The sequence below is a fragment of the Myotis myotis genome, unplaced genomic scaffold, assembly GCF_014108235.1.
Source record: "Myotis myotis isolate mMyoMyo1 unplaced genomic scaffold, mMyoMyo1.p scaffold_m19_p_18, whole genome shotgun sequence".
In the NCBI taxonomy this organism is placed as follows: Eukaryota; Metazoa; Chordata; class Mammalia; order Chiroptera; family Vespertilionidae; genus Myotis; species Myotis myotis.
This window is the reverse complement of record NW_023416322.1, coordinates 5307501-5552634: the sequence shown is the minus strand read 5'-3', so window position 1 is coordinate 5552634 and position 245134 is coordinate 5307501. Positions and strand designations below refer to the sequence as shown.

The 245134-nt window shown below is 50.2% G+C and overlaps 6 protein-coding genes and 1 pseudogene across 13 annotated transcripts in view; 3 read left to right on the top strand and 4 right to left on the bottom strand.

Annotated features, from left to right (window-relative positions):
* Positions 1 to 3010: 3010 nt before the first annotated feature.
* On the bottom strand, positions 3011 to 7054 carry LOC118673549 (antigen-presenting glycoprotein CD1d-like). 3 transcript variants are annotated; one of them, XM_036344511.1, is made up of 6 exons: positions 6945 to 7054; positions 6365 to 6670; positions 5807 to 6085; positions 5065 to 5343; positions 3998 to 4097; positions 3011 to 3887 (listed from the first exon to the last, which is right to left on the bottom strand). In XM_036344511.1, exons 1-6 carry the CDS (start codon positions 7003 to 7005, stop codon positions 3866 to 3868), a joined length of 1047 nt encoding a protein of 348 aa, XP_036200404.1. In that variant the 5' UTR covers positions 7006 to 7054; the 3' UTR covers positions 3011 to 3865. The 3 variants fall into 3 exon arrangements, with proteins under 3 accessions (XP_036200404.1, XP_036200405.1, XP_036200406.1); XM_036344512.1 differs by having other exon boundaries at positions 3998 to 4094; XM_036344513.1 differs by lacking the exons at positions 3011 to 3887; positions 3998 to 4097 and adding an exon at positions 4107 to 4638.
* A 22616-nt stretch (positions 7055 to 29670) lies between these two features.
* Positions 29671 to 30432, top strand: LOC118672687 (annotated as a pseudogene).
* Positions 30433 to 32491: 2059 nt separating this feature from the next.
* Positions 32492 to 33173, top strand: LOC118673230 (zinc finger protein 428-like). Its single transcript, XM_036343820.1, has one exon. It carries the CDS (start codon positions 32529 to 32531, stop codon positions 33171 to 33173), a length of 645 nt encoding a protein of 214 aa, XP_036199713.1. The 5' UTR covers positions 32492 to 32528.
* Positions 33174 to 36453: 3280 nt separating this feature from the next.
* On the top strand, positions 36454 to 39888 carry LOC118673623 (piggyBac transposable element-derived protein 4-like). 3 transcript variants are annotated; one of them, XM_036344666.1, is made up of 3 exons: positions 36454 to 36547; positions 37153 to 37429; positions 38024 to 39888. In XM_036344666.1, exons 2-3 carry the CDS (start codon positions 37165 to 37167, stop codon positions 38893 to 38895), a joined length of 1137 nt encoding a protein of 378 aa, XP_036200559.1. In that variant the 5' UTR covers positions 36454 to 36547; positions 37153 to 37164; the 3' UTR covers positions 38896 to 39888. The 3 variants fall into 3 exon arrangements, with proteins under 3 accessions (XP_036200559.1, XP_036200560.1, XP_036200558.1); XM_036344667.1 differs by having other exon boundaries at positions 37153 to 38101; positions 38526 to 38772; XM_036344665.1 differs by having other exon boundaries at positions 37153 to 39888.
* Positions 39889 to 84363: 44475 nt separating this feature from the next.
* KIRREL1 (kirre like nephrin family adhesion molecule 1) lies at positions 84364 to 186557 on the bottom strand. Of its 2 annotated transcripts, none has more exons than XM_036343744.1 (15): positions 186435 to 186557; positions 101980 to 102129; positions 99998 to 100147; positions 94998 to 95155; positions 93125 to 93275; positions 92048 to 92153; positions 91783 to 91931; positions 91423 to 91550; positions 90646 to 90820; positions 90464 to 90564; positions 88312 to 88510; positions 86427 to 86534; positions 86118 to 86257; positions 85531 to 85608; positions 84364 to 85307 (listed from the first exon to the last, which is right to left on the bottom strand). In XM_036343744.1, exons 1-15 carry the CDS (start codon positions 186484 to 186486, stop codon positions 84843 to 84845), a joined length of 2310 nt encoding a protein of 769 aa, XP_036199637.1. In that variant the 5' UTR covers positions 186487 to 186557; the 3' UTR covers positions 84364 to 84842. The 2 variants fall into 2 exon arrangements, with proteins under 2 accessions (XP_036199637.1, XP_036199638.1); XM_036343745.1 differs by having other exon boundaries at positions 90646 to 90772.
* A 28460-nt stretch (positions 186558 to 215017) lies between these two features.
* On the bottom strand, positions 215018 to 226490 carry LOC118673474 (Fc receptor-like protein 2). Of its 2 annotated transcripts, XM_036344326.1 has the most exons (7): positions 226340 to 226489; positions 225020 to 225040; positions 221293 to 221559; positions 220782 to 221060; positions 219388 to 219675; positions 218675 to 218953; positions 215018 to 215465 (listed from the first exon to the last, which is right to left on the bottom strand). In XM_036344326.1, the coding sequence occupies exons 1-7, from the start codon at positions 226368 to 226370 to the stop codon at positions 215137 to 215139; spliced, it is 1494 nt and encodes a 497-aa protein (XP_036200219.1). In that variant the 5' UTR covers positions 226371 to 226489; the 3' UTR covers positions 215018 to 215136. The 2 variants fall into 2 exon arrangements, with proteins under 2 accessions (XP_036200219.1, XP_036200220.1); XM_036344327.1 differs by lacking the exon at positions 221293 to 221559 and having other exon boundaries at positions 226340 to 226490.
* Positions 226491 to 240076: 13586 nt separating this feature from the next.
* Positions 240077 to 245134, bottom strand: part of FCRL1 (Fc receptor like 1) — a 17152-nt gene continuing 12094 nt past the window's right edge. Inside the window, exons 7-11 of one of the 2 annotated variants that reach the window (XM_036344329.1) lie at positions 244437 to 244464; positions 243136 to 243218; positions 242847 to 242918; positions 242240 to 242271; positions 240077 to 241134 (exon numbers count right to left, since the gene is read on the bottom strand). In XM_036344329.1, coding sequence (XP_036200222.1) covers positions 241063 to 241134; positions 242240 to 242271; positions 242847 to 242918; positions 243136 to 243218; positions 244437 to 244464 — 287 coding nt within the window. In that variant the 3' untranslated portion in view covers positions 240077 to 241062. Of the gene's footprint in view, positions 242272 to 242846; positions 242919 to 243135; positions 243219 to 244436; positions 244465 to 245134 lie in introns of both variants that reach the window. The other variant, XM_036344328.1, reaches the window with a different exon arrangement.

Sequence of the window (245134 nt, the reverse complement as noted above, 5' to 3'; positions counted from 1 at the left end):
AACAAAAACAACAAGAAAGCCCACTGCAGGGGAGAACATATTTGCCAATGTTATCATCGATAAGGGTTTAATCTCCAACATTTATAGGGAACTCATACAACTTAACAAAACGAAGACAAAAAATCCAATCAAAAAAAGGGCAAAGGACATAAATAGACACTTTTCCAAAGAGGACATTCAGAAAGCCAAGAGACATATGAAAATATGCTCAAAGTCACTAATCATCCGAGAAATGCAAATCAAAACAACAATGAGGTACCATCTCACACCTGTCAGAATGGCTATCATCAACAAATCAACAAACGACTAGTGCTGGAGAGAATGTGGAGAAAAAAGAACACTCGTGCACTGCTGGTGGGAGGAAGACTGGTGCAGCCACTATGGAAGACAGTATGGAGTTTCCTTAAAAAACTACAAATGCAGGGGGAGGGGGGGGAATGGACACATATGTAATACCCTTTGTAATACTTTAAGCAATAAAAAATAAATAAATAAAAAGTACTATAAAATGTGGCATAAAAAAAAAAACTAAACTAAAAATGGAACTCCCATTTGACCCTGTGATCCCACTTCTAGGGATATATCCCAAGAAACCAGAGACACCAATCAGAGAGGATATATGCACAACTATGTTCATAGCAGCACAATTCACCATAGCTAAGATCTGCAAACAGCCTAAATGCCCATCAGTATATGAATGGCTTAGAAAACTGTGGTACATCTACACGATGGAATACTATGCTGCTGTAAAAAAGGAGGAACTCTTACCATTCCCAACAGCATGAATGGAACTGGAGAGCATTATGCTAAGTGAAATAAGCCAGTCAATGAAGGAAAAATACCACATGATCTCACTCATTTATGAATAATAAAGACAATTATAGACTTATGAACAAGAATAGATACAGAGGCAGAGCTGCCTCAAACAAACTGTCAAACTACAGCGGGAAGGCCGGGGAGGGTTGGGGGGCAGGAGGGAGGGGTAAGAGATCAACCGGAGGACTTGTACGGATGCATATAAGCACAACCAATGGACATAAGACACTGAGGGGTAGGGGAGGCCAGGGTACTGTCATGGGCGGGGGAAAAAGGAGACATATGTAATACCCTTTGTAATACTTTAAGAAATAAAACAATAGAAAATAATAATAATAATAAAGAACCAGAGCAGCTGTAAATTCAGGCTGAAGCATTTCCAAAAAGATTTCAGAAGAGCCTGGGAAAGTAAAAGCCGGGTGAGATACATTCACAAACTTGACGCTGCTTGAGGAAGCTAAGCTGAAGAGCATCTCCAAAGGGCAGTGTGGCACCAAAAACAATAGCAGGTCACACGTTTCTGAAGCCATTGCAGCTTGCCACACATTTCACACATTTGTCTAGGAGACAACAAGTCTATGACAAAATCTGTCTTTGTCCATCTGGTCTGCTATCACAAAATAACACAGACTGGGTGGCTTATAAGCAATAGAAATTAATGTTTCACAGATGGAGGCTGGGAGGTCCAGTATCAAGGGGCCAGAAGAGTCAGGGTTTGATGAGGGCCCACTGCCTGCATCCTAGATGGCATCTTCCGCTGTCTTCACACAGTGAAGGGGCCTCTTTTCTAACAGCACTGATTCCATGTGAGAGCTCAGACCTCATGACTTAATCACCTCCCAGAGGCCCCGCCTTCTAGTACCCATCACCCTGGCTATTGGATTTCTAGCATACTAACCGGGGCGCACACACACATATAATCAGTAGCGCAATCAAGACAGACATTATTAGCCCCATGGGCACAGGAGGAAACTGAGTCAGAGGCTAGAACGCCAGTCTCCTGATCCAGTGCACTTGCTGGTTCACCTACCCGCCTCGCTAAGTCCTGCTTCAAGTTCCCCTTCGTTCACGAAGCCTTCCTTGACTAACCCAAGCCAATATTCTCACTAAGCATTCTGAGAAATTTGTTGCACAGCATGACACATGTCTAAGAACAGTGGTTCTCTAACTTTAGCTGAATATCAGCATTACCTGAGGGCTTAACACACAGACAACTGGATCCCACTCCCAAGGATTCCCATTCAGTAGTTCTGGGGTGCGGCCCAAAATAACTCACAAGTTCCCAGGTGATGCCGAGGCCACTGGACACGAAACCACAATTTGGGAACCATTGGTTCAGAGGCTGGCAGGTTCTTCACCTGCATTCTAGGTTTGACCTGCGAGTCCAGCAGAGAAGAAGCAAAATCTTCATTTCCTCAAGCAAAGGCTCTTCCAAAGGGCAGCCTCTCTGTTTCTGGATGTTCAGAGCCCTGGAGTGCCTAGAGGAGACTTTCCTGAGAGCCAACTGATCATTTTAACTTGACCTTTTCATTTCTGGGCTCCAGAAAGGTCTGCTGTTCCTCTTAGCTTCCTGTTACCTCCTGTCTAAGAACCAAGAAGTCAGCTAGACCGGCATCACTACAAACCAGGCTTGGCCAGGTATGCTCAGCCTCTTTCGTGCATTGTCTCAATAGCTAGAAGTAAGAGAGCCTGTTTGGGGCGGTCTCTTCATGACTGCCTCTTCCAGTCCGAATAAAATGACTGCCCAGTGGTGAGAAATATCCCTCCCCATGCTGGGGTCCAACCCCAGCGGGTCCAGGGATCCCCAAAGGTGTGGACGGAGTCAGCGAAGAAGGAAGGACACGGAGACAGTGTTCAGTTGATCAGCAGCCTAGCCAGGATCTCCAGCCAGGATCTCCAGCCAAGTTCTGGTCTGGATCTCCAGAGAGGTTCTGCCGTTTATTGTTTTGTTACATCCGTATTTATACCAGTTGATTTTAATCCTGTCAATTTCTATTACAAAGGTTAGGGCGTTTCTTATCTCCATTCCAGGGAGTAAAGATTATGTAGCTTAAGCATGATTTTTTGTACTTAAAGTGATTAACTACCCGCCTGGCACTTAGTTAAGGAGTTTCATCCCCTCCCTAACTTCAGGGAAAAATCCCTACCTGGGGAAACAACCTTTCTCGGAGAGGTGACCTTGGTTAAAACACACAGTGCTAAGGGGAACAAACATATTAAGAACAGTATGCTATATACACCAGGTCCCTTGAAACATATGCTGTGCAGATGTTTCTATCCTGCAGCGGCTGTGTCAAGCAGCAAGGATGGACCGGATTCCGGCATCCCCAAAGTAGTTTTTTTCCATATCATACACATACTCTACGATTTCTCCTCTTTTAATCAAGTTACATGAAAGCTTGAGATGCCTGTTTCTTTGACCTTTCTTTTTAAAGATGAAATATCCCTGTATAAATCCAAATTCACAATAGAAATATGTCCTCAAACTGCCAATATTGACATTCACCACAAGCTTTCTCAAAAGATACAAACTGAAAGCCCCCCAAGTTGTTGTTAACTAGCAGAGGTGTATTTGGGGTTCCACACCCTAAATAGTATAAAAGTTTGAGTCAATATTTTAATATCAGGTATGTTCACATGAAAATCCAGACTTCCGCTCTTCTTGAAAAATGTAGGTCACAGCCAACCCAGGGTCTGACTTCCTATTTGACAACAAGCAGCTGGACCTGCTTCCCCTGGACAGGACAAGGGCTTTCCAGGTCTCTGCAGACTCCAGCGTTTAAACAATGGCCACAGGTGCCCGCGCTTTGGCCCTTCTCTGCTTGTCCCTGGTAGGTATCTGAGTTTGCATTTCTGTTCTTAAGAACCACGTGAGCTTCTAAACAGGCAGGATGCTTAAATTCTCTTAAAGTAGCCAAGGGGTGTGATGCGAGCTGTCTTGTGATTGTTCTCTGCTTCTTCAAGGCACCTCTCTTTCATCCTCAATTCCTGGGTACCGAAGTCCTGGGAACTTGAGATCCTGAGTTGCAGACAGGTGTGGTGAGGACAGTCACAGCATGTGTTGATATGACCTGTGAGAGAACAGCCAGGGAGAGACCATTCCGAAAAGTGGAAGAGGGGATGGAAGGAAGAGAGAATGGGGACAAAGGCTGAGCAAAGGAGATGGAAAAAGAAGACTCACCTGCGCTTCTTAAGCCAGAAGGTTACGCCTCCGCCTACCAGAAGGAGGGATGCCAGTACTGCTGCGACGATCCAGCCCACCGGCACATGACTCCCCTCTGCTTCAGGAACACAGGAGTTTCTCAGCCCCGGGATTCCTCCCTAGCTCAAGCCACCTGGTCTCAGCACATGTGAGGGTGCCAGGTGCTTATTTCCTCTCCCATTTAAAGTTGCCACTTCTGGCCCAGCCAGTGTAGCTCAGTGGTTGAGCATCGACCTATGAACCAGGTCACGGTTCGATTCCCGGTCAGAGCACATGCCCGGGTTTGATCCCCAGTGCGGGGTGTCAGGAGGCAGCCAGTCAATGATTCTCTCCAATTATTGATGTTTCTTTCTCTCCCTTCCTCTCTGAAATCAATATATATATGTATTTTAATAAAAACAATAAAAGTGGCCTCTTCTATTCCCCTGAAGTTTGTAGGGCCCAGCTTTCTCAGAGCCTGGGCATCCGTAATCCAGTCCATTTCAGCTTATATAGCACAGCACACAGGGGAAGGGCAGTAATTCCTCAGCGAGGCAGTCCTTAGTCTAAGCCCAGCTTTCCTCTGTTTAACAATGCGGCTGTGGGCAGTAACATGACCTAGCTGAGCCTCGGGTTCTCATCTATAAAGTGAGAATAATACTTGCTTCAGAGAGAGGTGACTGGATGGCATGCTGTGGGCAGGGTGCTCAGCCCGTTCACGGGAAGCAGCCGGAGAACCACAGCTACCTGTGTACCCTGCCTTCTCCTGCTCCCATCCCCTCTCCTGAGGAATAAGTCTCCCTGGGATTCTTCATGTGCCACCAACTTCTGAAACTGGGAGCCTTTTAGTCTCACTTTTCTTCATATGGAACGTCCTGCCTCAGTGCTTTTGAGTTGAGATCTTCATTCCCCTCTGTCCTGTACCCGGATCCCCTCCTTCTGTCCGTCCTGGTCAGGGCCTCATGGCCGAAACCCCTCTGTCCTGCATCAGTCCACTCCCGCCCTTCCCTGTCCCTCCCTCTGTGCTTCAGAACCACATCCCCTCCCCGCGGGGCCCTAGTTCTCACCCCAGTAGAGGACGATGTCCTGGCCACCGAGGCTGCTGTGTCTCACTCGGCAGGTCAGGCCGGCTGCCTCCCCAGCCGCCACGTCCAGGGTCACTCGGACATACCAGGTCTCGTCAGCATTGGGCAGGACGTCCCCTTGCTGAGCGCCCGGCTGCTCCTGCTGCCCCCGCATCCACCTCACCCACACAGGCTCTGGGTAGAATCCTGAGACGTGGCACACCAGCAGCAGACGGCCAGGGCCAGGAGGGGGGCCATTGGACAGCCAGGCCTCGGGCTTCACTGTATCCAACAAGGGAGTGGGGCCTCTGCATTAGAGGCTTTGGCCGCGTGGCTGACTCAGGCAGCCCACAGTCCCCCCGCAGGAAACGAAGGCTCCTGTCACGTCATCCATTTGTGCTGGGGTCTCCCTGACCCAGTCTCCTGTAAACGCCCCTGTCTACTCTCCTAGAGCGCCCTGTGCTCAGCTGTAACATATCCAAGTTTCACACACTGCTTTACTGCTTGTCTTCCCATCCTCCCCCTCAAGCAAAGATCCTGTTTGACCCCAGAGCTTATTTAACTGAACTCACAAACCCAAAGGTTGCTCAGTGAATATGGAATGAATAAATGCCCTCAGGCCTTAGCCATCCCCTCCTGAGCCTTTCTCTTCCAAGGCTCAAAGGAATGGAAACCCTCGAATGGAAAACCCAGATGGAGCCCCACAGAGGAGGGAAGTGGGGGGAAGGGAGACATGCAGGCTGACCTTGCTTCTCCAGATCCTGCTTTCCTGCTTCAAGGAGGCCCGTGACTAATAGGGGGCAAATGACATTGAGGAACCACTCTAATGTGCTCTTGACTAATAGGTCCTTGTTGAGCTCGTTGCTGACCACCTCAGCTCCATGTGGGGCATCGGGGGCTGGCACCCAAGAAGTTCCCTGGAAACTCAATATATCGCTTCCTTGAAATGCTGAGTGGAAGAAGGTTTTTAGGGGCCTTCGAGGGTGCACCTCACACCCAGCGGACACCTGGACCACAAAGGGATCTGAGGAGAGGAATGGATGGAGATCAAACGGTTTAACGGTGGGAACAAACGAAGAAGACATGGATGTGAGGGCTATACCACCCAAAGCTCCGGGAAATGAGGGTGGGTTACCCAGGGCAGGAGGAACCAGGGATATTTTGGGGTGTCAGGGGCTGGGACATTCCTGGCAGGAGTAGGAATGAGAACATCCCAGCCAGTGAGGCCAGAGTGTCCGAGCTGGGCCTCTGCCTCCGCTGTCTCCCCGGGGGTCAGCTGCCCGGGGCCCATCCCTCAGCTCACAGTCCAAGTGCAGCATTTTGGCGAATCCCGGGATTTCCCTGGTGAAGCTGCTCCGGTACACCCAGAACACTTGCTGCAGCTGCTCCCACGGATGGTTGCTTAACTTGCCCTGGGACCAGGGCCTCAGGAAGCTGATGTCTGAGCCATTGCTCCAAGAGTGGGTCTGCAGCGCCCCCAGCCAGAAAGAGCCATCAGTGCGCGTCCAGCTGCTGTTGGCAAAGGAGGAGATCTGGAGGAAGCGGAGGGGGGCGCTGCTTGGAGGCGGGGGCAAAAAGTGGTGATCTGAGGAGCCGGGAGGTGGCAGAGCTTAAGGAGAAGGAAGAAAACAAACAAAACTGATGGCCTTGGGCAGGAGGGGTGGTGTCCTCCAGCTCCCCGGCACCCCGCACCCCTGGAGCCTGGAGCCGGGAGCCGAGGCCCGGAGCCCCAAGTTCTCGGCCCGGGTCGCCAGTGAGCTCGAGGCTTAGTTTCCTAGATGCAGGCGCCTCCGTCCGTCCCCTTCATGCGTCGCCCCCGTTCCCAGCCCAGCTCCCTCTCGCTGTCTCCCAGATCCGTGCCCAGGCATCCTTGCTCCACTCACCGTCAGGACTTGCCCACATCTGGGGGAGACCCCAGAGCAGCAGAACCGGCCAGCACTCCATGTCGCAGGGCTCCCAGCTCTGGCTCAGACCTCCGGCCCCGCGAACGCCCCGCCCCGCCCCGCCCCGCCGCCCCGCTGCCCTGCCGCCCTGGGCTGAGCCCTGGGGCGCAGCACTTTGAAGCAGTGGAGGGCCCTTTCCCCTCCCCGACAGGACAGGACAGCACTCCCACCCAGGCTGGGGTCTGCTTCCAGCCCAGTCTAGGCTCCCCTTCTTCACCTGCCAGACGTCCTGCTCACCATTAGCTGCTTGAGCTGCAAAGAGCTGTCCTTGGGGCTCAAGGAGTCCTGATAATGTTATGGAGTGCGAGCTACAGAATGACCAGACTCCAGACTGATTACAATTTAGAGCCTTTACTGACTGGCCAGTGTCCGCTCCTCCACTCGGGAAGCCCAAGACAGAAGCGGCCCCGACCATCTGCAGAGTCCAATGTTTAAAGGGGACAACGACATCCGTGCTCAGGTTCCCATAGCAAGCAAAGCCAAGTGACAAAAGCTAATTGTGTAGTTTTAGCCAAGCTACTCATCCTCCTCCTGTTATTCATTTCTGGGTAACTTAAAGGTAAAGACTATTCTTAATTTTGATCTGTCTGTTCTTTATGGGCCTGTTGCCTAGGAGTGTTGATCTGTTTGTTGTTTGTGGGCCTGCTGCCCAGGAGTGTTGATCTGTGTGTTCTTTGTGGGCCATAGCTCAGGTGTGGGAGCTCAGTTCCTAGAAACTTTGCACAGGCTGTCAAGCTGCTGAGGTGGCTAGATAATTAAGCAGGCCTCAAAATTTTCCTACTCTGTAACATTCCCCACTGGTTTTACGGGAGAATCAAATCATTGTTTCTTCTTATTATTTGGTAGTGAGTTCTTAGGACCATTCATTTGACTGCTTGTATTCTGCGTTGAATATAATTCATTAAGCAGTTCAGTATGCACGGGCCGAAAGTTAGTGTTATACTAACTTATTGTCTTGTTACATTAAGACAAGACAATTTGTTAGTGTTATACTAACTTATTGTCTTGTTACATTAAGACAAGACAAGACAAGACAAGACACACACACCCTGCGGCTCTGTGTGTGACAGGGTGCGGCACCCCACTCCTGGCCTCAGGAGTACTAATGGCCCAGCTAAGGCGGTTAGGAGAGTGGTGACCAGGAGGACCAGGAGAAGAGGTCTTCATACCAGTTTCCTTCCGACTTTCTCCTTTCCTCTCTATCTTGTAGCCTGTTCCTTAGCTGACTGAGGCTCTCCCTGATAACTCCCGAGTGGTTACTATAAGAAGAACAGGTCTCCCCTGGGGCCATGCATAGTCCTCCCTGTTTTAGAAACAACAGGTCGAGCCCTCTCCTATTTTGTAATACTACTTCGGCGAAGGAACTGAGGGAATCTTCACGTCTATCTACATTTTGTTCTAATGTGCTCAGATCTTGATCTACTTGGCTGCTGAGGGCCTTAACATTCTGATTTCCTGTTACTAGAGCTGCTGTTCCCATCGCAGTGGAGCCGGCAACCCCTAAGCCTACTAAAAGGGGAGTCAATACCGGGGCCCGTTTTTCTCTGCCTCCGAGCAGACATAATGTTCTCTCCCTCCCTCCCCAGAGTAATAGTACTCCTGAGGCAAGATGTGAGTGAGGATGCATAGAGAAGGCTCTCCAGGGGGGATGGGGGGGATGAGAGTCAAGGGGGAAATACAGGGAGTGATACCGGAGGTACAGGCAAACCAGGTTCCCTGTACGTTGGAAGGCCCATCATTCAGTGGGGTCCTCGGATTCCACCTTTTTCACTTGAGTTTGGTGAATCCAGTGTCTCTTTCCGGCCGATGGGGTGCTGAGAATGACAGTGAAGGGCCCAGTCCACCTGGCTTCCAGCAATGATGGCTCGTGCTTCTGAACCCACATCTGGTCTCCCAGTTGAAAGAGAGGTGGTCCAGGCCCGGTACCGTATGGTAGGTCTCAGTGAGCCTCTCAGACCAGCTGGTGGTTAAGCCTGGAGCTCAACTGTAAAGCCTGTAAGGACTTCAGGAGGTTATAATTAGAAAGGGATGCTAATATTTCTTCCCCTAGCTTGGGAAGTAGCGGTGGGGGTCGGCCAAACAGAATCTCAAAAGGGGTGACACCCTTTACATACGGGATGCAACGGGCCCAGAGTAGGGCAAAAGGGAGGAGGTTTACCCAGTTTTCAGCAGTCTCCAGTTTTAGTTTTGTCAGGGTTTCCTTCAAGGTTCAATTCATCCTCTCTACCTGTCCAGAGCTCTGAGGTCTATAGATACAGTGTAATTTCCAATTAATACCTAGTATTCTTGCCAATAACTGAGTGATGTGGGCAATGAATGCTGGGCCACTGTCGGACCCCATTGCAACAGGTAGGCCAAACCTGGGGACACGTTCTGAGATTAATTTCTTTACTACTACTTGTGCTGTTTCAGACTTGGTAGGGAAAGCCTCTGGCCATCCTGAGAATGTATCCACGAAAACCAGCAGGTAGCGATAGCCTCCCACACCTGGGGGTAATTCTGTAAAGTCTACTTCCCAATGCTCTCCAGCACTTTTCCCTCTGAGTCCGGTTTCCTCGACTAAATGGGACCGCTTCCCCAGGTTTACCTGTGCACAGATGTGACATCTCCTTGCAATAGCCTTAAAACCTGAAAGAGCTTAGGAATATAATAACCTTGTTTAAGCAGTTCTTCTAACTTGGCTCCCCCCAGATGAGTACTCTGATGTGTCTGGGAAATGAGTTCCTTTCCCAGGGCCTCTGGACCAAGCAGCCTCTGGTCCGGCAATTCTTTCCATCCTCCAGATGTTTCTTTTGCCTGCAGGCTTTTCCTCAGCGCAGTATCCTCCTCTGAGTAGACTGGAGTCTCCTCAAAGACCCTTGCAGGGAGGACTGGTAAAATATGGAGGGCCCCACTGGATTTTGGGCGACTTCCCTGGCCATTTTATCTGTGAAGGCGTTTCCCCATGCCTCCGGGTGTCAGTTTACTGATGTCCTTTGCAATGTATGACTGCCACCACCTTTGGCATCCAAAGGGCTGCAAGGAGGGTAAGGATTTCTGGGACATTTTTCATTTCCTTCCCTCCTGACATTAGGAGTCCCCTTTCTTGGTATAAGGCCCCGTGAATGTGAACAGTGGCAAAAGCATATCGGCTGTCTGTGTATATAGTCACTGCCTTTCCCTTCCCTCACCATAGAGCTTGGGTGTGGCTATTAGCTCTGCCTTCTGAGATGATGTCCCGCACCCCAGTGCCTGTGCCCAGATTACCTTGTCAGCTGTCACGATCGCTGCTCCTGCGTACCTGGTCCCGTCGACCACAAAGCTGCTTCCATCAGTGTATATAGGGTCTCGTCAGGGTCTGGCAGGGCAAAAGGAGGCAAATAGGGACATCCTATATAATCTACACTAATAAAAGAGAAACATGATAATTGGTGTACGACCGCTACCCTTCCCATTGGCTAATCAGCATGATATGCAAATTAACTGACAGCCAAGATGGCGGCCGGCAGCCAGGCAGCTTGAAACTAACATGAGGCTTGCTTGCCTCAGTGACGGAGGAAACCAACATTCCCCACCTGCAGCTGCAGGCCTCTGAGCATGCAGTTTAAGAAACTATGTAACAAATACCGCCGGACTTCAGCCAGCAGGATCGCAACATTGTATGCAAAGGCCAGAAACCTACTTTCAGCAGCGGAGGCCTAAGAGCTGGAACCAAGCCTCAAGCTAAAGTTGGCCCAGAATAAAAAAAAAAAAAAAAAGGTAAAAAGGAGCGGTTGGAAGCTTCAGTCACCCCCAGCCTGAAAACAGCCCTCAGCCCCTCACCCAGACTGGCCAGGCATCCCAGTGGGGACCCGCACCCTGAAGGGTGTGTGACTAGCTGCAGACAGGCATCATCCCCTCACTCAGGCTGGCCAGGCACCCCAGTGGGGACCCCACCTTGAAGGGTGTGTGACCAGCTGCAAACAGCCATCATCCCCTCACCCAGGCTGGCCATGCACCCAAGTGGGGACCCCCACCCTGATCCAGGACACCCTTCAGGGCAAACCAGCTGGCCCCCACCCGTGCACCAGGCCTCTACCCTATATAGTAAAAGGGTAATATGCCTCCCAGCACCGGGATCAGTGGAGCCGTGAGGCCTCCCGGCACCGGGATCAGCGTGACAGGGGGCAGTGCCCAAACCCCCTGATCGCCCTGCGGCTGTGTGTGTGACAGGGTGCGGCACCCCAACCCCCTCCCCCCCCCCCGCGGGCCCTGCTCTGTGTGTGACGGGGTAGAGCCATAACCTCCCCATCAGCCCTGCCCTGAGTGTGAGAGTGGTGGCGCCCCAACCGCCTGATTGGCCCTGATCTGTGGGTGATAGAGGGTGGCGCCCCAACCCGATGATCCGCCCTGCTCTGTGTGTGACAGGGGATGGTGCCCCAACTCGCTATCGGCCCTACTCTGTGAGTGACAGGGGGGAGCTCCTCAACCCCCTGATGGGCCCTGCTCTGTGTGTGACAGAGGGGAGCTCCCCAACCCCCTGATGGGCCCTGCTCTGTGCATGACAGGGTACGGAGCCCCAACCCCCCTGATGGGCCCTGCTCTGTGTGTGACAGGGGTGGCGCCACAACCTCCCCATTGACCCTGCCTTGAGTGTGATAGGGGGCGGTGCCCCAACCCCTAGATCGGCCCTACCCTGAGCATGACTGAGGGTGGCATCGCAACCTCCCAATCCGCCCTGCTCTGTGCATGACAGCGGGCAGCGCCCCAACTCCTGAGTCGGCCCTGCTCTGAGCCCTACCAGGGCCTGCACCTAGGGATTGGGCCTGCCCTCTGCCACCCGGGAGCAGGCCTAAGCCAGCAGGTCATTATCTCCCGAGGGGTCCCAGACTGCTAGAGGGCACAGGCCGGGCTGAGGAACCTCCCCCCTCCCCGCCGAGTGCACAAATTTTTGTGCACCGGGCCTCTAGTCCTATCTAATAATAGACAAAGATGGTAATTGACCATACCTTTGCTACAACTCCCATTGGCTAAACAGCATAATGCAGGCAGGGCGGGACAGTGCACCACCTAAGCCCCACCCCCAGCCAGGACTCCCATGTTCCGCTGAAGCCCCGTGCCACCTAAGCCTCACCCCCAGTTGGGACCCTGTGTGCCGCCTAAGCCCTGTGCCGTCTATGCCCTGCCCCCAGCCGGGACCCCCATGTGCCAGCTAAGTCCCGCCACCTTCCGGGACCCCATGACAATCGAGAGCAGGAAAGTGCTGCCCCGGGGTTACCGTGGCAATCCAGCAGTCGGTGAGCAGGGAAGTGTGGCCTGTAGGCAGCACCCAACAAGGCCTACTCCTGGGTCACCGTGGGGATCCCAGAGCAGGAAAGTGCGGCCTGCAGGCAGCACCCAGGTGGGCCTGCTCCTTTGTCACCATGGCGATCCATAAGCAGGAAAGCGCAGCCTGCAGGCAGCACCCCACCCTGGCCACAGCTCAAGGGAGAGTACAACATGCAGTGGAGGCCAGGAACCTGAGAGATCAACACAGAGGGGCTCCTGCTCCAAGCCTCCACGGTGTGGCTGGGGGCAGGCCCCCAGCAGACACACACACACACACACAGAGCGCCTGCTCTGAGCCTCCTATGCAGCTTGGGGCAGGCCCCCACTGGGGACACACACATTCACAGAAACACACAAACACACACACACGCACAAACGGCAACTGTTCCGAGCCTACCTGGTGCAGCTGAGGGCAGGCCCCAGCAAACACACACACACACATACACACACACACACACACACACACACACACAGGACACCTGCTCCGAGCCTCTGCTGCCAGACTGTGGCCGTCAGTAGGACATCCACTGAGGGCTTCCAGACTGTGAGAGGGGCAGGCTGGGCTGAGGGAACCCCACCCCCCAGTGCACAAATTCCGTGCACCGGACCACTAGTCTACACTAATAAAAGAGAAACATGGTAATTGGCGTACGGCTGCTACCCTTCCCATTGGCTAATCAGCGAGATATGCAAATTAACTGACAGCCAAGATGGCGACTGGCAGCCAGGCAGCTTAAACTGAACATGAGGCTTGCTTGCTAAAGTGACAGCGGACTCCAACCTTCCCCGCCTGCCGCTGCAGGCCTCTGAGCGGGCAGTTTGAAACATAATAACATATAGAAGATAAAAAAAACTCCAGAAACCTGCTTTCAGCGAGCCGAGATCTCAGAGCTGGAGTCAGAGCTGGAGTTATACATTGTTTCAATTACCTACTTTCAGCAGCGGAGGCCTAAGAGCTGGAGCCTCAGAGCTAAAGCTGGCCCAGAATTAAAAAAAAAAGAAAGAAAGAAAGACAAAAAGGAGCGGTTGGGAGCTTCTGTCACCCGCCTGCCTGAAAACAGCCCTCAGCCCCTCACCCAGACTGGCCAGGCACCCCAGTGGGGACCCCAACCCTGAAGGGTGTGTGACCAGCTGCAAACAGCCATCATCCCCTCACCCAGGCTGGCCAAGCACCCCAGTGGGGACCCCCAACCTGAATGGTGTGTGACCAGCTGCAAACAGCCATCATCCCCTCACCCAGGATGGCCAGGCACCCCTGTGGGGACCCCCAACCTGATCCAGGACACCATTCAGGGCAAACCAGCCAGCCCCACCCATGCACCAGGCCTCTATCCTATATAGTAAAAGGGTAATATGCCTCCCAGCACCGGGATCAGCAGAGCTGAGAGGCCTCCCGGCACCGGGATCAGCGTGACAGGGGGCAGCGCCCAAACCCCTTGATCGCCCTGCGGCAGTGTGTGACAGGGGGTGGGGCCACAACCTCCCTATCCGCCCTGCTCTGTTCGTGACAGGGGAAGGTGCCCCAACCTCCTAATCATCCCTGCTCTGTGCCTGAAACGGGGGAGCTCCCCAACCTCTGATCGCCCTGCGGCTCTGTGTGTGACAGGGTGCGGCGCCCCAACCCCCTGATTGGCCCTGCTCTGTGTGTGACAGGGTGCGGCACCCCACCCCCCAACCCCCCACGGGCCCTGCTCTGTGTGTGATTGGGTAGAGCCATAACCTCCCCATCGGCCCTGCCCTGAGTGTGAGAGTGGCAGCGCCCCAACCCCCTGATCAGCCCTGCTCTGCGGGTGATAGAGGGTGGCGCCCCAACCCCCTGATCCACCCTGCTCTGTGTGTGACAGGGGGCGGTGCCCCAACTCCCCTATCAGCCCTACTCTCTGAGTGACAGGGGGGAGCTCCTCAACCCCCTAATGGGCCCTGCTCTGTGCGTGACAGGGGGTGGTGCCACAACCTCCCCATCGACCCTGCCTTGAGTATGACAGGGGGCGGTGCCCCAACCCCCCAATCGGCCCCACCCTGAGCATGACTGGGGGTGGCATCTCAACCTCTCGATCCACCCTGCTCTGTGCATGACAGGGGGTGGCGCCCCAACTCCCCAATCAGCCCTGCTCTGAGCCCTACCAGGGCCTGCACCTAGGGATTGGGCCTGCCCTCTGCCAACCGGGAGCAGGCCTAAGCCAGCAGGGCGTTATCTCCTGTGGGTTCCCAGACTGTGTGAGGGCACAGGCCAGGCTGAGGGACCCCCCCTTACCCCCGAGTGCACAAATTTTTGTGCACTGGGCCTCTAGTAATAATAATAAAAGGCTTATATGCAAATTGACTGAATGGCAGAATGGCCGGTTGCTATGATGTGCACTGGACACCAGGGGGCAGACGCTCAATGCAGGAGCTGCCCCCTGGTGGTCAATGCACTTCCATATGGGGAGTGCCACTCAGCCAGAAGCTGGCTCATGTCTGGCCAGCTCAGAGGTGGTGGCAGGAGCCTCTCCCACCTCCATGGCAGCACCAAGAATGTCCAACTAACGGTTTAGGCCCAATCCTTCATAGCCTAAGCCTTTAATTGGACATCCCCCAAGGGCTCCCTGGATGCCAGAAGGATGTCTGACTGCAAGCTTAGGCCTGATCTCCCGGATCCGGCCCGTTTGAAATGAATAAAACTATTGAAAAAAAAGACCGTCCCCATTTATGTTATGATGTTTACTTTGAATTTATATTAGTTCACACAAACACTCCATCCATGCTTTTGTTCCGGCCCTCCGGTCCAGTTTAAGAACCCATTGTGGCCCTCAAGTCAAAAAGTTTGCCCACCCCTGGCCTAAGTCAATAGGTGAACATTCCCCAAGGGGTCCTGGACTGCAAATGGGTGCAGGCAGGGCTGAGAGACCCCTCCAAACCCACCTCGAGTGCACAAATTTTTGTGCACCAGGCCTCTAGTTTGTAATGATAAAAGTGTAATATGCTAATTAGACCAGATGTCCTTCCCCATGACCTTCCAGACGAAGCCAGAGCTGCGAAGGAAGCCTGGGTCCTGGGTGCCAAAGGGAAGCCAGTGCCAGCAGTTGGGGGAAGGAAGGCCTACTCTTGCACGAATTTTGTGCATCATGCCTCTAGTAAATTTATAATCCCTTACCATTTTGGCCTTGTGCGTTCCGTTTTTGGTGACCCTAACAAAACCAGTGCTTATCACACGTCTGGGCTTTTAATTTCTCCAGAGTAATTTTTCTTTTTCTTTTTATCCAAGGCCCTAGCAAGTGTTGCCATCAATTCCTAGGGCCAGTATGCTGGCTTTTTTCCCCCCTTTTACACATTGACTTTACAGCTGTTAGAGCCCTGGGCTGAGAGATAGGGGGGAGGGAGGGGTGTCAGCAGTTAATTATCAAGCAGGGAGAGATAGGTTTTTTACTGATTCAGACTGCTCTGCTGGCATAGGGGTCTGGTCCATAGCCAACTAGAACAGGTGTCTTATTGGAAGTAAACTAAATTCAAGGTCGCAAGTTTTCTGTGAGCACAATCTTTCTCTGCCCCAGTTTATTCTTTTTAACCCTTCCAATACTAAATTAGACCAATACAATATAGTTGAAATTACATAAGGAAAAATATGTCAGTTTGTACTAGACAAGTTTCAATTTACTTGTTCGTAGTTTTATCACAGAAGGTCTAGGTATATTTTCTTGAAAATAAAAGTACATTTAAAATGTGTTCATAAATATTAATCTAAAAATGCTGACTGTTCACTTTTGGAAATCATTAAAGGATTGAGGTTTCTAAGAATAAAGAATTCTAATACATTAAAAACAAACAAACAAACAAACAAACAAACAAAAAACCTAAACTCCCAGGAGCCAAGCAGAGGAGAAACGGAGCTGAAGTCCACAGCCGCCCTGGTGATTTAGAACGGGTTGCTAGGCAGACTCAGCCCCCAACAGTCAGGTCAAAGAAGTGGGATGGCTGCCTGATCTGCCTGCAGTGGCCCTGAAGGAAGCAGCAGCAGCGAGAAAAGCGGGGTACAGCAGAATTTTGCCTGACCATAGAGCTGCCCCACCGCTGCCCAGTGAGTAATGAGTGTTTACAACAAGCAATACAAGACTTGGGCCTTTGGTTTGCTGGCTACAGCAGTTAAAACAGAAACCAGTGACTGCTACTAGCCTTCCTTCAGACCCAGGAATAGAGCAGCGAGCCGGAGATCTATGAAAGCTGCACACAGAGCTAGTGAAAACTCCCTGTTTGCAAATGTACTGAAAGGGAAGAGGGGGGCTGATATCCCCTTCCAGTGAACTCCCTTGGGAGAGGCCCAGTGTTCACTGCTCTGCCACAAAGGGGACTGTTGGGAAGACAAGGATAGCAGGGCCCTGTAACTAATAAACAGGGTAAACAAAAGGGCAAAAGAATGACACTCTCCATGGACCCGGGAGCCATCAGGACTTTGAAATTCTCCAAGAGAGGAGGAGTCTGACTCAGAGACTGGCTGAGACCCCGTTGGGTTAGGAGGACTGGAGGTTGCATATTGAACTTATAGACTGCAGTTTGCTAGGCAGAGGTCCAAGCCCAGGTGTATAGGGGTTAAGCTTCCTGTGTACAGCACAACAACTTTCTCCCATGCCAGAAAACGTTTTAGGGAAATTGGACAGACTGTTTGTGGCTAGAAAGAATAACTGGCCACAACCCACAGCCCTGACAGTGGCCTGTAGAAAACTGTATAATAGACTTAGATATGCCTGTGTCTTCATAGACATGACTCCAGAGAGACAAGGACAGTTTTGCCTTGTGTAAGAAGGTCAAAAATAGAAGGTCATCTCCCTAAGATGTTTGTGTAGCCCTACCATGTGTCATGTATGGTAGCAGAAAATTTGGCTGCCTGCAGTACCACAGTGCCCATATTCTACCTCATTATGTTGATATGTTACATTAACCTCAATTCTCTTACAGATTTGAATGCAGTTGTCAAAAGGGCAGGTGCCCTACTGGGCGAAGAATACCCATCAGATTTTAGTCTCTATTGAGAGACAGTTGGCAGCCTGTATACTGTCTTTCAGGCCTGTGTGACCATGCCCGTGTCAGGGGTGGCACAAACCTCAACTGTAACAAACTGGGGAAGGCCTGTGTGGAACAGAGGGGAGTAGTGAAGTGGTGAGTACTAGCCCTCTGTTACAGGAATTATAGACTCTGTGAGGTCCTGTGACATGTGAGACCCTATAAAGAAATAAAGCTCCATTAGTCCCTTCCAAAAGAACAATTCAAGTAAGGGGAGCCCTACTACAGGGACAGCTGTGACTATCTATTTGAATATAGACACATTGTAAATTTCTTCTTGCCATTTGAAGACAGTTATATTACTCTGAAGAGTCCATGAAAAGGACTAACAAGGAAAATCAGAAAATCTTAAAGCAAGTCAGTATATTTTTCTCCTTATATAATTCCTCCAAAATTTAGCAATGCTTAATAAATCATTGCAATACATTTCTTTGCATAGATTCAATAAGACCAGTTCCTAATAGTGCTTTTATTAATTGAAAACTTTGACTGGAGTATCATGTTTTAAAGAGACCTGTTTAGACTCTGAAGACTTGAAGCCAATAAGAGTGCCACGGAAAAAGCCTGGTATCCTGCTTGGGAGCCCTGAAAATGGCTGGTGCTGGAGCATCAGGCCCATGCCCTCCCATCACTGGCGGTTGGCCAGAGTAGAAGGGGAGCAATAAGGACGTTTCTGCATCCCTGCAGAACCCCCATGCACTCTGGGCCATGATGAGTAGGAGGGCTACTAAGATGGGCCTTAAAACCTAGGACATAGCCCCAGGTAGAGCCATTGCAGGTGAGGGATTCACCTAACTCAGCAGATATTGCAGGCAGGCCTGATGGCAGCTGGATGGCTTGGTTTCCTGGCCCTCTGGGGCACATTAAGATTCAGTCATGAAATTCCAGCAAAGGTAGTCAGTTACCATTCTTGTGTTTATGCAAACAATCAGGCCAAATTGAATACAATAGATAAATTGGTCTTGATTTGGCTTTTTTGATAAACATAGAGGTAATTTTAGGAGAAAAATTCTATTTCAATAGAGGTTATTAAAACTGAAATGTTTTCTTTCCCTTCCACCAGACCATTTGTTACAGTTTATCTTTGCCAGGTCAGAAGCCCACCTCCTTCTGTGCCTAAGCCTCATCGTCCCTCTGACAGACAGCAAGGATATCTTGGCTCTGAGAGAAAACTCAGTCCCTCCTTAGCATGAAGCAGCTACAGAAGAAATTCAACGTCCATTTTCCCTGAAAGAATTCAGAGCCAGGATCCTTGAGGTAATATATTAGGCAGTTAGACAGACATAAGCAGAGCAAGGACAATAGGCCAACTAGCGCTAACAGATGTAACTAAGTATTTCCACCTATAGGTAAGTAAGACAAGGGCATAGCCGAAGAGTTACTCACCCAAAGTCTCAGCCCCTAGAAAAGTTTGGTAGACTATTTGTCCAAAAGACTTGACCCCTTGGCATTTGGGTGGCTTCCGTGCCTCCAGGGGGCAGCAGCCACAGCTATGTTTAACAAATTATACTGATAGCAGGTACGCATTTGCAACAGCTCACGTACATAGTGCTATTATAAGGTAAGGGAATTCCACACATGAAGCAGCCTGGGAGGCTGCCCTAAAACCAGTGGGGCCTCTACAGATTCTAGTGATTTTTCCAGACTCTGACCTGTCCATCTCACCAGCTTACATGGAAACCCAATCTAGAAAAGCTGAAATCCATAACCAATCTTTATTTGAGTTCTTACAGGTTTTACAGTCCACCCAGAAAGCGGTCCAGGAGCACGTCTGAGACGCTCTGCATGAACCAACTTCTGATCTGGTCCGTCCCTTCCAACCTGGTGACTCTGTTTGGGTAAAAAAATTGCCACCTAAGGACTGACTCCTACCTGGAAAGGACCATGGCAATCAAGTTTGACCGGATTCCGACGTGTCTTCATCACACCCGGCTTAAGACAGCCAGGCAAAATAGAGAGTCCAGGACTCTTCGGACCCTCTAGAGATTATTCCTGGCCCTCATTCCGGGCACTTATCTTATAAACAGGCCCACTAACTTTATTCCACAGAGAATTAATTATAGTCCTCAGGGGTCAACATAACACTCTCCCCAACAATGACCCAAAAGAGTCAATGATTTGACAAATGTACATAAAACCAGGGGGAATGAAGCATCCATTGGATATAAAAACTGATGTTTGAAATTTTAACCGTTATTTCTGGCTCCTGTAAATGCTTGCTGGTTAAATAATGAGGAAAATAAGATTACTCCCATTTCAGAGAGGCCATAAAACCTCCAGATGAAGTTATCAGTGCTGGCACCAGGCCAAGCCTTTGATCGAGGTCTCAAAGCCCCAGCACATAGGGCCCTTTAAAAACTTGCAAAGGGAACTGGAAAAACCCCATATTTTGGAGACAAAGAAGGTAAAATCGTATAAATATGGGGAACTTCGAGTGTGATTTCACCCAGAATTTGAGATACATTTCCTCTGGGCCCGCGCGTAATAAATGTAACTCCATCTCTCTAAGCGTTGCTTGGTTCTTCTCCGGTTTTTCTGTAACACTGCAAGGCCTGTTTACCCACATTTTAGAGAGGCCATAAACCAGTGGTCGGCAAACTCATTAGTCAACAGAGCCAAATATCAACAGTACAACGATTGAAATTTCTTTTGAGAAACAAATTTTTTAAACTTAAACTATATAGGTAGGTACATTGTTATTACCTTAATTAGGGTACTCCTAAGCTGGCCTTTGCTAAAAACATCCTCAATCTGATTGAGATACGGTTTGCTGAGGGCGACCCCTTCCAACTCTCCCATCCACACTCGTCTTGTATAGTTGTTTCGTCTATCTCCTTTCGTTCATCCTCTCTATATGTCCAAACCATCTCAACATACTCTTCTCAATCCTCAACACTACATCTTCTTTCACTCCACAACGTTCCCTAAAATTAACTTAATAAACTTCACTAAAAGTTTTAAGTCAACTTTGCACTGTATGTGCGTGCCTGCACGTGGTATTTTGTGGAAGAGCCGCATGTGTCTCACAAACCGCGGTTTGCCGACCACTGCCATTAACCATCCCCAGGCAGAGTTATCAGTGCTGGCGCCAGGCCAGGCCTTTAGCTGTGGTCTCAAAGACCCAGCACATGGGGCTCTTTAAGAACTTGCAAAGGGGACCAGAAAACCCTTATCTGTGAGACAAAGGGCTAGAAAGATATAAAAATGGAAAGCTTCCTCCATGTTTTTGCTCAGGATTTGGAGAGAAACAGTCTCCCCTGAGTCCTGTGCCAGTACATGTGAAATGTCTGGAAATAAATGGGCTTTCCCTGTGCCTCCAGTACTCCTGCTTATTTTCTGTAATAAAATCGCCTGGTAAATTCTGTAACAATCACCCTCTTCTCTTCTCTTCTTCTGCCTGTTCTATGTCTACATCTACCTATAGCTAATTCATTCCATTCCTACTACTTTCTTTCTTTTTTTTTTTTCTTTTTTTTTTTTGGACTGGGAAGGCAAATTTACTCCTGTGCAGAAGGGTGTTGTTGCCAGCTGGAAATCATGGGCAAAGCACCCCATTCCTCCTACTTTCCTATCCCCCCTCTTCCTTACTCCACTGCCTCATCTGCTCCCTTTTGCCCCAGCTCCTGATGAGGGTGTTCACCCACATCCCACATGTCAATGTGCCTGGAGCATCCAGGGTCTCGAAGCTCTGTTGAGGGACATAAAAGCTGGGTTTCTACCGTGACTACTCTGGCAGAGCTCTGGCCCTGACCCCGTTGGTCAGATTCTATTTCACCCACAGTGCAGGCTTCAGGGAAGATGACAGGTCAACCAAGGGTCAAACCAATGAATGACACCTGAGCTTAGGGAAGTGAACTTGCGTCTCCTTCGTTGATCCTTTTAACTGCTATTTCTTGAACAGTTTCTAAGGGCCAGCACTACAGTAAGTACTTTCCATTTTTCTGTTTGGGTTCTCACAACAGCCTGATAAATTAGGTACCATGATTAATCACATTTTACAGAGGGCAAAACCAAGACTTAGAAATGCAAATTAATTTGCCCAAGGTTATGGAGTTAGAGGGTGCAGAGCTGGGATTTGAGCCCAGAGCCAGCTTCTACACTTCTCTAGAATGCATTCTCCACCAGACCAGGGAGAGGGAGAGAGGGAGAGTCTTCGATCCTCTGTCTCATCTGGTGTTGTGCTTGAGCAGGACTGGCCCTGGAGTACAGTGGGGCCTTGACTTACACGAGTTTAATTCATTCCGTGACGGAGCTCATAATTCAAATTACTCATACGTCAAATCAAAAAGTGAACGAGTGAGACACGTGATGCTGGGCTGATGTTGTGGCGTTCACAGTGACGTTTGCTGCGCCAGCTAGCGGTGGGGTATCTGAAGCTGGCTAATAACCCGAATTTTAGCTCGCAACTCAAAGCAAAAAAATCGACTGAGAGAAAGCTCGTATCTCGAAAAACTCGTTAGTCGGGACACTCGTAAGTCAAGGCCCCACTGTATTGCGTGAGGCCAGATATCCCTGCATACAATAATCCACTTTTCAGTCCAGAGTTTTCTTTTTCATAGTGACACTAAGAAAAATAGAGCAGGAGGTCCTCCAAGTAAAACTTGCCCCACCAGTCAGTGCTTCTGCATACCTGTTCCCCCCTCTACCCCTAAAAACCATCCCTGGACCCTGGATCATGAAGTTGGGGCTTCCTGTTCTCAGCAGTACCATTCATAAGAAAATGGCCAATTTTTCTCCACTGGGGGAAAAACAGGCAGGAAGATCTAATTAGCTCCCCTTTCACTTTTAAAAGTAGAGACACAGCCCTGGCCAGTTTTGTTCAGTGATTAGAGTGTCGACCTGGGGACTAAAGGGTCCCATGAACACTCCCGGTGAAGGGCACATACCTCCATTGAAGGTTCAGTCCCTGGTCTGGCTTGGGGCATGTGCAGGAGGCAACCAGTAGATGTGTCTCTCTCACATCTATGTTTCTCTCTCCCCCAGACCCCAATCCCTCCTTTCTCTCTCTCTCTCTCTCTCTCTCTCTCTCTCGATCAATGGGAAAAAATATCCTCAGGTGAAGATTAAAAAGAAAAGTAAAAACACACAGGACTAAGGGAGTCTAAAAAAGAAGATAACACTCATCTTCCCCACTTTATGGGCAAGTCATTGAACTTCTGAGTCTCCTTATTGATGAAATGAGAATCTTACATGAGTCTTAAGATTAGATAATGTGTGTAAATCATCTGGCATCTAGTTGATATCTGGTATCTTTTAGGTGACTCTTAATCCAATTTCTCTTAGTAACACACCCCTCTTCCAACCTGCCCATTCCCATCTCCAGGCTAATTCAAACTCATCCATTAATTCTGATGCCCTTCACTCTGGAAACACCTCTCGCCCTCCCCCCTTACCACACATCTGAGCTAAGTGACGGTTCTGTTTTTCCTGTAGAACCTTGTGCGTGCCTTCGTTCTAGCTCTCACCACAATGCGGTCTACCTGGTGGTCTCCCCAACTGGTGTGAGTTCCTAGAAAAAAAAAGGGACCTTTGATTTAATCTCTGTATTCCCAGTGCCAAGCACAGGGTAGGACACCTCACAGGGAAATGTTTTTGAATTAAAGTTCTATTTTTAAAATATGTCAACTATTAACAAACTGTTTCTGTCTTTTAATATTTTATTTCTTCAGAGCATTTTGGGTTCACAGCAAAACTGAGAGGAAGGTGCAGAGATGTCCTATATAATCCCTGCTGCCTCTTTTAAAAAATATTGTTTAAAAATTTCATATAAAAGAACCTAGTGGTTCATTCACTATAGGAAAAGTGGAGAATTATCACCTAATATTATTGTTTGGTAACCGACTGATTTTTCAAGCTTTCTGGTGTCAGGTTAAACCTATGAGAAGTTAAAATGATCATAAAAGTAAACACTCCTAGCCAAAGCACAGACCCACCAAAATGCCTTTATGGGTAAAATAGGCATACAAATTAACTTTTTAAAATGTGTACAAAGCTATATATGAATATAAAAACCCATATTTGTATTAAATATACAAACTGTAAAAATGGAGACCCATATTCCATATGTCCCTTCCAGATCCACACCCTTTGTGACATGTAACTGTTCACTTGTATTTTTGTGGGTTTCTTTACATTTGTGGTTAAACTATTGGAAGGGAAATCTCTACAATGTTAACTAAATAGGAGTGGTTTCCTATGGATTTTGCTCACCCAAGAACCAAATGAAACAAGCTTAGCTATTGGGTGATACACTTTAAACATCTTAAGGAGATCAGTATGGAAAGGCCTCCCAGTGGAAAGAGAAAGAGAAGGTCCAAAAATGTTGAAGATGGAAATAGAGATTCAATATACAGAGAGGGTGGGGGAGGATTTTCTGGATAGGTGTGCCCACACCAAGTGGTGGATGAAGTCATAGATCACAGGACACCATATCCTTTCCTCTATAAGCACCAGCCATTTCACCAGATCCCCACCCCCCAAAACTGAGGGGTATTTGAGTAAATGCAGCAAAGACACCTAAGGACTGAGATGGTTGCCTACTGCCCTAGCTGGTTTGGTTCAGCTGATAGAGCATCGGCGTGTGGACTGAAGGGTCTGAGTTTGATTCCGGTCAAGGGCACATGCCCGGGTTGCTGGCTCTATCCCCAGAGTGGGGCGTGCAGGAGGCAGCCCATCCATGATTCCCTCTCATCATTGATGTTTCTATCTCTCTCTCCCTCTCCCTTCCTTTCTGAAATCAATAATAATGTATTTTAAAGGGGGGGAAATAAACACCCGATGGTTTCCCACTCTGTCACAAAGGTGGCTGCCTTGCCTTGGTGTCTCCCATGCGGTAAAGCTGCTGTGGTTTGAGTACATCACCCCTGGGTCTGAATGATCAGTACAAGCACAGTAAGGAAGGGAGGACAGGAGACAACAATATAAGGTGTCCTCACTCAGCAGGTACCTCCGCCATATCCATCTTCACATCTTGCATCCCAACAGCCCTTCCCTATTAATGAACAATTCAGGGGATGCACCAAAAATGCCAATAATTTGTTTCAAAGTCCTTAATGTGGGAGGGGGACCAGTCATGACCACTTTCCTAAGAAGCAATTTTACACATTCCAAAAATGCTCCCTACTTGCAGGGGAAGTGGACCTCCTAGAGGTCCTAGGACCTCACCTTCACCTTCCCTCATTCCTGTTCTCTTGGAACTCCACTAATAGACTAAAATACCCAGTAATTATTTTGATCAGGAAAAAAAGAGAGGGGCCTAAATTTATGGTAGTCTGACCTTCCACGTCTCTCTGAAAACTCACACACATGCACGCACGCACGCACGCACGCACACATACCTTCCTCTGCCAATGTTTGCTCATGACAACCCTAATAAATTTACAGCTTATCACATGTCTTTGCACATATTTATGTTTAAAATGCACATGCCATGCAGGGAAAACTTTCAGCTGGCCTACCAAGAATCCTTAGATCTAAAAGAAGAAAGGATGTAATGAACGATTTGCAACAAGAAAAACTGAGGCTAGACTTTGTAAGAGCTCTTTAAGATAAAACTAACTCAAGAAGAACCATTTTCACTTTTGAGCAAAATTGCTCTTCCCTTTCTTGCTTTCCCTTTGACTAAACAGTTCCTTTTTTTCACCCACCTTTTCCTCAAATAGGGTTTGTGAGACAAAGGGTTTCCCTGTGATTAACATTTCCTTTTTTCACCAATCTTTTCCTCAAATAAGGTTTGTGAGACAAAGGGTTTCCCTTTGACTAAACAGTTCCTTTTTTCACCCACCTTTTCCTCAAATAGGATTTGTGAGTCACCTGGGAAGATACAGGTGTTCCCTGTATCTTCCCAAGGAATTCCCAAGATTAGGGAAGTAGCAAGTTACAGAAAGAGCTAGGGGGCACATCAGCATTTAGCCAACATAATCCTCCCATTTTGTAAGTAAAATAGAAGAGGACTGTTTAGTGATAAAGAATCTAAATCCCTGTTTTAGAACCCCAGAGAAGATTTTTAGACAGGAGTATAATAAGAGTAAAGAGAGAATGGCAAAAATAGAGTCAAGGTTTTGCAAAGAATTAGAGAGATGAACAAGGAATGGTCTTTGGTATGCCTTGTCCTAGGGCACCTGCACTACCATGGAAAACATATCAGAATTCACAGGGCTAACACTATGACAGAAACTGAGCGGTGAGAAAGCAAAGAAACCCGCCTGCCTCCTGTATTAAAACCTTGCAGGGTGGTGTCATGAGATGCTGGGATGTGATCTGACTTCCAAACATTAAATATAATAAAATGAAAACACAGCTCCCAAGATAGATAAAGCCTCTTTTCAAACTTCTATCTTCACAAAAATATAACTTAATGTTTGATCATCTTTACAAAACTTACTTGCATTCCAATGCCAGCAACAAGCAAGAAAATACGCTGCCAAGTAAATGCAGTAGCCTTAAGTGACACCCTAGAGCAGATGGATGTAACTGACATATTCAGAGCGTTTCATCTCAAAGCAGCAGATTATACATTCTTTCCAAGGGCACATGGGATATGCTCTAAAATAGACCAATGTTAGGCCACAAAAAAAGTCTCAATAAATTTAAGAAAATTGAAATCATATGAAGCATCTTTTCTGACCCTAATGGTATGAAACTCGATATCAATCACAAGGAAACATTTGAAAAACACACACAGAGATGGAGGCTACATAACAAGTTACTAAACAATGAATGGGCTGACAATGAGATCAAGGAAAGCCTTTCCTCTAAGATCAGGAACAGGACAGGGATGCCTGCTCTCACCACTGTTATTCAACACAGTGCTGAAGTCCAGAGCAATCAGGGAAGAGGAAGAAAGAAAAAGCGTCCACGTTGGGAATAAAGAGGTAAAATTGTTGCTCTTTGCAGATGGACATAATTCTGTATATAGAAAGTCCTAAAGGTTCCACCAAAAGACTATTAGAAACAATAAGCAAATACAATACAGTTGCAAAATACAAAAATCAATATACAAAATCTATTGCATTCCTATATACTAACAAAATATCAAAAAATGAAATGGAGAGCACAACTTCGTTTGCAATTGTAACAAAAAAGATAAAATACCTAGAAATAAATTCAACAAAAAAAGTGAAAGAACTATGCACTGAAAACTGTAAAACCTTGTGGAAAAAAACTGAAGAGGACACAAAGAAATCAGAATATATTCCATGTTCATGAATTGAAACAATCAACATAGTTAAAATGGCCATATTACCTGAAGTAGCAATTTTCAATCTTTTTAATCTCATGGCAAACATAAACTAATTGCTAAAATTGTGGGGCACACAAAAAAATACGTTTTATCAATTTGACCCAAAAAAAAAGGTAAAATTTTTGCTCATTCCCACCAGACATTTATTGTTGTGTTGGCTGTTGTCATTATTTTATTTGATGATCTAAGGAAAAAGAGGCTAATGCTCCTGACTAGTCAAGCATTGCATGTTTTAAAAATTCTTGCAACACACTGATTGAAAATCGCTGACAAAAATTCTTGCAACACACTGATTGAAAATCGCTGACATAGAACAATATACAAATTTAATGCAATCCCCATAAAAATCTCATTGGCATTTTTCAAAGAAACAGAACAAAAAAAAAAATAGCCAAATTTCATGAAACCACAAAAGATCCCAAGTAACCGAAACAATTCCACAAATAAGAACAAAGCTGGAGGCATCACACTCCCTGACTTCAAATTATACTACAAAGCTACAATAATCAGAACAGTATGGGATTGGTGGTAAAACAGGCACACAGACTAATGGAATAGAACCAGGAGCCCAGAAATAAACCCACATGTACATGGGCAAATAATTTTTGACAAAGGAGCCAAAAAACATACAATGGAGAAAGGGAAGCCTTTTTAATAATTGGTGTTGGAAAATTTGGAAAACTACTGTAAAAGAATTAAACTAGACTACTATTCGACACCATAAACAAAAATTAACTCAAAATGGAATAAAGACTTAAATATAAGACCTGAAACAATAAAATGCATAGAAGAAAACATAAGTACTAAGCTTATATACCTTGGTTTCTGAAAAGCTTTTGTGAACTTGACCCCAAAGACAAGAAAGTAAAAGCAAAAATAAAGTAATGGGACTACATCACACTAAAATGTTTCTGTACATTAAAAAAACCAACAGATTCTTGTACTGACTTGTTTGGTGTGCACAACAGGAAACATTTTTGCCTTCAGAGAACAAGAAAAATAGGTTTATTTGCATTGCGCTTATTAATGTGTGCAATTATTTAGTGTCTAGTAAGTTAATATTCAAGAGAAAATATCAATTTTTATTAAAATATTCTATTATTTTTTTAAATCAACACAACAAACTGAATTGAAGAAGATATCTGCAAACAACACCTCCGGTAAGGGGCTAATGTTCAAAATATATAAAGAACTCATACAAGTCAACAACAATTAAAAAAACAATCCAATTTTTAAAATGGGCAGATGACTTGAACAGACTTATCCCAAGAATACATACAAATGGCCATGAGATATATAAGAAGATGCTCAACTTCACTAGTTATAAAGGAAATGCAAATCAAAACCAAAATGCAATACCACCTCACACCTATTAGAATGGCTAGTACCAAGAAGACAAGAAAAAAGTAGTATTGGAGAGGATGCAAAGCAAGCATGTCAAACTTGCGGCCTGCAGGTCGCATTAAGCCTGCAATGAATATTTTTGCAGCCCAGCCAATATAACGGTATGTAAGAAACATTTTAATAAAAATTTCATAACTTAATTTTTACAATATCCTGTTATACATAATCCTATAAAAGACTAATATACAAATCAACTGAACAGCAGAACAACCAGTCACTATGACCCGCACTGACCACCAGGGGGCAGACACTCAACTCAGGACTGCCCCTGGTGGTCAGCGTGCTCCCACAAGAAGAATGCCGCTCAGCCAAAAGCAGGGCTGACAGCTGGCAAGTGAAGCCGTGGTGGTGGGAGCCTCTCCCACCTCCGTGGCAGCACTAAGTATGTCGGACTGACAGCTTAGGCCAGGGGTGGGCAAACTTTTTGACTCGAGGGCCACATGGGTTCTTAAACTGGACCGGAGGGCTGGAACAAAAGCATGGATGGAGTGTTTGTGTGAACTAATATAAATTCAAAGTAAACATCATTACATAAAAGGGTACAGTCTTTTTTTTTTTAGTTTTATTCATTTCAAACGGGCCGGATCTGGCCCGCGGGCCGTAGTTTGCCCACGGCTGGCTTACGCCCACTCCCCCCGGGCCTAAGCCATCAGTTGGACATTCCCGGAGAGCTCCTGGACTGTTCGTGGGCACAGGCTAGGCTGAGGGACCCCCCACCCCCAGTGCAGGAATTTCATGCACCAGGCCTCTAGTCCTATCTAATAAAAGAAAAAAGGGTAATTAACCGTACCTCCGCTACGCTTCCCATTGGCTAATCAGGGCGATATGCAAATGAACTGCCAAGAAAGATGGCGGTTAATTTGCATAGGTAGGCACAATGATGGGAGGCAAAAGGGGAAGGGCGGAAGAAGCTGCCTGCCGCTGATGAAACCCAGGTGGCAGCCAAGAGCCAGAGAACCGGGCGCCTTTGTGATCAGAGAAGCTGGGCCGCCTTTGGAGAACTGGGCCGCCTTTGCCAGCTCTGGGCCAGTAATTGGAGAAGCCGGGTGGGGCAGGGAAGAGGCGGATGTCAGCCTCTTCCCTGCCCCGCCTGGCTTCTCAGATCACTGATCACCAGTGATCAGAGAACACCCAGAGTCCCGGCCAGAGGCCGGGCTGTGTTGCTGCCTGGGGACTCGATCTGGTCCCTGGGGGCGAGGCAGCCAGGCCCCAGAAGGAGACCCAGGGGCCAAGATTGCTTCGCTGCTGGGGCACTCGATTTGGTCCCCGGGGACGATGCAGCCAGACCCCAGAAGGAGACCCAGGGGCCGGGGCTGTGTCACCATTGGGGCACGCGATCCAGTCCCCGGGGGGCGGCGCAGCCCTGGCCCCAGAAAGAGACCCAGAAGGAGACCCAGGGGCCTCCCAAGCAGAGAGTCTCTGTGGTCAGAATGCACGGTGTCGGGACCAGAATAAAGACAGAGGGGACTCAGATGCCTGGCCAAGGCATTAGACCAGCGAGCAGGGCCTTTCAGCTGGGACTCGGGGTGGGGGTGGGATGAGGGGGGCGAGGGAGGCTAGCGGGAAATAGAGAACTGCAACTCCCAGGAGGCTTAGCAGCCGGGGCCTGGGTGCCTGACCGGTGAACTTGGATGGGGCCTGTCATTTTGTACTTGAAGAGGCTTGCAAGGTTGGAAGTTCTGCTCCTGGAGCCAGGGACAAATGGAGCTGGAGCAGAGAAAGGGGTCCATGGCAGCCGTAGGCTTTGAGGAGTTCTCAGCACCTCCTGGCTCGGAGCTGGCACTGCCTCCGCTGTTCGGTGGTCACATCCTGGAGAGCAAGCTTGAGACTGAAGTGGAGTTCGTGTTTGGGGGTCTGGGCAGCTCCAGCCTCCGAGAGTGAGACGAAGAGGGGGAGGCAGCCCGAGGCCGGCGGCGGCACCAATGGGAACTCAATCGCAGGAAGTACCAGGCTCTGGGTTGGCACTGCAGGGAGATCGAGCAGGTGAATGAGCAGGTCATGAACAGGCTCCATCAGATACAGAGGATAACACGGAGACTCCAGCAGGAGCGGAGGTTCCTCATGAGGGTGCTGGACTCCTACAGCGACAACTACCAGGACAGCCAGTTCACCATCTTACTGGAGGACGAGGGCAGCCAGGGCAGAGAAGCCCCCACCCCAGGCAATGCTGAGAACGAGCCTCCAGAGAAAGAGGGGCTATCCCTGCTCAGGAGGATGCCAGCGCCCACAGAAGCCAGCAGCCCGGCCCCTGGTGAGGGGCCCGGCGGGTGGAAGAAGCAGCGAGCACCATGGGAAGGGCGCCAGGCGGGAGTCCCGCTGACTCCGGAGCTGGCTCCCATGCAGATAAAGGTGGAGGAAGACTTTGGCTTCAAAGCGGTCGAGGCTCTGGACTCAAGTTGGGTTTCTCAGGGGCCAGACAAGCTGCTGCCCTACCCCACCCTAGCCAGCTCCCCCTTTGACTAACTCCCCAATAAACAGACCCTATGCTCTCTCTGGCAAAAAAAAAAAAAAAAAAAAAAAAAAAAAAAAAAAAAAAAAAAAAAACTTATAGAGGCATGCTTATAGGATCAAATAGTATAAATATAAATGTAACAGGACAATAAAAAAAGAACCTTGCTATGATGATCACCTAAACGCTGCCTCTGTGTCATTCCTTCTTCGCCGACTCTGTCCACACCTTTGGGAACCCTTGAACCTGTGGGGGCTGGACCCCAACATTCCTCTTCTTATAAGGACTTCAGTGAGATGGGCTAAAGGTCTGCCTCAATTTAATGTAATCCCCTCTTTAAAGATCTTATCTCCATATACAGGTACATTCTGAGGTTCTGGGGATTAGGATTTTAACATACATTTTGTTCATTACCCACATCAGCCCTTAACAACCAGCATGTTTCAGAAAGTAGATTCCTACAGGGTTATTTACCAAACGTTCAGAAGTATTTTTAAAAAAGCTAAGCCCCTTGCCCACTGCACGGGCCCCTCCCGGCGAAGAGCGAAGGCCTGGGTTCTGGATGCCGGAGGAAAACTGGTGCCAGCAGCCAGGGGAAGGGGCCCCCAAGGGACCCCAGATTGCGAGAGGGCACAGGCCAGGCTGAGGTACCCACTCGAGTGCACAAATTTTTGTGCAACGGGCCTCTAGTCTATATATATAAAAGCCTAAATGACCGGCCGGTAGCTATGATGCGCACTGGCCACTAGGGGGCAGACACTCAACACAGGAGCTGCCGAGCGACAGCAACTTTGCAGAGTGCCCTCTCGCACTACGGGACCCCTTAGGGGATGTTGGACTGCTGGGTTCGGTCCAATCCCCGCAAGCCAGACCACGGGACCCCACCTGCCAGAGGGACGCTGCTCACTCTGCAGATGCCCTTCGAGCCCCGGTTCAGTCCCAAGTGCGGCCAGCTGGGGAGGGACTGCGGGAGGTTGGGTCCAGGCCATGTCTGGCCAGTCTCACCCAGTCCCACCCCATCGGCCACCTTCTAATTAATTTACTTTCAATGTGCATGATTCCATGCACTGGGCCTCTAGTTATTAATAACGAACTACAACGTTCACTAGTGACTGATTACTATAATCATGTTACATTCATTTCCCTTATGGGACTTACGCACAGGCGCACCATTTCTCTCCACTAATACTAGCAGCGAATATTTTAGCAGCCAATTGCCACGTCATTAGTCTTGGACTGACTTGTTTGGTGTGCGCAACAGGAAATATTTCACTTTCAGAGAACAAGAAAAATAGGTTTATTTGCATTACACTTATTAATTTGTGCAGTTATTCGGTGTCTGGTAAGTTAATGTTCAAGAAAAAATATTAATTTTTATTAAAATGTTCTATTATTTTATGTTAATGATGACTCATTTATTTCAGCCTTTTGTATTCAGCATGTCTTTATCAAAATAAGCCTACATTTCTATGAAAATTGAAGCTTTTACTTTTTTGTGGCCCATATAAACTTAAACCTTGCTTATTTGGTCCATGTTAGCCTTTGAGTTTGACATGTTTGATATAGAGAAAAAGGAACCCTCACACACTGCTAGTGGGAGTATAACTTGTTACAACTACTAAGGAAAATAGTATGGAAGGTCCTCAAAATATTAAGAATAGAGCTACCATAGGGCCCAGCAATCCCCCTTCTGGGTAGCTACCAAAAAAATTTGAAAACACTTATTTGTAAATATATATGTAGCCCCATGTTCATTGCAGCATTATTCACAGTAGCCAAGACATGAAAACAACCTAAGTGTCCTTTGATGGATGATTGGATAAAGTACATGAATATATATATATATATATATATATATATATATATATATATCTACCAGCCATAAGAAAGGATGAATTACTGACGTCTGCAACAAAATAAATAGATCTTAAGAGTATCATGTTGAGGCGTGCAGCTGCCACCGCCGCCGCCGAGCCCGAGCGGGGGCCGCCCTAGCCGCATCCCTCTACCGGCTGACATCCTGCATTAGAGAACTTGTGACCAAGGTGTAGCTGCGGAGAGCTGGAGACGCTGCCTAGCTTCTGCTCTGCTCCTGCCTCCTCCTCTGGCCATGACAGAGACTCGTGAGCCAGCTGAAACTGGAGGCTATGCCAGCTTGGAAGAAGACGATGAGGACCTCTCTCCAGGCCCTGAGCATTCCTCTAACTCCGAATACACACACTCAGAGCCGGACTCCGAAGAGGAAGAAGATGAAGAGGAGGAGGAAGAGGAGACCACTGACGACCCCGAATATGACCCTGGCTACAAAGTGAAGCAGCGCCTGGGTGGGGGCCGGGGGGGCCCATCCCACCGGGCTCTCCGTGCAGCCCAGCCCCCGGACCCCCCAGCCCAGCCCTGCCAGCTCTGTGGCCGCTCATCCCTCGGGGAGGCCCCACCAGGCACTCCACCTTGCCGGCTCCGCTGTCCCGCTGCCGCCCCCCAGGAAGCACCAGCTCCCGAAGGCAGGGTGCTTGGCAAGGGCGAGAGAGAGGGGGAGCCACCGCGGGCTGGGGAGGGCCAGGGCCAGCCCGCTGGGCGGGAGGAGGAGCAGGACGAGGACGAGGAGGGCACCTACCACTGCATGGAGTGCGAGGATTCCTTCGACAGCCTCGGGGAGCTGCATGGGCACTTCATGCTGCATGCCCGGGGTGAGGTGCAGGCAGAGCCCCTGCCCAGCAGCTTGGCAGGAAGGGCGAGGTGGGAGGAGGAGGGCTGAAGAGATTGGGTGGGTGAAATGGTCCTAGGGGTTGGAGTACTGCCTATCTGTGTCGTCTTAGCTGTATGTGTGAGGCCAGAATAAAAGCCAAATTCTGTGGGGAAAATAAAAAGAGTATCATGTTAAGCAAAGTAAGTCAGATGGAAAAGGACATGATTTCCCCCATATGGGAGCTACAAAACAGAAAGCAACAAATGTCCAAAAAACCCTCATCTACACAGACAACAGTATGGTGATTACCAGGGGGCAGCGGGTCGGGGGAAGCTGAAGAGGATAAAGGGGGTCAAATATATGGTGACAGAAAACTAGACTTTGAGTGGTGAGCCCACAGTGCAATCTATCAATGATGTATTATGAACTTGTACAATTGAAACTTGTAAAACACTCCTACCCACTTTCACCCCAATAAATTTAATTTTTTTAAAAGAATGATTTAAAAAAAAAAATGTTGCTTCAAGCTGAGACCATGATACTAAAAGCACAAATGTAAGTATATACAGATATGAGAACATGAGAGGGAGAGCTGAGCTGAAAAGGTGACAGGGTGATGTCTGAGCCAAGTAGAGGAGGTTGAGTCCAAGTGAGTGGATGTGGAGAGTAGATACTGACAGAGACATATTCATAGCTGACCAACCAGTTTCTTCAACTGAAACAAAACTGCCACCTACAGTCCATCTTTCAAATTGTCTACTTTTTTTCCCTGGTAAACTAGCCAACATCTGCAGAGCATGTACACTTATCCTTCTTGATGGGCTAAGAAAGTATTTTCTGTCGTCAATATTTTCTTTGATGTTTCTGTGCTCCTTGCCTGGTCAGGCTCATCCTTCGGCATGGCGGTCCGAGACCGAACAGAGTAGCACAGAAGTCAGTTCAGAAGCATGTCAAGCAGGACAAATAATCCCTCGTCCCAAATACACAAGAGTTGATCCTACCTACTTAGACTATGAACTTTTGCTTGGCTACAATTTCATAAAAGACTCTTAAATAGCCCTGGCCAGGTGGCTTAGTTGGTTGGACTAGAGCATCATCCCGAAACACCAAGGTTGCAGATTTTATCTCTAGTCAGGGCACATACTACAAGAAGCAACCAATGAAAGCATAAATAAGTGGAACAACAAGTGGACCTTTCTCTCTCTCTCTCTCTCTCTCTCTCTCTCTCTCTCTCTCTCTTTCTCTCTCTCCAGAAAAAAAATCAATAAGAGGAAGTAAACAAATATCTCATATTTTCAAGTAGTGATAATAGAGGGGAATTAAGGAAGACACAGGGACAGACTGTTAACGGCTCTATATTAGATAAGGTGGCTAGAGGAGGCCTCTCTGATGACTATTTGAGTAAAGCCCTCAACAGGTTTAACTAAAAAAAAAGTATTCCAGGTGCAGCGTGTACTTGGCATGTTCACAAAACAGCAATAAAACCAGGGTATCTACAACAGTAACCATAAGGAAGAGGGTAGGAGGTGAGATTGGAGAAGTAGCTGGGGATCAAATCATATGGGGGCTTGGAGAGGCATTATTTTAAGCATCATCAAAGATGAAGTTTCACTTCTTTGTGGTGGGTCTCAGGAAGTGCCAATTAAGTTAGTATTAGCCATAAAGAGCCTTAGAGGCAAATGTACCTGCCACACGTAGGGTAAGGCATTCTTACACTGACTAGCATGATTATTAGATTATTTATTCTTCGGAAATTCCCTCTCACACACACTGGGGGATGGGATAGTTCTCAACTAACAGTTAAAAAGCATCTCCTGTTCTAGCCTAGTTAATCCACTAAGGCATGCTTGTTGTTGTTTGTTTGTTTAATGCTAAGGCATATCTTTCCCATTCACATGGGATTCTACTTCTCACCACATATGAATGGGTCCTTCTTGACTACTGTCTCCATGAAATTAACTTCTCAAACCTCAGATTCCTAACACCACTAAATAGGCAGCAAAGGAGTTAAGTCCATTTTGGCTGCATGGCATACCATAATTCTGGAGCATGGGTCATGAAAGATCTGCAGGTGATTCTAGTACAAGTAATGTGCACAATAGTTGAGAGAATGCAGAGCCCTGGAATGAGAAAGTCAATAGGCGTTTCTCTTATAAAGGTGAAGGTCTGTTTCTAAATCCCCCCTCAACATGGTTGTCAGAGTGACAGCGCTAGATACAAAAGAAGCAGCTTGGGCTAGAACCGGAGAGAAAGGAGCTTCAGAGCGGGAAGGAGAGCATGGACCAGAGGGAGATGTGAAAAGGCAAAAGGCTTTGGGATGAGCTGAGGGAGAAATGGGAGTGAGCAGAGGAAAGGCGGGAAGTCTGCAGGGCAGAGCCTGATGCCATCCTGCATCAGTGTGTCTGTCCTCACTGACTGGACCCCCAGCACCTGGGTGATCTGGGGCTAGTTATCCCCAGCACAAGGTTCACAGAGCCCTCGGACAGTCAGCACCAAACTGTGTGTGAAGGTACAAGAAGAGGTTTGCACTCTTCCTTCTCTTTCACCATCTAGCTCCTTGACTTCTAGGAAAGCTAATTAGTGGTTTCTCTTTTCACTCCAGTTTCTTTCATTTTCCCCTTTCTGTCCTTTAAATCAAATCAGAGACAAAGTGACAGGACCAGGGGTGGCTGTTCATGGCCAAGAGTGGCCCATCAAACAGCCTACGTAGAGGTGGGACCAGAAAAGAGGCAATGATCAGAGGAGAACAAAAAGAAGTGAGCTGCAAGGCTGCTGACGTAGGAGCGTGGGATCTGCTTGTGCCTGCAAACGTTTGCTGTGGGATCCTTTTCCTGGGATCCTTTTCCTGGGCCCCTGGCATGATTCCGGAGCTGGGGCAGAATGTTAGAGGGGATCTGTCTAGGGCAGCGACAGGAAAAGGCACACAGGAGCGACAGAAGGGCAGAGGACTCAGAGACCTCTGTACCTTTGCGGAGAAGAGGGACCTAAGACCAGGCGAAGCCAGCTAGGAAGAATACTAGTAAAGAAGGGTCTGTAGGTGACAAGGGGTGTTATACAGAGGAACGCCTAAGATACGAGACGAAATGAAGGTCTTTGAAAGCAAGACTCAAAGAGCGAGGTCTCGCCGGAATCAGAAATAGCAAAACAGAGCCACAGGGACGCAGCTGCCTCACACCCGCTTCTCCCCTGCAGGCAGCTGCTCTGCCAGCGGGACCTGCCGGCCTCTAAGCAGTCTGGAAAGTCTGCACCACAGACACAAACCACAACACCCATAGTGCCCTGCGCGTAGCCAAACCCAGCCTCTTCCGGTCTCCACTAGCCAATGAGCTTTTGCCAAGGTCCTCTGCCCCGGAAAGGCCCCGGGAAGGGTGGGCGCTTCCGGTCCGTGATTCCTTCCCTTTGCTCCTCCGAGACTCCGACTGTTCAGTTCGCGCTGCGAGACGGTGAGGCATTGGCCCCAGGCGTGGGGAAGGGTCTGCATGGCATAGGTTCCACCAACGGAAGGTGGACTGGCAGCGGGTGGAGAGCCCACCCACCCGTCGGGCTTCTTCCCCGCTTTCCATGGCCGACCTGTGGCGCATGCGCACGCCCCCCCCCCCCCACCACTGCACCCCCCCACCCCCCATGGCCTTGACCTTTAGGTATAATGCACTTCTCCACGCCCTGGGTGGGCCCACTTTCTCCAGGTGGACCTCTGTCGTGGAGCACGCGCCCACCTTGAGAAAGACCGAGACCCCCGGTCACCGAGCCCTAGTTTACATTGCTGTGTTCAAGGCATTGTATTTGGGGTCATGGCCCTTGAACCAAGCAGCTGTGGGAGATTGAGCATCACTTAAATTGCGGACGGAGCACGAGAATTCTCGCGGTTTCTGTCCTAAGGCTTGTGGCCAATCTCGAGAATTCTCAGCTTTTAATTGTCATTTAGAAACAGTGTAACGGAAAACGCATTTGCTGAAGTTAAAAATTATCAAAGGAATTAAAAGTGATTAACCCCTTGTCGTTAGTAATAAAAATAACTGTTTTTTATATCAATTTGATATTTTTAAAGTGCTCAGTAACCATGGATAGTGACGAAGAACATGATAAAATCCTGGATATATTTGCTGACAATTTATCAGATATTCCAAGTGAAAGTGATGAAAGCTTTGACAGTGGCAATGATACAGTTACTCCTTCAAAAAGGCGGACAATAGTAATTTCAAGTGATTCCGAACCTGAAAATTTGAACAATTCCACACATGATTTTGAGTGTAATTTGCGTCTTGGTTGCCAAGATAATGATTGGTCAAAAGAGGACTTTCAGCCTAATTTGGAAAAATTTGAAGGTAATTCTGGGGTTACAGTTCTACCATCTGATTGTAAGAACATCATTGAAGTCACAAACTTGATTTTTGACAACGATCTGTTTGAATTCTTTTGTCATCAATCGAACATATATTATAATCAAAATTTGGGAAAGCACAAAATTTCAAAAACAAAAAAGTGGTCTCCTGTTACTCCAACAGATATGAAAAAATTTTTAGGACTTATAGTGCTAATGGGGCGTACTCGAAAGGATACTTGGAAAGAATATTGGTCTACAAATCCAGCTCTAGCGGTCCCAATATTTCCTCAGACGATGACTCGAAATCGTTTTGAACAAATCTGGACTTATTGGCATTTCAATGACAATGCAAACATGACTAAATCTTCATCCAGGCTATTTAAAATTCAGTCTGTACTCGACCACTTTATTAGTAAATTTCAAACAATATATAAACCTATGCGAGAGTTATCATTAGATGAAGGCATGATTCCCTGGAGGGGACGTCTTCTATTTCAAACTTACAACCCAGCTAAAATTATTAAATATGGTTTACTTGTAAGAATGGTATGTGAGAGCAAGACTGGGTATATTTGCAATATGGAAATTTACACAGGTGAAGGGAAGAAATTGAATGACTCTATTCTGTCACTGCTTCGGCCGTATCTGGATTTGGGGCATCACATATACCAAGGTAAGTATTACAGTAGCATTTCAATTGCAGAAACTTTATTACTACATAAAACAAGAGTTTGCGGAACAATTCGAACAAGAGGCTTGCCAAAATGTTTGAAAGATGAAGCATCTACGCTTCAAAGAGGTAAAATAGCCTTCCGAAGAAAAGGTGACGTTTTATTATTGATTTGGAAGGGTAAAAGAGAAGTTCGAATTATTTCAACTATCCACGATGCTTCCTCTTGTGAAACAGAAAAGACAAATTGGCATACTGGAGAGGAAATAAAGAAACCAGTTTCTATCGTGCAGTATAATAACTATGTACAAGGTGTTGATCTTGCCGGCCAATATCTTTCAACATGTAGTATCCTTAGAAAACCAATAAAATGGACGAAGAAAGTAGTGCTTTACCTGATTAATTGTGGACTATTCAATTCATTCAGGATTTATCAAGCGCTCAATCCAGGAAGCCGAGTAAGATACAAAGACTTTCTTTTAACTGTAGCAACAGAGTGGATCTCGTCCGAAGTAGATAAATCAGCAGATCTAGAATTTAGCAATCCTGATCCATCACGTGTTAGAAGTACAAGAGCTCCTCAGAAAGATCATCCACAAAGATTATCGGGCAACATGAAGCAGCACATCCCTGTGCCAATTCCATCTTCAAATAAAAAGAAATATCCTACAAAAGTGTGCAGAGTATGCAAAAGGAACGGTAAGAGAAGAGAAACACGTTACATTTGCCAGCTTTGTTTAGTTCCCCTTCATATTACACAGTGTTTTACTAAGTATCACACTTTAAGAAGATATTAGCTTGTAGGAACATGTAATGAATAACTTCAACATGCAATGGGTATTTCATTTTAAAGCATGCCTTTAACATTTATGTAGAACGTTTTTTGTACTCATTCAGTAGAAACTTACCTGGCCACTAGGTAAAGCTAGCAACAAAACTACTGGTCTGCAATGTGTTAAGCATCAGGACCTGGGGCTCCTCACCTGTGAAACGGATGACACAGTGAGGCACGGCCTGCCTCCTGAAGCTGCGAAAAGAGTGCTGCTGGTACCCACAGGGGGCGGCAGCACCCGCAGCACCAGGCCCCAGAGAACCAAGGCTGACCTGGCCATTGGTCCAGCACCTGCTGAACTGAGAGCAGGAACTAGAAACAGGGCAGCATTTCTGGGGTCAGCTGGAAAGAGAAACTTGGTTGGCTTTTCCTCTATCAGCAATTCCTGATTGTTCTCTTTCTGCATATTTATAATCTGACCACTTATCTTCATCCCTACTGCCATTCCCAGACCATCACCTCTTGCTTAAGTGGTTTCCCTGTCTCCAGTTCCCATCCTACCCCCGTTAGATCATTCTAAAATGCTAATTTGGTTAAGACATATGGCTTCCTTTTGCCTCCAGAATAAAGTACAAACACCTCAACAAGGCTTCCGTCACCTGGCCTCTTCCCACTCCTCCAGCTTTCTCTCACTCTGTGTTCCAGCTGTCTTCAAATACTGTCTGATCCTGTATCATACCAGGCTGCTTCCCTCGAAGGCTTTTTACAGACAGAAACAACTTAATACACATTCTGAACCCTGCTCACACAATCTTGGCGTGGCTTAATCAGTGTCTTCTACCATACTCTCAGCTCTCCCTTTGCAGCTCTGACAGATTCTGTAGCTTTCTGTTCATTTAGTTATTAAAAGTCGAGACCAGCCCTACCGGTTTGGCTCAGTGAATAGAGCATTGGCTGTGGACTGAAGGGTCCTGGGTTCGATTCTGGTCAAGAACATGTACGCAGGCTTGATCCCTGACCCTAGTCAGGGCATGTGTGGGAGGCAACCAATCGATGTGCCTCTCTCACATCGATGTTTCTCTCTTTGTCCCCCCCCCCCCACACACACACACACACACTCTCTCTCTAGAAATCAATGGAAAAATATCCTCAAGTGAGGATTAACAACAACAAAAAAGTCTAGACCAGTGTCAACCACATCAATTCAACACCAACAGGAATCCCAGTTTGGGATGAGGTGAAGAAGGAAACTTTTTTTAGTGCAAGGAACTCAGTTGTGACACAGCATGGCTGTGAAAATAGCATGGCTGTGCAACATCTCACTGGTGATACAACACAGCTATGAACACAGCACCGCTGTTAGGAGGCCCTGGGGCCATGCTACTCTGACTAGCTCTGCGCTTCTCTATATGCCAGTCTGGTCTGGTCTTCTCTGCTCTGTAGAGATATCTTTATTGTTACGTCTTTGGCGGTTCAGCTCTCGTCAGGGAAATGCAGTCTCCAGTCCAGGGGTGGGCAAACTTTTTGACTCGAGGGCCACAATGGGCTCTTAAACTGGACCGAAGGGCCGGAACAAAAGCATGGATGGAGTGTTTGTGTGAACTAATATAAATTCAAAGTAAACATCATTACATAAAAGGGTACGGTCTTTTTTTTTTTTTTTTTTTTTTTTTTTTTTTTAGTTTTATTCATTTCAAACGGGCCGTAGTTTGCCCACGGCTGCTCCAGTCTATAATGAAAAGAGAAAGTGCACTTTTAGAGCCAGAGAGGAGCTGACATATAGACAGAAGTCCCTGCCCAAGTTGATCCCTGATTGGTCTATCTTCATGAAAATAAGGGCTCTAAGTCCTTGCAGTTTGATTGGTCCAAAGGGCATTGTTCTAATTGGTCAGAATGGAGTTGCTCTGATTGGTCAGTAAAGAAGCTGATGTTAGCTGCACTATTCCAGTTGGATCAGGAAACCTCAGTCCTATTGGTTGAAATAGGATTCCAGGAACTTAATAAGGGCTGCCTCTAATGGCAGAAACACAGTGCAGGCAGGCACTTGTGCAGAGGCAGGTGGTTCAGTGCACGTTTCTCCCCGAACTGTAGTTTGCATGAGATGTCTCTGTGTAGAAATGGCTGCTAAGCTCTGATTTTTTGTTTCTGTTGTGTGGTTTGTTTTTGCTTTAATATTTTTATTGATTTCAGAGAGGGAGAAAGAGCACCTTATCATAGCACCTACCACAGAGAACAAATCACAGAGAAACATCAATGAGAGAATCATCGATCGGCTGCCTCCTGCACGCCCCCTACTGGGGGGGTCGAGCCCACAACCTGGGCATGTGCCCTTGACTGGAATCGAACCTGGGACCCTTCAGTCCCCAGGCCAACCCTCTATCCACTGAGGCAAACAGGCTAGGGCTGTTTGTTTGTTTTTTAATTTGATCCCAGTTCAGCCACCAGGAGCCCATCTTGGTAGATATCCTCTTTCTCGGGGTCCACACTAGTATAGTCCACTTTAAAACTTCAATTGCACATCAAGTTTTAAGGTCCTTCTTCCCCTCAGCACCAACCAGGTTTCAGCAGTGGGACTTTGGGGAACAGGTGCGCTCTGTCCTGTCATAGAAAGCACTCTCTCTCCCTAATTTAAACTACTTCAGTTGGGACCTGGAGGAAGGATTGAGGCGGGTGGGGGGAAATGGTCAAAAACTCTTTTTACTAACTGGTTATCTCATTGCAGTCATCTGTTGGTTGTATGCCTCCCAGGCTAAGACAAACTGGTCATGGATACCTTCCACTTTTAAGCTGCCCAAATGTTAGCTCTGCTTTTTTGTTTCCGTTGTGTGGCCAGGCCGAGGGACCCCATCAGTGCATGATTGGGGCCGGGTAGGGATGTGGGAGGTTGGCCAGTCAGGGAGGGGCTGTGGGAGGGCCTCAGGGCTACAGAAGGAGATGTGAAAAGGCAAAAGGCTTTGGGATGCTGGCGTGACACAGAGTGACAGCTCTTTCCTTGTCAACCCTCCCTCCTTGCTCCAGTGATCATAGAGAACAAATCAGCAGGCTTGTCCAAGCAGGAACTGAGATGTCCGGCCCATCTCACGCAGTCCCAATCGGCCAAACCCCAGCAGCAAGCTCACTTACTGGTTAGAGCATCTTCCCCCTGGTGGTCAGTGCACATCATAGCGAGGGGTTGAGTGGTCTTAGCATATCATTAGCATATTGCCCTTTGATTGGTTTAACGGACGACCAGACGACGGGACACAGCATATTAGGCTTGTATTATATAGGATAGGAAGGTCACATCCTTGCTAATCCAAATTGTAGGAGTGTATGGGGTGCGGGTACAGTGTTTTGGCCAGGTTCAAGCCTCAGACTAATGAAAGGACAGGGTCCTCTCACCCAGCACAATCATAGCCAACAGCTGTGGTTGTAAGCTTGAACCTATGGTCCGAACACGTGGCCCCACGTGCCTTGTGATAGAGTTCGGGTGCATGTAGTTAAGTGAGGTTGAAACTCACGAGAATGCTGTGAACAACGTGATCACGCCCCTACTTTGCCTCGTGGCATCTGCTATAAAATAAAGACACGGCTTGTGGGTGCTGGTGCTGTGTCCTCATCAGGGAGCAGCGTCCCACCGAGACCCAGCTATTATTCTCTTGTCTGTCTTTCCTTAATCCTTTCAAACTCCCCCACCACCACCACCACCACTCGGGATCACCCTTGGTCGTGCTGGCGTGGCACAAGTGGTGCCCAACCAGAGACTGAGTCCTGGGACCAGGGCCTGAGTTTTGGCTCTAACAAGTGACGCCAGAGCAGGCCCTTTGGCCGTAACAAGTGGCGTCGGAACAGGCCTGAGTTCGGGGGAATTTAAAAAGAGGTCAGGTGAAAGGAGGCTCCAAGGCGTGCACAGAGAGTAAGCTTAAAAAACAAAAGTAAGAAAATAAGCTTAAAAAGCAAAAGTAGAAAGGCCAAAAAACAAAAATAAGGTAGGGAGCCGAAGTGTGGTAAAATTTGCTCGGTGTAAAACATGGGAATAATGCTTAATTGACGCATTTTTAAAGTCTAAGCGGTAGGAAATAAGCTGTAGAAGTAAGAAATAAGTAGAAAGAAGCGGTAGAAATCGAAAACAGCGGTAGAAAGCAAGCGGCAAGAAGCAAGCGGTCGAAAACAGGCGGTAGAAAATAAGAAGTAATCAGGAGGTACAAAATAAGGCAGAAATCTGGGTTTTGTTTAAGCCACTGTAAAGCAGGAGATGGCTGTGGTGGTGATGTTTAAGGAAGTAATTTTATTTTAGACCTAGCTCGTAAGCTCTTGCAGCAGTTGCATTGTTTCTAGGCTTTGGTTATCTTTGCATGTATGAACTGATAGCTCCCTGGGACTTCGGGTCTGTGTGAGACCCCAGACTCAGAATTGGAAGTCTCCGGCTCTGCAGGACCGAGGGCTGCTCGTTTCCATGCAGCAGCGGCTAAAGAAAGAAGCTGAGAAGGGACCAGACTTCCAACTGCGTGGACGGGGCTGATGTGACTGGGACTGGTGCGGACTCAGTGCCGAGGTCAACCTTCCAAACAGCCTGACCCAGGGGACTGGTTTTGCATCAACGACATCTTTGCATCGGCGAGATATCAGCATGGAGTCAGCTGAAGAAGATGGCGACTAAGGCCAAGCAAATGTTAGAAAAGCAAGTGGAAGCTATGCTAGCGTTGGTGAACTGTCAGTTTTCTGTAAAATCTTGTGGACTGTCAGTTTTCTGTAAAATCTAAGGACTCTGGGTGGAATGTCCTGAAAACGTTAACATGTTTGTAGTTCGGTTTTGCATTGGTATTGCTTTGTTATTAGCCAGAGTTTTGTTCTCTCTTGTTAACATTGCTGTGTCTATAGTTTTGTTAATAGCCAGAACTTTGTTTCGATGTTTTGATGATGCTGAATAATTTGTTTAGAGTTTTTCGGATGATGTAAATAGGCGTGTTTAAAAACAAAAGTAAAGGGGGATATGTGGGGCGTGGCTACAGTGCTTTGGCCAGGTTCAAGCCTCGGACTGATGAAAGGACAGGGTCCTCTCATTGCCACGTGCAAGTCCCAGCTGGAGGGCAGGGCTCTCCCAGCACAATTATAACCAACAGCTGTGGTAGTAAGCTTGAACCTATGGTCCGAACACATAGCCCCACGTGCCTTGTGATAGAGTTCGGGTGCATGTAGTTGAGCGAGGTTGAAACTCACAAGAATGCTGTAAACAACGTGATCACGCCCCTACTTTGCCTCGTGGCATCTGCTATAAAATAAAGACACGGCTTGTGGGCGCCGTCATTGTCTCCTCATCAGGGAGGCAGCGTCCCACCGAGACCCAGCTATTATTCTCTTGTCTGTCTTTCCTTAATTCTTTCACCCCCCGACTCGGGATCACCCTTGGTCATGCTGGCATGGCACAGAGTGGCAGCTCTTTCCTTGTCAACCCTCCTTCTTTGCTGCAGTGATCACAGAGAACAAATCAGCAGGCTTGTCCAAGCAGGAACTGAGATGTCAATCTCTCCTTTATGAGTAGTCCTCTTGGAGACCCCTCACTTGGAAGTGAGGACAAAATGCATAGCACTTGATCCCTTGACTGGTGACAGACACATGACCTCATCAACCCCCCTTCTGTGTTTACCTCCACACCATCTTCTATTTATTTTCTATGGAGGTAGGAGATGGAATATGGTTTGGGACAGCAGAGCTGGCTTGCCAACTGCTGATGGTACCTTTCAGATTGGTGCCCTAACTGACAATTCCAGGGCACCAAATGAGTCACTAATATCCTGCAAAACAAATGTTCTCTCCTTTGCCCAGAACACTTGGTCACACACCTTGACGCCTCTTCTTGTTCCTTTTTCTGTGACTAGCTCCTCCTCATCTTTTAGGTATCAATGTAGGTATCATTGCCACCAGAAAGACATCCTAACACTGCCACGCCTAAGGCAGGAGACTTATCTATCAGCTCTCCATCTCCTGGTGCCTTCCTTATCATAGCACCTACCATGTTATCTTCTAAGTGATTCTTGATAGTCTGTCTTCCCGGTGAGACTAAGTCCCACAAGGGCTTGAACAGTGTCACCTTGGCTCATCTCTGTACTGATAGTGCCTCACACACAGAAAACACTCAGTATTTGTTGGATAAATAACAAATGATTCCTATGGTTTTGGCTAAGAGTCTGCATGATTTGCAAAAGCCTAGGGTCCTGCTGAAATTGCCATTGTCCCTGCTTCCTCCAACACCCTGAGAACTACTGAGCTTCACATATCAGATTAGTTGGTAGAACATCTTTGAAATATCTAAATGGCTGTGTTGGAATCTGTGCTTTTATAAATTCATCTTATTTGATCAGCCTACCCTACAAGCATTTGCAAAGTTTGCAAGAGAGGAAATTGTGAGATAACCAAGGATAGGGTATTACCCTAAACTCCTTGCTCCAGGCCTCACAAGCCCAGATCCCTTTCCCAGGTGATTAAAAGTTTGACTCTGTCCAGTAGGAGTTCCCTTTCCACTATTTGACTTAAATTCAAGGGAAATTATGGCTTCTGCTACTACTACAGTAGAGCCTCTGAATGTGACATTCATTCATTCGTTCAACAAACTGCTGTTAACTGACCTACAAGGGCTTTGGGAGCTTTAACCCTTTGCGGTCCAATTTTATTTTTGGAATTCAAACAGTCTGGTCGGAATTAGAAGTCCTTCCTCTCTTGGTTGCAGTAGTTCCATGGCGAAAGTTGCCGATTAGCTCAATCACCAACTCAGCTCGACATTGGACCTGCTACTAGCGCCTGGTCTGTCGAGTCAGCCTCGATGTTGGACCGCAAAAGGTTAATGTGTATCCGGCGGGAGCCCTTCAGGTTCCTGGAGACAGGATGGAGGATGAGCAGCTTCCCTAAAGTAAGGATATTCCTATGCGCAGACCCTAGGCAGATTCCCTAGGAGCCAGAGCCATTCCTTCCTCCCTTCCCCTCCCACTCCGCACTCCACAATGAAGCAGAAAGGAAAGGTTATGCCATAGGCTTAAGGAAAAATGTCCCTTGGGTTTCAGAGCCCTGGGATGAAAGAGGGATATTGTTTCCAGGAAGCAGTTCCAGACATAAGATCCTCCCATATCCCCTGTCCTGAATTGTCTCTTCTCTCCTTTAAAATGGAGTAGCATTTTTAAAAAATATTTTTTTTATTGATTTCAGAGAGGAAGGGAGAGAGAGAGAGAGAGAAACATCAATGATCAGAGAGAATCATTGATCAGCTGCCTCCTGCACACCCCACACTGGGGATGGAGCCCACAACCCAGGCATGTGCCCTGACCAGGAACCAAACCTTGACCTCCTGGTTCATAGGTCAGCACTCAACCACTGAGCCACACCTGCCGGACTAAAATGGAGTAACATTTTTGTCTGAAGAACCAAGTTCCTGGGTTAACTAAAACATGAATTTACAAATGTATATATTGGGTGATATTTATATGCAAGTGAGAAGGAAAATAGGGGGGTAACTTTGGGGGCTTACAGACTAGTTCAGTATCTAGGTAAACAGTACTCTTACTAGTACTTCCCCATTCTAACTGACTTGGGCGGAGCTGCAAAGCCCACCCCAAGGGGCCCGCCACAAGAAGATACATATATCAAAACCTCCCCACATTGGCAGTTCAGGCTTTGGATCAAAGTCCCCTGGACTAGCAGTGCTGCGTAAAAAAGGTTTTACTTTCCCTTTTCCTCTGGGTGCTGGCTGTCATTCTCCTGGGGGTCATTTGCCACAACACAAGTTTCTTAGTATACTACAATAGAGACCCAGTTCCTGCTTTCAAGTTACAATCTAGTAAGAAGGGGTGGGGGGAAGCATTAAGTACTATGATAGAAATATCCATTTATGGCCTGGATGCTGTGGAGGCCAGGGTCCTAAAGAAAATAAAACTGGTTTAGACGGAAAGTAGACGTTGACCAAGCAGAAAAGGAGGAGGGAGAGATGTAGAATTGCTGGCAGAGTGAACACCAGGTACAGAGACCAGGAGATAACCGAAGCAAACCTTTGCTGAGCTCCAAGCTTGTGCTGGACACTAAGAACTTCACAAGCATTACCTCCTTTGATTCTCACAACAACCCTTTGAAATATGAACTATGATAAACTTACTAACTGGTTAAGCCAAGACTCAAACCAGGAAGGTTCTGCCTTTCACTACTCTGCTACCAGGTACTTGAGGACACAGTAAGTTGTCTTGTAAAGGAGTATGAAATGCATGGGAAAGCATGATAGGAAAAGAAAACAGGCTAGTAGGTATGGAAAGACAACATGAATGAAGAGTTTACACATCATACTGTCCGGTGGTATTTGGACTCGTTAAATGTAACAGATCAGCCCTGGCCAGCATGGATCAACGGTTAAAGCATCAGCCTGCGCACTGGAGAGTCTTGAGTTTGATTCCCAGTCTAGGGCACATACCTGGGTTGCAGGTAAAAGCCTCTGCCCAAGTCGGGGCCTGTGCGGCTGGCAACCAAACAATGTGTCTCTTTCACATCGATGCCTCTCTCTCTCTCTTTCCCCACCCCTCTCTCCCTCTCCCTCTCCTTTCCTTCCCCCCACCCCTTCCACTCTCTACAATCAATGGGGAAAAATAAGTGAGAACTAACACACACAAAAAGGGGAACAGAGATCAAAATTAGGGATTTTTAGTGAAGTGGTCTGATTTATGTATATTACTCTTAACATTGAGTAAGACAGATTATAAGGAAATAGGACTGTTAAATGTCTGAAGACCAATTGGTAAACTGTTGCAGGGATCCAGACAAGAACTGATAAAGACCAAGAAATTAAAGTTTTAACTAAGGTAGAAGCAATGGGGGTAGAAGAGTGGATGGACGTGGGAGGTGTTTCAGAAGTGGAACTGATAGTATATTGAAACTGAGCCAGTGCAGGGAGCGGAAGTGAAGAGCAATCTAAAATGGCTCCCAGGTTTCTTATTGTGGAGAAAGGAGAGAGGGAAGTTGACTTGAATGGGAAGATAATTAGGTCGGGTATGATTGTGAGGGTTTGAGATGCTTGTGTAATAGATGAGTCAACTGGAACAATGAAAAGCTAGGTTTATGAGTCTGGAGTAAGAAATGAGATCTGAGTCAAGTTACAGATTGGAGAGTCATGTGGCATATAGATTGTTATTCAAACCACGAGAATGGATGAGATAACCCAGAGTAGATTTCAGAACAGAAAAAGACTGAAGGTGGGCTCTGGAAAAACATCTGAGATACAACAGGGCAATTGGATGCAAGAGGACCAGGAGGAGCCAAGGTAGGTGGAAATTGTGGGCGTGCTGCCACCAAAGCTAAGGGGAGAAAAGGGTTTCAAGAAAGAAAAACGGGTCAATTCTGATATCTCAAGATAAAATTTGGAAAGTGTTCCTATATTTGAGATGGAGAAGTTGTGGCTGGCCCTAAATGAGCAGTGGGGATGGAAGCCAGATCAGAGTGTAGGTTTAGGAGCGTGTGGGGGGAAGGAGATGGAGATGGCACTTGTCAAGAAGCTTGGTTTTGGTGGAAGGGAACGAATACAGGATCAAAGGCTTTGTTTTGTGTTGTTGTTGTTTTTTTAAATATATTTTTATTGATTTCAGAGAGAAAGGGAGAGATAGAAGCATCAATGATGAGAGATAACCATTGATTGGCTGCCTCCTGCACACCCCCCACTGGGGATAGAGCCCGCAACCCAGGCATGTGCCCTTGACCAGAATCGAACCTGGGACCCTTCAGTCTGCAGGCTGATGCTCCATCCACTGAGCCAAACCAGCCAGAGCTGTGTTGTTTTTTATTATTTTTCTCCATCACCATTTATCACCATTTACCATGTTCCACCTCCACGTGCCATCCCCCCCGCGCACACACACAATCATCACACTGTTGTCTGTGTCTGTGAGTTCTTTCTCTTTTGCTTAATCCCTTCATCTCCCTCTGTCCCACCCAACACCCAGCCTCCTATCACCAGAACTGTCTGCCTGCTCTCTATGAATCTTTCTCTACTTTGCTTGTTATTTCAGTTTTTTCATTAGATTCCACATATGAGTGAAATCATAGATATGAGTGAAATCATATGGTACTTGTCTTTCCCTGCCTGGCTTATTTCACTTAGTATAATGTGGTGTGTGTGCTGTTGTTTTTTGTTTGTTTTTAAAAATATATTTTTATGGATTTCAGAGAGGAAGGGAGAGAGAAAGAAACATCAATGATGAGAAAGAAACATCACATGCCCTTGATGGGAATCGAACCTGGGATTAAACTCCGTTATTAATTGCACATTGATGTGCAATTGAAGTTTTAATAGCTGGTTTGGCTCAGTGGATAAAGCGTTGGCCTGTGGTCAAGGGCACATGCCTGGGTTGCAGGCTGGGTCCCCAGTGGGGGTGTGTGTAGGAGGCGGTCAGTCAATGATTCTTATCATTGATGTTTCTATCTCTCCCTCTCCTTTCCTCTCTGAAATCAATGAAAATATATTTTTTTAAAGAAAAAGAACACAAAGGGAGGTGTTGCAAGTGGAAGGAACTCTTCAGTGGTAGGAAAGGGAAAGACAGCAGTGCCAAGTGTTATTTGAAAGTCAAGTTAACCCCCCTCGTGTAAACACTGGCTGGAGTAATTGAGCAGGTAATCAGTAAAGGGAATTACAAACCCCTAAGAGTAGTTTGTATTGATAAAAAATAAATTCATAATTACTTGAAGCTTCTGAAATATATAACAGTACTACTTTGGGTTGACTTTTTTTTAAATCTAAAGTTAAATACCCGGTTCTAGAACCAATGTCTAGAACCAATTTAATCTAAAGTTAAATACCCGGTTCTAGAACCTTATTCCATCTCTTTGAGGCTTAGTTGCCTGAGAGGATTAAGCCAGCTGATGCAGGTGTAGCTCTTAGCCAAGTAGCTGGTGTAAAGAAAGAAATAATGCAGTAAATTATTGCTATTACTATCTCAAGTTATTTTTTTAGAGAGAGAGAGAAACATTGATTTGTTCCACTTATTTATGCATTCATCGGTTGCTTTGTATATGTGCTCTGACCCGGGATCAAACCCACACAACCTTGGTGTATCATGACGAAACTCTAACCAACTGAGATACTAACCAGGATTTGAATTATTGTTTTAAATAAAATAACATGTCAAAGCACAAAGGATGGTGTCTTAACGAAGGCTCATTAAATTTTAATTTCCTCTTTTTCACATTAGAAATTTAAACTAAATGCTCTCCATAAACAAGTCAGGAGAGATACTGAAAGCTGGGAGGCTCTTGAGACCCTGCTACAGAATCTAGGTGAGAACATGCATGTCGTAGTCAGGGTTCTGCAGAGAAACAGATCCAATAGTACACGTGTGTGTATGTGTGTGTGTGTTTTACAAGAATTGGCTCATGCAATTACAGAGGCTCAGAAGTCTCATGACCTGCAGTCTTCAAGCTGGAGATTCCGGAAAGCCAGTGGTATCATTCAGCCCGAGTCTGAAGGCCTGAGAACCATGAGCACCGATGTCCAAGGGCAGGAGAAGATGGACGTCCCAACTCAGACAGAGAACAGATTCATCCTTCTCCCACCTTTCTGTACTATTAAGACCCTCAACAGATTGGGGGATGCCCACTCACAGTGGTGAGGGTTATCTTTTTTTATTCAGTCTACTGACTCAAATGCTGATCTTTTTTCAAAATATCCTCATAGACACACTCAGAAATAATGTTTACCAGCTTCTGGGCACCCCTTAGTCCAGTCAAGTGGACACATAAAGGCAGCTCTCATAACTCGGGACTCCCAGAGTTTATGGAGGATTCGTGTGTTTGGGATTTAAGTGATCAGTGCACAATACCTCCTGTTTTCCCACCTGAGTACATAATAGGTCTCTTTTCCTCATTTGAGTTCTGAACAGTGGTTATGAGAAATGAGGCAAATGGCAAAACTCACCTTTATAACTGATAAAGACCATATTGGACTCTAGGGCTTAGGTTTGCAGCCACAACGGGCTTCCTAACAGGGAAATTCAGAATTAGACTGACTCACCTTCCCACCCTAATTATCTGCTAGGAGCCAATTCCAGCATGTTCAGCAGGGCTGAATCATCTGGAGTGGCGAGGGCATTTCCCCAAACCTGAAAAAGGATGATTGCTTGCTGCCAGACAGCTCAGGGCATCTTAATCTACATGTTATTGCCTCCTACTGGACAAACACCTGAACAGCCGTAGGCTAATTCTCCCCATTCTGACAAGGGACTCTGTAGGAAACCCTGACCCTTTGATGTGTATATCTCCGCCTCGCCTCAGGACAATTTGTGTTAATAAAAACCATGGGATCCTGAGAGGAGGAGAACTTAGTTTCTTTAGCTAGGCTCCTCTGACCCCCAATGCCTTTCAAAATTATGCTTCATCTCTGGACTCTTTATTAAGTTATGCACATTGCTGAACCCTTCTAGATGCTGGAACAAGAACCCTGGCAATTATCAATGGAAAACCATAGGCCTCTCACTCATGGGGATGTGCCCTGTAAGTCTTAGAGAAAGCAGATCCAAGTAGATGCTTTCTGCATTGAATGGGGGGGGGGGGGGGGGGCACAGTGTGAAGGGAGTGAAAGCCAGAGTGGAGAAAGGCCAGGAGTGTTAATATGGTTTCTGCCCCCCAAAAGAAAGCATCAGAAATGTGGAGAAAGTCTCCCTCCAATACCATGTCCTATTGCTGTTTTTCTCCTTAGGCTTTCAGACACCCCCATCTGTATGGGGACATACAGAGATGCTGGCCCTAGCCAGTGGTAAACTTGACCTCAACAGTATGGTGATTGAGCTCTAGCTGGTTTGGCTCAGTACATAGAGTGCCAGCCTGCGGACTGAAGGGTCCCAGATTCTATTCTGGCCAAGGACACTTACTTCAGTTGCAGGTTCCATCTCTGGCCCTGGACGGGGCATAGTGTGGAAGGCAACCAATTGATGTATCTCACATCGATGTTTCTCTCAGTCTCTTCCCCTTCCCTTCCACTCACTCTAAAATGGAAACATATTCTCGGTTGAAGATTAATAAGAACAAAAAAAAGTGTTGAGTCAGTGGATTTCTGCTGGGCACTGGAGGGAGCTCAAACTGTTCAGCTATTCAGCATGACTGTTTTGGGGCCCTGCCTCTCAAGGAACAAAGGAGAACAGTTCCTTCAGGGAACGGTGAGCTGTTTGTATCCTACAGGCCAGCAACCTAACCAGGAGCACTGAGGACACTACCAAGCCCAGTGCTCGCCCAGAGACTCCTCCGTACCCCAGCTAACATGAGTGAGGGGGGCCCCGTCAGCCACAGCCCCAAGGGAAGATCAGAATAGGGAGTCAGAGGAGAGCACAAAAGATAAGGGGTTCAGAAGTCCAGTCTCATTGGGGAGACGAGATTGATATGCCTGATATAAAGAGCCATGAGAGATATAGACAGGAATGCTAATGGTTACAAAGTTTCTTTTGAGGGGAGGTGAAAATATCCTCAAATTAAATTCTGATGATGTTTGAACAACCCTGTTAATATACAAAAAAAAACCAAGAACAGAAGCTGTACACTTTAAATGAAGGAATTTGTGGTATCCTGGCACCCAGGGCATTTGGTTGTGCCCCAAGGGGTCCAGAAAAAAAGGGAAGTTACAAGTTACCCTGACATTACAACAATATGTTATCATGGAGCAAAAAGACAATAGCCTCAGTTAAGGTAAAGATTGACCTTGTCAGGGAAGATGCCGGCCTAGGACGTGACTCCCCACCATAACTGCTTTTAGTCAAAGTTTAATTTCAGACCGTCCTTTATGGTGACTTTAGGTCTTTGAGTTTTCAAGACCGCCATGCAGGCCTCCCCTGAGCTTGTCAGGTCAGCATGTGGCCCCTTTCATCCACACTATAGATCTAAAATTTCTATTTTGGAATACAGGCTGAATTTCCTTGTACAGATAGATACAGCCTAGCATAGAGAATGAGGAAACAATAAAAATCTAGCTCTGGCCAAAAGAAAAAAAATAAAATTATTTCAAAATGAAAAATAAAAAACATAGAAGAGTATTGTAGGGGCATTTTCACAGGGTAGCAGTTTCTGAACTAGAACCTTCCATTCATATCCTAGCCTCACCCTCAAGTGACATCATAAAGCCCCAGAAGCCCCACCCACCACCCCGCACTTTGGCCAATCGAACTGTTGTCTCAGGACTCTGATTGCACTGGAAGCAGTTGTTCAACCTCGCTGAAGGGACGTCTCTGCCTGCTGTGTGAGCAACAGGATCCATAGATGTGTGGCCGCAGCTCCACAGCCATTCCTGGGACATAACAAAGCAAGTCCAGTTCTCTTGGTATTTCCTTAGTCGTTGGGGCAGTCTGCTTACACCAGACATCTCGGCTCTTTTTGGGAAACCTATGTCTTTCCCACAATTTCCAGCCATCTTGTGGGGCAAGAGTACACTCGCCACGTCCACATCTGATCCTGTTTACATAGTGAAAGTTCTCTTCTTCATTACACTTCTGATGACCCTGGTCACTCTACTCATCCTGGCCTATAGAGTATTCAGAAGCAAAAGCTATTGAACAAGAACCTAGAGCCAGACGCTAGAAAGGAACCAACACTGCCGGCATGAAAGTCTAGTTCTTGGTGGAGACAGCACTGAGGTGAAGATTGGAGACCCAAGAGGGTGGGCCACCTTGGAGCCATGTTAGAGCTGGAGCCTGGGAAGGAAGAACAGCTTTAGCCACCCAATTCCCCCAATGGCAGATGCTTCCCCGGCCTCGTGTCCTTCTCTACCACGTCCTCCAGTATAATTCATACTCATGCTGCTGTTCTTTGACTTGCCCAGGCTCCTTGAGTTTGAATGTCTTTTCTCTGTGGATCTTTTAGAATGAAATTAGAAATGGCTCTATTTCTGCATTAACAGAGGAGCAAACGTGGAGAATTAAAAATTGATTACAACACTTGAACACTGTTTTTAATTGGTTATGTGTTGACTCTGGGAAATGGAAATTATTGGAAGTTCACGACATCTCAGATGTTAACAAGCCTGTACTAAAAGCTCAGTTTCAGAAGATTCTTGGAATGGAACAGCTCACCTTTTCTGGATTCTGGGTTATAAACAAATCTCTCTCCTGTTCGTCTAATTCGGGAAATAGAGAGTACTACCTCTCCAAAAATTATTGAAAGCACCAAGTTTGTGGGTTAGTAAATTTTAAAAATATATTCTAAAATGGTAATTTTGTTTTGCCTTTTCTGAGTTTATAACAAGTTAACTCTCTTTAGAAATGAAATCCAAATCAAAGAGACAAAGGTTTGAAAATCCATCCTCATCCAATTAGGCCTGGGGTACCCTAAGGAGCATTAGACTATTTGTTAACTCTTCCTTCTAGAAACATCTATCAAGTATCCCTTTGTCTCCCTCTCACATGCACTTGACTCTGGAGTCTCAAGCCAAAAGCCCCTTCCTCAAAACTTTCCCCATTGTTTAGAATCATGGGGCTGTGTTCAGCCTCTCTACAAGTAACCTTCCCTCCACCCGGCCACAGTATCGGGGCTCTGTACTCTGCATTTCAACCCACGAGTCTTCCATTCAACAGTGGTATATTGACACAAATGAGTGTGGTTTCAAAGCATCTTTGTTGAGTTCCACAAAAGACCCGTGTATGCCTCAGAGTTGGCTGAAAGATCCTCAGAACTTCTAACATCTCCAGGTCTTTCTCTCCTATCCTGTAAGCACCTCTGTTCATCCGACATGTTTACGGAGCTTTTGATATGTAACAGGCTCTGTCCTTGGTGCTGGAGATACAAGAGAAAGGGGCCCATCTTCTCTGTCCCAGAGCCTATAGAGCAGGGGTTCTCAACCTTCCTAATGCCGCGACCCTTTAATACAGTTCCTCATGTTGTGGTGACCCCCAACCATAAAATTATTTTTGTTGCTGCTTCATAACTGTAATTTTGCTACTGTTATGAATCATAATGTAAATATCTGATATGCAGGATGTACTTTCATTGTTACAAGTTGAACATAATTAAAGCACAGTGATTAATCACAAAACAGTATGTAATTATATATGTGTTTTCTGATGGTCTTAGGCAACCCCTGTGAAAGGGTCGCTCGACCCCCAAAGGGTTCGCGACCCACAGGTTGAGAACCGCTGCTATAGAGCATAGTGAGAGATGGAGGTTAATGAGCATCACATAGATGAATACAGAAAAGTGCTCTGGATTTTATTTTTATTTTTTGCTTTATGAGGGTATGTATCAAAGGAACCTGACCTAGACTGAAGAAGGCTTACTACCTGAGGATGTCATGCTTGGGCTGAGAGTTGAGGAACCCGTGGAAGTTAAACAGGTGAGGGGTGGGGGCAGAAGGTCAGTCATTCTCGATAGAGATTAGTATGTGCAAAGGCTTGTAATGGAAGGAGTATTAATGGGATAGAAAGACAGTGGTTCTGGAGCCCAGAATGTGAGTATGAGAATGGAACATGAAGCTGGAGACATAGGTGGGTCTGGATCTCACAAGATCCTGGTGGACAATACTAATTGGAGGTAGTGATGGAAGTGGTGGGGGCAGTCTCCAAGGTGCCTCCCCGCTAGGACAATCCTTTATTTAACAGCTATGTGCATGTATTATAAGACCCTGGCCCGGGGGTTCCATGCTTCCCAGGGATTCTGAGTCACCCTCCTCCTATTGTCTTGTATCCTCCAGAATCTCCCCACTCCCCAGACTCCTCATACACCCCAAATCTATGTTTTATCCTTATTTGGAACTGACAAATCAGCCAGACTGCACTATAAGCTTATGGCCACCTGGTGGTAGCAAAGGGTCAGCAAACTTAGTCCCTGTAGTGACTGACTACAAGGCAAAGGAATGCTCCCTCCCATACACTCTTGAGAGCTGGATAGTTCATCCATAAAGGGCTATAACCATGTTATCCAGAATAATGATAATCTCTTTACCAGATGATGATCTGGGGTGGAAATGTCATAAATTTCAGAGCATATGCTATATATTGAGCAATTATATGCTGGATGTTAACATACAGTACCTCTGTTCTGCCCAAGTTCCCTATAAAAAGAACATTCTTCCTCCTACAGATGGGAAGTTGAGGCTCAAAGGCTCAAACAGAGAGCTGGTTGTCTGCCCAAAGTCTCACAGCAGAGTCAGATTATCTTTCCCCTTCCAGGCTACCGCTGGCCTTTGTTGTGGAATAAGACATCCCCTGCTTTGAGGCAGGTCCTCCTTCCCTCTCAGAAGTCTCTTCGCTCTAAATGCCAGTAGTATGAGTTTGTGTTCTCTTGTTACTGGGGTGCCTGAGTCTTCCTTTGTTGCCTCCTCTGGCTTCTCTCAGCATCTTTAGCGAGGCCTGTCTGCGGCCCCAAGTCCTGCACCTGTGGGGATCAAACAACAGGTACCAACCACCATATCCATCCAGTGGTAACAGCAACCAGAGGAGAAGGCAGTGAAAAAGAACGATACTCCTCTTGTTGTGGCAGAATGCACGGGAGAGCGATCAGCCAGCTCTGAGGGAGGAAAGTTTACCTTTATTTCGCAGCTCTGCTAGTCCAGGGGAATTCCAGATCCAACGCCTGAACTGAACTCATGGGGAGACTCTGACCTGTATATCTCCTCCTGTGGCAGCCCCTGAGGGTCCCCGCAGCTCCACCAGTCAGTCATGGCGGGGTTTGGGAGGCATGCTCTGCAGCTCTGCCCAAGTCAGCTGTGGCGGGGCCCTGGGGTTAGGCTCTGCAGCTTTGCCCAAGTCAGTCAGAGTGGGGAAGTAAGACTACAGTTTTAACCAGATACTGAACTAGGTTACAACCCCCCCCACACACACACACTTCCTTTTCACTCCCTCCTTCAGGGAGCTTCTGGTTCAGATGAGCCTGAGGGTTCCTCTTGGGCCAGTAGCAATGCCAGGCAGTTTCTGAAAAAGGCCAAGGATGAAGTGCATTTTGAAGCACAAGGGTCCCCTCTGGGCTGCATTAATCAGCGAGGGCTTCCTGAAGCTGGTGGAATGTTCAGAAACAGACCGCCTAGATTTAGGACTGGAAGGGAGCACATGTCAGGGATGACAAGGGACAGAGCCACCCACACGATGCATGTAGGGGAAATGTGGGAAATCAGGTTATGAGAAGAGTATCAGCCTTGAATGCCAGACTGTTGTGTTCCGTTTCAACCAAGAAGGACCCCGGGAAGGTTTTTGACAAGGGGGGCCACATGTGAAGTAAATATTCACAATTAATATGGCACAGTCAGTGCGTAGGACGAATGTGAGTCGGGAGAGACTAGTCAAGAAGGCCAGCTAAGTGCTAGTTGAATAACAACTTTCCCAAGTTCCTGGTACCTTTCTGTTCCAGTGACTTTGCCTGTTCCGTCTTCCACCTGAAATGCCCTTTTGTAAACATTTCTCTGCCCAGAGGTTTTTTCACGGGTGTATATGTGGAGGAAAGGAAAGTGGAATTTAGAGGCGTCTATCCTCAGGATTTTGTCTAAAAGCAGGAATAGGGACCTTGGCCCATTCCCATTCCCCTGGCCTAAGGGCAGAGTGGCTGTGTCAGGAGCTGAAACGGGTATGCCACAAGTTGGGGGTGGGGTGGGACACTTCTTTTCCTCTCTTTTTAAAATTTATTTATTGATTTGAGAGAGAGAAAGAGATTCTTTTGAGGATCTAAAGAGAGAGATACAAAGGACATTTGTGAAGTCTATGGTGCCCTTTAAGAATTTAATGCCTTAGGCAGGAAAAGCCAAAGTAGGTTAATCCTTATATACATACTAGAGACCCAGTGCACGAATTCGTGCACAGGTGGGGTCCCTCAGCCTGGCCGGCAATCAGCCAATTGGGGCCCTCTGGCCCAGTCAGGGGGGAGGGACTGTGGGAGGTTGGCTGGCCACAGGAGGTTGGCTGTGGGAGCAAACTGACCACAAGGGGGCAGGTCCTGCATTGAGCGGCTGTCCCCTGGAGGTCAGTGCGTGTCATGGCTACTGGCCAGTCATCCAGCCATAATGGTTGCTTAGGCTTTTATATATATAGATCTTCATTCATCTCATTATTATGCAGAAAAATATATGTGTCTGGCTTGGGTCAGAAAGGAGCAGTGATTGAAGAAGATCAAGTTCCTTGGAGTTGGTGGGTCTCTGAGTTTAATTAAAGCTCAGTCCAAAGGAGACGGCTCTAGAGGAGAACCATAAATCTGTGACCTCGGGAAAGGGTACTTTCTGGTAACAGTAATTAGCACTTATATAACATCTTAGAGTTCCCTGGCGCCTGAGACCAGAAAAGACTCCCTTAGGAGCCATGAGAAAATGGGTTCTGAGGAGTGAAGGAGCTTGGCCAAGCTCTCAAAGCAAATCGGGAGCACAGCCTGGTCCTGAGTCTCAGGCTTGCGCTCCTTCAGTGCTGTGACTCCCAGGGGTGTTATGTGGGCAGTGCCATTGCCAAAGGCGCTGCATGGCCCAGTTTATCCAGCTGCCAACGGAGAGCCAAGAGGCTGCGGACCCCACTGCCTCACAGCCGGTGAACGCCAGCAGCTTTTTCTCATCCCACCTGAATAAGGAACCAGCCTTCCTCTCCCATTGAAGGAGCTGCCACCATTTCTCTGATCCCGGCTCCCTCCCACCACCCAGACAGACCCTCCCAGGCAAAGTGGGGTTCCTCACAGCTGAGCCACAGTGAGCCACAAGCCAGGTGGGGCCGGGGGCACAGCCCGGGTGAGGCTTGGGGAGCTGTGTTCACCGCAGCAGTGGAGAGTGATGGGAAGGCTGACACGGTGAGGTGGAAACCGCCTGGCATCAGAGTCGGGGCCCTGAAAGTTTGAGCTCCTCTCTCCCTTAGGTCTCTCAGGAGGTCACTTCACTACCTCATTTGGAAAAATACCTTGACTTGTACCCCAGAAAGTCCTCCTGGGCAGACCCAAGCCAAAGGAAGGCCCATATTCCGTCAAGCCTACTCTCTCCGAAGGGAAGTCTTATTTCATTATCCCGATTGCCTGCCTCTAAATTGCACTTTTAAATTCACATTAACATGTTTTAACCCATTTCTTCTACTCTTAACCTGGGATTCATGGATGGATGTTGGGCGGTCTGAGAACTTGGAGGAGGAGGGTAGGTACATTTTCACTAACCCGTATGTGCGTATTTCTCTACTCGAGCCCCCATAGCAATACCTGTGCTTCTGTCGTGAATAGAAATCAAGATGCTTTTGTACTAGCAGTTGCAGCAGGTCTGCTGAAACATCACCTACGCTCACCTCACCGTGTGATGGGGCCAGTCCACTTCTCTGTCTTTGAGGCCACATCTCTACAGTGAGGATAAAAACACCCATGCCCCGGGCTTTGGTTGTGAGAATCAATGAAAAAAAAAATGTGTATAAAGCTTAGCCTGGTGCCTGGGCCCACAGGCTGTATCTTAAAAAGTGGCTGCCTTCACTGTTACAGAGAAGGGACTCGGGACATTGCATTTGTAGCTGCATGGCAGTCTCTTTTAGGAATTATAAGCAACTCTTCCCCTCGTCAGAAATGGCCACAAAATTTGTTTTTCTTTCCATCTCCTCATCCATGATCTTGTGGAGGCCAAAATGGAGCTCCCCACTCCTTCCCATGAGAAATTCGGGCTGAACAGTGAAAGCACATGTGTCAGGGCCAGGAGGAGAGGGGGCTGGGTGACCGCAGGGAAGGGCCGGGAGGAGAGGAGGGTGGGTGACCACAGGGAAGGGCCAGAAGGAGAGGAGGGTGGGTGACCACAGGGAAGGGCCAGAAGGAGAGGAGGATGGGTGACCACAGGGAAGGCAGCAGCAGTCCTGGGCTCGCCCAGCAGAGCTTCCCTTCCCAGAGCTGAGCCCGCTGGGAATGGAGGGCAAGACTGTGCGTGGGTATCACTGCACATGTGTGTAACTTATTTTCTTGCCTGCAGGGTGGGGTGGGGGGGGGGAGGAGGTGACTGGGGTTTCACAAGTTGTACCTGACAGATAATTACATAAAGATAAATTGGGCAACCTCCAGATTCTGTGTAAGGAGAGGGAGGGAGGGTGGAAGGCTGCAGGGTGCGGAACATCTGGAGGGGGAAGCACTGGGCAAGGCTGGCCCATTAGTCATCCACCCGCTGGGTGGACAGTGGAGCCGGGAAGAGCTGGGGCGGACTCAGGCAGAGGCTACTTCTCTGGCCTGGGCACTGGCTCTCTTAGAAGATGACAGAGGCAGAGAGAGTCGGTGCCCTCTGAGTGCCCGGCCCATGCCCAGCTGCTCTGGTGGAAGGCCATGAGGCCAGACCTCCAGGGACTGCGCTGACCAGACACAGAACTCTCTGCTGTGCCCCCTGGAGGAGGAGCCGCCCAGAGCCCCCAACGGCCCCAACCGGAGCCCCTGGTTCTGCTCTGGGAGCTGATGGGAATCCCAGTTTCTCAAGGGGGTTCCCCCTCGTCTCCGAGATTCCTGACCCCACTTCCTCCACTCTCACTATCTTCTCCCTTTTCCTTCCGCTCTGATCAAAAGATTTTCTGTTGCCTAACAGGATGTGTTTAATGTCCCCAGGGGGAAACGTGGAAAACATAAAGCCTGCACATTGTTTTTGCAATTAAAATGGTAGCGATTTTCACTGTAATCTTGAATTTATCATTATTTTATGTTGACCAGCATGGAGGCTAATAAAAACAAATCAACCCTATAGACATATTAAGCTTTGTTGTTGTTGTTAAGAGAAACACAGACTGCTTAAGCCCAGGGATTCTGAGACTTTAGTATTAAATCCTCCCAAAGCTGAGGGGCCCCCTGTCCTCATCAATAAAATGGAAAAAACGTCATCTTCCACAGAGAGTTATTGCTTGGTGCAGGGCACGCTGCTTCATCCAGTTACTTATTCCGGGAGCATTTGCTGAGAACCAGCGGATGTCTGGCACTGAATGTGACATAGTCAGTCTGTACCCTAAACGAAAAGAGCCGAGCCTGTAAGGCTCTGTGGAGCCGCCCGCTGAGGCAGCACTGATGGGTGCCCCCCTCTGAGGGGTCAGGAGGCTGCAGTGAGGAGCCTTGGTGATCAGTAGTATTCTCTGGGGCCATGTTCTTCTTCGTTAATATATATTTTTATTGACCAGAGAGGGAAAGAGATAGAAACATCAATAATGAGAGAGAATCATTGATCGGCTGCCTCCTGCACACCCCCTACTGGGGATCGAGCTCACAACCTAGGCATGTGCCCTTGGCCGGAATCGAACCATGACCTCCTGGTACACATGGGTCGACACTCAAATACTGAACCACACCGGCCGGACCAGGCCATGTTCTTTAGCACAGAGCTTGACTCCTAGGTCCCTCAAAACAGATTGCTCCCTGCCGCCCTGTCTCTCACTGTATCTATATACTGCACCTCAGTCTGTCCTCTGAACACCCAGGTGAGATTAATCACTCCCCCTTCCTCTTGGTTCCCAGAGCCCCAGGCACTGGCTTTTATCTCACAGTGAAATGACCTGTCCTTGTATCTGCTTCCCCCCCCCCCACGGAGGCCAGCACCACCCCTTCCCTCCCCAGCACAGGCCCCACAGAGCAGGCGCGCACCATTACTGAGTCGATCCCTCCCGGATCAATCTCCATCCGGCTGTCATGCGCCTGCTTTCGCTCCCTCCTCTGTTCTCCTCCTGCACTTGGCTGCCGCTCACCCTCCTCTCTGTTTATCTGCAGGGACTCCTCCCTTCCCCTTTGTTCTCTTTGTAGGAACTGTAACTGAGGAAGGGTTTCTCCTCCTTGTCAGGCCCATTCATTCTCCTCTTGCCTGTGAGAAAGCCTGGGCAGCCCCGTGTCACTCATCTCCCCACAGTTCTCTGCCTTCCCGTGGCTCCTCCTCTTTCCTCTCAGCTTTGGCTGAGCTCTGGCAGGTGCTACCAGATCGCACACAGCTTAAGCAGCAACTCTGTTTCTGCACCGACCCCCGCCATCGTTTCCCATCCAGGTAGACCCCCGTCCACCCCCACACCCCCACTCCCTACCCAGACTTTACTGTGCACACACATGCACCCACACAAACACACTCATACACCAGGGGTTTCCCAGCCTTTCTGTGAGGAGCCACTTGGCTTTCCCTGAGAAGGAGTAGGGGATGCCTTGAGCTTTAACGTCCCTGCACTGCTGGAAAAATCCAGCGAACCTCAGGGAACAGGTCCTTCGTTGATAGCAAGATGGGAGAAAGTTCAGCACAACACAGCTCCTCTTCACACTCCAAGCCACAGGTCCTTATGGCTCCTGGACCACGGTCCCTGGTCAAGCCCTGAACTGGGCCCTCTTCCTCCCATCCTGCTTGGCCCTCCTCCTGTTTCCTTGCTCCCTGGGAGCCTTTCAGCCTCCTGCACACTGAAGACATCCCCTCTGAGGTGCCCTGAGCTCTGGACTTCAACCCCCACCCCACCCCTTTGCTCTCTGACCATCCAATTTCCACATGCTCTTCTTGTGGCTACACTCCCAACCCAGCCCAACCCTCCTCCCTGCTTCTTTCGGACCCTCCCTTGGCCTGTGTCACTCCCTGCGCCCGCCTGCTTCCCCACTCTCTGCCACTCCCCCAGAATATTCCTGGGCTCCCCCTGTACAGGGAAACTGTCTCAATCAATGAGCATAACCCTGCCTGGGAAATTCAGGGTTAGTCTCTGCCCCTAACACAGAGACATGGGTTAACATAGTTTATAGAGCCTCAGAGTTCCTCCAGTGCAACCTCCTTATTTTACGTGAGAGAACTGAACCCAGAGAGAAGAGGTAAGTTATCAAGAGCGCACAGCATAACATTTATCTGAATAGGAATGTAAGTAAAATGCAGGTTCAGCTGCCCGCCTCAACGAAAGCCAAACTCGCGAGACAGGTGCTGGTGCAAAAGAAAGGAGGTTCGATCAGGTGCTGTGGCCTGGGAGGAGGGTGGCCTCTGTCTCAGAGACCATCCTCCCCTTCCTGTGGTTCTTACAGGGAGAGGGAAGGGAGGAATATTTTTTCTATCCAATTGTTTTGCTAGCTGTGGGTGTGCTCACGCCTATCCAATTCCTCTCTCTAGTTATTGGCATGCTCCGTGTAAAAACCTCCCCCTGTGCCATCTTGGCCATGGGGGGAGCTCCCCAGCACTCCCTGACTGTCTAGTATCAGTGTCTGTGGGGCAGGGGTGGCTGCAGGACCCGCTGTCAGGAAGCCTGGAGATGCTGCTACCCTCAGCCCACCTCCAGACACTGGCTATGGTGCCCAGGCATCCAGAGAAGCCAATTGGAGTCTGCAGGGCACTCCTGGATCCTGACATGCCCACATTCTCTGCACATCCCCCTCACACCCACTGCTGGGGTCCAACCCCAGCAGGTCCAGGGGTCCCCAAAAGTGTGGACGGAGTCGGCGAAGAAGGAATGACACGGAGGCAGAGTTCAGTTGATCAGCAGCCTAGCCAGGATCTCCAGCCAAGTTCTGGTCAGGATCTCCAGCGAAGTTCTGGTTAGGATCTCCAGCCAGGTTCTGTGTCCATGTTCTCTTGCTAGGTTCTCCAGCCAGGTTCTGTCCAGGTTCTCCAGCCAGGTTCTGTAGCCATGTTCCCTCGCTAGGTTCTGTCCAGGTTCTCCAGCCAGGTTTGGTCACCAGGTTCTAGTCAGGTTCTCTTGCCATGTTCTATCCAGGTTCTGTAGCCAGGTTCTGTCTCTAGGTTCTTCAGCCAGGTTCTCTTGCTAGGTTCTGTCTCTAGGTTCTGTCTCCAGTTTCTGTCCAGGATCTTTTGCCATGTTCTCTCCAGCAAAGTTCTTCTGTCTCTAGGTTCTGTGTAGGTTCTGTGTCTAGGTTCTGAGTCCTGTTGTCTTGTTACATCTGTATTTATACCAGTTGATTCCAATCCTATCAATCTCTATTTCAAAGGTTAGGGCGTTTCTTATCTCCATTCCAGGGAGTAAAGATTATGTAGCTTAAGCATGATTGTTCGTAGTTAAAGTGATTAATTACCTGCCTGGCACTTAGTTGAGGGGTTTTATTCCCTCCCTAACTTCAAGGGAAAATCCCTACCTGGGGAAACAACCTTTCTCAGAGAGGAGACCTTGGTTAAAACACATAGTGCCAAGAAGGTGAGCAAACATATTAAGAACAGTATGCCATATATGCCAGGTCCCTTGAAACAGCAAGGATGGACCGGCTCCCGGCAACCCACCCCTCCAGAGTGGCCAGCCAGCCCACACTCGCCGTGCCCCCAGCTGCCCATGCTCTGATTGTCTATGGTAACATGGATAGCATGCACCACTTGGATTGTTCTAGTCAAGAATGAGACTGAGGCCATTGCCAGGTAGTTTGGTTAACTTGGGGCAAGTGAAGGAGAGACGGGATTCACATCAAGCTGAGCTCTGCTCACAGAGCTGTTTCCCTGCCAGAGGCTTAGCCATTGCTTATATACATTATTTGGTCAATTACACCATGGTTTCCTCTTTGCAGGTGGCTACACTTACCTGCTTGAGTTCCTGCCGAGCTCATTCTGTTTAGAGCTGCATCTGAAAAATACTGTGCGACAGTTTAACATTTAGCAAGAGCAGCATTTCGTGAGAACTGCCCAGACCTTGAGACCCTTGTCCTAACGCCTTGGCAGGGTCAGCTGCCCCTCTGCCTGGAATGCCTTTCTTCCCTGTGAAAAGTAGGCCTTACTCACCCTTCCAGTTCCTGCTCACAAGTTACACTCTCCTCACTGTGAACCCTCAATAGTTGCAAGTATTGGCTTTCTCTTCCTGCTCTGGCAGCAGCAGTGTGTTCAGATTCCTAGTATTTAGCGATTTATTTGCATGCAGGTCTGTTTCTGCACATTCCTAAAGGGCAGAAAGCATAATTCACTATTTCCATGCCTGGGAGACTTTGCATTGTATCCAGTACTGACTCACTGAATAAATGAGTTTAAAACATGAAACTAGAAGTCCGGATCACCAATCCATTTCAGGTTCTTTTCCTCTGCTCACTACTGGTCTTCTGCACTCCTGTTTTCCCCTACCTGAGATGCTACATAGAGGAAAGAGGCTATAATAGGTTTTCAACTGTAAGTATGCGAAACATAGCTTATTCTTTTTTTAAATGTATTTTTATTTATTTCAGAGAAGAGAGAGAGATATAGAAACATCAATGATAAGAGAATCATTGATTGGCTGCCTCTTGCATGTCCCCACTAGGGATCAAGCCTGCAACCCGGGCATGTGCCCTTGACTGGAAACGAACCTGGGACCCTTCAGACCACCGGCCAATGTTCTATCCACTGAGCCAAACCAGCTAGGGCCATAGTTAATTCTTATATTGTTTATTAATGATTGCCTTATTTTCCATAGAAACTGTAAACCTACTTTGCCCTGTACATTGGATGAAAACGCCCCAGGAGAGATTAGCCAGAATTGCCTAGGGAGAGGACATGGAGGGTGGGAAGAGGTCTACAGAGCCGGTCTCTGCCTGCAGGGAGCTGCCTTCTCATGAGAAAACCATGACAATAAACAATGACAACCCATATACCAGTTCACAGAAAGACAGAAGAAGCCACAGCTTTTTCTATGACAAAGCAGTCACAAATTTGTGACTCTAAGTGCAAGATGGGGACACATAGGAGAATCCCCTAATCCAGGCAGGGGCAGGAGGTACGAAAATCTCCAGGGAGGAGGCAAAGTCCTGTACAGGTTGCGTAGGATGAACAGGAGCTAGAAAAAGATAAAGGGAGAAGGACAAGTGTTTGAAAGAGAGAACAACCCATTCCAAAAAGAAGAAATGGCACAGGAATCCTCAAATCGGGGTGTGATGAAGGAAGAAATGTTATTCAGTGCAAAACAGCTCAATTGTGAAACAGCATGGCTGTGAGGCAGCCCCGAGGCCAGACAGCCCCGGGGCCAGGTCCCTCTCCAGCTTGACAGCTCTGCATGCAATTCCCTGCCCTGCTCTGCCCTGCTCCGTCCTGTGCCAGTCTTCTCTAGCCTGCTCCACTCTCCTCCTGCTAGACATGTTCATTGTTTCAGCTCAGCCAGGGAAACGCAGTCTTCAGTCTTTGGTGGAAAGGGAGAGTGCACTCAGAGAACCAGAGAGCTGGCTTATATAGACATGAGTCCCCACCCCTGGTCCCTGATTGCTTCATCTTCATGCAAATGAGGACTCCACATCTGTGCAGTTTTGTTTTCAGAAAGGGGACCTGGCCCTGGACCGGTCTGCCTAAGGCCAGCCAGTGGTGTGAGGGTTCTTGCCTTCATGCAGGAAATTTTTCCTAAGGTGAGTCCAGGTGACTTTCAGAGGACATTCATTAAAGCTGGGGACAGTGAAACAGGAAGGGCTGGGCTGTTTTGGGTGACTAAGACTTCAGAGAAAAAGAACCTGGGGACAGTTCAGGGGGTTTGTCTAGGCCAGTGGTCGGCAAACTCATTAGTCAACAGAGCCAAATATCAACAGTACAACGACGGAAATTTCTTTTGAGAGCCGAATTTTTTAAACTTAAACTATATAGGTAGGTACATTGTTATTAACTTAATTAGGGTACTCCTAAGCTGGCCTTTGCTAAAAACAACCTCAATCTGATTGAGGTACGTTCGCTGAGGTCGACCCCTTCCAACACTCCCATCCACACTTGTCTTGTATATTTGTTTCGTCTATTTCCTTTCCAAAAACCGATTTTTGCGCATGGGCCACGAAGTTTCAATCGCACTGTACATGCGTGCCCGCACGTGGTATTTTGTGGAAGAGCCACACTCAAGGGGCCAAAGAGCCACATGTGGCTCGAGAGCCGCGGTTTGCCGACCACTGGCCTAGGATGAACTGCTGCTGCCCATTGCTGCCCTAGTTGCAAGCCTTATGGAGTCCCTTAGCGTTCAGGAGGTGCACATCTGTGGGGAAGAAGGAGGGGAGGCAGTGGTGTGCTCCTGGGAGGGAGAGCAGGAGCTGGACCTTTGTTTTGAGGAGTTTTAAAGGGGTTTGGGGCATTTAGGGGAGATCTTAAGGGAAGATCTTGATAGAATATTCACCAGTTTTATGCTGATGAACCAAAATGAGGTTTATCCTCTTAACTGCATCTGTCCTTGGGTGTGGTTGGCAAATGGCACTAGTTGGATTTCTGCTGTCTTCCTGAGTAAGGTGATTTAAGCTGTTTACCCTCTGGTTGGGGAGGAGAACTGCAAACCACTTACTCTTAAGTGTCCCTGGTTTAGGGAAGACAGGACTTACTAGATGGCTGGAACTGCTTGACACCTAGGTTTTCTAGATGGCTGCCAACTACTGTTTAACTATCTGTCTCGGTTTCCCTGTTCTGCTTGCCTACTTACCAGCCTGTCTCAGTTTGCTTGACCCAAAAGGCACTTTCCTGATTGGCCAGAATGGAGCTTCCCTGATTGGTCAGTGAAGAAGCGAGCTGTGCTTCGATTGGGTGGGAAAAGCCTCAGTCCCATTGGTTGAAATAGGATTCCAGGAACTCCTTTATAAGGGCTGGCCTAGATGGCAGAACCACAATGCAGGCAGGCAGTTCAGTACAGGCTTCTTCCTGAAGTGCAATTTGCATGCAAGGCCCCTGTGTAGAAATGGCCGCCAGGACCTGCAAGGGCTCCTAGTGGCTAACTGGGCTCAGATCAGAGAGAGAGAGAGAGAGAGAGAGAGAGAGAGAGAGAGAGAGAGAGAGAAACAGAGCCTAGCAGCCATTTCTACACAGGGGCCTTGGGGTCCCAACAAGAGCTGAGGCTGGAGAGAGGGCTTGGTTCATGAAAGCCCTCAACCAACTTGTTAGTGGGCTTAACTTTGTCCCAACCTTGACAGGAGGCCATGAAAAGATTTCAGGGATGCAAGTATCATGTCAGATATGCATTTTAGAAGAATTACTTCAGCAACAGAGTCAAGTATGGATTAGAGACGTTAGGCTAAAGACAGGAAGGTCAGAGAGGAGGCTCCCATTGATGCAGACAGGAAGTGAAGAAAGCCTGTACCTAAGCAGCATAATGAAAACGAAGGGGAGCAGACAGGCTGGAGTGCGAGCAAGAGGCAGAACCAGCAGGTCCTGGTGACTGGATGTGAGAGGTGCAGAAGGCCAAAGAGACAAGCCTGTCTCCCAGGATTTTAGATTGAGCATCTGGGTGAAAGGTGACACAATCAAAGCAGAAAGAGTGGGTTTTGTAGGCAGAGCATGTTGCATTTGAGGTGCTGGAGGGTATGCGACCTGCAGCTGAGAAGGACGCGGTGCTGGAGATGGAGGTTTGAGAGTCATCAACATGACCGTGGTGGCTTAGAGACAAAACAATAGATGAGGTGACCCTTAAAAGTATGGGCAGAGGGAGAAGAAGGCCCAGGACAAGACACTGAAGAACAGCTACATTTTTTAAACACTTCTGCTGAGACTGAATGTCAGCGAGGTGGGGGGAAATCCAGGTGACAAAGCAAAACAACAGGAAGAGTCTCAGGAATGGTCATGTGGACAAAAGGGGGCCACGTACTAAGCTTGACAAGCTCAGGGGAGGCCTGCGTGGTGCCTTGCAGATTCAGAGACTTAACCACATAGGATGGTCTGAAATTAAAACTTTTGAATGCCCTCATCCAGTGGTCGGCAAACTCATTAGTCAACAGAGCCAAATATCAACAGTACAACGATTGAAATTCCTTTTGAGAGCCAAATTTTTTAAACTTAAACTATATAGGTAGGTACATTGTTATTAACTTAATTAGGGTACTCCTAAGGCTTAGGAAGAACCACACTCAAGGAGCCAAAGAGCCACATGTGACTCGCGACCACGGCCTAGCCGATTGGGCACAGTGGTCGATTGGGATAGAGGGTTGGCCTGCTGACCAAAGGGTCCTGGGTTCGATCTGGTCAAGGTCATGTACCTTGGATGCAGGCTCCTCCCCTGACCAGGGTTCATGTAGGAGGCAACCAATCAATGTGTTTCTCTCACATGGATGTTTCTCTCTATCTTTACCTCTGTCTTTACCTCTCTCTTCCACTCTCCCTAAAAAAATAAATAAATAAATCAATGGAAAAATATCCTCAGGTGAGGATTAACAACAACGACAACAAATTAGAATAAAAAATTAAAAAAACTTTAAAACTAAAAGCAGTTCACGGAGATTAGCCATGTCCTACGGCAGTAATTTTCCCTGGCGGGGGGGGGGGGGGGGGGTCAATCTTCACCATAGTTAAGACTATCTGTTGTCTTGTTGCATCTAGGATAACATTCCTGATAAACATGCCTTCGCAAAAACAAAGGCGTTTCCCTTTTGTCAGATCCCTCCCAGCACAGGCACCACACAAGAGTGGAGACCACAAATCCACTCATTGTCACGGTTATGTTCATTGTTGACTGTTAACTGTTCTGTACCCACCTGTGTAAAGAAGGAATGTGTCTATCATTTTGCTTTTTACCCAACCCCAGAGGTTTCCCCACTTTGCTTTCTCCCGCCTCTCTAGTCTATCACCAATGGATTTCATGTAACCCACTAACAACTTCTCTTTTGATTGTAATGTATAAGGCAGAGTGCAGAACTGCCATTTTCCAGAGCATTTTCTCAATTCTTTGAGGTTTTGCTTTCCAGCACTTGTCGTCAGTTTGGCTCACAGAAACTCATAAAGATTCTCTATCGGTTCGAACATTTCTTAGGTTGACTATCATTGGTGTTAAATGCTGCAGAAAAGTCAAGGAGTGTCAGAAAGACTTTAAAGTGGGGGGGAAATAGATGTTCTTCTGTCTAACTTTCCCACCAAGGTGATTTCTGCCTTGGTCTATCAGCTATTTTACAATCCTGTAAGTTGTGAAAAACTGATCATGAAAAGGATTCTTGTCCATAGAAATGCAAATTAGTTGTTTGTGGTAGCGTGCAATTGATGAGTGCCTTGGGGACAGATCAGCTTTACATTTACTGGCAAATTCATTTCAGAACTCCTGGTTGGCCCATATCAGTGTGGTATTCTGAATTTTTCTTAGAACCGCTTAAAACATTGTACTGGATCTCTCATTAATTAAATGATTAAACACCAATTTTGACGCATGTTCACTTTATATTTGCATGGTCATGATTTAACTTTTGTTTGAAAAATGATTCAGTAACAGAAGAAAATCATTAGAAGGTGCCCATTGGGTTTGGCAACTGGAGCAAGACCTATTTGGAGGTTTGGCAGGAGCAGAAGACAGAGTGTAGTGCGCTCGGGTGGGGCAGCAGAGGTGCGAGAGGCAGAGGCCGTGGGTCTAAAGATGCTTTGCTGCGAATGGACGGGAGATTGGGTATTAGCTGATGACCATACTGTGGGGAGTAGGAAGGGCACCTCGATTCCTGTTTAAACTCTCAGTACCTTGGTAAGCTGCTCTGGGCACATGGAGAGGGAGAGAGGCTGAGAAGGGGCCCTATGAGATGACAAGGGATGATGGGCGGAGGACTTCCCTGAGAAGATAACTGCTAATTGACTGGTTTTTGTTTTTGTTTTTTTAATTTTTTATTGATTTGAGAGTGAAAGAGAGAGAGACAGAAAGAGAGAGAGAGAGAGAGAGAGAGAGAGAGAGAGAGAGAGAGAGAAACATTGATTGGTTGCCTCCCAAACATGCCTGACCAGGGATCTAACCCACAACCTGGGTATGTGACCTGACCAGCAATCAAACCCACCTTTTGGTATACGGGATGACGCTCCAACCAACGGAGCCACATCAGCCAGGTTGATTGGTTCTTTAATGAGGGTGAGACAGTCTTGTTTGCTGTGGTTATGGAGTCCCAGAGGTGTCAGAGGTGTAATGAGTCAGTGGCAGTGCTAAGGAAACAAGCTGGGGTGGAACAGCCTGGGTCAGAAGCCTAGATCCTTCCTCTGGCCATTGATCTGCCATGGGCGGGTGAGACCCAGAAGCCACGTGTCCTGAATGAAAAGTTGGTGTAGGACACTGGAAACACACTCTCCTAAAAATCCAAGTTGCTTCGTTTCCTCCAGTTTGGCACCCCTAACATACATCAGGATCATGGACCCCAGGGGTCTAATCTCCTGCCTTTGACAATACCGTTCTGGTCCTAGAAATTCTCTGATTTATGACAGATAAAAATGTGAATGCGCTTTCCTGCCCTCTGGGGACTTCAGCATTATTGATACACCGCAGACCCCTGAAGCAGATCAGCACAACCAGCCCATGTGCCTGAACTCGAAGCCAGGCTTTTCTCCTCAATTCACCAGATTTCCAATATTTCCTGAGGTCCTTTTACCTGGATGGAGACTTTAAATCCAAGAGGAGCCTGTGCCCAGCACTGGGGAGCTGTGTCTCCCCATAAGAAAGGGGTGGCTCGTGAGCCATGAGGTCAGTCTTTTTCTACCTTGTTGAGGGGGCTGCCCTTCCCAAGGGGAATCTGGAACTCCAGTTTCTTCTTGTGAAATGTAGCCAGGACCAAAGAGCCAGGCAAGAAAAAAATTTGTTTTAATAAGTGAAAAGACCCCGCTGGTGTGGCTCAGTGGTTGAGTGTCAACCTATGAACCAAGAGGTCATGGCTCCATTCCCGGTCTGGGCACATGCCCAGCTGCAGACTCAATTCCCAGTTGGAGGCCTACAGGAGGCAGCCGATCGATGATTCTCTTTCATCATCTATGTTTCTATCTTTCTCCCTCTCCCTTCCTCTCTGAAATCAATATGTATATATTTTTTAATCCCAAAAAGGCCCAGAACATGGGGCACTCCAAGTTTTTGGACATACAGAAGATGTAGGTTGTGGTGCCAGCCTGACCATAGCCAAGCTTCTGGACCTGGGAACCCCTCTTATCCTACCTCTAGGAATTTAGGTCTGAAAGTCTGGCACCACCACCCATTGCCATGGAGGGGATGGCTCTCAGGGCCATTGGAGGTTAAAGGGCCGCCACTCCCTCCTAGGGAAGAGCCAGAAGACAGTGTCTATAGTTATTGAAGGTTAGGAGTACCGAGAACTATGGACCCTGAGGAAGAAAATGCCTACTAAAAAGGGATCCTGGTGGCTTAACTGGGCTCAAATTTCAAAACAAAACAAAAAATCAAAGCCTGGCAGCCGTTTCTGCACAGAGGCCTTCATTCAAACTGCACTTCATGGATGAGCCTGCACTGGACTCCCAGCCTCTGCACTGCCCTTTCTGCCTGCAGTTCCTGCCATCTGAGCCAGGACTTATAAGGGAGTTCCTGGAATCCTATTTTAAGGACTAAGACTGAGGAGAGTTGTGCAGCTATATCCCCACTAGCTTCTTCACCAACCAATCAAAGCAGCTCCATTCTGACCAATCAGGAAAGTGCTTTTTGGACCAATCAAACTGTGAGGATTTGGAGTCCTCATTTGCATGACGGCAGTCCAATCAGGGACGGGTTTGGCAAGGGGGTTGGAGAGGGAGTAGGGACCTTTGTCTATATTAAGCCAGCTCCCCTCTGGCTCTGGCAGCCACTTTCCCTGTTCACTGAAGACTGTGTTTCCCTGGCTGAGTTGAAACATCAAAGATGTTTCACAGGAGCAGAGTGGAATAGACCAATGCAGGTCATAGCAGGCTGGCACAGAATGGACCAGACCAGAGCACAGTACAAAGCAGACCAGCATGGACCGGAGAAGAGCAGACAGCAGCGCTGTCTACCCTTAGAGGCCCCTGGCCCCAGGGCCACCTCATAGCCAAGCTGTAACATTTGAGCTGATTAAAGTTTCCTTCTTCATTGCACCTCAAGTCTGGATTCCTGTTGTAATGACCATCGGTTGAGAGAACCTTAGTGGGTTGAGGTGAGGAATTCTCCTTGGGACTAGGGCACAGTGGAAAACGCTGCCACGTCCTCCCAAATGGTTGAAACTCACTCAGAAGGTAAAGTGAGCAAGATGAGGATTAGTCAGGAAACCGTATCATAAAATAAATGAAGAATCAGAAATATTTCACTCAGAAGAGATATGGCAGCATGCCAACTCTGTTTCCATATCAAAAGGGCTGCTTGGGGAAGGTTCTTCCCTCCATTACTCAGTATTGCCCTGAAGACAGAATTAGAGCCATTGGGTAAAAATTGCAAGGAGACAGGTTTATACTCAATAGAAGAAATGTATTCCAATTAATCCTGACAAGTAATAGAAAGTGGTAATAGCAAATTAGTAATTCAGCATGTTCCCATTTATTAGGCTGAACCATATAAAATTCCTGATGTTCAACCATATCTGACCTACAAAAAGGGCAATTTCATATGGTTTGACTTACTACATTTTGCCATTCCAGCATTATCTTCCAAGTTCTTTTCCTTTAAATTTTTTTAAAAGACACATTTATTCAGCATTCTGATCAGACTACAGTGGGGCCTTGACTTACGAGTTTAATTCGTTCCGTGACAGAGCTCGTAACTCAAATTACTCGTATGTCAAATCAAAAAGTGAACGAGTGAAACACGTGATACTGGGCTGATGTTGTGGCGTTCACTGTGACGTTCACTGCGCCAACTAGCGGTGGGGTATCTGAAGCTGGCTCGTAACCCGAATTTTACTCGCAACTCAAAGCAAAAAATCGGCCTAGAGACGGCTCTATCTCAAAAAACTCGTTAGTCGGGACATTCGTAAGTCAAGGCCCCACTGTATTCCATTTAGCAATCAACAGCATGGGTGCAAAAAACAAACAAACAAACAAAAAATCTACATGAAGACCCTTGGTTGGAATGCATTACATTTTCCTCGGGATAGAAATGAAAATAACCTGTTTACAATTAGTCACAAATATCGTCCTTCAGGTTTTCGCTCATTTACATGAGTGTTGTCTAAACCATGTTTTCTTTGTGGCAGGTAGGCCCTGCCACCTCTGTGCTTGGCTGAGTTCACAAATTGCTGCAGCCTGTGGCTGCCCTGGCCCTTCTCCGGCTCTCCTCTCCTCTAAGCGTTGTTTCCTGGCAGTAATTCAAACCTTCTGCCACTGCCACAGCTACCGCTGCTGCTGGAACCGCCCAGACACCTTGGTTTCGTGGTTTGGCAAAGTACGGCCTCCACCACCATAGGGGCCAGAGCTTCTGCCTCCAAGGTTTCCTCCTTTCATGGGTCCAACATTTGAAGATGGAGAGTTGTAATTGCCAAAATCATTGTAGCCTCTGCCACCTCCAAAACCACTTCCATCGCTACCAAATCCATTACAGCCATCCCCACTGCCACACCCCCATTTCCACCACCACCCGGCTGCCACCTCTGAAGTTTCCTCCACGGCCAAGGTTGTCATTCCCACCAAAACCACCTCCAGGAGCAACACCGAAGTTTCCAGAACCACTTTGGCCGGAGGAAGCACTGGCCATGTCTGCTTAGACAGGCTCGCCTCCCTCCACAGCTGTGGCCATTCGCTGTGTGGTGCTTCTGAACGACAGCCTTGCCTAGAGTCACGGTCACCAGAGCAAAGCCTCTCTTTTTCCACTGCCCCGGCCAGTCGTGGTTTCAGCCACTTCAGTTTCCCCACGCTGTTCACAACAACCTCTCGGTGAGTTCTCCAGGGTCACCTTCCACAACCACCGACAAAACCTTTCCCCCGATAAGTGGGCACCAAGTCTTTGAGAGTTTTCTCTTGAGACAGCCCTCTCGGTCCCTCACTCTTCCGTCCACCCCTGTGGCCCTCACTCGTGGCTGCATCCACCTCCCCCACAGTGGCCTCGTGACAAACCAGAGCCTCCAGAGCCCTTGATGTTTGGATCTCTTGTCCCCACAGCCTGTGAGCGTCCCCATGGCTCAGGATGGCTCCTCGGACTCCCATCGGCTGTTTCAAAGCTCAAAGCTCTGCTGAAGAGCTCCCCGCAGCTGTTCCAGCTCTTCAGGGGACTGACTGAGGCATGAGGACTGTGGGAGGGGAAACTCCCACGATGCTTACTCAGCGGCGTCTGCCAACAGGAAGGAGCCCCAAAGTTCTTTTAAGGGCCTACAAATTATCCCCATCTCTCTCTTTTTTTTCTTTTTTACAGAGAGGAAGGGAGAGGGATAGAGAGTTAGAAACATCGATGAGAGAGAAACATCGATCAGCTGCCTCCTGCACACCTCCTACTAGGGATGTGCCCTCAACCAAGGTACATGCCCTTGACCGGAATCGAACCTGGAACCTCTTGGTCCGCAGGCCAACGCTCTATATCCACTGAGCCAAACTGGTTAGGGCATCCCCATCGCTTTAACGGGATTTCCTGCCACCTCTTCCTAGTCCCCCAGACAGACTCCTTGCTGGTCCTCAGCCCTGTAAACTCATTTCTGCCTCCGGGTTTTTGCACTTGCTATTCTCTCTACCCAGAATCCTTTCTCCAAGCTTCCCTGTCCTCTTATATTAGAGGCTTTTTCTGATCACCCAATGTAAAAGAGCACACCCCCTTTTCCTACCATCCCTCACCATCGACCCCACCTGCCCTGTGTCTCTCCACAACTCTTACCACTACCTGGCACACTTTATTTGTTTACTGTTGGTGTTGAAAATGGTACCAGGTGTTAGACCGGTGGAGTCAAGACCTGGGTTTAGCAACCTTGGGACTGGAGTTCTGGCTAAGAAAGAATTCAGAGCCAAGACTCAAACTATAAGAGAAAGTTTATTTAAAAAGTCACAGCAGTAGAAGAAGTGAACTGTAGAAGAAGCTGGCTCGGGAAACAAGTTACAGAAGCAAAAGAAGGGCAGTTAGAGCTTGGGGAAAAGAGGGGCAGGGAAAAGACGCCTGGGGGAGAGGCGCAGGCAAGCTCCATAGAGAGCTGTGTGGCTTCTCCATCTTGAGCTTTTTCTGATCACCCACCGTAAAAGAGCACACCTGTCAACAGAATATCAATAGAAGAAATGTACTCCAATTAATAGATGTATTAATTGGGAAAATGACTTGACCTCTTTGGGACTCAGTCGCCTCACTTATGGAGATCATTTCTTTCTTCATGCAAAAAGTCTCAGGGGAGGATCCCAACAGAATATCCATCAGCTTTTCAGATGTGTCCTTTTGGGGTCTCCATCTCTGCTGATTGAGAAGCACCAGGGCAGAGGTCATCAGTCAAGGCAGCTGGTCCTGAGGTCAGCCATGGGGTCGCTTGGCTGGTTTTGCTGCTTTTCTGGGCCTGGAGCTGAAACACAACTAAGGCCTAGGTATTATCCCGAGGGGTTAATGCTTAAGGGCTGTTCTCAGGCCCTCTTGTTTGTTCCCCCCTCTGTGGGGGTTTAACCCACATGACTAGCAACATGCCAAAGGAGGAAAGGTCGGGGGAGGGTCCAAGCCGCATGACCAGTAATATCAAAGGTCAGAGGGTCTAAGCCACGTGACCAGTGATATGCTAGGGGAGGGAAGGTCACCCCAGGGGTGAGGTCCTAGTTTTCCCAGTTTTGCCCATTGTTAGGCACCTGGGGCTTTCTGTACCTGGGCCATCGTCCTCGTTCTGCTCAGGCCTGCCTAACTGCCCACCACACCCACCACCACTGTAGTGTTAACTGCCATTTGAGCAGGGACTTCATGTTGTTTTCTGCTGTAACCCCAGGGTATGGAATAGCACTAGACACACGGTAAATAGTCAATAAATAGTTTTTGCATAAATGAAGAAATGATCTCCATAAGTGAGGAGACTGAGTCCCAAAGAGGTCAAGTCATTTTCCCAAAGGCACAGAGATGGCGCCTGACGAAGCTAGAGAGAAGCCCACACATGCAGGTTCCAAAGTCCAAACTCCATGAAAAGCCGCCCTGCTGTTCGCGTCCCCCGATGGCTCCATGCAGAGCCCATTTGTCCCTGAGGCAGAAGAAGGGCTCCTGCCTTGGGTCCATGGCTGGGCCAGGAGGCCCCAGAGGTGCCTTCCACTTTTGAGATTGTTGAGCATCTCTTCTGGTGAGGGCTCTGAGAAGACAAGGTTTGGCCACCCATCAGGCTCCAGCATGACAGGGTGCCAGACCAGGACATCGGCATGATACTGTTTAGAAAGAAGTCCCCACCACTGCCCTTTGGGGAGGTAACGCATGATGTGAGCCTCAAAATATGAACTGTTCCCCTGATTGCCAATGAATGCAGAATGTGTTTGCATAGCGACCATCAGGAGAGCAGTACTGTGTGGGGAGGAAAAGCAGACAACACTCCTGGGTTCGATTCTGGGAGTGGATGCTCTGCTCTCCCCAGGAGACCGCTCTGCAGCTAATTACATGAGGAAGGAAATGGGAAAGTGCGTGGCCATGAAGCGATCGTTCTTCTCCCCCAGAATCTTGCTTTGCAAAGAGCTGGTCTTTTGGTTTTCGGACCCTGGGGGCTGATAAGATAGACTCTGTGCTCATCTGGGTGGGCACATTCTCCTATCAGGTCAGCGCTGGAGCTGCCGGCACACAGTGGGCGTGCGTAGGGGGGAGAGTGTGTTGGTGGCAGTGAGCTGTGCGCTGTGGGATGCTGCAAAGTGGAGACGGGCTGGGGTTGGGGTGAGGCAGTGTTAACAGACCAAAGAAATCAACTCCCATTTGAGTAGCACTTAGTAACTGGCAAAGGGTGCTTGTCTAGCTCATCTCCTTGAGTGCTCAAAACTTTTACAAATAAGAGAAAGCTCAGAAAGGTGTGCTGACCTGCTGTTCCATGAGGCACTGCGGGGAATTTAACCAGAGTTCATGCCCATTTCATAACCCCTGGACAATTGTTGACATCTTTCATGATGTCTCTAAGAAAAGGGGCAGCCCTAGCCGGTTTGGCTCGGTGGATAGAGTGTCGGCCTGTGGACTGAAGGGTCCCAGGTTTGATTCCGGTCAAGGGCACATGCCCAGGTTGCAGGCTCAATCCCCGGTGGGGGGCGTGCAGGAGGCAGCTGATCAATGATTCTCTCTCATCATTGATGTTTCTCTCTCCCTCTTCCTTCCTCTCTGAAATCAATAAAAATATTTTTTAAAAAAAGAAAGAAAGAAAAGAAAAGAGGCAAAGGGGAAGGAGAAAATACCCGCTCCGCCCCACCCGCTCCAGGCTAACAGAAGGTAATGTGCACTGAGCACTTCTGTGCTAGGAAATCGGCTAAGCACTGCACATGGGATAGGAGCTATCATCGGTCCATTTCACAGAGGAGAAAAGTGAGATGCAGAGGTAAAGTAACTTACCTGAGGCCAGGTGGGAGCAGACGGCGAGGCTCTGTATTGATCAGGATGTGCTATGTTGCCACATCAAACAACTCAAAACGTCAGTACGTTAACAAAACAAAGACTCATTTCTTTCTCAAAGGGCATGTTCCTCACGGGTTGGCAGAGGGTCTCCGCTTCCCTCAGTCCCTTGGGATCCCGGGCAGAGAGGGACCCGCCATCATGGAGCTGCACCGCCTGGAATAATGAGCTCCTGTTGCTATGGCGAAGAGCCGGCAGGTCTCGCACTAGCGATTACATGCTTTGGTTTGGAAGTAACACGTTACTTCTCTTTATAGAACATTGGCCCAGGTTAGTCAGGTAGGCCTTGCCAGGGAACTCGGGGAGGGAGAACCCAGGATTAGTAAGTCCCGGCCAAGCCTATCGGTGTGGCTATACCGCTTCATCAAGCAGGCGACTCCTGGGCTAAACTGCCTTGATGCATTGCATTTATGGGTTTGTTCCTCCTCCTCCCCCTTTTTTTCTCTCTCCCTCCATCCCTGCATTCCTCTAGCACAGGGGTGGGCAAACTTTTTGACTCGAGGGCCACAGTGGGTTCTTAAACTGGACCGGAGGGCCGGAACAAAAGCATGGGTGGAGTGTTTGTGTGAACTAATATAAATTCAAAGTAAACATCATTACATAAAAGGGTACGGTCTTTTTTTTTTTTAGTTTTATTCATTTCAAACGGGCCGGATCCGGCCCGCGGGCCGTAGTTTGCCCACGGCTGCTCTAGCACATACGGAGCAGCTATATGCCACTCTGTTGGATGATGAGGATGCTAAAATAAATGACGCCTGCTCTCCGCCCTCCAATGCCCTTATTTTAAGAAGGAAGTGCTAATGCTAATGTGTCTCACACAAACCCCTGTGACGCAATCAGGTAAGTCTAAGTGAGGTAAGCAGGACTCAGCCCACCTGTCCTGGGGCTTAGGCAAGGCTTCCTGGAAGGGGATGGCCTTTGAGTGAGGGAAGTAAAATGTGCAAATGGAAAGGTGAAAGGGCCTGGGCATTCCAGGCTGAGGGAAGAGCTTGGCCAAAAGCACAGAGGGGCAGGGAAGGGCAAGGGTTACTCCAAACAAGGCACAATTCCATCGACTGTGTTGAAATGTCGGGAGGTGAAAGGGAAGGCAGAATGAGGGGATCCTTTGGGAATTCATGTTTCTTGGGGACCTTGAACTTTCACACTTTGGTGCAAAAGTGCAGACAGGAGCATGTTTGTGCTTTGGGCAGACTAACTCTCGTAAGGGGGTGGCTTTTAAAGCTGCAAAGAATGGTGACAAAGGGGTTGTTGGTGTCATTACCTGTGCTCAGTCTAGGGCAGTGGTCGGCAAACTGCGGCTCGCGAGCCACACGCAGCTCTTTGGCCCCTTGAGTGTGGCTCTTCCACAAAATACCACGTGCAGGCGCACACAGTGCGATTGAAACTTCGTGGCCCATGCGCAGAAGTCGGTATTTTGTGGAAGAGCCACACTCAAGGGGCCAAAGAGCTGCGTGTGGCTCGCGAGCCACAGTTTGCCGACCACTGGTCTAGGGTGACATAAAGGAGGGGCTTGGGCCCCTGGCTCGGGAAGAGGCCTGATACAGGGCACGCGCTCCTGTGGCCTGTCTTGTGCCTCGAGAAGAGATGGGGCCTGGTTCCTTGGAACCTCCTGTGGGGCCCTACGGAGCTCACAAACTTGTCCTAAGGTGTCCACCGCTGGCCCTGCCCTGGGCTTGGGGATGCAGCGAGGAATAAGACGCACCCTAGGACAGTGATGGCAAACTATGACATGCGTGTCAGAGGTGACACGTGAACTCATTTTTTTGGTTGATTTTTCTTTGTTAAATGGCATTTAAATATATAAAATAAATATCAAAAATATAAGTCTTTGTTTTACTATGGTTGCAAATATCGAAACATTTCTATATGTGACACGGCACCAGAGTTAAGTTAGGGTTTTTCAAAATGCTGACACGCCGAGCTCAGAAGGTTCAGCATCACTGCTCTAGGACACAGCACAGGAAGCACCCTAGCTAACACTCCTTGGCCTGACAGAACTCACCTGGGCCTCCATGTTTGCATAAACTGGCTTATTCTCCTGTTTGTCCCCCCTCGCGGCCCCCCCATTACCCTATTCTGTTTGCTTTTGGATTCCAACTACCATGCCATGTATTACCTGTGCCAGTTCAACTTACCTGGCTACAGCCTCAAGATTCCCCCTGTACCTGGGCCTCTTTCCCAACAGGTTGGACTTGCCTTGGGCTACCTACAGGCTCTTGGTCCTGGACAAGGGCCTCCAAATTGCAGCCCCCCAGCTCCTTGTCCCCCCCTCAGCAGTAGCTTGGGGCTATGGACACCAACCTTCTTGGGAATGGGTTGCATTACCTCAGAAGTATCTTCTCAGCTTTCATCCCTCTCTCTGACTCTATGTCCCATGTCCTTTGTGTACAAAGAGGCTACTGTGGAATAGTTCTAGTTTGGTTGGTTGGTAACTGGATGAGAAAAACAACAAACCCTTTGGATCTCTCTGGTGATTTATAGCTTTCAAAAACATTATCTGCCCTCGCCGGTTGGGCTCAGTGGATAGAGCATCGGCCTATAAGGGTCCCAGGTTCGATTCCAGTCAAGGGCATGAATCTGGATTGTGGGCTGGATCACTGGTTGGGGTGTGTGCAGGAGACAACCAATCCATATGTTTCACTCACATCGATGTTTCTCTCTGTCTCTCCCCCTCCCTTCCACTCTCTCTAAAAATCCTTTGGAATCTCAATCCCTGGTTCAGTTTCCCCCTTTCCAATCCTGTAATCAGACTTGGCATAGAGCCTTTGGGTGCTGTGTCCCCAAAGCACGGAGGCTTGAGCTGTTTGTCCCTGAACTGCCATAGTTGGCCTCAGGGTTCTGCAAGTCACAAACCGCTGGATAAAATGTGCTTGCCCACGGCCTGGAGGTGACACAAATACGATGTCTGCGATCTCAATCCAAAAATCTCCTATCTTTTCCAAACATTTGGACCGTTTCACCCCAAATCAGCAAGCTTTGAAGTATCCGGAGCTGTTCATGCATAAATAACACAAAACATGGTACTTTTTAGAACATTTATATTTATATATAAAAATTAAATATATATAATATATAGTGTGTTTGAGACTAAAAATATAGTACATAATATTTTTTAAAAAAGGAAAATGAAAAAAAGGCAGAATAGGAAAAGTTGTGAAGGACACACAGATACACATTGCTAAAAATCTACGATGGTCTGTCCTAACAAAAATATTTTTCTCTCTTCTTTTAATTATCATGGATCCATTTAGTATTGGGGTTCGGGTGGGGAAAATTCTTTTGGAGCCAGAAATGGAGGTTGTAACCCCAAGAATGGTTGGGATAGAAAATGTGACCACAGGGGGCCCTGGATCTCTTTCTGGTGAAATTGGAAGCAGCCCAATCTTCTGAGTCACTATTGCTAACGAGAGTGAGCGGAGAGTTTGACTGTACTGGCACCTGGGCTGCTCTCTCCCGAGTTGGGGGTATTCACAGGGGCAGCATCTCAAGATCTCCAGAAGCTCACAGAGGAGCCCATGGCCCCCCCACACTTGACAAGACCACCGGCTGGGCCATCACAAAGCCAGCAGGGGGCAGAAGACTGGTAAGAATGAGTGAGTTACATGCAAACAGAGTTGTTTTTAAGAGCAGGCTTGTACCGGAACCACCAATATGCACAGCAAATGTCTCCGGGAGCAGGCCCTGGCCCTCACAGTGATGCAGGACAATGGGATTCTGTCCTCTCCTCAAGGCCAGAGGTGAAAGGTCAGGACAAGCTGACCAAGGTGAGGCCTTTCAGGAGGCTGGCCTCCAGGAGGCGAGAGAAAGAGGGAGGGGGAGCTGGGGAGGGAAGGCAGAGAGAAGGGAATGGGATATTTAAATGCTAATTTTATAGCCTCCTCACAAAAATAAATAAATGCCTTCCCAATGGCATCCCTGGGTCTGTGCACTTCATTATCACTTCCTCGCTGGTCCCCCGTGGCCAGGGGCTTCACAGATGCCTTCCTAGTGAGTCCCCAGCATGCGGTGGCCTGCAGAGGCAGGGCAGTCCCCTGGCCGGCACACAGGGCACTGAAGTGGCAGAGAAGCCAGGACTCTGAGGCGGGCCTTGGCAGTGTAGCAGTGGGGCAGTGTCCACACAGCAGAGAGGCAGTAACTAAGCCAGTTTAGTCCAGCTGGGGTCTTGGTTTTAACAGCATTTTCTGCAAACCCCATAGTGACAGACTACTTGATTCCATTTTAAGGAGCCCAGGACTTGAGGCTGGAACAGAGTGCCAACTGGTTAAGGAGAGGGCCCGGGGGCAGAGGCCCCAGGGCCGTGTGCTCCACCCTGGAAAGCAGGAAGGCTGCCTCAGTGATGCTGGGTGAGAAGACACAGCGCCAGGAGGCCTGGAGACGGTGGTCAAACCGATCATTCCATCCCAAGCAAAACAACAGCACTGCTCTAACCCCTGGCCACTTCCTTTCTGACTTAAGGTTTTTGCTTAATGCAAACTCTGTGGGTGGGCTGAGGGGTCCAGGATTTAGTGGTCCACGAAGAAACAGTGGCTCACCCAGCAGCACAAGAACCGCTTCCAGATCCAGAATTTGTCAGAAGTGCTGACAAATTTGAAAAAGAGCACATCTCCCCCCACCCCCCGGAAGGTGGCCGGCCAGTGCCCTGTGTGTCGGCCACATGCCCTTCCCACAGGCCCCGCCACAGAGGGCTCAGCTGTCCTCAGGCCTTGCCCCCAGTCCCCACACCTCAGCCTGCAGGCTTCCCCTTGTAAGTGGTCGCTGGGCAGGAAAATGCCTCCCTTGCTTGGTACCCAGGAGGCCCCAGTGAAGGTTAAGGGACAGCGAACAGTGAAGCGGCTCTGTCTCAGGCCTCAGAAGATGAATGCTCCCTCAACACCAGCTGAGTGACCCAGTGACCTGGGCCCCCTCCTCTCCATCATTTCAACAGAATGGGCCCAACACTGCAACTGAAAAGGGGGGAACAGGAGAATCTGACCAAACCCCAAACAAAAACGACTGTTGGAATATTCCTGTTTAACAGATCACCCCCCGCTTTTGGATTCTGTAAATCATCAAGATGCATGAATTTGCGGAGGAACCCGCATCCTTAACAGGCCTTCTCACTGAGCTCACACGCCAGGACTGCGCAGGGCAGTGTCAGCTTCCGGTGGGGGGGTACGGGTAGGAGCCTGGACGTTTCCAAGAGGGCAGGTCGCCAGGGCTCGGGCCCCTCCTGGAGGCCAGAGGCCAGGAATGTCACTCACAGGCCCATCCAAGGGTGCCGATGGCCCGTGGCCGATGGGCGCGTAACTCATGAAAGCGAACTTGATCATGAATGGCGACCACGAGAAAGGCCGAAGCGCATTCTGGGCATCACACAGTAGGCCCCACCTGTGTCGTAGGGCTGAGCGAGTTGGGGTGCACTCCAGGCCCTGCTCTGGGGAGGGGGAGGTCCACACGGGTTTTCTTTGGAGTGCTGGTTCTCTTTGGTTAGCAGGCGGCGGCTGAGAGCCATGGGGACTGTGTGCGTGTCAGCATGGGCCACGGCTGCCTGCAGTGCCCTCTGAGCCACCTAACCCAGTCGGCCCTGCCTTTTACCAGGCGCCCTGACCCCTCTCTCCCCTAAAATCTGCCAACACTTGTCAGTGTCTGGGGCTCAGAATGCCCCCTCCCTGCAAGTCTCCCCCACAGGGCCGGCCAACCCGAGCTCAAGGCACTGCAAGCGGAGGAATAGGATTGATCCAAGAGGGGAAAAAAGACGCTTAAGCAAAGCCTGTGTGAAGAGCACATCTCCCCCCACCCCCCGGAAGGTGGCCTCCAGGCAGCCGTGGGCTTGGGCTGGTACCGGGTGTCTGAGAGCCAGTCCCCTCCCTAAGCCTGTCGGAGCCCATCCGCAAGCCAGGTCTCGCCACGGGATGTTTAAAAACAGAGTCAAAGTGCTCGGAGACAGAGGAATGGTCGGTGCCAGGGATCTGGTGGAGAGCAGGTGCCCACTCCTTCCCACGGGGACTTCTATTTGGGCGGGGGACCCCCTACAGCTTTATTACCTTTTTCCCCCAAATGAGATGTTTATTGTTGTTGGGGTTTTGTTTTGTTTTTCTTTGAAAAAAATAGCCTACAGTACTGCTTCCCTCTCACCCACATCTCCCCAGGCAGGAATTCAAACCAGGAAGTGGGGCAGACTGGGGAGAGAAGGGGCGTGGGTGGGCTCCCCTGGCGTGGGTTCTGGAAACTGCTAGGTCACTCACAGTCGTCTTGCTGGTGAGTCAGGACATGGTCCCTGGCCTTTCCTTCTTCCACGGTGACCCCTGACATGTCTGGCCAGCCCAGCACAGGGAAGGAAAGGGGGCAGCTATGGGGACACCTGGATCCCCCTGTAGACTGACAGACGGGCGTCCGCAGTGGGCAGCCGGGATGGCGGGCATTTTCATCTCACTGGAGGAGGGCTGGATTTGAACTCAGTGCCAGGGCTGTTCTCTAGACAGAGGTAAAATAAACCCCAGGGCCGTTCTGTAGTCCTGAGGCGGGGGGGGGGGGGGGGGGGGGGGGGGGGGGGTACACGGGGTATAAATGCAGATGACAGAGGACGGGCCAGGCCATCCTGCTTCCACCTCTATGTGCCAGCGCCACTCACCCTCCACTGCATGTCCCCAGGCCAGAGCCCACCACTCCCACAGGAACCCCCTGCACGCCCGCCCGCCCGGGAGACCAGAGGGGCGGGATGGGGAGGGATAGGAATGCCAAAAAGTGCCCCCTCCGCTCTCCACAACCTTCACCCTCCCCGGCCCCACCCCCTGGGGGCGGGTCAGAGACACACCCTCCCGCGGCAGAGGGAAGGGCGGGCCCAGGAGGCTGGGCAGCACCTCGGGTGGGTGTTTCGGGGGAGACCTGTCCCCCACCTGCCACGGCGGAAGGAGGACGGCTGGTCGGGGACAGGAGCGACGAGCAACGCCCCTGAATATCAGGGAACCGCGTCTGCTCTGCCCCGCAGAGACGCCCGCCCGCCCCTTCCCCGCGACGCGGTCCCCGCGGGCTACACGTGCGTCTGCATGCGCTGCTGGAAGCGCTGGCCGTAGTCCGAGTGCTGCGACGTGTAGGAGAAGCGCGTGGCCGTGGCGTACTTGCCGATGGGGTCGTAGGCCTCGAAGGGGGTCCGCTCCAGGCCGGAGGGGGGGCCCTGGGGGTAGCCCAGGCGGTAGGTGGGGTACCCCGTCGCCCCGGGGAAGGGGTGGGAGCTGTAGTTCTCGTAGGACAGCTGGCTGGCCGTGTCGGCGCCGGCGGGCGCGGCGGGGCCGGGGGCCGCGGGCTCGGGGTAGTCGGCGGCGGGCGCGCGGCTGTAGGTGCTGAGCTGCGCGTAGCCGCTCGAGTGCGAGAGGCGGGAGGACGGGCGGCCGTCGAAGCGGGCGGGGCCGGGGGCGCGGTAGTCCGCGTAGAGCACCGCCCGGGAGGACGGCCGGTCCTCGTGGGCGCGCACGTTGTAGTAGCCATTGGTGGGGTCCTGGGCAGTGGGAGAGGCGGATGGAGGGCGCCCCCCTGGCGGCGGGGTGTCCTACCTCGCCGTGGCCCTGGGGGCTTCCTCGGATCGCCCCTGTGTTCCCAGCAGATACCTCCTGCCTCCCCTCTCCGACCTGCCCTCCTCCCCATCCTCAGGCCCCAGGACCCTCCGCCCCCCCAACCCCCTGCACCCCAGCCCTAGGGCCCGGCCCCTTCCCCCTTCCCACCTTCATTTCATACTCCTCCCGGGTGTCGATGGTGTCACAGCGCAGGTCCTGCTTCAAGTCCACGTCGTCCTTGAAGGACTGCAGAGCAGCAGGAGTGGGCATTAGGAGTCCGGCTCTTACCCCCCACGCAGCCCATCCCCACCCCCCAGAGGCCATCCTTAATGGGAAAGGCCGGGGTCCTGGGTGGGCTTGAGGCTGGTACCCCCGCCCAGTGAAGACTTGAGATGTGGTGGGAAGAAGCCAGAGGCCTGGGCTCTAGCGCAGTTCTGTCACTAACACACAACGGGATCCGGCTCGCTCGTTGCCCCTCTCAGGGATCCAGCAATGAGGCAGTTGGAAGTGAAAAATTCTAGGGGTTTCAATTCTGACACTGCAGGGAAAGGAGGAGGCAAAGGAAGTCTAGGGGCCCCCCCCGCCTAGCTTCTGCTGGTGGGAAATGTGCATGTGCGTGTGTGTGTGTGTGGACCAAGGCCAGCTGACCAAGGGAGGAGCGAGGGGCAGTGGTTATTAGAGAACTGGGGGGGAGGGGGGGGGCAGTCCCAGGAGTGTGACGAGGGGAGTGGGCCAGGGCAGGGCAGGCCCCTTACTGAGTAGATGGCTTTCATGACGCGGGTGGCTGTGGAAACGCTGGCGGTGTCATCCTCCCGGTCAGAGTGCATGGTGAGTGGCTCACGGTTCACCGTCTCCACCTTGATGTCCAGTTTCCTGAGGGTCACGTCCTTGCGACCTGGGACAGGGGAGACGGCCTGGACGCTCGCTGCCAGCCTCACAGGGGTGATTTCTGGGCCCACCTTGACTGGGAAGTGCAACTGCCACACCCCGGGCCCCTCGGCGCGAGGCCCTGCCTCTGGAGGCCTGGGGTGGGCGGGGAGGGCCGGGCCACGGGCCATACTCACTGCCTTTGCGACGCCGGTAGAGGAAGAACACCAAGGCCACGAAGGAGAAGGTGAGCAGGATGCCCGCGCCGATGGTGGCTCCGGCGATGATGCCCACAGGCAGCACCTCTTCAGATGAGAAAGGAAAGGAGCCGGTAAGGACAGAGCCTCACCTCCCTGGGGCTCTGAGCTCAGTGCTGGCCGAGGACCAGGCTGGCCACAGCCGCAGGCTCCCCTGGATTGTGCTGGGGTTGCCTTACGTAAAGGTGGGATTTTAGAGGAAGGCCTGCATTGTGTTTGGGTTTGGGCCAGAGCTTAAGCTTGAGCAGAGTGGAGGGCGTGGTGATACCTTATCCTAGCTTCTGGGGCATCCCCTCCACCCTGGCCTTGGTGGTCCGGTCCGTCTGTCCCTCTCCTGTCCCCCCTTCCTATGAGCCTTGGTCTCTCCCTGCTGGCTGGGCTGTTTGAGGTCAGCTGTCTCCAAACTCTCCCATCTGCCACCTGTGTTCCGACCTCCTCCACCACCTCAGCATCGGGAAGGCCCCCTCTGCACCCACCCACCATCCAACAGCCCACTTTGGTTCCCTGCCCCCCAGAGCTGAGAAGCACCTGGGACTCTGACTCCAGCTTTCTCTCCCCTTCCGGAAGTCCTGGATGGGTCAAGGCCCCTCCTCTGCAGAGCCTGGCCTGCTGAGCTCTGCCTTACTCTCTACTCTCTTCCTCCACCACCTCCTTGCTGGCACCTTCAGCTGAGAACTGATGGATCCTGTTATTCCCATCTCCCATGTCAAATGGCTAGTTATATATGTGTGTGTGTATATATACTGAGTGGCCAGATTATTATGACCACCCCATCAGTACTGCGTTGGGCCACTGTTTGCCTTCAATACTGCGGCGATTCTTCTTGGCATTGACTCCACGAGATGTTGAAAGGTGATTCGAGGAATCGGACACCATGCCTGATGAATAGCACTGTCCAGTTCTGTGAGATTTGATGGCTGTGGAACCAGCTGCCTGATGGCTCTTTTAACTTCGTCCCACAAATGCTCAATTGGATTGAGATCTGGTGATTGTGGGGGCCAGCTAAGCAAGGTAAAGTCTCCCTCATGTTCTTGAAACCACTCCTGCACAATATGAGCACCGTGGCATGGCGCATTGTCTTGTTGGAAGAAGCCGTCTCCATTGGGATATGCCATCAACATGATAGGATGAACCTGATCAGCAACGATACTTAGGTATGTTGTGCTATTCAGACGTTTATAATGGTCTGGCCCTCTAGCAACTTCAGCAGGAAATTATAGCTAATTTGCCTACAAACATCAGGTGGTCATAATAATCTGGCCACTCAGTGTGAGTGTATATATATATATGCCTTTCTCCCTCTTCAGACATAAAAACTTCCAAAAAGGTCAAAGGTAATGCCTGTTGTTGTTATACTAGAAGTGCCTCGGGGGAGGGAACGTGTCTCCCATCAGACTAAGGATCCTTGAGGAGGTGGGGAACCGGAACTCCCTGGGCATCTGTCCTATGCCAGGTATTTTATAAATATTCTGTCCTGTAATCCTCACACCAACCCAGTGAGGTAGGCTGTTCCCTTTCACAGATTACTTGACATTCCTCCAGCTGAAGTCATTTGCTGCCACTGCGTAAGTTCCTCCACTAACGTTCCTGAGGGCAGGGACCACGTGCACATTGGTCCCTGCAGCCCTAGCCTGGGGCCTGGCATATAACAGATGCACAACACACATTTCAAAAAGTAAGTGGCTTTCCCCCGCTAGGCAATAGGCCAGGCTCCAGTGGGGAGGCCCACGCCAGTGATCTCCCTCTGAGCCCCGCCCCGGGAGAGAGGAGGGAGCAGGACCCCAGGCCGTCCGGCGCCCCGGCCACCAGCCAGCACCGCTGTCACCTCGCTCCTCCAGCTGGATGATGGCGGTGCCCGGCCCGAAGCTGTTCCAGGCAGTGCAGTTATAGTGGGTCTGAAAGTCGGCCTCCATGACGTTGTTGATGGTGAGTGTGGACAGCACCCCGCTGCCGGAGTTGGTCCTCTCCACAGTGTAGCGTTCCAGGGTCCCCACCTCCAGGAAGTTCTCCTTCCAGGCCCACGCCTGTGGGGAGGACAGGAGGGTAAGAGAGGGGCAGGAGGTCAGAACACCTCACCCTTCCTCAAGGCGTGTGCCCTGTGTGCCACACAGCCCAGCCCAACACACCCTGCCACAAGCCTAAGTCACTCTGACACCCACTGCCTCAGACCTAGGCATTGAACCTCCAGTCCAGGAGGAGTAGTGGCTTCCACACATGACTGAAACGTATGCCAGAGACATTCAGACATACCTAGGGACGTTCTTTAAAATGCCCATTCCTGGGACTTATCTCCTAAATAGGAACCTCTTTTTTTTTTTTTTTTTTAATCCTCACCCAGGAATATCTTTATTGATTTTTAGAGAGGGAGGGAGAGAGAAACATTGGTGTGAGAGAGAAACTTCGATCGGCTGCCTCCCATATGTGTCCCTACCAGGGGTCAAACCCGTAAACTCTTGGTGTGCGGGCCAATGCTCCACCCAACGGAGCCACTCAGCAAGGGCGGAATCGGTGGGGTTTTTTAAAATATATTTTATTGATTTTTTTACAGAGAGGAAGGGAGAGAGATAGTCAGAAACATCAATGAGAGAGAAACATTGATCAGCTGCCTCCTGCACACCCCCCACTGGGATGTGCCTGTAACCAAGGTACATGCCCTTGACCAGAATCGAACCTGGGACCTTTCAGTCCGCAGGCCGACGCTCTGTCCACTGAGCCAAACCGGTTAGGGCAGAATCGGTGTTTTTATAAGGATCCCATGCAATGTATGTGACGTGGGTGCACCATCTGGGGACCCCTGATGTTGTAGAAAAAGCCCTGGGTGGGGGAGTCAAGAACACGGCGCTCCCTGTGGGTCCCCATGTGGCCTCCCTTCCCTCTCCGCTGTTTCCTCACCTGTGACGTGAGGGGACCAGACTGGACAACAAGGTTTCTTCCACATAAGCCAGTCCTTCAATTGTACCCTAACCCAGAGCCAACCCCGCGCAAACCTGCCACTGCCTCGGGACACCCAGCCACAGACGCTCATAAAGAGCTCTCACAGGAGAGGGGGTCCCAGGCTCCTTCACCCCTGGGCTCCCGGAGGGCAGTCCCCATGTGTCCCCTCCCCCCGAGGGGAGCGTGAGGGGTGGTGCTGGCCGAGAACTGGCTCCCGTCCAGGATCAGCTGTCCCCACTTGGAAGCAAAGCCCCCGGGAGCGGGGCCACTCCTGGTTCGGCAGCCGTGGTAATGAAGTGTCCCTGGGCAGCCCTGCAGGCAGCCAAATGGTTATTAAATGTGATGAGGGGTTTGACGGTTAATGGCCACGGAAGAAATTAATGGCTCATGGTGTGGGGAAGAGGAGGAGGGGGGTGGTGTGGGAGCTGGTGGAGAGGAAGGAGAAGGGAGGGGAGTGGCTGTGGGACGGGGTGGGAAGGAGAGCTGCTGGGCAGGGCTGAGAGGAGAGGCAGAGGAGGGAGCAAGGAAAGATCAGGAGGAAAGGAAGGAGATGAGGGAGGAGAGCAAGAGTGGTTCATTGGTTCAGCATCGACCTATGACCCAGAAGGTTATAGGTTCGATTCCCAGTCAGGGCACATGCTGGTTGCAGGCTCAATCTCTAGTGTGAGGCATGCAGGAGGCAACCGATCAATGATTCTCTCTCACCATTGATGTTTCTATCTCCTCCCTTTCTGAAATCAATTAAAAAATAAAATAAAAGAGTGGTGCCTGGGGAACTGACCATGAACCTCGAGAGGGCGCCCTCTGGCCTTCCACCCCTGCTGTCCTGCTGTCCTGTTACTTGTCACGTGCCCCATGTTAGGGTGATTCTGAGGTTCAAACGCTAAGCAATTGGATCAGGGTCACACAAGTCAGAGAGGTGGTGGGAGCGTCTGTGGCTGGGTCTCCGAGGTCAGAGCAAGGAAAGGGACAGAGGGACCTAAAGTTGGAGGACCGGAGAGCAGGTGCTGACTGCCCCACGCCCCGTGCGTCCCAGCACTCACAATTCGGTCTGGGGGAGGTGTGCTCCCGATGAAACACTCCACCTTGCCGCCGTCTCCCCTGACAGCGTACTGCACGGCCTCGCTGGAGATAATGGGGGGCCCTGCAAGCAGAAGACGCAGTCAGGGTCAGCTGGGAGCCGCAGCACCTGCCCCCCGGGCCCAGTCCCTCGAGGGCCACTCACCGTTCACGTAGAGCGGCACCTCCCGCTCGGCCACTCCAATGCGGGGCACGATGGCCCGGCAGGTGTAGGTGCCGGCGTCTGCCTGGGTCACCGACTTCAGCAGCAGCTGGTTGCTGTTACTCAGCACCTGGGCAGAGAGAGCAGCCTCGGGTGGGGAGCCAGGAGGCCTGGGCCCCTAGGTCCGGGGGGGCCCCGCATTGGATGTATTGGAGAGAAAGCAGGAAGGGCCACAAGTGAGTTCCCAGAAGGGAGGCAGGGTCAGGAGTCTGTCTGGTCCCTCCCCCGGCTCTAAACAGGTTGGCATTTAAACACACCAGCGCTACACGGGCAGACAGAGGCAGGTGGGCCAGAGGGCGATGAGGTCACAGAGGATGCGTCTCTCCGATGATCTGCTCTAGTGACAACTTCACCCTGAAGTCCCTCTTCTGCCCCAACTGCTCAATGCCGGTCTCTGGAGGGCTGTGAACTCAGCCTTTCCCTCTCCCGTGACCTCTCCAGCCCCCCACCTTGGATGCAGCCTTCGCCACATCCTTTGCCAGCCCAGCGCCTCCCCTCAGGCCCTCCCCCTCCTCCCACACACGCCAGCAGGCCCCTCCCAGGGCCCCTGAACCGGACAGTTGTTCTTGGAGGAGGGGTGGGAGTTGAGCGCAAGCACTGTCCTTGTCCTCTAAGTCCCAAGACCTTAGAAATAGCCCAAGTTCGACTTGAAAACGAATGCTGCCCCTCCCTAGATAGCTCTTGCCTCCCAGCACCCTGGAGAGGCAGCAAGGGGCTTACCATGTTGGAGTCCTTTTTGGTCCAGGTGAGGGTGAGGGGGGGATTCCCAACCCAGACACAGGTGAGCGTCACATCAGAGCCAATGTCCGTAGTCGTAGGTTTAGGGTCAACCACAATCCGGGGGGCGACTGAGGTAGAGGGCAGCGGTCGTTAGGGTCTCGGTGCCATGGGGTCAGCTCCAATCAGCGGCCTTCTCTTTCTCGGCCCTGCTACCCCCCCCACCCCCCGCCCCGCGTTTCTTCCCCGTCTCCTCAGCCTCATGGAGCCTCCCCACTCCACCCAGGCCCTTTATAGGCCTCTCCCTCCGCCCCAGGTCCCACCCGGCCCTCTGCCCCCGCCCCTGTACATGCAGCTACTCACAGTGGACATTCACTAAAGTGCTGACATTGGTGCTGCCCACTTTGTTGTAAACCTCACAGGACACAGGCTCCGTGAAGAAGGAATAGTCAACATTTGTCTCATAGTGACTCTCATGGGCATCTTCAATGGAGAAGCCGCCCTTGGCCCATCTGGGGGAAGAGGCAACACGGAGGGTGGGGGTGAGGGTGGGGTTAGGGCTTGGAACCACTCACCACATCCAGGGGCACTGCCCTCCCCAGAGTGCCCCACCCCCTGCTCCTCACACCTGTAGCCCAGGATCTCAGGGTTGGCTGTGGCCTGGCACGTAAAGACAACACGCTCGCCCTCCTGCACCGTCTGTGGCTCGATGGACAGGGTCACCGTGGGAGGGTCTGCAAAACAGGGGACAGGAAGTCAGGGTCTTTTCTGTGCCGCCGGTTTCCTTTTCTCTCCCTGGCGCATCCGCTCGGGCACCGTGTGCAGATCTGGGAGTCTGCGTTGGCAGTGTGCCAGCTCCAATAAATAAACCTGTCTTCTCCATCTTCACCCACATCCCCCATGGACGCTGGGGGGCCATCTAGAGTGATGATCAAGGATGATACCAAAGGGACAGATTAGTCAATGGGTGTAAAGGCCAGTGGTGGCCACTAGATGTCAGTGTGGGCTCCCCTGGCTCATTAAAAGGGCTGGGGGCGGGGCATTTCTCCAACTGCTGCCCAGATCCAACCCTCCCCAGGGCAGAGGTCATTTATGGAGCACATACCAGCTGGCGGACTCCATGCTAGAAGCTCTGACACTCTATCTCATTTAATGCTCACCACCCTGAGAAGCAGGTACAGGCCCACATTCCTTATCTGAAACCATGTGTTTCAGAATTTGGAATTTTTCAAATCTTAGGAAGGTAATAGTGTGCCTGGGCTGTTGACCATGCCAGACCTCCAGCAGGGCCCGGGCCACACCCATGGCCAATACAGTAATCCCTCTGCAGCGAAACGTACGACTATTCAGATTAAGACTACGAAGAGCCTCAGTTCAGGTTTTGCTACCAAATCTCTGTTATTTTGGAATTTTGGCTAAGGAGTTGTAGGCCTGCATTTTATTTCCTGCAGGTATACAGAATTGGAAACTGAGGCACAGAGAGATTAAATCATTGCCCAAAGCCACACTCTGGTTCAGACCCGGGAAGGGCTTGACTCACAGATGCCTCTTCACCAGTCCTCAGCGCCCCTGGGTCAAACCAGGGAACCCTCACAGATGCAGACAGTGAGCCTGTCCTGGGCCCCTGGAGGATTCTGCTGACTTCTCCGAGGTACCCACATCTCCCGCCCCCGCCGCCCCCTGCTCTCCCCGGGCCCCCGCTCACGGTGCACATCAAGCTCAATGGAGGTCTCCCTGCCACTGGGGGCGGCCTCGTTCATGCTTCGGCAGGTGAAGACACGCCCGATGTCCAGGTCTGTGGGGTTGATGAGCAGCAGGCTGACGGTGGTCTCCCTCTTCCCGTCCTTCAGCAGCTCCTGGGGTGGGACCAGGTGGAAGGCAGGGTCAGGCTAAGAGCCCCTCCCTGCTCTCAGGATGGCGGACTCCGAGCCGGACTCCGCTGGAGGGCGCTTTAACCTAAAGCTCAGCCCCATCCCCAGACCCAACCTCTCCTTGGGTTTTGTTTTGTTTTTAATGAGTAGATTTTATTTTTCAGAAAAGTTTTAAGTTTAAAAAAGAAAAATTGAAAGAGAATGCCCATGTGCCCTCTTCCCTCACCCCCCCAACCCCCGGTTCCCTGTTATTAACATGACCCATTAGTGTGATCTGTGTATTACAACCAATATTGACAGGTTACTACTAACGCCTGTCCATAGTTTGCATCAGAGCTAATTCTGTGGGCTGCCAACTTTGCCTCATGGTTTTGGTTGAGCCTGATTCCTGGAATTCTCTGAGTCCCGCTCAAGTCCCTCCTCTTCTGCTGAGTCTTCCTCGGCCACCTCAGGCCCCAGGACTCTCCCAGCCTGCACCTGTGCCCCTCGCAGGCAGCCTGTCCTGCACGATGCTCTGGGCTCGTTCTGCCCTGCCCTTAGGCACTGGGCCTGGGTTTTTCTGAGTTGGGTCTCTCCTGCTGGTCCGTAAACTCCTTGAGGGCAGGGAATGAGCTCACAGGCCCTAAGTCTCATACTTATCATACCGACTCTGTGGATCAAAGGAGCCCGGGGGCTGTTCTCCTATTGCAGGCTGCCCAAGGCATGCCACGCTATGAGCCAAAGTTACACACATTTCCCCTGGGTGCAGACTGGCTCCCTGTGCTGCCTGGCAGAGCCAGTGCTTTAATGAATGTAAAAGAGGGGGGTGGACAACAAGTGCCACTAACAAACCAGCTTGTTTGGTTGCCAACATATTTCAAAACATGTAGCGCTGAAGGAGGAAAGGAACAGAGTCGTTGGTGGTGAGAGAGTCAAGCACCACGGAGGCCAAGTTCTTGTTTGTCAAATGGTGAAGCTGAGGCAAGGAGAAGTGAGCTGCCCAAGGCGTCAAGGGCGGAGCTCACCCAGCTTGCCCTGGGGCGGTCCTCACAGGCCCACCAGGGGAGGTGTCTGTGCAGCTCCTAGCCAAGGGCTGGGTACACATGTTTGCCCGCAGCTGGCAGAAGGAGCTCAGAACAGGAGATCCCCGTGAACTCTGCCAGGTGATCCTGGACAGGTCGCCTGCTGCCTTTCTCTGCCACAGGCTCATCTATGAAATGGACACAGCGATCCCTGCCTCCTCAGCCTATGAGCCAGCTAGAGGAGGGGAAGGAGGTGGAGGGCAGGGTGGGCAGAGCAGTCTGACCTAGGCACAAACCCCGCTCTGCCGCATGCCAGCTGTGTGACCTGGGGCAAGTCTCTCAACCTCTCTGATCATCAGCTTCCTTGCTGTGAGTTGGAAATAACACTAACTCAGGAAACTCCTGTGAGGGTCAGAATCACGGTCCACAGAGAGCTTCGCATCCACAGCGCCTGACACAGTGGGTGTTTCCTAACGTAGCTGTTCTGACTACTGTTCTTGGTCTCTGCTCAGGACTGAATGGCATCATGAACCTGGAAATTCATTTCTCTTCTCTGGGCCTCTTTTTCCCAATCATATAACAAGACGGTTGGTCCAGATGACCTTTAAGGCCCCTTCTCGATCTGCATCCGAGTCAGACTCAGGGAGGAAGGAAAGATGACCTGGGATGAGGCCCAGGAGGGGGTGGGGAGCATGCGGGGTCTCACCGTGCTGGCCACAGCGCCCTCCTGCTGCGTCCCATCCCGGAACCAGATGATGGTCGCCGCAGGCTTGGCGTTAAAGGCTCGGCACGTGAGGTTGTAGGGGATGCCTGCTTGCAGCAGCAGTACGGGGCCTCCATCAATCCTGGTGTCCTCAGGGGGGACTGTGGGAGAGAGCAGAGCAGTCGGTCCAGGGCCCAGCCCTGTCCTGATGGCCAAACCCCTGCCCTGGAGGCATCCCTCTCCTGGTATGTCCACCCTGGGGGAGGCAGTGCCACCCGCACCCCCTAAACGGAAGTCACTACATCTGTGCTTTCGTGTGGCTTCACCCAAGGCCCTCTGCTCGCAGCTTCCTGCCCTCCTGCAGCCATTCTTTTAACAGCCTGGACCGTATTCTGATACTATATCCCGCCATTCTCAAGGCTACAGACAGATGAGGGGAGTGGCCTCAAATTAAGAAAGTGCAGGGCTAGCTCAGGGTTTGAGTACAGCTCCTGGGGGCGGGGGGAAGGGCAGTGGCCTGGCACAGAAAGGTGCTTCTTCCGTCCATTCCCTGCTCTCCGCTCCTCTGTCCTGGGGCAGCCAGAGGAGCCAGTCTGCTACAGCCGGTCCCCAGTGGCTCTGACTCCCATCCCTACTGGCCCCGACCCATCCATCACAGCCGGCAGGTTCCTCTCTCCTCAGCGCAGCTAAGACCGGGCCCCTTCCTCGCTCACACACCTTCAGTGGTGACCATCCACAGTGGGCAGGAGGTCCCAGCACCTCAGCCTGCTGCTCAGGCCTCCTCCTGCACTTGCTCACCTCCTCATCTTTGCTTTTGCCCCTTTCCTCACAGCTTCTGTTGAAGTGCTACCCATCCTATTTGCATCCTTCTTGCTGCATAAGGCCTTCCCTGCCATGTCCCCCACCCCCAACACCTCCTCGGGGGTCCTGGCCAGTCACCCAGAGCTCCTCCCACCGTGCACCTAGTGTTTGGGTCACTGATACTGATTATCCACACCCCCACCCACCATAATCATTATTCCTGGAAAAGCAGAGACCGGTCTCACTAATATTTAGTCTCCAGTGCCCAGCACATGGCTGAAGCAGGCTCTCGCCAAGTGCTTCAGACATTGAGATGCGGGAAATCGGGGACCACCCCGCCCTGGTCCTGTCCCCATGGTTCTCTACCTGCTCAGGTGAACCGGACCACGAGCGCCCTGAGGGCAGGGACTGCTGCCTCTTTTATCTTAAAGCTCCAGTGTCCAGCCCAGAGCTGGGTGGTGAGCAGGTGCTCGCGGCTAGTCCCTGAATCACTGAGCAAGCGATTGATGAGAGACAGGCGGACCCATTCTGATTACAATCCTCTGGTCCACCTGGTGTTCACTGGACCAGAAATGCAAAGGGTTTTGCTGGTTGTTTGCTGGGAAAGACTCAGAGGGGCTGAGGCAGTGGTCGGCAAACCGCGGCTCTTTGGCCCCTTGAGTGTGGCTCTTCCGCAACGTACCGACTTCTGCTCATGGGCCACGAAGTTTCAATCGCCCTGTACATGTGCGCCCGCACGTGGTATTTTGTGGAAGATCCACACTCAAGGGACCAAAGAGCCGCATGTGGGTTGTTAGCATGAAGGGAAAATGAGGTCTGAGGTCAAGAATGTGCAGGCCCCTATGAACTCTAATGTCATCTACACTGAATGCTCATCAGGTGTCCAAGTGCCCTGTGCATACGCTGTCACTGAATCCTCACCACCACACGTATGTCATTGCTCCTTTCATGGTAAATGCCATGACTCCCAATTTACAGAGAAGGTGCTGAGGCTCAGGGAGGTGAGCGGATGTCTGAGCTCAAGGGCAGGGCTGGGAGGCGGACCCGGCCCGCTGACCCCGAGCCAGGCTCCTCATCGCTGCACTGGAGCTGTCACCGCTGGGAGGAATGAAGGAGCCGTAGGTCTGTAGGTTTAGACGATGTCCGTGTCTGTGTGGGGGCTTGGAAGGCAGCTGTTCAAAGTCTCGCTGCAGGAAGAGGGGAAGGCCACTCTGTGAAGAGGGCAGCCTGGCGTGGGGTTTGGAGGAGAGAGAGCCCTGAGGGGCATGGCTGCTGATGGGGGGCGGGGGTGGAGGCCAGCCCCATGCAGGGAGGCTGTTACCGGGCACGGGCCACAGTCCACACTTGACTCTGTCCTGCCCAGTGCCGGGGCCCCAGGTTGCCCTGAGCAAAAGCTGCGTGTCCGCAGGTAAGCGGGGAGGATGTGAGGAATGTCCCGCCTTCTCATTGCCTCCTGAGACCCGCAGGTGGCGCGGAGCTTGAGGATTCGAGAGAGACAAAGAGGAAACGGAAGCGGTCAGACTAACCTTTCCTCTTTGATGCCGGGGGGCCTTTTCCTGTTCCCCTCGCCTGCCCAAGTCGCCCAGATGGCTACAAAGGTCCACACCCTCAGCACCAACCCTGCCCGCCCAACAAGCCAGTCCGCTCTCCCACCATGTGGCTCTGCCTCACTGGCTTGCAAGCTTTTTAACAAGTTACTCCTCCCTGCAGGGCTCCCATTTATAGTCTCCTCTTCCAGTCAGCCTTCCTGGATTGAACCAAGCCTCTGGATACCATGATAAGCCCTGTTCCTGCAATGTCTAGGGCAGTGATGGAGAACCTATGACACGCGTGTCAGAGGTGACACGCGAGCTCATTTTTTTGGTTGATTTTTCTTTGTTAAATGGCATTTAAATATATAAAATAAATATCAAAAATATAAGTCTTTGTTTTACTATGGTTGCAAAGATCAAAAAATTTCTATATGTGACACGGCACCAGAGTTAAGTTAGGGTTTTTCAAAATGCTGACATGCCGAGCCCAAAAGGTTCGCCATCACTGGCCTAGGGGCTTAGATGGCCTTTCTCCATTTCTCTTTAGTCCTGTATACCATTGGGTAGGAAAGGGAAGGGAAGGGAAAGTAATCAGACCTTCTCATTCGGATGGGAGCTCTCCAGGGCACCTATTCTAGCACCTAAAACTGAGGCGTCCGAAAGGGAAGTAGAAGAAGCCCACGGTTCCCCTGGAATGCCTGCTCCATGGGGCTCACACTCTCTAACCAGGAATGGAAGATGACGTCTTATCTTCCCACGCCCACCCCTGGCGGTCAACTAACGCTTGCTCCCCAATCTCAGGCCTGCTCCTCGCAAATTCTTCCCATTCCGTCCTCACCAGAGAAGAAAAGCAAGTCATCCGCCAGCCTGCTGTCCTAGCCCTTCAGGGCCTTTGCACCCAACAGTATTGGCTGTGGGGTTCCTCCCGCGTTTGCCCAGACCCCACAGCTCACAGCTCCTTGCACAGATGGCAGCAAAGCCTTAGTTGCTAAGAAAAGGCCGACTTCATGATGCCACGTTACCGATAAGAAAACTACTGTCCTGAGGTCGTGACCTCTTCAGACGCTTGGTGCAAAAATGGCCCAGGTCTCCTGACTCCCAGTCCAGGGCTCTGCCTGCCACACTCAAAGGATTCGCAAGCCTCCCCCCAACCCCAGGAAAACACTTCCTTGTGTCCGAGCTCACTCATCTCATTACCTTGCTCCTTCCTCCTATCCCTCCTGGGGGCTGCCCCGACTTCAATGAATTCTGGTTAGAGGAAGAAAAAGAGAGGGAGCAGGGCAGATCAAACAGAGGCAGGAAAAAGGAAGGGACGGAGGTGATAACAAAGAGGAAGACAGAGGGTCACAGGCCGGTGGAGTCAGGCACAGACAGAAGCAGAAGAGAGGCAGAGGCCCAGGAAGAGCCACTGAGCTTGAGGGAACAGAAGGACGGTAGAGCCGGAGATGCTGCAAGAGAGGCTGGGCATGCCCTGGCCATTTTGGCTCAATGGATAGAGCATCGGCCTGCAGACTGAAGGTCTCAGGTTCGCTTTCGACCAAGGGCACATGCCTGGGTTGTGGGCTTGATCCCCAGTAGGGGGCATGCAGGAGGCAGTTGATCAGTGATTCTCTCTCATCATTGATGTTTCTATCTCTCTCCCTCTCCCTTCCTCTCTGAATTCAATAAAGAAACATTTTTTTTTTTAAAAAGAGAGGTGGGCAGTGGAGCAGGACACTCTGGCACTGTGTGGGGGAGAGGCCCATCATCATGGAAATGGCCCTGGTGCTGCCGCAGAGGAACATGGGCCCTGCGCCCTTGGGGGTGGCAGCTGAGAGACAGTGCCCCCTCCAGGGCCCTCCAGTCCTGCTCCCCTGCTCCCCGAGGAGGCCTCCAGGGGACTCTGAGGAGGAGGGTGAGTGCTGAGGGCGGAAAGGAGGCGGAGAAGGGGCGGAAGGGCTGAGTGCGGCTGGCTGGCTGGCGGAGAAGGAGCAAAGGGGGCAGGTTCTGGGGTCGGAGACAGCAGAGTGGGAGAGAATGGGAGAAGCTCCCTCTGCCGGGAGGGGCTGGGAGAACAGGCAGGTTCTCCACCAGCCCAGCCCTCTGTCCTGGCCCAGGGAGCCTGTGTCCTTGGACAGGCTGGGCACAGGATGCCAGACCTCACACCCCACATGTACCTCCAGTGGCTGCCCAAGCCCCCATTTCACTTTCTTCAACCTGGATCTGGCTCCAAAAGAAATTGAAAGAATGCCCTAGCTGGTGTTGCTCAGTGGATAGAGCGCCGGCCTGCGGACCGAAGGGTCCTGGATTCGATTCCAGTCAAGGGCACATGTCTGGTTGAGGGCTTGATCCCCAGTAGGGGGTGTGCAGAAGGCAGCCGATCAATGGTTCTCAGTCATCATTGATAACCCCCCACCTGCATCATTGATATTTCTCTCTCTCTCTCTCCCTCTCCCTTCCTTTCTGAAATCAATGAAAATATATTAATAAGAAGAAAAGAAGTTGAAAGAAGGAGGTGGGGGAAGGCTAAGGAGAGAGAGGGTCATGGGGCAGGCGTGAGGCCAGGAGCAGAGGGAGAAGGAAGATGGGAGGATGAAGGAGACACGGAGGGACTGCCAGGTGCCAAGAGAAAGAGGCAGAGGAGTGGCTGAGGGCACCGAGGCGGGGGGGGGGGGGGGGGGGGGCTATTACTGAGCACGGTGAGCTTGGCCCGCCGGGAGCGCAGTGCGGCCTCCGTGGCCTGGCATTCGTAAGAGGCATCGTCAGAGAGCTCAGCGTCTGTGATCTCCAGGTTGTACTGCCCGGCGTCCGCGGAGCCCACGACCCGGTACCGTGGCCAGGCTGCAAGGACAGAAAGGGGGAGCCCAGCGTGAGCCCGTCCCCACGTGGGAGCCAGCCCGAGTGACCCGCGCTTACCCTCTGCCCGCTCCTCATCCCCACACTAGGGTCCACACCCCACTCCCAGCCAGCGCCCCCTCCGCCCTCCCTGGGAACCCATCTCCTCGGATAGGGATGAGGTCCCAGATGTGGGTGCCTTGATGTCATAACCTCCCACAGTGAGGCTGGGGGCCATAACGCAGAGGAGGAGGACCAGGGTGGAGACGGGAGGTGGGGAGGGGGTGGAGGTGGGGGAGCAGAGCAAATCTTAAAGCAGTTTGCAGAAAATGGTCCCTCGTAATTAATAGGAAAGACAAAAAAATAAATGTGACAACAAAGAAGAGGAAGAGAGGGGGAGCCGTGGGACACTGCAGCACCGACACGAGCTCATGGGCCAGAGGAAGGCCAAGGAAGCCGAGGCCTCACCCTCACTTGCCCAGGGAGGGATGGTGGGGCAGGTCCTACCAGCTGCCTGCGGAGCCCGAAACCAGAGATCCTGTTCCCCCGAAGAAGCCATAGCTGTGGCCAGTGGACCTCAGAGAGTCGGGCTCTGTATTCAGTCTCCCTTGCTACTGCCCAGCCCCTCACTCTCCTGCCCGCCCCCCTCCAGTGCCCACATCAGCTCCCTCCCACTCTCTCCCTCTGTCTGCAGGCTATTGATTCTCCTCACTCCATATCCATTGATCTCTTTCTCTCTCTCTCCCAGTTTCTTTACCTTCCTATCATCAATAGATCCACCAGACCTATCTCTTCCCTTTAATCAGATTGCTTTATACAGACAAATCTCCCCCTCCCCCCTGCATTAATACATGACACCCACAGCAGGTCATCCCAACCCCTCGGACAATAATAAACAAATACAGCCCCTCCCAGACTTCGGTCCTTACCCGGCTTTGTGGTGTTTTCACAAAGTATATTCTCATTTGGTTCAAACTCACAAATGCACGTATAAGGCGACAGGCCTGGGACTCTTACACTATTTTATACTGTGGCAAGCCAGGGCCCAGAGAGGCGCAGTGACCTTCCTAAGGTCACCCAGCAGGTAGGTGGCAGAAGAGCACTAGCACCAGGGCCTGGACTCCTCATCTCCTCGGCCAGGCGGCCTCTCCAAAGAATCTCTACTTACTTTGGAATTCAGGAGGTTGGGTTTGGGTTTGTTTGTCTGTTTATTTATTTAACTTATTACCAACTCATATTTGCTTCAGCACTGGCTCCAGGGAACTTAATAAAAGCTTGTTGAATAAATAGATAAATAAGTGCTCAGGCTGATATTAAAGTGAGTTTTCGGCCTCTGAGCAGACATTGCTGGGCAGGGGCAGGGGCAGGGGCAGGGGCAGGGGCAGGGGCAGGGGCAGGGGCAGGGGCAGGAGCAGGGGCAGGGCAGGGGCAGGAGAGAGGCTGGAGCAAAGCCAGGGGCATAAACATGGCCTGTCTCTCTCCTGCTCTGTGGGGAACTCTCCCAGCACCTGCTGCTCCCCCTGCTGCTGCCTGAAGCAGCTCTCCTGGTTTCTGTCTGTCTGTCTGTCTGTCTGAACCCTTTTACATGAAGATCTCCTGGTTTCTTTGGTCTCTCGGGCTCCTCGTTGCCTTTCTTGAGCGAGTCCATAGGAAGAAACAAAGAAGAGCAGGGTTTGGGGAAAGCGGGGAGGAGAGGAGAGAGCCCGACCACACCCCCAAGAAGAGCCTGGAGCAGAGAGAAGGGAGGCTGAGGCCGGAGTCTATCCGGGGGACAGAGGGGCGCTGGGTCCACAGATGGGATCGTCAGGATGCCGGGCTAGCTGGGTGACCCCACTCACCTTTGAGTCCCTGGCCCATGCCCAGCGCCAGCCCGTCCTTGGTCCATTGCACGATCCCCGAGTAGTTGAGCAGCACGCAGGGGAGCACGGCCCGCTGTCCGGCCACCACGGTCTGATCGGCTGGCTCCTGGCTGAAGCGCGTCTGGGTCCCTGTCAAAGCCAAAGGCGGCACCGGGTAAGGAGATGCATGGGGAGAGGGGATCCACCCAGAGGCAGCCACTCCTGGCTCCTGCTCCCGCCCTGCAGGCTCCTGCTCCCACCCTGCATTGGCTGGAGAGAGAGGAGGCCTGGGCCTTGGACCCTCCCATCTGCCCACTTCAGCCCCAGCTCCTTCCCTGCAGGATGCCACACGCTCACCCTGATCCCTTCCTCCCTCCACGGCCCCCAGGAAGGGTTTCAGGAGCCGGAGTGCTCAGCACTCATAGGAAGTGGAACACTATTAGCAACGGCCTTGGCGACGGGGCGAATCTAACCCTCTCAGCTTACAGTTGAGGACACCGAGGCCCTAACCAAGGATACCCAGTGGGTTAAAGGCAGAGCTGGGGCTCGAACCGGAATCTCAGAACTCCGGGCCCCAGGCTCTTCCCTCCCACTGCCCCTCCCAGACACCCGTGTCAGTCAGCGCTGGCTCACAGTGCTTACTAAAGGCTTGTTGAATTAATGAATAAATAAGTACTCAGGCTGATATTATAACGGTCGTGGCCTCTGAGCAGACATCGCCTGGGCAGGAGGCAGAGAGACTGGAGCAAAGTAGGCGTAAAGCACATTCCAGTTCCAGGAAGCCCGTCACCAAGGCCGCCGGTGACGGTGCGGTCCCCTTCGTCCTGAGACATGAATGCACCATTGCACCCAACTTGCACACGCTCTGTGTGAGCCAATGTCAGGGAACACACATGTGCAACCATGTGGTCCCGCTCCCTATGAATGCATCCAGCAAGTGCTAAGGGCAGCTTCTATGGGGCAGGTGTGCCCACGTGTGCAGAGCTGCCGGAGTGGCTGTGTATCCAAATCCAAGTGCCTATGCCCCTGCTGCGTGGCACACGCCCTGTCCTGTGTGTGTGGTTCTGGCACATACTGTGGGAGCGGCATACGGCCACCCGCTGGCAGCCGGGCCCGGAGCACTTGATTAGAGAACCGCAGAGTAATTGCCTTTAATGCTGGAGCCTAAGTGGAGCAGGGAATTGGACGGCGGTTTCTTCTCCCCACCACTCCCTGCGCCCGCCTGCGGCCCGCGTGCCCAGCCCAGTGGTGGGCAGGCCCGGGCACGGCGCATGGCCTCAGGAGCAGAGCCTCAGCTTCCGCATAGGACTGTGGGAAAGAGGGCAGAGGTGGAGGGGCTGCGGGGCAGCAAGGGAGAGGTATGGGCATCCTCCCACGTCCCCAATTTGTCACACCACTGTAACCCAAATCAATTTTCCCCGGGACGCCTTCACCTTCTATTCCTCTGTAGCTCCCAAGTCTTTGCAGAGACCCCCATCGCAAATCCAACTGTTTCCAAACTAAGTTTTCCAAAATTTCTCTGATTCTCCATTATTTTGTGTATAAGGAAGCAAACAAAACCTGTCCCTCCCCCTTCCAAGACGTCCCTGTAAATTATGAGACAAGATCCTAGTTTGTCCTCCTCTTCTTTTTCCCCCCTCCTCCAGCTTCATTTCTCCCCTTCTTTCCAAAGCTGTTCCACTTCCAGGAAGTCCTCCAGGATTGGCCCCTTAGCTCCTTGGGCAAACAGCTTGTCCCATCACTTGGCCCTGCTATCACAGGCCTGTCCATGGGATTTCAGATAGTCTGTGCCCATGCTTTTGTTTGTCATGGGATAGAGGGCAGTGGGTGGGTGGGGTGTCTGCCCTAACTGTTTACCAGAATGAGAACCTCTGCTCAAGGCCGAGGGCTGTGATATCTTTCTCCTCTAAATTTCCCTGCACGTTTGACATCCAAATTGGTTGCTGCACATAAAGGGACCAAGAAGGGGGGGGCGGGCCAGGAGTGACTGATGGCCAGCTTATGATCTAATACGCAGAGGAAGCATCTTTTGGTTAAGTGTGCAAATCTAGCTCTTTGGGTCTGCAGGGGATCCGGGAGTTGGAAACAGGGCTCCTCCCCCACACCCGTGAGCAGCTCCCCAACTCTGCTGACCTGGCAGTCCACCCATGTCTTCTAAAGAGGCAAAGGATAGGCTCGCCCGTACTTCCAGGGGAGGGGGTGGGTCAGGTGAACAGCCAGCATTATTAATTCAGGCACTGTCCTCATTATTATTTAAATTTATTCATATCATTGCGCATTTCTCCAGTGTAGCTTCATGCTGCAAACTCTCCACACTCATGCTTCTCCTTCCACAGCCCCCAGAGCCCGAGTCAAGGGCTTGGGAGTGGGGCAGCCGGAGAGCCGTGGCTCGGAGATGGAATTGATATTCACAGCCTTCCTGCCTGGGGCTGGGACACCCAGGTTTCCTAGCGAAGTCTCCAAGGACAGCGAGAAGCTGGCTCCTTGTCCACTGAAGCAAGCCGGCAGCCGACCTGCAGTGGGACAGTCAGCAGAAGCCCTTGGGGTCAGAGTCGGAGGCGGAGCTCTTGCCGGAGGGCGGAGTCCGTGACCTTGGCCTGCCCCTCCCCTGTCTGGCCTGTGTGTGCTCACCTTTGCAATGATTCCAAAGACAAGTCTGGACTAAGAGCCGCAAAGCTTCCTTTTAAGAGCACAAGCTCAGGAGACAGACGGGCTCACGGAGTGCGTCTGCCCCTTCCTAGCTGTGTGACCTGGGCCAAGTCACTTACTCTCTAAGCCTCGTTGCCCTTGTTGGTGAATTGAGGGATGCAGACACCTCCTGGGGCGCTGTGAAGGCTGAATGGATGAGGCTATGACATGCCAGGGGCATTCCTGGCACGTGCCCACTAGTGGGAGCTATAACCCTTCTCTCTCCTGGGCGGGTAAGTAGAGGGACTGCTGGAACCCTGAACAGTGACATGACAAAGAAGTGGTGCGTCCTCCTGGGGACTTGGACGTAAAATGCCCTCTGGGTTTAGGCCTGGCGGAAGCAATCTAGGCTGGAGGCTGGAGAATGGAGGCAATGACCCTGAAGAGTCCAGAGGAGGGACATGGAGGGCCTAGGGCAGTGATGGCGAACCTTTTGAGCTCGGCGTATCAGCATTTTGAAAAACCCTAACTTAACGCTGGTGCCGTGTCACATATAGAAATGTTTTGATATCTGCAACCATAGTAAAACAAAGACTTATATTTTTGATATTTATTTTATATTTTTAAATGCCATTTAACAAAGAAAAATCAATCAAAAAAATGAGTTCACGTGTCACCTCTGACCCGCGTGTCATAGGTTCGCCATCACTGGTCTGGGGAATTTAACTCAATGGAAAGGCAGCCTAGATCCTGGCCCCAAACAGCGTCTGCAGCCAAGACAGAATGAGACAGAGTCCAGTGCCCACAGGTTGGTCCATGATGGGGAGAAAGCCCCAGGCCTGCATGACCAGGTCCCGCGCTCTCTCTTCTGCACACTCCACACCTTTGCCACCCCTCATGCCCTTGGCCAGGCCTTTCCCAGATGGGACACTGCTCTCTCTCCCCCGCCTGTGGGATTCAAATAGTTGCCTCTTCTGTGAAGCCCTCAGTCACTGGCCAGCGAGCCTTCAGGGCCCTTTGCATCACGTCTCGCCTCAGCTATCGAAGGTCCACACTGCACTGCTCACCCCCATCCCTGCCCTGCCCGAGGGGTGGGGACATCATGTCACTCGGAGCTCCAGCCCCATCACCCAGCAGGGCCTGGCTGCCAGTCACACAGCAGGTGTTGTGAGCAGGTCTGTTGATTGACAGAATGAGAGTGAGCACATGCCTGGGTCAATGGCCCCACCTGAGAAACACGGAAAGAAGGCAGAGCGCCCTGCCCAGGCGAGGCCACAGAGCCCAGCAGAGGCAGGGCAGCAGGAGGGTGGAGGGACAGGACAGGGTCCTCTGCAGGAGAGGAGCAGCATTGCGAGGCAGGGCTGGCAGTCCTAGGAGGCTCCCTGGAGGAGGGGGTAGCAGTAGACCAGGTGGAGGATACAGAACTCTGGAAGCTTCTGATGCAATCATGGGGTGGTCATGAGAGAATATGGGGATGGTGAGGAAAAGCCTAGAAAGTGAGCCTCAGACTCGGGCCATTGTCCAAACCTGTCCCCTGGGCCTCCCCATCTCCCCTTGATATTGTCCCCTCACCCAGGACACTTCTTCCATAGCACCCTCCCACCTCTTGTTCTCAACCCTGATCTTCCTGCGTGACACTGCCTTCCAGCTTTGTCCGCCAACCCCCTCTTCCATCCTCAGCACCGCACGGGGGGTCCAGAGGCAGTCCAGGAGCCCGTCTCAGAGCCAGGCCTGTCCCAGCCTCTATGTGTGAATACATCTCCTGTCCCCACTGGGCCTAGCCCCGGGGCTGGGACACAGCTTCCCTACCAAGGCCCGGGGAAGACAGGGGGCTTGAATCCCATTTTTGACTAAGAACTAAGTGACCTCTAAATCTATCACAGAGCAGCCAAAAATGCTCACAGATTCTCAGACATGCGTCGTATACTTCTTGTGAGCATACATGTATTATCACACACGAGTGCACATCCACCCCCCCCCCCACACACACACACACACTCTTCTGTACCTGTGCGTTTATGTACATGTCTCTGCACCCCCTGGGCATGTGTCCGTGCCCACGTCACGGTACATGTGCCCTGGCAGCCATGCTCCCAGAGCCTTGCCTGCCAGGTCTGCCAGGAACCAGAGAGGGAGTGGGGCCAAGCACACGAGAGGGAGGTGGAGGCCAGGCCCTGTCTCCCCAGATTTATCCTGTGAGCAGTAATGAACCCCTGGGCTGAAGCAGTCCCACTCTCTCCACCGGGATAGCTGCCCGTTCAAAGACAAGCCTTTGATTCACACTGACAGCTCTCAGATGGAACTAAATCTCTCCACACTCCACTCTTCCGCCCTCTCTGCTCTCCTCACTCGTCCCGCCCCCAGTGTTTCCCCCTCCAATCCCAGCCATTCCTGCCCTGTTCTATGAAAACTACAACAGCCAGAGCGGGCGCCTCCCATTGGATCCTCTCACCAAGGAAAGAGGATTGCCGTTCCCAGGGCTGGGCCAGCAGGGAAAGGAAAGAAGAGCGGAGGTCAGCACTGGATAGACAGAAGGTGGAGGAGAAGGGGAAATGGGGGGGGAGTGCTGGCAAGGGCTGGGCAGGGAGGACAGATAGGAGAGGAGGACAGAAACTGGCCCCTGGAGGCAAATGGAGAAGCAGGTTCCCGGTTCCCTAGGACCTTGAGACCAGCAGCTCTTGGGAGGGAAGCGCCAGGCCTGCCCAGACGATGGGCATCAGGTCCCTGGATTCTGCCTCAGGCAGAGCCCCGCCCAGAATCTGAAAATGTCAGAATGTGATGCGACTTCCTCTCCCAAAGACAAGTTTGCAAACAGTCGCAGATGATTATCACCCCCACTCTCCGCCCACCAGCACTTTGCCTTCACTTCACAATTTGGAATGAAAATGACTCAGTGAAGAGTGGGGGCCTCAAATGCCCTGATTCCACGGGCCCAGCAACCTTCGCCAGTTCCCCAAGTGGGGTCCTTCCTCATCCAAGGAGGCCGCACTCATGGGCAGAGGAACCGGCGTCTCCCCGCTCCCACGGCCGCTTGGCCAAGCTGCCTTGGTGTCTGCCCCAAGGCTGGGGCAGGAGAGGGGCGTCTTCCCAGGGACCAGATGGGGTTTGAAAGTGGGCGTGATCTGGCCTGGTTTTCTCGAGTTTGAGCAGACCATGGAGGCTGCCACAGAGGTGGCCACGGCCTGGCGAGTATTCACAGTGACAGGGCATAGGAGTTGATTGGTCTCGGCCAGTAAATAGTCACCCCAAGAAGCAGAAACAACTCCTCATGAGGCATGGGACCTGGCCCGATGCCGCCTGCAGGGACAGAGAACTCTGGGCCCAGTCAGGGTGGGGGGGGCTTGTTGGTCCGAGCTCTGCCCCCATCCAGCTGAGTGGCCCCGGGGAGGTCACTTCACTTCTCTGGTCTCAGCTGCCTGAAACTCTAAAGGGAGGGAGGGAGCCGAGTGACTTGGCCCCAAGGGCCTTTCCAGCTTTGATGGTCTAAGATTCTGCTCGCCTGGGACCTCGGCCACACCTTGCGGACACACCTAAGGACTCAGACGGTGAGGAAGAGCTGGTGTACCTGGGCCGTCCTGGCATTTCCTCCCCGAAGGGTGGAGAGGGAGGCCTGTGGTTTGTGACACTAACAGTGGCTGGGAGGACCCAGATGATGTACCCCGCATAGGAAAAGAAAGGTCATTCTTCCTTTCCCCGAAAGCACTCCACACCAGCGTTCCTTACACCCCCTTCCTCTAGGTTCACGGTGGGGAAAAAGGATAGAGAGCAAGTCATTCGGGTCTCTGAAGGGACCTGCCAGCCCAGGCCCAGTCGCAAGGACCGTGAGCTCCCAAATAAAAAAAGACTTGCAGCCCGGCAGTGTGGCTCAGTGGTTGAGCGTCGACTTATGAACCAGGAGGTCACGGTTCAATTCCCAGCCAGGGCACATGCCCGGGTTGCGGGCTCAATCTTAGTTGGGGATGTGCGGGAGGCAGCTGATCAATGATTCTCTGCAATCACTGATGTTCCTATCTCTCTCTCCCTCTCCCTTCCTCTCTGAAATCAATATACATATATAAGACTAACAGGTGCAGCTGAAACCACTGCACCCCACACACACACACAGACCCCCCCCCATTGGGACCTCTACTCCCCTCTACCCTGCACTTGGGCTAGACCTGATCTGGCAACTCAATGTAAATGGGCTCTGGCAGAGGACCCTGAAATGCTTTATGGAAAGGACAATGGCTTTGTGAGCTCAGGGGATGTGGGTAATAGCAGGTAGGACAGGAGGGAGCAGAAAGCGGGGAGGCAGGGATGGTGGATGGCTCTGCTGAAAACCGGAACTCCTTCTGGCCTCAGCAGGCAGGAGAAGCCTGCAGGAGAGAGGAGGCAGGTGGCTGGCAAGGACTTCAGCTCATATAGGGTAAGAGGTAAGACAGCAAAAGACAGAAAGAGGGAAGGAGATGAGAGAAGGTAAGCTAGGACGGTCACAGCGCCACAGAAGCGTTGGAGAAGGCCGCAGAAGCTAGGGTGGGAAGGCAGGAGAGGAAGAAATGATCTGTCTGCCCTCCTCCCTGCAACCTAGAGAAGCCACGGAGGAGGGGCCCCGGTGCCCGCAGCCCCCAGTCCAGAGGAAACTGACACAAGGCCCTGCAAGATGGCCAACGGGCAAAGACAAATGAGAAAAGGACGGGAGAGAGTCACAGGCCCAACGCAGAGAGCAAGGCAGATGAAGAGCAAGCTGGTGGCAGGGAGATGAGAGAGAGAGAGGCTGCTTTAAGGGCAGGTAGGAAGGAGGCAGGAGCGAAGGTGACACTGGTATGAAAGAGGCAGACAGAGGATAAGATAAAGAGACAGGAAGGGGAAAGAGAAGAAAATTAAATTAGAAAGAGAATCTGAAGGTTGGAGCTAGAAAGGGCTTTGATCACCAACCCGACACATTTATTTTGAAGAAATTGAGGGTCAGCGAAGGAGAGGGAGATCTGAGGCAGGCATGTCTCCAAATTTCTGGCGGCATCGGAGCCAGCCTCCCAGTCACAGAGGGCTCCCCTCCCCCGGGGCCGGGCACACCCCACACCTGCTCGCCCAGTGTTGATGGTGGGGGTGCGATGGGGGTAAGGAGTGTACCTGGAACCCTCCTTCACTAAAAGGAGGGAGCTGAAAGGGGCATTTAGAGGAAAAACTATGGAGAAGCCTGGAAAGGCAGATACAAAAAAAAGTAACAAGACCATCTGGGAGAGGAAAAAGGAGGAGGAGGAGGAGGAGGAGGAGGAGGAGGAGGAGGAGGAGGAGGGGGAGGAGGGAGGAAAGAAATTGGAGAAGGCCTGGGGGCTGCGCGGACAGATGGGAAGGGAGTTCTGGAGCATTTAGGTCAAAGAAATGGAGTGAAATCCTTGAGAAATGGAAGGGATTTTTGAAGGATTAGCCAAGGGGAGGGAGGAGAGAAGAGGTGGGTTGTATCTGAGGTTGTTCCAAAGGCAACTCAGGGCAGGGCCCTGGCCTGTCCCCCAAGAGAATGTCCCAGGTGACTGCTACCACTTGTCTCCCCTAAGGGCATCCTCAAGGGCTGGCTGATCTTTGCTCCAGGTAGTGGTGGGTGCCTGCTGGAAGGAGATCAATGAGTCACCCCTCGTCCCCCCCTCTTCCAGCCACCCTGCGTTTTCAAGGGCAAACAAAAAGTCTGTCCTGGGACCTAACTCCGTTGCCTCCTCCTACAGTGACCCCTCCCCTCTCGCTCCTCCCTCAGGCAGGTGGCTGTGCACAGGCCTCCACAGAGAAGTTCAAGTTCTGCTCTGAAGGCCACCCTCTGGCGGCTTTAACGCTCTCAGTCACCACTGTCAGGAATATGGCTTCCGAGCACAATCTGAAAGTAGCCAGAATGACCCCCCGACCCCTGACCCCGGGTCCCCTCAATAGGCTCAATGCCCAGGAAGAAATGCAAGCTGGTCCCCAGGCCCTCTCCAAAGAGGCCTCCTGGCACTTTTAGAAACAGCTCCAGGATGACACAGCCTTGCACCTGAGAAATCCAGAAGAGTGAGGGCTGGGGCCACGGTAAGGAGGGCATCTTCTCCTTTTCCTTGAACCCAAAAGTGCCAGAGGGAAGCCCAGGTCTTCTGATACCAGATGAAAGCTCTTAAGGTCACTGCTCTACTTCTAAGCCGAATGAGCTTTATAGTTTATACTATCTCTCCACCTTCTTTCAGGCCCCTCTGATGGGGGAAGGACAGGCAATCAGAACAGGACCACAGACGATAGGTACAAGGGTTTCTTACCGACCCTGGGAAAGGGGAGGATGAGCTACAAGGGGGGAAACAGGCCTGTGAAAAGATGAGACCCCCTCGGAGCCCAGATGGGTCCATCGCTCAGGAAAGAAACTACGTTTTGAGAACAAACCCAGGACAGGACAGGCTTTGATGGGGTTGCTGGGCCTGGACCCTGACCCCCTTCGGGAGTTTGCGTCGGAAATACTGATCACTCTGCGGTCCCAGGAATGGGCTGAGCCGGGTTTTCACACCATAGAACGTGAGCCGCCTTATCATCGGACTTCAGGATCCTGGCAGGAGACCGTGGACCACGGACCCTGCAGCCCTTATCCCGCCCCTCCCGCTTGCACGCGGCCCTTCCTCCTCGCCCACATGGAACCGGCCGGCCAGTAGGAGAGGGAGAGCGAATTTACAGGCTGATCGCTGCTCTCCACGCGGCCGGCAGGATGGGAATAAACACTCACGTATGGTTCAACCCTGTCTCTGCTCAATTTGGCTCAGTAGTGACAGGCGGCCTGGACCCACTGTGTCCAGTATCACTTCCCTTAAAATCAAAAAAATTTTTAAGAAGCAAAACAGCAGATCCAGGTGTCAGATCTTCATCTCCTCCCAGAGTCGGGCTCCCAGCACTGGCAAGATGGACGCTCTGACTTAGGCGCCAGGGGAGCAGCTCGAGCAGGAGGGCGCGGGCTCCCACGGATGCTCTTTCAATTGGCGCCGGCTCTCGGCTCCCACCTCTGAGGAAGGCTGAGTTGGCAGAGGTGCTGCTCGCCTGTAACACGGGTGAGTCCCCAGGCCCCATTACGGAGCCTTTGTTACAAGCCCCCAGGACAGACATTAATGACTGTGGCTCCCCGGGCGGCAGATTTTTTCATTCGTGTAAGAACCTTCTAATAGTACATGGCAGCGAGCACCACCACTGGCGGCGGTCGAGACCAGGGCTGACGAGCACCTGACAGCGCCGTTCCGGCGGCTCTGCGCCACACTCCGGGTCCCTTTCCATCCCGGCGCTTTAAGAATTCTAGCCACACGCCGCACACATCGTCTCCTTGCTTTGGATGCACGCCTATCAAATAATCAATTTGTATCAGTTCGATCGCGGTGGACCGAAGGGATTTGCAGCAGCGAAGTTTAAAGGAAGGAATTCGGAACAGAGCCATCTGCAGGGAAAAGAACAGTTCAAAAATGGTCTAGGATGGAAGTCGGAGACGTCAGTAGGCTTTTGTCCCCTGGCAGTTAGGCAGGCAACGTCAGTGAAATACAGTGGGGCCTGAACAGAATCCTGTTTTGTTTAGCGTGTAGCGGCACTGTATTTTATTCTGGCTCCTTTTCACCTGACTAGATTGGGAGGTAACAGATGTGTCTTAGTTGTGCATGTTCCAAATTTACTAGTACAAAAGACTTCGCACAGAACAGGTACTGCCACGTGATTACCTAAATTAATAATGAACGGACAACGCACCTGCACTCGGAAAAAGTTACTCAGTTCAATACTCATTCATTCATGTAACACGCGTGTTTAGTGTCTGTTACCTACCAGGCACCATCCTGGGCTCTGGCTTCAAAGTGAACAAGACAAACCTGGTCCTGCCATCTCCCAGCTTCCAGTCTAGTCAACAGACTCAACTACCCAGGCAGTCAGCAAATGGGCACCGTGATGGAGCGAGACACAGGAAAGCACCTTTGACCAATGAGGAAATTGCATGTTTCACCTGCCTGGCTTCCATACTGCCTTCCCTTGAGCTGAGACCCATATCTTGTCGGCCTTTGTTAGCTCTAGGCCCTTTCTTTCTCCCTTTCTTTCTATTTTTTTTTAAATATATTTTTATTGATTTCAGAGAGGAAGGGAGAGGGCGAGGGAGAGAGATAGAAACATCAATGATGAGAATCATTGATTGGCTGCCTCCTGCACGCCCCACACTGAGAATTGAGCTGACAACCTGGGCATGTGCCCTGACGGGGAATCGAACCGTGACCTTCTTGTTCATAGGTCGACGTTCAACCACCGAGCCACACCGGCCAGGCAGCTCTAGGCCCTTTCTACAGTCATACTGGTTGGACACCAGAGGCCTTGCTTGGCACACAGTAGATATTCAAGAATATACATTTACTCACTAAAATTGCATAGAGCCTTGAAGACGAGAAGGATTTCAACAGCCAGAGAACTGGGGGTGGATGGGCGACCGGTTGTGGGGAGGGGGGCATTCCAAAGGAAACAGCATGAGCCAAGACACAGAGACATAAAAGACCAGTGAGCAGTTGGAAGTGCCTCGAACGCAGGCACATAAAAAAATTGGACCCGAGGTCATATCTCTTTAGAATCAGAAGGAATAAGGCGGCTATTTGATGGTGTGAGTGTGTGTGTGTGTGTGTGTGTGTGTGTGTGTGTGTGTGTGTGTTCTGTGGTGTCATGTGTGTGTGCGCGCTGAGATAACTGTCCTTGTTTGAATTCATGTGTCTAGTGAGCTTGTGTATGTTACTGCATATCTACATACAGGTGTTAATATGTAACCACCAAAACAGAGAGTGGGCACTTTGCCTACAGCTAGGACTCTAGGCTTTTCTAATTAATCTCCATTAAAAAGATTTCCCACAAAGGCGCTTCTAGCGGCCCCAGGTTAGGGTCATCCGATAAGTCCTGCTACAGTAAAAGCAGCCCTGACCAGCTGCTGGACCACCCGCCTACCCTGGTTCATCTTAGAGGTGCGAGGGGGCGGGGTGTTCACTAGCTGCAGGGAGCAGCGGGGCCTGTGAGGGGCGCTTGTAACTAACAGCTGGAGAGGAGGTTCCCCATCGGCAGGGGTGGAGGGCACAGGGGGAAAGGGCCAGAGGGGATCCTTCGGGGCTGGTGACACTGGACCTGGAGGCTGGGCTGGAAGCTGGGTCTCTGTGGGCTCTGGGTGCTCCTGTTCTGCAGAGGGCTTGTAACGAAGGTGCTGATTCCCCGCTCTCCTCCCCTTCACACCAGCTCCTCTGACCCGCGCCCTCCTCTGCTCCTCACATGTGCCCTTTTCAACTCTTCTACTCACCCCGAATTCCGCTGCTCTTGGGAGCCCCACCTTGCTTACTTGCCCATTTGTCTTGTGTCCAGTGTCAGCCTCGGGACTGGCCAGAGGCCAGAGGGGACGGACATGCAGGTAGAGAAGACCCTGGGAGAGAGCAGCCTGACTCTTCCTTCACATGCTCTCTGCTTCTCCGATTCCTTCCTTCCCTTTTCCATCTCCCTGTTACGCTCCCAGTGAAACGCTCCCAGTGAAACGGGGAGGGTCTCTCCCTCCTTCGTCTCTCTAGTCTCTTCAGTAACCGAATGCTCTCCCATTTCGCTGCCCAGGCCTCATGCGGACGGGCTCCCTTTGATTGTGACACCAACCTCAATGCAAATTTAGCGCCTCGTTTCCTGGAGGAGCCAATATGCCTCCTTGGTTATCTCCCTTCAGGGGGACAGGCACGTGCAATCCAAGAAGCAGTCTATGTCTGCCCCCCACCTCATATGCTTTGAGTCCACCCAGCTCACAGTCCCCAGAAGGATGGATGGAGCCGGGGGGGGGGGGGGGCAGGAGGTTCTCAGGGGAGCACATGGGGCTCCGAGAGTGAGGAAAGGGCAGAGGAGGGGGGCGGAGACAGGGAGGACTGTGGGGAGCAAACAGAGCCTCTGGACACCTGGCTTTCACCACTTTTATGGGCAGATTCTCAAAAATGGAAGGTGGGGATGGGAGCAGTTTGACCTTTGCTCAGATAATTCTGGAACTTCCTTCCTAAGCCACTTCTGAAATCCTGGCTTTTCATTCAGCCCCCGCCCCCTCCCCTACACAATGGGCATGGAGCTGGCGGAGGAAGAAGAGGGTGACCTTGGAATCATGTCCTTCACCCTGGAATGCAACAGGTCTCTACCCCAGCCTCCTCTGCACCTTGTGTCTTTTCCTAACAAGACCACCTTCTCCAGGCTGGGAAGCCAGAGAGGCAGGCGTCCTCTGGGGGCTCTGCCCCACATCACACGACTGATGAGGGAAGATGAGAAGACATGTGTCAGCCCAAGAGGCTGTGAGTTGGAGGGATGGGGCTGGAGGCTCTCTGAAGGAAGATGATGGAGGAGGAAGGGCAGTCTGAAATAAGAGCCAAAGGGGTCGTCCAATGGGACCCTGGGAAATGGATCAAAGGAGGAGAGAGGGAATGATAAGAACACATTCCTTTAGGGCAAGAGGCGGGGAGGGGGAGGCCTGGGAACTCCACTGGAGATAGAAGGGTCCAGAATGTGTGAAGGATGGAAGTGTGAAAGCCTGGGCCTGGGGTACATGTGATTCCTCTGTGACCCACAGAAATGGAGAGGGAAGGACTAGGCTCAGGGACTCCCAGAGCCTGAGCTGAGAGGACAGGAGTCATCAGGCCCCACCCCTTGGAATGCAGAAGGCAGGCCTCCTGCCAGGAAAGGGGAAGGAGATGCAGGAGGAAAGGGGAAGAGGCTGATTGCTGAAGGTGGCAGATGGTTGCTGTCATTAAATGGATTCCAGGGCGTCCAGGAAGCCACGGAGCGGAGACGAGCTGGGGGAGCGGTGGGGAGAGAAGGAGGGAGCAGAGCCTTGGAAGAAGGAACTTACACAGAAGCCCCACACCAGCCTGTGTCGGTTTGACTAATCTGATCCTCTTTCCTACATCAGCAGTAAGCCCTAACCCAACCTCAACCCCAACCCTCATCCTGGCAATCACTCTAACCCCAAATTCTAACTAGAACATGAGCTTCTTCCCATCTCAAATGAGCCTCAGTGCCTGGTCAGCAGTAGGGATCAATAGATGTTGATTGAAAAAAATGAGCACATAAACCAAACCTTAGCCCCCATCTTTAACAGTCACCCCTGCTTCAAGCCTGTCCCCCTCTTGCCTACCCCAGTACCCATACTGGCCACTGGTCAATCTCAAGCTCCAGTTCTGTCTCGATCCCTACCCTAATCCTAAAGGCCGCTGTCCATAGGGACAACTCCCCTTCACTAACTCTAATCTCAGTATGTTCAGTCCCCAGACCCCTGGGTAGATGGTTACAATTCATCTGGGCAAGCAAAGGGAGAGACACACAAAAGCTATCAGCTCAACCTGGAGGCCAGTTCAAGGTGGCCATGGAGGCCCCTCTACTTTCAGGCTCATTATGGAAGGTGATTCCTGTCTCCAACCCAGACACCCCGAGCTTTCTGCCCCGGGAGCTGGGTCCTAGAAAGTGGCCGAGCAAGACTACGAGGTTCAAGCCAAAAAGAACCTGATGCCGGTGACACCAGGAGGAGCGAGTTAGAGCCGAAGAGGCCACATTGAGCAGAGAGAAATGGGACACACTAAGGGAACAGACCCCATGTCAGGAGGCAGAGCGATCTTCTTCCGCTCACAGCTGTGACCTGGGATCCCTTGCTCAGACACAGGGCCCAGGAGCCCTTCACGGGGTGCCCCTGGGAACCCGCATGGAGAGGGTGCTGGGAGATTCTGCCTACTGCCCCAGGACTCCGAAGCAGGCACCTCTCCCTCTTGGCCCTGCCCCTCCCGCCTCGAAATTCCAAGGAGCAAGGCTCCCCCATCTCTCTCAGGACTTGTGGCCATGGCGCCCGGGAGGGAGCTGAGTGTTCTGTTCTGTTCTTGCTGCAGCTCAGTCTGATCACTGGGGCGTGCGGTGGATGAGCTGGGTTTGGACCCCAGCTCCGGGCGTGGGATGAGGGAGTAGGTCTGTCTGTTACTCTCTGATGTCACCTGGAAGGTGCTCACCTCAGACACGTCTCCCAGGGAGACTGTCAATCCCTCTCCAACCACTTCGTGGTATAAAGACCTTTTGGGCACCAACGCACCTGCTAGCTCCCCGAGTTCTGCCAAAATCAGGACCAGGCCCTCTGCCGAGAAACCCCCACCCCCACCCCCACCCCCGCCCCTGGCCCTGGGTGAGACCCGCTGCCTCTGGCCAGCTGTCACCCCGCAGGGGCCACTGCCTCTGCTTGGAGAGGGGCCTCCAGGCATTTCTCAGTGACAGACATGGGCCTTGAAAGCCGGGGGCGGGGAGAAAGGAGAGAGAAAGACAGAATAATAATGAAGGATTTTTAATAACTCGTCAGCTGTGGTGTCAGCAGAACAGCAGTTTTCTGTTGGGAAAACTTGGTGAGGAATTGTCTTCCTAGGGGTGAGAGTCGGAAGGACAGAGGGTGAGGGGAGGCATGCTTCTCACCCCAGCCCCACAAAGCTGTGAGTCAGCACCCGGCTGGGGGGGAGGAGGACGTGCAAACAGAATGGCAGAGCCTAGACCTGGCCCTCCGGGAGCTTCCACTCGGGCCAGACCCACCAGCCACAGACACAGCTGCAGACAGGAGCAACCGATCACAGAAGACATGACCCAACACAGGTGAGCCCCCTGCCCCCCAAACACAGCCTCCAGCTGGCTCCCTGAGATCAATCAGCCGCAAGGCAACTGCATGCTTATCAAGGGCTTCTTCTCTTTACCTAATCACCCACCAAGGAATTGCCTGAAGGAGGAGTGTCATCCAAGAATGTTCCAGAAAGCCCTGGGGACCACATTTCCAAAGGCCTAACTTTTCAGATGAGGACGCTGAGGCCCAAAGATGCCGCAAACACAGTTGGTGACTCATAGGAACTAGAAATGCAGGGCTCCTAAAAGTTAATCTTTTACAGAAATAGAATTTCCACATACTTTCCAAGGGGCCCGATGCCGGTTCTCCAGTGTGTCAAGGGCGGCTGTCCCTTGGGTGGGACCAATGGGAAAACTCGGGGTAGCCCACCATAACCACCGTACGTCTTCTCTTCTCCTCTGATCGCTCTAGAGGGCTTTCTGGGCGCAGTGGCTTTAGATGGAGGCTGGGAGGTGGAGACATCCCCGAAGCTCCGGAGTGACAGGCGGGCAGTGGCTCGGTGGCAGGGACGGAGGGGAATGTTCTAGGTCTGTGGAAAGCCCTGGAAAAATGGGGGTACTTATAACACCTGTGAAAGGCACAGGGGCCATGATCGGAGGTCTTAGAACAGCGGTTCTCAACCTGTGGGTCGCGACCCCTTTGGGGGTCGAACGACCCTTTCACAGGGGTCGCCTAAGACCATCGGAAAACACATATATAATGACATGTTGTTTTTGTGATTCATCACTATGCTTTAATTATGTTCAACTTGTAATAATGAAAATACATCCTGCATATCAGATATTTATTTACATGACGATTCATAACAGTAGCAAAATTACAGTTATGAAGTAGCAACGAAAATAATTTTATGGTTGTGGGTCACCACAACATGAGGAGCTGTATTAAAGGGTCGCGACATTAGGAAGGTTGAGAACCACTGTCTTAGAAGGTCAAAGAACCTACAGGCTCGGTGGCTCTGAACAGACTACCGGGTCCACAGAAATGAGCGGGGTCCCCTCGAAGCCCTAGCAGCCTGCAGAGAGCACCCAACACCCCCCAGACCCCAAAGAGAGCAGAGAGGAGTGTCACCCCTCAGCTGCCGTCACTTTAGGCCAGGGCGCTGGGAGCGGGACTCAGGCCTCTATCCCATCCACACCCAACGGCCCAAAGGCAGTGGCCCCTCTGCCTCCGAGGCCTGGTACCCAGCAGGCACTTTCCTAGGGTTTGATGAGCAAAACTGTTGGGGCCTTTCCAGAAGGTACCGGAAGGAGAAACGCAGGTCTGGAAGCAGTGAGGGGGGGGGGGGGCAGGTGAGGACCCTCCACACCCTAGCAGAAGGTCAAGACGGAAGGACGCCTCTGTTTCGGAAAGAGCAACCAGGCACCTGGGATTAGGCACATAAATGTCCCGAAAGAAACCTGGTCTCGGCCCGCGGCCCCACGCCCCGGCTGCCAGCCCCGCCCAGCAGCCGCTCTGGAAGATGTAAAGTGCTATCTAAACGTGATGCATTATTAACACTTTAGAAATCATATTTCACAGCCACCCAGCTGGAGCTGGGAAATGAATTCTTCCTTCTGCTCTCCGGCAGGGGAGTTATTGTTGGAACCAAATGTGACAGCTGTGACATGTAGCCGGGGGCCAGGGGAGGGCGGCGGAGGGTGGCAGGTCCTGGTGCTTCTCCTCTACCTGCGGCCTTGAACCAGACACTCGGGCCCTGCCCGGGCGAGGCGGCCAAGCTGACCCCTGCCTCTCCCACGGCGATCAAACCTTCAGGAGCCCCCAGAGAAGGCAGATGGAGTTGGGACACAGTCTCTTACCCCCAGGCCACTGCTGCAGCACGCAGCCCCACCCCTACCCCCAGGTGCAGCACCTACCCTGCCTCGGGGAGGGGTTACCCAGGGCGAAGGATGCTGGAACCCGAGGAGGGACACAGGGCAGGGAATGATGGATGATGGGCCTTCATAGAAGAGGAGGGTCCAGAGCAGGCTGTGGAGGAGTGCAGGGAGGAAGGCTGAGCCTCAGTGGCCTGGGTGGGTGGAGTGGCCTCCAGGCAGGCCTGAGGTGCCAAGGGGAATGTCACTGACAACAGGGACTGGTTGTGCCCAGCTGGGCTGGAAGGAAAGGACTGGGCAGGCCGGGGCTTGGGGAGTATGCCTTGGGACGAGGGAGGAAGCAGGCGCTCAGCTGCATCCTGTCCCCATGGGAGAGCCACCGGGCAGGAACAGGCAGTTAGGAGCAAGGGAGGCGAGTCCTGCCTGTGAAGACCAGCGCCTGCTCAGTGGTAAGGACAGAGGCCTCGCGTGGAGCCTGCAGAGGAGGAAAGCTGCCATCACTGCCGTCCCTGTCCCAGGACCCAGCCTGGTCCCCCTGGAGGGGCTGGGCTCCTGTCCGTGGGCGCCATTCGCCATGCGGGCAGCTTATAATTAGGCGGGGGAGGCGATGAACTCATTTTCAATTAAAACCTTAACTCAGGGGCTCATAGACGCAAATGCCAGGAGGCTCGATTCTTTCCTAAGCCAGCCTTCAGCATCGCAGTGCCCAGAGGAGATGCCGGGAGGGGGCCCAGGCAGCCCTGGTGCCAGATAAATTCTGCTCATAACGACACGACCCTCAACACCACGAGGTGCCAATGACGTGTCTGGAAGGTACACAAACGAACCGCGCTGGTCCCCACGGAGGTGCTTGGACAGCCAGGACACAGGGAGGGGGCTACTGCGTCTTCCCATGAGTTTGGGGGCCCCCAGGCTGCTGATGCAGACCCCTCAGTCTCTCAGCAAAGATCTATGCGACTCAGGTCTGGACCTCCAGCTCATCCCTCGGGGACCCGAGCTCTGGGGCAAGGAGAGCGGCTGTGAGCGACAGCACAGCTGCTGCTGGTGACAGCGGACATCAGGAGAGAGGAGCTGAGGAGGGCCTCCTTCTGCTCCGGAGTCCGGTCTCTCTCCTCACTCCCACCGTGTCCAGGAGCACCAACAACAGCTAGGCACCCTGGGCTGCGTCCTCTCATTCATTCAGGGGGAAAGCAGGTGTCAGGCCAAGGTTCTTGGAGCTTAGATTCCACCAGGTGCCAGCTCGGCCTCTCAGAGCCCAGTTCCATCAGAGAGAACACAGGAACAGTGGAGGGGCCAAGAAAGGGGGCAGCCAGAGAGCACACAGCCCTGAGGATGCTGAACGGAACGCACCCCATCACACCCACCTCCACCCACACTTCAGGCAGTCAGCTAGTCGAGGTCGGGAGCTTCACCTTACCCAGCTGTTGTTTCAATGCTCCCCAGTACAGGCCTCACTCTAGGGGTAGATAGTTGATAAAATAAGTATTCGTTGATGCCCTGGCCAGTGTTGCTCAGTGGTTAGAGTGGTGGCCTGCACACCAAAGGGTTCGATTCCTGGCTAAGGGCACGTACCTGGGTTGTGGGTTTGATCCCGGCCTGGTCGGGGCTTGTACGGGAGGCAACCAATCGATGTGTCTCTCTCACATAGATGTTTCTCTCTCTCTCTCTCTCCTACTTCTTCCCTCCCTTCCTATAAAGCAATGGGAAAAATATCCCTGGGTAAGGATTAACAAACAAATAAATAAATATTTGTTGGATTAAACGAAATGGAGGAGGATAGGGGATGAGGGATTCTAACGGAAATTCGATGGGGGGAGATTTTAGCAGAGAGAGTAACAAAGCACATCTTCTGGGAATCAGAGGAACTGGGCGTGGACTCCAGCCATTGACTCCCAGGGAGACCAGGGCCGAGCCACGGGCTCTGAGAGGCAGAGCTGGCACCTGATTGAATCTAAGCCCTCAGGCCTGGCTTCCCCTCGGAAGGGCACGTGCCGGGCAGATCTGTAAGGCGCCTCCGACTCTTGGGAAGGTGTGCCCGGGAGTGCGTTCCGAGGACCGTGAGGAATTTCTGGCGCAAACTTAGGTTGAGTAGTAATGATGATCTCCATAAACACCCACAGGCAACTTGTTGGCCAAAAATCTTGGTGCCGTCACCATCATGCCCAAGAGAAAGGCTGAAAGGGATGCTAAGAGACAAAGCCTAGGTGAAGGACAGACCCCAGGGATGTGCCAGGTTATCTGCTACACCTGCTCCTCCAAAGCCAAGGCCCAAGCCTACAAAGGCCCCTGAAAAGAAGGGAGCGGAGGCACCCAAAGGGGAGAGGGGGAAAGCTGAGGCTGGAGTTACCCGCCGAGAATGGAGACGCCAACACGGAGCAGCCACGGAAGCTGAGGGCGCGGGAGATGCCAAGTGGTGTGTGTGCGTCTTGGAACTCTGCGCTCCTGCTGACTGTGCAGCCTGAAATGCTATTTTTACTCAAGTTTTAGAAAAACGCAGAGTTTTCTCTTACTTTTACGGAACACTTCATTGTTGCTTTTGGGAAGGACATATGCCACTAACAGAAAGTCTCCAAGCTGGATTCATGTGGGAAAAACACCTTTCCCTTCTAGTTTTGAATGACTCCCTCTGGTTCCTCAAAGGAGGCATCCCTTGCTGTTGACACATATTCGCCACCTTGGCACAAACACCCTGTGCTGTGAAAAACTAAAATTGGTTCTTATGTCCTTTCCTCCCTCTCCACTTTCAACATAGACTGGACTCCCTTAAGCCCAGACACCTGTGGGGAGCGGACCCATAATGATTGGTTACCAGCATGTTGGGCAATTTGGACTTTCCAGTGTCACCCCTGAGATGGCATCCCTCAAAAAAGCAGGTCCTGTTTTAGACTGTGGCTCTGCAGATGGAGAATCCTGCCATTTTCATGGCACTGCCTGAAAGTGAAGGCAAGCTTGTGAAGTTGCTCCAGCACATGCTTCCAGCACAATGGCAGCCCTCGCTCCACACCCTGCCTCCTTCAAGCATAAAACCAGGGCTTCGTTGCACTTTCAAGGGGCTTTATGACTTCAGTAGTCCATTGAAGAAGAGAGTTTGAAAGTTGCTGTCTACTGTTGACGATGGTCTGCCCAGGTCCAGCTGAAGCGCCATAATTGTGTATGGAAAGTCTCTTTACTAGAGCCACGTACGGCCTGGCTTGGAAAAGCTCTTGTTTATAACTTCTGGGGAGAGTTTCTGTCAAGATGAAGCAGTCTGCCCTCTGCCTCCACCCTCACTCACCTTCCCTCCAACCCATTCCCACCACTTCCTTGGTTACCTACCTTTCCATCTGCGGTTCCAGCAAAAGCTGGAAGAACTCTGGAACCTGGACACCAAGAAAGCGCCAAGTTCAATTCTACTGTATTCTAATCGGGGACCTACTATGTGACAGAGTTTCTGCTGAGCAGCAGGCTCAGGCCAGTCATCAGCTTTGGTGTTCAGGGGCGAGGTGATAACTTCCAGTGGTAGGGAAAGAGGAGGCAGGGAATATGAGAGGGCGCTGTGCAAGGGACACAATTAACCCGAACCAGCAAATATGAAAGCAAAGGGATCCGAGGCACAAAGAACAATAACGACAAAGGCAGGGAAGTGGATGACAGTCTAAGGAAGAGGGCGCATGGCTGGAGCTCTGGGCATTTATGGAAGGGCTGGGTCACTGATGTCCTTATGATTAGTTTTTAATGTAACTCTTATTCAAGGATATGTTTGTATGGATTTTAGAGATAGTGGGAAGGAGAGAGAGAGAGAGAGAGAGAGAGAGAACATCCACCAGTCACCTTCTGCAACCTATTGGTGTACGGGACAACACTCCCAGAGAAAGAGTAAGCAAGAAAGAAGAATAAGTTAAGGGAAGGGAGAGAGTGGGAGGGAGAAGAAAGTGGGAGGGAGAAGAGAGGGGGAGTATCCATCTACTCTGTCCCTATACGTCAAGTGTAGTGACAGTTACTCTAGTGTAGGTATTGCTGTGGCTGTGTGTTGGTCGTTGGTAATGTCGACAGTTGTGAGGATTAAATGACATACACATAGTAAACACTTTAAAATATTAGCTGTTGTCTCATTGCTATTATTTTATTAATGTCAGTCCTGTCATTTGCTGTGTGACCATGAATCATTGCTACTACTACTCATACCTCTACTACTGCTACTACTAATAACATCCTCTGTGATTATAAATTACAAAAGACAGAAAGAGGAGCTGGGAGTCAGGGTTCTCACACCACCCTTTGCTTCCAGAAAGGCCATGGAAGGGAGGAAGCCCTTTTAGGCGGAGGGAGCAGCATGGGCGCAGGCACAGAGGCAGGAGGATCATGAAGACACCAAGTCTAAGTGTGAGCAATCCTTCCAGCCACACTGGGCTGCTGTCTGTGTGCCCCTGCTGTCCGCGCTCCAGCGTCCTTTCCACGTCCACCATCAGAATAGCGGAGGGCACTCTAGCCACACTGAAGGCTGAGGAGGGAGGGGCCTTTGTCCTGGACAATGGTAAGCAGATGTTCTTTCTCCCCAGTGAAGTTTATGCGAAGGCAGGAGAAGGGGAAGGGAGGCATGGACTTCCTGCTCTCAAGTTTTTGAGAATCAAGAAGAGACTTGGAAAAGTTTAGAGAGTGAAGCCAGGGAAGTGTTGAATGGACAGCGCTCTTCAGAATCAGAAAGTGATTGGAACTGGCCTGATCCAGACGAAAAACCCAAGGCCCAAAGAGGTGAAGTGAGTGCCCCAAAGGCACAGAGCTGCTCAAAAGCTAAACCAGAAGCAGAACTTGGTCTGTTGGGACTTCTAATCAGGCGCCATCTCCTCTCCCACCGCCACCCAGTTCCCTGTCACCATAAAGGTCCCTGATCCCAGAGCATCTGTTGAGCAACTCCTGTGTTTGTGTGCTTCCACATCCTCCATCTGATTCCCGAGTCCCTGCAGAGCCCTGGATGGAGGGGGTTGGGTTGGTCCTCTGCTCTGGCCACGAGGTTGCTGGTGTGGGGCAGTGCTGCGGCCGGAGGTATAGTACACATCAGTGTTATAGCAGTCCCTGGAACCCAGGCTAAAGGTTCTAGACTCTCTCTAACCACTCATCACACACATGTGCACACGCACACGCACACCCCTCTCCCCAACCCCCACCTCCAGGCACTGAGTTTTGGCTTCAACCTGGAAAACTGCCAAGTCCTTGGTTTTCACCCAAGGGATTTCCAAGAATTGCTCACCAGCCTCTGAGACCAGCTCAGTCCATGCAGACTTTGACTGACGCTGGCCCTGGCTCGCAAGCCTCCTGTGAACCAGGCATCTTCAGCCTCATTCCCTTGATCTTTCTACCCAATGACCTGCTCCTTCCCCACCCGCATTCAAACCGGGCTCTCACCCCAGACCCTCTCCTCTCTCTTACCAACATCCCTCCTAAATGCCCCAATTTTACCCATCCCTCTCCCTTTCCACACAGACTCCCTTGAAGTCTTAGCCATCGCTCTCCCGAACTATGGCAATAACCTCCTAATTGCTTCTCCTGCCTCCAGCCTGATTCACTTCCTAGTACATCCACTCTGCACACAGTTGCCAGAATGATCTTTCTAAAACACAAATCTAACTTCATCACCTTGTGAAAAACCCTTTAATGGCTCCCCAGTCACTTCAGATGAAGTTCAAATTAGGTTAGGTCCTAATCACCTTCAGCAGCGTCTTCTGCTCTCTGCAATGTGCACTGCACCTTCTGGAAATCCCGCAGTGTCAGGCATGCCTACACACTCCAAGCTGCTTCCTACCTTTGCCCTCTGCCTCCGCATGCTCCCCGCTCCCCCACTTGGTTCCTTCCTCCTCATCCTTCAAGACACGATCCAGGCTTAGTGCCCCAGGAGTCTTCCTTGAAACCCCAGTCTTGAGGACAGATGCTGCATATTTTAAAAATAATTTTTATTGATTTCAGAGAGGAAGGGAAAGGGAGGGAGAGAGAGAGAACATCAATGATGAAAGAGAATCATCGACTGGCTGCCTCCTGCACACCCCATACTGGGGATCAAGCCCACAACCCGGCATGTGCCCTGACCGGGAATCGAACCATGACCTCCTGGTTCATAGGTCGATGCTCAACCATTGAGCCACGCCAGCCGGGCGACAGATGCTATATTTTTAATTTATCCTTGTACTGATCAAGGGTGGCTGGCTCTTAGTAGACTCTCAATTGACGTCTGTTGTACTGAACTGACTCTCCTCCTTTTCCAACCCCTACACCACCTTCCCCTACAAGTATTTTATTCATTCTGCCTCCTCACTTGCTAATCCAAGTTTTTCTTTTTCTTCAATGCAACCTAAAGGCTCCTCTTCCAGGAAGTCTTCCCTGATAAGCCCCATAGACGGCTTCTCTTGATATCTCTGAACTCGGTCTGTATGACACCCCTTAGCATCTCTACCTTACCTTTCACTTCTTCCTTAAAAGTAAGCTCTGCTCCTATGAAATTGGGCTGCTCATTCTTTCTCAGAGACATGAAATGCTTTGCACTCTCTCAGTCAGTACCATACCACTTCCTCCCCTGGCAATTCCTCCTCCAGCTGTGGGTCAAAGACTTTGCCTCCCACCTGTGGCAGCATCCAGCGCAATTCTCACTGTAACAGACGCTCAGCTGTGCTTGTTAAGGGCCTGCGTTGAACTGCTGACTTGTGTGTTTTATGTCCTTTTTGTGTGTGCAAAGGTGTGCGTTCCCTTTTCCTTCCTTAGGTGTTTCACTTCAGCTCCCTGGGTTGCAATTTGAACGACACCTCTGAGATCTCTTCCGCTTTGATGCTCTGTGATTCTGCAGCTGGGAGTTCACCGAGGGCAGGAACTGTCTTCCCCCATGGCCCCGGCACACTGGAGGCTCAAAAACATCACGCTGAACAGACCGAATTCCTTTCCTAGTCATTTTCCTCCTTTTTCCGCTTAAGGGAGGCAGCAGAACACAATGGCTAAACATGTGGGCTCAGTAGCCAGTTCTGCTCCCCAATCAGGGGCAACGTGCTTTCCTTCTCTGTGCCTCAGTTTCCTCATTGGTAAAATGAAGATACTATAGTCCTTCTTTAAAGGTAGTCAGCCAGAGGTATGTTTTGTTATTATTGTCCCATTCTTCTTCCTTCTAGCTTCTTATTTACATTTTTTTGGTAACTCACCCTCTTTCACTTTATTTTTTTGTCTCATCAACATCAGAGAAACCTAAGGACCACGGATGAAGCCCAAGGAATCCCAATTTCAAGCCAATCTTGGGCTGCAGAGATTTGGAAACAAGAGAATATGAAGCAAGATCAGGACACAGGGGCGGGCTGGGGCCCAAGGGGAGGACCAGGAGAGAAAGTCCCAGGCAGAGAGCAGGAAACTGTCTGGCTTACAGATTCAAGTGTGAGGAAAACTGAGGAAAGCTCCAAGCAATCAGCGGAGGGGCAGGGGCTAGGAAACATTTCAGCAGAGACCCAAAGCTGGGCCCCCACGCACGGCTGTTCATGGGTCAGAGCAGCTCGTCACCAGGGGGGCCGAGTGCTCGCTCGCTCGGCCGCCCCGGGAAGGGTGAGTGCACAGCACTGGGCTCCTGGACTGAATCCTGGCCCCTTCTCCACCTGGATGATAATTACGTGACCTTAGGCAAGGCTCACGGCTCTGCGCCTTAGTTAACCCAACTATAAAACGGATCATAGACCCATCCTGGCAGGGTTGTTGTGAGGATTCAAGGTGCTCCGTGAATGATAAAGCACCACCCGTCTCGCAGCCACCAGTTATTAAGGCTGCATCTACATGGCCTCGTCAGCCAGAAACCATACCTGGTGAGGTTCAAGTAACTTGTCAGCCTCCTTTATTCTGGTCAAATGGGTTCTCAGTTGTCAAATGTGCAATATCCTCAGTGGACACTTATGGTGCCCTTGACCTGCCTGACCGCCCCCTGAACCCCGCCCCCCTTCCTCTGCCCCTCCCCAGGCAGACACAGGGGCCCTTTCTGCTGTGTGACACTGTCTGCCTGTGTAGCGCTCCTCCACCAGCCAGAAGGAACTGAGTCTATCATGACTCTGTCTTTGGTGCTCGTCACACAGTAGGCATTCCACATGAATTTCTTGAATGACTAAAATAAATGGATGCACGCAGTTCTTATTTAGGCTGCACTGCAACCTTCTCTTTATAGCTTCTAAGCATTGGTCCTAGCTCTTCTTTCTGAAGTTGCATAAAATGAATCTCTTCCATAGGACAGTATTTTTTAAAAGTATATTTTTATTGATTTCAGAGAGGAAAGGAGAGGGAGAGAGAGAGGCAGAATCATCAATTATGAGAATCATTGATCGGCTGCCTCCTGCACGCCCACACTGGGGATCCAGCCTGCAACCCAGACATATGCCCTGACCGAGAATCAAACTGTGACTTCCTGGTTCATAGGTTGATACTCAACCACTGAGCCACTCCAGCTGGGCCCATATGATAGTACCTGAAGGTTGTGAGGACCTATGACATGACCCTAGAGCAGCCGTGGGCAAACTACGGCCCGCGGGCCGGATCCAGCCCGTTTGAAATGAATAAAACTAAAAAAAAAAAGACCGTACCCTTTTATGTAATGATGTTTACTTTGAATTTATATTAGTTCACACAAACACTCCATCCATGCTTTTGTTCCGGCCCTCCGGTCCAGTTTAAGAACCCACTGTGGCCCTCGAGTCAAAAAGTTTGCCCACCCCTGACCTAGAGTCTCCTCTTCTCCAGCCCAAGCATCCCTGGTTTCTTAAACTGCTATTTCCTCTCCACTGGGATCCGCAGACAACTGGCTGCATTTTCTGCCCTTTAAAAAAACCCTCTTGGTCCCATATCCAGCTACCGCCCCATCTCTCTGCTCCCCTTTACTGCAAGACTACTTAAGAGTAGTTTGTATAATAATTCTTCTCCCATTCTCTGAATTCACACCATAACTTTCCGGTCAAGGTCACCAGTGACCTCCAAATGGCTAAATCCAACATTAATCCTCATCTTGCCTTTACCTTCCTTGCAGGGTCAGCGGTGTTTGAGTCAGTCGATCATTGCCTTCTGGGCTTGCAGGACCCACACTCCCTGGTTCTCTGCTCTCCTGCCCATTTAGTCTCCTTTGCTGGTTCCTCCTGGTCTTCCTGTTGGAGTGATCCAAGGTCCCAGGATCCTTTGCTCCCTTCTCTCTCCACTTGCTCCTTCAACGAGTTCATCCAGTTACATGGTTTTAAATACCAGCTCCATATTGATGTTCCAGCAGATGTGTCCCATTGAGGTCTTTCCCTCAGTTTCCAGTCATGTCTGTCATTGTTCAATGAACATCTCCAGTTGGGTGTCTAATTGGCATCTAGTACCAAACTGAGCTCCTGATCTTCCACCCTAAAACCTGGTCCTCTCAGTAAATGACAACTTCCTCCAGGACCTCAGGCAAAACTTCAGAGCCCCCTCCTCTCCTCCTTCTCTCTCGCCTGCTCCATCCAGCAGGAAGTCCCACTAGTTCTGATTCCAAAGATGAGCGAAAAAGGAGTGGGCAACAAATCATAAATTCCTAAGTGGGCAGGTCATGATGGGCAGTCATGGCCCAGGCCTACAACTTCTTTAGTGAAGTGTTTGAAGCCAGTCCTGTCCATTGCTCTATTTTTTTAAAATTATCTGAATTTATTGGGGTGACATTGGTTCCCAAAACCATACCGGTTTCAAGTGTACAAAGTCAATAAAACATCATCTGCCCACTGCATCACGCATCTATCGCCCCAAGCAAAGTCGCTTTCTGTCCCCATTTCTCCACCCAGCCCCCGCCTCCGCTTCCCTCTGCCTATCGCCATGCTGTTGTCAGTGTCTACGGGTTATGCAAAAATGCTCTTTGGCTCATCCCTTCCCCTTCTTTCATCCAGCTCCCCACTTCCCTCTGAAAGCTGTCAGTCTGTTCCATGTATCCATGCCTCTGTTTCTATTTTGTTCATTAGATTCCACATATAAGTGAGTGACATGGTATTTGTCTTTCTCTGACTGGCTTATTTCACTTAGCATCATATTCTCCAGGTCCATCCATGCCGGTGCAAATGGTAAGAGTTCCTTCATTTTTACGGTCCCGTAGTGTTCCACTGTGTAAATGTACCACAGCTTTTTTATCCACTCATCTACTGATGGGCACTTGGACTGTTTCCAGATCTTGGCTGTTGTGAATAATGCTGCAATGTTTTGGGTTTCTTAGGATATATTCCAAGAAGTGGGGTCGCTGGGTCAAAAGGCAGTTCCATTTTTTATTTTTGTTAATCCTCACCCAAGGGATGGAGCCTGCAACTGAGGTACATGCCCTTGACTAGAATCGAACCCCGGACCCTTCAGTCCACAGGCCGACACTCTATTTGCTGAGCCAAACTGGGTGGGGCCTATTTTTAATTTTCTGAGGAAACTCCATACTGTTCTCCACAGTGGCTGCACTAACCTGCATTCTCACCAGCAGTGCACGAGGGTTCCTTTTTCTCCACATCCTCGCCAGCACTGTTGTTTGTTGATTTTTTGATGACAGCCATTCTGACAGGTGTGAGATGGTAGCTCATTGTGGTTTCAATTTGCATGTCTGATGATTAGTGATGCTGAGTATTTTTTCAGGTCTATTGGCCATCTGTATGTCCTCTTTGGAGACGTGTCCATTCAGGTCCTTTGCCCACTTTAAAATTTTTTATTGAATGATTGATTTTAGAGAGGGAGGGGAGAGAGAGAAACATTGATTTGTTATTCCACTTATGTATGCATTCATTGGTTGATTTTTGTATGTGCACTGACCAAAGATCGAACCCGAAACGCTGGCATATCGGGACAATGCTCTAACCAACTGAGCTGCTCCTTTGGCCATGTTTTAATTGGATTGTTAGTCTTCCTGGTGTTGAGTTGTATAAATTCCTTATATGTTTTGGCAATTAACCCCTTATCAAACATATCACTGGTAAACATGTTCTCCCATTCAGTGGGTTCCATTTTTGTTTTGTTGATGGTTTCTTTTGCTGTGCTAAAGTTTTAGTTTGATGTAATCCCATTTTTTCCCCTTTGTTTCCCTTGCCTGAGGAGATATTATCAGCAAAAATATTGCTATGAGAGCTGTCTGAGATTTTACTGTCTACGGTGTGTTTTTTTATAAGTATGTTTTTATTGGTTTGAGAGAGAGAAGAAGGGAGAGAGAGAGAAACATCGATCCATTGCCTCCCATTCGCACCCCGACCAGGGACCGAACCTGCAACTGGGCTGGGCATGCAAATCAGCAACCTTTCAGTGCACAGGGCCAAGTGCAACCAACGGAGCCACACAGGCCAGGGTTACTGTCTATGCTTTCGTCTACAATTTTTATGGTTTCACAACTTACATTGAAGTCTTTTATCCTAAATTGATGGCCTAGTTTCATTTTTTTTGCATGTACCTGTGTAATTTTTCCAACACCATTTATTGAAGAGACCGTCTTTATTCCATTGCGTGCTCTTGCTTCCTTTGTCAAATATTAATTGAACATAACGGCATGGATAAATTTCTGGGCTCTCTGTTCTGTTTCATTGATCTACGTTCCTGTTCTTATGCCAGTACCAGGCTGTTTTGATTATAAGGACCATGTAGTATAGTTTGATATCAGGTATAGTGATACCTCCAACTTGGTTCTTACTAAAGATTGCTGAGGCTAGTGCACCTGGGTTAACATACCTCTGAAATGCCAAAGGAATACCCCTCAGAGAGAGATGATGGACAAGCCAACAAATGCTACTGAGTGCGTGACTACACACAGGAGAGCACATAATCTTAACTAATCTGTAATGTTATCCAATCCCCACCTTGCTTTCTCCCACCTTCAAGTAATCCCCCTTAATTCAAAATGCATTAAAGAAACTGCAAACTGTTATTCTCTGGTGCACTTGAACTCTTGCTCCCCAGCAGATGTCATCAATTTTGGCTCAAATAAACTCTTATAAAAATCCTTTATAGGTTTGGACGTTTCTTATGTCGACGACCGCTTTGCAGGCCTCTGCTGTGGTTTCCCAGGCCGTCATCTGTGTCTGTTCACTGCAGCTGCCTAATAGGTCTCTGGGCTTCCAGCCTTTCCTCACAGGCTATTCTTTTTGTTTTGTTCTGTTAATGCTCACCCGGGGACATTTTTCCATTGATTTTTAGAGAGAGTGGGAGGGAGGGGGAGAGACAGAGAGCAACATCCATGTGAGAGAGACACATTGATTGGTTGCCTCCCACACACCCCCTGACATAGAGCCTGCGATCGGGGTATGAGCCCTTGACCGGAATCGAACCTGGGACCTTTCAGTCCACAGGCCAACGCTCTATCCACTGAGCCAATCAGTGGTTCTCAACCTTCCTAATGCCGCGACCCTTTAATATAGTTCCTCATGTTGTGGTGACCCCCAACCATAAAATTATTTTCGTTGCTACTTCATAACAACAGTAATTTTGCTACTGTTTTGAATCGTAATGTAAATATCTGATATGCTATATGTGTTTTCCGATGGTCGCGACCCACAGGTTGAGAACCGCTGGAGATCCAGTCTATTCTTAATGTAATAGCCAGAGAGTCTCTGTTAAAAACAGAAATTATATTATGTCACTTCTGCTGAAAATCTACAGACTTCCCATCTCATTCAAAGTTAAAATCCAAAGCTCTGTGATTGCTTCAAAGTCCTCATCTGGTCTTCCTGGGTTCCTGGGACAGAGGATCTAAACCCTTGGAATTTCCCCAAATTTAGGAGTGTCTTTGTTATTCACAGTAGCCCACCACTCCTCAATCACACCTGGGTTTGTGCTAATTATGTGACTGGATGGAAGCTGGTCCTGCTGGGAATAGTGATTGGAGGGCTGGGTTGTGGGGCCACTGATAGCAGCCTGACCTGCTGACCTCCAGGGAAAGGCAAGGGACTGAAAAATACTCAGATCTCGCCCTATGCATGTCTTTGTTTCATTGGTCCTGACTTTTATCCTTTATAATAAAAGTATAACTAAGTAGGACACTTCCATGACTCTGTGAGTTGTTTTTATCATGTTATCAAACCTGAGGGGGCCATGATGGGAATCCTTGAATTTGTAGCCAGTTGGTCAGAAGTGTGGGTGGCCTGGGAACTCCCAAACATACAGCTGGCATCTGGAGTGGGGGCAGGCTCACTGGGGGCTGTGCCTTACACCTGTGGAGTCTGCACTAACCCTGCGGGGTTATGGGTGGATAGCATCAGGATTGTAGTGCTGTATGACAGCCTTTCATTATCACACACACACGTATTTCTATTACTGCTGTGAGAAATGGCTCACCTGTGAGAAATGGCTCACCTGTTCGAGTTTCAAATGACAGACTAGGAAACAGAAGCATGGCGAAAATGAGACTTCTAACAGCACTCTCCAGAGTGGGTGCCCATTGTCCAGGCACATGTGGGGCCTGGGACATAGCCTATTTATTTAGTCCCTCCTCTGGTTCCTCATTGGCTGAGTACTATTTGGTCACCTGTTTCCTAATAGGTCGCCCAGGTGTTGCTGTCTCCCATTGGGTTATTTAAAAAATAGGCTGGGGCCTTTTCTAGTTGCCTCCACCTCCCTTTGTCAGGGAGATCTTCCTAGAATGTGTGCTATCAGCCACATGTACAGCTCTCCCCCTCTCCTCACCCACCTCCCCCACATCCTGTTTGCTCTGGGGAAATTCAGTAACAGCCTGGCCACATGCTGTTTCTTTTCTCTGAAGATGAATCTGAGACGTGTTTCTTACACTTGCCCCCTTGCTCACTTTACTACATTCCTATTGCATTTTCCTCAAACACCCAGGCACACTCCCACCTCAGTTCCTTGGCATTTTCTGCTCCCCCTTAATTAGTCTGCTTTCTGACCTTTAGACCCTTTTTCTCCATGCTCACCTTCTGAGTACATTCTCCCCCAACCACACTACTAAAAACCACACCACATTCCCGATTCCCTGTCTGCTGCTTTATTATTCTCCATGGTGTGGGCCCAATGGGCTGACCTGACAAGCTCAGGGAAGGCCTGCGTGGCAAGCTTGCAAACTCAGAGACCAAGTAACCACAAAGGATGGTCCCATATGAAAACCGTTTTAAACGAAAAAGCAGTTTCTGGTGGTTGTCTGTCCTAGGCCAGTATCTTCCCTGACAAAGGTCAATCTTGACCTTAACTGAGTCCTTCTGTTGTCTTTCTGCATCTATGATAACATATCTTTGGAATGTCCCAGGAATTTCCTTTTTCTGGACCCCTCAAAGCACAGGCACTGCTCTTCGCAGACCACAGATCCCCTCGTTGTTATTGAGTTAATGGTCGACTGTGAACTATCCTGCACCCACCTAAGAAAAAGGAGTGTGTGTCTGTCCTTTTACTTTTTATCCAATCCCAGAGGTCCCACACACTCCCTCCACCCCTCACCGCACTGCTCTCTCCCTCCTCCACAGTGGTCGGCAAACTGCGGCTCGGCAAACGGCAGCTCGCGAGCCACACGCGGCTCTTTGGCCCCTTGAGTGTGGCTCTTCCACAAAATACCGGCTCTTCCACAAAATACTGACGTCTGCGCATGGGCCACGAAGTTTCAATCGCACTGTACGTGCGCCCGCACATGATATTTTGTGGAAGAGCCACACTCAAGGGGCCAAAGAGCCGCATGTGGCTCGCGAGCCCCGGTTTGCCGACCACGGCTAACCTATCACCAGTGGGATGCATGTGACCCGCCTACATCACCTCTTTGGATGTCATATGTAAAATAAGGTGCAAAACGGCCGTCCTCCGGAGCGTTAGCCCAATCCGACCAGAGATTCTGCTTCCCAACATTCATTGACAGTTTGGCTCGAATAAACTCACAGAAAATCCTCACGGGTTTGAATGTTTCTGACGTTGACAACAGCAGATAGCAACCCTCAACTTACCATGTGTTTTACCACTAATGTATTTATTGTCTGTGTCTCGGGAGCCTTCTAAGGGCCAGGAGGGTAAGAATATTTTCCTCCTGTTTCCTTCCCTGCTGTGTTCTCAGCGCATAGAAAAACTGCCTGGTCCCTTAAAGACAGCGGATGAATAAATATAAGCATTGTGATTCCTAGAAGCTCTACCACTGTCCTCCTTTAGGGGAGTCCGGTGTGCTCCCTTCCCATGGAAACGGGGCATCCGAAAGGATGGGGGCTCTGCTGGCTCGCCCCCGCCCCGCGCAGCGCAGGGGGCTGGCCCTTTGGTGGGAGACAGGCCGAGGGGAGCTCGCCTCCTCCGGCGCTTTTTGCGGCTGCCTTTTGCATAGCGCCGCCTCTCCACGGCGCTAATCAGGCCCTGCGGGCGCGGCCTGCTTGCAGAAAGGCGGGCTCCATACCCGTCTTGCCCCCTTTTGTTTATCTAGCATGAAACGCAGCCCGGAGTTGGCAATCGCTTCACAGCTGCTAAATGAATGAATGAAAGCTCAAGACATTAAACTGGTTATTTCGCATGGGTTATCTCACTGAATCCTCAACACCGATCATTATGATCCATATTAGTAACCCCATATTACAGATGGAAATGTGGGAGCTGAGAGAAATAAAGCAATTTGCCTAATGTCATAAAGCTAGTAATTTGCAGCGCGAGGATGCAAATATAGGAATAAACGGTGTCTGTTGGCCTCAGAGAGCCCGGTGCTAACCTCAGTGCCGTGTCGTCTCAATGGTAATGCAAACAGGGACCAGAGCAGAAGCCCCCGTGAGCCTCGCTTTCTTCGTCTATAAAATATGATCAAAGATTAGGTGAAGTAAAGTATGCAGAGTGCTTAGCCATAGTAAATGCTTTGCAAGCAGTAGCTCTGAGCAATACTTATGGTTGTAAAGTGACGTAAGTTGCACCAGCTTTTTTGTGATCTACACCATGGTTCTCTGCTCACCTAAGAAACCACCACCAGCCAAGAGGCACCGACTGCCAGGAGCCCCAGCCCTCTCGGTAGCCCCACGGCTGGACCTGGACGTGGCGGGAGAGCAGGTGGGGAGGAGAGCAGGTGAGGAGGCCTCGCCCCATGCGGGGGCTCACAGCTTCCTCGCAGGCCCCCTCAGTCCTCTCCAGTCTGCACATTTTCTGCTCTGTTTCCTCCTCTTCCCACTCGCAGGGACCCAGGAAAGCAGACACCTCCTCCCCAGCCCCGCAGCCCCTGACACTTAACCGTAATGAGGTGCCCAGGGAGGGGAAGGCGATGAAGAGGAGTGACAATGGCTGGCAGAAAAGGTGTTTATTTGGGGGAGCCTGACTTCCCAAAGCTGCACCTCCAGCTCCCCTAAACCATTAGTGCTCCCAGACTTTATCCCCTGAAAGGGAGCAGCCAGGCAGAAAGACAAAGGCCATAGCTGACCCAGGCTGGGGCGGGTGCCACCGATTGGGGGAAGGGAGGGCTACAGAAGGGGCCAAGCAAAGGGTGGAGGTAAACATGGGCAGGAATGGGGGAGGGGTGGCCTGGAGTCAAGGGTATTTTTTTCTCAATATTTTTTATTGATTTTTAGAGAGAGAGATTTGTTGTTCCACTTACTTATGCATTCATTGGTTAATTCTTGTATGTGCCCTGACAGGGACTGAACTGGCAACCTTGGCGTGTTGCTCTAGCCAACTGAGCTGCCTGGCCAGGGCTCAAGTGTTCTTAAGAGGAGATGAGATGCCAGCTGGTCAAAGGTATCTTGCATTTGTTACCTTTCTTCTCATTATTTTTTTAAATATATTTTTATTGATTTCAGAGAGAAAGGGAGAGAGAAAGAGAAACATCAATGATGAGAGAGAATCATTGATCCATTGCCTCTTGCACGCCCCCCCCCCCCCCACGGGGGATGGAGCCCGCCACCTGGGCATATGCCCTGACCAGGAATCGAACTGTGACTTCCTGTTTCATAGGCGATGCTCAACCACTGAGCCATGCCAGCTCTTACTATTATTTTTAACATAAACGTTTACTTTTTTTAAAAAAATCCTCACCGAGGATACATTTTTATTGACTTTAGAGAGGAAGGGAGGGAGAGAGAGAGAAAGACAAAGAGAGAGAGAAACATCGACTGGTTGTCTCCCACTCGCACCTCGACTGTGGATCGAACCCGGAACCTAGGTATGTGTCCTGAACGGGAATCAAAACCCCATGACCATTCAGTGGACGGGACGACGATCCAATCAACGGAGCCACACTGAGGAAGGTAGCCCTGACCAGTGTGGCTACTTCCTCATGGTAAGGAGCTTCCGTCCACTCTTTTCCAGTGTAGAGGTCCAGGCCCATTCCGCATGCAGCTTCTCCCAGGCTCCCCTCAGCCCCCGTCCCCGCAGCAGGTGCCGGAGTGCCCACCGTGATGAATAACCAACCATCCCTACAGAACACGCAATGACACACCACACCAAGGCGGTGCAGCTGGTGGTTGGAGCACAGGCACGGCCCGAGTGCCTGGCCTGCTGCCCGCCCGTGTGGACATCCGTTTCCTCACCTGCGGGAGTGGAGAGAACTGTACCTACGGCAGGTGGCTGTGGAGATCTCCCGAGCCGTGTGTACAGAACGCCTGGCACTTAGGAAGCACTCACAGCACAGTGGCTATTGCTACGCCCGCCCGCAGGGCAGATGAGCGAGTGCTCTCCTCTCCAGGGTCTCACCTCGCTCATAGCAGCGCTGTGAGGGGGGGACGGGCATGCGTATTACTGTGGGGCTCAGAACAAGCCACCCGAGAGGCAGAGGCGCTCTGTGGTATGCAGATTGTTTTGAGCTAAGGGCAATTTTAACCTCCAGCTCAAGAGAAACTTTTGCCCCTCCCTTTAACTGCCTAGAAGAACTTGCATTAGGGGCCTTGCCATAGTAAGAGATGATCAGTGATGACCTCTGTTGACCTATCTGCAGGGCAGGGCCCATTTCTGTTTACTAAATGTCTGTCTTTGTCAGCCTGCAATGAGGCTCCCAAGGCACCTTCGCTCATCCCTAGCTCAGAGTCTCATAACCTCAACCCCCCTTTCTATCTCGGAACCTCTTGTGCACGCGGGGTCTCTGGCTCTCATGTATGTGGGGTTCCCACACATGCATACATATGTATGTAGTAAATTTGGTTATTTCTCTTGTTCATCTGTCTCATTCTGTTTGGTTAGACCAGCCAGAACCTGGAGGGGGAGGAAAATTGTTCCTCCCACACATTACACGTCACACACCAGGCTCAGGTGACAGAAAATTAGGTGGCAGCGTAGCCAAGGGTGCACGCGCTTCTGGGCCCTGGGAAAGGGTTCCTCCTGACTCTCCCAGCTGCCTCCTAAGGAGACAAGAAGTGGTTGGAAGACACAAGGATCACCCGCTCCATGCCCTTATCTGGGACCTCCTCACCTGCATATTCACCTGGGAACCTTGTTCAGTTACCAATTCTCTCAGGCACCCTCCTGTCCCCCAGCACACACACATACTCTCGTCTCAGGGAAGGGTCATAGCCCCACTCGTCTGCTCGCAGGCCTGGCCTGCCTCCGGCCTCTGGTTTCCTCTCACCCCGTGCCTCCCCCAACGTTGCTGGCTATGCAGGTGCTGGGCAATGCAGCGAGTTCTCGGAGCTTCTGTGAAGGCTCTGAACTCTGTTCTTACCTCCTTCCCCAGAAAGTTCTGGAACAGACCAACAACCTAACCTCCTCTCATCTCCAGCTCATCAATCCATTCCCTTCCACTACAACCAAGCCCAGCTGCTGCCCACAATGACGACAGCTAAAACCCTAGATCAGCCCAGGGCTGTGCAATGTACTAAAAAGTATTTTCCCCATTCCCCCATCTCACAAAGCACAGGCAAAGTTTCTCACCCCCAGGCAATCATTAGGTAACAAAGGGGACACTGGAATCTGGTTCTTCTGAGGGAGGATGACTTTAGGGATCTGAGGAGACAGCCCACGGAAGTGACAAGAAAGCACCCCTCCCTCAGGGTCAGCTTCTAAAGGTAAGAAGTGGTCTCGGCCAGCAAAGGAGCCCAGACCCCCAGTGCCTGCCCAAGGTGTGTGTCTCCAGCAGAGCCCCTCAGACTGCTAGCCACCCTCACCACCCTGGCCCTTCCTTAAACTGGAGCCTCAGTACCTGCGGAGACACTGTTCTCCACAGGGCCCAGACCCCCTCTCCCGCAACCTTTATCTCAAACCAATTGTCAATTCTACTTCTGAATACTTTTCTACTGAATTCCACTCCTGAACACTTTTCTAAGTGAAATGCCTCCTCTTCTGAATTGTTGCTCCTTTGGTTCTAACTGGAACTCTCCCCTGGACAATTTCGATACCAGGACCGCCTGGTGTAATTGCTGGTGTGAATGACACCCCCGGGAATCGGTCCCGCATGCGCAGAGGTGTAGGTGAATGAGAGGCCTTGTCCATAGCCTCGCCTATTAGCTGTCCCTCCCTCGGGCCTACACACGACCTGTGCTTCTCTCTAGCACAACTCTTACCCCAGCTGATTGTAGACTCCATTTCCTTGTCTCCCTCGGGGGCCCTATTTAATTCACCTTGGTAATCCAACATTTAGCAGAGTGCCTGGCACGTAATAGCTGCTCAATAAACTTTTGCTGAATGACTGTCTATAGTCTCTCTCCAGCCCACACCAAACCTGCTCTCTCCCCCCTATTCTATTCCTACTGCCACACTGCTCCCCAGTTATTATCCTAAAGCAGAAAACTGATTCACATCACTTACTGTTTAAAAACCTCCATTATGCCCCTGCTGTTTATAATAAAATTCAAATTTTATTTTATTAAACTCATATTTTAGATTTTGCTTCGGAGATAAAGAAGCTCTTCGTTGTTTACAACGTTATCTCTGAGTTGCAAAAACTCCATGTTTTCCCCCTGTATTCCTCCATTCAATCTTGGCTGCCACAATCAGACAGACAGAAAGCACAGACAGAAAGAAGACCCTATTTCCCTGCATCTGCAGTGGATAAAGTTCAAAATCTGTAGCTGGACACCCAAGGCTCTTCCCAGCCAGATCCCTAACCTCCTCCCCACCTATCTCCTGCCACCCACTCCACAGCACACCCTCCACAGCCAGGGGTGGTGAGGGTGGCTAGCAGGCGAGGGGCTCTGCTGGAGACACACACCTTGGGCAGGCACTGGGGGTCTGGGCTCCTTTGCTGGCCGAGACCACTTCTTACCTTTAGAAGCTGACCCTGAGGGAGGGGTGCTTTCTCGTCATATATATATATATATATATATATATATATATATATATATATATTATTGATTTCAGAGAGGAAGGGAAAGGGAGAGACAGAAACATCAATAATGAGAAAGAATCATTGATTGGCTGCCTCCTGCATGCCCCACACTGGGGGGTCGAGCCCACAACCCAGGCATGTGCCCTGACCAGGAACTCAATCGTGACCTGATTCATAGGTTGACGTTCAACCACTGAGCCATGCCGGCCGGACCACAGCATACACTCTTGCCCTCTTTTTTTTTAAAGAGGAGAATGATGATTTTTTTATTTTTTAAATATATTTTATTGATTTTTTTACAGAGAGGAAGGGAGAAGGATAGAGAATTAGAAACATCGATCAGCTGCCTCCTGCACACTCCCTAATGGGGTTGTGCCCGCAACCAAGGTACATGCCCTTGACCGGACTGGAACCTGGGACCCTTGAGTCCGCAGGCTGACGCTCTATCCACTGAGCCAAACCGGTTTGGGCAACTCTTGCCCTCTTTACTTAGCATTGGAGATGAAGGAAATACCTGTTCCTACTTTCTAGAATGTTCTTCCTCGCCATCTCCACTTGGACAACTGCTGTGTGCTGTCAGACCAAGCTCACAGCCACCTCCATGGTGAAGCCCTACTTCCCCAGGCGAAGCGAACTCCTTTCATATTCTTTCAGACAGCAGAGAAGAGGGATCCATACCTACAGGCTGCTGGCTCCGTCTCACCTCGTTGAATTCTCCCTCACAACATTCTCAGGAGCTAGACATCATCACTGGGCTAAACATGGGCTCAAGAAGGGCACAAAACCAGGAAAAGCTAGAGTCGGATTCTGAATCCTGATCTGTGTGACTCTGAAGCCCCTGCTATTCCCTCTATGTGATCACTGCCTCTCCCCTCTACTATGGGGCCTCTTTGCTATGCTTTATGGCATGTACTGGTGTTCATGTCTGTTTCCCTGTTAGACGTATGGTTAGAGGCTGTTCTTACATATATCTACATTCCCAGAGGCCACGCCCGGGAATGGGCTCACAGAAGGCCCTCAATAGATGTAGCTAATTGAGCAGATAAATGAGCGATTGAATGGATGCACTGAGGGTTGCGTCACTCCTTCAGGCATGAGCAGCAGTGAGGGAATTGCCAGAGGGAAACACACAAGGGAAGCCGGTCTCTCGCTCTGAGCAGGAGAAGCCCTTGAGCACCCACTGTCTCCTCTCTTCGGAGCGCTGCTTGGAAGCAAACCAACGGCCCTCCAGGAGCTGGCCTGGTTGCCAAAAAACAAACACCAAACACATCAAAACAAACCAAAAAACATAACAACAGCACCCCGAGGTGACAAGCGCAGCTCCCTATAAAGAGCAAGACAGAGGCACCCTCTGCCTTCTGGGACCTCCCTCTGAGCCCCACACACCAACACAGGTGGCGACAGCTCGGCCACTTGGAAAGAAGGCCTAGGAACAGAAGCACGTGGACGGACTGTGTTTACCTCATCGGCCCGTGAGGAGACCTGGAGGAATGGGGAGGCAAGGGGGACACTGCACTCAGGCCCCGCTCCTCAAGACAGGGCGCTCAGGAACAATCAGCGAGGTTGGGGGGAACCCAGCCTGATGAATGGGTGGGGGGCATGGAGTGGGATATTCTCAGCAAAGGCAACGGGGGTGCACGCTCATGGGGCCTCGCCGTCCCGCCTGCCAAGCCCCGCACCCTGCTCGGCCATGTGCCCATGCCCTCCAGCCTGCCACGAATTGCTCTCTTCGCTGGCCAACTGGTGGGAATGAGGGGCTGTGAAGGGAGTAAACAGCACATGCCGTGAGTCCAGAAATCTTACTGTTGGCAGTTTGATACAGAAAAATAAAACTCGGACTAAGCTGCAGGGTCAGGAAAGGGAAGTCTATTTCCAACTGACTTTCCCTTTTAGTGCTGAGTAGCCAGGGCTCCTCTTTTTTAAAAAAATATATTTTTATTGATTTCAGAGAGGAAAGGAGAGATAGAAACATCAGTGATGAGAGAATCATTGATCGGCTGCCTCCTGCACACCCTACATTGGGTATTGAGCCTGCAACCCGGGCATGTGCCCTGACCAGGAATGGAACCGTGACCTCCTGGTTCATAGGTCAATGCTCAACCACTGAGCCATGCCAGCTGGGCACCAGGGCTCCTCTTCATGGACAATTCTATTGTGAGCAAGATGCAGGCACTGTCAGCACCGGGCAGGTGTTTATGATGCAAGGCCAGGCAGGCTGGGCCTGGAGACAGGTGGTGATGGAATGGCAGACCCTGTGTTAGCAGGGACAATGGAGATCGCTGTCCACCTTCCTTCTCATTCAGAAGTCCCAGGTCCAACAGGCCCAGCGGGTGGTTATCCAGGCCCTTCTTGAAGCCTCCAGGGCAGTGGGGCTCACTACCTCACGAAGCAGCCCCTCTTTTTTTATAAAGGGTAATGTTCTTGTTGATATACTCATTGTCCTCTACCCGCTCCCACCACCTCTAGCCAGCTCCCTCTGGCTAGACAAGGGCAGAGCCTCCTTACCTAATGATAACTAACATTTTTTCTTTGTTTTTATTGTTGACATTATTACAAATGTCTCCAATTCCCCCAGCCCCTTTGCCTGCCTCCACCCAGCTCAGTTCCCCCCTCACCCCCCCCGCACCCCTTCCCTCTGGCCATCACCACGCTGTTGTCTGTGTCTATGGGTTATGCGTACATGTTCTTTGTCTCATCCGTTCACCTTCTTCCACCCAGTCCTCCCTCCCCGCTCCCCGCTGACAGCTGTCAGTCTGTTCCATGTCTCCATGTCTCTGGATCTATTTTGTTCATCAGTTTATTCTGTTCATGAGATTCCACATATGAGTGAGATCATGGGATACTTATCTTTCTCTGACTGGTTCATTTCACTTAGCATGATACTCTCCAGGTCCCTCCACGCTGTCTCAAAGGGTAAGAGATCCTTTTTCACTGCTGCATAGTGTTCCATAGTATAAATGTACCACGTCTTTTTTATCCACTCATCTACTGATGGGCGTTTTGGCTGTTGTGAATAGTGTGAAGCAGCCCTTTTTATTTGCTGGACAGCTCTGGCTCTTAAGAAGCACTTCTTTCTAGTCTATGGAGCTCTACCTCAGTAATGTCCACATTCATTCATCCCAGCGAAGGCTTCTGGAGCCAGTCTATTCTAGTTCTGAAGTTATAGCCGTGAGCAAAACAAAGTCCATGAAGTGATCCTATCTACAAGATTTTCCCCCTCCTCCAGACCCAACTGTGTTCAGTCTGCAGTTTATGAAATCTCTGAGGCTAAGATCAGGTGCCCCCACTGTACACCAAGAGCCTTTCTTAAAAGAGGAAGAGGAAGTTTTAAAGGAACTGGAAGATGTCAATCTTTTTAGTGTCACCCTGCCTTATTTTCAAAGATCGTAACGCTTACTTCAGTGGCTCTGGTTATGTTCTTGCTGATAGACTTACTGTCCTCTACCCACTCCACCACCACTGACCAGCTCTCTGGCTCCGCCAGGACAGAGCCTCGCTTACCTCATCATTGCTGATCACTAGGCTGAGAACCATGCCTGGCACATAGTAGAGACGGAGTAAACAGTTGTTGAACCAAGGGGGTCTCTGAGAGACCTCTCTCCCTCAGGCATCATCACCTGCCCAAGAAAGACAGAGCTGGCTTCCTCCCCTGTCAACCAGGCAGATGGGCAGCAGGCCTGAGGGGCGCCTCCCGGGGACGTTTGAGGGCACAGAGCCAGGCCAGTCCCCAACCAGAGCCACTGAGCAGCTGGCGTGCTGGTCTTGCCTGGTGTCTGTCTAGCTGACGCGGATCCCGGGACCGTTTCCTGGTGAGGAAACAAAAGTGAGCCGCAGGGAGTCAGTCAGTCCCCCAGGCTTGTCCCAGGCCCTGGCTCTGGAGAGCATGTTTCTAGGACACTCGGGACAACAAGCCAACAGCTACTCAGGAACCCAAAGTAAGGCCGCAAGAGCTGGTTCCATGTCCAGGAGCAACCGGAGTCCTGTGAGCTCAGTCAAGGGATGCTTCCGGGAAAGGGGAGTCGCAGATAAGATTTAAAAGGAGAGAGGGTGCCCGGACGGCGTGGATCGGTGGTTGAGTGTCAACCTATGAACCAGGAGGTCGAGGTTCGGGTCCTGGTTGGGGCACATGCCCACGTTGCTGGCTCAATCCCCAGTGTGGGCTGTGCGAGGCAGCCAATCAATGGTTCTCTCTCATCGTTGATGTTTCTGTCTCTCTCTCTCCCTCTCCCTTCCTAAAAAATAGAAGGGAAAAAGAAAAAGGAGAGAGGGGTTTGATAGCTAACAATTTCAAATAATATTCACATATTGAACAGTTAAGTATTCTGGTAACCACTTTATAGACACCAATTCATTTAAGGCTCACAACACCCTGAGAAGTAAGTATGATTAACCCCTTTCACAAACAGAGAAACAAGCTTGGAGATGAAGCAACTTGTCTAAGGCCAAGGCTAGTCACTGGCAGCACCAGGATTTGAACCCACGGTGTCAAGGACTCCAAATCTGAACTCACCGCTGCCTGGCATCAGTGGGTCCCCTGGCACCAGTGTCATCATGGCATCAGTAGCCCCGGGGCATCCTCCGGGGTTTCTCTATTATAAGAAAGCCAAGCCTCAAGGGCAGAGCTGAGACTGAACCATCAAAATCCAAAGCTCTCAAGTTCACTGCACACCTGCCAGGCCCTTCAGACACAGAGGAGATTGTAGCCATGCCACACAGCCCACCGGCCGTCACAGCCCTCACCCCGAGGCCGCCCTGTTGTTGACCTGCTTTCATGGGGCTGCTTTCCCAGTGTTTCTTCTGTAGCCTGACTGCTCTCCATCCCAAGTGCCTTCTCCCCACTTCAATCCTAGAGCAGGGCACATGAAAGCCATCAGGAGACTTAGCATCACCCAGCTGGGTCCCCAGTGTGTCCCAGCCCAATCCCTCCCTTTCCAGGGGAGACATCAGCCCCAGCAGGCTGACCAAGGTCCCACCAGCCTCTGCGGTCAGCGGGATGTCTGTCCCCTCTATGGAACCACCTCCCCCACGTGGGCTATTCCTTGTCTGGGAGAACCTGCACCATCTTTTGCTCCATGAAGGTCTTGCCTAGGCCTGGAGAGCTACAGGAGTCTCTCTGCATTTTCTGTGCCCGTTGTTATGGGCTGGATTGCGCCCCCACCCCCTAACCCCTGCCCAAATTTCATATGCTGAAGCCCTAACCCCTAGTACCTTAGAATGTGACTGAATTTGAAAACAGGGTGTTTAAGAGGTAATTAAATTAAAATAAGCCCTAGCTGTTTTGGCTCAGTGGATAGAACATCAGCCTACAGATTGAAGGGTCCCGGATTTGATCCCAGTCAAGGGCACATGCCCAGGTTGTGGCCTCAATCCCCAGTGGGGAGCGTGCCCATCGATGATTCTGTCATCATTGATGTTTCTGTCTCTCTCTCCCCTCCCCCTTCCTCTCTGAAGTCAATAAAAACACATTTTAAAACAAGTAAAATGAGGTCTTAGGCTGGACTCTAATCCATCTGGCCGGTCCCCATGAGAAGAGGAGATCTGGACATGCATAAGAGATGCCAATGGTGTGGCCCCAGAAGAAAGACCAGGTGAGGACATAAAGGAGGCAGCCGTTTGCAAGCCAAGCAGAGAAACTAACTCTGCCAACACTTTGATCTTGGATGTCCAGCCTCCACAACTATGAGAAAGTACATTTTTGTTGTTTAGGCCACCCATTCTCTGGTACTTTGTTACGGAGGTCCCAGCAAACAAATACTCCCCTTCGCCATTTGTAAAGAGAGGTTTCCCAAAAGACTGCCTTCTGTTATGTGCGCATGACGCGTGTCCCATCATGCCCTTGTCTGTAAAGGAACTATGCCTTTCCCATCCAGCACGGCTCCCTAAAACACCTAACTGACCACCACTGCCCCGAACACCCCCAGCTGATGTGTATACTCAGCACAGCACATTTCCCACAGTATCCACCTCAATAAATCAAACAGGAAAATAAGGTGGGAACAATGATTTATAAAGGAATGATTAAATTAAAAATCTGAAATTGCATACGCTGATTCTGGACTCCAGGGGATGCCATTTGCATTGTAGTCCATGTCCCTCATCTTGCAATGTCAATGCCCATGCTTCCCTCTAAATCAGTGGTTCTCAACCTTCTTAATGCCGCGACCCTTTAATACAGTTCTTCATGTTGTGGTGACCCCCAATTTCATTGTTACAAATTGAACATAATTAAAGCATAGTGATTAATCACAAAAACAATATGTAATTATATATGTATTTTCCGATGGTCTTAGAGGACCCCTGTGAAAGGGTCGTTCGACCCCCCAAGGGGTCGCGACCCACAGGTTGAGAACCGCTGCTCTAAATCAAAGAGCAAACAAGCCACACGCTTTTAGACTATCCCAGTCTCCCTTGGTTTTAATTGGTGGTTTTAGGGAAGGATCTCTCCACACCTTAGTTCTCCGCAATTGTTGAGAACTGTGGGCTGACAGCACAAGCTGTCGACAAGTAACTCTACCCCTGGAAGCATCTGTCCCTTTGGCTCTGTAGTTCTGTGGGACTCTGTAGCTTTCCAGGACTCTGGGGGTAGTAAACTGTCATTTTAAGGGGCAAAGACATGTTCCTCCCAAATATTGGCACTACTGCTACCAGAATATAAACTGTGGCTAGTCACCCGAACGTCCAGTTACTGTGATTAGCCACGCGGTCCCCATCTAGCAGGGACATGCCTGTCTGCCTCGTGAGAGCGGTTCTCTGAGCCCTGAGAGGCTGTGGACTGGTGACAAGAGCTAGGACCTTGGGGTCAGTAAGTCTTGGTTTGAATCCCAGCTCCACCATCCCCTCTCTGGGCCTTAACACCTCACGAGAAAATCAGGTTAACAAGTCTTACTTAACGGAGCTCCATGCGGATTAAGCTAAGTGGGTCAACAGTAAGTAGACTCTCTAGGAGTGTGTCTAGTGCAGAGCACTCGTTACATGTTAATTCTTCCCCCCTGGTTTTCCTCCTTCCTCTGTACCTACCCTCCTAGTGAAGGTCAGGCTCTTCTAGTCTCCCTCCTGGTGGTACCTTTGCTCCTCCACTGAAGGGTGGAAGATGCCAGAGACAGGGGAGACAGCTCTGCATCCACAAATGCAGCCGCACAGCACCTGGACTCCCTTTGCTGGTGAACTCACTGCCCAAGGGGGCAGTTTTAGGCAGGTTTCCTTCCAAATGAAAAAGAAACTGAGGGATGATACATAATTGGTCCTTTACAAGAGGTAGGGAGGGCGTCTGAATAGACCACCAAGCCAGGAGGCAGGGGGGTGGGCTCCTACAGGTTCCTGCTTCAATTCCCAGATTCCAAGATACAATATACAACAAAAGAGGTGGGAGAGGAGGATACAAGCAAAACAAAACAATGGCAAAAGCAAATACACACACACACAGCTCAATATAAATGCTTGTTAGATAGAAAATATAGAGTAGACAGAATCTAAATGTTGGCATTCCCTAGCAAGCCTCAATTTCTTTAATGAAAAAGGAATATTCATTTATTTCTAGTGGGATGAGAAACAATGTGTGATCTGCAGTAATAACTGAGTAGCCCTGCATTATTTAAAAATGCCTACTCTAAAAAAAAAATGTCTAGTCTAACTGCCCAACTTGTGGGTCATCAATAAGGGCCTCCTATCCCTCAACCCCTATTGACTGGGTAAGTGACAACAGGACTGACACAGAACTTGCAAAACACAATAATCCTTTCCATTTGATGAACAGCTTTATAATTCACCAGTCACCGTCATATCCATGTTACATTTTAAACCACAACACTCAGCCATAGGAAGCTGAATCTCAGAAAGGTTCGGTGACTTCCCTAAGGTCGTACAGCCAGTAAGAAGGGGCTATGAACTTGACGCCACGACCCCTGACCCCTACCTAAGACATGCACTCACTCTTTTCACTCAATCACAAGGGAGGAGCATAACATCAGGTGCCAGTGGCCCATGCACATGGGCACGCATACTGGTAAGGAGATAACCGAGATTTGACAGCAGCTTCCTCCTGTTTGGGGCGCTGCTCAGGACCCCATTAGAGCCCGGGTGTCAGGGATGTGACTAACGTATGCCAGGTACTTGAAACCTAAAATAGAATCAAAACTAGAGGGGAATCTATGGGAAACGAAGGTCCAAGAATCAAAGAGAAGGATAAAGAGAAACTTCCTATTCTATCTCTAAAGGTAGCTCCACGGTGTCAAGTGACCGTCTGTCAAGGGCCAAGCAAGAGGAAATGGGCTGCAGCAGCAGGCTTCGAGAGAAGGATCAGACTTCCTGATCAGGGTGGTGGTGGGAATGAATCAAGGGGTGGTGGTGGGAATGAACAAGAAAATGAGCTGAAAAGAAAGGAGCGATGATACCAAAAAGTTCACCCAAAACTCTGACGTGCTCTGAGAGTAGGAAGGTGGCCACTCACATTTTCTGCAGAGAGGCATCATAGGGATAGCGGGGGAGATGTTCTACAAAACAAGCAGAGATCCCCAATCCTAGCTTGGCGAGGATTTGTAAAGAGACAGAGGACAGCCCGACCAATGTGGCTCAGTGGTTGAGTGTCAACCTATGAATCAGGAGGTCACGGTTCAATTCCAGGTCAGGACACATGCCCGGGTTACAGCTCCATCCCCAGTAGGGGGTATGTGGGAGGCAGCTGATGGATGTTTATCTCTCATCATTGATGTTTCACTCTCTCTCTCCTTCTCTGAAATCAATAAAAAATATTTTTTTAAAAAAGACTAAGGACAGCCCTGACCGGTTTGGCTCAGTGGATAGAGCGTCGGCCTGCGGACTGAAAGGTCCCAGGTTCGATTCCGGTCAAGGGCATGTACCTTGGTTGCGGGCATATCCCCAGCGGAAGGTGTGCAGGAGGCAGCTAATCGATGTTTCTCTCTCATCGATGTTTCTAACTCTCTATCCTCTCCCTTCCTCTCTGTAAAAAAATCAATAAAATATATTAAAAAAAAAAAAAAGACTAAGGACAACTAGGAAAAGGGTACTTTGTGTGTGGGGGGAGGGAGGGGGATCTTACTCCTAAGGCAGACATGCCAGGAAGAACTTCCCTTTCCATAATCTATCCTCTGCATCGCACTCCTAAGGAAAAGAATTTTAAAAGCCTGCCTTCAATATACTTGTAATCCCAGAGACAAAGAGATGAGCTCCCAATTCCCTTATAACTTATCACGCATCAAATCCAATTTCACACACTCACTGGAGCACCCACCGATCATGTGCCAGGCACTGAGGTGCCAGGGAAGTCAGTCCGCCCTCACAAGCAGCCCCTTACCCACCCGACCTCATCTCCCTGCTCCGGGTCAATTTCTGCTTTGGCCACACAGACCCAGCCGCCACCTCAGCCTCTCCCATCATCTCCAGACTCTGTTTTAAGTGACTTCCTTCCCATGGCAAGAAAAATCCCTGCCCTCGACTTTCCCATCCTGCCCTGGTTCCAAAGCACACCCCACTCCCCCAGCTACCATCACATACCAAATGCTCAATGCTAGCTTTTCCCTATCTTGTTCTCATTTGTTTTTTAAAAAGATTGTTCGGGCTTCTGCACTCTCTCTCCCCATCCAATGGGAGCCCTCAAAATGGGACCCTTTTCCCTCGGTTCTTCCCACTCTGCCCACAGGGGGCGGTCAGTGCAAGGAATTCAATGCCAGGCCACAAAGTGTTTCCAGATGTCACCCAACCATCAGATTCAAGGAAGAGTCATTGAGTACCAACTGAATACCCACGGGACTCAAGCATTCTATACCTTGTTTTCTGCTGAGACAACTAATTCACAATGAAAGATGGTGACTGACAAAAAGGATTGCAACTGAGGCCTTGTGACTGGTCTAGTCTCTTTTCATCCCCATCCTAGCCCCAAGCTTACAGACCAGGATACCTGGGCAACACCAAATTCCCTGGGCAGTGCAGGGCAGTTTCTGTGACAAGAATGGAATTCTAATGGTGCAAGCCTCATGGACAGGACTGTGTGTGTGTGTGTGTGTGTGTGTGTGTGTGTGTGTGTGTGTTGCAGAGACAGGGAGGTGAGGGGGGGGAAGGAATAAAGAGAAAGAAATGAGAAGACCAAGGAGGAGGAGGACACAGGTAAAGGTACCCGGCGTCAAGGAAGTGGTGCTAGAACCAGAGGGAACCTTTCTCCGTGTTCTTTGACATTAGGGAAAACATCCCCCCACGTTTCCCATCACTGCCTTCAATTCCCTCTCGTTCAGGGGACCTGAAGCTCAGAGCCGGCTTGATGATTAGATTGAGTTTAATTCACTTGTGTAATATCCCTGTTCAGAACGGTGTCTAATTAACGCTTTTGTTGGAGGGAATAAAACCTCCCATAATCATTAAGGAAAAGGGAGCCTTCCCAGGCATCGGCCTCGGAGCCACCAAGCTGCTTGCTGGCTCCATCTTACAGATGCCTTAATGAGACGTGTCTTACAGCGGGATTATCCCTCGCTTTGGACCAGGACAAGCAGACGGAGCTGAGATTTGATGACGGGATGCTCAATGCTACATGACTCAGCACTCACACCTATAACTGGGGCCCTTAATTCTGGGGGCCAAATCCAGAGAGGGCACCTGGCCAGATAGCGCCCACCAGGGAGGACAGTCCTTCTCCAAGCCACTGGAGGAAAGCCCAAGGATGAGTTTACTTTCTATTCCCTAACTCCCTCCAAGCTTTGCAGGGAGAAATAATACCTCAGATTTGTTTCTAGCTTTGCAGTTTGCAAAATGAATGCATAAGTGTGCACAGACAACTCGCTGGGGACAGAGAACACCAATCCCACTTAACAGGCGAGGAGAGTGAAGCTCAGAGAATTGAGGGACCTGCCCAAGGTCACGAAGCTAAGACATGCCATGGCCAGGAGTGGTGTCAGTTCTGACTCCAGAACCCAGGCTTCTTGGGGACCAGGCCTTGTCTGCAGGGCCCTGGGCATGGGCGTTGCTCTCCAGAGAAGTCCCACAGAGCAAACGCTGCTGAGAACATAAGGAAGGCCTCGGGACGGTTTGGGCTTCTAGTGGAAGAGAAACCATATAAAATTACATGTGAGGGTCTGAATGGCATGAGGAGGTGGTGGGAGATCAATAGCTTTCCTAAGATTTCTTAAAGAGTCTATGGCTTCAAAATCATAAGATTCAGTAACCTGGAGTCCTATCTCTGACCACGCCTTCTACTGTAAATTGGGAATACAACAGGTTGGGTTATTATTATGGGGACCTGGGTTCTAACCTTACCATTTTAATCTGGGTGAGCTATGGTTTAACCTCTCTGGGCTTCAGTTTCCATTCCTGAAAAACAGAGATATCAAACCCTGTCCTGCCTATGACACAGAGATTGTGTGAAACCAAAATACATAAGGAGAAGAGAAATGGTGGCTAGAAGGTAACAGCGGGAGAGATGTCACTGTTTACCCTTCTGCATTTTTAAAATTTTGTACTGTGTTCATTACCTACTAAAAACACAAAAGTAAAAACTGAACACCAATGCACGGAGTCATCAGGTTATAGAAGCTTTATACACACAATCTCCCTTAATTCTCTCAAAGCCCTGCGAGGCAGAGATAATTTCCCCGGTTGCACAAGAGGTGGCTGAGGTTTGGCAAACTTGGATACTAGTAAGCTGCCCAATGTTCTGAAGTGACTCAATAGTAACAGGCCTAGAACTAAAATTCACATTTCTCTGATTTCAGAGTTGCTATTTGGATCTCTCTTTTTCTCTGATATGACCGGTGTTCATTCTATCTCATAAAAGCTTGGTATTAAGAGATAAACTTGGCATTTGATGTATAATGGAGGAGAGTAAATTTTACTATATTGCTAAACATGGGACTTCCATAACTACTTGCCCCATTGCACTGGCAGCCTGACGAAGCGCACGCGTGCACACACACACACACACACACCTGAGCGCGCTTTTGTTAGAGCAAGAGGAGGGTTGGGATGAGTACCCAGAGGCCCTCCCCTGCTCGGGACTGTGGAGACCTGCCCAGGAGGCCTGGCGGGAGCCGTTCCTTCTGCCCCACTCCCAAGCACACTCACCTTGCCTTGCAGCCTTGTGGATACCTGGCTGCTGATTCACGTTTGGGTTATTGTTTTCATGCTGCCGCCCACATGCCCTGCGCAGGATTATCCATGGCAGTGCCTTGGCTTGGGTTACAGCCCCTGGAAGGCAGGGGCCGAGCCATATGTAGCTCTTCATATTTCATCCATCCCGAGCCAGACACAATTATGTGCTTAATAAAGATTTGAGCAGATGACCACAGAGATAAAGGTAATTTATTCCAACTAACAGAGAAACGGAGCCCCTAGGTGGAGTAATTTTTACCAGACAGGGCTAGGGCTGCGCGGTGAAATATGTACTGATACCCAGAGGAAGGGCAAGATCTGCATCCTGGCTCTCCCCAGCTCCAGAGGGGAGAGCTGTCCACCCCCCCCCCCCCCCCCGCCCCCCCAGGGTCAGTTTGTCTGCCTACAGAAGGGAGGTGCTAACACCTACTTCTCAGGGCTGTAGCGAAGACTAAACAAAGGGACTGTGAAATGCTCGGTAAACGGAAAAGTGCTGTGTGTCTGCTACTTAGAAAAAGAGGGAGAAAAATAAATGACCACATAACTGAACAAGGCCCTAGGATGCCAACGCATACCTCCTGTGCCCTCCATCCCCGGTGACACAAGCTGCCCTGCCCCGGGGGTCTCCTGTGCCTGGCTGAGGGCCGGGCACAGCGGCAAATGGAATGAAGACTCCAAAGGTCCTTGCAAAAGCTTGAAAACCTACAGTGAAGTTAAAGGCCCACCCATGTCTGTGAACAGCTAAAGGAAAAGTAAATAGCCCAAATTCTCCCTAAATTTCATGTAAGTTGCAAGAACCCATCTCCAGCCATTCGGGGTGAGGCGCAGCTACACGTTCCCTAACGTTCAAGCAATAAACCACCTAGTACAAGTGACCACGCAGCACACGGAGGGCCCAGGCGCCAGGAGCCCTGCGCATCAAAGCAAATAAAGCCAGGATTCCTGCGGGAGTGCGGGGCTGGTTCTGAGGAGGGTGGTGGTGGAGTAACACAGGACATTCCAGAAAGTGACCGCAGACGTTCTCAGCCTGGAGGCGAGGGTGAGCAGGCCTTACCTCAGACCTGGCAGGAGTTGGGGGGATGGTGGAGGAGGGGTTGCACGGGGGAGTTAGGAGAAGTCAGTGTGGGAATGCAGGGGGGCGGTAGGAGTGTTGGTCCTTTCTGAGGTGCTCTCTGTGGGATGTCATTCCTTCCCTGAGGGTGCCCTGCTCTATCCCTAAGACTGAACTCCTGTTCTCCATGCACCAAGCTCCCCCGGCCCCCTAAAGGCAAGGGATTTGTCCTGGCTTTGAGCTTCCCAGGGATGCCGCTCCCATCTGCTGCCTTGCTCTGAGATGGCACAGACACCCTGAGGACCTACTGTGAGCCAAGCTCTTTCAGCGGATCTAATCCTCCCCATTGCCCTCTGCTCCGCTGCATGATCCCCATTTCAGGAAACGGCCTGGGAGTGGGGTGGTTAGCAGCGTGGTCTCCAGGCCAGACTTTCTGATGGTGGTCCCCGCGGCCCTGTCACACCTTCGCTGCCAGACTTTGGACAATCCACTTAGCTTCTCTGTACCTCGGATTTCTCTTCTGTCCTATGGGGATGAGAGAATGTCAGCCTCATAGGATCGCTGTGAGGAGCGAATGCATTATCACCCAGGGTGCCTGGCACGGGTTAGTGCAGCTGGGATTGTAACCGAGTACGTCCGGCTTCAAAAGCCACGCTCTTCCCACCTTCCCACAGGGTCCCACTCCTTCAGATCCCCTAAGTACACTGTCTCCCATTTCTCACAAGTCCCCGTGAGGTTACAAACTACTCATGGGACGGGGGTGGCCTCCTGCTCAGCCCTCTGGCCTCCATGCACCCAGAGAGCCTTAGATCAGTCGTGAGTAAAGTCAGTGTCATTGTGACCCAGCAGAACAGGCGCAGGGAGCAGCGTGAGCGGCCTGAGCCTGGAGGCTCCCATCCCCTGGTTTGCTTTCCATGGTTTGAGATTTAAAGGTGGAGCATTAGCACTGGATGGATGGGGCTGGGCTGGGGAAAGGGCCCCATGGAGGTGCTAACACCTACTAACACCTCCCTCTTTCCCCAGCTCCGCTCTCCTATGACTTCTCCAAGAGGACACAGTGCCAGTGTGCTAAGTGACATGGGGGTCCCCTACCCCCACCCCACTCCAGGCTGGCAGGGCGCCCCTCCCTGTAAGGGAGGCCTGGCTGATCTGGAAAGGGCTCCTCTGCCCTCCTGTGAGCTCAGCACTCCTACCTGCCCCTGCCCAGTGCCCCCTGCTGTTCTGCTTGGTGAAGGCATTTCTTCAGCCCTCCTGTCCTCCTCCTGCCCAGGAGGAAGGAGGCATAATTGGCTGCGCTTCCCCTGGGACGTGGGAGAGGAGGGTGGCTCATTAAACCATCCGTGCGCGCCTGTGCTCAGCTCCCTCCCTGGTTTCTGCCCGTCTGCGCCCGCTCCTCTCCATCTCCTCCATCCCACTTCCCTCTGCTGGTCCTCACCCCCTCTGGCCTCTCCTTCTTGTCCTCTCCTCTTCCCTGGGTAGATCTCTCCCTTCCCATCTCGATGTTCATCCTCTCTCTGCCCGGCTTCCATCTCTGGTTATTCACCCCTGCCTTTCCCCCCAGTCTCCCAAGGTCCCCTTTGCTGAGATCCCTCCCCCTCCTCCCCTTTGTTTCGGTCCCAGCTGCCTGCTCAGGCCACCTGTCCGTCCCCCGTGCCAGTCTTAGCCCTGTTCCCGGCCTCAGAAGCCTCATTTTCTTGCTGCTCTTTCTCTTTTGCTCCATCTCTTTCTTCTGCTCCTGTTTCTTGGTCCATTTTCCAGATTTCTCTCTTTCTACTTTTCTTCCCATGTCCCCTTCATTCAGTTCTTCTCCTTCTATCCTCTTCCCCTCTCCCACTCAGCGCTGCCACTGCACGGAAAGAAATGTATATTTTGAGTGATTTGTATACATTCCATTCCTTTCCCAGTGGGAGGAGAGGCTGGGGGAAACCCAGGGGAGGGCACTGCTGGCTTTCTCATCCTAAGTGCCCATCTGGGTTCAGAATCCACTAGTTAGTTCCAAATGTCAAGGCCAAAGAGAAAAAAAAAACAACCGATGCTGCCTCTCCACAGACTGGAGTGAGCTCTGGGCAGGAGTTACCAGGGGTCACCTCGGTGGCAGGGTGTCTGCCAGGCGCACCTGGGCTGCCCACAGCTGTGGCCGAGGGAATCTGAAGGGAGGACCTCTTTTTAAATCCGGTTTCCTCAACTGAGGGCAAGCAGTTCCAACCTCTGAGAAATTACTGACTTGGTTTTGCCATACCACCCTTCCTCCTTCTAAAAATGCAGCTGGCGGTAAGCTGCCTTCAGCTCTGAGGTCCGGGCAATCCTGCCAAGCTGGGGCGGGGTGGGGGGTGGGGGGAGGGGACACTTGCCTTATAGGGAAACCATCCAAACATCTGGATTCCCTCTGCCAGGCCTGTTTCAAGTTCCCCACCATAAAGCACTATGCCTTCAGGTATGATCTTCCACAACGGGGCCCAAAGGCTTCCCGCACGCATGCTCCAGGCTGACCAATGCCTACACTGCTTGTTCACACTATCTGTTCAAAGCCCTTGGTCTCCATTCTCTCCTCCCTCCACTCCTTCCCAGAAAATAACTTCATGTTTCCTTCCCATTTTTAAAAACAATATTTTTTAAAATTGATTTCAGAGAAAGGAGGCTGAGGGAGAGAGGGAGAGAAACATCAATGATGAGGGAGAATCACTGATGGGCTGTCTCCCACACACACCCTTACTGGGGATGGAGCCCACAACTGGGGCATGTGTCCTGACCGGGAATTGAACCGGGACCTCCTGGTTTATAGGTGGACGCTCAGCCACTGAGCCACACTGACCTGGTTCCTTCCCATTTTTTAAACACTGACATTGCACTTCTTCCAGAAAGCCTTCCTCGGTTGATTCCATCTTAAAGATGGAAGAGAACTAAGAATTTGTTTGATGGCACCTCAGTTTAGAGTTAGGACAATGAGTGCCAGAGTACTTCGTTGATTTGCCTGATGCAAGTGTTTAGCACATGTTAAATGAGTGAATAGACCTAATTTCAAGACTCACTTTCAAGAATAGTAATGGCAATGCTGGGATTGGACGCCCAGGTCTCCTAACGCCTACTCTCGTACTCTTTTCACCTTACCTATGGTGCCTTCGAATCAGAAAACGGAGAATTGCTGGCAGGTCTGGTGGCCAGGGATGTCCCTTGTTCTCTATCCTCAAATACCTTCCCGATAGTCAGTCTCTTTGCTATGTCTGAGATGGGTGATATGTTGGTCTTAAATAAAAATTTTCTCACTTTTGCCCGTGAAGGTCAAAAGAGGAAGGCCTAGCCTTCCAGGACAGAACTTTGCAATTGCTTAGCCACTTCATGGCTGCAGGTCAAAGAGGAGGGGTTACACAGGGCTCCAAAAGAACTTCAGAAGGTACCTGTGGACCCTAACGTCATCTAGGGTGGTCGCTCCCGGCTCCTCCTGGACCAAATCCTTGTTTTTTCCTCACTTGCATGGGAATATGCAAATAATAGTCCACAGGAAGAAGCAGCAAGCTGGAAACAAGGCCTGGGCCCTCTAGTGTCCTGACACTAGTCAAAGGAATACAGATGTGGATGGGCAAGACAGGGGCTTAGTGGAACAGCACCTGACTGAACACTGGACCCTCTCCCTCCCTTCCGGTTAAGGTGCTGTGCAATCTGTGCAAGAGGCTGTGTGGGGAGTTCAAATCTCAGGCCTAGGATTTGGTGTCTGGCAAAGGATCGGGGCAAACCCTGACTTTTGACTGTAGGGGACAGCATATCTGCAGTAGAGACCCTGGATGTGTTAGGTCACTCTGCACCTAGGGGAACCCCTCAGGCACTAAACGCAAATTTAATGGTGACACTGCGGTCAGTGAATATGGGTGGTACTGAGCTGTAGTAGAGAGAGCACTGGAATAGGAATCAGGAATCAGCTGGTCAGAATCAGCTGTGAGGCAGGTCCCATCCCTTATCTGGTCTTCAATTTCTTAACTCAAGGACTAGACCATCTCTAAGAAGGTCCTTCCAGAACTGATGCCCCAGAACATAGCCCGTGTTCAGCGCGTGTTAAATGAGTGAACAGATCTAACTCCAAGACTCATTTCTCCAGATATGGATAATGCTCTCCACACAGCTCAGATCCCACTGGTCTCGTTTAGATAATGGTCCCTTCAGCATCTTGCTTGCATGTTGGCCTTCTCTAATTTCATAAGCGCAGAAACCTGACTGTAGTCTCTCAAACGTCATTCTGTTGGTCCACTTTTCAACACAGAACCCAGGTGTATAATAAGGTTTTCATAGCTGCCCGCCAAGACCCAACCCCCAACCGTTACCCACACACACACCTGGAGGGGGTTTCTTTCTCCCCTTGCCATCCATGCCATGTCTCCTCCTTCTGAGCCCTCTCCGGACTTAGCCCTTTAAGGGAGTCTGGCCAAACTAGCAACCTGTAACCATACTCAATATTATTTCTTTTCCCCTCAGCATTCAGTGCCTCAGGTTGCATTATATTTATCCGAAGCGGCACATATGTATGGTAAGCATAAGCAAACCTTCAAAGTCAACCTAAGGGACTAAGTAAAGCCCCTTTCACAAAGCCCACCAGAGCTGCCACATCCACGCAAGCTCCGGGGCCCTCTCAGTCTTCCTCAAGTCAAGGGAGGAAGGCTAAACACATAAATTTTTATATAAATAAAAAAACAGCCTGACTGGTTTGGCTCAGTGGATAGAGCATCGGCCTGCGGACTCAAGGGTCCCAGGTTTGATTCCGGTCAAGGGCTTGTACCTTGGTTGCAGACACATCCTCAGTAGGGGGTGTGCAGGAGGCAGCTGACCATGTTTCTCTCTAATCGATGTTTCTAACTCTCTATCCTCTCCCTTCCTCTCTGTAAAAAATCAATAAAATATATTTTAAAAAAAACAACAGCTAAAATCAGCCCCGGCTTTTACCTAACCAAACTCTTCGTGTTAGGGATGGCCAAGGATCAGCGAGATCAAGCATCTGCTCCAAGTCACAGAGCTGATGTAGGGGGCCAGGAAGGAGCTGGGAGGTGGGGAACGCCTCACAGATGCAAGCCTTTCCCCAGCTGCCTGAGCCGGTGGGACAAGGAGTCACGTTGGCAGCGTGCAGCCGGCTGAAGTCGTTCTTGGTGGAGGATCTGCAGTAAAGTGCAATAAAGGGTCTGGTCCCGTCACCGGAAAAGAGTTCTCATAACAAAAGACGACCCCCAGGTCTGAAGAACTGAAAAGGTTTTATAATCCCAAGAAAGAACTTAACAGCCTGGGGTGAAGCCCGGGCTACGGCGTTTCTTGCTGTGAATTTTTGAGGTTTTGGTGGAGACACTTCCTTGATTGCAACCCACACTGGACGTTTTTAGGCTGCTGAGGGTGGGACCACCAACAGCATGTGCTGTCTAACCCAGAAGAATTACAGCAGCGCAGCCTCTTCCTCCTCCAACCCAGTAAGTCCACCCACCGCCCCGAGGCAGCCCGGCCATCGGTTATGATGAAAACACTCACTCCTCAGTTATCCACGCCCCTGAGGAAGAGCAGGGCTGCAGATCACACAAGAGCCATTTCCGCTTCGGAAAGCACGCTCGTGAATTTTTAGCAGGGCCTGGTCATGTTCTACGGAAGATGGTGTTAACAACGGGTTTGCATTCTCTGGGCACACATTAAGTGATAGTGCGACGAGCAGATGTGGTTGGCTGGAAGAGGAACCAGACTTGGAATGGAACGTTCATGATAGGGACCCACTAAGGGGACAAACCATAGTGAAATAACTGCAATAGTCATTCAACAGGCATTGTGCGTGTGCGTATGTGTGCGTGTGCTTGTGTGTGGACTTACTGTGTGGCAGGAACTCTGCTATGTGCTGGGGAGACGAGGTAAGAGAAGGAAGTTAGTTGTAAATATGAGCAAGACTCCCTATCCTGGAGTCTGACAGGCTGGTGAGAGAGGCAGAGGTAAAGGGCTCGCTGTGACTAAGACGAAGGATAAGTATGTTGAAATTCAAGCAATTCTCTTTGGCAAACCCAGATCTCAAAGTGCAAGTAAAGGGTAAGGAGGTCATTTGGGCTGCCGGAGCATGGAGGGGAGAAACTGCCTGGGCTGTTCAGGGAAGAGTGAGGTGACTGTGGAAGAGCATCTACTTTCCCTTCCCTTCCCTTCCCTTCCCAGTGCTCCGGAGGCGATCTGACCGGCTTCCCCCTCACAGCAAAAGGAAAACTGCAAACCCCAGACCCCTGCTGATGCGCTCCCTGCTCGGTCACCATTTATTTCGACAAGACAGTTCTTGCTCAGGCTCTCCTAAAGCAAGTTCCTTCCCACTGATTTATTCTTCAGAGCTTAAAAAAAAAAAAAAAAAAAAAAAAAAAATCACCCTGGAAAATGCCCCAGTTGCAGTTCACAGCATGTTTGCAACCTCAGCCTTACTCAGCTAAGAGCCCATTTTTCTGGGATTCCCAGACCTGAGACGTTCTTGACAGTGGACTATTTTGGGGGGCCTTTCTCTTAGGCTCAGCCCCTCTAACCCCTTCTAGTTTGCTGCTGCTTTAAAGCTGCCAGGGAAAAAAGATGGAGAGGAGGCAGCCCTCTCTGCTTCTCTCCCTTGCTCTGTGGTTAAGCTCAGCAATGATCCTACAAGCCTGGAATTTGAGGAATTTCCTGCCCTGTGCTCCCTGGAAGAGCTGAGAGAGACCTAGCAATTAGGCCTGGAGTTTCCACTCCTGCTCCCTCCACCCAGTCCAGTGCCCGGAGTGAACAGCCTGCTCCAAGGGGGCCGCCTGGGGCTCAGCCCGGGATGTCTCTGTGGCCTTAAAATTGCATAGGAACATCACCCCCAGAAAGCCACCCCCGCTGTCACACCCCTCCAGCCTCCCAAAGTGCGTCTGCCAAAATATTCACATCCTTTCCCTAGGTGGTGGAAATAATAATAATCCAGGACATACATAAAGTCAGTTCCTTCCAGGATCCATCTTGTTCTTCCTCAGTTATCTCAGGATAGCTCCCTGTGTTTCTTTCTTTCTCCCCCCCACCCCTCCCACCCGCCAAGGCCAGCTCTTTACTCCTCCTCCCCTTGACCTGTTCCTCTCTCTCTGGCCCTCTTCTCGCTTTCCCCACTTCGCTTACATATTCATTATGCCCTGACTTGTTCGATTGGTGCCCTGGCCCGGTGTCTGTCTGCAGGCTGAGGGTCTGAGAGCTGCTCCCTGGTGGCATGTCTGGCTCTGGGACGTCCACAGGGCAGCAGTGGAAGCTCTTGGCTTCTATTTCTTTGGTTCAAGCCAGAAACACGGGGACAGGAATAGGCAAAACCGCTCCTCAGTCATTAGAATGAACCTCGTGTAACTTCTTTTCTGCAGCAGCTAGAACAGCAGAAGTAAATTCTCTTCTTAATTATGTTTTGTTCTGGCTAATATTAAAATTGGTTCATATTCTCCTGTCACACATGAATCGATGGCTGGATATCAAGTGCCGGGCAAAAGCAGCCTGGGATTTCAAGACTTTCCACAAATAATTCTCAAGCTGGCTCATCCACCATCAGCATGGCATTCTGGGAAGGTGGGCATTTATAGGGGTCTAATGAGTGATGGGTCCCAGTCCCCTCTTTGTCCTTGACTCTTTATTCCAGTGCTCTCTTGTGTTTTCATCCTCATTCTAGTTGTTCCTTTTTTAAAAAAAAATATGTATTTTTATTGATTTCAGAGAGGAAGGGAGAGGAAGAGAGAGATAGAAACATCAATGATGAGAGAGAATCCTTGATTCCTGCACACCCCTTACTGGGGACCAAGCCCGCAACCCAGTCTTGTGCCCTTGAGTGGAATCGAACCCGGGACCCTTCAGCCCGCAGGCCGATGCTCTATCCACTGAGCCAAACCAGCCAGGGCCTAGTTGTTCCATTTTTGACACCCTTCAATAATACCCCATGTTACTCTTCGCTTTCAATCGTTTCAAATCAAAGGCCACTTCTGAATCTTCTTCTTCGCAAAGTCCTAGGTAAGTTCTGACCCTTTGCAACCTTATTCCCCCGCTTCCCTTCTGGGTCCACATAACACATCCCCTCTCATGCTCCGTTCCCGCCTCAGCACCCATCTCTCCCCATCCCGACTCCATGGCAACACCACCGTGCGGCCTCCCCCCTGTCCACAGGTCTCTCCTAGGGTTTCACTGGCCTCGCGTCACCGGCCACATGGGAACCGTTCCCACGATTCTCCCATGGCACCTCAACTCTGCTCACTTCTCTCTTCGGTTCTCTCTCTTGGAAAGTGTGAGGTCAGGACCGGCGCTGCGGCGCACAGGGGCTGAGGTGGAGGCCTCGGCTGTTTGTCATGATCCTGACTCTGCCTCTGGACAGCGCTGACCCAGGGTCACATTAACAGGGCAGCTCCGTCCCTCTCCTTCCCGCCCCCAGTTCTCAGCAGCGTCCACAAGCCTCAAAAGGAGAAGACTCGGGTCAAAAAGGGAACCAGAGCTATTCCAATACCTCAGCGAGCATGCTCCCTATCTCCACATTCCCTCGGCTCTCAAGATATTCGCCTTTTGAGGTTGAGGATTGTTATTTGCCGGTTCCCTCCTCCTCCCCCTTCGCATTCCCTTCAAACAAAGCTTTTCTGTCAGGTTTCTGACCCTGATCGAGATTTTTAACTGGAATCTCCCTCCCTCCCCCCTTCCTCTCCAATTCTGAAGGATCTTTTGTCTTCGGAGCAGAAGAACTGAGAGGTTGAGAGGGCTGTTTCTTTCCCTCTTGAAAGTAATTGGGGAAGAGTTACTTTAAAAAGAAAAAAAAAAAGGATAGAAGACAGAAAAAAAGAGAAAGACGATGGAAATGTGAAGGGAAAAGGTCCTTGAAAGAGAGGGAGGGAGAGGTAACGGAGAAAGCTGGAGAGAGACCTTGAGGGAAGGAGAGGGAAGAGTTAGAGGAAGCAGGACCTTGAGAATCGCATGAGCAGGGGAAGGGGGAAGGAGGAAAACGGCTGAGTGCCAGGAAAGATGCCCACCGCCCGGGCTGTTCATCCACTGACCCGCTCACCCAACCCAGAAAAAAAGAGAAAGAGCTGGAATCCTGCCTTTAGGGAGTCAAGAGCATTCTCTTCTCTCTGCATGCCCAGCCGCCCAGCAGTGCCTAGCAAACAGTAAGTGCTCAATAAATGCAGGGCCGAGCCAAACCAGGCTGCCATGAGTTGTTTTCTTTTTCCCTCGGGACCCAGTGAAAGGTTGGTTGGAGGTGAATAGACAAGAAAGAAACAAAGAACGCAGGGCCCACGTAACCTGGTCAAGCTTGAGTTGTGCAGGACTCACGCACAGAGGTCACGCTGTGTCAGCCTCTTCTGGTCTTACCCCGGGTTTCTCTTCCCCGGGTTTCGTTCTCTCCCTCCTCTGGCTGGGCACAACACTGTTAGCTCTCAGCCACTGGCACATGGATTTCTCCCTGTGGGTGTTATCCATGGAAAATCTTAATCTCCGGCAGGCTGACTCCCTTCGCCACCCAGTCGTCAGTCTGGGGGTGAGCAGGGCATGAGAAATTTCTTCAAATAGCAGCCCAATTCTAATAAGCAAGGCAAATCTGATTGCTATTATCATTATGATCAGGATGCACTCTGAAGTTAAAAACAAGGATTAAAACAATCAGTGACTGGGCATTATCCATGGGGTCCAAGGTGGGGGTCCTAGGTTCATTGGGAGTTAATTATCTACAGATGGCCATAAATCTGGGGACTTAGCTTCCCAGAGCCCTGGCCAGTGTGGCTCAGTTGGTTGAAGGGTTGTGCCATGCACCAGTGGGTGTCCAGTTCGATTCCAGGTGGAGCACATGCCCAGGTTTCGGGTTTGGTCCCCAGTTGGGCATGTGCATGGGGGAAGGTTGCTGATCGATGTTTCTCTCTTGTATTGATCTCTCTCTCTCTTTCTCTCCCTTCCCACCACCCGCAATTCCCCATTCTCTGGGGGGGGGGGGGGGGGGAATTCCTACAGGCTCCAGTCCACTTTATGGCACCTCTGAAAGGAAGATCAGAGACAATTTATATATTATTTTTTTACTTAAAATAGCCGGCATTAGTAGCTGCTCGCTTACTGTTGGTCAGGCCCTATCCCATCCGTTTAATTAATTTATTTGTTCCATAAGACTTGAGGCAGAATACATAGGCACATGTGGTCAATGATATAAACAACAAAGTAAAAGAAGACCATGGACATTGGGAGGGGATGGTGTGATCAGACAAGCAGGCAAAGAACAGGACAGGAGGAGTAGGCTGAGGTTGGGGTAATACTAAGTATATGCCACAAGATCCTGAATATTCTCATCAGAGATGCACTGCAAGGGCAACCTTGAGCTTCCAAGCGGCCAGTGCAAAAAGAATCAACGTTAGTAACACAATTTACAGTGTCCATAAAATAAACACTAACCAGTATCCTAGAAACAGTACCATGACAGCCCTAGCCAGTTTGGCACAGAGCCTGTGGACTGAAGGGTCTGGGGTTCGATTCCGGTCAAGGGCACATTCCCCGGGTGTGGGCTCCATCCCCAGGGGTGGACATGCAGGAGGCAGCCGATCAATGATTCTCTCTCACCATTGATGTTTCTCTCTCTCTCTCTCCCTCTTCCTTCCTCTCTGAAATCAATAAAAAAAATTTTTTTTTAAAAAAAAGGACCACTACAGAACTTTCTCCCGTGGATCCTCGTTAAAGGACACGGTGATGTGTTGAGCCATGTCCCGGGCAGCATCCCTGCCACCAACACAATTAGGAGCGTCATGGGCTGCTCCTTAGAACATTCCTCAGCTGAGGCGGTGGCGCAGTGCCAAATGTTCTGCTCAGGAAAAGCAATTACTTCAGGGACCATGTGGTCTCCGTTTGCCACTCTCTGACGGTCTGGCTTAATCTAAGGATAAAGTCTAGCGTAGAAGGAGGACTGGACTGGACGTAGCTCGGAGCAGTGGGAGGGAGAGCTGCAGATATAAGACAGGACTCCTGCGACTTAGCTGCTCAGAGCTGCACACGGAGACCAGAGGTAGAAAAGAACACCAGTCTTCTGATATTCCCAATCTTGGGAGGCATCTGAAGGTAGGGGAGGCAGCACTCTAAAGATGACTTCCCTGGGGAGGTGGGGCAGGGACCAGCAGCCGTGGTGATGTCTGGGGTCAGAGTGAGATGACTGAGTGAGGCAAATTGTACTTTGGCATAAAAAAAAAAAAAATTAGCCCTAGCCGGTTTGGCTCAGTGGATAGAGCATTGGTTGGCCTGTGGACTCAAGGGTCCCGGGTTCCATTCCGGTCAAGGGCACATGCCCAGGTTATGGGCTCGGTCCCCAGTAGGGGGCATGCAGGAGGCAGCCAATCAAGGATTCCCTCTCATCATTGATGTTTCTATCTCTCTCTTCCTTTCCTCTCTGAAATCAATAAAAATATATTTTTAAAAAATTTAACCCCAATATATCAGTTTAGCATTTGGCCATGATGAAGCTTGGGAAGATTAAGCCTCCTGGGAAAACCCTAAGGGGCCTTAAAAGAGGAAGTAAAAGTAGCCTTAAGCACTGGAAGTAGCCCCAGCAGGTGAAGTAGCCCCAGCAGGTGAAGTAGTAGCCCCAGCAGGTGAAGTAGCCCCAGCAGGTGAAGTAGCCCCAGCTAAGCTCCCAGACGGTAATGTGCCTCGCCCTCTGAAGGAGGCACCCAGGTCCCTAGCACTTCAGAGCCCGGCAGGCCACCAACCAGCACAGAGGTCAGCCTGGCGGTGACATCTGAATCTTCGACCCTGGAAATCAGCGTGGGGAAGAGAGTCCACAACTTAATCACCCACCTAGAAATTAATTCCGTGTCCCGAAGTTCTCCCGTTTATCTGATCAAAGCCTTTTTTGTTGTTCTCCCTACAAAGACCGTATTTTTCCCAGGGGTTCAGGAGAGAAAGCCTTGGCCTGGGGACTGTGGGGCTGAAGTGAGAAGGGCCGTCCTCGATAAAGGGAAGCAGATTGGAGGGAGGGCGGGTGCTCCCTCGCTGCCGCTTTGAAACCCTGGCCGTGAGCGAGGGCCAGCAGAGAGTGGAGAGGAGAGGCGAGCAGGCTGGCATCTCAGGCCAAGTCCCCTGACAATGGGCAGGAGTCTGGAACCTGCAGCTTGTTAATCATCTCTCAATGGTTTTTGTTCCCGGCTTTAAACATTTACCCCTACTGGGTTTGCAGGGCTTCACAAGCTATCTCCTTTTCTTTGCCGTTGCCATGGCAACGACTCCAGGCATACAACTGCTCTCTGATTTTTAAATAAAAGTTGAGGTTTCTCTCTCTCTTCCTCCCCCCCTCCCTCCTTTTCTCTCAGGATAAATGAGGTTTCTCTCTCATCCCTTCTTTCCCTTCACCTCCCTCTCTGCCCAGCCCTCCCCCACCCAGCTCTGTTTCCTTATCACTACATTATTCGCTCATTTTCCTCCTTCCACCTGCCTCCCCTCCCTGTCCCACATTTTTGGGCTTCCAAGCTGGCCCTAATCCCCTGGTTGCCATGACAGCAAGAGTAGACCCCTGAGGTGGGGGTGGGGGCAGAGGCCAAAGGATAAGGGCATGTCCAGGGAAGGTGGGGACCTGCTGGCAGACTCAGGAGCAGTGTTCCCCATATTCTTTGGGGACCACCACCTCCCCCTATGGGCCTCAATTCCTTAGCAGATCCTTATGTCACCGACACCCCGAAAGGACTTTCTGATCTGTGCAGCTGACAGTGGCGGGGGAGGCGGGGGAGCCGTGGGAAGCAGTGGCTCTCCAAGCTGATGGCAGAGGTGTGTGTGTGGCGGGGACAGGGCAGGTCACGGTGGAGCTTCCAGTTCTACTGTCTGCTTTGGGGCAATGAGTCCCGTACCCTCCAGAGTCTTGGTTTTCATTGGTAACTTTCAGGGGTTGGATTAAATCTGTGATTTTTAATGAATACGCTAAGGTCCCCTAGGCCATCTTAGAAGTCTCAGAAGCTAGAGCTGGTGGGGTGGGGAGTGAAGGGAAGAGGTGAGAAAGGGGTGAAGGCACCTGGGACCCAAAACAGTTGGTCCTATTGTCTGGCACCACAGGGGTCTGCCTGTATGTACTTAAAGCAGAGATGTGCTAGACCTTCCAGAAATCCTTAACAACAGGACTTTAGATGTTTCTAGAGGAACTCAGGGCCTCCATCTACCCCCCACCCCCACCCGAACCCTGTGGTTTGTTCACCTGCCTGCTTCTCCCCTAGCTCCAGCCTTGGAGAGAGGTAAGTAATGGCTTCGGTGGAAACCTAATCATTTTTGAAATGGGCTGCAAGGTAAAATATTTTACTTTCTGCTCAACAACATAAACTCTCTTAATTTTATGGGACGTGGCCGAGGTTAAGTATTTGGGTGAAGGGAGAAACGGACAATGTGGTATGTTAGGAAGTGATAGGGTGGGAGCTGGAAGACTGGATCTCTAGGCCTAGCTCTTCCTCTGGTCAGCTCATCGTTCTCCATCGAGGGGATTTCATCCCAGGGGATATTTGGGAATGCCCAGGGACATCTTTATCGTCACACCTGTGGGCAGGAGGTGCTACGCCTACGGGCTTCCAGTGAGTCAGGCCAGGACTGCCGCTGAACACCCTCCAGTTCACAGACCAGCCTCCATGACCAAGGGTTCCCTTATCCATCCTGAGCAGATCCTTGTCCCAGTCAGAGCCTCATTTCCTTATACTCAGTCATTCATAGAACACACATTTTCTGAGTGTCTGTGCCAGGCACAAGGTATGGAGGGTGAGTGAGTAAATGCCAGACCAAGACAGAGAAGATTCACAGCCCCCGCGTGACCTGGTACGGGGTCACACCAAGTCAGGAAGGAAGCTGGGATCTGAACCCAGGCCTCCTCGTTGTTGTTGTTGTTGTGTTGTTACTCTTCACCATAGACCGTAAGGATTCATCAGCAATAAGCGCCACCATCCACTGCATAGTTACAGCATCTCTGACACTTGCCAGGCATTCGACACAGACTATTGAATGCTATCTTTACCACCACCCTACGAAGCAGATGCTGCTATTCTTCTACAAAAAGGCGAAAGGGGGAAAAATAAAAAGGTGAAAGGACTTGCACGCCGGTGGGAGGCAGTAGGTCCTTGATTCAACCGAGAGAAGTCTGTATTCCAGATGCTGCTTCATCCCCAACCTGAAGAGCACATCTGGGCTGCGGTATGACCAGTAAGCTCCTTCCTCACCTTGGAGCTGAGTAAACTGAGGCCTGAAAAGACACGGGACTTGTCCAAGAAGAAACAGTCCAAGAAGAGTCAGATGAAAATCCCAGTCATCGGACTCCCAGGCCAAAATCACCTGTAATATACCCTCAGACTTGCAATGTTTGTCATCTTATTGGCACAGGGAGGGGGATGTACGCTATAAGCAATGGAGTCCAGCCCTAGCCGGTTTGGCTCAGTGGATAGAGTGGCCCGGGGACCGAAGGGTCCCGGGTTCGATTCTGGTCAAGGACAGTTACCTTGGTTGCAGGCTCAATCCCCAGCCTTTGTCGGGGCATGTGCGGGAGACAACCAATCAATGTGTCTCACATCGATGTTTCTCTCGCTCTCCCCCTCCCTTCCACTCTCTCTAAAAATCAGTGGAGAAATAGCCTCAGGTAAGGATTAACAGAAATAAGTAAATAAATAAATAAATAAATAAATACCAGTAAGTAAATAAGTATTTAAAAAGGAAACAAAGTCCAAATGCCCAAGAATTAAAGTCTGAGGCAAGTGGAGTGGGGAGTGGGAGAAACAGTTGGTGTCAGAATTAAAAGAGCTGCCTTCCGATGGAGAACGAGAAATAGAGATTGCAAAGTTGGGTGGGGTGCAGGCCTCCGGGAGGGAGCTCAGAACGAAGAAAGATGCTCATCACCCCGCCTTCCCTGGCACCTCCTGCCTCTCCAGGCTCACCCCAGGTTCTGCTTCCTCCTGATCTGGCCACTCACCATGTCCCCTCAGGCTGAGAGTCGCTGACTCCTTCCCTCACCTTAAAACCCACCCTGGCCCTGGCTCTGGCCAGGAGGCTCTGTTGGTTGGAGAGTCACCCCGTACACCAAAAGGTTCCAGTTAGGGCATGTACGAGACGATGGCTGTTCCTCTCTCACATCAATGTTTCTCTCTCTCTCTTCCTCTCCTCTATGTCTAAAATTAGTGGGGGGCAGGGGGCAGTCCTTGGGTCAGGATAAAAATAACAAAATAAGACCCTGTCCCCCAGGCTAGGATCCTCACCTCACCAGTGCCCAGGACTTCTCCTGCCACCTTTCCTGACAACCAGCCCCCACACTGAGGGAGGGGGCATCACCAGGACAGTTCCCAACACAGAACACAGAGCAGAGTAGCCCGGGGACCTGCCAAGCTGCCCCCCAGCACCCCCAGGTCCTCTGGAGTCTCTTGCAGGTTCTGCTCATCTCTTCAAATCCATTTAAAAGGGAGGCAAACGGGCCCAGAAGCTCCTCTGAGGCCCTGACCTCCCCGGGAAGGTCCAGGCATGACTTACGAAAGAGGCTGGGGTTTGCTGTTTGGGATTTGGGTTTTGTTTTTAACAAAACATAATCCAGGGCTTCGGGAACTTGCAATCTGGTAGAAAACTGAAAGGTCAGTGCTTCAAACGGAGCCTGGGGAATGAGATAAGGGGAGGGGAAGTCAGGCAGGGCCCTGGGGGCGGTAACCTTCCGAGCCTGGGATGCGGGAGGGGAGGGCGGTGGAGGCCCAGATGGAGAAGGGTGAGGAGCCCACAGACGCGGATTCCTGAGCGCTGGCTTCTGGTGGCCGGCCCTGGTTTTCATTCCTGCCCCTCCCCCACGGCGCGGCCCTGGTCGGCCTCCGAGATGATTAAAACCAAAAGAATTTTAAATGTCTGGAATTCACTTTTCACCACCGATGGCATTTGCCTATTTTCTCTCCCCTCCCTCCTGATCATGTCTCCTCCTGAGAGAGCCCTTTGCTTCAGTCCTCCCTCCTGGCCCAGTTTGCTCTGAGCTGGTTCCCAGTGCCCACCAGTTCACTTTGTTTTCATTTGGGGGAGAAGCGGCGAGGGGGATGGGTGCCTCAGGAAAGGGGGAGGGAGGCCAGGAGGGTGGAGGAGGCCTGATCTTGCTGCTGAAATTTCCCAGAAAAAGAAAGAAGAAATAGCTTTCAGGGAAAGGAACCTGCCAAATGTTTATGTTCCCACAAGACTCTGCTAAACCTTTTCATAGACTGAAAGCTCAAGTTCAAGGTGAAGCCAGAGCATGGTTTCTTCAGGGAGAAACCCTTAGCCACATGCACCCACACCCTGGGTCAGGGCCCCCCACCTTCCTAGAGCAGCCCGAGCTGTTCCCAAGACAGTGGGGTATTTGTGGGTGCGGGGCGCCGGCTCTCCTTATCCCAAGCCCAGACCAGAGCTGAAGTGTATAGAACCTGTGCTTCCACCCTGGCTCCTGAGCAGATGTGCTGACCCTGGGCTACCCCTGCTCGAGCCCTCTGGAACCAGCCCCTCCAGCCACAGCGTGCAAACCCCTTCAGCGCGACCCGGGCCTCGTTCAGGAAGAACCAGTCCCCTTTGTGAACTCCCACAGGATGGCAAAGGGCTGGAAAACTAATCTTCTCATTTTCTGCTCAGAAAACAGGCCCGCCCGGCCGGCGTGGCTCAGGGGTTGAGCATCAACCTATGAACCAGGAGGCCACAGTTCCATTCCCGGTCGGGGCCTGTGCCTGGGTTGCGGGCTGGATCCCCAGTGGGGGCGTGCAGGAGGCAGCTGATCGATGCTTCTCTCTCATCATCAATGTTTCTATCTCTCTCTTCCTCTCTGAAATCAATAAAAAATATATTAAAAAAAAAAAAAACAGGCCCGATCACTGCATAAGTTCACCCCATTAGAGGCACCAATAGGGCTCAAATCCATAGCTAGACTCCCACCACAGTGCTCTTTCTGCGTTGCCTCCTGAACACAGGTGCACCTACTGTCACGCCCAGGAACCCAGGGGCTGGGCTGAAGCTATAAGCCAGGGGAGAGGACACACTGAACTCGGGCTCTGCTGCAGGCAGCAGGTGCGGTGGGCAGGCCGGGGCCTGCGGGGCAGCAATGGGAATATCAACCCCGCCTGCAGCCATCGCCAATAAGCGGTGCCCTGGAAGCAGCCCTGGCTTGAGCAGACGACTTATTTGTAGAAAGAAAAACTGGGACAGCGTGGCCTGGGCTTTGCTCAGCAGCACACCCAGGAGTGCAGGGCGGACACTCGGTGCCTCCTTTACTGGGGAAGCTGAGCTCCAGCACCCTCCCTCCCTCACCAGCTTTCCACAAAATTCACTTGTGTTATGTGGTTTCTGCCGGGGTAGGCTAGGGGCTCTCCTGGATACTGGTAATACCACAGCTATAATAGCAATAACAGCGACTATTTGTTTAGAACCTGTCAAACGCCAGGGACTCTGTTTTACATACCTTTTCAAGCTTTCCACTTACCAACAAAGAAAATAAGACCCAGGTTCTATCACAGGTTCAAGGTTGAACAGCTAGTTAATGGCAAAAAAGTAGCCGGATCCAACAAATTTCCTTCTAAAGACCGAGCACATTGGGTTGGGTATTAAAGAAAAGTCAATCTAGAAAGAGAGAAAAGTAAATGGCCCCCATTCTCCGTCACCTCCTCGGGGCTGGCAGGAGCCCCGGACACGGGAGTCCACGCTAGAGCTTCATTCTAATCCAGCTGGTCCCTAACTCTCCCGGTCAACTCTTGTGTCTCTTGAGCCTCTCACATCCATCGCCTGGACACCTGTCCTGGCCCCTTCTCTCTGGGCTGGAAACCCAAGTAAAGCCCTACACACCGTGGTGATGGCAGAACCGGAAGTCACGATCCGTGGGGAAGGCCCAGCAGGAGCAGTCTCTCTCCCTGTTTTCTCCACATCTCCTTGCCCCACACCTTTCCTGTCTCTAAGATGGGGGTGATGGGGGTGATGAGCATCTTGTGAAAATGTGGTGTTGCGCCTACTGCTGTAGATGAGAATCAGCTGTTAGATCTCCCCCGCCACCCCCCCACCCCGCCACCCCAGCTTCACTTAATCACGTGACTAAGATCATTTCCTAGTCGCTTCCATGGGTTTCAGGCCCAGAGTGTCTTGCTCTGCTCCAAACACAAACATCCCCAGACTGAGCCCTGGGTCGCGACTGGATGGTGGCCTGCCCTTCCTGTCCTCGTCACCTCGGCTGGCCTCCCGTCCCAGCACCTGGGTAAATGAACTTCACTTTGGATGATCTCCTGCTCAACCCCACCCCACCCCACAGGCCAAGGCACCCAGCGATGGGGCCCAGGCTGTGCCAGTGCTGGGGACCAGGTGGGCCTCCCTGTCCCCTGGCAGGGCCTCCTTGGGCCTGCTGGGCGGACCAGGCTCCACGTGTCCCCTTGCTGCAGCCCAGATGTCCCTTTCTTCTCCTCCTTCGGTCTCACCCACCTGCCACCCCTGCCCCCACCTTCGTTGAGCATCTCTCTCCCCACTCTGCTGCCCCACCCCCTACTTCCTCCCCATCCCCACCCCCTGCCAGCTTGGAACAGGAGGTTATGAAAATGAGCTTTGTATCCAGGAGACTGTAATTATCTGCTAAGTGTGAAAGCCAGAGTGATTAATTAAGAGATAATAAAAAGAAAAGGAAGGCAGGGAGGAGGGGGGCAGCTCACAGCTTTGCTTTGATGACAGAACCTGAGGTGAGCCAAGCAATTAGGGGAATCTTTATCGAGAGTTAGCTATAATCCACAAATTATCAGGCACCAAATGCTCGGAGCAGGCACACTTCACTCCTGCAAGTGATGGCAGACGGGGCAGGGGGCCTGGGCGCACCCAGCTGCGGGCAGAGCAGCCAGGAGTCCTGCAACCCGTGGCTCTGCTGGTGGGTGCCAGCCCGACTGTGCTGCCCGCGGGCCGCGCCAGGCTACCCGCCGGCCAGGCTTCCAGGACCCCGGCCACAGCTGCCCTTGCAAATGCAGGTGCCCACAGGCAGGCCCACAGGAGCCTGTAACAGCCCACTGTCTCCTCCGGGAGGACAGAGGGCAGGAGGAGAGTCCCTCTCTCCCCATCCCCAGACCCAGCGCTCCTCCTCGCTGGAGGACTCGCATTCTCGTCCTGAAGGGAGCCGAGCTGCTTCTCACATTCCTCCCGGAGGTGCCCGCGCCTGTGCGCGCGGGGGAGTGTGTCACCAGGCCGCTGGAGGGAATGCTGCTGGGGCTGCGACTTGACAAGGCGACACTGAAGCTCTTAGCAACCAGAGCCCCAGCCCACACAGCTCTCGCTGGCCCCTACTCCCCGTCCACCGAGCCCTCCTCCAGGCCTCTTCTACCTTCTCTTTCCAGGGGTCCTGCCCTAACAGTCCTTCCTACCCGGTCCACTGTCCCCTCTTGCCTTTCCCAGAACCTTCCGGAACCGACCCACCAGCTTCCGTATCTCTTTCCATCTTCTGGGCAGATGCACAAGAGTTCAAAACCCCCTCCCTTCGTTGAGGCGATCCTGGTATGTGTGTAGACCCCAAACCTAGCTCCCTATTATAATTAGCTATCCAATAGCAGAGACCAAGTCTCTCCCCTCAAGTTCAAGTGCAGAGCTGAGAATCTGCACTGACCTCAAATGACCCAGCATCCCTCTCCTTCATCAGACCAGGAGGTCTGCAAAAGCAGACATCCCATTTCAGGAGCCCTCCCCTCCGTCTCTGCCCACACAGATGTCACTTGAGGTCTCCCCCACCCACTCCCCCACCCACCCACCCACCCCCGCCCCCCCCCCGGCAAGGCTGGCCGAGGGCATTCCTGTGCGATTCCAAAATAATATTCCTGCTCCGAAGCTGGATGAGTCCTGACTGCGGGGAGGCTCCAGACCATCTCCCCCTGCGCCCCCCCCTTTCTGTAGGTACCTGGCTCAGCAGAGATGCCAGGGCCCCTCGCAGCCTGGTCCCATGAAGGGAGGAGGAGGGGCTCTCAGGGCGTCAGCTAGAGAAGATGTGGACCTCAGAGCCCTCCAGGCCCCAGCTGCTCTGAGGAGAGGACACTAGATAAGCCAGGGCCTGGGGACTCAGCCAGGCTCCTGTGAACTCTGTCCTCTGGCCCTGCCTGGGGGCCCTGGGAGCACAGCCTGGGCGGTTTCCTGGAAAACAGATCTGACCCCTAAAGAGGCAGCCTGCTCTGGCTGACCTGGGGCCTCAGAGACCGCCTCCCCTACACCTCCCTGCGTTTGCTTCTCTGTTAGAAGGAATTTTGCCTTGAAGTGAGAGAAAATTAATCTACTGGGGAAAATGGTATTTATCCAGATACTGAGAATACTAGAGGCTTATTCAATTACAGTCCCTAATAAGACAGGTTTGTTTTCATGCAAGAGAAGGAGGGGTCAGGGTAGACACAGAGAACTTCCTGCTTGCTGGGGATTATGAAATATAAAAGTGAGCAGGGAGAGCTAAGAAGATTCCTTTCTCTTCAGGAAAAGGACAAACACTCAGGTGTCAAGGTTGACTCAAATTTAGTCTTACCTAAAGGAGGTATCTCGATTGCCCGAAGATGGCGGGGTTCTTAAAGAATCGGCTCCCCATTTCATTCCCGAGCCCAGGTCCTAGGTTCTAGGGAGCTACATTGATTGATCCCACCTACTTCTTCATTTACTCCGAAACCTCTCAGGATGTATGTGTGTAGCCTGCACAGGCCCCATCTGCACGTGCAGATTGCAGAATATGTGTCTGTTTTCTGCGGGACGGGAGACGATGAAGGGCAATTCATGGGAGTTCCTGTTTCCCCTGGCGGACAGGATCCCCTAGATATAGCGACCACGCTTCCCCTACTGAAGCAGGGCTCTGGAGGTGGAGGGTCTCTTTTTTTCTGGCCTGCGAATCTCCTCTACAGCCCGCAGCTCTGCACGCAGACAGGGAAGGGCGGGCAAGCCCGAGTTAGCTCATCACACTGGCCGAACAACCATGGACTCTCTGTGAGCGTGAGAAACGGACCTGTCCAGAGATGCCCCTCCATTGTTCCCCCCAAATCATGCTTCCAGTTACGCCTGGGAACCGCATTCCTTCCCCAATGGCACAATTTGCTCATGACCCAATTTCCAAGCCAAAGCCCTGGCTAGCAGCTCCGTGAAAAATAAAATTGAGTGCAAATGACCAACTAGCTCAGGCAGGGAGGGGTTCCATCAACATACTGGCTGGTTGCAGTTGCCGGCTACTGGCATGAGCGCACACTGAGTGCGGTGGGTTGGGGGAGGCTGAGGGCTTTGAGGTGGCAGGGAGGAAGCCGGGCAGGTCAATCTTGGGGTTGGAGATGGGCCCGGTGACTAGCACAGTCCCTGCTCCCGTCCCACAAACCTACAGATGCTCCTGAAGCAATGACCCCCCCGCCCCCCCCCCAGAGCTGTTATACAACTAAGCTGCTGAAGAGAGAATTCCGTTCAATGAGTCCTATCTTTTCCTGCCTCCCATTAAAATGCTGAAGGTCTATTTCCCTAGAGGACAGCTTTCCCTCACACTTCAAAGTGCGGGCCTAGGCCCAGCAGCATCAGCAGCATCTGGGAGTTTGCAGAAACTCCATCTGACTCTCCGATCCAGAGCGTGCACTTGAACCAGAGCCCCAGGTGCCTCGTCAGCAGGCGGAAGTTTGAGACGTGGTTCTGACACGGTGGGTGAAGCCTTCTGGAGAGACAGGGCTCACAGGAGGCTTCTGTGCACCCCCTCGGGCTGCTTTGCCAGGACTTAAGGTGGAGGCCCGTGGCTGCTGTCACTCCACTTCACAAGTGAGGAAACCAAGGCTCACAGAGGTGAAGGGGCCGATCTTCAGAGCCAGGACTCAGACCTAATTCTACACGAAGGTGCTTCCCATCGTGCTGTGTCCGCCTCCGAGCTCCCCCTGCACTGCAGGCCAGAGGCCTTAAATCCAGCACTAACACATTCCTGGTCACCTCCCTCGGCACAGGTAACAGACGTACCTGTATCTGGTCTATTTGTTCTTCACTCATCCTGTCGTCTGCCTACCTCAGATCTGCCTTAGCCTGTGAGCTGTAAAAAGCAGGCACTGTGCAATATTAATAGCTAGGATTTACTGAATATTCATTGTGTTACAGATACTGTTTCTTAATATAGATTCTTTCATTCGGTCCTCACAGCACCTCTCCGGGGCAGGTATTACTGCCTCCATTTTATAGACGAGGAAAGAGGCCCCGGGCTAGTGACTTGGTCACGATTGCAGGGGTGGCTCCCCTGCTGCAAAGGAGGCTGGTTACCCACAGGCCCTCTCTCCAGCCAGGAGGCCCTTCCGCACTTGGTTGCCCAATTCGGGGTTGGGTTGAAAGAGGCCAGTCTTATGACATGACCCTGGTACAGAAACCAAAGGCAGTGCACACCCTACAGCCCTCGGGTGCAGCTTCACGGGCACCCTCTCCAGTGTCTGCATAAGTGGAGAGCAGCAGTGGCTCAATGATCCAGAAGTCCCTTCGACGTGGTTTGGCAATGTCTTCCTTCCTTCCTTCCTTCCTTCCTTCCTTCCTTCCTTCCTTCCTTTCTTTCCTACCTTCTTTTTTTCTTTCCTTCCTTCCTTTTTCCTCCCTCCTGTCCGTCTTTCTTTCTCTGTCCTTCCTTCCTTCTCCTCCTTCCTTCCTTCCATCTTCTTCCTTTCTTCTTTTTTTTCTTTCCTTCTTTCTCTCTTTCCAAAGCCAGACTTTCTTTTCTAATTACATTCAGTTCAAACCGACATTCAAATGCGTTTAGAGCAGCGGTTCTTAACCTGTGGGTCACGACCCCTTTGGGGGTCGAACGACCCTTTCACAGGGGTCGCCTAAGACCATCCTGCATATCAGATATTTACATTACGATCCATAACAGTAGCAACATTACAGTTATGAAGGAGCAACGAAAATAATGTTATGGTTGGGTCACAACATGAGGAACTGTATTTAAAGGGCCAGAAGGTTGGAACCACTGGTTTAGACTCTCACTTCACCCACTGCTGGTGAGGGGCGACTTCCCAGGTGTGTGCCCCAGTGATGGGCACATCAGTCCGGGACCAAGCATCACGCACACAGGAGCTGACTTGGAGTTGGCCCACTGGCAGCGGCCGCCCCAGCCAGGATGTATGTGGGAGAGGTAGGCAAAGGGGTGTTCCCCATCCCATCCCACAGCGAGGTCAAGCTGGTAGATTTCCTAGGAGGCTGGGAGTGAGACATAGAGCAGCAAGTCAAATGCTCAGGGTTTGGGGTTAAAACCCAGGAGCCCTGCTGTTCAGAGGCAAGTCCTGGATGACCAGGGAATCCAGATGAAGAAAGCCCCGCCCCTACGATCCCCCCACCCCCACCCCCCACCCCCGCCTGCCCTCCCCCAGACTGCTTATCCCTGGCTTTCTGCTCCTTTGAACACCCCTTCTGCCCTTCCTTTCTCTCTCTGCCCACACCTACCCATCTCAGTCCCTTGCCTTTTCATAGTCTCCCAGTTGGGAAACAATGGGAAGGGGCCGTGAAAGCACCTCCCGTCTTGGCAATACTGGGTAACGGAGCAGGCAGGGCCCCAAGGCTGATCCACTGAAACTTCAGGAAGGAGGAGAGAAAAGAAACTCAGCTAAACTGATTACAAAGACAAAGTTAATTCAGAAATCAGCTCAGTTGAGTGGGGAGGGGTTGGGGGGTGGGAAGAAGGGAACAGTGGGACACAAGAGGCTGGGAGAGTTGGGAAAGTGCTTTATAGAAACTGCCTTTGTTCCTGGAAATCGCAGTCCTTGGGAGGAACCGCGTCTCCAGATTCCTCCGCTCCTTCCATCCGGAGCAGGGGGCACAATCAGGGATTGTCCAGCGGCTCCAGCCTCAGCCCCTGGGCCTCACATCTGTGCGTCCCCTCCTCCTGCCAGGCCCCTCCTCCCTCCTCTCCTCTTCCTCGTCTGTCTGTGTGGGACACGTAGACTTAGGCGTGTTTCACCTCTCTCTCTCACAACCCTTCTCTCTCAGCACTGCCAGTGTGTGCTTATGCACCCAGCTCCCCACCCACGGAGAGGCCTCCAGGAAAGGGACTAAATGTCACCTACCTCTTTACCTGGTGCCTAGGTGAGTGCCAGACCCCGCCACTAAAAACAAAACAAAACACTGTCTCAGCTAAACACAGGCTTCCGCCCCCCTGGTGGGCACCCTCTGCAAAGTTTCCATTGGAAAAACCAGCGCTCACTTCCTTGCAGAGGTTTAAAAGCCCCCAGTCTCAACTCCCCGAACGAATATACATCTATGGCCACCGACCAGAGGCAACAGCTCTCCTGACCCTGCGGGGACCAGGCCTCAGACTCTGCGCCCCAGGACTCTGCGCCCCAGGACTCTGCGCCCCAGGACTCTGCGCCCCAGCCTCCGTGCGGTGCAGGCCTAGCCTCGGCTCCAGGGAGCCAATGAGAGGCCGCAGGTATCTGCCGGGCTCAGGGCTCTCCTCCCGGCTCTCGCCACTGAACTCTGCCTCTGGGCATCTTTATCTGCACCCAGGGTTCTCGGAAAGGAAGGTTTTCTCATCCTCCCAGGGCCTCCCAACTCAGCCGCGGATCTGAGGCTGCCCAGGGGGAGCTGATGCTCCTCTGTGGCTTTGTGCTCACACCCTGATGGTCTGTCCACTTCACTTTTTTGCTGTTTTTTTCATGGAAGGGTTGAACATCTCTCCAGCAGCTCCAGCAGATGAGTGTAAGGAGGGTGGGTGCGGAATGAGTTAGGGAATCTTACGGGTTTTTAACACATTCTTTGCTTTTAGAAACATAAACCCCTGGCTCTCTTCTGACCGGAAAGTCTCTGGGCTGGTGCTTCAAGGCCTCAGAGGTCTGGCCCCAGGCTACTGCTCAGGGTCACCTCAGTACTTCGCCCCCAACTCCTCAGCGGCACCAGCCTCCAGGTACCCGCACATTCAGGCAGCCACCCCAGGCACGGGAAGGTCGGCCAGTCTGGTAGCACTCCGTCTTCCTGCCGCACCCACGCCCTGTCCATCCTCAGGCCCTCCTCCTCCGTGGAGCCTTCCCTGGTCTCCCGTCCACAGCAAACTCCCCTCTCCTGACTCCAGCTCTGCCCCTGCACCTGCTACCCAGGCACCAACCACCCTGGCACCAACCACCCTGGCACAGGCACGGCTTAGCCTTTTTAAAAAAATTCCCCGTAAGCCTTCCAATATGTTTTACACATTGGGAATATACATTTGCTGATTTGAAAAATAATAATAATAATAATAATAATTCTCCCCATTTCATGGAAGAGGAAACTAAGGTCTAACTGAAGTTCAGTCATTTGAACCTAAATCAGAAAGTGAGAACCTTAAGGGCAGGGACAGTATTTATATATATATTTTTATTGCTTTCAGAGAGGAAAGGAGAGGGAGAGATAGAAACATCAATGATGAGAGAGAATCATTGATCGGCTGCCTCCTGCAGGCCTCCCCACTGAGGATTGAGCCTGCAACCTGTGCATGTGCCCTGACGGGGGTCGAACTAGGACCTCCTGGTTCATAGGGGGAGGCTCAACCACTGAGCCACACTGGCCGGGCAGGGACGGTATTCTATTTCTTTAGCAATCCCAGTGCCTGGCACATAATAAGCACACAACCGTTCCTACTGGATGGAGTAACCAAGTCCTCACTCCCCCTCACATCTCCATGCTGCTCCAGAAGGAAATAAGGGGCAGAGAAGAAAAGCGCCAACTGGCCCGGTCCGGAAGGATCTAGGATTCCTAACCCGGCCGTGTGGTCGCAGAGCACCAGGGACTCAGGCTCCTACTGTCCTTTCCCTGCTTCAAAGCCCACCCACTGCCTCTGGGAGACTCTCCCATCACCTTCCCAGAGCCAGGCACCAGAGGAGCAAAGCCCAGCATTATCTCTTAGAAACGAACAAAATTTGCTGGAAGTGCTAGAGATTCCCAGCCCTGGATTTAAGACCCTTCATCCGGAGGAGGTGGGCTGGCTGCAAGGCCCACCGCTTTCACTACAATCCCAATTTTATGAATGGGCTCTAGGAGGGCCGAGAGGAACGAGGCTTCAGCCCCTGCAGACCACAGAGGTTGGTGAGCGTTGCTGGGGAGAGGGGGAGAGGGGGAGAGGGGGAGAGGGGGAGAGGGGGAGAGTGGGAGCTTGGAGAGAACAGATGAAGGGAGAGTGAGATGGAAAAAGAAAAAACTCGTGGTCATCAGCAATGTCTGGGAGCTACAGCTTTTATCCGAGGGGGTCAAAGAACTTAATCAGGTTCATTGTCTGTGAATCAGGGCCAGGAAGGTTGAGAACTAGCCCCAGGATGGAAAGGGACCAGAGTCAGAGAACGGGGAACCCCAGGGGGTCTGACTTCCTTAACCTTGTCATGTGTGCATCTATCAGAGGGGATACAGAACGTGCCAGACAAGACTAAAAAGTTGGCCCTTCAAAGAGTAATGATGGCCCTGGCTGGTTTGGTTCAGTGGATAGAGCGTTGGCCCTCGGACTGAGGGGTCCCGGGTCCGATTCCGGTCAAGAGCACGTACCCCGGGCCCAGTTGGGGCATGTGCAGGAGGCAACCACTAGATGTTTCTCTCTCTCTCTCTCTCTCTCTCTCTCCTCTCTCTCTCTCTCTCTCCCTCTCTCTCTCTCTCCTCTCTCTCTCTCTCCCTCTCTCTCTCTCTCCCCCTCTCTTCCACTCTCTAAAAATCAATGGGAAAATATCCTCAGGTGAGGATTAACAACAACAACAACAACAACAACAACAAAAAGTAAGCGGTTTGGCTCAGTGGATAGAGCGTCGGCCTGCGCACTGAAGGGTCCCAGGTTCAATTCCAGTCAAGGGCATGTACCTTGGTTGTGGGCACATCCCCAGTAGGAGGTGTGCAAGAGGCAGCTGATTGATGTTTCTCTCTCATCGATGTTTCTAACTCTCTATCCCTCTCCCTTCCTCTCTGTAAAAAATCAATAAAATATATTTTTTTTTAAAAAAAGCAATGGTGGCTGCCATAGCTAGAGGTGAAACGATATGCAGAACGCGGCAGGGCTGCACACCAGCGCTCTAGTGAATGAAGGACTGGGGTAAAGGCCGAGGTACCTGTCCATAGACGTGGGGGTGAGAAATGGCCATGTGTACTAATGCATGTGAGGGCGTGTGCGAATCTGTGCACCTGCGCGTGGGCACACACTGCACACAGGCTGCGTCTGCAGACTTGCGTGCAGGAGGGATGTGGGAGACATGCACCGGCCAGTCTTCAGGGCTTCCTTCGGGGAATCATTCCCTTCGCTCCACGCCAACTTCCCGCTCGGGTTCGAGCCCTGGCTCTGTCCCTTACTAGCTGCATCATTTTGGACTCAGCTTCATTGGGTTTCTCTTTGTTCACTTATAAAATGAAGATAATTCCTACTTTGAACAGATTGCTGTCGGTATTAAATTAGCTACTACCACATGCAGAACACGCAGCAGTCCCTCCACAAACATGAAGGACTTTCTCCATCACGTGGAATGAGCCCATTCTCTGTCCTGATTGCTGAGACTGCCTCTTCTTGGCTTCACATTTCAGGATCAAGGACACGGCTGCCTGGCTCTCCTTCGCTGCTGCCCACCCAGCCACACAACTCTAGCCCTTTAGGTCCAAGTCCCAGGACACTGCCCAGTAAATGGCCTGGAGGCCCTGGGAAAGGCCCAGGCAGAGCCCGTAGGTCAGGTCGGGAGGGAACAGCTTTCTCTGCTATGGTGCCCTGGAGAGCATTTCCCCCCACCCCCCACCAGCTGGAAAGAGCCCCCAGGGATGATATTGGAGCAACTGCCCCTAGCCCCTCCCTGCAGTCCAACTTCCACCTCTTAGCAAGTCATTGAACCTCTTTGGGACTGTTTTCTCATCTATTAAATGGACACATAACAACTACAGTGGGGCCTTGACATACGAGTTTAATTTGTTCCGAGAAGGAGCTCGTTAACTCAAACTACTCTATCAACTCAATGCAAAAAATCAGCTGGTATCTCAAAAAACTCGTTAGTCGGGACACTCATAAGTCAAGGCCCCACTGTACTCTGCCTAGCTCACAGGCTGGCTTATTACATGTGATGGGACATGTGAAAAGGTTGCTAAAATTAGAAAGCACTTTATAAAGTTAAAAGACTCGAAAGGGGCTGAGTTATGATAACCCTCCCTCTCCTGAGAGACAGGGGTGGCATGTGCCCTTCTCCAGCCCACTGTGTAAAACACAGCAGAGCAGGGCCCGGAGCTGGGTGCGGGCGAGGTGTCTTGGGGAAGAAGGCTGAGCTGCGCCAGAAGCCTGCCTGCCTGCCTGCCACGGAGGGGAGAGCGGGAGAAGGCCTCTCCCTGCAGAGCTGCCTGGGCTGTCAGAGGCCCTGCACATGCTGTGGCCCCACAGTGGAGGGGGCCTGCGGAGCCTGGGTTTTGTACTGAAACACAGAGTTTAAATCTGGGCTCTAACACCCCAGGGATGGCCTTGAGCAGGTTAATTAAACTCAGCTTTGGTTTCCTCATCCTCACAATGGGAATAACATGAACTCCACAAAGTCCTTTAACAGAATAAGGAATATGTACACTGCTGGTGGGCATGCAGACTGGTGCAGCCTCTGTGGGAAGCTGTATGGAGTTTCCTCAAAAAATTAAAAATGGAACTGCCATTTGACCCAGTGGTCCCACTTCTAGAAATATAGCCAAAGAAACCAGAAACACCAATCAGAAAGGATATATGCACCCCTATGCTCACAGCAGTGCACTTTACAACAGCTAAGATTTGGAAATAGCCTAAGTGCCCATCAGCAAGTGAGCGGATTAAAAAACCGTGGTACATCTACACAATGGAATACTATGCAGCTGTAAAAAAGAGAAAGAAAGAACTCTTACCATTTGCAACAGCATGGATGGACCTAGAGAGCATTATGCTAATCGAAATAAGCCAGTCAGAGAACGATAAGTATCACATGATCTTACTCATATGTGGAATCTAATGAACAACATAAACCGATGAACAAAAATAGATCCAAAGACATAGAAGCAACCAACAGACTGTCACACCTCAGAGGGAAGGCAGGGGAGGGTGGATGGGAGGGAAGAGATCAGCCAATGAACTGGTGTGCATATATGCATAACCCAGAAACACAGACAATAGGGTGGTGAAGGCCTGGGTGGGGGCCAGGGGCAGGCTGGGAGAGGTCACCTGGGGAGGGCGGGATTAAAGAAATAAAAGAACAATGAATATGAAAAGCACAGTAGGAATTCAATAAAAAGCCATTTTGATGCTTTGGGATGGAGCTCACCTCCTGTAATCACTTTTCACCACTGAGGCCAAAGCAGGGCCTCCCATAGCCGACTAGAACAGACCACCCCTCACCCAGCCTCCGCGTCTGCCAGGGCCTGGCTGCTTTGCAAGCTGATGGTCCTGGGATTGCCCCAGGTCCCCACTCAGCACTTCACCTCTGGAGGATTCTGGACCCGGAAAAACCCCCGTCTTGGCCCGACGCCCATTCCTGCTGGCATGCGGGAGCCCTGCAGAGGGGAAGGGTGCGGGCTCTGGGGTCAGCCGGCTCCCACAACTGCCAGCAAGAGACTTAACCTGTCTGAACCACCATTTCTCATCCATGAAATGGAGATCATTACAGAGCTGATCTCACGGGGTCGTTGTATAGATTAAATTAGATAATGCATATAAAGCAGTTAGCACAGGGCTCAATAAATGATCCGTGTTATTTCCAGACTCTGAAATGCTGCCACCTGGGGCTAGTGTCCCTCCTGGTTCTCACAAGAGCCTCCGTTCCTTCTCACTAGAGTGCCAACCTCTCCCCCTTTGCTCTCTCCCCAGTCCTCTTCCTCCACTGAGTTCTCCGGCCAGCCAGTGAGAGGCCGGTCAGCTTCTGGGTCTGCCTGCACAACCCGGCCTCTCCATGAGACACAGAGGAGGCGCTGGAGCCCAGGATCAGCCATCTGGGCAGCTGGCGCAAGAAAACAAAAGAGAAGCATCAAATAAGCGGCACAGACAACTCAACGGCGGTTCCATCTACGTCCAGCCACGGGGCCCTGGCAGAAGCATTACTGACCATCTTCTGTGCCAGGCACGGTGCCATGCTCTTTCCACGGATTAACATATTCAATTGCCATCGAAACCCTGTGAGGTATTATTTCCATCTTCACCTACAGATGAGCAGACTGAGGCAGAGGGAAGGCGCATACCTGGTTTAAGCTGACAAAACCACCAAGTGGCCAAGGTGGGGTCGACCAGGGGCCTGTGATTCAATCACCGTTTAGTCTGCCTAACGCAGCAGCGCTCTCATCAGATCAACCAGATACGTGAGGGGCAATGACCATGTGCATAGCTCTGTGTCGGAAACGGAAAGGACATAAAGGCATTAAGACTTGGTGGCCGAGGATAGAGAGGGCCATCAGAGAACTCGGTTCTCAGGTCAAGGGGGTGAACGCGAGGACCACAGGATGGCCTTCCTGGTCCCCACACCACCAGAGACCCAGGGAGCGCAAGCCAACCAACCATGCAGCGACAGTGACCAGCAGAAGGTGGGAAGGCTAGAGGCCTCCGTGTCCTGGTGATCCAGGGCTGTGGCCAGAGGCAACGCCAGGCACTGAGGGCTGGATGTGTGCCCTCCCTTTAGGTCTGAGTGAGAGGAAGGTGGGAGTCCAATCGAAGTCAAGAAGGGGAGCCCCAAAATATTAAACATGGAACTGCCACTTGACCCAGTGATCCCACTTCTAGGAATATATCCTAAGGAACCCGAAACACCAGTCAGAAAGAATGTATGCACCCCTATGTTCTTCACAGCGCCATTTACAATAGCTAAGATCTGGAAACAGCCCAAGTGCCCATCAGTAGATGAGTGGATTAAAAAGCTGTGGTACATTTACACCATGGAATACTATGCAGCACTAAAAAAAATCTCCTACCCTTTGAGACAGCATGGAGGGACCTGGAGAGTATCACGCTAAGTGAAATAAGCCAGAGAAAGGCAAGTATCACATCATCTCACTCATATGTGGAATCTAATTAACAAAATAAACTGATGAATGGAGTGGATCCAGAGACACAGAAGCATGGAACAGACTGCAGAATCTCAGGGGGAAGGCGGGGGAGGGTGGGTAGGTGGGAGGTAATCAACCAAGGACCTGGTATGCATATATGCATGGCCCATGGACACAGACAATAGGGCAGTGAAAGCCTGGGGTGGGGGTGGGCTGGAGGGGGTCATTGGGGGGAAAAGAGGAACATATATAATACTCTCAATAATAAAGATTTTTTTTAAAGAAAAAAGGGGGAGGGCAGTCCAATATCCTGATTTCTGCCTTGTCTCCCTGCCTCTTTGGGCTACACAGGCCGAAGTGGGACATGTAAACTGTGTGTGTGGGGGGGGGGGGGGGTGCCTCAATTCCCAACTACTCTCCTTTCCAGACCCATGTTCTCTGCCAGGATGTAGCTGTGTGCAGGGAGTTTAATCCTGGGAATTGGGAGAGCTTCAGGCCTCTTACCTCTACTCCTCACCCCCCTCCCAGTTGGTGGCAGGGATACCCAGGGGACCTGTGGGAGCTGAAGGGACAGATTTTGCCCCTCCCCCCCCCCCCCCCCGCTTTGCCCTCCCCCCTGGAGGCAGCTCCCACTCCGAGCCAGCCTGTCAGCCCACATTGCTCTGATTAGCTATAATCTTTCTTTTTCAATTTCTCCTCTTCAAGACTGGGAGCGAGAAAATCTCCCAGAAAATGATTAAATATTTCAATTTTCGGCACAATCAGTCTGAGGAGCTGACGCATGATGGAAATGGGGGTAAGGATAATGGTTTTCATTTAGATAAGATACAGAAAATTATTTAGTGAAAAATGAAGATTGATGAAGCCCATTGGCATTCTTTAAAATGTGATTTTTATTTCTCTGCCTGAGCTCAATCTCCCCTTCCCTCTCCTCTCTGCACCCCTCAGTTTATGTGCATTCTCCTGCCACCTTCTCCCATTTCCCACCCCCATCCCTCAGTCCCCTGGCAGCCCCCTGTCCTCTCTCCCTGCCCCAGTCCCTGACCTGGAATTCCTTCTTTCTAAAGATGAGGCCGCGGAGGAGGTCCCAGCCTTCCCGCCACACCGTCTCCCCAGATGGCCAGTCCCTGCCCCTGCCTCCACCCCAGGCCTCGCTCCGCTTCCCAGGGCACTCCTAGTGACTCCTCTCCCCTCTGGTCTATTTTCTCCCTTTCTTTTCTTTGGCATCCACTCATCCTCCACCCTCCCACCCCACCCCCAACACTTCTGCACACTTTCATCAGGTCTTGCTTTCACCCCTGTTGGAGGCAGGGACCAGGGAGCTCAGTTAACCTCTGATCCCTCCCCCTTCTCAGAGGGAGAGGCACAGGACACCCTTCTCTCTTTCTGACCATTTTCCTCCCCGATTCAATCCACATGTCTCTCCTATGTCCTAACTGCAGCTTTTGTTTCTTGAAGCTCATCCGTGTCCATGTTGCCGACATGTAAGGGCCGCAGAGGAGGGAGCAGACATAGCTGGCCCCCAACACATACCAGTACGGACCCAGCTGCCCACCCACCCCTCCTTTCTCCCTAGCAGCCTAGCTGAACAAAATGAGAACTTACAGTAAGTCATCTTCCCAACTTTCTGCCAAGTGGCAGCTTGGCCAGCTAACCCCCAACCCAGGACCAGGCCTCCTTCCACCCCAGCACCAATTCCTACTCAGCTCTCACCATAAGTGTGTGCCCTTCCCATATTCAAGTGTGTGTGTGTGGGGGGGGGGGGGGGATTGGGGTTTGGGGGCTACACAGATGCCCTTTGGGGAAAGACTGATCAAGATCTGCCCCCATTAACTCAGCCTTTGGAGCTTGGGAGGGGCCCCCCAAGGAGACAAGGGGTCCAGTGTCACGCTCCACCCCTAAACACACCCACAAACCCGGGAAGGGAACAGTGCAGGGCATGACAATTGCAAATGTTCTATCCAAGCTGACTTCCCTCTCCCCAGATCCCCGCCCCCCCCAAAAAAGAGACCACCCCCTCTTCCATTTTGTAGCCTGTACATCTCCATAGGTGTCTGACTATATGGATGGCTACTCCCGTTTCTTTGTTTGCTGGACGGTTGGTCTCTCCAGCAGGTTTTCGGTGTGAGTGTGTGTGTTGTGTCCTTGCACATGCCTGCATACATGTACTGTGCCTATGAGTTTGATGTGTCTGGGTGCGTGAATGTGCAAACGCGTCGCTGTGGAGAGGAATCTGTCTCCTCGGATGTGTCAGTGTCTTTGTGTCGATGTGCCTGTCTCGGTGTGGGCGATGCTGGTGGGTCTGTCTACCTCACTCAGTAGGTGAGTAGGTGAGTAGTCTGCTTCAGGGTCTGGGACTATATTGTGTGTGTGTGTGTGTGTGTGTGTGTGTGTGTGTGTGTGTGTGTGTCGATTTCCATCAGCTCCTTTTTTGCAGGGAAGGGGCTCGCTCAGCAGTCTGGAATCTTCCTAAGAGTCAGACCCACCAGGCAAGACCCACCGCCACAGCCTGGCCAGTCCCGGCTGGAGTCTGGGCTCTCTGTCCCCGGCCCTCGCCGCCGCCCCCGAGAGGATTCGCCAGCCTCGCTTCTTTCAACCTCTCCCAGCCTCTGCCCTGACAGTTCCAAATACGCTCACAACGTCAACACCGTCCTGACCCAAAGTGGGGGTTCGCCGACCTCTCCCAATGCCCCTCCACATCGAGCCGGCCAGCAACTGCCTCTGGAACTCCACTCCCCAGCGAGCCCGCGGCGGGCGGGAGCCCAAGGCGCCCCCTTCCTCCCAGACCGGCAGCCCCGGGCTCCCACTGGTCGCCCGGGGGGCGAGGCTGGAGCGGGGGATTCCCTTGGCAACACCTTCCCGAGCCGGGGTCCCCAGCTCTCCGCGCGCCTCCGCCCACCCCCAGATCTGAAATCCCACCCTCGCCAGCCCTCCCCGCAGGCAGGACCCGCGGCGGCCCGGCCTCGGAGGGCGGAGAGGCGGGTGGGCTGCCCGCGGCTCGGGAAAGACTTTCGCGTTCGGGTCCCTTCTTCCCTCCGTCCCCGGGCGCAGCCGAGGCAGCAACTTGGTCAGATCGGCGGAAAAGTCCACTCCAGCCCGGGCTCCGCGCCCCGGGCTCCGCGCGGGGACCCAGCGCTCGCCTCATGGCGCCGGGACCCCGGGGTCCCCCAGACTCCCTCGGCGAGGGCGCCCCCCGAGCGGGGCGGGAGCCGGGTCCCGGGCGGGCGGGAGCCTTACCTTGGGAGAAAGTGTCGGAGAGAGTGAGGATCCAGACGAGGAGGCTCAGCATGCTGTCCGCCCGCCGTGCGCCCCCGCGGCTGGGCCCGGAGTTGGCGAGGAGCGAGGAGCGGGCTGGGGAGGAGGAGCCGGCCCCCGCCCGCCCGCCCGCCCGCCCTGCACACGCGCGCACACGCACACACTCGTGCGCACAACTACTTCCCTTCCCTCCACTCGGCCGCTCTCTCCTCCCAGTCCGGCTCTTCGCTCTCTCTCGCCCCCCGCGCCTCCCCCTCGCGCTTTGATTATTTCTCGTCTCCGGCTTTATCTCTCTGGGTCTCTTTCATCTCTGCTCTCCCTTCCCTCCCTTCTCCTCTTTCCCTCCCTCCCTCCCTCCCTCCTCCCCCTGACGTCTACTCTTCCTCCGAGCCCCCCTCCTCCCCCGCCCCACGCGCGCGCGCACACTCGCACCCCGCGCTGGAGCGGAGATGGAAAGAGAGCAAAGAGAAAGAGGGATCGAGGGCAAAGGCGAGGGGAGTGACGAGCGCGACGAGGCGGGCGCCGGGACCGGGACGGGGACTGCTGGGCACCGGCCCCGCGCCTCCCTCCGCGGGACGTGCACAGCCCGGGTCCGGGCGGCGGAGCTCGGCGGGATGAGGGAGGCGGGGCGCGGGCTGGGGACTCGCCTCCAGCCGGCGGAGGACCGTGATGTTGGGGAGGAGAGTGTGAGTGCATCTGGGTGTGAGTGTGTTGGGGCGAGGGGGATGGGGGGCCGGCGGTGGTTCACGGGATCAACAAGCATAAAATCCTCTTCTCGTGTTTTGTTTTCCTTGTTAATCCCACGCCCAGAGTCGAATCCCTCGGTTCCCCAAACTGGGCATTTTCAATGCGCTCATGCATGATTGAGGGGGATCCGTTCCTCCCCCCGGAGCTGCGGAATCTGCTTCCTGGATCCGCCTGGAGCTCCTGCCGGGCGCCTCCCCAGCGCACGGGGAAGCCAGGCGAAGGCCCCGCTGGCCCTGGGGGGGGTGGGGGGGGGGGCGTTTGGCTCCTGCCTTCACCCGGGCATTTACCCTTCCCTTCCAGAAGGAGAAAGTAGCCAACTCCTCGCTTTGAAGGGACACGGAGAGGGCGGCCGCGGGAGGACCTCGAAGCGGGAAGGAGTCAGACCCGATGGGGCTGAGAGATCCAGGTGCTGGGAAGGAGGACGCTCCGTCGGGGTCTCCTCCTCAGGAGCCCACGCGGCACCCAGCCCCTCTTCCAACCCCAACCCCATGCTTCTGCCCCCAGGGTTGCTGGTGATGCCAGGACGTCCGGGCCCCAGGGTACGAGTTGAGGAGAAATAACAGGAATTGCACAACTTTGCTGGTTTAGAGAGGCCTCTGGTTTCCTCGCGGATTCTAGGTCTCCTGGGTCCCGAACGCTACCCGCCAAGATTTCTCCATCTTAGCCCCCGTGCGGCCGCGCATGGCTCTCTGGTTCCCTCTGCTGGCAGGAGGCGCCCACACTCCTTCTTCTAAGGATGAATGGTCCAGACACATCCACACACCACTGGGGGATACAGAAACACAGGCAGAAAAACACACAAGCGCACATTCAGAAGAACGTTATGCGCAGACCCAGAGAGGCCTTCACATGTTCAAAAACACATATGCAAAGGCAAACACAGAGTTTAAAATCAGAGTCATGTAATACTACATGTAATACTTTAAAGAAAGAATTTTGAAAATTAGCATAACCAAAGGACACAGACACGGGGGGGGGGGGGGGGGGGGTGGCCAGGGAGATGTCAATGAGGGGAAAGGACACATATGTAATGCTATATGTAATACTTTAAGCAATAAAGAATTAAAGAAAAAATTAAAAATTAAATCTCAAAAAAATAGCGAGTCATATCTAGCCCAAAGAAACATGAATATAATCAAATATATACAGCCACACACAAATGTGCATATACATAAGTGATTTCATTTATTTGCATTCTACAAATGTGTACCTGCTTGTTTCAGTCACAATTCTAGGCTTTGGAGATATAACAATGAAAAAAATATTGACAGCCTTGCGAGTGTGGCTCAGTGGTTGAGCATTGACCTATGAACCAGGAGGACATGGTTCCATTCAATTCCAGGTCAGGGAACATGCCTGGTTTTCAGGCTCAATCCCAGTAGGGGGCATGCAAGAGGCAGCCGATCAATGAGTCTCTTTTATCATTGATGTTTCTCTCTCGCTCTCACTCTTGCTCTCGCTCTTCCTCTCTGAAACAAAAAAAATATTATGTTTAAAAACACAAAAAGAAGAGAAAAAAAATTGAGAAAGTTCCTCCCTCATAGTGTTTCATTCTGTAAAGATGAAGAGACAGTAGAAAAATATAAAAATATATCATGTAGTAAGTGCTGAGACAAATAAAACATGACAAATGAATAGGGAGTGGGAGGGAGGGAGAGGCTGATCTTATAGGCAGTCCCAGAAAGTTGTTGTGCTAAAGTAACATTTGAGCAGACACCTGAAGGAATTGGGGACTGGTGGACTCAGGCTTCGGAGGGGAGAATGTAGCAGGTAGGTGGGAACAGCATGTGCAAAGGCCCTGAGGTAGTGGTGCTCTTGGAGTATCAGTGAGGCAGCCTTTTCTTGTCACTCTGCATGAAGGTTCATGAAAGGGAGGCCCATGGTGATAGTGACTGAGGAAAATGATAAGAAAAAGTTCAGAAGCAAAGAGAATATTCTTAGCTTAGTGCTTCTTGCCCACCTTCCAGCTTCTGGTATTCAGATTTGATGGTTATTCTCAGTGTGAGGTGAGGGCTGGGTTATCAAAGCTTTTACTTCTCCTCAGGCCTCTTATCTCACCTCCAAACCCAAGCAATGGAGAAACCAAATTTCTCCAGAACCTTAGCAGCCGAAGCAGTAATCTCACCTCTCTCTCTGGTTCCCTTAACTTTCTGTCCCCTTCACTGTCATCTCAAATCCTTAACAGCTCAGTTCATAGTGTGAACTCTGAGAAAGAAGACACCTAGTAAGAGGGGGTCCTGGTGGCTAACTAGACTGAAGTTTTAAAAAAACAGCCTACCAGGCTGATTCTACACAAGGACCTCTCACTAAAACTGCACTTCCTGCAGAAGCCTGCAGCGACCTATCTGCCTCAGCACTGAACTGCCTACCTGCACCATCAGGGACCCAGCCTTTATAAAGGAGTTCCTGGAATCCTATTTCAACCAATAGGACTGAGGCTTTCCCCATCCAATCTAAGCTGTGCAGCTGCGCCCAACCAGAGCAGTTCTATTCTAATCAATCAGAACAGTGACTTTTGGACCAATCAAACTGTGAGCATTTGGAGTCTTCATATGCTTGAGGACCAATCAGGGCGCAGGGGTGGGGACTTCTGTCTGTATAAGTCAGCTCCCCGCTGGCTTTGGGAGCAACTCTCCCTTTCCAGCAGACTGTGGCTGAGCTGAAACACTGAAAATGTCCTGCTGGAGCAGACCAGGGCATCCCCAAGCAGGCCGCAAAGCAGGCCGGCACCCAGCAGAGGGGAGCTGCCCCACAGCCATGCATCACAATTGAGCTGTTTTGTACTAAATAAAGTTTCCTTCTTCACTGTGTAACCAAACTGAGGATTCCTGTTGGTGTTGAATTGAATAGGGAACCATCGGTGGAGAATAGCAAACATACTTCTCCAGAATCCCCTTCACGGAAAATCCCAGTTCCTGGAGCTGAGGACGCCAAGCCCAGCTCCTGGTCCTCACCACCAGCTGTGTATTAGGACCTCCTGCTGGGCTTTTAACAATGCCAGTGCCTTGGCCTCACTCGCAGAGATTAATTGTTCTGGGGTGAAGTGCCAAGCATGACTATTTTTAAACACCCCCCCCTCCCAGTTCCAGGTAATTCTACTGGGTGCCAGGGTGGAGGATCCCTGAGCTAAGCAAACCCCCGCTCTCCGGGCATTGCCCTCAGCAAGTCTGCGCCCCACAGGGGCCTTGCCCTCTTCCTTCCACCAGCAGCTCTGCTTGTGGCCAGTCGTGCGTCACACTCCCCTCCGTCAGGGGAGAGCTCCAATGAAGCGCCTTCCAATTCGCTTCGTTCTCATCTTTCTCACACCACTGTCCACAGTTCAGTCCTATGGGGCTCACTGGCTCGGTGGGGGGTCTAATCAGAACCCTCGTCAAGCTGGGAGCATCCTGGGGCTGTTGTCAGGCAGATGCCCCCAAATGCAAAGTCTGCCATCAGACTAGACCAGCGGTTCTCCACCTTCTGGCCCTTTAAATACAGTTCCTCACGTTGCGACCCAACCATAAAATTATTTTCGTGGCTACTTCATAATTGTAATGTTGCTACTGTGATGAATCGTCATGTAAATGTCTGATATGCAGGATGGTCTTAGGCGACCCCTGGGAAAGGGTTGTTCGACCGCCAAAGGGGTCGCAACCCACAGGTTGAGAACCACTGGACTAGGCGTACTCCCCCGGGAGAGGATATCTGCCCCCCCATCAAACTTGGGGCTCCTTGGGGTCAAAGGCTATGCTCCCTCGGTCTGAGTACGCCCTCCCTGTCAGAGAGGCAGCAACGTGGTTGCAAACAAAGTCCATGGGCCCCAAACCCAGCCCAAGGGGATTCGAAGCCAGCATCTGCCCCTTCCTTTCTGTGTGACCCTGGCAGTCTATTGGCCTAACCTCTCTAATCATTGGTTATTTCATTGAAAAAAAAGATAATAATAGTACTTACTTTATGGAGTGGCCGTGGGAATTAAACGGGTCAGTGTCCACACAGCCCCCAGAGCAGTGCTGGGCGCAGAGGGTAGGGGATGATGGCTGTGATTATTCCTGTTTTGGGAGTGCCCCATAGCAGGCACCTTTCAAGTCTTCCTCTCGCAGAATTCATCCTCACCCCCCTGTACAGGGCCCTGTCCAGGCAGAAGCTTGCCGGCCTGGAGAAGGAAGGAAAACCCCCAAGGAAGCTACTTTACTCAAAAAAAGGGAGAGAAGCAGCCAAAGGTTGCATAGGCAGTTAAGAGAAATATGAATAATATTTTTTGAACACAAAAGCAGCAAGGTCAAGAGGTCAGAGAGTAAGCAGTTAGGCGATTTATGTCCATCAGCCCGAGAAGCCAGCCTGAGAGATGGGAATGAATTATTTGCCTCGGTGAGGGCTAAAAGCAGCAGAACAATTCTATAAATTGTGCTATTTTCCCTGGGAGAGAGCAGAACATTACGTTTCTGCTGCTCACCAGGGAAAGGCCAAGATACTGATGTTTAGCCTCAAGAATAATCCGGCCATAAAGGAAGGCCAAGTCCCCAACGGTGAGGAGCTGCCAGAGGCCACCGTGTCCCCCCTGCTGCGGAGGCTGTCACCGGAGCAGGGAGAGGTGCACCCCCTTTCCAAAGTCTTCCCAGCAAAGGGGCTCCCCCTACCCCTTTTCCACGTGTGTGTCTTACAGCCCAGGTGCAGCAAAAGGCCTCCCAGAGGTTAGGCCTTGCACTCTCCTGCTGTATACCAATCCGTTTTCTCTTCTTCTCTTTTCCCTTAAGAGGCTAGGATTGGATATGTATGAGAATAAGACCAGAGACAGGGACAGCCTTAATGGCAAAGGGAGAGGCTCAGATGTGCTCTGGGAGGGGTGGGGGGAGAGTCAGGGGGGACAGCAGCAGCAGTTGGAGCACCCCGACCACTTCTTAGTGGTGTTTCAGGGGAAGGCAGACCAAGGAGGTCAGGCTCCTTGATGGGGTGTGGGGGTCAGAGGATATCTGAAGGAGCAGTGCTGCAATTAAAGCAGAACGACTACAGGCTGGACCCTAGGTGGGACTGTCTGCTGAGGAGGCGTGTCTAACATACGTAGGTAGAGATGTGAATAGGTGGGAGTTACTCAGAGGCACAGGCATAGTAGAAAAGATGTCCTGCCCAAGGCGAGCTTTCGGGGTGTGTTACATGAGCCAGCCTGGTCTGTGAGCAACGGTAATCCGTTTCTGACACCCATTTTCAGCCCTTTCCTGACAAAAGCAATTTCTGCCTCCGAGCTCCAACTTGGTAGACAATTTGTGCTAAATGGACCAGTTCTCTTTTATTAGGTTTAATGAGGATTTCATTGCCTAAGCTCACGGGAATTGGAAGAGTCCTGCTTCACATGAACAGCCCAGCTCAGAGAAAGAGAGAAGGGTAAAGTTTAGGGGTCCCGGGCAGGGCCACCGAGGTGGGGAGCGGGTGTGTGGAGGAGGAGGGAATGGAGAATAGAGTTAATTAAGGAAAAGTAGAGAAAAGAATGTGAACTAATGACTCAAACATCAAGCTTCGGAACTCGATGAGCCCTAAATCCATTCACCTTCCAGGTGGTGAAACGACCCGTCAAAGGTCACAAAGCAAATTATAGTTAAGAGTAGGACGGGGAGAGAACCCAGGCCTCTTGGCTCTTGGGTCAGGATTTGGCCATGTATCTCACTAACCCCAACTTCCCCGGCCCTGCGCCCCGGGCTTCTTCCAAGAGCTTTTATCAGCAAAGGCCCTCTTATGTCCAAACATCTCTGACCATCGTACAGCTTTTGTGGGGGCCACCGGCCAGCCCATCGGGCGTTTTTAAATATGTCGGCTGAACCCAGGGGGCAGGCAAAGCCAAGCCCTGGAGGCGGTCCTAGCCAAGAGGCAAGGACATCACTCAGTCTGACCTTTCCCGCCCAGCTGCTAGCGGGGTGGATCCCATTTTGTCGCCAGAAACCCAAGGCCCACCCAGATGTGATGTAACTTCCTGTTACTTTGAGTATAAATTAAACTTACTTCCGGTGTGGGAGGGCACTCTGTTCATCTATCAGAGAGCAGATGCCACGCCACACCCAGACCCAGCTTTTCCCTCTATGTCTGTCTGTCTCGTTTTTTCATTCTTCCTTAACCCTCATCGTGTTCTACTCAAGATTTCTTAAACCCCCGAGTTGTCTCTTTCGGCACTGGTCACAGGAAGAGAGAATGTACCCCCATAAGCTTTGGTCTCCTGCTGGTATCAGAGACTCAAGTGCGCAGAGGGGAGGGTGCTAAAGAGAAGGGGGAGTCTCTCGTTTTTGTTTGGCCCTTGGTTTTAGTTTCCCTGGATCCTACTCCCCAGCCCACCGTCTTCTGACCTTTAGCATTCCCCAGTGCTTTCTCAAAGACCTAGAAACACCCATCCTTCGTATCGGACTAGCTTACAGGGTTATGTTTATGTTTGCATCCAAGCTAGAGACGAGATTAAGTGGGAAGCTAAGATTGTGGCCTGAAGTTGTATTAAAGTCACCACACGTCTTGATAGGATTAAGGGTGATGTGAATGGGAATACAAGGGTTAGGCTTACTTGACCCTTATTAAAAGAGGAGCCATTAACTTAAAGTGTAACCCTTAACAATGCCACTCAAACCCTTATAGCCTCAACAGAGGCTTGCTAAGGACTTGGGTGATAATTAATTAATTCATTCATTCATTCATTCGCCCATTTTTCTCTCTATTCATCTTACAAACCTGCATTAAAAGCGTACTCTGTGCCAGGCACTAGGCTAAGCACTTGGGATTTAGTGATGAATAAAGCACATCTCATTGTTCTCCAGGAGTGCATAGTCTAATAGGGAAGGCCAACAGATCATTACAACTGAGCTGGCAGGTGTGGAGATGGAAAAATGCCCATGTTTTTAAAGCATGCATAGCAAGAGTTACTGAACTCAGCTTGGAGGCATCAAGGAAAGTTACCTAGAACTGGGAATTGAGATTGGGACCTTCAGTCAGAGTCTCAAGATTGGCCTTAAATAAGATAGACCCCCCCTCTCTCTCTGGGACTCAATTTTCTGACAACTGTATTATTTTTGCCTTTAGTAAGGAGTTGGGCCCAGCTAGTGTGGCCCAGTGGTTGAGCATTGACCTATGAACCAGGAGGTCACGGTTCGATTCCCAGTCAGGCCACATGCCTGGGTTATGGCCTTGATCCCCAGTGTGGGGTGTGCAGGAGGCAGCTGATCAATGGTTCTCTCTTATGATTGATGTTTCTATCTCTCCTCTCCCTTCCTCTCTGAAATCAATAAAACATATTTAAAAAAAAAAAAAAGAAGTTGGGGGCATCCCTTGAGATGCGTGCTGAGGTGTGCTGTCGTGGCATATAGGGGGGCCCTATCAATGTTGCCTGTTGAGGACTGCTTCTTGAAACTCTTGAGTCCTGTTTCTATGCAGAATTCCTTTCGAGGTCCAGGTCAGGGACCCATTTCCTAACTCTCTGAACATGATGTGGCAGGACTTCCTGTGTGTGACCGTCACTCCCTGGGCCAGTGGTAGTACTCCCTGCTCCCACTGGCTTCCCAGCTTCTGCGCCAGGAAACAGGCCTCGCTGTGACTGCCAGGCAGGGCCTGCTACTTTTGGTAGCGTTTCCTAAACGCACAGGCAGAAAATGCGGATTTGATGTCCCTCCAGTGCCTCTATTCCAGCCGCAACACTCAGCCAGCAATGAGGCCTGGCACCAAGCCCTCCTCCATCAGCCATGGCAGTCTCCCTCCTCTGCCAGCCCTCAGCCTATCTGCTTCTGCCCGCACACTAAGTCCTCCCCGGGGGGAAAGCCCAGATTGAGGCTTTGCAAAGAGACCCAGGGTAGAGGACAAAGTTGCCCCTGATGGGGGGGAAAGTCAGAAATCTGGCTGCTCCTTCAGAGGTCCTCCTTCAAGAAGGGCAGCCCAGAGAGCGGATGGTGGTTTCCCGGAGACGGGGAAGGGGAGAGGGCTGGCATTAATCAAGAGGATTCAAAGTTTCAGTTATATAGGGTAAGTCCTAGAGATCTGCTTACTGTCCAGCATATGCAGTACCAGTAATTAACAATGCTGTCTGGTGTACTTAAAAATTGCAGATCAAAAAGCAACTATTTGTTACATAAGTTTCTTGGTATAAAAAAAATTGTAAAGAGGGTGTGTGTTAAATGTTCTTATAATAAAATAATAATAATAATAAAGGGAACAGGAGAAAACTTTGAGGTGATAGATACGTTTATGGCATAGATGGTGGTGATGGCTTATTTCATGGGCGCATACTTATCTCTAAACTCATCAATTTGTACGCATCCAATATGTACAGCTTTTTGTTCGTCATCAGACCTCAGTCATGTGGTTAAAAAAAATGGCACTAATATAAAAATACATATTTTTTTAATGGCACTGGTTTCCATTCTGTTATTCAAACCAAAGACCTGCCCGTCTGTACCTGACTGCTCTCTCTTCCACCCCGTCCCACCCCATCAGCCTCCAGTTCCTGTTGGTCCCTCCATCTCCTGTCACCATCCTGCGTCCTCCCTGCCCTGCCCACCAGCAATGGCCGCTGGGTGTCTGCTCCTGCCCCTTCCTCACTCCTGTTGTTTGCAGTGGTCTCTCTCAAATTCGACCGCCTCACTCCCTGACCTAAAAGTCACTGGTGTGGAGGTGTCTTGCCTCCCAGCTTCACTGCTCCCCACTATCCCTGTGGCCCCTTATACTCCAGCTCTCTAGGCTTCTCTGAGTTCTTGGAACTGGCCACATATCTCTCCTTCTTGGGGCCCCCGCATGCTCTGTTCCCTCGTCTGCAATGTCCTTTTGCCCTCAGCGCCCCACCCCTGCCTCATCCCCCAGGCTAAGTCCTACGGATCCCTCAGACCTCACACCAAATGTCACGTCTCCAGGGAAGCCGCTAGAACTCCTCCAAACAGGTTAGATCACCTTGCTAGGGCCCTCGAGCACTCTCTACTCCCACGGCAGCATCAATCACACGTGTAATTAGGCAACCAGTGTCTGTTTCCCCTGTTGGCTGGTAAGACCTGGACAGGTGGAGATTGTGTCCATATTGTTCACGCTGTCACCACAGTGCCTGGCACATAGCAGCGTCTTAGGACTGAAAAGAGAGAAAGAGAGTTCCCTGTTCTGAATTCTACTGATAATTTCCGGTAGCAGAAAGGGGGTTGAGTTCCATTTTATAGACTACAGAGCCAGAGGGCTAGCAATTAAACTACAGGGGGAGCGTGCCCACTAACTAGGCATTTGATAAGTTCCAGAAAAGCACTGGAAGGAGAGCGGAAATGGCATGATTGTGTGGGAGGGAGAGATATATTACCTTGAATGTGAAAAAGAAAAAAAAAATCCCAAAGAACAGTGAACAAAGCTATAAATACAACAGTGTCAGGTGACGTCACCTGAGCGCCGTGGCCAAGCCACACGGCCCTAACGTGTATTTGTGCTGAAAGTCACTAGTCCTCATTCCTGCCCGCCAGCCTCCCTCCTTGCCCTGTTTGATGATGGCCACGTTCTGTGTTTTCCTGATGAAACAGAATGGCAGGGCCAGGCTCCTCCTTGGACGCTCTGAAGAATGAAGCTGTCTCTCCACAAATGTCCATTAAAAACCTGCCCTACGTGGCTCAGTGCTTGAGTGTCGACCTCTGAACCAGGAAGTCATGGTGGGGGTTTTTTGTTGTTGTTTTTTTAAATATATATTTTATTGATTTCAGAGGGAGAAAGATAGAAACATCAATGATGAGAGAGAAACACTGATCAGCTGCCTTCTGCACATCCCCTACTGGCGACCGAACCCACAACCTGGGCATGTGCCCACGACCGGAATCGAACCCGGGACCCTTCAGTCCTCAGGCCGACGCTCTATCCACTGAGCCAAACCAGCTAGGGCGAAGTCATGGTTTGATTCCCAGTCAGGGCATATGCCTGGGTTGCAGGCTCGATCCCCAGTGTGGGGCGTATAGGAGGCAGCCGATCAATGATTCTCATCATTGATGTTTCTCTCCCTCTCCCTTCCTCTCTGAAATCAATAAAAATATTTTTTAAAAACAAAACAAACAGAAAAAACCCTGCCGTAGTTCCCCATCTCCTAGAGCACTATGACCACTGACGCCAGGCACTGAAGACATCCAAAGGCCTCACGTTATCTTGGGCTTCAGGGACGGCTTTATTGCCTTCCAGCTTAATCATAAATACCACCTGGTCCCTTATCCTCCAACCTGCTAGTGTTTTCCCAGACACACCCTAGATTTTTACTCCTTATTCCTTTGCTCACGCTTTCCCCTCCATGTGATGTATTTTGGTTTTTTTAAACCATAAATCTCCAGTCAAAACTCCTCATTCAAGGCCCAAGTCAGATGCAACATTTTCACTGAATTGCCTGATGGGATGATGCACTTTTGCCACCAACTCTCCACTCTCCACTCCTCAGGCCCCCTGTTTCTTATGTGTCCAGGCGTGTCTTGTCTGCTCTCAAACTGTGAGCATTTGCCCACACACTGGTTCCTGCTCCGGGCCTGCCACGTGGGAGAAGATTAGAGAATGTTGTCTTCAATCACATAGCCGTCCCTTCCGTGAACTTGTCCCCCTTGAGCATCTACACATGTCCGCACTGTGCTAAGCACGGTACCAGCATTCTTTTCCATCCTCATGATAACAAGGTGGGTGTCAATGCCCCCACTGCCGTGTAGGGAAACTGAAGCAGAGAGAGGTTAAGTAGTTTGCCCAATGGCACACAGCAAGTAAATGTGACCGTGGCATTTCTCACCTAGTCTGTCAAACTCTGCCATGTTTCTTCTATTCCTGGAGCCCTCGGGCTGCGTGTTTTGTGGCCTGGTTCCTATATAATATCCTGGGATTTGCTTTCTTTTGTCAAAGGCACTGCACACACACAGCCAGCTGGTTCCAGTGGGTCTCCCTCGGGTGCTGCGGTTATCAAAGTAGAGTCTTCTGAGGAGGTTTATCCGAGAATCGCTGCCAAGAAAGCAGAGGCACCGGCCCTGTCTGTGTCCTGTGGGCCTTGCCCTCTCCTGTCTCATTTAAATGGGAAAGAAAGCTCAGAGCCAGCAGGAAGTCTGTGAGATGCTCACCTTGCCATTCTCCCCTCTGCTCTGGATCTTCTTGGGTGGTTTTACTGCCACCTCTGTCTAGTCTAAATGGAAAGAGAAGCCACGCTGGATTGAGAGTCTCTCTCACAAAGTATCACATGCTTACTTGAGGGAAGGCAGGAACTAGAAATTACCCAAGGTGGGTGGGGGTAGTGTGGGTGTAGTTCAGCTAGACTGGGACCTGATGCCCTACCTGGTTTGGCTCTGTGAATAGAGCATTGGCCTGTGGACTGAAGGGTCCCGGGTTCGATTCCGATCAAGGGCATGTACCTTGGTTGCAGGCACACCCCCAATAGGAGATGTGCAGGAGGCAGCTGATTGATGTTTCTCTCCCATCGATGTTTCTAACTCTCTGTCCCTCTCCCTTCCTCTCTGTAAAAAATCAATAAGATACTTTTTTAAAAAAAAAAGAATGTTTAGACTGGGACCTGAGTCACGGTCTCCTGCCAGCAAAGGTTGGGAAATGGGGCAGATGATGGTGGGGGAAGCAAGCCAGAGGAAATCAGAAATATTATTTGTCTTGCCCAGCCAGCCTGGTTCAATGGTTGAGCGTCGACTTATGAACCAGGAGGTCATGGTTCGGTTCCTGGTCAGGGCACTAGCCCGGGTTGTGGGCTTACTCCCCAGTCGGGGGCGTGCAGGAGGCAGCTGATCAATGATTCTCTCTCATCATTGATGTTTCTATCTCTCTTTCCCTGTTCCTTCCTCTCTGAAATCAATAAAAATACATTCAAAAAATAAATATTCTTTGTCTTTCCAATTCAACCTCAGCTAAGTCCCCAGGATGTGGTATAAAGCATTGAACAAAATTCAAAATATTTCCCAAGTGATTTCGTTGAAAAATTGCTATTGATATTAATAATTCCTATCTCCCTATTATTTCTCACAATTAAGCTATTGTAAGTGTCATTTATTAAGACTGTTGTTTCTTTCATGTGACTCTGCTCTATTCCACCTGCCCCCATGTCAGGTAGTAGAGAAGCCACAGGCATTTCAGGGGTCTGGATAGTGGAAAGTGAGTTGTGAGTATATTAAGGTTGGATTAAAAGGTTCTGTAATGTGGGTCAAAACCACTTGCCTGTATGGTCATGCTACCTCTCCCGGTGTAAGGTGGCTCCAAGAATGCTCCTGTGGCCACCAAACTGACTCATGCAGCATCCTAAGGTGTAAAAGTAGAACCAGAGGGCCGTGGTGGCGAGGGAGTGTTTGAGATAAATGAAGCCAGGAGCTACTCCATAGAAAATTCTACGGAACACCGAATGCTTAGCAAGTAGTTTGGCTCTCGTTGATGCTTTGTAATGCTGTCACTGTGGACGGAAAGGGGCCTCATACTAAACCTGACAAGCTCAGGGGAGGCCTGCATGCGGCCTTACAAACACAGAGACCTAAAGTAACCACAGAAGATGGTCTGAAATGAAAACTTTCAACTAAAAACTGTTTATGGAAGGTAGTCATGTCCTAGGCCGGTATCTTCCCTGACAAAGATCCATCTTTACCTTAATTGAGCCTCTTTATTGTCTTTTGCATCTACGGTAATATATCCTTGAAATGTCAAAATAGTTTCCTTTTTCCAGACCCCTCAAAGCACAGGCACCGCTCTGTGGAGACCACAAATCCCCTCATTGTCTTTGAGGTAATTGTTGACTGTTAACTATCCTGCACCCACCTGTGTAAAAGAAGTGTGTGTCTATCATTTTACTCTTTATCCAACCCCGGAGGTCTCCCCCTCCCCCGACTTGCTTCCTCCCACCTCCCTAATCTATCACCAATGGATTTCATTTCTCCCACTTCCGTCTCCTCATTTGATTGTAATGTATAAAATAAGGCGCAAAGCTTCCATTCTCGGGAGAATTTTCTCAACCCAATTGCTTCCTGGCAATTGTCAACAGTTTGGCTCAAATAAACTCACAGAAAGTCTTCATAAGTTTGAATGTCTCCTACATTGACACCATACAGGCATCCTCTTAGCTTGTCAGGTTTAGGATGTGGCTCCTTTTTCATCCACAATAACAAGTATTTAGGATTAGTTACAACATGAGAAAACATTAACTGTTCAGAAATCTTACTGCTCAATTATGAAAAAGGTGGCCCAGGAGGTGTGGCTCAGTGGCTGAGACTCAACCTATGAACCAGGAGGCCATGGTTCGATTCCGGCCAAGGCATATGCCCGGGTTGCGGGCCCCAGTAGGGGGCATACAGGAAACAGCTGATGGATGATTCTCATTATGATGTTTCTATCCCCCTTCCTTTCTCTCTGAAATCAAGAAAAATATCTTTTAAAAATTATGACAAAAGTGTACTTTTAAAAAATGACAACAATCCAAAAATTATATATGGCATTGCATATGGCATTTAATCCAATAGGAATGTTAAAAAGTTGACAGACATTTTTAAAGATTATAAAAAATAAATTTTGATCAATCATACTACAGGAAAGTTGAACTATCTTTCTTCTCTATGTACAAAATAATACAAAATTATTATGAAGAGTCAAAGGGTATATAGCCAGAAAAGTGGAAAAAATATGTTTGGGTAAGTCAATTAATAAAAGTAATTTAGACTATTTTTTCTGAATTTTTAATAATGTTTGCTTTGTTAACTTTTTTACTGATTTCAGAGAGGAAGGGAGAGGGAGAGAGAGATAGAAACATCCATGATGAGAGAGAATCATTGATCAGCTGCCTTCTGCACGCCCACCACTGGGGATCGAGCCCGCAACCTGGGCATGTGCCCTTGACCGGAAGCGAAGCTGGGACCCTTCAGCCTGCAGGCCAACGCTCTATCCACTGAGCAAAACCAGCTCTGGCTGCTTTGTTAACTTTTTAAAATTTGTAACTTGCTATGATTCCTTTATCCATTTTAAAAATAAATTTTCACTTCTGTATCTATTTTTTTATTTTAAATTTTGTATTTCTTTTAGGGACACCCCCCCCCCCCAACGTACTGTATACGCTCTTTAGGCCCCATAAAATTAGATTCATCTGTTTACACCATTGTATTTTATTAAGATAATGCTGAATAATAATTAATAATAATAATAATAATGGTGGCAGCACTTTTCCTTAAGTTTACTAAGTTCCCACAGTATTCCAGGTGCTTCACTGTGAATCTCAGTCACCCATCTAAATAACTACTTGCTTTCTCCATTGGAAACCACTTGCTTTCTCCATTTCACAGATGTCAGGTAACCTGCCAAGGTTGCTCAGCTGGGAGGCTGCAAAGTCTGGATACAATTGTGATCGTAAGAAACATTCAAACCTGTAGAGAATTTTTAGGGTTTATTTGAGCCAAACTGACGGCAATTGCCAGGAAGCAAAATCTCGATGAATTGAGAAAATGCTCCAGAAAATGGCAGTTTGTACCCTATTTTATACAGCGGAGAGGAAGCATAGAGGAGTTACATGAAATTCATTGGTGATAGATTGGGGAGGCTGCGGGAGGGGGGGGCGGGCGGAGCGCGGGGGGGGGGGGGGAAGCATAGAGGGGGAGGGGACTGAGAGGGGAGGGGCAACCTCGGGGATTGGATAAAAAGCAAAATGATAGACACATACTGCTTTTCCATAGGTGGGTGTAGGGTAGTTAACAGTCAACCGTTAACTCAATAACAATGGAGTGGATTTGTGTTTTCCGATCTGGTGGGGTCCCTGTGCTTTGAGGGGTCTGGAGAAAGGGAATTATTCTGACATTCCAAAGGTATGTTAGCGTAGATGCAAAAAGACAACCGACAGGCTTGGTTGAGGTAAAAATTGACCTTTGTCAGGGAAGATTTCTGGCCTAGGACATGGACTGCCCACCATAAAATGATTTTAGTTAAAAAGTTTTCATTTCAGCCCTGACCAGTTTGGCTCAGTGGATAGAGCGTCGGCCTGCAGACTGAAGGGTCCCAGGTTCGATTCTGGTCAAGGGCATGTACCTTGGTTGTGGGCACATCCCCAGTGGGGGGTGTGCAGGAGGCAGCTGATCGATGTTTCTTTCCCATCGATGTTTCTGACTCTCTGTCCCTCTCCCTTCCTCTCTGTGAAAGATCAATAAAATATATTTTTTTAAAAAAAGTTTTCATTTCAGACCCTCTTTTGTGGTTATTTTAGGTCTCTGAGTTTGTAGGGCCGCAGGCCTCCCCTGAGCTTGTCAGGGTTAGCACGTGGCCCCTTTTGGTCCCTAAGAGAGAGGAGGCTGCTGCCTTCCGCCCCCAGGAACCCCTCCTCCCTCCACAGTTCCCACTTCCTCTCTTCAATGCTCTTCTCCTTTCCTCCCAGGATCCCCCAAAGAAGCTGCGCCTTCCTTCATGTCCTGTCCTTTCCCCCCACTTCTCCACTGCTCCTGGCTCTGCTTCTTTCCTGTGCTCACCCCTGCCCCAGCCCCCTCCCCCACCCCCGCATCAGTTCCCTTCTGCGTTGGTTCGCTAGGTCTGTCATAGCAAATTCTACAGACCGACCGGGTGGCTTGAACAACAGACACTGATTTCCTCACAGTTCTGGAGGCTGAAAAGCCAAGATCAGTTTGTCAGCAAGAGGAGTTCCTTCGGGGGCCTCTGCCTTTGGCTTCCCAATGGCTGTCCTCTTCCTACGCCTTCGCCTGGTCTTCCCTTTGAGTGCATGGCTGTGTCCCACTTTCTCTTTTCATAAGCAAACCACTCAGCTTGGAGCAGGGCCCACCCTAACGACCTCATTTTAACTTAATTACATCTTGAAGATACTGTTTCCAAATACAGTCACCTACTGGGGTACTGAGGTTAGGATTTCAACATCTAAATTCGAGGGAACACAGTTCAGCCCATAACACCTTCCCTGTTCAGACCAGTCGCCACCAAGTCCTGCAGATAACAAGGCTTCCTGAGGGGTCCGAAGCCCGCAGGCCCCCAGGGTACTTGCTGGTGGAGCTAGAGCAGCGGTTCTCAACCTGTGGGTCGCCAACCTGTGGGTCGAGACCCCTTTGGGGGTCAAACGACCCTTTCACAGGTGTCGCCTAAGACCATTGGAAAACACACATATAATTACATATTGCTTTTGTGATTAATCACTATGCTTTATGTTCAATTTGTCACAATGAAAATACATCCTGCAGATCAGATATTTACATGACGATTCATAACAGTAGCAAAATTACAGTTATGAAGCAGCAACGAAATAATTTTATGTCTGGGGGTCACCACACCATGAGGAACTGTATTAAAGGGTCGCGGCATTAGGAAGGTTGAGAACCACTGAGCTAGAGAATGGGGAGAGCCACCCCCCAGAAGGGCAGGGGAGGCTATAGCCAATGACCCTGGCACTTCCTGCCGAGAAGGAAGAGGACAGCAGTGAGGAGGCGGCCCCAGCAGCTGTCCCGGCAGAGCTGGGTGGGGTGCGCACACCAGAGTCCTTAGACCACATCCCCAGTGTGAAGACCAGGAGGCTCCTTGCGGGAAACCAGCCTGCTCTACAGGTGGCTGCTGGGGGCTGCCAACCTCCTGCTTTGGGCGGTGGGGCCGGAAGCCTTGAACGTGACCCAGTTGGACCCCAGTGTTTTGTGTGACCCGAGTCGTTGGGCCTCCCAGAGGATCTGTTCCCAGCCCAGCACAGGCACAGGCACGGCCATCACAGCAGCAGGCTGGCCTCCCCTGGGCCCAGCCTAAGGGAGACCGTCTGGGCGGCCACCCCATCTTGGACCTGAGCTGGGGCGGCACTGAAGTGGGGGCTTGGGCACTGGCACGCCGCCCTCTGTGCTGACGCAGTAGAGGAAGCAGCAGGTCGCCCTGTACCGGTCACAGAGAACAGTGCCCGCCTGTCCTTCCTGGGCTCCTGCACAGCCTCACCCCCAGGGCACACCCAGCCAGACCCCGCTTTTTCACTCCCGGTTTTGAACATCTGGAGCAAAGAGGCCGCACTGGCGCTGGAGCGCGCCTCGCTGACATCCGCCCAGTGTGAGCCAGAAGGCGGTGATCACCCACCCCTGCGTGGGGACAAGATGCTCTGCGTCAGAAACACGCTGCATCTGCACCCAGATCTGAAGTGCTTTATGGACTCCCCACCCCCCGGAGGAGTCTGGCCCTGAAGCCCCTGCCCCAGACCCTGCACAGGGAGGCCTGGAATGAGGCCCTGTGCTCCGAGGTTGGCATCGAGCAAATCGTTGAGAATGAAGTCAGCTCGAGAAGCAGAAGAGGAAGGCTGAGCTGTGTGGAGCCCCATCAGGAAAGTCCAAAAGCCCCTCTCCCATGACACTGCGGGTGAGGACGGGAAGCTGATGCTGTCCGCACTGCCCAAGGCTCTGTGCTTGCTGACACAGTCCCACCCTGCTGGCCTCAGACAGGACGGCAGCCTGCCCAGTGAGGCTTCCTGCAGGCCAAGCCCAAGAGCTGGTGATTGCCCCGAAGCCACTTTCCAACGCCTGCTCCCAGGACCTTCGCCTGGAAGATGGGGGGCAGGGGGGGGGGGAGCAGGCAGTGGCTCTTTATGCAGGTGAAAGCCCCGCAGCTCCTGGGCCGCTTGAAGCCCAGACGCGCGTCTCAGATCCTCGCCTTGTCCTGAGGGGCTTGGCAGGCGTGAGCCTAGTCTCATGTTTCCGGGGGCTGGGGACCAAGGTTTGTGTGAATTTGAGAATCACAGACAGGTGACCAGCACCTCTGTCCTGCCTGTGAGTGTAGCTGCACCTGCGGCCGTTTCCGGTGCTCACAGAACAAGGTCCCGCCCCTGGGCCTGCCCGTCCTCTCCCGGGGCCACAGGGAGTCCCACGAGCTGCTCCCAAGCTCCGGCCAGGGCTCATGGCCCATGGACTTCTTCCTCACTCTGTTCTTGGAAGAGGAAAACTGCCTTTCTCCTTAAAAAAAATAAAAAAAATAAATAATGGCTAGAATCAGGGGAGTGATCTGTTATAATGAGGTTATTAAACAGCAGACTTGCGGTAAGAGAGTTCACTGGCTGTTGGTGGTCAAGGCCGGCTGCGCAGGGAAAGAGTTGGGGGTAGATTGCAGCACCCCAGCTCCAAGACCTAGCTCCTCCAAGAAGCCCCCCTGGAGAGCTCACCCAGGTCTCCCTACCTGCAACAATGATATGCCTAGTACTAGCAGCTGATGTACCAGAGGCGATAGCAATTTAAGTAATGACCCATTCATTATTTAATGAATTAATGAAGGAGCGTTAATATTATTTCTATTTCATGGATGAGGAAATCAAGGAAACTTACCCGTGAGATGGAAGCAGCAGTGAGGGATTCTGACCCCGATTGTCAGAATCCCAATGACATGTTGTTGCTCCTACAGCAAACCGCCTTGCTGCTTGCTTTGCGCCAAAAGCTTTTTCTTCGTGTTCAATGTTTAATATAAATCTACATGTTTGTCTCCTGATCTGTACACAGGGCCTGCACTCAATAAATGTGAGTTAGTTGAGACTATGGTCCTTGAGGAATCCTGTAATGTATCTTCTTCAATTCTGACGAATGAAATGATGAAATACTCATTCTATCTCCATTCCCTTTCCTAGAACCTAGCACGGTGCAGGGTAACAAACAGGCATTCAGTAAATATTTGTGAAATGTAAATGGCTGATAAGAAGCAAAAGAGAAGTCAAGACTGCATGGAACATTCTGGAAGGGAGGTGTAGCTGCAAGCTAGGCTGGGCCTGTGGGGATGAGCTAGTGGGACAGAGCTCCCCACCAACAGGACCCAGCCCGAGCAGCTTGGCAGCCGAGCTGAGTCTCGGCAGCACTTTCCTGCTGAACTGTTCTGTGGGGAGGTGTAATGTGTCTCTATTTAAAATTAATTTCTCAGAATTGGAGGCCCCACTCTAAAAGGCAGTGCTCCCTCGGTGGCTCCTGGCAGAATTGGAAAGCCGTAACTTCAGAGAGAAACACAATAAACCAGAAATGTCCTCCCCTGTGAGTAAGCAACTGCCTCTCTCCTGCTGCAGAGAACATTTTTCCAGAACTTTGATCACCAAGTAACTGGTTTTCAAGTTCTTTTTTCCATTTGTTAGTGAACTGCATTCCAGTCAATGTCTGTTCTCTCTGATAGATGGGACAGGCAACCCACTTACACCGGAGAACACAAAAGTGATTTGGGCTTGGGGCTATGTTCCTGTATTTACATGTGGAGGAAGTGGCATTTGATGCTTTGAAAGTGTGCAGCTAGCTGAAACACCACGATGGAGCGGACTCGAGAGGATTGCTCAGTTCAATAAAGGCTTACTGAGCGTCTAGGCCAGTGACGGCGAACCTGTGACACGCAGGTCAGAGGTGTCACGTGAACTCATTTTTTGGTTGATTTTTCTTTGTCAAATGGCATTTAAATATATAAAATAAATATCAAATATAAATCTTTGTTTTGCTATGGTTGCAAAGATCAAAAAATTTCTATCTGTGACACGGCACCAGAGTTAAGTTAGGGTTTTTCAAAATGCTGACACGCCGAGCTCAAAAGGTTCACCATCACTGGTCTAGGTGCTAGGCTTAGAAGAACTAGTGAGTATTCATTCATTCATTCAACTCGTATTTATTGAGTGCCTACTATGTGCTAAGTATTGTCCTGGGCATTGGAGAAACAACAGTGATAAAAGCAGACAAAAGCAATTTCTGCCTTTATGAAGGGGAAATAGATAATATTATAAACAAGTAAGATAATATATATAATGTTAGATAGCGATAAGTACTAACAAGGTAAGTCCTAAAGCAGAAAGAGACATAGGAAATGTTAGGAGAGGTATGCCAGGAAAAGATTCACCAAAAAGGTGATATTAATAAAAATTTGAAGGAGGTAGGCATGCCGCAATCTGAAGAAAACATTTTTTTAATATATTTGTATTGATTTCAGAGAGGAAGGGAGAGGGAGAGAGAAACAGAAACATCAATAATGAGATAGAATCATGGATTGGCTGCCTCCTGCACACCCCCTACTGGAGATAGAGGCTGCAACCCAGGCATGTGCCCTGACTGGAAGTCGAACTGTGACCTCCTGGTTCACAGGTCGACACTTAACCACTGAGCCACTCCGGCCAGCCCGAAGAAAGCATTCCAGAGAGGGTAGAGAGAGCACAAAGCTGTCAGGCGGGGACATTGCTGCTGCGTCCAAGGAGCAGCAAAGAGGAGAGTACAGTCTGAGCAGAGAGGGCGAGGAGAACAGTGACAGGTCCGAAGGTCAGAGGTCAGAAAGGCGGACGGGGCCTTAGCGATCATTGCAGACACTGAGCTTATAACATCATTAACACGTGCTGCCGACGGGAGGCTCTAACAGAGGCGCGATGATGACATGGCCCGACATATTTGAACAGGAACATTTTGGCTGCCATGGGTAACAGCCAGAAGAGAGAGGTCAGGGGAAGACTGCTCAACAGTCAGGTCAGAATGGCTGGGACGAAGGTGAGGGCTGTGAGAATGCCGAGAAGGCGATGGATTCTGGATGTATTTTGAAGAGAAAATGGATATGATTCATTGAAAGAGTAGATGTAAGGTGTGAAAGAAAGAGCCGAGTCAAAGATGACTCTTGGGATTATGGCTTCAGTGGCTGGAAGGATGAGGCACTGCCATTGACTGGGAGAGGAAAGAATCCAGAAGGAGCAGGTCCGGGCAGGTGAGCTTGGAGGACATGAGGGAAGAGGAGGAGCTTGGTTTTGGACACGTGAAGTTTGAGGTGTGTATTACACGTCCAAGTGAAGGTAGCTGGTAAGTAGTTGGATAATGGAATCTAGAATTCAGTATAGAATGTGAGCAGATGATAGATATTTGTGAGTCACGAGCATTTGGATGGTATTTAAAGCTATGAGACTGGATGAAATCACCTAACACATGAGTATAGATAAGATCCAAAGATTGAAGTTGGGGACAACTCCTGCTGTTTAGAGGTCAGGGAGATGAGAGGGTACCAGCAAAGGAGACTTTAAAGAAGTGTCAAGAGAAACACAAGTGGGCGTGGTCCTGGAAGCAAAGGAAGGGGCAATTCTAGGAGGAATGAGTGGTCAATTGAGCCAAAGGCCGAGACGAGAGAGTAGGTCAAGATGAGAACTGACATGAAGACATCCTGAGTGACCTTGACATAAACCTTCATGGTAGAGTGATGGGGGTTGCCTGGCTAAAGTTGGTTCAAGAAAGAATATAAGGCAAGACATTTAAAAAAAATCAAACATTTATTCAGCCCATGGATCTGTAGGGAGGCTATTTGTGCTGGGCTCCATCCCCAGTGTGGGGCGTGCAGGAGGCAGCTGATCAATGACATCATTGATGTTTCTATCTCTCCCTCTCCCTTCCTCTCTGAAATCAATAAAAATATACCTTTCTTTTTAAAAAGAGTTTCACCATGATCCAGCAATTCCACTTCTGGGTATTTATACAAAGAAATCCAAAACTCTAATTTGAAAATATTATGCACTCCTATGTTATTTTCAATAGCCAAGATACAGAAGCAACCTAGCTTGGCTGGTGTGGCTCAGTGGTTGAGCGTCAACCCATGAACCAAGAGGTCACTGGTTCGATTCCAGGCCAGGGCACATGCCTGGTTCCGGGCTCGATCCCATAGGAAGCGTGCAGGATGCAGCTGACTGATGCTGTTTCTCTCTCATCGATGTTTCTATCTCTCTCCTCTCCTCTCTCTCTAAAAATCAATAAAAACATTAAAATAGAAGCAGCCCAAGTGTCTATCGATAGATGATGAATGGATAAAGAAGGTGTGGGACATTTATATAATGGAGTATTACTCTGATATAAGAAATGAAATTTGCCATTTGCAATAACATGGGGTATTATGCTGAGTAAATAAGTCAGAGAGAGAAGGACAAATACCATATGATTTCAGTTATATGTGGAATCTAAAAAACAAAATAAATGAACAAACAAAACAGAAACAAATTCGTAGGTACAGAGAACAAATGGAGGGCTGTCAAATGGGAAAGGGGTTGAAGGAGTGGGTGGAAAAAGTGAAGGGATTCAGAGTACAAATTGGCAGTTACCAAACGGTCACAGGGATTTAAAGCACAGCGTAGGGATTATAGTTAATAATATTCTAGCAACTATGCCTTGTATCAGGTGGGTACTAGACTTATTGGGGGAACTTCATAAGGCATATAAATATCTACTCGCTACATTGTACATCTGGAACTAATATAATAGTGTGTGTCAACTGTAACTGGAAAATAAATAAAATGTAAAAATCAGGTTTATTATGGCCACCTATGGGGCACGGTTGGTTGGAAGGGGAAAAGAGTGAAGGCCTGGTTGTATATTCTCGCTCGACACTCCTCAGTGGGTGTCAATTTCTTCCTTGCTCCTCATTTTGTCCATCTTGGAAGTAGGGTTTAAAAAGCACATCCAAAGGGTTGCTTGTGAGAAGTCAATTAAATAATAGAATGAAAGGGGCTAACCCTGTGCACGACACGTAGTAGATATGCAGCAAATATTCGGCTTGATTTTAATAAGAGACTTATTCCATGGAAGAGCAAAGAGCTTGTCAGTTTCCCATCTTTCTGCTCTGAGTCACCAGGCCTACATCTCCAGAGCTTCTGGAAACATGAGAGAGGCACACAGACTGACCTCTGACCCTCATAGTCTTGTTCTCATCTCTCTCCTGTCCCACTCTCCTCGCCTGTGTAGCTGTCTGTTCTCCTCTGCCTAGTATCCAGACCCTGATCGCCCCCTAAGGTGCCTGGCATGTCCATGGCTAGAACCATGTCTACAAGGCTGGAATGTGGGGAAGGCAAACTTCTGATGGCCTGGCCGTTCCTTTATCTGCTGTATGTATCATCAGAGAACTGTTGTTCTACTATCGACTGCTGACATATTTAGCACCTTTTGCTTCACGTTGTAATTTCACAACATCTATGTCTTATCTCCCCTAATAGCTAGCACCTTTCCAGAAGGCACGAACTGGGTGGAAATCTTGGAGTGCCCGCCTCTCCCTGCACAGCTTCTTGCTCTGTCCCTGGCTGTGGAATGAACTGAGTGAAGTTTACTCGTGCTGTGAATGAGTGTGAGTTAGTTCAACAATGAAAGATGGGAAATCATTTCTTCTTTTTCACAGTGGGACACAAAGCTTCCCAGCCGCCTCAGGCTTGCCAGGCCAAGCAGACAGGGCCATGACCTGTGGGCCTAGAGTTGTATGTTTGATCATCTGAACAGCAATCGGCTCATTGAGCCTCAGGGTTCCTGTGAAAGTTGATGAAAGAGGCCGGGAGCCTCAGTGCTCAACAACTGTGCTGGCCTCTCCTCCTGACAATGGGTTTGTGCCTCTACACACCAGCTTGAAACGCTCACAGAGAACAAGCCAATTGGCATGCTCTTCCTCCTGTTCCCTCGGCACGTGTTTGTGCTGATGTGAGAACCACAGAACAGATGTGTCTCTGGCCTCTGGGAAAGAAGCCCAAAGGAGCTTCAGGGATGGAGGGTGATGGCAGCTGGCGAGGAGAGTCAAAGGCCCGGCCTTGGAAGGGGAGGCCAAGAGATGATCCTGCTCAGCTCTCAGGTTTCAGATGCTATTGTTGCTCTGGTTATGCATTGACAGGCACCTGAGGCCTGGAGGGAGGGGAGCGTGCAGGGCGAATGCGGGGCGCATGTGCAGAGGGGATGGAGGCAGGGCTGCTCAGGCCTGCTGCACTGCTGTCTCCGCCATCTGCTTCCGGCCAGAGGTGCTGCTGGTGATGACGAGAGGACGTTGGGAGAATGATGTCATCCCGGGACAAGGTCACCTGGGAAGGTCAGTGTGGGTATGTATGTTGTGCATGTGTGTTTGTGGGTGTGACCCACTCTTCAATATTCAGCTCCTCTGCCCACTTCTATGATACCACTGCCAGGATTACTAGCAGTAGTGCTGCTACTGAGAGTAAAACTGTAATAACAACAGCCAGGCACAGCACTAAGTATATGGCACAGGTGGTTTCTTTTAATCCTCAAAAAAAATAGTTTTATTATTACCCCCATTTCATAGCTGAAGTAATTAAAAGATAAAGAGATTTTAGTGATCTTCCATGGCTGCATGGTTAATAAGAGTCAAAGTTTACACTTGGGGAAAGCATTAGGTGTGTTCAAAAATCTCTCTCTCTCTCTCTCTCTCTCTCTCTCTCTTTCTCTCTCTCTCTCTCGTTGTCTCAGTGGCACTCAAGCACAGCTATATGACTTTCTCAGGCCAGTGTAATGGCAGTGGAAGTGTCACCTTTTTATTTTTATTTTAAAAAATATTTTTATTGATTTTAGAGACGAAGGGAGAGGAAGATAGAAACATCTCTCTGATGAGAGAGAATCATTGATCAGCTGCCTCCTGCACGCCCCCTACTGGGGATTGAGCTTGAAACCTGAGCATGTGCCCTGACCAGGAATTGAACTGTGACCTCCTGGTTCATAGGTCGATGATCAACCACTGAGCCACCCCAGCCGGTGGAAGGATCACTTTTGACCAGCAGCTCCAGGAGGCAGATCCTGGGGAAAGGATGATGGCGAAGTGGAGCAGAGTCCTCGACTGAAATTCAGCGAGTCTCTGAGGTTGTAAGCCAAGGAGAGTCTCATGCTCATTATCACAGCACACAGCCAAGCCCATTTTTTTTAATATATTTTATTGATTTTTTACAGAGAGGAAGGGAGAGAGATAGAGAGTTAGAACATCGATGAGAGAGAAACATCGATCAACTGCCTCCTGCACATCTCCTACTGGGGATGTGCCCGCAACCCAGGTACGTGCCCTTGACCGGAATCGAACCTGGGACCTTTCAGTCCGCAGGTCGACGCTCTATCCACTGAGCCAAACCGGTTTCGGCACCAAGCCCATTTTGACTGCGTTGGATCCAGGCCTCTCTGACAGAGTGAAGACTCTTAAGCTTCACACTTTGCTGTCTTCCTCAGTTTCTCCAGCTGAGTTAGCTATCTCCCCGAGGGGCTCAGCCAGCACTCTCAAGTGGCACTGATCACATTGTATGTCCATTTTCTTCTCCAGTATTAGACTGAGCTCACAGGGGCATAGGTCTCTGTTTTTGGCTTCCCAGCATTTAGCACCGAGCCTGGGATGCAGGAGGTGCTAGAAGCCTGCTCACTGAGAGAATGCAGGGAAAGGACTCTGGGTACCACAGCTTCCCTGAGGACAAAGCTCCAGGTGGCCAAGAAGGCCAGTCCACCCCTGACCCACACTCCTGTAAGGTGACCAAGGAGGGTAAGTTGTTTCCAGGAACCTCGCCCCTGGGGACGGTGGGAGGTGGCCTGGCAACTGGGGACTCTACGCAGCTGGCTGGCAGGATTCATCCCACCCTCTCCAGGCCGCAGCAGTAAGCCAGGCGGCGTGAGGAATTTACCCCACACTATGGCTCCGCAATGGCACGAATGAGTACTTTACAAACCCCATTAAGATGGTTCAGAATTACTTATTTATGGAAAAGTTTTTAAAGATCTGAAGCTTAATCATTTATCCCTCCCAATATTTAGCCTGGATCATTGGTAGATAATTCACTTACTGCACATTCTGGAGTGGTTTATGGCAATTTAGCAGGTTGATCTTACAGGTTTTTTATGTGTCCAGTAGGTGGTGCTATAGCACAAACTTTCTGCTCTGCGATCGTCAGGGGGCAGTGCCACTTGGGTCATGGGAGATGCCTGTGCCTGCTGGTGGTGGTGCGGGTCGCCTGTGTTTGGCCCTGATGTGCTCTCTAGGCTTCCCCGCGGCCTCTACCGGATTCCACCCCCAGGGGTCGGAGAGAGAGGGACCCACAAGCCTGTGGTGCTGCCTCCCCAGTCGTCATGGCCACTGCGGGGCTGGGCTGTTGAACACATCGCAGGGTTTTGCTGCCAAGAGAGGGAGAGAGGGGACCAGCTTCTCGGGTAGGGATGCGCTTCTGCCCTTTTTACCCTCCAGGTCACATGTGAGGGTCCCAGCCCTTCTCCTCCACCACTAAGTCGCTGGGGCCACCGTTGTGTCTGCGCCGCTGTCCCTGACCCAACACCGGCTTTCCCCACACCTGCCAATGCACCCGCCTTCAGTGTGCGGTGCCTTAGGACACCTTTTTTTATTGATTTCCGAGAAAGAGAAGAAGGTGGAGAGAGGATCAAACCCCGCAGCCTTGGTATGTGTCCCGACTGAGAATCAACCCTGCGACCTTAAGTGCATAGAACAACACTCAAAGCCACTGAGCCACCCTGGCCGGGAATTCACGAAAGGTCTTTATGGGCGGTGAGTGTCTAATTTCTTCCTATCTGTGAGGAAGGTGGGCCGAGTATTATCCCTGGTAATACTTTCCCGACAGAGATGATGGGTTTCAGAGAAGGCTGCTGTTTATGGCTGATGACTCGGAGGAGACAGACCCCAAGCTCTGTCAGTCGGCTCCAAATCCTGGATCCTTTCCTGTGCCCAGTGCCGACTCCATCACCCTGATAAGCCACAGCTCCTGACATGTTCCTAAAAATGGGCATTGCCTGGCCCGCGTGGCTCAGTGGTTGAGTGTCGACCTATGAACCAGGAAGTCACGGGTTTGATTCCTGGTTGAGGAACATGTCTGGGTTGCAGGCTCCATCCCACATGGGCGTGCAGGAGGCAGCCACTTAATGATTCTCTCTCATCATTGATGTTTCTATCTCTTTCCTTCTCCGTTCCTCTCTGAAATCAATAAAAATATATATTTTTAAAATTAATTTTTAAAAAGTTGGGCATTGACCCAGTACTTCAAAAGCTTCTTCTCATCACTGGCCTCTCAAGGCTGATTGTGCTCCTGGCCCGTGGGATGAGCTGCTCCAGCAGAGCCTGGGGCCCGGGCTGAGGGAGGCCTCACTCCCTTCCCGTCTGGCACAAGCCTTGGGAGGCTCTGGGACATGCAGTGGGATTTCTTTCATTTCCCTGCATCCACAGGGAGCTCTGTTTCTACAGTCTGTGGCCTGGATTCCTTGATAGACCTGGAGTCTTTCCAACATGCATCCCACCCTCTACCCCCAGCCCCATTAGCATTTAGGGAGGAAAAAAAACACTTGGATTTTATTTACCCAGTGTTGCTCCTGCTTTTGGATTTATATTGATAAGTAGATTTTTTTTTTTTTTTTTTAGGATAAAGAATTCACAAGCGCTGATGGGATTATAGAACAACAACAAATATTTTTTATTTTAAAACTAGAGGCCTGGTGCACAAATTCATGCACAGGTAGGGTCCCTCGGCCTGGCTGGTGATTGGGGCTGATCAGGGCCATGGGAGGTTGGCCAGCCAGGGGGAGGGACCACGGGAGGTTGGCGGTGGGAACACACTGACCACCAGAGGGCAGCTCCTGTGTTGAGCGTCTGCCCCTGGTGGTGAGTGTGCATCATAGGGACAGGTCATTTGGTCATTTGGTTGTTTGGTTGCTTAGGCTTTTATAGAGATAGATTATAGTGGATATTTGATATTATATTAGTTTCAAGTATACAGCATAGTGATTAGACCAGGGGTGGGCAAACTTTTTGACTCGAGGGCCACAATGGGTTCTTAAACTGGACCGGAGGGCCGGAACAAAAGCATGGATGGAGTGTTTGTGTGAACTAATATAAATTCAAAGTAAACATCATTACATAAAAGGGTACGGTCTTTTTTTTCAATAGTTTTATTCATTTCAAAGGGGCCGGATCCGGCCCGCGGGCCGTAGTTTGCCCACAGCTGGATTAGACATTTATAAAACTTATGAAGTGATCCCCCCAATAAGTCTAGTACCCAGCTGGCACCCGACAGAGTTATTACAATACTATTGACTATATTTTCTATGTTGTACTTTACATCTCCATGATTATTTTGCAGCTGCCAATTTGTACTCTTTAATTTCTTCACCTTTTTCACTCAGTGCCCCAACCCCCTCCAATTTGGCAACCATTGGTTTGTTCTTTGTATCTATGAGTTTATTTGTTTTGCTTGTTGATTGTGTTTTAGATTCCACATAGGAGCGAAATCACATGGTACATGGCCGAGTGATATTCCATTGCCCAGGCCCTGCCGTCACACACCTTCACACACGGCGCCCGCATCCTCGTCATGCCCACAGTCGAAGGTTTCGATCTGCTCACACTCCGCCAGTGCCCCCTCCGTCCCGTTGCACAGGGCTACCTGGATGAACACGGGCTGGGCCTCCTCGGCCAGCGGCGGGTATAGCAGGCCCGCGGGGGTGTGCTTGGCGGCTCCGCAGCCCAGCTCCCGGCACACCACGGCCACCTCCTTCAGGCCCCAGCCGTCATCACAGACAGTGCCCCAGCGACCGTCCCGCTCCACCTCCACGCGCCCTTCACAGCGGTGAGCACCATTCACCAAGCGGGTCTTGGGTGGGGGCTCTGAAAACAGAAGGGGTCAGAGAGCGTTCAGAAATGTGCTTACGGTAGTTCCCAGAGTTAGGAGGGAGGGCTTGCTGGTGGTTGTGTGTGGTGTGGGCTAAGGGCTCACTGAAGGAGGGAGTCCCCGAGTTCTGGCTCTGTCCCACTGCATGCCCATCTCGTAGCATCATCCAGCCCACCAAAGGCTCCCACTCAAGTGCCCCGGGGACGAGCCTTTGCCCTCTGATAACAAAGGAATGTGGGGCACACCGATTTATGGCTTGGTTCTCATGGGCTCGAAAAGATCCTGGAAAAAGAGAAGGAATGGAGACTAGGGAAAGCCTTGAGGTCAACTGAGTTACTCATTTTCCTTTGGAAAACTGCACCAGACGCTGTGGATCACTTCCTCAATCACAGCTCCAGCTTCATTGCAGAGGGAGGGGGGTGAACACCTGACTCAGACTGTTCATCTCTGATCTCCACCTGTTTGTGGTTGGTTGGTTGGTTGGTTTTAAGTTGGAATCGTTTTTTAAAAGACTCTTTTCTCTAGGAGCTCTAGCAGAAAGCGGGGAGGTAAGCCTAGCGCTGCCGTCAGTGGTCAGCCCTGTCTGTGTGAGAATGAAGGGAGTGGAGAAATTCAGGGGCAGGAGGGCAGGCACAGACAGAACGCTTGCATCCAGTTGCACATTGAGCCATGCCCGTTGCTGATACTAGTTGGCCTCACAGGAATAGCTTCCAAAGTGTTCTGCGGTCAAAATAAAATTATAAATGCATTTATGAGAAAATAAATAAAGATGAAAATTTTATATGTGCTTAAGAAATTAAAGAACAACATAAAATAAATTTAAAACAAAAGGAGGAAAGTTTTAGGGAAGATAAAAGAGCAATAAATGAATCAGAAAACCAAAAGCCAAATAGATTTTAATACTAATACTAACTCTGGCTGTTTAAAAAGTGCAATGTAATAGACAAATCTCTGGCAAATCTTATTAGTAAATTCTAAGAGATCACACAAACAAACTATAAATGTGAAGAGATCATAATAAAATCTGACAGCTACTTAAAAATTAGATAATATGATGGTCAACAGTATGTGATACATTTGAAAATTTAGATAAAATTCCCCAAGTCTTTAAAAATATTTTTTATTGATTTCAGAGAGGAAAGGAGATAGATTTAGAGAAAAACATCAATGATGCGAGAGAATCATTGATCAGTCGCCTCCTGCACACCCACCCTGGGGATTGAGCTGGAAACCTGGGCATGTGCCCTGACCTCCTGGTTCATAGGTCGACGCTCATCCACTGAGCCACACTGAGCTGAATTGCCCCAAGTTTTGAGCAAAAGTATCCAAATTATTTTTTAAAGGGTAGGAAATTTGAAAAGAAAAAGGAAAAAAGATTTGATAATGAAGGTAAAAATCTACCAGGCTCAGAAAATTGTTAGGCTCAGTTCCAAATACTTTTAACTAGTAGATAATCCAAATGTTGTTTTAACTGTTTTACAGAAGACATGGGAAGCTTCTGAAATGATCCCTATGAGGCTAACCTATCCTTGAAACCAAAACTAGATGAGTACAGCTCAAGAAAGGAAACACACATAAGAATACAGAATTTTGAAATAAAGTGTGAGCAAGTTATATGTCCTACTACCTCTGATGACTTGATGCTAAGAAGGGTTTGCATCAGGAATTCAATAATTATTCCCCATTAGTAAACCTATTAAATGTCCTTTGCAATAATAAATTTAAGAAAAATCTTACGACTATTATGATATATTAAAAAGAAGGGCAAAGAGCAAAGTTTCTTGATTCCTGTAGCCCTTGCCTAGAGTTTCATTTTTTTTTAAATATATTTTATTGATTTATTACAGAGAGGAAGGGAGAGGGATAGAGAGTTAGAAACATCGATGAGAGAGAAACATTGATCAGCTGCCTCCTGCACACCCCCTACTGGGAATGTGCCCGAAACCAAGGTACATGCCCTTGACCAGAATCGAACCTGGGACCCTTTAGTCCGCAGGCCGGCGCTCTATCCACTGAGCCAAACCAGTTAGGGCTAGAGTTTCATTTTTGTGTGTGACCTATTAGCTGTGGGACCTCAGACAAGTGAGTTGGTCTAAATCTTATTTATTAGTAAAATGAGGGTTGTTATGGAGATTAAATGAGATAATCCTAGTAACGTTTTAAATTCCAGAATCTGGTTTGTTCATGGTTTTTCTACTTTTTCCTACATATTTATAAAGCTTAGTCGTATGTCCTTACCCACTGTGAGCTGAGTGTCCCTATCTCAGTGGTACCTCCCTCCTCCCTCAGGGATGTAGCCATGCCTCACTGTCAATGCTAACTTACCCCAGCAAAGTGCCCTACAAATACTGTAGTATCTATTTCACACACATCTGATGATGTAAAGTATAAGGGAAACCAGAAGGGGCAGGGGAAGGCGAAGGAGCAGGTCAGTGACACTGTTGTTAAGACCAATGGAAAAGGAAGCCTAAGAGAACAGATGGACACTCTAGTTCAAGCATGTCAAACTCGCGGCCCGTGGGCCACATGTGGCCCACAATGAATATTTCTGCAGCCCAGCCAACATAACTGTATATAAGAAACATTTTAATAAAAATTTCGTAACTTAATTTTTACAATATCCTGTTATACATATGTTATACATAATTATTAATAACACACTGCAATGTTCGCTAATAACTGATTACTATCATCGTATTGAATTCATTTCCCTTACGCGCCTTATGCACAGGCGCACCATTTCTCTCCACTAATACCAACAGCGAATATTTTAGCAGCCGATGGCCACGTAATTAGTCTTGGACTGACTTGTTTGGTGTGCTCAACAGGAAATATTTCACTTTTGAAGAACAAGAAAAATAGGTTTCTTTTCGTTACACTTATTAATTTGTGCAGTTAGTCAGTGTCTGGTAAGTTAGTGTTCAAGAAAAAATATTAATTTTTATTAAATGTTCTATTATTTTATGTTAACGATGACTCGTTTATTTCAGCCCATTTTATTCAGCATGTCTCTATCGAAATAAACCTACGTTTCTATGAACATTGAAGCTTCTATTTATTTGGCCCGTGTTAGCCTTTGCGTTTGACATGCTTGCTCTAGTTGAACTCTGATTCCCCGAGGGACAGGGAAATTCAAGGACCCATAAGCCATTGCTTGACCTAATTGCCAATGGTCCCCGGGAAGAAGACATCGGAAATGGCCTACCTGTGACGTTGAGTGCCACCTCCTCACTGCGTCCGGCGCCCAGGCCATTGTTGGCCTCACAGGAATAGTTTCCAACATGTCCTCTGGTCAAAGAGAGGCTGAAGGATGCTCTGCCCCCGGCAGGCGCCGAGACGTTCCCCAGGGAGACATTGTTGTGATAAAATGAGTACAGAACCGGGGGGTGTGCCCTCTTGTCTTCACAATGGAGCTCCACCGTGTCCCCGATGAAGGCGTGGGCCTCAGGAGCACTGAGGGTGAGGACAGGGTGCGACGCTGGAACTGACGGAAGTAGGAGGGTCCATCAAAGAGGGTCTCCCCTGCTAGAACCCACTTACAACCCCCTCCACCCCCTCCCAAGCGTTCTCACAGGTTCTCCCCAGCCCGTGGGTTCTTTCCCACCGTCGTGCCTCCCTGTTGAATGCTGCAGAGCCCGTTTCAGAAGAGCTTTGACAACCTCTGCTGAGCAATTCTGAAAAATGTGCCTCTGGCCGTGCCGCGGTCCCTGCCTGGTCCCTCCCACTGTCATCTTCTTTAGCGCCTCTGCTAATGCTGCCGCTCCCACCGCCACGCCACCACCATCATGGCAACAACCCTCCCGTGCGCTCCACCCCTTCCTGGCCCTGTTCCTGGCCATCCTAGGGGCATCCTTACTGCAACACAAGGAAACTGGCTCCCGTTGGAAGTTGCTGGCTAACCATGAGAGCGGTACTTACTTTTCACGGTGATGTTCACCACCTCGCTTTGGATAGGGCTCTGGGTGTTGTCAGCTGTACAATAGTATCCCCCCGCGTGGCTCTCCCTGACGTCAGGGATCTCCAGCTCTGATCTCCAGGAACGCTGACTCTTACTCCCCAGACTCTCCCCTGTGTCCACTCGGTGCCAGGAGAACGTGGTTTCCCCTGTGCCTTCGGCCACAGAGCAGATCAAGACCAGCTCCTTTCCTTCAACCGCCTGCCCACCCTGGGGCTGGGTCTCCAGGAGCGCGCCAGACACGGGGATCCCTGTGTGAACACGAGATGGCAGATGAGGACCTGGTGAGGAGGCCGGGCCAGCAGCTGAGCTTTGCGGCAGGTGGAATGGTTGGAGTGGATTTGTATGCCGAGGAGGGCTCTTGGTGAGGAGGGAGCATGCTGAGGGCTATCAGGCAAGAGCACCCTGCAACTCAATCTTCTAAAAATCTGACCTCTCACTGTCTGCACACTTACTGGCCCTCTCTCATGCCTGCAGCCCACGGCGATCCTTCCCTTCTGAGCTCCTGATGCACTTGGGACAGAGGGAGTGGGGGGACACACGGGCTGTGCGCCCTCACCCAGCTCTGCCACATGATCTTGGTAGGTCAGTTCATCGCTCTGAGCTGCAGTTTTCTTAGTGATAAAGTATGGATAGTCATACCAGCTGCACAGGCTTTTCATAACGATAAATAGACGTACCTGTATCAAGCAACTGCTGCACTGCAGAGATTCTACAATTGGTAGCTATTATGATACCACTCTCCACTGGCATAGTTGAGATAGGAAGTGTAGCAAGGTGGATAAAAGGGTATATACCCCCCTAGCTGGTTTGGCTCAGTGGATAGAGTGTTGGCCTGTGGACCAAAGGGTCCTGGGTTCGATTCTGGTCAAGGGTACATGCCCGGGTTGCCGACTCGATGCCCAAGAGGGGGCCTGCAGGAGGCAGCCAATCAATGAGTCTCTCTCATCATTGATGTTTCTGTCTCTCTCCTTCTCCCTTCCTCTCTGAAATCAATAAAAACTATATATTTTTATATATTTTTAAAGGGCATATCCTGCCACCAGGGTGCTCAGGTTCAATTCCAGCTGTGCTACTTACATGCCGTGTTCCCTTGGGCAGGTCACTGAACAGCTCTGTGCTTTGTTTCCGCATGTGTCAAATGGGGATGGTAATCGCACTTACTGTATAGATACTGTTCACACTTCAGTCTTTCACAGGGTTCTGGGAGCACTAAATTTAAAACTGCTCTGAGCAATGCCTTGTACTCGGTACATTTCTATTAGTCTTCTCCTCTCCAGAGATTTCTGAGTCTCGGAGGGGTCCCTCTAGCACTGAGGACAGCAGCTCCCCAGCCAGCCCAGCCCCTGACACTCACTGTGCACCTGGATGTAGGACTGGCGGCTCCGCTTTGAGACACTGCGCGATGCTGTCGTTGCCTCGCACCAGTAATTTCCGGAGTCTTCTTTCCTTAACGCTAAGGTCCAAAACCCGGAGGAGCTCTGGGATTTTAGGGTGTGGCCGTCCCTGAAGAGGGAGTACCGAAGTGGGGTCCATGACCTATCCGAGGGGAGCTGGGTATCACACGACAGGGTCACCGAGGTCTCCTCCACGGGCTGCAAGGAGCTGACTGTCAGGGAAGGTGCTGGAAACAGCTCTGAAGGGAAGAATTACACAGAGACCCCCGTCAGGGAGCTGTGGAGCTCCCGTTGAGAAGTCCCTTGTCTTCTCAGCCCCAGTGAGCAGGACACACAAGCCCCAGACTCCAACACACACAGACACCCCCAGTTCCTGCCTCTCTGGGTGGCCTTCCCTGCCCTGCAGCCTGGGCCACCCACACAGGCCCTACTTCTCCCCAGACTTTTCCACTTGAATAGTGAGACCCTCACCTTGGACAGTGAGCCATTGAGAGCGTGATTCTTCTGTCTCCTCAAAGAAGTACAGTAGTGACTTATCTGACTTACAGTAATAGGAGCCACTGTCACTGGGTCTTGCATTGGAAATGGTGTAGCTCGAGGCGCTAGAGTAGGTGGCTATCCGAGAGCCATCCTTGTAGTACATCAGTTTCTTTATTTTACCATTGTCTTTTCCAGAGCACCTCACAACCACCCTGTCTCCTTCGTAAGCATGGCTTTGCAGATCGATGCTGAGCCAGTCTGCAAAAGATGCAAAAGTACCTGTACCCACAGGGCACGCCCTGCGCCAGCACTCTAACACCTGTTCCTACAGGAAAAGACAACACACACACACACACACACACACACACACTCACACACACACGAAGCCAGGCAGCCACAGATTCCTTAGAATCTCCTGGCCTTTCTGGCTTCCCTGCTCAGCAAAGGTGAGCTCTATTTATTCATTTTTCTTCTTTTAAAATATATTTTTATTGATTTCAGAGAGGAAGGGAGAGGGAGAGAGAGATAGAAACATCAATGATAAGAGAGAATCATTGATTGGCTGCCTCCTGCACCCCCTCCCCCTTACTGGGGATCAAACCTGTAACCCGGGCATGTGTCCCTGACTGGAATCGAACCCGGGACCCTATCCACTGAGCCAAACCGGCTAAGGTGAGCTCTATTTCACTTAGTGACAGACATCTTCTGTCTTCTACACATCCTGCTGGTTTTATATCTGTTTTTGATTTATTCAAGTGCCAACAATTTTCTGGACTAAATATGCATGTAAACCAATTCCACTGACATCTCCTCATCTCCATTCCAGATGACCTCCTGTCCCTGTGACAGTCACAATTAGCTTTCTCTGCATCTCTCATCTCTGAGAGACTCGGCCCAGCAGTACAATTCAGAGACCTTCCCTTTGTCATTCTCCCTAGACGACACCATCTGGGCCCCTGAGAAGTCAGCCCGGGGGTCTCAATGGCAATTATTTAGAATTTTCTACTGGAATGCGTTTGGCAGAGGCTTCTGGGAACCTGCTTGTTGGGGTCATTGCCTCCCCTTGGAGGAGAGGGGTCGTCAGAGAGCTAAGGAGCAGCACGTGGTAGTGGATCTGTCCTCGCAGGAAAAAAGCAACAACTTTAGAAGCTGGGAGAGGGGCTGGTGGACTGCTCTTTAAAAGCTTGTGCAGTGGGAAGAAGAGCCAGCCATCATAGTGCTTTGTGACCCAGCCCTGAACCCTTGGGCATTTGGGGGGAATTTTTTAGGTGGTAACTGAGCTAGAAATTCAGGTTCTAGTACCAATTTGGGATTGTAATACACTGGGTTAAATTTCAGGGGAAGTGTGTGCTCTAATGAAACGCCTAACCCCAGGCCTGAACCTTAAGCCATGCCCCTTTAGCATAAAGAGAGGAAGTGTCATAGCCAGTCTGGCTCAGTGGATAGAGCGTCGGCCTGCGGACCGAAGGGTCCCGGGTTCGATTCTGGCCAAGGGCTCCTCCCCGGCCTGGGCCCTGGTCAGGGCTCAGGATGAAGGCATATAATCAATGTGTTTCTCTCGCATCGATGTTTCTCTCTGCCTGTCCCTCTCTCTTCCACTCTCTCTAAAATCAACGGAAAATATCCTCGGGTGAAGATTTTTAAAAAAAGAAAGGAAGGAAGGAAGTGTCCGGCCCGGAGGAACACGTGGAGGAAGAGAGAACCGAGGCGGGAGAATATGGACTCGGCCGCCTGCCCGGTGTATTCCTCCAGCCGTGACCGTACGTAGAGAAAAGAGGAACCCACCCTCGGGGGCTTGTCTCAGAACAGACACCCTCTCCTCATGGAGCAGTGGTTCTCAACCTTCCTAACGCCGCGACCCTTTAATACAGTTCCTCATGTTGTGGTGACCCCCATTTTCATTGTTACAAATTGAACATAATTAAAGCATAGTGATTAATCACAGAAACAATATGTAATTATATATGTGTTTTCCGATGGTCTTAGGCGACCCCTGTGAAAGGGTCGTTCGACCCCCAAAGGGGTCTCGACCCACAGGTTGAGAACCGCTGGGAGTTTAGATCCAGTCTCCAAAGTGGAAACCAAAAGGGGGTGGGGAGAAAAGAGTTAGAACTTCCATATTCTAGTAAACATGTCTCCTCGTTCCCATTTTTTATGTGTATATTTAAACATATTTCAAAAAGAAAAAAAATGTTTCAATATAGAATCAGCACAGTATGTTGGAGGCACAGACTAGAATGTTGTTCCTGTCACTTTGTTCCTGTAGAGCAAAGCGGTCAACAAGTTCAGAGACAGCAGCTCGATACCTTTCGCCACTTTGAAAGTCACACTCTTAGACGGGGCGGTTTCATGACTGGCGGGGGCATTCGTTCTTATTAAAGAGAGAGAAGTCTTAAGCCCTCGTGAAGGCCCAACATTTTCGCTCTCTAGACTGATACTGGGCAAGGTTTTCCGTGAAGAGCATAGAGATAAAACCAATTTGACCAAACAAATATTTGAGGAGTAAGATTTATGTGGCCAGTTTGGTAACAACGACAGGGCTAGAGATAGATGAAAAATGATGAGTCCTGACTGTCCTGAGCCTGGAACAAGAATTTGACTGTCATACATCTAGGTAAACGGCCTTTAGCTCCGACATTTTACCTGTTCCTCAGAAGAAGGGGCAAATGTACGTTCATACACATTTACCGTAATTTCAGGAAGTTTGCTGGAGTGCATGAGGCTGATCCCGAGACCCTATAATGTATTCATAACATTCTTGCTTAAAATCACCTCAGATAAAATGCAACTTATATAGTCAGACATAAAAAAGTATCAGATATGTAAGTATTCTGTCTCCTCCCTGTAATAGGATACTTTCTCAAATAAATGATTAAAGAAGAAAATGTAACTTTCCAGCCTAACAGAAAAGCAAGTTGTCCTCTTTATTTTATTACAGTATAACATAAATCAATAATAATAATAATAATAATAATAATAATAAGCCCTAGCCAGTTTTGCTCAGTGGATAGAGTGTCGGCCTGTGGCCTGAAGGATCCAGGGTTCGATTCCAGTCAAGGGCACATGCCCGCGTTGCGGGCTCGATCCCCAGTAAGGGGGTGCAGGAGGCAGCCAATTCATGATTCTCATCATTGATGTTTCAATCTCTCTCTCCCTCTCCCTTCCTCCCTGAAATCAATAAATATATATTTTTTAAATAACAATAATAATAATGGAAATCGCGTTCTGCCTGGGTAGTTTGCAATCGAGGGATAGTCCCGTGTAAGGCAGAGCATCTCCTTGTTCCTTTGGCTCCCTCCTATTGCAGGGAGTATGTCTCCACCTCTGCCTCCATTGCTTCTGGGCGGCTTCTGAGTGTCTGTGGCCATAAGCAGGAGGGTGCTTCCTCAAGGGTACGCTGTATGGCTGCTTTCCCTTCACCGTGAACGTGTTTTCTGTCCGGGGGCTTAAGCGTAAAGAGAAAATAACGTACTGCCTTGAGAGGGCAGAGAAGGGTCCTTCGCACATCGTCAGGCAGGTAGCCACGCAAGGAAGGTGACGTTGGAGCATTGGTTCCATGGCAAGGACTAAAGTGAGGCCCTGGCCCCTCACTCTTTCCCCCCAATTCTGGGCCTGATCCTCGCAGCCCTGAGCTCAGAGGCTGGAGCAGGCAGTACCTCTGTTGCCTGGAAGCGCACATGGTTCCCAGAGACCTCAAAGAACAAAGAGAATAACTCACCTGGCCGGACGCCCACGGGACCTGTGCGGGAAGAGTCAGGGAGGTTAGCACCGCACTGGGATTGTTATACTTTTAGAAAAACGTGTAACTCTCTGAATACTTTCCCAACAATTCTCTACGTCCTTCTTCTGTATCTTCTTCCCCCATCCCCACTTTTTATTCTCTTCTATCCACCCCCCTCGTTCCCATTATTGCTTTCCCTTATACTTACCCCCTTTTCCTTCCTTCTCTCACAGACAACATTCCCACAGAACCCAGTGCGCAGGTCCTAACAATTTATAAACATCGCTCACCCCCCTGACCAGAGGTGGGCTATTCTGCAGGTAAGTTCTCAGACATTTCACAGCGTGTTTATTCCTCCCCCACCTCATCTTTCTAGACGTTTTAAGACAGATGGTTTTGTTTGAGACACATTGCCTGCCTGGTGGCAACACAGAAGCCAGGCAAGGCCAGGAAGGAAATGGAGGTGTCTTCTCATGGAGCCTGCTCCTCCCTCCCTCTCTATTCTAGGTCTGGTGTCATGTTTGCATCCATATACTAGACTCATATTTATCAGCAAAAGCCGCAATCAGCAGGCCTGGAAAGCCTCTCTACAATTTAAGTCTAGGAAACTCAGAGTTCAGACACAACTGCAGTATCTTGGAGTGGAAGTGGAGTGGAAGCAGAGTATACTAGCATTTCAATGGTCTAGAAATACAGTTTATGCAAACAGATATCCTTTAAAGAATTTTCTTTGATATCCTTTAGAGAATTTTCCTAGAGACCAGAGCATTAATGAATGTGAAACAGAAGAAGAAGGAATCTGTATTAGGAAAAGAGATTCGTAGTCTGTGGTTTTCCTGGGGACCTTGCTCTGGTCAGTAGCCACTGCATATTACCTGAAGGAGAAAGAAGCAGAAGCCCATTTGTACTCATCCCGGCAGAGAGGCCTGTGCCCTAAAAGAGGTTCTGAGCCCTGGCCGGTTGGTTCAATGGATAGAGCATTGGCCTGCAGATGAAAGGGTCCCAGGTTCGATTCTGGTGAAGGGCACCTACCTCAGTTGCAGACTTCTCCCCACCCAGGCCCTGGTCAGGGTGCTTCAGGAGGCAACCAATCGATGTGTTTCTTCCACATCGATATTTCTGTATGTCTTTCCCTCTCTCTTCTACTCTCTCTAAAAACCAATGGAAAAATATCCTCGGGTGAGGATTAAAAACCAAAAAATTAAATAAAAGTAAGCTTTAAAAAGTAAGTAAATAAGTAAAAGAGGTTCTGAGATGCCCACACACAGGTGGTTCTGCTCTGGCCCCACCCAAGTCCTGCTCTAGCTTTCTACCCACCGAGGGCCAGAAGCAGCAGCCACCGCAGCATGAGGGTGGAGGTGAGCAGCTCTCCCCGGGAGGGTCTGTGCAGCTCAGGTCCTGGAGCGGAGTCTGTCCCCACAGAATGTGAAGCTGGGTTTGGGCACTGTGATTCCTCAGCGATTTTATGGAAATAGAAAACAGGAAGTAGCAAAGCTGTGTGCCACTCAGCATTCTCCCCACCACAGTCTCCTGGGTGCTGAGAAAGTCAATGTTCTTTACAGAGCTGCTCAGACGTGTGTGTATTGATGAGAGATGCTCCGTGAAATGTAAGGGGTCTTTATCCTAGAGATGAGGTCCCTTTGGAGAGACTGTCCTGCTTGCTTTGACTCTGTAGAAAGTGTTGATGGAGCTCTAGAACCGGTAACATTTAAATCAGTTACTGTTCTCTTTCACAGGGAAATCCCCTTCAGCACTCGGGATGCCTGCTGCGCTGTGCAATTCCCGCTATTGTGACACCATGGCAACATGCGCGGATGCTGCTCTGTGGAAACCCGCCCAGACCACAGGAAGAGACACACAGAACTTAGTTAGAAATGATGGTGGGAGTCGATAATAGAAGGCATTGTGGTCCAAGGACTCAGGAGGATGAGATTCCTCCCAACCCATGTCATTCCTGCCCATGAGATGTTCTAGACAGATACGTGCAGAATGGAAGAAGTAAGAAAAATAATCTTTGAGACATTAACTCCAAACTACTGTATAGTGATCTGAAGTCCTAAAACACACAAGACAGATATGTCTTCTAATACTTCAAAGTTTAAGAAACAATTTAAGCCCTAACCAGTTTAGCTCAGTGGATAGAGCGTCGGCCTGTGGACTGAAGGGCCCCAGGTTGGGTTCCAGTCAAGGGCATGTACCTTGGTTGCCGGCACATCCCCAGTAGGGAGTGTGCAGGAGACAACTGATCGATGTTTCTAACTCTCTATCCCTCTCCCTTTCTCTTGTAAAAAATCAATAAAATATATATTTTTTAAAAGCCAGTGGCTTCTAAAAAAAAAAAAAAAGAATAAATTTAAGAAGAGAGCCCTTATACCAGGTGGAAATAGAATTCTTCCTAGTGGTTAAAATAAGGGACTTTAATAAAAAGAATTCCTTACAAAGGTTGAACAAGGTTAAAGTAACAAACTAAAGATGATGAACCCCCCACCAGCCACAGTGGGAAGCTGTTTGAGACCCCAGCTCTGAAGAAGCAAGGGGAGAACGGATGAAAAAGCCGGCGGGGGGGGAGGGGGTCCAAGGTCATGGCAGAGTAGGTGACAGTTACACTTACCTCCTCCCAGGACCAAACCGGAGTCACAACTAAACTACGGAACAAGCAACCTAAAGAATCAGCTGAAGACTAGCTGGACAGGAGTCAGATAACCAGGGATTTCGAGAAGAAGCCACGTCAGGACTGATAGGGAGGTGAAAAGGGCTGGACCACTCCCACGGCGGTGGCTGAGGTTCTGGAGGGATAGCTCTCTGCGAAGGTTCCACCTGCAGAGTGTGGGATCTCAACCCCACACTGGGCTTCCCAGCCCAAAGCACCAGATCCCGTAGGAGGCGCCCACGTAACATCTGGCTGTGGAAATCACTGGGGATTCTGTCGGCCAGGGAGAGATCAGACTCTGCTAGACACAAGGTGCCTTCTTAAAGGGCCAACTGACAAAATCTCATACACAGCCACTCGCCCGGGGTTTGTGGCTCTGGGGAGAGAACTGAAGAGACAACCACCAGGATCCCTGTACTGACTCCCTCGCCCATACCATTGGCCATGTTTTGGGGGAGTCAATATGGCATCAGGCTGGGGTAATGCAATAGCTCCACACTCTGGACACCCTGTCACCCCATCCTGCAAAGATCACACCCAGATGAGGAGTTAACTGCCTGGCTTGGGGTGTAGGGGTTCAGGCAGACTCAGGGGGTGTCAACGACTGAGTTGGGTGGTTTTGGCGTGGAAGCCCTTCCCTCAATTTTCTCACGAACAAGACTGGCACCTCCCAATCACCAGGGACCTGCTAGCCACACCTTCTGAGCTCCTGGAGTCCCCACCTCGACTACCAGAAGCCCCACCCAACCAAGCTTAAGTCCCCAGGAGGTCCTCGAAGAATCTGGATAAACTGAGTGGCTGTTGGGCGGGGCCTTCCACCCAACTCCCCCACAGCCTGACGGACATCTTTCCCTCGTGAGTGGTCACTAGCTCACCCACCCAACACCTGGCAGCCCCGCCCTGCTGAGCTCTGGCTCCTGGCAGAACCTAGAACAGACTGCGGTGTGTGGCTCTAGGATGAGGGCCATTTTTTTTTCTCGCATGCCTGACTGGCGCAAAGTTTTCTCTTCACTTGGCCAAATCTTGCTTTGTTTGTGCCTGATAAGCTCTGGTGGCCAAACCCTGATGACTCCCTGAAACCTTAACCCCCGCCCCCCATACAGACACACAAAACTATGCAGGCACCCAGCAGGTGGCAGATAGACTTGGTGTAGACCTGGTGGCAGATAGCCTTTTGCTGAGTGGCCTGAGACCAGCACTGGCAATGACATCAAACCTGCATCGATCTGGTGAACACTGCTCGCTCATACCTCGCGACTAAAGAGAATCTACCTCACGCAATAGAGGGATAGCAGCTGACAGGCCGCTGGCAGGCAGAGGCAGATCTCCAGGTGCCTTGAGCCTTACGCTGACCTGCCCCTGGGCTTGGTGCTGGTGGAACCTGGCCTTGGTATGCAGCTTAGTCCTTCCCAGGCACACCCAGGCTCAGGAAAGGCAGCCACAAATTGTGGATCATTTTGTGGCTCCACACAGCTTGCTCAGGGCCAGTCACAGGCAGCATCTGACGTTGGCCTGCACCAGAGTCTGTTTCAAGAGGCCCCAGAACCAAAACACCCAGGGCCACCACAGACAACATGAGAGCGGCATCCGATCAGCTTCACAAGCTGCACGTCCAAAGGGACATCTCAGCAGGCACCAGACGCCACCGAGGCGAATTATGCTTCTTATGTCCGTGCCTGCTCAGCAGCTTACACACTGTGGTCTGGGTAGATCCTCAGCGTCAGCCAGCCTGAGGGCTGAACACACACAGAAATGGGCCAATAGAAATATAGACTCGATTACAAGTGGAGGGCTCACGCAACACACACTGGGGACATTCCTGGGGACCCTGCCTCAGGTGATCAGGGGCTCTGCACCCCAGGACACCCCTACATAAGACCATCCTACTGAGGTTGGGAAGCAGCAGATCTCCCTAAGCCATAGAAACAACAGAGGAGCCAAAATGAGGAGACAAACACACATGCCCCAAGTGAAATAACAGGACAAACCTCCAAGGAGAGACATGAAACAGAGTCAAGCAATGTAACAGGCACAGAGTCCACAGGATTATAAGATGCTCCAGGAACTTCTGCGACAACATCTGGGTTACAAAGCAAAACAAGCAAACAAAAAAGCTATGGCTTTGCCCGACCAGCGTGGCTCAGTGGTTGAGCGTCAACCTATGAACCAGGAGGTCACAGTTCAATTCCTGGTCAGGGCACAGGCCTGGGTGGTGGGCTCTTGCACATCTTCAGTGGGGGATGTCAGGAGACAGCCGATCAATGATTCTCTCTCATCATTGCTGTGTCTATCTCTCTCTCCCTCTCCCTTCCTCTCTCTGAAATCAATAAAAATATGTTAAAAAAAAAAAAAAAAAAAAAGAAGCTGTGGCTTTATCTCCTATCGGCTCTGGTCTCCCCAACATCCAGAAGTCTCAACACCCTTAATGGCTGGATGTTATGTCGGCTGCTGTTCCCAGCTCTGGTGTCTGAACTGGGGAGCCCAGCCTGGGGTCTGGGCCTAGATCCTCTCAGGGAAACACCACCCCCGCACACACACACACACACACACACACACACACCGTGGAAGCTGGGCCAGCCCCTCTAGCAGCCTCACCTTCCTCCCAGTTTCCAAGAGGTTTCTGCCCTTCCTTGCCATAAGTCTCCTCCTCAGCTGCACCTCAGTTGGTAATTCCAGGTGAATGTTCCCCAATTTATTTCCAGTCTGGCCACAGGAGGAGGTGCAAGAAAGGTCTGCCTACTCTGCCATCTTCCTTTTAATTTTTTTATTGGTTTTTAGAGAAAGAGAGGAACTGAGAGGGAGAGAGAGAGATACATTGATATAAAGCAAAACATCAGCAGCAGCCTCCTGCACACCCCCTACCAAGGGCTGAGCCCCAAACCTGGGCATGTGCCCCAACCAGGAAGGGAACCGAACTGGCAACCATTGAACTGGCAACATTTTGATGCACAAGATGACGCCCAACCAACTGAGCCACACTGGCCAGGACAAGACCAGAAGATTTTAACTGATGTCTTCAGAGCCTTTTATTCCAAAGCAGCAGAATATACTTTTTTTTTTCAGGTGCACCTGAAACATTTTGTAAGGTGGACCACATGTTAGGACACAAAATAAGTATCAATAAATTGTAAATGTTTGAAATTACATCAAGGATCTTCTCTGACCAGAATAGTATGAAACTAAAATTAATCACAAGAAAAAACTGGAAAGCACAGAAAGTCATGGAGGTTTTTCAGCTTCTACTAAATAGTACTCTACTAAAAAGCATTCTACTAATACATGGATTCACAATGAGATCAAGAAAAAAATAAAAAGAAACCATGAAACAAATGAAAATGTGAACACAACAACCCAAAATCTATGGAATGCATCAAAAGTTTTCTTCTTAGTTCTAAGAAGGAAATTCATAGTGATATAGGCACACCTCCAAAACAGGAAAAACCTCAACTAAGCAATCTAACTTTAATCATAAAGGAACTAAAAATAAATAAACACGATCCAAAGTGAGTAGAAAGGGAATGATAACAATCAGAGCAGAAGTAAATAAAACAGAATCTAAAAAATATATAAAAGATTAATGAGCCCTAACTGGTTTGGCTCAATGGGTAGAGCGTTGGCCTGTGGACTCAAGGGTCCCAGGTTTGATTCTGGTCAAGGGAATGTACCTTAATTGTGAGCACATACCCAGTAGGGAGTGTGCAGGAGGCAGCTGATCGATGTTTCTCTCTCATCGATGTTTCTAACTCTCTATCCCTCTCCCTTCCTCTCTATAAAAAATCAATAAAATACATTTTAAAAAAAAGAAAGATGAACAAAGTTGGAGGAATCACACTACCTGATATCAAATTATACTACAAGGCCAAAACAGCATGGCACTGGCATAAGAACAGACATATAGATCAATGGAACAGAATAGAGAGCTCAGAAATAAATGCATGCCTTTATGGTCAATTAATATTTGACAAATGATGAAAAACATAAAAATAAGATAAAGAGAGTCTATTCATTAAATGGTATTGGGAAATGGGGTAGATATATGCAAAAAAATGAAATTATATCACCTTCTTGCATCATACACAAGAATAAATTCAAACTGAATTAAAGACTTATATATAAAACTCAAAACCATAAAAAATCTAGAAGAAAACATAGGCAGTAAAATCTTAGACATTTCCCCTAGCAATATTTTTTCTGATATATCTCCTCAGACAAGGAAAACTAAAGAAATGGGACTACATCAAACTAAAACGTTTTTGCACAGCAAAGGAAACGATCAACAACCTGAAAAGACAACCCACTGAATGGGGGAACATAGTCTTCAACAATACAGCTGATAAAGGGTTAATATCCAAAACGCATGAAGAACTCATACACCTCAACACCAAATACAAACAATCCAATTAAAAATGGGCAAAGGACCTGAATAGACACTTCTCCAAAGAGGAGAGACGGTAACTAGACATATGAAAAGATGCTCAACACCACCAACCATCAGAGAAATGCAAATTAAAACCACCATGAGATATCACCTCATATCTGTCAAAATGGTATCATCAATACATCAACAAATGTTGATGAGGTTGTGAATAAAATGGAACCCTAGTACACTGCTAGGGAATGAAGACTGGTGCAGCTATTATGAAAAACAGTATGGAGTTTCCTCAAAAAATTAAAAATGGAACTCCCATTTGACCCAGTGAATTTATCCCAAGAAACCCGAAACACCCATCAGAGAGAATGTATGCACCCCTATGTTCATAGCAGCACAGTTTACAATAACTAAGATCTGGAAACAGCCCTAGTGCCCATCAGTAGATGAGTGGATAAAAAGCTGTAGTACATTTATACTAGGGAATACTATGCAGCAGTAAAAAAGAAGGATCTCTTACCCTTTGAGACAAAATGGAGGGACCTGGAGAGTATTATGCTAAGCAAAATAAGCCAATCAGAGAAAGATGAGTATCACAGGATCTCACTCATATATGGAATCTAATGAACAAAATAAACTGATGAACAAAATAGATCCAGAGACATAGAAGCATAGAACAGACTGCAGAATATCGGAGGGAAGGCGGGGGAGGGCGGGTGGGTGGGAAGAGATCAAAGAACTTGTATGCATATATGAATAATCCATGGACACAGACAAAAGGGCGGGTGGTGGGGGCGGGCTAGAAGGGGCCAATGGGGGGAGGGGGTAGAGAGGCATATGTAATACTTTCAACAATAAAGATTTAATTTGAGAGAAAAAAATATTTTTTTAAAGGCTCCCAAAATGGAGCATTCAAAAATGTCTTAAGTAGTGCATTTCCCTCACAGCTAGTGAAGTTGGGCAGCTTTTCACATATGGCCATTTATATATCATCTTGAGAAAAGTATCTTTTCAGGCCCTCTCTCCATTTTTTTTAATTGAATTATTGTCGTAGTTGTTGTTGATTGGTATGGGTTCTTTATATATTTTGAATGTTAGCCGCTTATCGTTAAGTATCGTTTGCAAATATCTCCTTGCATTCCGTTTCCTGTCTTTTTGTTTTATTGATGGTCTTGTTTCCAGACTAAAGGGATCCTTTTGCCTGCGTGCATCAATGCTCATTGAAGACATGAACAGGACTTGCAGCAAAGAAAGGAAGAGTTCAGTGTTGGAAAGTGGCTCATGCCCAGAGACAGGCGAGCAAATGCTCAAGACCTGGTTCCCCACTGGCTTCCAGGTGCTGGGCTGTGTGTATAGGGCCAATCGTCAGTCGTTGGTAACAGGAGTTAGGGCCGTGGTCAGGGTCAGGGTAGGGGGTAGTGGATCAGTACATTTGGTCCCGATGTCAGCCATGGTGTCACTTCATCTCGTTATGCCACTCGCTGGGCCTGGAGTTCAAACACACCTGAGGCCAGATGTTATCTCTAGTTTGACTGAAACTCTGTATTTGGGTCAACCAGCTGGAGGCTTTGTTTCCTAAGATTACATGATGCTGACCAAAACCTCGCTGTCCTGGGGGATTAATGATTAATGGAGTGGCTGTGCAAGGGAGAAGGAGGCAGGTGAGTCAAGGTTCTGGGTGAGGCCCGTTTGAATATTAAAAACGGAGAAAAGGTCATATTAACCAAAGTTTCCACAGTTACCGTTTCTTTCACTGTGCAGAAAATGTTAGTTTAATGCAGTCCCATTCGTTTATTTTTGCTTTTACTTCCTTCGGTGTCAATTTCACAAAATCCTCTCTGAGATTAAGGTCCATAAATGTAGTATCCCCCTAGCTGCTAGCCGGTTTGGCTCAGTGGGTACGGTGTTGGCCTGAGGACCAAAGAGTCCCAGGTTCTCAGGTTCGATTCTGGTCAAGGGCACGTACCTCAGTTGCAGGCTCCTCCCCGGCCCAGGCCTGGCCTGAACCGGTCAGGTCTCACATCGGTGTTTCCTTCTTCCTTCGCTCCCTCTCTTCCCCCCTCTCTAAAAATCAATGGAAAAATATCCTCGGGCGAGGATTTTTTAAAAAAAATAGTATCAATGTTTTCTTTATGTAAATTTTATTTTAGGTCTTATATTTAAATCTTTAATCCATTTTGAGTTAATTTTCGTGTATGGTGTCAAGTAGCAGTCTAGTTTCAGCAACCATAACAGCAGAACGACCAGAACGACCGCTCAACCAGTCACTATGAGGTGCACTGGCTGCCTCTCGGTCCCTTTCCCCAGCCGGCAGGCTCCGATTGCCCAATGGCAAACTGGGAACTGGGTGGGTGGCAGCGGGTGGGGTGGGGAGGTGAGGCTGGCTGCAGGCAGCTGGGGAAGATGGCCTTGATCGCAGGCCAGGCGTAGGGACCGCACTTGCCACGGTTTTGTGTCTCTAGTGTTGAATAACAGTGGTGAGAGTGGGCATTTTTGTCTTGTTCCTAATCTCAGAGATAAAAACTATATATTTTCAAAGGTCAGACTTTTGAAGACTATAACTCTCTTAGCAGGTAATTAAAGCTGATTCTTCTCTTTGTTAATCACACCAGCATTTTAAGCCACGAGAAGACACCTGTGTACTTTGCCGGTTTATTATCCGAGCAGGAGAACACAGAACCTGGAAGGTTCCACAGCTGCCATGGCTCCTGTGCGCCAGAGCATCCTTTGTCTTGGATGGAGAGGACGCCCATCTGGTGACAACAGAGAGCTTAGAGCGCCTGTTAACCTGCAGAAAAGGGCTTCTTCCCACACCCTCTAGCTCCACATGCACCCCTTTCTCTGTCGAAGCCTCATCTCTCCCAGTCTGGGGCTTCCCAGCTGAGGGGGCACAACTGCACCCAAAACAAAAGGAATGGCAGCTGCCGGGTGGGGGGGACTGATAGTTTTCAGGGAAAGCAGGGAAGTTCTTCTTTGTAGCCTTTGGCAAATGGGGCTGGATGGGCCATGGCAACTGACAGACATCTAATAACTTGGCATCAAATAGAACAATACTACCTAGTGGCTCAGAAGAACAAAGAAAGGGAACTCATGAAACCTCATATATACTAGGGGGTAAAGATTACTTCTCCAACTTTAAATCTTGCAGCCCTCTGAGGAATGTTGTGAACTCCCGCCGGTGGTCTCTCCATGTCTCCGGTGTGGAGGCTATGGCCAGGGGAATGGAAGAGCCACAGAGGTGAGAAGTAACTTCCCTCGACAGCAGGCCTTGCTTTAAAGGTCTATCATGTCTACTAGGGCAGAGGCACCGTGAGCTTCAGAAAAAAGATTCTGTTAAATTAGAAATAAAACTCCTCTCCTGCTCTTGGGAACTTTGAAAGGAAACGTAACCTTTCCCAATATCTCTAGCAACACTTCAGGTGGCAGACTTTCTGTGTAGTACGGCCAGTCTCAGCTGGTACGTTTCCCTACACAACCCAGGTAACTGATGCTGACATAGCTTTTCAAAATATTCCTTTTTTTTAAAATTGGGGTCCCAATGTCTACCAAGCCTGTGAAGGATTAGCTGGTCTGTGGTACCGTTGGCCTGTAGGTTATGACCATGATAAGCATCTTCTCTTAGCTGTACTCTAAGTCTACCCATTAGCCTAAACTAAACAGGGGAGAGCCCTGATGCAGGCAGTGACTATAACAGAGTCACATTCATAGCACTGTCCTAAATTCCCAATGTTTAGATGCCCCTTGCACTAATGAGAAGTTCTATCTCTCTCCGGAACGGACGGTAAGCAGGTAAGGTAACAGATACAAGTACAAGTTTCAGAAGCAGCTATTATGTAGATGCTTCCCAGGAAGATGAGACGATTGTGGAATATTGGATATTGAAACCCGGCAGCACCCCCAATACTAGAGATAAACAAAGCAAAGGTAAAAAATTTAAACTGAGCCTCGCCAGTGTGGCCCAGTGGTTGAGTACCAACCTATGAACCAGGAGGTCACGGTTCGATTCCCAGTCAGGGCACATGCCCGGGTTGCGGGCTGGATCCCCAGTGTGCGGCGTGCAGGAGGCAGCCAATCAATGATTCTCTCTCATCATTGATGTTCCTATCTCTCTCTCCCTCTCCCTTCCTCTCTGAAATCAATATAATATAATATATTTTTTAATGTAAACTGATATTTAGGACCAACTTCTGCTTCCAGGGAGAGAAAATGGAAACATGTCAGCAAGTTGCAGCTGCCTGGGAAACCACCCTCCCTGGTTGAAGAAAAACCCCTACCATTTGTCTGGGAAAATCCCCAGTGTAGGCTTTCGTTGTGCCCATCTAGGCCCGTGCCCTTCTAGGCCCTGTAAAATCAAAGGCCAACTCAAACAAGACACAATCCTTGCTCCTCGGGACTGGTAGAGCTGTGGGCAAATGCGGAAGTCAGAGTTCAGGCGGGTATGGATCATGGTGTTAAGAACGGGTTTCTATAATTTTCAGTGTCCTCCGTCATTAAAGTCTGAGCTGGCTCCATAGCAAGGCCTAATGGTAAGGTCTTTGGGAATTAAGTGCTGAGACTAGCCCAGACCCAGTCTCAATGGTAGTGAGTGTAGAGCGCTGTCAACTGATTTTCAAAGGAAAGAGTTGGTGGTAGATGCTCAAAAAGGAGACTATGACCAAAGACGGTGAGTCACTGCCAAGCCCCAGGTGCCTGCGTGGAGCAAGCAGGGCCTCTCTCAGGGTAAATCTAACGTTGGGATTGTGACTGGCAAAAACTTAAATTGATATGTTATGAAAAATTGCAGTATTTTTGCCAATATGTCTCCAAGGGTAAGGGAAACAACAAAAAATAAACAAATGGAACTATATCAAAATTAAAAAGCTTCTGCACAGCAAAAGAAACCATCAACAAAATAACTTCAGAGTGAATTTTTCAAAATATCTGTCTTTCCGTTGATTCTAACATGTTCTCCATGAGAATGTGGCCTGCCTTTTAGGTTGAGAATTAGTATTTGTCAAAGTGTTGCCAAATGTTGAGAGCTGGAATTTGTGGTTTTTGTGAAAGTGAGGGTTGCAGGTGGGAAAAGAAGCAATGAGTTATTAGAGTCGAATGTCATCGTGAGGTGGATGAGCCACAATAATGGCAATAAGTTCCCTAAAATAATTAACATATTTCATTCGGATCCTGTTCTGTATTTTGTGAGTGACTAGAGGCCCGGTGCACGAATTCGTGCACGGGTGGGGTCGGCCGGCTTGGGGGGAGAGACCGCAGGTGGTTGGCCGGCTGGCCCCTCCCCCTGGTCAAACTCCTGGTCGAGGGGACAATTTGCATATTAGCCTTTTATTATATAGGATAGACATTTGCATGTGGATAGACATAATCTGGAAGCCTACCTAAATTTTGATGCAAGCCAGGAACCAAAGCTAGAGGTTAGGAGATTTAGCAAATATTGGAGGAAAAGGTAACTTCATGTTTAAAATTATGATGGAGAGAGAAGTGAACTTCTGTGTGTGTAGGTTTTTCCAAAGTGAGAGATACACATACTCCTTATACAAGGATATTTAGCCACCAGCAATATGGAGCACAGGTACCAGAGGGAAGCAGAGTTACACGTAGATATAAAAGCCTCTTGGATCAGTCGGCAGACCCTTGAATGAGAAACCTCACAGGTGGTCGGCAAACTGTGGCTCGCGATCCACAGGTGGTTCTTTGGCCCCTGAGTGTGGCTCTTCCACAAAAAGACTCTTATGCGAGTGGGCCACAAAGTTTCAATCACACTGTACGTGAGCACCCGCACGTGGTATTTTGTGGAAGAGCCACACTCAAGGGGCCAAAGACCTGCATGTGGCTCATGAGCCGTAGTTTGCTGACCACTGGGTTAGAGTATTTGTTTGCTGCCACCTGTGAGGTTTCTCATTCAAGGGTCTGCCGACTGATCCAAGAGGCTTTTATATCTACGTGTAACTCTGCTTCCCTCTGGTACCTGTGCTCCATATTGTTGGTGGCTAAATATCCTTGTATAAGGAGTATGTGTATCTCTCACTTTGGAAAAACCTACACACACAGAAGTTCACTTCTCTCTCCATCATAATTTTAAACATTAAGTTACCTTTTCCTCCAATAGGGGCAGTGACTGCTCTAGCTGCTTACTGCTGATAAGGGAACAAAGGATGTGGTTTAATTCTTTAAAAAAAAGTTCAAGAAAGCATAACAAAGCAGAACACTAGGACCATACAAGCAAATATCACAATCAGGAAAGTATAGCACAGTGTTTAACCAAAACAATAGCAAGTTGAAGTGGAGAGTTTAGTGAAATGATTAGGTTACTATGGTAACTCCAACTACAGTACCAGTGTAGGGTGATACAGGCCTAGTCAGGACTCCTGGGTGGCAGCAGTCTACTTCTGAGATGTCTGGGTCTTCTCCTGGCCAGCTGGGGTCTCGGTCACCCTGTTCTTTTCAAAATTAAAGGCCAGTTAAGGGTTCACAGGTGTTGCTTGTGGGTGGTGTAGCCAAGGACCTCACAGGGTCCACTCCACTTGGCTTGCAGCTGATCTTCAGGGTCTTGATTTCCCTAAGTCTAGTCCAGCGGTTGGCAAACTGCGGCTTAGAAAGCTGCGGCTCACAAGCCACATGCGGCTCTTTGGCCCCTTGAGTGTGGCTCTTCCACAAAATACCGACTTCTGCGCATGGGCCACCAAGTTTCAACTGCACTGTCTGTGCGCGCCCGCACGTGGTATTTTGTGGAAGAGCCACACTCAAGAGGCCAAAGAGTCGCATGCGGCTCGCGAGCCGCAGTTTGCCGACCACGGGCCGTCTAGAAGAGTGCCCAGCCCGCTGGGTTTCTGCAGGTTAAGAAAGAATCTGTGGGGACCTAACCAGTTTGGCCCAGTGGATGGAGCATCAGCCCGTGGACCAAAGGGTCCCAGGTTTAATCCCGGTCAAGGGCATGTACCTTGGTTGCAGGCTCCTCCCCAGCCCGGGCCCGGAGGCAACCAGTCAATGTGTTTCTCTCACACCGATGTTTCTCTCTGTCTTTTCCTCTCTTTCCTTTTCTTTATTTTTTTATTATTATGATTATTTTTTTAATATATTTTATTGACTTTTTTTACAGAGAGGAAGGAAGAGGGATAGAGAATTAGAAACATCAAAGAGAGAGAAACTCAATCAATTGCCTCCTGCACACCCCCTACTGGGGATGTGCTCACAACCAAGGTACATGCCCTTGACCGGAATCAAACCTGGGACCCTTCAGTCTGCAGGCCAATGCTCTATCCACTGAGCCAAACCAGTTAGGGCTTTTTTTTTAATTATTGTCTAAAGTTTTACATATGTCTTCTTTTTCCCCAGTTGACCACACCCCCCCCCCCCCATCCCTCTCTTTTCAACGGAAAAATATCCTCAGGGGAGGATTAACAAAACAACAAAGTGTCTGTGGGAAACAGTAATTGGCTAGCAATATATTTATGTATAACACAGAAAGCACCTAGAGACTGTAGACATTTTATAGTATCTATTTTTTACCATGTGGCTGACTACTTTCAAGATTATAATAATATTCAGTCTTCCTTTTTTTTTTTACTTTATTTTTATTGTTGACACTATTGCAGATGTCTCCATTTTCCGCCCTTTTGCCCAACTCCACCCACCCCACCGCCACTTCCCTCTGGCGATCACCACACTGTGTCTGTGTGTATGGGTTATGAATATATGTGCTTTGTCTCATCCCTTCCCCTCCTTTTATCCAGTCTCTCCTCCCCCTCCCCTCTGACAGCGGTCAGTCTGTTCCATGCATCCATGCCTCTGTTTCTATTTTGTTCATCAGTGATTAGGTTCCATAAAGTAAGATCATGTGATAGTCGTCTTTCTCTGCTGGCTTACTTGGCTTAGCATAATAATGTCCATTCATGCTGTCGCAAAAGGTAAGAACATTGACAGAATTCAGAATCAAAGGCGGTTTTTGAGCTTATCATATAATTTTCTTTTTATAATTCATCATATTTGTGCATTGATATGTTTGTCTAGAGGAATAAATGGTAGCATTTTCAACTTTTAAAAAAATATTTCATGGTATTTTATTAAATAGGTATATTTCTAAATATTTACATATTTACAATGATGTATAAATGCCTGTACAAAAATAGAAAAATCTCTGCAGAGCTGTGATTTTAACAATGCTTAATGTTTAACAATGGGGGCCACTTGTGTTAAATTACAGGGAAGACTTTAATTTTTTACATTTTATGCTTTATATTGTTTAAATTTATAAGCGTTAGCAAATGATTGATTTATAAAATTAAAATACAAACTCCAAATCCTATGATCACGTGTTTTCACAACATTTGTGAATAAAAAAATTATATTCACAAAGCTTCTGGGGCTGCAGCAAAGGCAGAACACTGGATGTGGTGACAAGCACAAATATATCTCACTACAAATCCAGATGGGCTCATACATACAAAATATGCTAACATGGAGCATAACCGCAGTGATGCCTTATGTAACATTGTTTTAATTCTGGTTTGGTAACAGTGACTTCAAATGCAACGAGTCACATATTTTATGGAGAAACAGGAAGATTAATGTAAGTGGTCAGTACCGTCTGAGCAGAAAAGGCACCTGAACCACAGGATAGACACAGCTCTGTATGGAGAAGTCCCACAAGATCACTAACCTTGGGTTTTGTGCACCCTAAGCCCCGCTTTCCCTCGACCCCAAAGTCCTAAGTGCTTTTATCCTGTCCTGTTTCCTCTTAGAAAAAAAAGTTAGAGCACAATTTGACCCAGGCCTGAAAGAACCAGCAAGCATCAGGTTCTGGTAGCAGAGGCCTTCCCATTTCTTCATTCATGCGGGGTTGGTCTCTGGGGTGGTCTGTTCGGGGCTTGAGCCAACTTTGCCTTCCAGTGGAGGTGGAAATCGTCTCGTGGAGGGCATTCCCCTGGATGGGGCTACTGGACAGCGGGTTCCCCAGATCTCTGAAGAACGCACTGGTTCTGAGGCCTGGGTCACAGGTGCCTTATAAAGAGCAGGGTCTTCCATAACTTAAATAGCATCCTCGTAGTCATCATCTGAGCTGCTTGCGGTTTTCACTCCAGAGTAGATGGCTGAGGGGTCCTAGAAGCACAGGCACAGGGGTAGGGCCGGGGCAGGGAACCCAGGGAGAGCATGCCTCCCACCGGTTCTCTTCCCAAGCAGCTAAAGGCATGATGCGCCGTGCAGCACATGAATTAGAAGTTACTGGAAGACTGTGGCCCTGCGGCAGCCGTTTCAGAGGGTCTGCAATCACTGGTGGGCTGCAAAGGTGTACCAATGACCTGCAGACTGACCCAAACATACGAGGCCTTCTCTCATTCTTATGGGCCATTGCGAGGCAGTCCCAGGGGCTGTCAGGTTTTTTTAAATGCCAGAATTTGGTATTCATAAACTAAAGGTAGCGTGCCGCCCAGGGGTTTACCAAGGACTTGAATTCTGTCCTGAGACATTTGACTGTCACAACACACTTAACAAAATTGCACCTGCTGTCCCTGCATCCATGAAGAATCAGTATTTCTGCATTTTTATGAGCGCATTTTTGTATCATCAAGGATGTTATGAATTGTTCAAAGTTTAGAAATTACCTATCTTTAATTATAAACATCACAGTTTAGCTTATGAATTTATATTTCTACTAGAGGCCCGGTGCATGAAATACATGCACAGGTAGGGTCCTGGCCAGCAATTAGGGCTGATAGGGGCCTTTTGTCTGCCGGCCGGGGCCTCCCCTCGTTCCGCGCTGCCCCCTGGTGGTCAGCACATGTTATAGTGAGCAATTGAACTCCCAGTCTCTCAGTTGAACGCCCGAGGGGACACTTTGCATATTAGCCTTTAATGCATGTAGATGTGTTGTTTAGGTAACCTTACAGCACAAAGTTATATGTGTACAGCTTAACAGTATTTCAGTGTAAAGATTTTTAAATAAAAATTTTAGACCGGGAAAATACTACAGTTTAGTCCCAAGTCACCCATATGTCCAGGGCCAAAATACATGTATACGCAAGCCTCCCAAATGTCCTTCTGCAGTGACACTTCGTTGTTATGACTGAATGTTTTTCTCCCCACTGTGTGAGGAGACAAAGGAGAAGATAGACAATGGGATCTTTCATTTTTCCTTAGTGGCCATCATTTTAAAAGTATGACAACCAGACCCCAGGAGAAAGAGCCTGGAGGAATTCCAACTCACCTTATCCTGCGTCTGCGTCCTCAGGGAGGGTGCTGTGAAGAAAAGGGTGCGTGCTATGAGGTTGTACTTGCACTTAAAGTCCTTCACTAAGTTAGTTTTAATAAAGGCTTCTTCCTCTCCGGTCTATCGCCCATGGATTTACTTCTCTTACTATTTTTGTCTCACTTTTCTGCCCATCACAAATACACTTCCCTTAGTATTCGGAGAAAAAGTAAGCGCCTGGGGTGGGAGGATAAGTAGGTCCCTCCTGGCATTTACATCCGGCAGCATTTCTGGGCCCACCGTGTACCAGGCAGGACAACAGTAGCAGCTGGACGGCTGTGTCGGGTGCTGCAGGGAGTGCATAGGGCTCGTCACGGAGAAAAGCAGAAGCCACCTCTCCAGGGCTTGCACCTGACCGCAGAGTGAGGTGTACACTCCACCGTCAGGCACTGGGTTCTCCTCGAGGCCGGTTCCAGGCCAAAGGCCGGCCCGCAGAGAGGCACAGCGATGCGCAGTCAGCGCCAAGGGCAGAAGCGACCACACAAAAGAGCACAGCAATACGCAGCCCTTTCTTGGTTCCAGGCAAGACAAAAGTCAGAGGAGAATGCGCTCCCTCGTGTCTTACCTGCCGCTGATCGCCGCTCCTGTTGCATATGGTACACCAGGGAGTAAACCTCACCTCCACTGACAACATTCACTGAGAGGGGAAAGGATGCATTAGGACACAGTCCCTTCTTCCTGCCATTTAAACTGCTTCAGATGCACCCCCTTCTCAGCCCTGAAGACGGGTGGTCCATCTATTTGGGGAGGTGGCGGGAGCACAGCCGGGCCAGGTTTGACCAGCAGACATGACCCCGTGGCCTCTTCCCTGGCTCGCTCTACCTGCCTTGGTCCAGGTGATGGGGAAACCTCACCGTTTTCATATAACGGCTGCTGCTGCACTGGAGCCGTTGCGTTCACGTAGGTGAATTCTCGGGGTGGGGGGCTGGGAGGGCTCCTGCAAACACAGAAACACGTGCCATCCGTCTGTGCCAGCATTCCAGACACCGCCATCTGAGCTTGTGAGTAAGACACTGAATGAGGGGGGCCTGTTCGAAAGAGTTCTAAGGAGAATACTGATTTCTGGGGAAACCAGCAATCCACACAGCTGTATGGCAGAAGCCGCAGCCCAGTACAGGGGCTGAGTGAGACGTGGCAGAGTATCTCTAGGTGTACATTCCGTAAGTGTAAGGTCCTCGGCTGACTGGCTCACTGGCATTGCCCACACCCGGAACAGTGCCTTTCACATTACGGGTGCTCAGCAAGTACCAAATGGAGAAATATTGACTCACTCGACATGGAAAGCATGTTCTAGCAGAACAAGGGTCTTGAGGAAAGAAAATAAGATGATTGTCTTGGCGTGTACATGCTACTCTGATTTAGGAGGGGAGGGACACACACCTCTTTTTTGTTGGCATAAACAATGACACACTATAGACCATATCAAGTACATATTGATATCCCCAGATGAAAGCATTCTAAAAACCTTTCCCTCTTCTAAACTCCTAAAGAACTTTATCATGAAAATTTTCAGTGTGTTCACTACTCTCTGGCCTGTGTTACAGAAATGTATATTTATCTATGATACTTCACGACTCTCAAAATTTGTATATATTTTCAGGCCTTTCAGCACTCAATGGAATGATTTGCAGACCCTCAGATATTGGTGAACTGACTGAATGAATGCATCGAATGAGTCAAAGTAATGTAGATTTCTTATTCTACAGATTTAGTGAAGGCGGTACATTAGGAAGAATGATGAAAGGATTTAAATTAATTTGTTAATATATAAAAGAAGAGGAGGAGCAAATGAATATTCCAAGTTATCAGTGAGGGAACTGTGTGGTGAAAGTTTTGGATATAATAAAAATATGGTTCGGCTGCCATGGCTCAGTGGTTGAGCATTGACCTATGAACCAGGAGATCATGGTTCAATTCCCGGTCAGGGCACATGCCTGGCTCGATCCCCAGTGTGGGGTGTGCAGGAGGCAGCCAATCAATGATTCTCTCTCATCATTGATGTTTCTATTTCTCTCCCCCTCTTCCTTCCTCTCTGGAGTTAGTAAAATATATCTATTTTTTTAATATGAAAAAAGCTCCTGAGAGGGGACCATTTAACTTTTATAAAACAGATCTTTCTACACTGTCTGTGCAGAAAGAGGAAGCAGAGGCTCACCTGGGTGGGTCCTTGGCTGGACGTCTTCCTGAAAGTCAAACACATGAACACATGTCAGTGGGGAACTCTTTTCGCCAGTTTTCCTGTGGCGCTTGTGCGGGGCATGTTTCCGCGCCAGCACGCCCATCACAGATGCCACCGTGTGCCCAAGGGACAAACTGGCAGCCATTCAGGCCGGTCCTGCATTTTGCAGATGAAGAGACTCGGGCCTAGAAGAATTAAGCGAGCTTTCCAATGACAGTGAATACCAAAGCTTAGACTTGAGCTCAAGCCTTCGAACCTTCACATCTATTACATTTTTTGCTTCTGATCTTACAACCACACCACCTAGTTTTATCGTGACAAGATCCTGCAGGGGAGGCACTGCCCAGCCCTATGATAGATGGGGTGAGGCGCCCAAAGATGCAGAAAAAGCTTGTAATTTAAATGAGAAGCTCATAGTGTCTTCTCTTGCCTCATCTCCAACTTGATCAACGGAGACCAAGAAACCAGATTAAAGGTACAAATAAATATTTAATTGCCAATGGGGGTAAAGTGAAAAACCAAATAACTTGGTACTCTGTTGATGAATACTAGAAGAGAATTGTAGGCTGTGTGGCCAGGTAAAGCCTCCTGGGGGAAAATGACATTTAAGCCTGGCTGGTGTGGCTCAGTGGTTGAGCATTGACCTATGAACTAGAAGGTCACGGTTCAATTCC

What these genes read in the sequence shown, in the direction of transcription:
- LOC118673549 (XM_036344511.1), bottom strand. Translation starts at nt 7,005, where the DNA reads ATGGAGTGCTGGCCGGTTCTGCTGCTCTGGGGTCTCCCCCAGATGTGG. An exon ending in CAAAATGCTGCACTTGGACT is followed by an intron (nt 6,086 to 6,364) that starts GTGAGCTGAGGG and finishes TCCTCTCCTCAG; the next exon opens with ATCCCTTTGTGGTCCAGGTG. An exon ending in GCAGGATCTGGAGAAGCAAG is followed by an intron (nt 5,344 to 5,806) that starts GTCAGCCTGCAT and finishes TGTTGGATACAG; the next exon opens with TGAAGCCCGAGGCCTGGCTG.
- LOC118673230 (XM_036343820.1), top strand. Translation starts at nt 32,529, where the DNA reads ATGACAGAGACTCGTGAGCCAGCTGAAACTGGAGGCTATGCCAGCTTG.
- LOC118673623 (XM_036344665.1), top strand. Translation starts at nt 37,165, where the DNA reads ATGGATAGTGACGAAGAACATGATAAAATCCTGGATATATTTGCTGAC.
- KIRREL1 (XM_036343744.1), bottom strand. Translation starts at nt 186,486, where the DNA reads ATGCTGAGCCTCCTCGTCTGGATCCTCACTCTCTCCGACACTTTCTCC. An exon ending in CATGGGCCAGGGACTCAAAG is followed by an intron (nt 100,148 to 101,979) that starts GTGAGTGGGGTC and finishes CTGTCCTTGCAG; the next exon opens with CCTGGCCACGGTACCGGGTC. An exon ending in CCAAAAAGGACTCCAACATG is followed by an intron (nt 90,821 to 91,422) that starts GTAAGCCCCTTG and finishes CCCCGGACCTAG; the next exon opens with GGGCCCAGGCCTCCTGGCTC.
- LOC118673474 (XM_036344326.1), bottom strand. Translation starts at nt 226,370, where the DNA reads ATGCTGCGGTGGCTGCTGCTTCTGGCCCTCG. An exon ending in TCCCGTGGGCGTCCGGCCAG is followed by an intron (nt 221,560 to 225,019) that starts GTGAGTTATTCT and finishes CATCTTTTGCAG; the next exon opens with ACTGGCTCAGCATCGATCTG. An exon ending in TCAATGGCTCACTGTCCAAG is followed by an intron (nt 221,061 to 221,292) that starts GTGAGGGTCTCA and finishes TCTTCCCTTCAG; the next exon opens with AGCTGTTTCCAGCACCTTCC.